Source organism: Jaculus jaculus, chromosome 1 (assembly GCF_020740685.1).
Source record: "Jaculus jaculus isolate mJacJac1 chromosome 1, mJacJac1.mat.Y.cur, whole genome shotgun sequence".
Classification (NCBI taxonomy): Eukaryota; Metazoa; Chordata; class Mammalia; order Rodentia; family Dipodidae; genus Jaculus; species Jaculus jaculus.
This window is the reverse complement of record NC_059102.1, coordinates 291247980-291536337: the sequence shown is the minus strand read 5'-3', so window position 1 is coordinate 291536337 and position 288358 is coordinate 291247980. Positions and strand designations below refer to the sequence as shown.

Below are 288358 nucleotides of genomic sequence, written 5' to 3'. Positions count from 1 at the left end.
GTTTGAACATTCAAAATGAAGACATTATATCAGTGATTTTATGAAATCATCTGAACTGCTTATGATACTGGAAAAGAAGTTACTTTCTCCTCAGACAATTATCCATGTCATTGATCTGTAATATCTACTTTAATAATCATCCATTCACTTAGCTCCATAGCTTTTACATTCCATATTTTTTTTCCTGTCCTTTAAAGCAGTTTTTTAACATAACAGTAGGACAGGATTCTTTATTTTTAATATTGTGAGTTCAAACTAACATATTAAACGTCAATACACTGTACATGATGGTAATATACTCTGTAAGCAATTGCCAAGATGTATTCTATTTTTATGAAGTGTATATATATTACCTTAGTGTGTATTTTCTATATAATATTTTGATGGACTTTTTATAAAATTATTTTATAAAAAAACAATGTTACAATAACATCAGGCCAAATAAAATCTTCACATCCTTTTTCTTAACTGTTTTAAGAATCTAAAATATGTTTCCTTATAGATACATCAGGTAGTAAAGTTCTAGTCCTACACATGAATGTGTGCACAACACAATAGCTCTTGACATATATGGTATAATTTTTGTTCATATATTAGAGGACCCTTGGACACAGATACCTTGTACAACCTCTGTAAGTAGCACAGCTAGAAATGTCATCCTTTCTGTCTTTGATGACTGTGAGTAATATGTTATCTCCACATCACTATTTCTTCGTCCATCTAAACTTTCCTTTTCTCTCAACTCAAGTGAATTCATCTCCCACCTGTGATAAATACCACACTAGTAGAGGCCAAATCATGGCTTATAATTGAATAAACTTTTTTACCTAAGATTATGCTATTCAAAACCCCTAAGCCAGGCATGGTGGCACACACTTTTAATCCCAGCAGTCAGGAGGCAGAAGTAGGAGGATCACTGTGAGTCTGAAGCCAGTCTGGAACTACAAAGTGGTCAGCCTGGGCTACAATGAGACCCTACCTGGAGGTGTACGTTGCAAACCCCCATTTTGTATATTACTACAACAGTCTTCTGAGCCTGCAGATTACACAAATTCCCCAGATAGAACACTGTGCTAAGAGAAGAACAGATCCAAAGGGAACAAACCAGGACTAAAGAGAAAATAGGTAATAGTGAACTCAAATTTATATAATCCTTGACATGTTATGTGACATCTGCCTAAAAGATAACTAGTTAACTAGTTAACTAATCTAATATTAAGATAAACAGAAGTGTGATTGACTCAAAGTCAGCAAGCTTCTTTTTATGTTTAACTTATGTATTTTATGTGCATGTGTGTGTGTGTGTGTGTGTGTGTGTGTGTGTGTGTGTTGTGTACAAGTGTATGTGTTCCATGGCGCATGTGTGGAGGCTGGCTGTGTTCCACCTTCCTTGCTACAGTGTCTCTTGCTGCTGCACATGAGTCTGGCCCAAGAACTTCTCCCTCTCCTGGTTCTGTCTCTCACTGTTGTAGGTGCTCTGGGGACACAGATGCATGGGCCACTCGCTTTGAACATTACATGTGTGCTGGAGAATTCAACCTAGATCAGAAGGCTTTACAAGCAAGCCCCTTTGACCACTGAACCATCTCCTGGTGCAAAATTTATTTCTATAAAAAACCAAATGGTAAATAGTTTAGCCTCTTCAAGCCATATGGCCTCCATTGCTACTATTGAGCTCTGCTCTTTAGCATGAAAATAACCATCAGCAGCACAGAAATGTGTGTTCTGATTCTGTTGTATTTACACATTCTAGCCACACTTGGCTTCTAGGCCATAGGTCACCTGTTTTCTATGAAAGGGATGTAACCCTTTCTCTCATTTGCAGTTCAAGCAAAGCTCAGAGACCAGCTGACAGGCAATGACTAACCTGAGTGTTTCCCTACATACAAGCAACGCAGGCACCTCACAAGAACACGTTCTTTATTAGGCAGCCTACAGCCTTAGCTGTCAGGTTAGTTACCATGTTCAAGGGCGTTCCACCTTCATGAACACATTCATGCACACAAAGAACATTCTTTTCAGTGAATGGAAGGCATGGTGGTGAAGGTATGCTGGGTTGGCATTTTGCCCTTTTCTATCTTTCCAAGCTTAGAATTTGCATAGAGATGTGACAGCCATCTTGCAATAATGAGGCAATATCTGAGGATAAAAATTCTAAACAGTAAGGAAATACAGAGGGAGCAAGGGGGAAGGAAAGGAGAAGGGAGGGAAGGGGAGAAATTTTCAGCCCTTCAATGGAAATATTGCAAAATGTCACAGCACTTAAGTAACCCAGGATTTCTGGTTGTTGGACAGCAACAATTATCTGTCCACCTGAATCCATTCATGTCTTTAGAATAACCACTTCCTCCCTAGAGTTTCCCAACTATATCAGTGGCATTCATCCAGTTGTCCCAGCTGAATCCCGGGACCAAAGGTTTACTCTCCAAAATCATCATAACCAGTCTATCAAATTGTCGTTATCGCTGCTGCCCCCATCCCACGCAAGGTCACCATTGGTTCCCACAATGCTCTCTGAGCTCTGTCTTGCTCCTGCTCTGCTACACTCATTCTCTCTCTTTTTTATAGTTTTTTTTTTTTTATAGACAACATCCACACATGCTCAATAAACCATGAGCATAATTTCCTCCTACCCATGGGATTCTGACTTAGTTCTTAGTACCAGGTATGAGCTCTCCCTCTGAGTGGGCCTCAAATCCAATGGGAAAGCCATTGGTTGCCCACACGGGCTGTGCACCACTATTGCACAAGAGTGTGCATTTTGTCTAGTTGATTTCATAGCTTGCAGAGTTCCGGGTTTATTCATGCCATTGGTAGCCATTATCCCCCAGCAGCTCTCGTAACACGTTCCAATACTATGAGGACTGGTCTGCAGGAAGTTGGCTCACTTATAGGTTCCATCATGATCTCTTGATGTCCTATGTCTGCATCCTATGATACCTTCAGCAATAGGGTCTTAACCATTTAGCTCTGGTGGATGACCGCTTGCTTTGGCAATGTCCTGCACTGTTTGGGGGACCTCATGGGTCCCCCTGACCAACAGCTCTGTGGGGTATAACCCAGTTTTGGCACTAAGATATATCAACCAATGCCCATGGTTTTAGGGTTAAGCTCTCTACCCCCTACAGGATTCACTTTTCATAAGACTGAACTTTAAAAACCCCTAGCAGGCCATGTTAGCCATTACTAACTTTCCATTTCTCTTCTTTCATACCCAAGACGTATTCTATGAGCCGGTTTCTCTCTACTGTGTGAACTTAGATAAGCTGCACCTACATTTCCTCTTCCTGCACCATTCAGACTATGGGCCACAGGAGACATTTTGCGCAAGATTTGGAAAGTAATAACACCACCACAGCCATGTGCGACCTTTGCACTTGGAAGGTCACTAAAGCAGTGCTCTGTGCCATTGTAACTACTGTCACCATGTGTTAACTCCTCATGTTGAAGTGGACGGAGGAAGACCCACAACCATTCTACCTCCCATTCAGTATTTCTTTAGCTTCTGCACTCCATGGGCCAATTACCTACTTCTGCAGCAACAAGCCCCAGATTTTCCTGCTTGAGAACCACACCTCTGAAGTGAGGAAAGGAACAAAAGATGCTCAAGGACTCCTATGGAGTGAATTATTTCTCCCCACATTGTTGGAGCCCTAATCCAAATGCGCATATGGAAATAAAGTCTATAAGGAGGGTAATTATGATAAAATGAGGCCACAGTGTGGGACCTTAATGTGATAGGATTACTGTCCCTATTAGAAGAGGCAACTCTCTGTCCCTAGTTCATAACCACCACCACACTAATAAGAACAAGACAGCTGTCTGCATACCAGACAGACAGCCCTCACCAGACTCCAAGCCCTACCAGACCTGGATTATAGACTTTCTAAGCTTCAGACCTGTGAGAAAACAAATTTCTGTTAAGCTAGGAAGTCTGGTATATCTCTGATGGAAACCTGAACCAACTAATGTGGAGACCAGCTCACAGGTTTCCACTCATATCTATAGGCTTCAGTTTTTGCCCATAGGTCATTTTAGTGAAAATGGGAAATATGCTAGCATGGGCTTTTATTCCTGCCAATGATATGAGGTATGGATGGAGAGATATAAAGTTGAGTGTGACCCGTATCAAAAACCCAAAGAATAGTCTAATCATAAGATAGCAGATATTAAATTCCCATTCTCTTGGGGGCTTTTTATGTTAAAGGGCACTGATTGAAACAGAAATGTGGCCATTTATTCTCTCCTCAGTTTGCCATGAGTGTTCTAGTTTCTTGCTGTGTTAATCAATAGTTATCACTCTCCTTGTGATCATAGCTACTCTGGTAGGTATGGAGCGAATCTCATTTTAATATGTGTTTCTCCAGTGACCAATCATGCTAAGGATCTTTTAGCTTACATTTTTGCCATTTGGGTATCCTCTTCAGTGAAATGTTTAGTCAAAAAATTTGGAGTTGGATTGTTTGTCTTCTTGCCACTGTGCTGTAAGAGTTCTTCGTATGTTCTAGATAATGAGTTCATTGCTGGGCATCCAATTCACAAATAAGCTTTCCTGCTTGAGAAATGGCTCAATGCTTAAGGTGCCTGCCTGCAAAGACTACAAACCCAGTTTCAATTTCTTGGGACCCACATAAGCCAGATGAACATGGTGGCACATGCAAGTGGAGTTCGTTTGCAGTGGCTAGAGACCCTGAAGCACCCATTCTCTCCCTCTTTCTTTCTCTCTCTGTATCTCTCTAATAAATAAAAATAAAATATAAATAAATATACTTTCTCTATATGTGACTTATCTTTGCACTTTTTTTTTGAAGTATGATCTCACTCTAGCCCAGGCTAGCCTTGAACTCACAGCAATCCTCCTATGTCAGTCTCCCAAGTGCTAGGATAAAAGGTGTGCACTACCACACCCAGCCCATTTTACTTTCTTAATGGTGTCTTTTTAAATTTTGATTAATTCTAGTTATCAGAGTGTGTGTGTGTGTGTGTGTGTGTGCACGCACACGTGCACACACACACATGCACATTATAACTAAATATTCTCTAACTCAAGTTCACAAGGATTTTCCCCATGTTTACTTCTAAAAGTTTTAGGATCTTAACATGTACCTTAAGTGTATTTTATACTATAAATTTTTGTATAATGTGTGATAGGGCTCCAAATTCAATGTTCCTATGCATATCCATTTTGGAAAAGGCAGTCTTCTCCCACCAGCTTCCTTGGGACCTCTGCCAAAAATCACTTGTTCATTTGGTTGCTCTAACTTCACAGTAACTTAGGTAATGAGTAAGTATAAAGTCTCTAACCTTTTCCTTTCGTGCATAATTAGTTTGTGTATACTTGGTCACTTGCCTATGCACATGCGTGGTAGGGTTTTGTCCTTTGGAAGATGCTGTTGGTTTTACAGACATCATACTCAATTTAGCGACATAGGAAGATTTAGAAAAAAAAACATTTCTGAGTTTTTCTGAGACAGCAGTTACAAATATGAATACTGGACTCAGAAGATCTGCATCCACAGACAATTCTGCTTCTCAATGGCATAATCTAAGCAGCAAGCTAGCCTCTCCCATCTCATCAGACTTGAGTCTCATCTTCAAATGGAGATGTGGGCAGTGGTTTGCAGATTTTCACTCCCAAGCCTGCCCAGTTTCCTGAGTTCTAACTCAAAAATATACATAGTTTTTTTCTTTTTTTTCTGTCTCTCTTTCTTTCGTTCATTCATTCATTCTGTCTGTCTGTCTCTTCTTCACATCCTGGCAAAAATCTTCAGCACACTGTCCAGATGCTCTGGGTTTTCTCATTGTTTTGTTGAAGACCCCCCCCCTCAATGCAGCTGCTTGCTGACCTCCATTGCTGAGCCTGACTGCTTTCTGGGCCCTAAATCAAAAGAAATGATTTCCTCTCTTCCCATTATTCATCTCCCTCCTCCCAACATTTGCCAAGATTTACAGCTTGCTTTCTCTATGACTTTTCCTCTCAAACACTCATAAAATTTCCATAAACTCTTATACAAGATATATTAAAATGAAGATTGAAGAATACTGCTTTTCCTTATGAATCAAAACATAATTTTATTTATTTATTTGAGAGACAGCAGAGAGAGAAAGAGACAGACAGATAGAATGGGCATGTCAGGGCCTCAAGCCACTGCAATCATGCTGCAGACAAATGTTCCACCTTGTGCGTATAGCTTATGTGTGCACTGGGGAATCAAACCTGGGTCCTTGGGCTTTGCAGGCCAGTGCCTTACCCACAAAGCCATCTCTCCAGCCCATGACCTTGTTTCTTACCCAGTGCCTAGAATTATGTAGACATGAAAATGAAAAGTTACAGGCTAAAGAATTCTCCCTGGACGCATGAGTTTCCCTGATGTTCTGCTTGTGTTGTTCACGGTGAGAGCAGGATAATGAAGTTACCCAGCAGTCAATGGGACAGGGAAGTGGGTGTGAGTACAAGAACATGTGGAAGGACCAACTCCACTAACTGTCTTTAAATAGGGGCTGGGGGCTGGAGAGATGGTTTAGCAGTTAAGCGTTTGCCTGTGAAGCCTAAGGACCCCGGTTCGAGGCTCGATACCCCAGGACCCATGTTAGCCAGATGCTCAGGGGGTCGCATGCATCTAGAGTTCGTTTTCAGTGGCTGGAAGCCCTGGCTCGCCCATACTCTCCCTCTCTCTCTCTCTCTCTCTCTCTCTCTCTCTCTCTCTCTCTCTCTCTCTCTCCCTCTTTCTGTCTGTCTGTCACTCTCAAATAAATAAATAAAAAATTAAATAGGGGCTGGGAGGTGGCTCAGTGGATGAAGTTCTCACCATGCAAGCATGAGGAACTCAGTTAGAGCTCAAACACCCGCAGAACATATTAGCCATGATGGCACAAACCTATAATCCCAGCACTGGGAACACAGAGAAGGGTCCATGGGGCTCACCACCTAATTTGTCTAGCAAAGTAAGTAAGCTCTGGGTGTAGTGAAAGACCCTGTCTCAAAAAATAAGATATAGAATGATTGAGGAAGACATTCAGTGTTGACCTCTGACCTACACACACATGCACACACACACACACATACACACACTCACATGAACACTCATACGAACATGCAAAAAAAAAAAATGGCTACTATTTATTTACCCAACACCTTATCAATGTTTGTGCAGAAAAACAATGAGAGAAGGCCTATTCTTCCATCTCTTTGTGAGACGTGTTCCTATTGAAGACATGTCATTTTAATTTTATTTCACAGAGTAATAATATGCCCATGGATTAATGTGAGGGGGGAATTATTTGACTCAGGCTCCACAGAGAAGCCATGTGTTCTAGCCAAACTAAGAATGTTCTAGACAATAGGAATTCCCCCACAAAACAATGGCTTGTATTTTCTCCAAGCATTCTGCAGGAACAATAGATGAATGGAAAGCCAAGGGCCTTCATAACTTTCTGGTGCCGGCCTGTGCCCAGTCCCTTTGTCCCTGTCCTGTTGGCTGACAGGCTCTTGCACTGTATGGCTGTGGGGCTCGGAGAGTCCACAGTATCCTGCTGTTTCCCGTCTCCTCTGCTTCTGAGCCAGACAGCAGGATGGACAAGCTCGCTGTGCTCTGGCCCAGGTTTCCCAGCAAAGCATTTCCATGTGTACAGGCAGTGCATGACAGGGTCCATTGGCCACGGGTTCCTCCAGTTCTGTGGGGACACTGAAAAAATGTGGCTGCAGACTTGCTCAGGTATCTAAAACATATTTCCAAAATGTCAAGTGGCCCTCAATGACCGGCCCACTGATTAACTTCTGTGTTCCAGGGGTCCCTGGAGGGGACAAACTGCAGCCAACTTTGCAGAGTGTGCTCACCCCTCTGCCCAGAGAGAATGCTCCCTGCCAAGCTGGAGCAGCCGTAGAACCTGGAACTGCTCAGGGTGACTGTAGTTTCCAGTCAACACACTCAGCCAAGGCTCTGTTTCAGATTTTCTATTCTCGGAGGATCAGCCTGGGAACCTGGAAGATCTTCACAGTGGGTGTTGGACGAGCTCCACCAGCCCTGCATCTATCACCTCATCCCTCCGGCTGGCCTTCACCCCCTTACTGCATCTTCTTGCCTCTTCCTTGGTCAGCTCTTCTTCCTTCCACATTGTACCCAGTACCAGACTCCCCTTCTATTAGGATTTGCCCATCTTCTTTGAAACCTGTACCAAGACTTGTTAGTAATGCATAGGTGTATTAAGCCAGCAACCAAGATCTTCAATGAACTGTTTTCCACTCAGCCACAATCTGTCTCCAAAAGGAGCTCTACAAAGTTCAGATAAATGCATACTCTTTATTGCCAGTTGGGTGCTTTGCTTCAGTTGATGACATAAACTCACTTGAACAAGCACAGCTTCTCCTTAGACCATGGGTAACACCCAGAGCCTCCCCAAGACCAGACTATGGGATGTTTTTTGTCTTCTTTTACTGAGGCCTTCCATGTAAGTATGCCTCCCACAGTTACATGGGAGACAGATTTCACATTCAAGGGAGATTATGACTAAAGTCAGAAAGACAAAAGTATGGAATGAGTTCATACCTTGTGGATCCCACTAAACATACTCTGCTTAAGACCAAGACCTATCAACATCTCTGCCCTTGACTGTTCATATCCGCAATCACCTGCCATTAATGGCAAATCAGGGGTATAGGAAGAGGTGAGGTCTCTTAGCACTCAACAGATACAGAAGAACCAAGTGGAAGAGTAAAGAAGACTTATGAAAACCCCAATGGTCAAAAGACAATAAAGTAGCCAGGTGTGGTGGTGCACAGCTTTAATTCCAGCACTTTGAACCCAGGGAGAGAAAGATCGCTGTGAGTTCAAGGCCAGCCTGAGACTACATAGCGAATTCCAGGTCAGCCTGAGCTAGAGCAAGACCCTACCTCAAGAAACAAACAAAAAGGCAATAAAATTAGGATGAACATATGAACTCATAACTGCTGCTTTGAGGACAGTTGGCATTGGAACAGGCAGGAATCGGTGCATATGCAAAATGTAAAGGCAAAACAGACAACCAGAGGAAAGGGGAAAACCACATAGATAAGTGAAAGCTATCGTACATCCAAAGTTCAAGAAAATAGCCTATTTCCAAGTTTGATATCAGAAAAAATTTCAGCATAAGTCTTAAGGATCTCTTCCCAAAGACTCATGCCTCCTTTCAGAATCTTCATGCGTACAATGTCTGGGTTGTTGTCGAGTCACACCCTCTAGCCATTGCTTGTCGCCTTACCAGGTTTCCCAGCTACAATTTCTACCCACTTATTTGTACCAAGTGGTATGTCTTTCCTATCAAGCATTACTCAAAACTCATTCTATGGAAACAAATTCTAGGGCAATATACGACAGTGAAAGAGAAATTATTGAAATCCTTGATCCAAAAGTCAGTGATTTTGATCCTGTTTTTGTTACTTAGAAATTCTAAATCCTTATTATAGGATAGGCCAGGTGGGTCCATACCATCCTACTGTATGCCAGGTGGGTATCTGTTAAGAAGTCACTCCTAGCTGGGCATGTTAGTGCATGCTTTTAATTCCAGCACTCAGGAAGCAGAGGTAGGAGGATCGCCATGAGTTCAAGGCCACCATGAAACTACATAGTAAATTTCAGGTCAACCTGGGCTCCAGTGAGACCCTACCTTAAAAAAATGTCACACCTAGAACAAGGTCTAATCTGGAATATAAAAGGCTCAGTGTCTGTTTATAATGAGCTGAGTGCCACTCTTGGCATGGAGTGTTTCCTGCCCTGTGCTGTATAAACATTTTAAGGATAGTTATTGACTATAACAATGGTCTTCATAAATTATTTCAAGAGTTCAAGCTACATGGATGGGCCGTGAACTCCAGTGTTTACTTCAGTGGCAGTTGTGAAATTCTGATTTATATAGCGAGGCTATCTGCATGACAGTTAAAAGCAAGGTTAGACATTGCTTTTTTTGAAAAATAAAAATTATTTTTTCCGTTATTTTTACTGTTGATAGCTAAGATCTTTACTGGAAATATACTACCCATAACATACTAAAATCCTCATAGAAAATTCCTTCTTAGAATATGCATGCTGAAGCTGGGCCTGGAGGAGCACGCCTTTAATCCCAGCACTTAGGAGGCAGAGGTAGGAGGATTGCTGTGAGTTCAAGGTCACCCTGAGACTACTTAGTGAGTTCCAGATCAGCCTGAGCTACAGCGAGATCCTACCTTGAAAAACAAAAACAAACAAAAAAATTACATGCTGCTTATGAAAATACCCTTTAGCATTTAGCTGAGGGAGTCCCTTCTGTCCTTCATGAAATCCTGTGTCCAAACAGCTCAGATTCTCTTTCTTTGAACATGTGTGGACAAGGCCGCATGCTTACCAACAGCTGTATTCATTTCCTAGAGCTGTCATAACAAAGTGGCACAGGTTGGCTAATTTAAATAGCAGAAATTACCTTATCAAAATTGAAATTTTGGGGGGCTGGAGAGATGGCTTAGTGGTTAAGCGCTTGCCTGTGAAGCCTAAAGACCTCAGTTCGATGTTCAACTCCCCAGGACCCACGTAAACCAGATGCACAAGGTGGCACATGCATCTGGAGTTCATTTGCAGTGGCTGGAGGCCCTGGCACACCCATTCTCACTCTCTCTTTTTCTCTCTCTCAAATAAATAAATCAACAAAATTAAAACCTGAAATATTTTTAAAAATTGAAATTTTTGCTTTCTTCTGAGGCTTCTCCTTGGCTAGTACAGGATTGCTTCTGCATGCATATTATTATTTGAATATAAATGTCCCCCACAGACACACGTGTTGAAGACTTGGTCCCTAGTCGGTGGCTAGTGATGTCATATTGGGAAGTGCTAGAAACATTAGAAGATAGAATGTTTCTCTGTCTTTCTTCCTTCCTTCCTTCCTCTCTGCCTCCTTCCATCTGTCTCTTTCTCCCTTTCCCTCGATTCCTCCCTTCTCCTTTCTCTTTCTGGCCATCATGGGAAACTTTGCTCTGCCATGCCCTTCCACCATAATGTTCTGCCTCGCCCCCATGGCCTGAGTTCTAAAACCGTGGGCCAAAAGAAATGTCTCCTTCTCTAAGTTGCTGTTGCAGTCAGCTTCGCGTTGCTGTCAGAAAACAACCGACCAGAGCAGAATGTGAGGGAAAAGGGCTGATTGTGGCTTACAGACTGGAGGGAAGTGCCATGATGGCATGAGCAGAGAGGGTGGACATCACTTCCTAGCCAACGGCAGGTGGACAACAGCAGCAGGACAGTGTGCCAAATACTGGCAAGAGGAAGCTGGCTATCAACACCCATATATGTCCCCAGCAATACAGCTCTTCAGATGGATCCATTTCCCAAAGTGTCACCAACTGAGGACCTAGCATTTATAACACACAAGTTTATGAGGGACACCTGAATCAAACAACCAAATTCTGCCCTTAAGCCCCATAAACTGATAACATGCATGATGTAAAATGCAATGCGTTCAGTCAAACTTCAAAAGTCACTCTATAGGTTTTAATCAATCTCAATGATGTTCAAACATCCCCATAGTCCAAGGTCTTTGAATTGGGCTGCAATACCAAAAACAAAAAACATAATGGCACAGAATAAACATTTAAAGTGAAAAAGATGGCATTGGACTTAACAAAGAAATATTCAACATCAAACTCTGTAGTTCCAAGTCTGACCATTCTAACCAGTGACAAGTCTCCGGACTCTGGTAATTCTAACCAGTGATGAGTCTCTGGAGTTCCAGTTCCGCCCCTCCAGTTAGGTTACTCACAGTTCCGGAAAATTTCATCTGTTGCCAGTAACTCTCCTTGGCAGCTAGCCCATAGTCCTGACATCTCTATTGGGCCTCCATTGCAACCCACCATCCACTCACATGGCTCCATCAGACCTTCATGCAGGTAGTCCAACAAGCCTGCTCCACACTGCCTGTGGGCATTTCCAAAAAATAAAACCTTGTTGCAAATTCAATGACCCTCCATTTCCTGCATTTGTTCTGCTCCATAATACCAGGTGGGCTACCAATTTGCTAATCCATAGGGAAAAAAAATCCAATTCTGAAGAGCAGGACACTCCTTCGGCATTCGGGCCCATTCAAAACAGTCTGTATTCTTTCTACTGTCCTAATGGAAATCAACTGGCCTAATCTCAAAGGTTAGAATCTCTCAACTGCAGCTGAACTGGCAGCAGTTTCAATCCAAAGATGTTTTTTTTCTGTGCCATATCCCTCTGCTCATGCCAGTCCAAGCCTCTCACACAAACTGCCTATAACACAGTCCCGACAAAGCTCTTTCTTTCCCTCATAAATCAAACCTCATTGTCCATCATTCTTACTGTATTCAGGTCTTCCAGCTCTAACCAAAATAGTCCATCAAGCTGTACTTACAGCACTGCAAGGTCTCTTAGGCCAAGGTTTCAAATCCTTCCACATTCTTCCCTCAAATCATTCACAATAGGCCAAAAGCCGCAGTCAGGTTTCTAGCAGTAATGACCCCACTCTCGGTACCAATTTCCTGTTGCAGTCAGCTTCACGCTACTGGCTGAAAACATCTGGCCAAGAGCAGCTTGTGGGAGAAACGGGTTGATTTTGCCTTACAGATTCAAGAGGAAGCTCCATGATGGCAGGAAAAAATGATGGCATGAGCAGAGGGTGGACAACACCTCCTGGCCAACATCAGGTGGACAATAGCAGCAGGACAGCATGCCAAACACTGGCAAGAGGAAGCTAGCTATAACACCCATAACCCCCATCCCAATAATAAACCACCTCCAGAATCCAATTCCCAAATTGCTACCAGCTAAGGAACTAGAATTCAGAACATGTAAGTTTATGAGAACACTTGAATCAAACTGCCACAGTTGTTTATGTCAAGTATCTGTCAAAGAAGGGAAAAATCTGATTAATGCAGTGCGTGTGTCTCTGGTGTCTTGACATGTCTAAAATCCCTTACCTTTTGAGGACAGCAGTCAGAATGAAAAAGACCCACTCTAATGGCTTCCTTTTTTTTTTTTAACATTTTTAAAAATTTTTTTTCATTTTTATTTTTATTTATTTGAGAGCAACATACAGAGAGAGAAAGAGGCAGATAGAGAAAGAGAGAGAATGGGCACGCCAGGGCCTCTAACCACTGCAAACGAACTCCAGATGCATGCACCCCCTTGTGCATCTGGCTAATGTGGGACCTGGGGAATCGAGCCTCAAACTCACATGTGGACTACAGTACTTGAGCTCTTCAGAGAAGCTAGAATTAAAGAGAAAAGGCAGAGTTGGGAGAACAGAAGAACCAAATGAAAAATTTAGTGAAAGGAAGAGGATACGTTACTAAATGGACCAACTATTTTGCTGCCAAGGAAACAAATGAAAACTAAAGAAATTGGGGATGTACATGGAAATATATGGATGGCAAATAAAATATTCTGAATTTTCAAATGTTTGATCTGAACAAAATTTTGCTTCCCAAAATCTAAAAATCTTCATACATGTACTTGAGGGTTCATCTCTCTTATTATTTTCCAGCAGAGTCTAGCATGTCATGGCCTTGCTCGCTCAATAAGTCAAAGGCCTGAAGTTAGAGTTACTTGTACCAAAAGGTTACAAACTGTAAATAGGCAAGATTTTGTGTGTATCCTTTGACATTTTTAAAATGTGCTCAATAATATTAGCAGTGATCATAAAAGGTGTCTGGAGGGACTGTGTTTGTCTGTCTGTCTCTGTGTTGCCTATAACCAAATACTTATCACCAGAGTGTGTCTGACCTGGAAACAGAGCTCTAGAAGAAACAGAATCAAATCATAATGAACTCTGCAAGACATCTATCTTTTCACACAGAGAAGCTTGGCTACAAACAAGGAGTGTGCCCCATGCCAAACAAGTGGGGCGTCGTCCTCAATTCACTGTAATGAATTGGCATGGGAAAAAGAAGCTTATTTGGCCAAGTAGAGAAGGAACAGCATGTTCAACAGACAGGGCTTTCATCTTTTCCTCATTTGGAAGCCACTTTTTATGTGGTATCATTGAGAGTTGCTGACCTGGGGATCCATGGGGAATTCTTTAAGTTACTGAAGTGGCCAACTCAAAATAAAAGAGCGAAAAAGTGTGGAACTCTAATTCCTCGTGGTGACAGGATTACCCACCCACCAATCACAGTGCCCTGGCTTATATCACTGGGGTTTCTTTTCCAAATGACAGCTCTGCACAGGAAAGCGACATGAGAAGGAAAAGAACAGTGTACAAGGAGGCACATACAGGTACTCGAAATGGGGTCAAAAGTATCCCAGAGGAAGTGGTAACTAAGCTAGCACCTGAATCCTAATAATATTAGTTAACCTTTATTGAGCCAGATGCATTTACATGTATTACCACTACCTACTGGCTACCTTTCCTTGAAGTAGAAACAATAATTTATCTAGTTTATAACAAATACACAGTGAGGCATAAGTACTCAGGTAGTCTGCCCAAATTTAATGCAAGCAGTAAGTATCAGAGCCTACATGTAAAATGAAGTTACCTTTGGCCTTTAATCTCTGCTCCACAATGCAATGGATGCTCAAATGGTGCCCATGTGGCAAGGCCAGGGAGCAGGCTGAACAGAAAGGTCACTGAAAGGGTCATTCTTAAAGAAATAATTAGGCTCACAAGTGAGTAAGTAGTTCCAAAGGGTTATAGGCTAGAAGATGAAAACAGTTCACCATAAATTGTTTTAGGGAGTTGTGACTTTATTTCCAGAGCAGCATGAAACAGAATTTGTTTAGAGATCTGAAAGGGCAGAACTCAATGAGATTAACCCAAATGGAAGGATATTATACGAAATTTAGGAATGGACAATTTTGTACTTCAATATAGTTTATTTTCCCCATAAGACAAAATGAGTACCTGCCCTTACTCTAGATGGTAAAGTCTGGTTGCTCCTGAGCAAGAATACAGTAGGATGCTTATCAAGAAGCTTGGAGATGGAGGTGGACTTACCGGCCCCAGAAAAACTGTTCCACCTGGTTCAGAAATTTTATTCCCTTCAGAAATGGAAGTTTTCCAACCACCTGCTTCTTGGCAAAAGCCTTTACCTGGCCATCAAAAGGCCAGTGTGGTCCCTGTTCCAGCTCATACATGGGATATTCGTCTTCATAAAAGCTTTTGTTCCTGGCCAGAAGCCAAAGTTGCTAACAATGATAGAAGAGTTCTAGAAGGAAAGAGCACTTTCAGGATTCAGAATGCCATTGCAATGGGCAGTAGGGAGCCTATATTTCTTTTGTTGTTGTTGTTGTTTATTTTTATTTATTTGAAAGTGACAAACAGAGAGAGAAAGAGGCAGAGAGAAAGAGAGAGAGAGAGAGAATGGGCACACCAGGGCCTCCAGCCACTGCAAAGGAACTCCAGATGTGTGCGCCCCCTTGTGCATCTGGTTAACGTGGGTCCTGGGGAATCGAGCCTCGAACCGGGGTCCTCAGGCTTCACAGACAAGCACTTAACTGCTAAGCCATCTCTCCAGCCCAGGAGCCTATATTTCTATTATGTAAAGTTAGCAGCAAGGATAAATTTTTACTATATTAGCATTATCAAGTTAAATGTGTTCCCTCTTGTTAAAGAAAAGAAAGTTATAAGGAGCTTTATTTCCAGGTGACAAAGAAACTAGTTTTCTGAGCACAGGAGACTGAGAATGAAAGAAAAATAATCCTTCAAGGCTTCCTGATGTGGTGCTATCTCTCTGCAGACTAAGGCAAAATACAGAGACTTAAATTGTCCCCACCCCTCGGGAGCTACAGCTCTGTAACCCAGCACTACATCTGGTTTCTGAGCAAGTGAGGCTGACCCTCCTTACCCTCCACTTAGAACAGGGCTTGCGTCTGTCCTCAATTGACACCCTGTGCAGCATCAGCTGGGCTGGCCTCTTGTCACTGCTCTCTTGACATCAAAATAATGATCATCTGGCAACATTAGCTGGATCAAAGAATGGAATGCATCTGATGGAGGGCTGTTTGTCTTCCTTAGAACAACACTTCGTAGTCATAACCTCTTTGGCAGAATGGTATGGAGAGAAAAAATAGACATTCTTTGAAATGCAATGGAAACAATGACCAGACCCATAGACTGAACTTGACTGTTTGTCTGATAGACTTTTAAACTGTGGCTTCTACCGTTCCCACGCTGGGCTTGAACAGACTGGAAAATGTGAGCCAGAAACCTGAGGGGAAGATTGTCTACTCTAATAGGGAAATGAAGATGCACCATGGTTTATGTGCAGGCCCCATGTGCCAAACGGTAGAGCTTGTTGCAGGCTGTCCTGATCTCTGGCCCTAAGCAGAGCCCTCGCTTGCAGAATCTCTGGCTCCCCTGGCCTACACACACAGATCACTGGTTTTCCAGCTGGAGACTATAGAGTGCGTGTTACATGCCAGAAAGCTGAGGTCTGGAAGACCATCACATGCAGAAAGCCAGACTGAGTGTCTAAATCCCACACTGAGCTCTGACCCATCCTTTTATTATTGGTTTCACTTGTGAATTTTACCTTGGGTCACCAAAATATGGGAAAATGGAATCATTTCTTTAATTATGACTACTAAAGAAAGTAAATGTCAGGGCTGAAGAGATGGCTTAGCAGTTAAAGCGCATGCATGTGAAGCCTAAGGACCCAGGTTCAATTCTCCAGGCCCCATGTAAGCCAGATGCTCATGGTGTCATAGGAGTCTGGAGTTTGTTTGCAGTGGCTAGAAGCCCTGGCATGCCAATCTTTCTCTCTCTCTCCTTCTCTCTCTGGCTGTAATAAATAAATAAAAATAAAATCTTTAAATAAAAAAGAAAGTAAATGTCAGAATGAGTTTGGAAGTGGTAAGAGGTGTAGGTGGGGAACATAATGTCAGCTAAAGAGTAGGCCATGGAACATATAGGAGAATAAGATAAAACAAGAAGAAAGAATGATTGCTATAGGTTGAAATAGATTCCCCTACACACACACACACACACACACACACACAGATATGTTGAAATCCTAATCTTTAGTGTCTATGATATGACCTTACTTGTAAATAATGTCTTGACACACATAAGTTAAAATGTGGTCATTAGGGAGAGTTCTGATCTCATATGACCGATGTCCTTATAAGAAGAGGAAAATACTGTGTGACTAGAATGGCATTCACGGTCAATGCCAAGTGACAACAGAGGCAGAGTGCCGCAACTATAGGCAAAGAAGTGTTCACGATTGATACCACCACAGGAAGCCAGGAAGAGACAATGAGGGAGCATCCCGCAGGCTGTTAGAGGGACTGTGACCCTGTTGGCACCTTGAGTTTGCACAACAAGCCTGTAGAACTGTGAGAAAATAATTTCTTGTTTTAAGACACCCAATTGTGGCACTTTGTTACAAGAGCCTTGGGAAGATAATACGGGAGTTCTGAGGTCACCCTTCACCCTGATATAAGGTAGAACTAGGATGCTTCCCTGTCTTCTCAGAAGCTAATAGTTTAGACTTTTCTTTGTCTGTCTTAAAATATCAACAATCTCAGAGCTGGGGAGAAATGTCAGTGGATTATGCACTTGCTGTACAAGGTTGAGGGCCTAAGCTCAGATCCTCTGCACCTACATAAATGCTGGGTGGGTATAGGGGCCCTCCTGTCCCCAACACTCAGGAGGCAGAGATGGGCAATCTCCAAAGCAAACTGGCTAGCTGGACTTGCCAAATTGGCAAGTTCTGGATTCAGGTGAGAAATCCTGTCTCAAACACCGTGGAGAGTGACGGAAAAAGACCCAGCACCGACTCCTGACCTCCACACACGTGTGTGTGCATGCACACCCACATAAACATGCAGCTACACATGTCATCATGCATACACACACATAAACATTATGTATAGGGCATATATATACTTCACATGTATAATATATATCTACATAAATAAACAGTCTTGCAGTAACTCTTACTTCTCTCATTTTTTTTCAAGGTAAGGTCTCATTCTAGTCCAAGTTGACTTAGAACTCACTCCATAGCTCTAGGCTGGTCTTGAACTCAGAAATCCACCCATGTGCTAGGATTAAAGGCTTGAGCCACCACACCCAGCTACTCTTCACTTCTTTTACAGAGATCTCTGAAGCTAATGTAACTATTTCACTGCTTGGGATTTAATCTGAGCATTTAGGTGATCCCAACATGACTTTACACACTTATTTCACCTTCACAAACTCTATGGTCAAAACTGAACCTGTGCCTTCTCCTCATTGCTTTTGGAGGAGGAATACATCCATAACATGCTACACCAAAAAAAGGAGTTCTTAGGGCTGCCAACCTTACAATAGAGGTTGAGTGGTAGTATATTTCTCCTACATTTAAAAAAAAAAGATAAGTTATGTTAATTTGACTCATTTTTATCATATTTTATGTTAACTGAAAATTTAACATGAAGTTTATTAAATAGCAGAATTTTATTTACAAAAAAAAAAAAATGAACTTGTGGAAACTGGGCATGGTGGCGTATGCCATTAATTCCAGCACTTGAGAGGCAGAGGTAGGAGGATCACCATGAGTTTGAGGCCACCCTGAGATTACATAGTAAGTTCCAGGTCAGCCTGAGTGAGAGTGAAACCCTACCTTGAGAAAAAAAAAAAAAAGGAACCCGAGGGTCTACAGATATGGCTCAGCATTTAACAACTCTTGCCTGCAAAACCTGATGGTCCAGGTTCAATTCCCCAGTACCCATGTAAAGCCATATGCACAAAGATCCCACATGCATCTGGAGTTTATTTGCAATGGCAAAAAGCCCTGCTGCTAGCACTTTCTCTCTCTCCCTCTCCCTCTCCCTCCCTCTCTCTCTCTCTCTCTCTCTCTCTCTCTCTCTCTCTCTCTCCGAATAAATAAATAAAATCTTTTGTAGACTGAATCTGAGGCTGGGTGGTGCACACCTTTAATCCCAGCATTTGGGAGGTAGAGGTAGAAGGATTGCAGTGAGTTTGAGGCCAGCCTGGATCTAGAGTGAGTTCCAAGTCAGCCTGGGCTACAGTGAGACCCTACCCAGAAAAAACAAACTAAAAATGAACCTTTCTATGAAGATGGCTCAACAACTAAAGAGCACTTGCTTGTAAACCTGCAGTCCTGAGTTCAATTCCCAAGTCACCCATATAAAGCCAGATAAACAAAGTGGCACATGTGTCTGGAGTTCATTTGCAGCACTGGTCTCTGTCTCTTTTCCCTTTCTCATAAATAAATAAAAATATTTTAATATATATAATAGGGTATATTGCATTGTGTGCCATTGCCCCCATTACCTTATCCACTTTCTCACCCCAAAAGTCAAAGTAGAGAGACCCATTTCTTGTCATTTTCCTGCCTGGTGTCCTGCATAGAGCACACAGCACTCAAGCAATCCAAAGATACTGTGGCTTCCACTAAAGGATGGTTCCTATGCTTCCTCTTTCTGCCTTCTGATTTTTCTCCAACATAAGGAGTTCTTACTAAAACTGTCTTAAAATATGTCTTCATTTGGCACCTAGATGATTTCTGGTTGTATAATTCAGGGATCAAAATTATGACTCCTTGGGGCTGCAGAGATTGCTTAGTGGTTAAAGCACTTGCCTGCAAAGCCTAAGGACCAAGGTGCAGTTTCCCAATACTCATGTAATGTCAGATGCACAAGGTGGCACATGCATCTGGAGTCCATTTTGCTGTGGCTAGAGGTCCTGGTATGCCCATTTTTTTTTTCTCTATCTGCCTCTTTCTCTCTCATAAATAAATTAATATTTTTTTAATTATGACTCCTGGGGCTGGAGAGATGGCTTAGTGGTTAAGACATTCGCTTACAAAGCCAAAGGACCTCGGTTCAATTCCCCAGGATCCACATAAGCCAGATGCACAAGGTAGCACATGTGTCTGGAGTTCATTTGCAGTGGCTTCAGGCCCTGGCACACCCATTCTCTCTCTCATAAATAATTTTTTTTTTTAAAAAAATAAGATTTTAAAAGACTCCTGAGGGTTCTGAAACACACCAACAAATTTCTCAGATAAAAGATTGTTACACATCCAGCTAGAAGGCACTTGATTTTGGTAGCATCAGAATAAAGGTTTACTCATAAAACTATGTACGTGATTTTGTCTAAAAAATGATCTATTTGTATATGTACCTAGAAACTAGAAACCAGACGACGATAATTTTGAAGCCAACACATTCCTTATTAGTTGTCTATAAAAGTCTAATTCTTACTCGCATTTAGGAAATTGTCTGTATTTGGTTTCCCACCCACTACAGCCCCTCACAGTATTTCTAGCACATAAGCACACAGAGAGCTCTGGATGAAAGTACAGTGTGGAGAATGAAAAGCAGTACTACCGGGGTTTTTTTCAAATGTGAATTTTATTAGTCAGTAGCAAGGAAAACAATTCAAGGAAGAAAGTTTTTGCCTATCATTTAATCTTCACTTTGGAATAGGTAGTTAATTCATTAACAAAGCGCAAACAGATTTTTTTTTAAAGGTGAGAAGTAAATCTTTCCATTGCTATGCTTCAGTCCCCAGCTTTTCTTCCCTGGAGGCACTGATCACTACTGCCAAGCAACATTTTTACTGACTTGAGCTCACTCAGAAGCATTCTGCAAATTCCATCAGTCAAGGCACACCATTCCTATAGATAAAAGCATGCTCTGTAGAGCTTTCCGCAGTTCCTCTTCTGCCCTTGGGTGAAAATGCAACTAGCTCGTGGTGATGAATGTCATCTGGAGACCCACATCACTTCCCACCCCACCCTGTGGCAGAAACATCTGTGTCCGCAGCGCTCCTCAAAGCGCGTTTGCGTGTTGCAAGGGCGACATCCACTGGTGTCTCGCGCCACTGCACGTACCCGGCTTTCTGAGCTCCGCAGCTAAGACATGCATCACGGGAATGTTGCCCCAAGCCCAGGCGAGAAGCAGTGTACTACTAAAACACAGTGGCCAGCCCTCGCTTCTGGAATCCCAGAGAACACTCAGCCTACTTCACCCACAGCAAACACTTATTTCTCCATTTGTATCACAGCTGTTATCGAACACAGACTGTATTCCTGGCACTGATGGTCTCCCATGACGCTAGGAACAATAAGGACAAACGCAAATCTCTGCCCTCAAGTGTATTTTCAAATAGAAAAGTGGGTGGAGATTTGGGCAGATAGCTATTGAAAGTGGTGATTCACAGCAAATTCTGCCTTCATGTGTCCATATGTTTGAACTGGATACATCATGTCATATACTCTTCTTAACCATTTTGGAATACTGAAAATTTTATGTTTTCAGCAGAATTTAAGACACAGGAAAACCAAGGTGAAGAGACTTATGTGTGACTCCTCAGTAACAACTGTCTGAATGCAAGAACTCACCCCCACCCAGCTGACTCACCAGCTTGGCTCATAGATCAGGCCCGTGCTTATTGTTTGTCCAGACTTCGAAGTCTGAGTCTTACTTTGTGCTTGAAAAAGACTTCACCAACACAACTTCGCTTGAGAACTTCCATTTCTATAGACTTAAGCCCTCATAAAATTAGAGTCAAGAGTAAAATTACCAATGTATAGAAAAAGAAGGGCTGAAAGTTACCAAAACTCTCAAAGCAGTGGCTTTTTTTTAATATTTAGAGTCTCTTCACTTTCCTGCCAGCTCATGTCTCAGCAGACGGTGCATCCGTAGAGACCCTTCGTTTGTAACTCCTTGTTAGTTAACCTTCCCAGGCAAAGGAATTCTTGGCACCAATTGTATGGGTTGTGGTTTCACTACCAAACTAAATCCAGGAGGTCGGGCTTCTCAATAGGAGACTGTTGTGAAGATTTGTCCTCACAAGCTTGTAAGAGCTGGAAAAATAGTTTACTTTCTCTGTTGTCTCCTTTCTGTGTGGTTTAGCCCAAGGTCAGCAAGTCAGCCAGTTGGGAGGGAAAGATGGCTGTGAAGGAGAGCAATGACAAGTGTGGCTTCCTATGGTCACCTAGCCTCTAATCACATTGTGTCAATAATCTAGGGCAGTAGACCTATTCTGCATCATCAGGCTCAAAACACACTTGACCCAGGAATAGATACCAAGGGAAGGGTCCTGTGGGAGCTAATAATGAATGTCCAGCTGCCCCTGCCAAGACAGACCATGTGTATGACGCGCCATGCACATAGCCATCATCTAATATAAGAAAATAATGGGGCTGCTGCGTATGTTTCATGTTCTGCATTATGTGCAAAATGTCTCTTGTAAACCACTCTAACCCGGAAATATTCAGTGAAGAAAATTTAGTCCAGCTTAAATAAGTTAACACAATAAGCCCACCACACCGAGAGAGATCTTCTGCAAGGTGTGTAATTTCTTTAAGCTTTCGTCTACATTGTTCCTAGTATTGCCTGACACCATCAGTGACAGGAATATAGTTTATGTGGAGTTTTATCTGTGACAAAAATAAATGAATATATGCCAAAGGGCATGAATTGATTGCTAATGCAGCAAGATTGCCTGTGGTAGTTTGAATGGATGGCCCCCAATATATTCAGGATTTTATTAAAATTTGTAATTTAGGTCTGAGGCCACCTGGCTGGAGGAGGTATCTCTGGGAGGATCTTGGTGTTGAATTTGGAATTCCAATGTGAAGTTATACAAAGTGCTGACGGAGTTCTGCCTGGAGTCCCTGAAGTGTGCTAGTTTGTAGTGTGGTTTTGGGGTTTGGGCTTGTGGCTTTCTCTCTGCTTGAACCTGTGAAAGCAGACCAGGTTCCTCTGCCATTATGGAACTTCCCCTCTATCTCCAATAAACCCTTTCTTCTATAACCCATCTCAGTGACCTGGAGCTGTCAACTACAGCAGCCAAGGCCAACCTTGATATGTTTAATTAAATTAATATACATGTATATTAACATACACATATATATATATGATATATATATTAATTTAGCAGCCAGATAATAGCTAATACAATAGCGCTCTATTCATACACAGCAGAGGAACATCTTGTGTGCTTTAGCTTTTTTTGCTATGGTTTTTCTCAGTGAAAGTCTCTGTTAGAGAACGAGAGAAATGGAAAAGGGACATAAATGTCTAAAACGTTCAGAGAAAGTTCAAAATTCTCCAATAATCTCAGTATTCCCCTAAACTCGTCTTATCATATCATTCCTAATATCATTCCTGATATCATTCCTAAAAAGCTAATATTTTGCCTAGAACATCAGGAGATCAATGCTGAAGGCCTAGACTTCTTTTACAACTTCTAATCATTGGCAGCATGAGCATCAGTAAGCTCATGACTTCACGAGCTGGAATCCGAGGCTACGCCCTCCAATTATACATAGCATGACGCTGTATGCGTGGTGGCCACAGTAGGGCTTCCCACCCACACTACTTTGGCAAGACTGAGATGACCACAGCAAATGATCTTGGAAACGTCACAAGTTCTTTCAGGAGACACTCCTGGGCAGGGTTTCACTTAGGACAGTACTCTAACAGCCTAGGAATGTGTCTCTGGTCATGGCAATGCATTCCATCACATCCAGCCCTTTCTAAACACTCTTTGCAGAGCTGGGGGATCAGATAGCAAGTCTTATTAATTAACCAAAAGCAGCTTACTTTTTATTAAAATGTTAACCTAAGCCCAACTTTAATGCAGTTTTAGCATAAAATTAAGTGCTAGTTATGGTTTTCTGGCCTCTAAGTACTTAACTAAAATTTGAGTTCAAATTCTATGACATTGGTGATAACATCTTTCAGAGTACACAACATGACAGATCAAAATGGAAGTCAACCATTTGCAAATGTGGGACTATTTAAAATAATGAGACACCATACTTTTTAGTAATCTCATACTTCAGTGGGCCAGAGATCTATGAGAAGTGAAGGAAAAATTATATTAAATCCCATCATATACATTGAGGGCTCCAATAAGTCTGTGAATTATCATTATTTAATTAAGTTGATGCTGTAGTTGCATTTTGTATATGCTGAGTTGAAACATGCTCAACCCTATCCAACTAATTATGATTGCTTTGGAATCTGATCAAAGTATTGAGTTCATTACTTTTAGAACACACATGAGCAATTCATGCACAGTGTATGAGACTGACTAGATCAACAAGTTCTATACCATTTTGAAACCACTAGTGATGGAAGATGAAGCCCAATAAATGAAATATGTCCTTATAAACCATTACTGAATGGAAGCAAATGCTATGAAAGAGTATTACATGCATATATGAAAAGGTCATAATGAACCCATTAATTTGTATACTACTATACACTAATTAAAAAATAAAAAATACAAAGCATTGTATAGTGAGAAGTTTCATTAGAATGGATTACCAAAGACCAAAATGCTATGCATAAAAAAAAGTATTGCTGTCTTTTGGGCAATAACATTTCTGTGCTAAATGTGTATGCTTACATTACAAACAAGCATATCTGTTTTCCAGTGGAAACCATCATCAAAGGAAAATATATTGAATATATGTTGAATGATGAAATTGAAAAATATATGTTGAATAATGCTAAAGCAGTGATCAAAATACATGCCTAAAAATCTAAAATACACTAGCAATTTAGGAACTTAGACAGTAATAAAGGCCTGACAAATGGGCACCTAGTCCCAGAGAGTATCATGTGAAAGAAAAGTCCAGGAAAATGACCTTTGAGAAGAACCAGCTGTGAGAAGAGCTCTGGGAAATGGCTCAGTGGTTAAGAGCACGTGTTGGGGACTAGAAGATGGCTCAGTGGATAAAGCACCACCTCACAACTCTGAGTACCTCAGTTCAGGTCCCCCATGTAAAAGCCAAAAGCTTTAGCCTGTACACACACACACACACACACACACACACACACACACACTAAATAATTTTTTTTTAATAAATCATGCTTACTCATGAAGGCCTCTTAGAAGGGAGACCAAGTTTGACTCTCAAAAACCTGGTAAAAAACTAGGTTTGGGGCTGGAGAGATGGCTAAGTAGGCAGAGCACTTGCCTACAAAGTCAAAGGACACAGGTTTGATACCCAATACTGATGTAAAGCCAGACGCACATGGTTGTACATGCGTCTGGAGTTTGCAGTGGCTAGAGGCCCTAGCACACTTATTTTCTCTCTCTCTCTCCCTCTGTCTCAAATAAATAAATAAATAAAAACTATTTTTTTATTTTTATTTATTTTATTTTATCTTATTTTTGGTTTTGTTTTTCCAGGTATTGCTTCACTGTAACCCAGGCTGACCTGGAATTCACTATGTAGTCTCACGGTGGCCTTGAACCCACAGCAATCCTTCTACCTCTGCCTCCCAAGTACTGGGATTACAGTCATGTGTCACCACACCTGGCAAATAATTAATTTTTCTTTAAAAAAGCTAGGTGTGTACATACAAATTCCAGTGGGTGAGGGGGGAGAATGGCTGGGGCTTGATGAAAGAGAGCAAGACCCCATCTAGAGAAATATGCAGAAGAGCAATAAACAAAAGATACCAGTGTTCTCCTCTGGGCTCTGCACACATGTGCCCAGGGCAGACATAGCTTCACACACATGCATGTGCCTCATATCATATACACAAGTACACACATATGCACAAAGGATAAAAGAGTTAGCTGGGCATAGCATCACACGCCTTTCATCTCAGTGCTCAGGAGGCAGAGGTAGGAGGATCACCCAGATTTCAGGGCCACTATGAGACTCCATAATGAATTCTAAGTCAGCCTGGACCAGAGTGAAAAGAAAAAAGAAAAAGAAAAAATAGATAATACATGTGTGTATGGGGAGATGATCTTATGCATTCGCTAGAAAAAGAGGCCAGGCGTGGTGCACGCCTTCCATCCCAGCACTCCGGAGGCAAAGGGCGGAGTTTTGTCATGAGTTCGAGGCCACCATGAGACTACATAGTGAATTCAAGGTCAGCCTGGGCTAGAGCGAAACCCTACCTCAAAAAAACAAAAAGAGGGCCTGGAGAGATAGCTTAGTGGTTAAGGCATTTGCCTGCAAAGCCAAAGGACTTTGGTTCAATTCCCCTGTAACTACATAAGTCAGATGCACAAGAGTGCACAAGCATCTGGAGTTAGTTTGCAGTGGCTGGAGGCCCTGGTACGCCCATTCTCCTTTCTTGCCCTCCCTCTCTCTCCCTCCCTCTGTGTGTGTGTGTGTGTGTGTGTGTGTATGTGTGTGTGTGTGTGTGTGTGCCTCTCTTTCTCTCCCTCCCTCTCTCTCAAATAAATAAATAAATAAATTTTAAAAAACAAAAAGAAAAAAAGAGGGAGAAGCAAATGGCAGTCTCTATGGCAAAGAATTAGGCTTTATCGGAGGTGAGTCGTAGAGGGACACTTGGCATCTCAGCAGTTGGGACTCTGGAAATACCAGGTGCCAGTGCAGTATTTGGCAAGGGGGTTTGTATCAGAAGGTTGAGGCTGTGTTGGCGCAGAGGAGGAGGGAGAAGGATTGACAAGTGTTGAGGAAAGGACCTCTCTGAACTCCTTTTCTCCCTGGAGTAGCCAGCCAGGGGTCTGGCTCCCCTGGGGTTCTGGAGATAGCACGGTGTAGTCTCCCGACAGACTTCTGGGCATCTAGGAGTAGGATGTTGAGTTCCTGACACTTGCCAACTCCTTCATTATTTACCCTGCATGTGCCTCAGTTTCCCTTGGGAAGGCTGAATACAAAATTCTGCAAAGCAGCCCGGATCTAAGCACAGCCTCCCTGCGTATCTCACTGACCAGGGTTTTGGCCAACATGACTCTCATTGACCTGCTCAGTGGGACACAGCCATGTTTCTCGTTCACAGCTTGTCTTCTTGACAGAAGTGGAGCTCGTATACATGAAGGGCCAAGCTGTGTATGCTTCTTATGATAGTTTTACTTTTATCATTATCACCAGTGACCTGTAAGGAACTTGAAGCTTCAAGAGGTGGAATAACAACTCTTTTAGAACGAATAAGAGGAAGAGTGGAACAGGGACCCACATCTTGCTGATTCCAGACGGGGGCCGTTTTGCTCAGGACACCAACGCTGTGCCGCCTGCAGACCTTGGCTTTCTGGGGTGTGCACTTGGCTCTAGTCCTTTCATCCCAGCTCTCTGTGTGGAGTCCATTTCAAATCCCCTGGGGCCACTGGAACCCTCAGAACACAGTCACCTCTCCCAAACAGAGCCTTTCATTCTATTTTATTTTATGCCAAAGGCAAAATTCACCACCAGCTTCCCTCATTGACACTCTCTCTGTCCTCAGAGCTGCCAGAAGACCTCACAGAACCTTTTCTATGGGACTGCTGGAAAAAGTAACAACAAAAACATGGGGAGCTTGACCACAAACCTCCCCTGAATTAAAGAAAGCCAGACTAAGCTCCCTGCTCATGTGGAGTAAAGGAAAAATATTCTCAGAGAAAAGTCTAAATTCTACTCACAACATAGTCGCCTTTGTGCAGTGCGCGGCTCAGGTCTGCTCTTCAGGATCTTCACTTCAGTGACACCACGGCAACCACGGGGAGCGGAAACAAACGCGAGGAGGTCAGGGAGCCACTGCTGTCACCCGGGGCACATGGGCCACAGCCGCTCTAAAGGACAGTGAGGTGTGCTGGCGCACACCTTTAATCCCAGCACTCGGGAGGCAGAGGTAGGAGGATCGCCATGAGTTCAAGGCCACCCTGAGACTACAGAGTTAATTCCAGGTCAGCCAGCGCTAGAGTGAGACCCTACCTTGGAAAAAAAAAAAAAAAAAGTAAGGACAGTGGCAGTGCAGCTAACACATGTAAAAAGGAAAAGTCCAGGGGCTGGAAAGAAGGCTTAGCAGTTAAGGCACTTGCCTGTGAAGCCCAAGGACCCATGTTCAACTTCCCTGTAGCGATGTAAGGCAGATGCACAAGGTGGTGCACGGGCAAGGTCGCACATAAAGCCACACATAGGCACAAGGTGGCACGTGCATCTGGAGTTTGAATAGAGTGGCTAGAGGCCCTGGAATGCCAATTCTCTCTCATGCACACACACTCTCTCTCTCTCACTGTCTCTCATAAAAAATAAAAATAAAAAGCTCAGTCTGTTGGGCTTGTCTCAAAAAAAAAAAAAAAAAGGAAAACTCCAAAGACATGACTATGGTTATTGAGTGTCTGCCCACGCATCCCTCTACATAATCATCAAAACGCAACGTTTTTTCTTTACTAAATAAAAATAAAAGAGAATACAATAAGGGAAGAATTCACTCTATCAGGATTATTACAAAAGGTGAAAAACAGCCTATTGCTAAAGGAAGGTGGGAACTTTTGCAACAAGGACAGTGTTGTGACTTTAAAATCTACAAGCATCTCAAGAGTAAGACAAAGGGGGTGGAGTCACTTTCTAGAGTGTCCTACACTGGGCTAGAAGAACCAGATGTGAGGAAGTGGGAGGAAAGAATGGCCTAACCAGACAGCAGATCAGAGAATGTTTTACCCTCACGCTCACCGGTTCTATTATGGGGTTGGATGCTAGACTCAGTGGGACAAAGTTCATGGACCACAGAGGAACAGACAAGCCATAAACCAAAGTGTAATTTATAAACTTTTTTGGCCTATTGGTAGGTAGAGCTATTGGTAGGGTCAACAACTATTTGTGAGAAAAAGAAGAGAATCTAGAGTCTGAATGCAATGGAAGTGTTCCTGAAACTTCCATAGGTCATATGAATGCTCTTCTGTGCAAAGCATTTTCCAAAATACGCAGAGGAGAAGGATCTCTTAGCTGATTTCCAAGATCAGAGTTGAGGTCTGATCAACCAGAGGTCTGACCTACCCAGAAGCCAACATCCTGATAGGATGTACAAGCCAATGCAATAGTGGCACACAACTTCAATGGGTAAATAGTAGCTTTCTGGTTGGCTAAGAGATCCACTCAGTGTAAAGGAACCCATAACTGGAATTGGGAACCAGATCAGAATCCTATGGGAACAAAGATTATGTTCTCCAGTGTCAAGCTCTCACTAGTCTTTGGCTAAAAGAGGAGTTACATACACCAAATTCTCCCTAAATTAATAATGCTTAACCCATTTAAACTATACTGACTTCACTCCCTGTTGGAAAATCTGTTCTTTTGCAGAAGGTGGTGAGACTTGAGGAGATAAACCACCCCTCGCACTTCAACCAAGTCACAGCTGAACCCACAGAGGAATGGGGGAGATGAGAAAGTGTGCTGCTTCCATTCCTGATAATCAGCACCAGGGTGTAGGAGACATACCCTGAGGATACTCATCACCTACCAAAGCAGAGATCCAGAGGCTCCTCAGAGCTCATCACTGAAGTAGACTTAAAACTCACCCACCATGGCTCAGAGAATTTTGCAGAAGGGGCAGAAAGATTGTAAGAGCCACAGGTTGAGACATCATGCCCAGAGGCATTTCCACCCCCCCAAAAATAACTGACTGCTGCTCCCACAGCATATAAACCACAACCCCATAAAGAATACCTGCAACCCCACTGAGGAGCATCCCCAACAGAGTGGGGGCAGGGATGAGGGAAAAGAGGGTACCAAAACATGATGTATCCATACGAAACATCTTGCTAATAAGAATGATAAACATTAAAAAAATCAATAATGTTGTTCTGGAAAGGTGGCTTAATGGTTAAGGTACTTGCCTGTGATGCCTAAGGACCCAGGTTCGATTCTGCAGTACCCACATAAGCCAGATACACAAGGTGGCACATGTGTGTAGTGGATGTATGCAGTGGATAGAGGCCCTGACATGCCCATTCTCTCTCTTTCTACCTCTCTCCCCTTCTTTCTCTCTCTCTAATAAAATAAATAAACAAGTAAAAATATTTTTTAAAAATCAACACTGTGGGACTGGAGAGATTGTTTATTGGTTAAGGCACTTGCCTGCAAAGCCAAAGGGTCCAGGTTCAATTGCACAGGACCCATGTAAGCCAGTTGCATATGGTGGTACATACATCTGAAGTTTGTTTATTTGCAGTGGGCTAGAGGCCCTAACGCACCAATTCTCTCTATCTGCCTCATCTTTCTCTCTCTCTCTCAAATAAATAAATAAAATTAAAAATGACAGTTAAAACTAAAAGATAGCACACTGACTGAAAAATGAGGTGCAGAGTATTTGGCATGGCATGGAGGAACTGCAACACCTGGGTCACGGAAACACTTCTCAGACACCCTCTTCAGAATGTACATGTTCTTGGAAAACCACTGAGCTAAAAATCGTGGGGAGTCTTTAACAGGATACCAGGATGAAAAGAAGCTAGTATTTTTGTAAGGTTCACTTTGAGTGAAGCACATTAGTGTTATTCATTTGTTTACTCTTTTATACAAACATATTTAATAGCCCTTCACCATGTGCCAAGTGCTGTCTACACCGCGAGGGTTCAGCCATGCAAACAAACTAAAAGCTTGACCCAGCCGCCGCCTGGGAGAAGTCACTGAGAAGCGAGGTCTGAATGCAAGCAAATTAGAGTTAAGCGATTCTCAAAGACCTATGCTAATGGCTCCCGCACAGAACCTCTTTCAACCTTAGATATTCCTCTTCTAAAGTGGGGATAAGGTAATAGCAAAATCTCATGTCAGTGAAACATCAAGATTTTACATGTGCTGCTAAAGATATTTTAATATAATTTCTTTAATTTTTATTTGAAAACTTTTACTTAAAAATAGGTATTTTTTCCTAATCACATTGGAATATAGTCTTCTTGCCAGGCATGGTGGTGCTCTCCTTTAATCCCAGCACTCAGGAGGCTGAGGGAGGAGGTTTGTGATGAGTTCAAGGTCAGCCTGAGACTACATAGTGAATTCCAGGCTAGTCTGGGCTACAGCAAGGCTCTACCTTGAAAAAAATATATATAGAGAGAGACTCTTCTTCTGCACAACTCGAATTAACTCTAAGCTTTGCTCATGATGAGTGACCTACAGACTTCTTTAACAAGCAATGAATGTAGCTTCTTTTTTTTAAAAAAAAAATTATTTTATTTACTTAAGAGAGAGAAAGAAGCCTCGCAAGTGCTGAGATTAAAGACATGTGCCCCAATGCCTGGCTAAATTGGTGTTGTGTATCCTGAAATCACATATCATTACCCCAGCTCTTGAAGCTCCTATGTTTAACTTTGTGCCCTCTTGGTTCAAATTAACTTTAATCAAGACTTAAATATAATGAGAGTTTATAATGATTTATCTCCAGTATATTGGGATAATTAGATTTAAAAACATATGTAACATACATAGGAACGATGTCTGACACAGACAATCACTCAATTAATGATGGTTAATATTGGATCAGTTAGGCAGGGAATTTAGTCACAAGGGAGCCAAGGGCCCTGCAGCTGTTTCTGGTAGCTATACCCGCTATTCATCAGAATGCTCCTTTGTGTTTAAACATCCTTAAAGGTCAGATAGCTTCTTCATGCTATCCCAAAAGCTAAGGTATCAAAGGATTTTCCCAATGACCACACATGTGTGCAAAAGGTCTGTGTCCTCAAAACACTGCAGCTTCAGCTCTCACTCTTGATGGGAGAATCTGTTTTATTTTACAGATGTCAGAGAAAACGGAGCAGATCCAAGATCCATCAGTATGACAAGGAAAGGTAGCTGACTGCCTGGCACAAGACATACCACCTCTACCGCATCTCCAAGGGCCCATGAGGAATGCAGAGGAAGCAGCAACATAAACATTGCTCCCACAGCTAGTCTGACAACCAGCTCCAGGGAAATGGCAACAGACACTATGGCCAATCAAAACACATCAAGTCAGAAACCCAGAGGCTAAAGAGAGCTCAACACTAACCCAACTGATAACAGACCTGCCAAGGCTTGGGAACCATTGAAGAAGAGGGGACAAGAAGATTGTGAGAGCCATACGGTGGATAGAAATATCCTGAGACACTGTCTGCTCCTGCACCCCCCCCCAACCAACACACAGACTAACTGAGGCCTTAATTACCTGGCAAGTAATACCAATAACTCCCCTAAGGAGTGCCCTCAGTGAAAGTGGTAGCAGAAGAGAGGGAAGAGAAGACTATAACTTTCATTAAAAAATAATAATACACAATAAAAATAAACCCACCCATTGACATTTTAAGAGGTACATGGAAAGGAATACTCTCAAAGGGAGATCTACCATGGTCTACCATGATTTGGGAAGGGGAAAGAGTCACCTTGCCCCAATGAATATGCCACCCACTATCCATCCACCTATTGCCCCAAGCTATTATGGACCCACCCCTGTCTTACCTCATTCTTGTCTTGTGCCAAGAGAAGAACATATTATTGACCCAAGGGTGAGAGGCATTCAGAGCAAATGTCTATCAAATATGTGGTTTGGAAGCAAGCTCACCCTAGAGCATGAACCTTGGCTGCCTGTGCATGTGGAAAAGAGAAAAGGTAGCTGTGAAGAGACACTGCCATGTTGTGTTTGCTAAGAAGCAGTAGTAAAGTGTCTTCTAGGTAGGACTTACTCTTCATTCCACGCGAGTGCAGAAAAAGAAAAGCAGGTCAGTGCTGATGTTTCTTTTGCAAAGACCCTGGGTGTCTTACATGGGATCCTGAGCACTGGGGAGGGTCTCTGGTTACCTGGCCATAGGAGGCCCTGCTGAGCATGGTCTATCAGAGCAGGCGATGCTGTTGTTCCAATGCCTTGGGATCTTTATTAAGGTTGAAGGCCTCTCTGCTCTGGCTTTCCTAGATGTGGAAGAGAATGTCTACCTACTCTAGAACCATTCCTCTTCCTTCCAGCCACATACAGTGTTTTCCTCAGCTTCTGTGAGGGTTACCTGAAGCTATGTCTTTTAATCAGTGTTACCCAGAGAAATGGACCAATATAGAGATTCATTGTAAGAAACTAGCTCACACAGTTATGGAGGAGATGAGGTCCAAAGATTGCAGAGGCTATATATGTTCTATTGAGAGTTTGAAATCCCACAACCGTTACAGAACCAGGAAGACCAAATATCATAATTCTAAGGTCATCCCAGGAGAACTGGTAGACATTAGGTGAAATATTACCTACCTGTTCATGTTGAACTGCCATTTTTTGAAGACCCTAAAATGGAAATGTTTAATTTTACCCTTTGTCCAGAACTGCAGGTTGTCCTGACTACTAGAATATGACTTTTGTCCACCCCTATGCCATTCATAATGAGGGACATACAAACAGCTTCCAGGAGGAGTTTCTATGAGATGACTCAAGTCACAGGTGCACTCAAGACCAGCATAACACACTGGCAGCTACAGCCTCATCAGTGACTCCCAGGTGACCTTGAGGATTCGTCAAGAAGCGAAAATAGAAAAATAAGAAACAAACAGACCAAATGGATTAATTTCAACCATGCTGCATTGATTGGTGCGGATTTGATATTAAAATTCTCCATTTGCCTATGCTCAGTACCTGTAAGGGAAACTCAGCAGAGGAAATCAATGAACAGGAAGGAGTTTTAGAGCGCATGGGCTAGGGTGCAACTCCAGCACCCTAACACACTGTGTAATATGGACAAGTTATTGCATCTCCATGTGTCTTTATTCTCTCATGTCTAAACTGGAATGTTGTAACACAAAACACCTTCACGTGACTGGCATAAAACACCTGACCAAAAGCAGCTTGTGGCAGCAAAATTTATTTTGGCTTACAGACTCAAGGGGAAACTCCGTGATGGCAGTGGAAATTTTGGCATGAGCAGAGGCTGGATGACAGCTCCTGGCCAGTCCCAGGTAAATAGCAGCAGAAGAGTGTGGCAAACACTGACGAGGGGAAGCCAGTGCCAGGCAGCACACCTCCTCCAGGAGCCTCCAACTCCCCTATTGCCATCAGCTGGAGACTCAGCATTCAGAATAAATGGGTTTGTGGGGGACACCTGAATCAAACCAACATATGAGGGAATAATAGTTCCTAAACTCACAAAACCAGTTGTGAGGTTTAAAAATTTAAATAGCTTGAGCCAGGTTTGGCAGCACATAACTTAATACTAGCACTTGGGAAACAGAGATAGAGGGATCACTGTGAATTCAAGGCCAACCTGGGACTACAGGATGTATTCCAAGGTCAGCCTGGGCTAGATTAAGACCCTACCTAAAAAAATAATTTCTTTAGGGCCAGAGGGTTGGCTTAGCAGTTAAGGCATTTGCCTGCAAAGCCAAAGGACACAGGTTCAATTCCTCAGGACCCACATTAGCCAGATGCACAAGCGAGCACGTGCATATGGAGTTCACTTGCAGTGGTTGGAGGCCCTGGTGCACCCATTCACTCTCTCTCTCTCTCCATCTTTTTCTGTTAAATACATACATAAATAAATAAATAAATAATTTTTAAAAAATGTAAATAACTTAGCAGAATATCTGACACACAGTAAGCTCCTGTTTGTCATTAGCTATTGTATTGTTGTCATCATCCTTTTATGTATTTGTCAACTTTCCTGGTCAGAAAATCCACAGAGTTTAAAAGGAAACATGGGGGCTAGAGAGATGGTTTAGCAGTTAAAGTATTTGCCTACAAAGCCAAAGCACCCTAGAACCCATGTAAGCCAGATGCACAAGAAGGTGCATGCATCTGAACTTCATTTGCAGTGGCTGAAGGCCTTGATGTGCCCATTCTCTCTCTCTCTCTCTCTGCCATTTTCTCTCTCTCTCTCTCTCTCTCTCTCTCTCTCAAGTAAATAAATAAAATATATTTTTTAAAAAGGAAACATGGGCTGGAGGGATGGCTTAGTGGTTAAGGCACTTGCCTGAGAAGTCTAAGGATACATGTTCAACTCTCCAGATCCCACATAAGCAAGACACACACAGGGTTTCGCAAGTGTGCAAGGTCACACATGTGCACAAGGTGATGCGCACATCTGGAGTTCAATTACAGTGGATGGGGGCCCTGGAGCACCAATTCTCTCTCTCTCTCTCTCTCTCTCTCTCTCTCTCTCTCTCATGAAATAAAAAGTCCAGTCTTTTGGGCTTGCCTCAAAAAAAAAATAAAATAAAAGAGGAAGCCAAATCAAGTTAATAAGGCCTAGAATATGGCTCATTCACTCGGGGCCATCCTTAGCCACAGCCCAGATGTGACCTCCTGCCAAGCAGCACCAGGTCACTTCATATTCAAAGGAGGAAGTAACTATGGGAGGCCACTGGAAACAAAATAAGTAGGTTGTGATCAACCTAAAGAAAATGACAAGGGGATGGGCAACAAAAAAGCCAACAAGAAAAAGTAGAAACAAAACGTATGTAGAGAATCAGTCATGATATTGCTTTTATTTTTGAATGTCTCCATCCTGTAACATGTGGTATCTGTCCTCTCCAGTTCCCTTCCTGGGCTCCTAGTTTCACTATGTTGTTGTTAGACTATTCCCACTACAAGGTTCATCAACTCTACTCATTCTTTGGGTCGTATGTGTATTTAAATAGGGAGTCTACTGAAGGAACAGACATTACAACTCAGAGACTTTCCCCAGCACTCCTCAAATCACACCAAATTATTCAGATTTCTGAAGACAGTTCATTGCCTACAGGGGAAAAGCTTCAAAAAAGAAAAAAAAGCACAGGGTATAAGCTCAATATAATTTTTAAATTATGTTCCTCTTCAGAAGTAAAGTACAAGATGTTCTTTAGTGTGTTGAAAACATCTAGACATTGTAGAAGGGAGCTTGAGTTTGCATAAACAAAATTAAAATTTAGGCTACTAAACTAAGAAGTCACACATGATAAGGGACTCTTTTTTGATTAAAACCCCTGTTCCAAGGAGCTGGGGAGATGGCTCAGTGGTTCAAGGCACGTGCTTGTACAGCCTACTGGCATGGACTTGATTCCAGAGCCATCCACATAAGACTGGACAGGCATTCATTTGCAGAGCCAAGACCCCCTGGTGCACATGTGTGCATGCACACACACCCACACACACACACACACACACACACACACACACACACACAAGAAAATAAATATACTTTAAAAAAAACTCCTGTTCCACATTATGGAAGAGGAGGCAAAAAGAACATAAGAGCATTGTTCCCTCCACCACAAAGACTGACTGCTGCATTCATGGCTCCACAGTAACCCCACTGAAGAGGGCCCACAGTGGAATGGATTGGAGAGAGGGAACATGATAATGTAACCCAGTGAGATTATGACCAATATGCAACATGTTCATACAATAAAATTCTCAATTAAAAAAAGCCCTATTCCAAATATATAGTAAGATCCTGGCCTTATCTTCCTTATGTTTCATGAATTTTCTCAAAAAGTTAATAGTAAAAATCAGAAAGTATGAGTAAAGTATACAATTTCATATTCATCTCCATAAATAGGTGGCTGCATGTGTTCATCGCCATCCTTTATACATATAGACATGCAAATATGTAAGATCAGAGATGCATTGTCATATTAGACATATTATGTCTATTTCTGAGATATTGCCCTAAAATAAAAACATCCTCTCACAGGTTTTGTCACCATTACCACTATGCCAGCCACTGATTTATTTAATATAATTAAGGTTTTAATTACCAGTAAGAGCCAAAAAAACATGTGCTTTCCTCTAAAATGCCACTTCTATGACCCCAAGGGAGTTTAGAGGGCCCCCCTCCAGGAGTATATTTCCTCTCTATTGCAAATGTTTTGCCACATGTTTTTGTTATGATTGGCTGAGTATGTGGTGACCACAATTTAATTAGGGCAAGAATTAACTTTCTGAAAGATGTGTCTCATGTTTTCAAGATCTAGCCATCTGAGAGTGCCCTCCTAAATATAAACCATGGAAGTCATAATTCTTTCAGTAACACTGATTTCCATTCATATAAACAGGGGTGACTCTAATATTCCAAGGGATATATTACACATATAAAAAATTTCAAAACTCAGGGCATCTGTTTTAGAAAAATAAAGAAAATTCTGTTTGTCTATGATAATATATCTGTGCGCGTCCAGCTGACAAGATTTCATCATGGGTACATTTAGCTGTGATTTCTAATGCATGGCATTTGATTAAAATATGTCAAATTAAATTACTCATCATAATATTTTCAACCTAATGTAAGTTCCCTTCTGAAATATTTTTATAACGGTCTCCATTTGTTTCATCTTTTTGCTCAGAATTATTTGCCTTGCACATTCTCATAATTGTATAGTTCTTCATAAATAAGAAAAGTATATGCTCCTCATAATTTGTGTGTTATATGAAGAATTGATGTCCTCAAAAGTGATGCTAATTGAAGGGTCTTGTGTCATAAAGCAATTGATAATCATTCTGGTGCGTACTGTGAGGTATGCAGTATTCTGAGCGTTTTCCATTTATCAGCTTACTTAGTCCTCCACACCTTCTGGGAAAGGGGAGTGTGATGACAGAACTCTACTATACACGTGAGGCATCTGAGGCACAGAGATGGCAAACAGTTTCCCCGGCCACAATAACAAAGCCAGTTTCCAAAGAGAATTGGCATTTTTGGATTCTTTCTCCAAGTCATACCGTAAGACTCCTCTCTAAACTCATGTCATCCACTTTCACTGTTGCCATGGTGATATTTCAACTAGAACAGGTGCCTTGTCATTTTCTCATCTGCATACCTCTGCTGCATCCCACTGATCCTAATGTCCACGAATTATGCACTAGACCTGCACTTTGTTGAATGACATTTATGCTTGCACAACTCTCCACATATTAATCATAAATTCCTCAAGGGTGAAATTAGAGTTGGTTTTATTTATACAACATTGGTTCCAGTTTGTCATAGGCTTCTCTCATTATGTATACTTATAAACTCATAATGGGACTCTTTAGCCTTGGATTGTACTGACACCAGTGCACTATAGTTAGCTGAGCCCTATGGCGAGGCGAGCAGCGTAAGTGCCAGTCAGATTAAGAGCCTCTGATGAGAAACAAGTATTTTTATTCCGCAGGTTGAGGAGACAATTTGGTTGGAAAAAGTAGTTTGCAAGATGCAGTGATGGTGTAAAATTGGACATCTGAATGTACTTCTCAATGCCCATTCGAGGGTAATCATAGCCTCCCAGTGGCTTGTGCTACCTACACAAGACCTTCATAATATAAAGGGAAAAAATGATGACGTCAAAATAGAATCAGAGACTGGTGGGAAAGGGAAGGGATTCAGTGGAGAGGGCATTTGGAAGGGGTAAAAGAACGGAGGGTGGCGGGAGGGGACCATATATATGGAAATTGGCAGCAAAAGTTAAAAAAAAAAACAGATACCTCACATATTAGAAGGAAAATGCAATTTAAAGCAAGGTATTACTACACAGCAATAAGAATGACCCAAATCATAAAGGCTGACCACACCATGCTGGAGAGTGTGTGGGGTAACAGGCACCTTCACTCCTTGCTAGCAGGAATACAGAATGACTCAATTACCTTAAAGAACAATGAAATGGCTTCTTAAAATAAACATAGTTTTACCATACAGTCCAACAAATGGGCTTCGTGTTATTTCACCCACCCCTCCACAATTGTAAACAAGTTTCCCAAAAAGCCCTATGTTGCTATTTAGAGTAACTTTATTCTTAATTTCTAAAACTTAAAAATAACCAAGATGGAGATATTTAGAAAATCTTTGTATCTACTTTCCAATTTTGTTGTGAATCTAAAATTGCCCCCTCAAAAATAGTCTACTAAATTTTTACATTAACAGTTATATATTTTATATAAAAGATGTTTCTAATACTTTTATTAATGCACATTATTGCTTACTGTCTAGACACTAAGATTTGTTTATGAACAGAGCTGACAAGGTCTCTCCTCTGTCAGAGCTTACATTCATGGAGAGCAGACAGAAAATAAACAATAAAAAAAAAGGCCTCAAGGGTTTGGATTTGGACAGTGACAGGAAGAGAAGACTCAGGATGGTCTGAGTGACGGAGGATATGATGTCATTTACTCAAGATGAAGAAAGCGCTCAAGTGAGGGGAATGCATTGAGAGGCTATGATCCAAGTATAAATGTGAAATGCACACAGAGAAGGAAAGTGTCTGGGACTTGACTGACAAGTATGGGAAGAGGGGTTAACTTCCCATCTCTCTCCAAACCATGAAAAATGGAAAATACTTATGAAACTTTTAGCCTAATGAATTAAACATTACTTATCAAAGAAAATTACTGAATATTGAAGGATTTTGAGATTCTATACTCCTTCACAGCTTTGTTTGAATTTCATAGTTTGCCTAAGGTCATGAATTACAGATAGAAGCTTCTCAGAGGCATTCTGTAGGGTCAACCAAATGGTGTCAAGACGGTAGTACATTGTAAGTGTCAGAGCCCTTTCAAAAGACTATGTAGAATTTTTTTACCAAATATCTAAAAGTGTTACTCATAATAATTTTCCTCAACACTTACTTTAACAAGTATGATTCATCTTTGCTGAAATTGATTCATTTCACAATAGAGTCTTTGACTATATGATAATGTGTTCTTAATTAGCTTTCATGGGACATTATCAGAAAAGCAAATCTTGCAGTGTCATATAAATGCTATGCAGGATTTTATTCTTTTTTGGATAAAAACACTCCATTGTGTGTATGTATATGATATATATAATATCAATCATGTTTTTCTTTATTCATTCATGGATGAACATCTTAGAATGATTCCAAACCTTGTGTATTATGAATGATATTGTAATAAACATAGACAGATATATTTTCTATCTGGTAATTTATTTTTGATTTGCAAGAGAAAGAGGGTGAGTCGGTTCGTGAGTAATAATGAATATAGATGCACCAGGGCCTCTTGTTGCTGCCAAAGAACCCCAGGTACATGCACCCCTTTGTGTGTCTGGCTTTACATGGGTACTGGGGACTCAAATCTGGGCTAGAAGGCTTTGAAAGCAAGTACCTTTAACTGCTGAGCCATCTCCCCAGCCCTGTTCTCAATCATGAGATGCAAAATATGACCACATCTGCCACTAGTTCCTTCCCCATTTTCAAATTTAGTATTTTGATAAGTGTCCATTGTTAATATCTTCTCAGTAGTATTCAGAGATTGCTTCAGTTCTGTGCTTCCTCCATGATGGCCATGGGCTTCCCAGTGAGTGTCACACTTCTTTAATACTCTTAAATGAGACTTTTTATTAATAGAAATAGTGTGATCGGGAGCTGGAGAGATGACTTAGCAGTTAAGCACTTGCCTGTGAAGCCTAAGGACCCTGGTTCGAGGTTCGATTCCCCAGGCCCACAAGGCCAGATGCACAAGGTGACATATGCATCTGGAGTTTGTTTGCAGTGGCTGGAGGCCCTGGCACACCCATTCTCTCTCTGTCTGTCACTCTCAAATAAATAAATAAATAAATAAATAAAATAAACAACAATATCAAAAAAGAAATTGTGTGATCATCTCCATCCTGTTACATTTTGTCTGTAATATCAGGAAAATCCCTTATTTTCTATGAAATGTTAGTGAATTAGAAATATTCCATCTCTGCTCTATTGGTCCCATGACTACAACTGGAAATTATAAGCATCCTTTAGATTTGTTTAAGTTAAAATTAATTTAAATTCATTGGCAAAGAAAAATATTGTTTCAACCGTGCATTTGGAAGTGCGCCGTTGTATCTGTTTGAAGATTTTGTAATGGCAAAATCGCACTGACTATGAACAGCTTTCTCTTTTAACGGACGGACGTGATACACATGGTTTAGGAAAGGAAACCAATTATGGCCTCAGATCCATTTGTAATGAAGTAATGTCTCTAAAATTACCATTGACACCCTACCTTCTTTGGTAACAAGGCTTGCAAAAACAAAGGTGAAATGAATAACTTCTTTGCTTTAACTTGTGGGAGTTTGTAACTAGTATTTCCCCTCATGAGTGCCTTAATGTTTGATTGAGAACTGTATTCTAAATTAAAGAAAACTGCACTGGAGAGATCCTGCATCATGATCCAGGAAGAGAGACATTGGCTGACAACTTACTTACCCTTATGAATAAAGATCTATTCGGCTAACTGATCCCCTCAGTGGTACGAGACCCATAGCTGGAGCTGGGAAACAAGTCAGAACCATATCCAAACATAAGCCCACTCTCCAATATCAAGCTACCATCAATCATGGGCTACAAGAGGGCCTACACCTATTAAACTCTCTGTTAAAAAAATGTAAGGGCTATCTCATTTGTCCTGGTGCTAACTTACTCTCCGTTGGAGAATCTGCTTCTCTTTTTCAGATAGATGCAGTTCCTAAGGAGAGAGCCACCCCATCATACCTCAAAAGGGCCCTGGCTGAAACTAAGGAAAATTGGCGAAACAAACAAGGGTGCTGTTTTCCTGATGAACCGGATACCAGCACAAGGGGGAAGGAGACCAACACAGAGAAAAATCAACTCCTACCAAATCAGAGAGCCAGAGCCCCAGAGGCCCCCAACACCTCATCACTGAAGCATACCAAAAATGAACCCAACATGGCTCAGGGAAATTTTGTGGAAGAGGGGGCGGAAAGAATGTCAGAGCCACATGTTGGGTCATGATATGCAGAGACATTTATCGTACCAATAACTGTGGGCTAACTCCACAATGCACGACCCATATACCTCAACAAGGAGAGGCCAATGGGGAGGGGATAGGTCACAGATGAGCCTAATAATGGTACCAAACTGCCTGTACTTACAGAATAGAAAACTAATTTAAAAAATGAATAAAGATCTTATTTCATATCTAAATTGCCAGTTTTATGCAAAAGCTTTAAAGACAAAAACACAATTTTTTTTTAAAAATGACATGCTGCCAGGCATGTTGGCACACTCCTTTGATCCCAGCACTTGGGATGCAGAAATAGGAGGATCACCATGAGTTCAAGGCCACCCTGAGACTACATAATCAATTCCAGGTCTGCCTGAGCTAGAGTGAGACCCTACCTTGGGGGAAAAAAAAATTACATGCTATGATTGAGAAGAGTTAACTCTATATTTCAAAACAGATAGCAAAGGGCAGGAGTGATAGCTTAGTGGTTAAGGCACTTGCCTGCAAAGCCAAAGGACCCCAGTTCAATTTCCCCAGTGTCCACATAAGCCAGATATGCAAGGTGTACACATGCATCTGGAGTTCATTTGCAGGGATTGGAAGCCCTGGCATGCCTATTCATTCTCCCTTTCCTTGCTCTCATAAATAAAATTAATTATGGTTAAAAAAAATTAAAGAAAACCAGCCAGCAAAGAGGAATTTGAATGTTCCCAACACACAAAGAAATAATAAGTATTTGAGGTGACAGATATCTCATTTACCTCCCACTGATGGCTACATATTATATATGAGTAATGAAACAGCATGCTATGGTACATAAATATGTACTATTAGGATGAGCCAATTCAAAATTTTAAATCTTCAAAAAATTATATGGTACAGGTTGTGCTTCAAGAGATGGTAAAATCAAATTTTCTAAGTGAAGACAAACTTGAAAAACTGGATAATTAAAAAAAAATAGCGTTGGGGCTGAGGATGTGGCTTAATGATAGAATATTTTTGCCTATAATAAAACCTTGCTTGAACCTGCTTAATACTGGCCCCATCATGTTGTTATGGGTGAGAGAGGAAGAGGGCCTGTGAGGGATTATCTTTTTTTTTTAAGTTTTGTAGTCAGTGAATACAGTCAAGTTGGCACCATTGTTAGCCTCCTCCCTGACCTACCCATTCCACAAGGACCCTTCTTGTTGGGGTATATGGGTCGTGCATTATGGGTAGGAGGAAATGTCTCTGTGTATCATGACCCAACGTGTGGCTCTAACATTATTTCTGCCCCCTCTTCCACAAATTTCCCCGAGACATGTTGGGTTCGTTTTAGGGTCGGCTTCAGTGATGAGGTCTTGGGAGCCTCTGTGTCTCTGGATATCTGGTTTGGTAGGAGTTGAATGTTCTCTGTGTCTATCCCCTTCACATTGTGCTGGTACCAGGTTCTTCAAGAAAACAGCGCTCTTGCTTGTTTCCCCAATTATTCAGATTATCTTGATTGGGTGAATTGGGGTGCCTGTGTAAACAGATCACTCAGCAGCAGTTCCTTTGACTGGGCTCCCCGTGGCTGGCAAGAACGCGTCCTTCTCCCGCCGCCAGGCTTTCTTTCCCTGACAATGGAACTAATGCGAAATAAACCCTTCCTCCCTTGAAGTGATTTTTGTCAAGTATTTTGTCCCACCAATGCGAAGCTCACTGATACATATATCAATGGATTATATTCAACTATAGAGAACAAAATCACTTCATTTGCAGGAAAACAAATGCACCTGGAAAACAATCTCTTAGCGGCATGCTGCATGCTTCCCCAGCGAAGCGGTGGCGCAGGTGTGTGTGTGTGCGCTCGAGCCGGGACCAGCTGCGATGTCTTCCCTTCCTGCCAGCCTGCTTGGGAAGACAGGTGGCATCTTGTTTGAATTAGCACAGAGGGGGAAGGGGAGGGAGGAAGGAGGATGGGAGGGACAGCAAGAAAAGGGAAGGGAAGGAGAAGGGGAGGAAGGAAGGAGGGAAAGACAGAGAAAGAGAAGAACAGAAGAAAGGAAGGAAGAAAGAAAGAGACTATTGACAACTTCCATCGCTCTATGGAATGGGATGTGGTCAAACTCGGGGTCACGTACTATATAATTTCATTTGACAGCTTCTTGAAACAGTGAAATTATAGAAGAGGAGTGTGAGCAGTCAGGTGGGTAGGCAGAGGGGGGCTGGGTGTGCAATGAGAGTACCAGTTGAGATGATGGATTCGGTCCGTGTGTGTGTGTGGCGACATAGCGCGGCAGACACAGTGTGCCAGTGTTGATTCCCAGGGTCTGATGTAACACAGTTTCATATTAGCTGAGCAAGAAGATGAAACACACGGAGAGTACATAAGCCTCCTTGTACTATCTTTAGCTGATCGTCGGAATTTGTAATTATCTCAAAAGTTGCTTAATGTAATTTGAGTTATTAAATTTGAAGGAGTCATGTTTAGTCATGCACTAATGATTTGGCATTGGCCTCAGGCTGAAATGTGAATAAACTGCCACTAGATGACACCATTGGTTGTATAACCAAGCCCTCAGACCATTCCCTAAGGGTTGCAACACAGTCAAGCCTCTATTGTTTTCCAAAATGGGCTTTTTAAATATATATATATATATATATATATATATATATATATATATATATATATATATATATAAATTATGAGCTGATAGACAAAAGTTAACTCTCTATTGATCCTGGAAATATTATTAACTGCTCCAAGCTTCATTTTAATTATTTCTTAAAGTTTTAGTTTTTAAAAAATGATAGAACTTCCTAAAAAACTTTGTAGGAAAAAAAGAACTTGGATTTCTTTGGAGTTGCTAAGGTTTCCTTTGTGGCTATGGTTAAAATTGTAGACAATGGAGGGCTGGAGAGATGGCTTAGTGGTTAAGCGCTTGCCTGTGAAGCCTGAGGACCCTGGTTCTAGGCTTGATTCCCCAGGACCCACGTTAGCCAGATGCACAAGGGTGGGGAGGCACACGTCTGGAGTTTGTTTGCAGTGGCTGGAGGCCCTGGCACACCCACTTTCTCTATCTGCCTCTTTCTCTCTGTCACTCTCAAATAAATAAATAAAAATAAAAAATATTTTAAAGCTGAGCATGGTGGCACATGCCTTCAATCCCAGCACTTGGGAGGCAGAAGTAGGAGGATTGCTGTGAGTTCAAGGCCACCCTGAGAATACAGAGTGAATTCCAATTCAGCCTGGGCTAGATTGAGACTCTACCTTGAAAAAATAAAAATAAAAATGGGGACAATGGAAATATCATTAAAGAATTCTGAAACCCAATGTTAGGTCAGAAGTATCTACATGGGTCTTCCTTATTTGCTTGCACTTATGGTGGCTTTTTTTTTTTTTCTAATTTTCCATATTTTACCCTGTTGGTTTTTTTTCTTTGTTGTGTTTTGTTTTGTTTTGTGTCCAGTTACACTTCTAAACCCTGCCATTGAGCCATTTTTACATCTTAACATCTTGCTGGACTAGTGCTGGGGAGAAGGTTCAATGGATTAAAGTACTTGGCACACAAGGGTGAGGTCCTGAGTTCCAGTCTCTGGCATCATGTAAATGCTGGGCAGGGTTGTGGCCGCTCATAACCCCAGCAATCAGGAGGTGAATAAAGGGGATCCCCTGGGCAATCTGGCTGGTTAAATAGCCAAATTGGTGAGCTCTGTTTTCTGAGATCCTGACTCAGTGAGAAAGATGGAAAAATATCGTGGAAGACATTCAATGTCAGTTTTGGACCTCCACATGCATGTGCACTCACACACATGTGTCCATACTCAAACATGTATATACATGCATGCATGTACACATAAAACAAATCTTGGGTTGGAAAGATGGCTTAGTCGTTAAGTCGTTTGCCTACAAAGCCAAAGAACCCAGGTTTGATTCTCCAGGACCCACATAAGCCAGATGCACAAGTTGGTGGTTATGTGTGGAGTTCATTTGCAGTGGCTAAAGGGCCTGGTGTGTACAATATCTCTCTCTTAATTAAATGAAAATAAAAATAAGCTTCTCTCATATTAAAAAAAAAATCCTTGCTAGAGTGAGAGATTGGCTCTCCATCTCACAGGAATGGCCAGTTCATGGAAATAATAAAATTCTCACTAGGCCTGGGCACCAGGACACTGGAGACCCCCTGACAGCCCATGCCTGCAGCAATCATCCTAGCCAGTCCAGTCCTGAAATGTTTACTCTGCTCCGTGTTCCATTTTCCAGGAAACCCCAACAAAAGCTCAAGCTTAAACTCCCCCTCCTGCCTCTTCCTTTTGTAAAAGAATTTATATTTATAAAGAAAAATCAGGGGCTGGAGAGATGGCTTAGCAGGTAAGGCACTTGCCTGCATAGCCAAAGGACCCAGATTCAATTCCCCAGGACCCATGTAAACCAGATGCACAAGGTGGCACATGCATCTGGAGTTCATTTATAGTGGATGGAGGCCCTAATGCACCCATTCTCTCTCACAAACAAATAAAATAAAAGTTTTAAAAAAAACTAGGAGCTGGGCATGGTGGCACATGCCTTTAATTCCATCACTCAGGAGGCTGAGGTAGTAGGATCATGGTGAGTTCAAGGCCAGTTTGGGACTACAGAGTAAGTACCATGAACTAAAGTTCCCAGAAAAGTGCTGCATCTGATATACATACTTCTAGCAAGACTGAATGGACTGACAAAACCCTTGTGATTACAGAGATATGGAATGGTGCAAGGTCAGAGCCAAATCACCTTGGGCTGCATTTAGCCCCACAGCAGTCATTACGGCCCACCTCTGTGTCTGACCTGACATCCACGTGACTAGCAATTGATCAGGTGCGGCCCTTTCGGAATATACTAGCATACCACCAGCTTCCACCAACCCAAGGGCTAAGACCATCAGACAGCGTCTGAGGCCTGTGGTGGAGATTTTCCCACTTTGCTGTAACCCACCTACCTGATGGTCAGCCAGTGTATTTGCAAAGTGCCTTGATTTATGACTTTCTTTTGTTCTGTAACCACAAAACCTTCATGAAATTATTAACATACTATAACATGGAATTGGGGTAACCTAAATCTCTGTTTCCAGGCCATGGTCACTCATATTTGGCTCCAGAATAAACTATCTCTTATTCCCTTTGAGGTAAGAGCTGTGCCTTTTGCGTTAACAGTACCACGTCAACCTAGGCTATAGTAAAACCCTGCCTGGAAGAAAAAAAATGAAAAGAAGTAAGAAAATCTGTTATGGTCTGAGTATGGAATAGTCCCAAAAGGCTTGATTTGCAACTAGGGAAATGATTTCAGGAGAGTTGGAAACTTGAGGAGGATAGGTGATGTACAACTGAGGAAGCTGGAAACTCAAGGCAGACAGGGCAACCTGAAGGAAGCAGGTTTGGGGGGAAGGAGGGTTATGGCCTCTTCTTCCTGTCTCTCTCTGGTCCTCGGCTGTCGGCTCTGCTCCATGACATCCTTTCTGTCGTGAGGTTCTGCTTTACCTCAGAGCCAAAGCAGTGGGGGCGGCCAGCCAGCCATGGACTGACATCTCTGAAATGGCGATCCAAGATAAATCTTCCTAGTCTGATGGTCACAATTGATGCCAGTGAGAGTATATCAGAAAGTGTGCCAATTCTTGATAACTTTGTTGTCCATGAGAACTTTTGTCTGCATAACCTGACAGCACTCTCCTTATTCCTCTCCTCATTTGTCTCCACATGGCCACTTCTCCAAACGCTGCAAGCCTTTACTCCTCTTTGGAGCTCAGAATGCTAACAAACTCATCACCTGGTCCTTCTTCCTCCCTCACATTTCCATTGTCCTTCCTTGTGTATGTTGCGAAACAAGGCATGTTTGCCCTTCAGGAAATCCATGACTGAAGCAGTGCATTTTCCAAAAGAATTTGTTCACGAGGCAGCCAACTCCGAGGAGGGGGCCTTCCAGGCTCAATGGCAGGGTTTAGAAGTGTAACTGAACACAACTGATTTGATCTTGGTGGATGCAAAGCCAATTGGCATAACCAGGAGACAACAGCAGAGAGAGGCTTGCTGCCCTGGGTTAAAGCAAACCTAAGCTGTCTGACAGCTGCTCTCAGTAAGGAGGCCACTGAAGTTATTTGCTCAGCAGTATCTCCCCGAGTTTACTGAGGTGCCTGTGCAGGAAAGCGCATGCAGGTCAGATATATTCCCGAATATGATCAGCTTCAGATGTACATTTCTGAGCATGTGCAGTTCAAGGTCACAGCTCACCTGTTCAGAAAGGAAAGATAGCAGACACAAGTGCTTTGGGCAGAGTCTAGTTCTGTAATGAGCAAACGTTACCAGAAGGAGACAGAGTAAGTTAGTAACCGTAGCTGGTCCTGTCTAAAATTTTCCATAGAATTTTAGCTGAAACAAAAATAAAGACAATTTTGAAAGCACATGGACAGTGTTTTAGAGGTTGGCTGTTTTTCTCCCATAAAAATGGAGAGTGTAGGACTTTGCCTCCTAAACCTGCTACCTTGCTTGGAGGCTAGCATGGGTATTTATAGGATAAATAAACGGGGTAGCCTGAAGTGTAAGGTGTTGGGAGGTAAGACAAGGTGTTCACATCAGTGGTCTTGACATTCTTAAGTAAACTGCGAGGCCCTTCATAGGATGCCTATTCCGAAGAGCCAGCAAACAGTGGAAGCTTGTCATAGTCCTAGAGCCCGGGTCTCCTTTGTTCCCATTAAACTTCAGATGAGGCTCCTGCTGAGCTCTGAACATAGACATGCCAGTCACTTAAGGAATACAAAGCTGGTAGGAAGTGGCTAGTTATCCCTAAAATTTTCCAATCTCTCTCCTCCCCCTTCAGACTGAAGACTCCAAAATAAGAAGAAAGACGGTTTCAAGATACCATGATCAATAGATTGTCAACCACCAGCTTTTGTACTGTCCTGTTAGAGACCACTGCAGTGGCATCGGGAGGTCGCCTGCCATTTCCCTAAACCTGAAGGAGAACCCAGTCGTTACCCAAACTAACTTTATTTTACTCATCTTTTGTCATCTATCTATCTATCTATCTAAATTCTCCTCCCCAGTATTTCTCTAGGAGTGGTGAGCCCTGTAAGCATCATTGCTTGATGGGAACACAGCCACCTACTGAATGGGGGCAATCATCTCATGGTGGAAACCCCTCAATCAATAGAAATTTCCTTTGCACCAGCATATGCCTGCAGAAGCAGGTTTGAGATAATTACTGACATGACCACAGTGTGGCCCAGGCTGTTTGCCATCATGTACTACTTACTGCCTGCTAGTTCTTCCCCTAAACATTTCATCCTGGAAGTGTTGCTAGCTCCTTGAAGATCCGTGTGTGTGTGTGTGTGTGTGTGTGTTCAAGACAGGGTCTTAGTCTAGCCTGGAAATCACTCTGTAGTCCAAGCTGTCCTTGAACTAACTCATGGCAGTCCTCCTATCTCAACCACCCAAGTACTGGAATTAAAGATGCATGTCACCACATACAGATCTTTTAAAAAAGTATTTGTGGGCTGGAGAGATGGCTTAGCAGTTAAGCACTTGCCTGTGAAGCCTAAGGACCCCGGTTCGAGGCTCGGTTCCCCAGGTCCCAAGTTAGCCAGATGCACAAGGGGGCGCACGCGTCTGGAGTTCATTTGCAGAGGTTGGAAGCCCTGGCGCGCCCATTCTCTCTCTCTTCCTCTATCTGTCTTTCTCTCTGTGTCTGTCGCTCTCAAATAAAATATATATATATATACATATATATAAAAAAAAGTATTTGTATTTATTTGGGAGAGAGAGAGAACATACCAGAGCCTCTTGCTGCTGTGAATGAACTCCAGAAGCATGCACTACTTTGTGCATATGGCTTTTTCCATGGGTACTATGGAATAGAACCTAGGCTGGCAGACTTTAGAAGCAAATGCCTTTAAGACATCTCCTCGGCCCTCAAAGATGATTTTCTCAGGATGTCGCTAGACCTGTTGTTTTCTGAGTATTATCACACTGAAAATAAATTTCTTTCCTATTTTTACCAACCCTCTTTTTTCTTTTTTATTGACAATTTGTACATATGTATTTTGATCATAATCCCCTCCCATTAATTTCTTTTGTCCCCAAAACTACTTCCACTGAACCTCTTCTTCTTTCCAACAAGTTCATCTATTTTGATGTATTTGTTTCTGTTTCCCCTCCTCCATTATTCATAATAGCATTCTGATAGGTTCAATATTGTACAGGTAATGTCAGCTGCTGTGAAGTCATGAGTGCAACTGCCAAGTGGGGCCCAGAAGACAGCATTTCAAAGCACTCCTCCCCGTCCTCTGCTCTCACATTCTTTCCACCACCCCTGCTGCAGTGCTCCCTGAGCCTTAGCAGGAGTGACAAAGAGGTCTCAGTTAGTGCTGAGCACTTAGCCAACACTCCTTAGCACTGTGATGAGCAGAGGGTCTCCCCAGTAGTCACGGCCACATACAAAAGACCAAAAGCGAGAGCAGCATTAATGCATGCAGGTCTCCGTGACAATACTTGTATATGCCTGTACAGGGTGAAGGTGAGAAGATTCCTAAGAGGAAGCCTGTCCTGACTGGACTCTTAAGTTGGCAGATGGCAAATCTGGTCTGTCAGGACCTCCATAGTCAGGTTTCTGACTGAGGACTCTAGAAACATAATGGCGATTTTGGGCCTCTGACATGAAAGTTTACCCATTGTAACTTGTGTAGTCCTAGGTGATGATATTGGAGGCTGTAGCCTGTTTGAGCTTGAAAGAGGCTAGCTACAAATCTCTAAGAAAACTGAATCATTACCAAGGTACCCATGCATCAGAGGTGTTTATGGTTAAAAAAAAAAAAAAAAGGTTTGGCTTATTACTTCTGTATTTAGTTAAGTAACTTCTAAACCCAGAAATGAAAGCAAAGAACTAAAAGCAAATGAAGTTAGGTTTTCTAAAAGTTTAAAAATATTAAAAGGGGCCTTAAGGGATGGTTTAGTGGTTAAGGTGCTTGCCTGCACAGCCAAAGGACCCAGGTTCAATTCCCTAGGGCCCCTATTAGCCAGCTGCACAAGGGGGCGCACTTATCTGCACTTCGTTTGCAGTGGCTGGAGGCTCTGGAATGCCCATTCTATCCCTCATTCTCTGTCAAATAAATAAATAATATAAAAAAGAATGTGCTCCTCTTAAACTTTAGGAGGGAGAATGGCTCAAACTGCTTATAAGAGAAAATAATTTATTACTTTCAATAACAGGACTAAAGAGGACTCAGTTCCATGTAATTTAATATTTTTCTCCTACTAATCTGCCTTATGTTCATTTAATTGGTAGACCAGAACCCCCCAAAATGAGAAGAACTAAGAAAAGTCACTTTTCCCAATTTTCACTAGCAAGTTTATTTCTGGTATTTTTTAATGCCTAAAATTCTATAATGAAAATATGACTGTTTAAAATTAATAGTTAACATTTACCATCAGGTGAGTTTTTTTGAGGTAGGGTCTCACTCTAGCTCAGGCTGATCTGGAATTCACTCTATAGTCTCAGGGTGGCCTTGAACTCATGCCGATCCTCCTACCTCTGCCTCCAGAGTGTTGGGACTAAAGGCGTGTGCCACCACGTCCAGCTTTCAGGTGATTTTTTTCAATAATTTTTTTAATCATCAAACCAATTATGCTAGTTTATTTTTTATGTTTTTATTTATTTGAGAGAGAGAGAAAGAGGCAGAGAAAGAGAAAGAGAGGGAATAGGTACACCAGGGCCATCAGCTACTACAAATGAACTCCAGATGTGTGCACCCCCTTATGTACATGTGTGAGATGGAGTACTTGCCTCACTGTGCATCTGGCTTATGGTCTCAGGCTTTGCAGGCAAGTGCCTTAACCACTAAGCCATCTTTCCAGCCCCAGTAAGGCTAATTTTTAAAGTAACATCTTTTTATATATCAGAAAATGTCAAGCACAGAGTAATTCTTTGTCTTTGAAACTTGTAAATTTATAGAAGAATTACAACTCCAATTAAGTTTTTATGTTCCATTTACTTTCTGCCAGTAAAAACCAAGACATTGGGTTTTGGCAGATTTTTACAAAAACCAACAAGTGCTTTTTAATACAAAGTAAGTATAAATGAGCACTGATTGTTTTTTTTTTTTTCCTTTTTATGTAGGTAGGATTGCAATAAACATGCTCGAATATCAACACGGAAACATTTCTGCTGAAGCACATCGTTGTGATCAATAGTTCCACTGAATATTGAGAGAGATATATTTGCAATGAATGATTGTGTCATATTCCTTATCCAATTCAGATGTACACTGAATAGTGATTGAGCTAAAAGCAAGTTGAGCCCATCACTTACTTTTAGAATAAAACCAAAATGCTACAGTTCAAAAAAATATTTGAAATATTAAACTTTAAAAAAATCTGTCATATAAAACATTTTTGTAATGGTAGAAAAGCTCTAAAAAAAATCAGTTCCTAAATAAAAGTAACAAGTACTGGTAAAAATTGTAAAACTGTTTTTTCCAGAACTCTATAAGCTAACCAGAGGCTTGAAGAAACACAAGAAGCATTAATGAAAAAAATTACAAGCAGTAATAAGGATATAAGAAACTCAATTTTAAATTGGGGAAAAGATTTAAATTTTATTTCTCCAAAGATAAAAATATTACTGAGAAGCTGGAAACAGTTGACCTTGTTAGCTTTCAGGGAATAAAAGATCAAAGAATGTCACAAAGGAACAGCACTTCAGTCACTGTCATAAAATAAATACACAATAACAAGACTAGAAAGCACAAAGGAAATTGCAGTTGTTATATGTTGTTGCTAGAAGCATCAAATGCTAGAGAATTTTTTGGAAAACATTGTTTTTCAATAACTGAGATTTCAATAAATGAGATGAAAAAGGCACCATCACAACAGATACCAGGGAAATTCAAAAAAATCATAGGAACATACTATAAAAACATATATTCCACTAAGTATGAAAATCTGAAAGAAATGGATGATTTCCTTGATTTATATGACCTGCCTAAATTAAATCAAGATGAAATTAACCACATAAATAGACCTATAACAAGTATGGAGATAAAAAAAATCTCCCAACTACAAAAAGTCCAGGCCTGGATGGATTCACTGGTGAATTTTACCAGACCTTCATGGAAGAACTTATACTAGTGCTTCTTAAAGTTTTCTATAATATAGGAAAGGAAGAAATCCTACCAAACTCCTACAAAGCCAGAATCACCCTGATACCAAAACCAAACAAAGAGAACAACAACAAAAAAAAATTATAGACCAATCTCCCTCATGAACATAGATGCAAAAATTCTCAACAAAATATTGGCAAACAGAATACAAGAATATATCACAGAGACTTCCGGTTAAGATGGTGGCGTAGGTACCACGCCAAAGCAGCCTAGGGGGGAAAAAGACCCAAAAAAACTCAGCAAAATACACACTTTTACTAAAAAGTGAGGTGTATAGGAAACTGAAGTGGCAGCAGAGAGGTAGAAGAGTTCCAGAGCATCCAGAGCCCACACAGGCGGGAAAAGCGGCTCCGGCAGCTTGGCCAACCGCCGCGGCCGCGGCGCACCAGAAAGCCGCCAGACTCAGCTCAAGCCACAGGAAAAGCCAGGTGCCAGAGCTTTCCCTCACACCGCGCTCTCCGCAACTCGGGAAACGTGAGGGGAGAGCGGCAGCGAGCAGCGGAGGAGCAGACCGCGAGGTAGAAGAACGCTTGGAGCAGCGAGAGAACCAGAGCAGCTGCGGCTCCCTCCCCTCCCCCACCGCCTGAGCCCAGCTCCAGCGAACAGAGCAGCGGCCCAGGACCCAGCCACGCCAACAGCGGGACCCAAGCAGGAGCAGAGTTCGGCAGCAACATCAGCGGCTCCAGCACTGGTAACAGTGGCCCCAGCAGCAGCAGACTTGGCAGCAGCAGCAGCAGTGGACACAGCAGCAGCAGCTTCAGCAGCAGTGGTGGCTCCAGCAGTGGCAGCTATAGCAGCAGCAGAGGCAGCAGCAGCAGTGGGTCCAGCAGCAACACCTTCAGCAGCAGTGGCTACAGTCCCAGCAGGGGCAGCTTGAGCAGCAGCAGTTCCAGCAGCAGGGGTGCTGATCTGCAGGGCCACACTTGCCAGGCTCGGTTTGCCCCGCAGGAAAAGCAAGTGCCCAGCTCCAGAAATCAGAACAGCAGCCTGACGGCCCAGGCAGCAACTTGACTGAGACCAAAATCATCCAAGGTAACTGGGATTGCACCAAGGAAGGGTCTCACTCGCAAGCTGACTTGGATCCCTCAACAGACCAGAAATCTTAATCTCTTTGTTGATAGAGGATCTGGTCATTATAATAACTACTCTTGCATACATACTTGGGGCTGTTTTTGATTGAATGTGTGAAGGAATGGACCTAACAGATATATACAGGACATTTCATCCAAAGGCTGCAGAATATACATTCTTTTCAGCAGCACATGGAACATTCTCTAAAATAGACCATATATTAGGACACAAAGAAAATCTTAACAAATTCAGGAAAATTGAAATAATTCCTTGCATTCTATCTGACCACAATGGAATTAAACTACAAGTCAGTAGCAAGAAAGGCTATAGAGCATACACAAAATCATGGAAACTAAACAACACACTACTAAATGATGAATGGGTCAATGAAGAAATCAAAAAGGAAATCAAAAAATTTATAGAGTCAAATGATAATGAGAACACAACATACCAAAATCTCTGGGACACAATGAAGGCAGTTCTAAGAGGTAAATTTATAGCCTTGAGTGCCTATATTAAGAAATTAGTAAGGTCACAAGTAAACGACCTAATGCTTCGCCTTAAAGCCTTGGAAAAAGAAGAACAAGGCAAACCAAAAATCAGTAGACAGGGAAGAAATAATAAAGATTAGGGCAGAAATTAATGAAATAGAAACAAAAAGAACAATCCAAAGAATTAATGAAACAAAGAGTTGGTTCTTTGAAAGGATAAACAAGATTGATAAACCCTTAGCAAATCTGACCAAAAGAAAGAGAGAAGAGACACAAATTAATAAAATCAGAGATGAACAAGGTAACATCACAACAGATTCCAGAGAAATTCAAAAAATCATAGGGACATACTATAAAAGCATATACTCCACAAAGTATGAAAATCTGAAAGAAATGGATGATTTCCTTGATCTATATGACCTACCTAAATAAAATCAAAATGAGATTAATCACTTAAATAGACCTATAACAAACATGGAGATCTGAACAGTTATCAATAATCTCCCAACTAAAAAAAGCCCAGGCCCGGACGGATTCACTGCTGAATTTTACCAGACTTTTAAGGAAGAGCTAACACCATTGCTTCTTAAGCTTTTCCAGGAAATAGAAAAAGAAGGAATTCTACCAAACTCCTTCTATGAGGCCAGCATCACCCTGATACCAAAACCAGGCAAAGATAGAACAAAAAAAGAAAGTTACAGACCAATCTCCCTCATGAACATAGATGCAAAAATTCTCAACAAAATATTGGCAAACAGAATACAAGAATATATCAAAAAGATCATTCACTCTGACCAAGTAGGCTTTATCCCAGAGATGCAGGGATGGTTCAACATACACAAATCTATAAATGTAATACAATACATAAATGGGTTGAAGGACAAAAATCACATGATCATCTCATTAGACGCAGAGAAAGCATTTGACAAAATCCAACATCCCTTCATGATAAAAGTCCTTCAGAGACTGGGAATAGAAGGAACATATCTCAATATAATAAAGGCTATTTATGATAAGCCTACAGCCAACATATTACTAAATGGGGAAAAACTGGAAGCTTTTCCACTAAAATCAGGAACAAGACAAGGGTGTCCACTGTCCCCACTTTTATTTAATATAGTTTTGGAAGTCTTAGCCATAGCAATAAGGCAAGAGACACACATAAAAGGGATACAAATTGGAAAGGAAGAAATCAAGTTATCATTATTTGCAGATGACATGATTCTATATATAAAGGACCCTAAAGACTCTATTAGCAAGCTGTTAGAGCTGATCAAAACCTACAGCAATGTAGCAGGATACAAAATAAATACACAGAAATCAGTAGCCTTCGTATATGCTAACAACAAACACACAGAGGATGAAATCAGAAAATCACTCCCATTCACAATTGCATCAAAAAAAAATAAAGTACCTTGGAATAAACCTAACCAAGGAAGTAAAGAATCTCTACAATGAGAACTTTAAAACACTCAAGCAAGAAATTGCAGAAGACACTGGAAAGTGGAGAAACATCCCTTGTTCCTGGATTGGAAGAATTAATATTGTGAAAATGGCAATCTTACCTAAAGCAATCTACACATTTAATGCAATCCCTATCAAAATTCCAAAGGCTTTCTTCATGGAAATAGAAAAAACAATCCAAAAATTCATTTGGAATCACAAAAAACCTCGAATATCTAAAATAATACTGAGCAACAAAAAAGAGGCTGGTGGTATCACCATACCTGATTTTAACCTATACTACAGAGCCATAGTAACAAAAACAGCATGGTACTGGCACAAAAATCGACATGTAGATCAGTGGAACAGAATAGAGGACCCAGATGTAAGCCCAAGTAGCTATAGCCACCTGATATTCGATAAAAATGCCAAAAATACTCATTGGAGAAGAGATAGCCTCTTCAGCAAATGGTGTTTTGAAAACTGGATATATATCTGCAGAAAGATGAAAATAGATTCTTCTCTCTCGCCATGCACAAGAATTAAGTCCAAATGGATTAAAGACCTTAACATCAGACCGGAAACTCTGAAACTGCTAGAGGAAAAAGTAGGGGAAACCCTTCAACATATTGGTCTTGGCAAAGACTTTATGAATACAACCCCAATTGCTCAGGCAATAAAACCACAGATTAACCACTGGGACCTAATGAAATTACAAAGATTTTGCACCGCAAAGGACACAATGAAAAAAGCAAAGAGGCAACCTACAGAATGGGAAAAAATCTTCGCCAGCTATATATCTGATGAGGATTAATATCTAGGATATACAAAGAACTCAAAAGTTAAATAATAAGGAATCAAACAAGCCAATCAAAAAATGGGCTATGGAGCTAAATAGAGAGTTCTCAAAGGAAGAAATACAAATGGCATATAAGCATCTAAAAAAATGTTCTACGTCACTAGTCATCAGGGAAATGCAGATTAAAACTACATTGAGATTCCATCTCACTCCTGTCAGATTGGCCACCATCATGAAAACAAATGATCATAAATGTTGGTGGGGATGTGGAAAAAAAGGAACCCTTCTGCACTGCTGGTGGGAATGCAATCTGGTCCAGCCATTGTGGAAAACAGTGTGGAGGTTCCTAAAACAGCTAGAGATTGATCTACCATATGACCCAGCTATCGCACTCCTAGGCATATATCCAAAAGACTCATCATATTTCCTTAGAACTACGTGCTCAACCATGTTTATTGCTGCTCAATTTATAATAGCTGGGAAATGGAACCAGCCTAGATGTCCCTCAACAGATGAGTGGATAATGAAGATGTGGCACATTTATACAATGGAGTTCTACTCAGCGGTAAAGAAAAATGAATTTATGAAATTTGCAGAAAAATGGATGGACCTGGAAAGTATTATACTAAGTCAGGTAACCCAGACCCAGAAAGCCAAGCACCACATGTTCTCTCTCATATGTGGATCCTAGCTACAGATGACTGGGCTTCTGTGTGAGAATGAAAATACTTAGTAGCAGAGGCCAGAAAGTTAAAAAGGAGACATAAAGGGTGGAGAAAGGAAGAGGGGAGGATACTTAATAGGTTGATATTGTATATATGTAATTACAATGATTGTAATGGGGAGGTAATATGATGGAGAATGGAATTTCAAATGGGAAAGTGTGGGGGTGGGGAGGGAGGGAATTACATGGGATATATTTTATAATCATGGAAAATGTTAATAAAAATTAAAAAAAAAAAAGAATATATCAGAAAGATCATTCACCCTGACCTTTAGGCTTTATCCCAGAGATGCAGGGATGGTTCAACATACACAAATCAATAAATGTAACACATTATATAAATTGACGAAAGGAGAAAAAAACCACATGATCATCTCATAGGATGCAGAAAAGCATTTGACAAAATCCAACTTCTCTTCATGATAAAAGTCCTACAGAGACTGAGAATAGAAGGAACATATCTCAACATAAGAAAGGCTATTTATAACAAATCTACAACATAATGGAGAAAAACTTGAAGTTTTCCACTAAAATCAGGAACAAGACAAAGATGTCCACAGTCTCCTCTTTTATTTAATATAGTACTAGAAGTCTTAGCTATAGCAATAGGCAAGAGACACACATAAAAGGGATTCAAATTGGAAAGAAAAAAATCAAATTATCATTATTTGCAGATGATATGATTCTATACATAAAGGACCCTAAAGACTCTACCAGCAAACTGTTTGAGCTGATAAACACATATATCCATGTAGCAGGATACAAAATAAGCACACAGAAATCAGTAGCCTTCCTATATGCTAACAACTAACACACAGAGGATGAAATCAGAGAATCACTCCCATTCATAATTGCATTAGAAAAAAGTACCATGGAATAAACCTAACCAAGGAGGTGAAGGATCTCTACATGGAAAGCTTCAAAACACTCAAGACAGAAATTACAGAAGACACTATGAAGTGGAAAGAATCTTATGTTCTTGGATCAGAAGAATCAATATTATGAAAATGGCAATCTTACCAAAAGAAATCTACACATTTAAGGCAATCCCCATCAAAATTCCAATGGCGCTGGGTGTGGTGGCACACGCCTTTAATCCCAGCACTCAGAAGGCAGAGGTAGGAGGATCGCTGAGAGTTCGAGGCCACCCTGAGAATACATAGTGAATTCCATGTCAGCCTGAGCTAGAGTGAGACCCTATCTTAGAAAAAAAAAAAATTCCAGTGGCATTCTTCATGGAAATAGAAAAAAATATTCCTAAAATTCATGTGGAAGCACACACACACCAAAAAAAAAAAAAAAGCCCTCAAATATCTAAAACGATTTTGAGCAACAAAAATAAGACTGGTGGTATCACCATACATGATTTTTAACCTATGTTACAGAGCCATAGTAACAAAAACAGCATGGTACAGGCACAAAAACAGACATATAGATCAATGTAACAGAATAGAGAGCCCAGATGTAAGTCTGAGTAGCTATAGCCACCTGATCTTTGACAGAAATCCCAAAAATAATCATTGGAGAAAAGATAGCCTCTTCAATAAATGGTGCTGGGAAAACTGGATATGTATCTGTAGAAGAATGAAAATGGATTCTTTCTCTGTGCACAAAAATTAAGTCCAAATGGATTGACCTTAATAGCAGACCTGAAACTCTGAAACTTCTAGAGGGAAAAGTAGGTAAAACTCTTCAACATATTAATATAGGCAATGACTTTCTGAATATAACTCCAGCTGCTCAGGAAACAAAAGTGGGAACTCATGAAATTACAAAGCTTTTGTACAGCAAAGAACACTATAAATAGAGCAAAGAGGCAACCAACATAATGGGAGAAAATCTTTGCCAGTTATACATCTGACAGAGGATTAATATCTAAGATATACAAAGAACTAAAAAAAAACTAAATAATAAGAAATCAAACAACCCAATTAAAAAATGATCTATGAAACTAAATGGAGAGTTCTCAAAGGAAGTACAAATGGCATATAAACACCTAAAAAATTGTCCTACATCCCTAGCCATCAGGGAAATGCAGATTAAATCTACTTTGAGATTCCATCTCACTGCTGTCAGAATGGCTACCATCATGAAAACAAATGACAATAAATGCTAGCGAAGATGCAGAAAAATAGGAACACTTCTACACTGTTGGTGGAAATGAAATCTGTCTGGTCAACCCATTGTGGAAATCAGTGTGGAGGTTCCAGACACAGCTAAAAATAGATTTACCATATGACCCAGCTATAGCACTCCTAGGCATATATCTTAAGGATTCATCTCATGACCTTAGAGATACTTGCTCAACCATCTTTATTGCTGCTATATTCACAATTGCTATGAAATGAAACCAGCCTACAAGTCCTTCAACTGATGAGTGGATAATGAAGATGTGGCAAATTTATATAATATAGTTCTACTCAATGATAAAGAAAAATGAAATTTGCAGGAAAATGGATGGACCTGAAAAAGATTATGGTCAGTGAGGTAACCCAGTCCCAGAAAGTGAAACATTGCATGTTCTCTCTCATATGTGGTTCCTAGCAACAAATGATTGGACTTCTATGTGAGTTGGAATAAAATTCAGTAGCAGAGGCTAGTAAGCTAGAAAGGGGATATAAAGGGAATAGGAAGGGAGGGGGTACTTAATAGGATGGTACTGTATATATGTAAGTAGAAGAACAGATTAATGGGGTGGAAAAGCCTAAGTGAGGTCAGGGGAAGAGATTGAGTAAAGAAACGGTGGGAGGAGGGGTAATCAAAGTCTAGGAGGGTATGAATAAGTCAAACGGAAACCTACTTTTTTGGACAATGACACATGCAGAAGCCATAGATTGTTACTAGAAAATTTTCAGTGCCAGGGATGGGATACCTTTCAATAAGTTGTTGGACAGGGAGGTCCCTGACATCCCTAAAACATTACAAGCCATTGCCAAGGCTCTTGGTTTCCCACCAGGAATAGATCATAAGACCCTCTTGCTGAAGACTCCACATACTTGTGCTACAAGTTCACTGAGAAATCCTGCAGGAGCTGAGCTGAAAATCTCTCCTATGTAAACCAGCTTACAGAAAGCTCGAAAAAGCTAGGTGCATGCAGTTCAATGGGAGAGAGAGAAATCACCAGGGAAGATAAACAACAGTGGATACTGTAAGCCTTAAATTTTGCCAGCCAGGCCAAATGAGCCAATGGGTGCAATAGTGGCCTGTCTGTTATGAGGGGAACCAACTGCTCTCTAATTGTATTAGAGGCCTACTCCACAGGAAGGAATACATGACTGATATTGAAAGCCTACGATGGGGGAAGTCATGAGCCCTAGGGGTGTAACATCTGCTGGTGTCTGGCTAAATGTATATTTTATGCTCACCAAACTGTCCAGTGAGTACTTCTATTACTGTTCATACCCGTGTATTAATGCTACTCTTACTTTGGGTTAGAGAAGTTTTTCTTTTCAGATGGTAGTGACCTTGGGATGACTCAGAAGGCACCATAGTGCTGAGATGAAGTGACAGAGGAGTCTTCAACACTAAAATATCTCTATCACACCTTCCAAGGCGCAGGGTCCATGTGGAAGAGGTAGTGGAAAGAATGTAAAGCCCAAGGAGGGGTAGGACTGCTTACAATACATTCTTCCAGACACAAAATGGCCTGGATATCCATGATCTCACAGTGCCTGACACTACCTAAACATGACCATCATAATAGGAAGAAAAGTTGATGAAATCAAAATAAAAGAAAGACTGGTTGAGAGGGGGAGGTGATAAGATGGCAAGTGGAGTTGCAAAGGCAAAGTGTGTGTGGGGGGGGATAATTACCATGATTTATTGTCCATAATTATGGAAGCCATAATAACTAAGAGAATAAATAAAAAGTGGAAAAAGAAATTCTAAAACTGCAATATATAAAATTTAGCACAAAAAATCAAGCAAATTTAAAGTTAATAACATAAAGACTGATTTTTGGTTGCTAAAGTTTCTATCATTAAACAGAATACCACAATTAAGTGTAGACAAATAGCTTTACATTGAAACAATGGAAAAGATACCTGAGGGTGAAATCCACACAGGAAAAGTTCAATAGGAATAATTCTTTTGAAAGGAGATGACTGGAAGAAAGAATCCTGCCCTTCAAGGTCAAGATTTTATTTCTTCCCTGAATCAACAAATTTGCTGTGTCATTACATACCTGGCATTGGTTTTGGAACCATGTAAAATGCCGGGAAGCAGTGCATAAAGTGCACACATTTCCAAGAGCTGCTACTAGGATGTGGCATATGAAACAGGGTGATGTACCTGTACTGAAGAAAAAAAGACCATTGCATATAGCTATAAGAATGGACCATGGTTTGTACTGGAGACCCGAATATATTGTGGATGTATCAGGACTGTGCAATGGCGAGCTAATGGCAAAGAAGAAATGTTTTCCCTTGGCTACTCAGCCCAGCTGGAGGGTTGTAATTGGAAATACGGAGACTGTTATCACTGGTTATAGATGTCAGACTTGAACAGCAGATGTCTGATGTTTACCTGATGCTTATTGATTTTATATTGGTTCATTATTTCTTTGTTATGCACTTTGCAATGTGAGATGGTCATGAGTCTATGGAGGCCAGGAACAGACTGTGATAGTTTGAATATGATAGTTTGAATGTATGCTCCATGGACTCAGTTTTTATTGAACTTCCTACTTGAGACCCTAGCAGGCAGGTCCCTGCTACAAGGACTTGTGTCACTGGGGGCAGATCCTGGGGTCTAGTTCTAAGATATGCTCAGGGACAGATCTCCAGTCCAGCTCTACATGGTGTATGTAGAGCAGTTTGAGTTCTGGTGGTTCATGCTTGCTAATTTTGGTGTTCTCTGGCTCTTTGGTGGGTTTCTCTCTACTTGGATCTAAGAAAGGGAGCCAGCTTCTTCTGCCATTGATGAATTACCCTGGATATGTAAGCTCCCTCCTCCTTTAAATTGTGTCTGGTTGGATATTTGTCCTAGCAATGAAGAGCTAACTGCAACAATCTCCAAGTCCATAACCACTAGAAGAACATAAATAATCAAGATCAGAACTGAAATTAATTACATTATGGTCTAAAGAAAAGAACATAGATGATCAATGAAACATGGTCCTTTAAAAAACAAGAGTTACAAAGCCTTATCCAAACTAAGCAAAATGCAGAACATCCAAATAGAAGACACACAAAAAGGGTTAACACAAACTAATGAAATCCTGAACATTCCTAGGGATTATTTTGCAAATTTATAGGTTTCAACAGATTAGATAGACAATTAAAATATATGATCTTCTAGACAGATAATGACCAACAAAACTGAGCCAAGAGGATATAAAAATGCTAAAGAGATCAATAACAAGAAATGAGATTGATGAAAGAACAAAAAATTTCCCAACAAAGAAAAGCTCAGGACAAGACATTGTTAACTTTACCAGATCTTTAAGGAGTAACTAAATCACTGTCCTTCAAGCTACTCCATAAAGTAGAAAGTAAGGGAAAATTTCTAATTTTCTTCTGTAAAAATCCAGCATTACTCTGAAATATCCAAAGGCCCAAGCAAAACTGAAGACCAGTATGCCTGGTAAACATAAATGCAAAAATCCTCAGCAAATTACCTGTGAATTATATTTAATAGCTGGAGTAGTTTCTATGTATGGCCCCATAAACTCAGACTTTTTTGAGGTAGTGTCTCAGTCTCGCCTAGGGTGACCTGAAACTCACTTTGTAGTCCCAGGCTGGCCTCGAACTCACAGCAATCATCCTACCTCTGCCTCCTGAGTGCTGAGATTAAAGGTATGTGCCACCACACCTAGCTTCCTACATTTTTATTAAAATTAAACTTCCTGCTTAAGTCCCCAGCAGGCAGATTCCTGCTATAGGAGCCTGTGTCACGGGGCAGGGGGGTGACTCTTCAGTCCAGTTCTACTAGGTGTGTAGAAAGCCAATTTGAGCTCTGGCTGTTGGTGTTGGCACACTGTTGATTTTTCTCTCTTTGCTATGGATGATGGGCTGAGCCAGCTTCCTCTACCATGATGATGCTTCCCCTGGACTCTATAAGCCTGAAGGAAACCCTTTTCTCCCATAAGCTGCATCTGATCAGATGCTTGTCCAGCAATGCAAAAGTAACTGTCACAATACCACATTACACCATGGTCAAGTTAATTTCATTCCAGTTTTGCAAGGATAGTTTAATGTATGTAAATCAGTGAATGTAATGTAGAGATACATAGAGATATAGATACATACAATAGAGTATTATTTAGTCATAAAAAATAGCAAAATCACATTATTTGCCAGAAAATGGATGGAAGTGATCAAGATCATTAGGAAAAAAACTCAGAAAGAAAATTATCATGCTTCCTATCATGTGAAGTTTAGAATAGAAAGACATGAAAGCAAGAAGGAGATTACTTATGATATGGAAAGGGATAAGAAAGAAGGAGAAAAAATATAGGAGAGTTATAGAGAGAGTGAATATGACCAAAGCACATTATGTGCATCAAGAAAATGTCATAATGAAACCTATTACTGTATTTAATTAAAGCTATAAAATTTAAACAAGAAACAAACCAAACAGCTAGATGTAGCTTTGAAACAAAAATCCATCCCATACTCTGGAAGAAGACTGAGGTTTCCCTTAATGAGTCACCAATGGGACAAAATCAGAAGCAATGAAATACTACAAGAAAATGTTTCTTTACTGTTAAAATCTGACATCTGCTGATTAGTAATACTTAGACTAACTTTGAAAGTACTAATGGAAAGTCAACCACAGCAATAATGGACTCTAATGAAATGATCCCCAGGTTTTGGTAGACACTTGAAAGATATAAGGAATTCCTGAAAGTATATTTGAACTCAAATCTTGTGTACAATATACCCAAATCAGTGCTCTCCAAAAGCTCCTTGGATCTGCAACATCTGGAAGCTTACTGGCACTATAAAATCTTGGGCTCCATCAGAGACCTACTGAATCAGTAACTCTTGACAGAGGACAGAAAGCCAAGCGTAAAGCCTTTTGGGTGACCCTGATGCAGGCTGATGTGTGAGAACTACTCCATAGCCCAATGTACATTTGGAAGAGCTTTACACAGCATTCCCATGAGGTTTTGTTATGAGCAGAACTTCAACTAAGGAGCTAGTGAGAACATGGAATGTAGAACTTCAACGGGGCCTTACAATACCCAGTGGCAGCTTGTGGCTTTCCAGGAGATGGCCGTTCAAGGCACAGGGCCCAAATCTGTTTCCCTTTATGCATTGCATTTAAAATTGCTCTAATGTCATTTGTGCTGTCCTTTCTTGCTTTGCTTAGCAGCTATTGCTCTTTATGCAGGGCATATCTGCCTGCTCTGCCTTTCATGGTGTATGGAAAACTGCTCAGGTTTCCAGAGAAGCCCAGATGGTTTGGCAACCTTTCCCTGTGGGAGCGCTGTATTTTAGATTGTTTTCCATAAAATAAACCCAGGGATGTGAATATATTCTGAAACCATTGCAAAGACTCAGAACCTGCCACAAATGGGTGTCACCAGCAATATTCTGAAAGGAAGGGTTACCAAGAGTGGAATATTCATTGCTCTCCTTGATTCTATTAGTTTTAGGTTTCTTTTGTTTTGTTTTTACTTATGTTCTTGAGAGACGAGAGAAAGAATGGGCACACCAGAGACTCTTGCCACTGCAAATGAGCTCCAGACACACGGTGCATCTGACTGTACATGGCCCTGGGAAATCAAACCCTGGCCATCAGGCTTTGCAAGCAAGTGCATGCCTTTAACCAATGAGCCACCATTTCCAGCGCCTTCTCATTCTTTGTGTGATATTTTAGTTGTTGTAGATCAGATTCACTCCTTGCACATTAAACAGCTGCTGAAAACTAAGAAACCAGCTTAAAATTGGAGATTCTGATTATACAGCATTAGCAAGCAAGAAAACTTATTCCTTCTCCTCAGGCTTGAAAGTCTGGTTCCATTATTGTACCATAATTACATCCTATTAAGCAAACAATTCTACTTTCATTCTCAGCAAATGTCTAGGGATCATCACATTGTATCCTTGGACTTCCAACTTTAATATTTCTACTATAATATATATATATATATATATATATATATATATATATATATATATATATATATATATATTCCTACCTTAATTTTTTTTAAATTTAGTTTTTATTTTTTGTGCATTCCTCTGCTTTATATCATATATATATATTCCTACCTTAATTTTTTTTAAATTTAGTTTTTATTTTTTGTGCATTCCTCTGCTTTATATCATGGAAATTACTTTTGTTGTATGAACATATCACATATTGGTCATATTTCCATTGGGTTCTGTCTTCTTTTTAAAAATATTTTATTTATTGATTGATTTAGAGATAGCAAGAGAGAGAGAGAGAGAGAGAGAGAGAGAGAGAAAGAGGGAATTGGCATACCAGGGCCTCAGCCATTCAAACTCCAGAAACTTGCGCCACCTAGTGCACATGTGAAACCTTGTACTTGCATCACCTTTGTATATCTGGCTTATGTGGGATCTGGAGAGAGATTGAACATGGGTCCTCAGGCTTCACAGGCAAGCACCTTAACTGCTAACACATCTCTCCAGCCCAATTATATCTTCTTTTTTATGTTTTGTTGTTGTTGTTGGTTTTTGAGGTAGGGTCTCACTCTAGTCCTGACTGATCTGGAATTAGTCTTAGACTGGCCTTGAACTTATAATGGTCTTACAACCTCAACCTTCTGAGAGCTGGGATTAAAAGTGTGCACCACCATGCCTGGCCTCTGTCTTCATTTTTTTCATCACATTTAACTTTTAATTTACACTGTGCTTTTTACTGCTTGTGCCTTATCACAGTTTAGATTTTAGTATTTTCTCCTTAATTCATATACAGGTAACCAAGTTCTATTTTTGTGTGTGTGTGTACTTCAAAGTATGAACACCACCATGTATACCATGTAGCAGGCATTTTGTATATATAAAATTAGTATACTAATTTTAAATTCAAGTGTGTGACAATGTGAATAAATAAACAGTAATGGGTTTTAACACGTTTAACAAATTGAGGCCATTATGAAAAATAAATTATTTATAAAACATTCTTGGGCTAGAGAGATGGCTTAGCAGTTAAGGTGCTTGCCTGAAAAGCCAAAGGATCCAGGTTTGATTTCCCAGAACCCACATAAGCCAGATGTACAAAGTGGCACATGCATCTGGAGTTCGTTTGTAGTGGCTAGAGGCCCTGCACGCCCATTCTCTCTCTCTCCTTTTCTCACTTTCTCAAATAAATAAATAAAATAATTTTTTAAAAAAAAAACAATCTTGTTCTTTTTTGAATTATTTATTGATTTCTTGTTCTACTCTTAGATCCCCATCCCCCACCCCAATTCTTCTGAGGGTCTTCTTTGGAGGAGCTATTGTTATTTATTGTGGGGACCAACAGATCTCAGTCAGTCACTGCAAGGATGGGGGAACATAGTGCCTCAGGCTATTCCCACCTACCTTGAGGTTCTTACAATCTTCACCCACCCCTGACTCTTCCACAATGTCCCCTGAGCCTTGGTAGGCAAGATAGGGATATGATTTAGTCTCACTTTCTCTGTAGCATATGGATCTCTGTTTTGATGAAATTCAAGTGAATATCATGCTTGTTACCATCTCCCTGGAACTGGTTTTCAGGCTAACTGTGAAAGCAGTATTTCTGTCACCACTTCCTCTGTAATAACTTCTATGCTCAGGCAGATGAGGTGGAGGTGACTCATCCCCTGGTAGACAATCAGCTCTCTCTTCTTGATGTATTGATGTGTCCCTATTCTCCCCACTATTCTCCATCTATAAGGTAGAACAGATTCTCCAGCCAAAAGTGAGAGCCATTTGAATTAAAGGGATAAATCTAGCTTTTAGAGAGATTTATTGATGTGTATGTCCACTCTTCTTAAAGAGCATTGGAGGTTCTCTCTGGAACCTATCGGTTTCTTATCCTAAGGAATCTGACTTGTTTCCAAGAGCCAGATATGAGTTTTCCTCACTGAGTGGGTCTCATGTCCAATCTGTGAGCAGTTGGTTACCTGCATAGGCTGTGTGCCATTATTGCACAAGTGTATGCTTCCTTGCTCAGCTGGTTGATTTTGTAACTGGCAGAATCTTCTGCTTATTCGATTTGTTAGCAATCATTCTCTAGCTGCTCTCATAGCATTTTCTAGTGCTATGAGGGCTCACTGGGAGGGAACTGGATTCCTTCTCAGTTTCAGCATGGTCACTTGATGTCTTGAGGCCACAGCTGTGGTATCTTCAGAAGTAGGTACTTACCTTTTAGTTCATGCAGGTAATCAAATGGAAAACATTTTTTCAATACAACTCCAACTAATAAGTGCTGAAAATAATGAAGGAAATAAGCAATGACTGGTTGTTAAACACCATAGAAATAATTGTTTTAGGAAGAGATCACTTAACAATGACGAAATTAGAGGATCAAGGTATAATGAGAAACAGAATATGTATTTGTCTTTAAATTTTTTACCACAAAATATTTGTTGATTACAAAGGGAAAGATTAGCAATTTTACGGTGGAGAAATCTGGCAGATACTATCTTACCCAAGTGATGAAAGTTATAGTCTATTTATTAAACACTAAAAGAATACAATACCTCTTCTGTGGTATTCTTAACAAAAAATCGATAGCCTAGAATTAATCAGTATGAAAAATCAGACAAACCTAAACTTAGTAAACTCTACAAGATAACTGCCTAGAATTTCTCAAAACTATCAGTATCATTGTTTAAGAAATTTGAGTTTCTCTAGATTAGAAAGCACAATTGTATATGTCAGTATAAGATACTTGCATTCAGAAAATCTGAATATAAGATTTTGAGGATATCTGTCAAAGTCTAGGGGCTGGAGATATAGCTTAGTGGTTCAGCCACTTTCCTGAAAAGCCTAATGACCCAAGTTCAACTCCCCAGAGCCCATGTAAGCCAGATGCACAGGCAACACATGCACACAGGTCACGCATGTGCACAAGGTGGTGCACACATCTGGAATTCGCAGTGGCTAGAGGTCTTGGTACACCAATTCTCTCTCTCTCTCTCTCTCTCTCTCTCTCTCTCATAAAAATTAAAAATAAATGGTCTGAAGTTATTTCAAATGAAGATTAAAACTATAATTTTGAATATTGTGACTTTTAAATGTGTTTTTAGATTTATTTTTTTAAATTTTCTTACAAAGTCACAGGTTTCCTTATGGTATTCTCATATATACTTGATTTTAATTGATTCTCTCTACCCCTGTCTCTGCCCTTACTGTATGCTTTAGTCCCCAGTACTCTCCCTTAAACTTTAAACATCTCATGTGTTCTATTGTCTTCCCCAGCTTCCATTAACACCTCTTTTCTCCAATCTCAGTGGCCCCTTTCTAGCCTTTACCACATTTACTCTTACTCTATGCGGATATGCATAGTAACATTTAGAAAGTAAGAAGAGCATGTGTGAGAGAAATATGGCATTTGTCTTTGGAACCAGCCTAGATGGGCATCAACAGATGAATGGATAATGAAAATGTAGTGTATACATGTAGAATTTTATTTCATCATACAGAAAAATGAAATTAGGAAATTTTCACAAAAGTGAATGGAGCTGGAAACCCTTAGATTAAGCAAATAATACAGAAATTGGGGTTTCTTGCTAACACACCAATACAATATGCCAGCACACTAATAATTTGGGGGTGTCTCCAGATTCTTATCTTATGAATATGACGAACAACATTCACAGACCAAAGGTAAGGTTAAGAAGGATTTTTGACAGTATAGAGCTTTAGGAGGGAGAACTTTGAGAGAATGGGAACTTATCAGAAAGAAAGAAGTAAGACATAGCTCTTGCCCAAAGAGGAAAAAAGGGGTCTGAGAAGTCTACCCTGAGACTCAGGTTGGGTTATTTTATGAGCTCCCTGAATGGATAGCTGGTCTAACCAGTCTAGTCCTGACCTCAGGTGTCTGGGATCAGTATTTCTGGAATGGGACAATTTCTCAGAAATCTTAATTCTCTAGGAAGGGCCTGTCTAATATGTCTGACCTGTTAGATTTTTCCTATAAACTCAAGGAGAATTTCTACATTTAGCCAAGAGAAATCAACTCACTTGGAACTCTGTCATCCTTAAACAGCCTCACAATAAAGCCCAAACCCAGAAATACAAATACAAATACTGTTCCTTTTGTTGTTCCTTTCAATGTGTTTGAGTTACCTGAATTTATTGTATTTTTCCTCATCAGAGTTTTTGGGTTTAATTCTCACAGATCATAACGATTTTGTTTTGCAAATTGCAATCGCAATGAAAAGAAACAAGTTTTTCTTAGCCATTGTAGTCTGTGAGTAAGATGCACAGTGGATCCTTTAAGTCTCAGAGCTCTCTTCTCCCATTCCTCTCCCTCCCTCCTCCTACCTAGACATGCTCAGAGTAGGCCAGGGGTTCCAGAACCACATCCTGTTATGGTAATTGAGGCTACCTGTGGGCTGGGAAGAGGGAATGCCACCTTCTCTCAGCTCCCACCTCAGCACACCACCCATGGGTCAACTTCCTTCCTCCTCTTCCTATGATGCTTAAACTCCCTTCCCCTCCTCTCTCTGGTAGTTTGAAGGTGGAATGCCCCCCATGGCCTCAAGTGTTTTGTTAGCTTTTGAAGGAGGTTGTTGTTTTTGTTGTTGTTGTTGTTTTGTTTCTTGAGGTAGGGTTTTACTCTAGCTCAGGCTGATCTGGAATTCACTATGTGACCTGGAATTCACTATGTAGTCTCAGAATGGCCTTGAACTCACTGTGATCCTTGAGTGTTGGTATTAAAGGTGTGTGTCACCATACACAGCTCAAAAGCTAGCTTTTTAAAGGCAGTCTCAGGGAGTGAGGCTCAAGGAGAACCAGGAAGTGCGGCCCAGCTGAGCTGATCCTCAGGTTCATCCTCAAAATTTACCAATCAGGTCTTCCCCTTACATACCTGAATCTGATGACCTAAAGGCGACAGACTTCTAGCCACGACCCCCCCTCCCCCCGCTCTTCTGTCTGGATATAACCCTTAGTGTGTGTGTGTGTGTGTGTGTGTGTGTGTGTGTGTGTGTCCTCTTTGCTCTGACCACGGGGATACACGAGTCTGGCTTCCCCCTCACTTAGCCTGGCTGGGTGTGTGTGTTTATGGGGAGGAGCATAATCCTGTTTCTTGGTTTGGATGGCTTTTATGCTTGCCTCTGCTTTGTAGTTTGGGGTAACTTCTCACTTCAATTGCATGTATGATCTTCCTCTGATCTCCAAATCTAATACATGGGTGCTTTCACTGGCTCTGGACTTCCTGCCTGTGTATTTGCTCCAAACTTGGGGTGACCATGAGAGTAACCCTTTTCATCACTCCTTCCTCCTCTGAATTTCTCTTGTGTTTTGATCCCTTACCTCTTCAGGAAAGCACATGTGCAGATGCCACATGTGTTCTTTCTTAGTCTCTCTACATGTCGGCTTTTTCCTCAGAGACCTACAATTTCTCTCCTGCTTTGATACTGTCCTTCTTCAGGAAAGCACATGACATATTGCATGTGTGTTTTCTGAGTCTCTACATGTACATCTAAGTGCTACTTTCCATGTGCTTACAACTCTGTTCCAGTGCTTTTCTAAAGACCTCAATTTCCCTAAAATGAACCTTATAAACTCTACAGTGTTTCCATATGGCAGCATGTTTCCTACACCCACAATTTGTGATTTCTCCATAAATAAACTTAATAATTCATAAGTTACCCTTCTTGAATCCATCTTTATTAATTCTTTGTTAAAGGTAGAACAGAACCCAAAATGCAGTGTTCATAAATTATTGGAGACACCTCCTGAGCCCCCAAATCCTGCATCACTTGATCCTCAGGTGGTGGAGGTTTAGGAGGTGGAGACTTGCTGGAGGAGGTGTGTTGTTAGGACAAGTTTAGGGGTGTAATAGCCAGCTTCTCCTTTGCCAAAGCTCAACTCACTCTTGCTGCTCTCTGACGGCTACTGGAGCAAGATGTGATGTCTAGTCTGTGCTTTACCATTCATTATGCTGAAAGTTTCCTTCAAGACTATGAGCCATAATAAGAGCCTTCTTCCCATCAGCTGCAAATTTCAGTTGGTTGTTTTGTTCTAGCAACATGAAGGAAACTACAACACACTTTCTCCTCTTTGGCTCTCTAATTCTCTGCCTGATTCATATTCATTCATTCTCACTCTCTCTCTTTACCCAGTGGACTTATGTGTCTTTCCCCTGACTTTAGATACTTCCAGTCTCTCTTGGTGTTCCAGCTCCTAATCCAGAGCAGAATTCTATAGCTAAAATATTAAAATACAGCATGTCTCTCCATTGCTTTTCTTGGGGGGTGTGTTGTAAGGACTCACTCTAGCCCAGGCAGACCTGGAATTTACTATGTAGTCTCAGGCTGGCTTGAAACTCACAATGATCTTCCTGCTTCTGCCTCCTGAGTGCTGAGATTAATGCGTGCATCACCACACCAAACTCTCCATTTTTTACGCATTTTAATACACAGGATATAAATATTAAGTGAATACCAATTGCATTATCAAGATGACACAAGGTCTCTCTCTCTCTCTTTTGCATACATACATACATACACACACACACACACAAACACACACACACACACACACACACACACACACAAGTAATATGTGGCCTAGAGCAGAAACATATAAAAGTATGGGGAAGATTTTCACTATTGATTTATTTTGGTTGTGGTAGATTCATTCAGGCAAGCAGTCAGCAAATTCCTAAGCCCAGAGGTCTGCGAGAAAACAGGGATGAACATGACAGGAGTGCAGATGTCAAGAAGCTCTCTGTGTGGGGAGCTAAGTGTGTGCACACACGAGCGTGCACATGAGCAGGAAGTGGAGCAGGTATGCTAAGTAAAGTCCAGCAACTGAAATACTCTGGCTGACACAGGGTAAAGGGACATGGATGAAGTAACTACCAGATGTCTTCCAGGTGGACAGGATATCCAATAAGAGGCTGCAGTTGCTAAGCATACTCCTGTGAATCCCCTCCTTCTCACAGTCAGCTGCTTCATGGACTCTCTGTTCAAGAAACAAGTCATGAGGTAAACAGGAAAGATCCCACTGCAAGAAGAGAAACTCAGACAAAGAAACTGAGGGAGAGGGTGAATAACTGAAGAAAACACAAAACGTTCAGTACAGCTAGCGTGAACAGCTAAGGGAGAATGGCAATATTACATATTTTCATACTGTTGAATTCTTTGTCTCACAACCATGAAAAATTAGGCGCACAGATGTCAAGGCAAAAGAGATTTATTGAGAAAAAGGTGGAAGAGTCCCAAAGTGTCAGAGCAAGTAGATGTCAGGTGGTATCCAAAGAAAAGAAAAGGAAAAATAAAAAGCTGTGGTGCTTGAGTTCGAGCTCAGAAATGTGGGCAATATCAATATCAATGAGAGTCTGTGAGCAACTGCACTGAGGGAAGGGACTTCTGCAGGTCTGAGTACAAGATCACATTCAAGGGGAGAAACATTCCTACCACCTCCATAGCATGTCCAGAGATGAGGAGTGGTCTTTTGACTGGATGAGTGATTGACAGGCTTCACTGTGAACCAGAGGACTTGTTCCGCTGATTAGGATACAGAGGAGTAATTGAATTTTTTCTCTTCCTTTCTAATGTTGCCAGGGAAACAGGAGGTGAGGCTCAACCTTCATTGACATCTGAGCCTAATGTCTGGCTATCTGCAACAGAAAGAGATGAGACTGAAGGCTGGGAACATAGCAGAGTGCTGGGACCTCTTACCTGGCTCTGAGTTTGATCCCGAAAGAAAGAAAGAGAAAGAAAGAAAGAAAGAAAGAAGAAAGGAGGGAAGGGAAGGGAGGAAGGAGAAAGAAAGAAAAGAAAGAAAGAAGGGAGGGAGGGAGGGAGGGTGAACAATGAGACTGTAGGGCAAACAAATGCCAGAACATGAAGAACCTTCTTTTCCATGTGGAGTTATATGGATGTTATTTAGAGGACAAACTCCATAGATTTCATATCAGTGCATGAATCTTCAATAGCTTGCAGTTTTGTATTAGGCTCTTTATCAGAGCCATTTTCTTCTCAGCACACCAACCACGACCACCCTATAAGCAGCAGTGGGAGATGAGAACCTGCATTGTGGCCAGCAGCCTAAGGTCCCTTTCCTTCCCTTCCCTTCTCTTCCCTCCCTTCCCCTCCCCTCTCTTCCCCTCCCCTTCCCTTCCTTTCCCTTCCCTCTGCATGACTTCAGACCTGCTCTGCTGCACCCCACCCTGGCCCACCCCTAGGCAACTTCCTACCTGCTCAGCTCTGCCCTGCCCCCACCCCACATGACTTCAGAGGTGTTCTGCTCCACACTGCTTGGCCCCTGACCCCACCCCCTGCAAATTCAGACCTGCTCTGCTCCACCCCGCTCCGCCCACACACAACTCTTAACCCTTGTCTCTCAACTCTCTGCCCCAACCCCTCATGACCCAACCATGCATGACTTCAGATCTGCTCTACCCCTGCCCCTGCACCTGTCTCTGACCCCATGAAGCTTCACCACCTCCCCCACCCATCATGACCACAGTCCCATTCCCCCTGCTCCCACACTGTGATGTGCAGGCCACAACACAAAAAGAATAACATAAAAAATTAAATGCAAGTAAATCCAATAAGATCTCCCAGTCCTACAATGGATGTCTCTAAACAAAATATGGAAGAAACAATAGGATCAGAACCCCAAAATGAAGTTATGAGCAATGCAACCATGACCAAGCTATTGGTAGAACTTGCAGAAAAGCAACAAAGGACTGATTAGTGTGTGGATGCTGCCATCACTAGACTAGACCTAACAGATAAAATAGAAGGGGTCCAAACACAGTAAAGGATATAAAGGAAAGCAAAAAAAGAAGAAAAAAAGAGGACCTAAAAGACCAGTTGGCTATGCTAAATGAAGACCTAAAGAAATGAAAGGAGGAGTTCCAAGAAGTATTAAGAAAATCAGAAAATGATGTGAAAAGGAAACTTGACAGAGGAATGGAAACCATACATAGAAAAGTAGTAGAAATCGCAAACCTAATTGAACAAGCCCAAAACCCCTCAAGGCTCTCAAGAACAAGGTCAGCCATGTGGAGGATAGAAAGTAAGATCTAGAAGACAAAACAGAAGAAACAGTTCGAGAGTGCAAAAGTTTCAATGAGTTCAAAAATTTCTATGAACAGAACATGAGAGAAATGTGGGATACCCTCAAACATCCTAACATTAAGATCATAGGAATACCAGAAGGGGAAGAAACTCAGACCAAAGGCATAGAGAACTTATTTAACAAAATAATGGAAGAAAACGTTCCTACTTTTTCAAAAGAAAGGCCCATCAAGATTGTGTGGTTTTAAAAATGAACCCAACATGGCTTAGGGAAATTTTGCAGATGAGGGGGCAGAAAGAATGTCAGATCCACATGTTGGGTCATGATATGCAGAGACATTTATCCTACCCATAACTGTGGGCTAACTCCAGAACTCATGACCCATATACCTCAACAAGGAGGGGCCAAGGAGAGAGGGAAGGTCACCTAATAATGGTACCAAACTGACTGTATTCGCTGAGTACAAAACTAATTAACAAAAAATTTTTTAAAAAAGAAAAAGAGATTTGTACTTTACTTATCCAAGAAGTAAATAAATGTCATTTTAAATCTAATTTGATGAAGTACAAAAAAAAAAAAGATTGTGGTGGTTTAATCAGGGGTCCCCATTAAACTTAAGTGTCCTGAATGCTAGGTTCTCAGCTGATGGAGATTTGGGGAATTAATGCCTCCTGGAGGGAGAGTGTATTGTTGGGGGCAGGCTTATGGGTATTATAGCCACTTTCCCCATGCCAGTGTTTGGCACACTCTACTGCTGCTGTTGTCCGCCTTATGTTGGCCAGGGGGTGATATCCACCCTCTGCTTATGCCATCATTTGCCCTGCCATCATGGAGCTTCCCCTCAAGCCTGTAAGCCAAAATAAATCCTTTTTCCCACAAGCTGCTCTTGGTTGGGTGGTTTCTACCAGCAATGGGAACCTGACTGCAACAAAGTTACAAGAAGCTAACAGAACTCCAAACAGATTGGACCAAAGGAGAAACTCTCCAAGACATATTATCATTAAGACTCTAAACATTCGTGTCAAAGAGAAAGTCCTAAAAGCAGCTAGGGAAAAACAACACATCACATTTGAAGGTAACCCTATCAGAATCACTTCAGGCTTCTCAATGGAAACCCTGAAAGCCAGAAGGGCCTGGAAAGGAACATTGCCAACTCTAAGAACCTATGGCTTCCAATCCAAACTACTCTACCCAGCAAAAGTATCCCTAATAATAGATAGCAAAAGAAAAACCTCCATGACAAAACTCAGCTTTACAACTATATGAACACAAAACCAAACTTACATAGAGTATTTCAGAAAATCCTCCATACAGAGGAATCAAATAATCAACCTCAAGTACCTTCAAGAAGCAGATCACAATAACCTAACTCAGAGAAGGCACAAAAAACTTCAAAGCCCATAAAAACACCCAACCACATCAACCAACATAATATGGCAGGGGTCAAATCAAAGCTCACAGTCATTATTAATGACCTAAATATCAATGGCCTTAATACACCCATCAAGAGACACAAGCTAACAGGGTGGATCAGAAAATTAGACCTCTCAATCTCTTATCTTCAAAAAACCCACCTCACCACTAAAGACAGACACCTCCTCAGGGTGAACAGGTGGAAAACGATATTCCAAGCAAATGGGAATAAGAAACAAGCAGGCATAGCCATAATAATATCAGATAAAATAGACTTCAAACCAATTATAATCAAAAAAGACAAAGAATGCCTCTTCCTACTTATCAAGGGAACAATCCAGCAATCATCAATCTTTATGCACCAAACACAGGTGTACCACAAGTGATAAAATAAAACCTACTTGACAATAAAACAGAAATAACTACCAACACCATCATAGTTGGGGACTTCAATACACCATTATCAGCAATAGATAGATCATCCAAATATAAACTCAACAGGGAAGTGAGAGAGCTCAACAAAACCATAGAACATTTAGACCTAATGGACATCTACAGAACATTCCACCCCAAATCCACAGACTACACATTCTTCTCAGCAACACACAGAACCTTCTCTAAAATAGATCTTATACTGAGTCACAAAGCCTGCCTCCACATATTTAGGAAGATTGCATAATCCCCTGCATGATATCAGATCACAGCACTATGTTGCTAGAAATTAACAACAAAACACCCACCAAAAATTCTGCCGGCTCCTGGAAACTGAACAGCACACTTTTAAACAACAAATGGATGGATGAAATAAGAAAGGAAATTGAGATATTTCTAGAAATGTATGACAATGAGAACACATCATACCAAAACTTATGGGACACAATGAAGTTGGTCCTCAGGGGAAAATTCATAGCACTAAATGCCTTCATACCAAAGACAGAGAGATTCCAAATCAATAACCTAAACCACCCAAACCATCCACCTAAAGGCACTGGAAAAGCAAGAAGAATCTAATGCAAGGAGCTCCAGACAGAAAGAAATAATTAAGATCAGATCAGAAATTAATGAATTGGAAACTAAAAAAACAATTAAGAAAATTGATGAAACAAAGAGTTGGTTCTTTGAAAAACAATAAATAAGATTGACAAACCCCTGGCCAATTTGGTCAAGCAAAAAAAAAAAAAAAAAAAAAAAAAAGAAAGAAAGAAAGAAAAGGTTGCTTCAAATTAACAAAAGTAGAAGTAAAAAAGGAGTGATCACAATAGGTATAAGTGATATTTGGAGTATCATCAGGTCTAACTTCAAAAACCTCTACTCTACAAAATTGGAAAATATGGAGGAAATGGATAAATTCCTAGACACATACCGTCTACCAAAGCTAAACTCAGAGAGGATTAATCTCCTAAACAAACCTATCACACCCATCGAAATTGTAAAGGTAATAAAAAAACCTCCCCCAAAAGAAGAGTTCAGGACCAGATGGCTTCTCAGCTGAATTCTATCAAAACTTCATGGAAGAACTGAAACCAATCTTTCTCAAAATGTGCCACACATTTGGAGATCAGGGAAAGCTCCCCAACTCCTTCTATGAATCCACTATCATCCTGATACCAAAACCAGGCAGAGATTCCACAAGAAAATAAAACTACAGGCCTATTTCCCTAATGAACTTAGACACAAAGATCCTGAACAAAGTCCTCACAAATCTAATTCAAAAACACATCAAATCCATTATTCACCTTGATCAAGTGGGATTCATCTCAGGAATGCAGGGGTGGTTCAACATATAGAAATCTGTCAATGAAATATACCACATAAACAAGGCTAGACACAAAAACTGCATGGTCATTTCAATAGATGCAGAAAAAGGCCTTTGACAAAATACAACATCATTTCATGATCAAAACATTGGAGAGAATTGGCATAGGCGGTTTATATCTTAAAATAATAAAGGCTATATACAAAGCTCCTAAAGCCCAAATAATACTTAATGGGGAGAGACTGAAGGAATGCCCATTGAGATCTGGAACAAGACAGTGTCCACTCTCACCTCAACTCTTCAATATAGTACCAGAAGTCCTAGCTCAAGCAATAAGACAGGAGAAAGAAATAAAGGGGATACAATTTGGAAAGGAAGAAGTTAAGTTAGTGCTATTTTGCTGATGACATGATTCTATATGTAAAAGACCTGAAAGCCTCCATTCCAAAACTCTAAGCAGGGTGTGGTGGCACACACCTTTAATCCGAGCACTCGGGAGGCAGAGGTAAGAGGATCACTGTGAGTTTGAGGCCACCCTGAGACTACATAGTGAATTCCAGGTCAGCCTGAGCCAGAGTGAGACCCTACCTCAGGAAAAAAAAAAAAAAAAAAAAAAAACCTCTTAAAGGTGATAAACTCCTGCAAAGTAGCAGGATACAAAATCAATGCACAAAAATCAATATCCTTATATATGTAAATGACAAAGATACAGAGAAAGAAATAAGTGACATTGTCCCATTTTCAATAGCAACAACAACAAAATACCTTGGACCAAACTGACTATATTTGCTGAATACAAAACTAATTAATAAAAAGAAATTTAAAAAAAACCTTGGAATAACATTAACCAAGGAAGTGAAAGATCTATACAACAAAAACCTAAAAACACTCAAAAAAGTAATTGAGGAGGACTTAAGAAAGTGGAAAGACCTCCCATGCTCCTGGATAGGCAGAATTAACATTGTGAAAATGGCAATCCTAGTCTAGTCCCGGAAGGTGCTACATGAGTGACTGGGGGATAAGAACCAATATCTGTCCAAGCAATGCATGGTCTAACTCACTTAGAAGCAAACAACCTGACATGATGCTCATACAGGTGCAATAGTGGTGCATTGCCATGGTGGGAAACCAACTGCTCTCACTTTGGCTAACTAATCTGCTCAATGGAATGGAACCCATAGCTGGAGCTATATCCAAAAATGAACCCGCTCTCTATTAAACTCTCTCTAAAAATCAGTGGTTATCACATTTACTTGGTGCTAACTATCGGAGAATCTGCTTATCTTGTTCAGATAGACACAGATCCTAAGGAGAGAACCACCCTGTCATACCTCTAAAGGGACCCAGCTGAAACTAAGAATAACTGGTGTAATACGCAAGAGTGCTGTTTTCTTGGCAAACCAGGAACCAGAACAATGGTGAAGGAGACAGACACAGAGAACAATCAACCCCTACCAAACCAGATATCGAGAGACACAGAGGCTCCCAAGATCTCAACACAGAAGCAGACCTACTATGAGCCCAACATGGTTCAGGGAAATTTGTGGAAGAGGGGGTGGAAAAAATGTTGGGTCATGACATGCAGAGACATTTCCTTCTACTCAAAACTAAAGGCTATTCTCACAATGCGTGACCATTATGCCCCAACAAGGAGGGTGACTGTGGAGGGGGAGGACAGGAAGAAGGCTAACAATGGTACCAACTCGACCACATTCACTGACTACAAAAATAAAAAAACTAGGGAACTCATCCTGAACCCCCAAATCCTATATTGCTTGGTCATATATTTCTTCTTCTCCCTTCCTCCCTCTCCTCCTCCTCATCTTTCTATGTAGCCCAGGCTGGCCTCTAACTCATGATCCCTGCTCTGGCCTCCTAAGTGCTGGAATTGTAGGAGGGCACCATTATTTCATAAGGAGCCCAGACCGCTTTCTGGAGTGGCTATGCCATTTTGCAACCTACTGCACATGAGCTTCCCTGGCTCTGTATCTTCAGCAGCGCTTGTTGTGTGTATGTGTGTGTGTTAACTTTAGCTTGTATGTGCATTCAAATTTTAGTTTAGATGAAGGGCACACACCTTTAATCCCAACACTTGGGAGGCAGAGGTAGGAGGATCGCTGTGAGTTTGAGGCTAGCCTGGAACTACAGAGTGAGTTCCAGGTCAGCCTGGGCTAGAGTGAAAACCCTATCTTGAAAAAAATTGAAAAAAAGAAAACAACAACAAGAAAAAGTTTTAGAAGTTTTAGTTATTCTAATATTTGTGTAGTGGTCGCTCATTTCAGCTTTCAATTTGTCTATTTGAGTTGAATTACAGAATTTTAACCTTTAATGTGCATTCACTGGGATTTAAAAGTACTATGTAAATAATATGTGCAACAAAAAAGCTATGGATACATACTGGAAAAAATGTTTTATTTGTTTATTTATATGCAGAGAGAGAGAGAGAGGGAGGGAGGGAAGGAGGGAGGGAGGGAGGGAGGGAGGGAGGGAGAGAGAATGAGTGCACAAGGGCCTCCAGCCACTGCAAACTCCAGATTCACTTTGTGCATCTGGCTTTACATGGGTACTGGGGAATTGAACCTGGGTCAGTAGCCTTTTCAGGCAAATGCCTTAACCACTGGGCCATCTCTCCAGCCTGATTTTTGGCTTTTTAAAAAGATAGAAAGATGCAACTTATAATAAGGTTTAGTGGTTAAGTAAAGTTTAAAACTTAAGTAAAGCCAGGTATGTTTACACCTTTAGTCCCAGTCTTTGGGAGGCTGAGCTAAGATACTTGCCATGAGTTTGAGGCCAGCCTGGGGATACAGAGTGAGCTCAAGGTCATCTTGGGCTAGAGTGAGGCCCTGTAGTAGTTTAAATCAGATGTCCCCCATAAACTCATGTGTTCTAAATGCTTAATCCCCAGTGGCTAGAAGCCCTGGCGCACCCATTCTCTCACTCCCTTTCTACTCTCCCCCCTTTTTCTCTCTCTTAAATAAATAAATAAAATATTTTTAAAAAAGAGTCCAGGGATTTGTGGCTAGGAAATAATTCTTTGTATCCACAAAGAGGAAAAACAGGAGAAATCACTACTTTAAAAATGGTAATGTCTGGTGGGATGGTGATACTACAATTGGTCACCATGATATTTTGAGGTTTCCAAAATGTGGATCAATTTTGGGTGGCTAACCTGAGGAGACAAAGCACTACTCAGCAATTGATGCAAGTGAAAATTTCCACTCAGTGTCTTCCAACCAGTTGCCACACACACTTCATAAAATTACTCATCAGCGAGGATATGTTTCAATTTTATCTCAAGGGTGCACTCTACTTCACCAGAAGAAAAATCAATTTACGTCTTAACAGCTTTTTAAGATTTCTGTATTCATTATGCTATGTTTACTGATGTAAAAGAAGGATTCTTCCAAATTTTATAACTCAAAGTTTGCGTATGGTCACATAGAGTCCAATGCAGGAAGGGGCCTTGGTCTCAGCCATTCAGAGATCTTGCCTTCTTTACTGAGGGTGTGGGTGTAGATCTGGAATCATCTAGAGCATTATAAACTCTTCTTTGTCCAAAATGACAGTGCTGTGCTCCTTATACAGTTACATGATGGTCCCATTGTGGAAGAGGCTGGGAAATGCCCTCCAAACTACGTCTTCGAAAGAAGAGGAAATAAGTTTTTCCTTCTTTAATTTCCATGTAGAGACTTGAACTGATTTCACATTTGAAAATTATTTATTTATCAGAGAGAGAGAGAGAGAGAGAGAATGAGAGAGAGAGAGAGAATGGATACAACAGGGTCTCTAGCCTCTGAAAGTGAACTGCAGACACATGCACCACCTTATGCATCTGGCTTACGTGGAACCTGGAGAATCAAACCTGGGTCCGTAGGCTTTGCAGGCAAGTGCCTTAACTGCTAAGCCATCTCTCCAGTCCCTGATTTCACATTTTTGACTTATTTCAATAATTTGTTTTCTTTACTTGCAGTGCTGGGGTTTGAACTTGGGGCTTCATACACGCTATTGCAAGCATTTTATCACTAAGCCACACCCCAGTACTGTTTCAGTAATGTTTTGGTGACAGTCATTGCACTATTCTTTCCCTTCCCATATTTGGGAATAGGTTGTACTACATGTTGATTGGAAGTTGTCAGAGCTTCACATTTGTATCATACACATTTAATATACTTGCCTTAGTCATTTCCAGCTGCTAAAACAAACTAGCACACAGTGGGCAGCTTTTAAATGACAGAATTTTATTTCTCACAATGTGAAGGCTGGAAGTCCAAGATCAGGGGTGTCAGTGGTTGGGTTATGGAGAAGGACCACTTCCCAACTGTGTACTGCTAATTTGTCACTCCATGGTGACAAGGCAGAAGGAAGCCTAGAGTCATCTCTCAGATTCCTTGTCACTTATGAAAGCCCAATCCTCACCTTGTTATAATCAGCCCGACATTGCTGGGTTAGACAACTAAGGCAGACATGGTTTATGGGAGGAAAGGTTTATTTCAGCTTACAGATCCAAGGGAAGTTCCATAATTGCAGAAAAAACCTGTCTCTCTAACAGATCCAAGCAGAGAGACACCATCAAGCAGCCAGCACCACAAGCATGCATGCCCAAAACGGACAGAAAACCACAGGGGCCCAGGCAGAGCTCTTTTTCTCCCTCTCTTTCTCTTGCAAATAAATAAAATAAATAATTTTTTAAATAATTTTTATTTATTTATTTATTTGAGAGTAACAGACACAGAGAGAAAGACACATAGAGGGAGAGAGAGAGAATGGGCGCTCCAGGGCTTCCAGCCTCTGCAAACGAACTCCAGACGCATGCGCCCCCTTGTGCATCTGGCTAACGTGGGACCTAGGGAACCGAGCCTCGAACCGGGGTCCTTTGGCTTCACAGGCAAGCGCTTAACCACTAAGCCATCTCTCCAGCCCTAAATAATTTTTTTAAATAAATCAGATCTGCCCCCAGTGACACCTTAGGGCTGGACTCCAGGATCCATCCCCCACTCCCCACACCCCCAAGGACACCTCCTCTAGCCAGAAGGCTGGAAATCCAAGTTAACACCTGGGTCCATTAGGAGTCATACATTCAAACACCTGCACCTCCAAAGCCCTCTCTCCAAACACCATTACACGGAGGGAAGAATTCCACTCCCGAATCTGAGAAGAGCACAAGTATTCAGTTTGTAGTACCTGTTTCTCAAAAACTTATTTTCATTCAAATTTAATATGACAGCCAATGAGTGATATTTATAAAACTCATTTGGACATATCTCCTAAGAAATTTCCATTTCATAATAGAGACATTATTTACTTAATATTTATTTTCAAGGAGAGAGAGAGAGAGAGGTTGTAAATGAACTCCAGATGTATGAGGTATTTTGTGCATCTGGCTTTATGTGGGTTCTGGGCAATTGAATCTGGGCTGTCAGGCTTTGCAAACAAACGCCTTTAACTGCTGGACCATCTCGTTAGCCCTGAGAGAAATTATTTTATTGAAACATTTTAACTACACTTCATTTAAAGCAGTTATGCAACCCAAGAAGTTCTTGTTACAGTTAATCCAAAAATGTACCTTGAAATTTATGGCAGCCAAGGTGACTAGTGTAGGTCTTAATTATTTAGCATACTGTAAAATAATGATTTGTGAGAAAATAATCACTGTCATAAAATATTTGGGAAGGCTCTGAAGAACGAAGAGGAGAACCACCGAGTTGGCAGAAAGAATTAAAAAAATACTCTCCTACTTCCTGAGACAGTCACAAACATTAACAGACATAAAAATATATGTAGGGAGCTAGGGAAGTGATTAGCATCTAAAGGGACAAGTTTGCTAAGCCTGCTGGCCTGGGTTCAGTTCCCCAGCACCCACATAAATAGCTAGACACAAAGTGTCTGGTATTCATTTGCAGCAGCAGTGCATGCGCATGTGCACACACAAATACATAAAGTGAAATGTTTTTAAAATGCTGTATGTACAAATAATTATGTTTTTATGAAAATATATTGAAGGACTTGAGCTTCAGAAATTTGATGGACTGGAGAGGTGCAATCTTGCAAGCTTGCATCCCTGTGCATCTTGCTTACGTGGAACCTGGAGAGTTGAACATGAGTCTTTACACTTCGCAGGCAAGCAAGCCGTTAAGCTGCTAAGCCGTCTCTCCAGCCCAAGTTTCTATACTTCTTTGAAATATAGTTTCCTTTTATTTTAATTAAACTTTTGTTACTATCTAAAGATGCAAATGAAGGAAAACTAAAAAATAATACTCAGGTTACATAAAGAAAATATAACGGTTCCAGCCCTGAGTTGAGGCAGAAGTTTATAATCTGATATGATCAACTGCTCCTTTTGAAAAAAACCAGGTTGTCACTGTGACCCATGCCTTTAGTTCCAACACTGGAGGCTGAGTTAGGCAGATCACTGTGGGCAGCAGGCCAGCCTGAAGTTATTTCAAGGTCAGCCTGGGCTAGAGTGAAACCCTGCCTTGAAAAGAAAATCAGAACTCTGTTTGATAGAATTTAAAGAGTTTAAGAGTGCCTTTTGGTTGGAAGGAAGAAGGGGTTCAGTATAGGGGAGATACAGGAGAGGGGAAAAGGAGGGATGTGGGAGGGAATTATGATCAGGTACATTGTGTATATGCATGGAAGTTGTTAATAAAAAGATACAAGAGGGCTGGAGAGATGGCTCAGCAGTTAAAGTGCTAGCTTGCAAAGCCAAAGGATCCCGGTTTGATTCTCCAGGACCCACATAAGCCAGATGCACAAGGGGGAGCATGTGTCTGGAGTTCATTTGTAGTGGCTAGATGCCCTAGTGGGCACATTCTCTCTCTCCCTCTTCCTCTCTCTCAAATAAAATTAAATGTTACAAGAAAAAGTCCCTTTTGGATCTGCCCTGGGAACAATCTAATAACCTATAACCTTTGGACCCTCAAAGTGTCTTACCATTTTATGATATAGTCTTTTATTTTCATACCTTGTCCATTAATTAGAGTATACACTCTCTTCTCTCATAGTGTTTTTGTTCCAACATATAAATCATTAACAGGCTTTCTCAGAGAGCTTTTTCCTTGTGGCAGCCTTGAAATAAAGATTCAGAGTGTCCCCTAGGTGAACGCGGCCTCGGCGGTGGCGCGGATCCACTGCTGGTTCATGCACCTGCAGCCATGGGCGGTAGAAAGTCCAAACGGAAGCCACCTCCCAAGAAGAAGATGACAGGCACCCTGGAGACACAGTTCACTGCCCCTTCTGCAACCATGAGAAGTCTTGTGATGTGAAAATGGACCGTGCTCGCAATACCGGAGTCATCTCTTGTACCGTGTGCCTCGAGGAATTCCAGACCCCAATCACATATCTATCAGAACCAGTGGATGTGTACAGCGATTGGATAGATGCCTGTGAGGCAGCCAATCAGTAGCAATGCAGAGGACCCACCCCCTTGGCATCCCTGCCTGCTATGGACCCAACTGCTGGGTCCCAATCCAGAGACATTCCAAGGGGTCCAGGGTGTGGGTCCAGGGCTATGACAGCCCTCTGTGTGTGTTTGGAATGGAAGTGTGTGTGGCTGTGGGAGTGGCCATGACTGTGTGCTCAGAGGCATGGACATGAAGGGTGGCTGTGTCTGACTAGGTAGGGCACCCTTAAATGAGCTTCTCCTGCTTCACTTGACTCCAGAAGCTTTTGAATTGCACCCTTCTCCAGCCTCTGCTTCCAAGCTTTGAGGTTCTGGTACCTCTGCAAAGAGTTTCTTGATGTTGCAAGCAAGGGGTAGCTGCAGAACTTCTCCAGCCTCCTCAGCCACCTCTCAAGCAACTTGCCCTTGGGAACTGGACTCATAGCCCTCCTTCCTGACCTCTTGTGGCCTGAGAATCAAGGCCACCATTCCCCTGATCTAGGGCTTGGCAAGCAGCTAGCTCCCCAATACTAACCAGAGTCCCATTTTCTGTTCATTTGCTTTTATAGAAGAGGTATGGGCTGGTATGGGGACAGCTGTCATTCATAAACCTGTCAATAAAGCAGCTGATGTGAATTCCCCCCCCCAAAAAAAAGAAATAAAGATTCAATACTGTACAATTATTTGACTTTTTAGTGAGACATTTCCAATGGGACTTGGTGATTTTTATTGATGGAGGGAGGTAACACTTAGGCTTTTGCCAGTCACATTGTTGTATTTACTCATTCCTTTTGTTAGGATTGATAGACCAGCCTTTGCTAGGTTAGCTCTGGTAGGGATTAGAGCCTCAGATGGTTGGTTGATGGGAAAGAGAGCAGGTTCTCTTAAGGGAAGAACATAGTAGATCCAACAGTCGGCACGATTAGGAAACTCCAGCGGGATCTGATGCGACAGAGAGAACAGCCCCTTCCCGGCCCTGTGCTGGCTAACACACAGTCAGGGTGAGCTGGCACTGTGCCTCTCGGCTTCATATGGCGTAGCTGATTGAATGTAAATTAGCTTGAAAAGCAATGTAAAATTCCCTCCGCATCATTGTTTCACGATATTCTTAGCTAATTCCCTACGGAGAACCGATTAAGAGTGATTTCCCCACTCTACCTGCTTCCTGAAAGACTGTCATTGTCTATCTTGGCACCGCACTTTAAAAAAAAAAAAAAACTCTAAACTGGCCATGGCGGCAAATGCCCTTACTTTTTTTTTTAATTATTATTTTGTTTATTTATTTATTTGAGAGTGACAGACACAGAGAAAAAGGCAGATATATATAGAGAGAGAATGAGCACGCCAGGGCCTCCAGCCACTGCAAATGAATTCCAGATGCGTGCCCGCCCTTGTGCATCTGGCTAACGTGGGTCGTGGGGAATCAAGCCTCCAACCGGGGTCCTTAGGCTTCTCAGGCAAGCGCTTAACCGCTAAGCCATCTCTCCAGCCCTTGACACCGCACTCTAAAAAGCCTTTTCTAGCTTGAAGGAGGCCCTTCCCTGGCGTCTGGCTGAATGTGCCCCAGATGATGCTCCCTCTGTGGTGCTCTACATCTCGGTGGGCACTTCTTTCTCGCTCCGTTTTGTCCCTTATCCTCTTCCGAGGAGGGTCCTAGGTGGACCTTTCCGCTCACTGCCTTCGTTCCCGGACTCTGGAAGGGCTGGGCTGTGCCTCGCCTCCGACCTGCCTTCCCGGGCGCCGGGTCCTTCCTCCGTGCAAGCCCCGCAGTGCTGAGTCAGTCTTCCCGTCCTTGGTGCTCCCTCGAGGATCATTAGTTTTCATCATGTCCTAGAATTCCCTACTGGGGACATTCTAAAACAGTTCTGCAGTTAGCTTATTTTAAGCAGAAATATACATTTCCACTGAGATGTGACTGAGATTTCTCTTAGGACTCTCCTGCTATAATCTCCATATCGACGGGTTTTTGATTTTCACAGGAGTTGGTCAGTCACTCCAGATAAGCTGGGAGGTCAGCCAGGTTCCCAGTGCGAGCAAACCAGGTTGTCCCGGCAAGAGCAGCAACAGCTGCAAATAATTAGCGCTCACAACTTCGGAAAGAAGATCTGCAGGGGAGAGGGCTTTGGTTCGGGTTGCCAGGGGCAGCCCGCCCAGACTAGCAATTAGGTCACTCGGCTGAGGCTTTGATTCATAGGTTTGCTTCCTGTAAGAGACTTTTAAAAGTCAGAACGGAGCCCAGCTTTCCCTGATGCAATAAAGCAGAACAGGGGTGCCCAGGTAAATTCTAGGAGTGCAGGGAGAGGGAGAGTAGCTCAGGCCAGGAGATATAAAATGACCTCCTGTTACCCAAAAGCTGCTGTAGTTTGTTGACCAATTTCCCATCATCCCTTCAGTGAGTCACTTTGTCCAGCAGACATTATTCCAGTCTATAACTGTGCATCACTTATAAGAATCACCAACGAAAAAGAAGGAACTGGCCATAATCCATGAAAAATAACCAACCACTCCCACCTTCTTTTCACTTTAAACCAGTCTTCTCTATCTTAAAATTTTCACTCGTTAGAATTCTGTGTTTAGAAAATCTTGTTTCGCTTAATGATAAAGTAAATGTAAACAGAAACTCAGATTGCTCTCTCTAGCCCTTACCTACCTCAACCCAGATTTTAGGGTTATCTTAAGGGATCAGACCAAGGGTCCACCCAGCTAGGACTGCACCAGGCAGCAGTTTACTGTCCTCCACATCAGCCTTCCACATCAGAGGTGTTTCTCACATACTTGACTGGGCTCTACTTACACTGGTAGCCTGTACCCCTGCTTCCCAGGCCTCTCTGTTCTGATGAGGCTGTTCTCCCCAGTATTTTACATGTGACATTTAAAGTGAGATATAATAGCATTTGCCATTACTTTTAAAAAGTAAACTATGCTGCCCACACCCATATATTGCTTCTGACTTGGCCCAATGCTAACCATGACCCTATATGTATAAACCGAAATGAAACCACTTTTAATCTTCATAATCACCATAATAAATTCATTGATATGAAAAGCTCTTGTGAACATTGTGGGATTTGCTGAAGAACTTTGCAAGGAATAGAGTGGGGAAAACAGCTCTGACTTCAGTGAGTCGGTGCTGTTTCTCTGAATTCTACCCGAAGTCCTTACTTCCTCCTTCCAAAACCTACCATTCACATCCTCTGTCTCCACCTACCTTTGGCCTTAAAAAATGTTCCCGTATAATCAATCTTACTCTGGAAGGCAAAATGGGGGTATAAAGTGTGTTGGTAATTAAAAAAATAATTTTTTCCAGATTATTATACTATAATGCATATTTTCTTTACCTTCTGTGTGAATTTTAAATTCTAGTTCCATTATTTCAATTGGTTTCCCAGAAGGCTTAGAAAATCCCAATTTTAGTCTTACTGGAATTTGTATAAATTATTCTTTCTCCTCTCTGATCTTCCTACCTGCTGTCTACTAGGCATGAAAGATAGTTTTGTGCAAGACTATGCCATTTATTTACTTCAGGACTTATCTTTTTTGGCCTTTCATTTAGTTTCTCCTTAAATCCCCCACATTCCTCTTTTATAAGGAACATAGAAGAGATTAAAGGTAGCAGTAAGAAAATTAATTTCTGGTTATTTGCCTTAATCTTGACCTTTTACATGTGTGTGTTCAGTCAAATCTTCAGCAACATGCTTTAAGGTAAGGAAATCAAGAGACAAAGCAGAGCACAGTTGCTCATTACAGTATTCTGGAAAGCTGACATTAGCTCTTCTGAGCTCTGGAACCTTCCATGGAAAATCTTTTCAGAAGTCATTGGTTTCCTTAACTTCCTAGATTCTAAGACCTACCGAGGTCACAGTCACCAGTCAGGTCTTCCCCCTACAGACACATGCTGTCAGAGGGAAAAACCATGAAGGAGTCTGTATATACATATGACCCACTTCCACCATCCAAAGAAAAAAATTAAAAATAGAATTTTGATGATTGTATGAGTGTGGCCCTATTACTTCATTAAATTCAGCCTGGTATTTTATCAAACATGCCTTTCTTCCACATCCTCTGTCATTTACTATGGAAACAAACTTATATGAGAGAATTTCTTTGCATTTGATAAGGAATTTGCATTCTAAACAAAAAAACTTAATAATACTCATTAAGAATAAAAGATTGATTCCCACTAATTTATTTTATAGGTGAAATTCAATACTATCTCCATTAAAAAGAAGTTTGTTTCAGCATTATCATCAAAAATAGATGAAACAACTTATGGAAGTCAGTAATGCTTAGTAAAGCTTAAAATACCATTCCATCATCAAAATAATAATTGACCACTGAGGGTATAATAGCTCAGTGATAGAGTGCTTTCTCTAGTACATGTGAGGTCCTGGGTTCAATCTCCAGTACTATAAATAAATTTTAAGAAAAGAATTGTAATGATAAAATAGGAAGATTAACCCTTAGAATATAACAATGATACTTATTCCAATTGTAAAGGCATGCATATGATTTATATTTCTTTTTAAAAATGTATAGCTGGACAAACGATTGGACTTCTATGCAAGTAGGAATAAAGTCAGTAGCAGAAGTCAGTAAGCAAAAAAAGAGATATAAAGGGAATAGAAAGGGAGGGAGGGGGGACTTAATAGGATGGTATTGTATATATGTAAGTAGAAGAACAGATTAATGGGGGTAAAAAGGCCTACATGAAAGCCGGGCATGGTGGCACACACCTTTAATCCCAGCACTCGGGAGGCAGAGGTAGGAGGATCGCTGTGAGTTCAAGGCCACCCTGAGACTACAGAGTTAATTCCAGGCCAGCCTGGACCAGAGTAAGACCCTACCTCAAAAAAACAAAAACAAAAACAAAAGGCCTAAGGGAGGTCAGGGGAAGAGAGAGAAAAGGAAAGGTGGAAACAGGGCTAATCAATATATAAGGGGATATAAATAAGGAATATGGAAACCTACTTTTTCGGACAATAGACCACTCAGGAGCTATAGATTGTTACTAGAAAATTTTCAGTGACAGGGACGGGATACCTTCCAGTGAGTTATTGGTCAGAGAGGTCCCTGATATCCCCAAAACATTATAGGCCATGGCCAAGGCCCTTGGTTTCCCACCAGGAATAAATGGTAAGATCCTCTTGCTGAAGAGTCCACATACTTGGGCTGCAAGGTCATTGAGAAATCCTGCTGGAGCTGAGCTTAAAACCTCCTCCATGTAGACCAGTTGACAGAAAGCTGGAAAAGCCACACTGCATGCAGTTCAATGGGAGAGAGAGAAATCGCAAGTGAAAACAATCAACAGTGGACACTGCAAGCCTATATTTGGCCAGCCAAGCCAAATGAACCAACAGGTGTAATAGTGGAACGTCTGTTAAGGGGGAAATCAACTGCCCTCTAATTTGACTAGAGGCATGCTCCATGGGAGGAAACACATCCCTGATACTGAAAACCTACAACAGGGGTAATCATAAGCCCTAAGAGTGTAATGTCTGCTGGTATCTGGCTGAATGTAAATACTATGCTCACCAAATTGCCCAGTAAGCACTTCTCTTAATGTTCATACCCATATATTAATGCTATTTTCACTTTTGGTTAGAGAACCTTCTCTTTTCAGATGACCTTAGGATAACTCAGAAGGCACCATGGTGCTCAGAAGAAGTGACAGAAGAGTGCTCAGCACTGAAACATCTCTGTCACACCTTCCAAGGCTCAGGGTCCATTGTGGAAGAGGTGGCAGAAAGAATGTAAGAGCCAAAGGAAGGGTAGGACTTCTTACAACTTGCTCCTCCAGACACAAAATGGCCTGGATATCCATGACCTCACAGTGCCTGACACTACCTACACAAGACCATCATAAGAGGAGGAAACAATCATGACATCAAAATAAAAGCAAGACTGATTGAGATTGGGGGGAGACAGGATGGAGAGTGGAGTTTCAAAGGGGAAAGTAGGGGGAAGAAAGGAATTTCCATGGGATATTGTTTATGAAAGTTGTCAATAAAATTTTTTTTTAAATACATAGTTGGGGTGGAGAGATGGCTCAGCAGTTAAAGAGTCTTTCTTGCAAAACCTGACAGCTAGAGTTCAATTCCCCAGTACCCATGTAAAGCCAGATGTACAAAGTAGCAAATGTGCATGGAGTCTAGAGTTCCCTTGCAGAGGTAGGAGGTCCTGGAATGCATGATCCCTTTCTCTCTTTCCCTCTTTCTTTCCTTCTTCTCTCTCTCAATTAAATAAAGAAATATTTATTTTTTAAAAATACATAGCTCATTTTTTGATTGATCAGAGTTAGGACAATATACCTACCATGTGTGATTTACAGGGCCATGGGGTCTCTAGAACTCAGGAGAAAGAGAGGCTGTCTCATTGAAACACACAGAATCATATACTGCCATGAAGAGTGCCCATAATGCAGTTTGCAAAAGGCTGAGGTGAACAGTTAGTTGTGAGCTATGCAATATCAAACTTTTCTTTGGGACTTAGAGTTTAAATTTATGAAGTCAAGTTCTGGTAGAACACTTGCTGCACAAGAATGAGGACCAGAGTTTGGATTCCCAGAACCCATGGGAAGACGTTGGGTGTAGTAACCCTAGCACTGGGGGGGGGGGGGCAGAGACCAGGAATCCCTGGCCCAAACCAGTAGGAGCTCCAATTTCAGCAGGAGACCTTGCCTCAAAGAATAAGTGGAAAACTATTGAAAAAGATCCCCAATGTTGACCTATGGCCCCCATCTGCACATGTGCACACACACACGTGCAAAAGTAAAAACACCCACTAGTAAAAACAAGTAAAAACAAAATTCATCAAATTGAAATGCAAGGTATTTTTTATTACCTCTTTTATCCTCCCAAAAGACAGCAACATGTAACTTAGCCCTATACTTTCAACATACAGCCTCCAAGCTTTTTGTAGTTTAATAAAAATATGAAGTGCACATTTTTATTACAAAATATTGAAAAAGATTCTTACAACAGAAAATTAGTTTGATGAAATTAAATCTTAATTTTATTAATTCAATTATTATTTATTCTTTGGTTATTGGACACAGGATCTCATTCTGTAGCCCAGGCTGGTCTGGAACTAACTATGCAGTCCAAGCTGACCTCAAGCTCAAGGCTAGTGTCCTGCTTCAGCCTCCTGTGTGTTGGGATTATAGGCATGCCTCACTACCCCTGGCTCTAAATCTCTCACTTTGAAAATGTAAGTTGCCATTATTCTTGGATGTAGTTATGAAATTTTAATTGCATACGGATCAAATTTCGAAGAGAATCTGTAAAAATGTAAATAGTTACATTAGCGTGGTAAAACTATGAATGAGTGTTCCTCTTTTGTTGAGAATTACATAACAAGGGAAAGGAGAGGCTGGCAGGTACTTGCCCTGTCTGTGGAGCTCATCACGCCAGTGTTTGTACCAGGAGGAAGCCCCGCCGGCCTTTTGCTGTGCTTGTGTGTGCAGGTGTGCGTGATGGCCAGAGGACAACCTCGGTGTCATTCTTCAAGCACCACCCTTTTTTTTTTTTTTCTCTTTTGAGACAGTGACTGACTGATCTGGAGTTCTCCAAGTGAATGGGACTGGCTGGAACCCCAGTGTTTCCACGCAGGACTGCAGGTGGGCACCACCATGCCTGGCTTGTTGTGTGTGGACTCTGGGGACTGACTACAGTCACTTACAAAGCAAACACTGCCAACTGAGTGATCTCTCAGCCCCTAGATCTACCTTTAAAATTGAAAAAAAAAAAATGATAAAAAGGTTAAAAATTCCCAAAACTTCATGGTACATTCTAGTGACTCAGTGTGAGAACTTACAATGTAATATTGACAGAAATCTGCTTCTTTTCAGACAAATGTAAGATGGAATCGTCTTCCTGACATTTTCATAGGTGGGAAAGCTTGGTGCTCGGTTTCTTATTTGTAACAAGATAATAATAATAAGACCTGGTGTTTTGTCTTATTTTGTTTAAATTTATGCTTATTTTTCTTTGATCATGAAAAATACCTGGTTCCTAGCTGATACTCAACACATGTTTATGGTTAGTAAGAATGTTGATCAGAATAGCAATAGGATTCTACCCAGCCAAAACCTCGGACCTGGGAATTGGAACCAGGGCCTATAGCTTGCTATATAAGCACTCTATCACTGAACTATACCACGAGTCCTTCCTTTCTTAATCAGTTATTCTGAGACAAACTCTAACCAAGCTGCCCAGGCAGGCCTTGAATGTGTGGTCTTCCTGTCTCAGCTTTCTGAGTAGCTGGATACAGTCCTGGGCCACCAGGTTTAGCTGGAATAGAATTCCTGAAGACACCGTTGTAATCTTGAGTTTTCCCCTAGAGAGAGCATAGCCTGTCACATGCTGCATCAAGGAGAATTAGTAGAAAGCAAGTACCTAGCCGTCATCAGTATCCCTGCTATAAATGCTTTCTTTGCAGATAGAACAGAGTTCAAATAAAAGGATAGATAACCACTTAACCCATCTCTGCTTTCTACTCCTCAAATTTGAGCCTAAATGTCATACACAAGAAATGCATTGGCTTGCCAGTTCACAAGCTTCCTCCCAACTAAAGGACAGGGAAAGAAAGTGCTAACCTTAGTGGTAATGTTTATTTATAAAGTTCATTTATTGAGCCACTGGCTATGTAGAGGTACTATGAAGTTTAGTTTCACAAGGAATAAGTAAATAGAGTCAAAGAGAGGACATGATTCTGTTTAGATCATCTGTATTAAGTTTTTTTTTTTAATTTTTATTTTGGTTTAAAAAAATAAAAGCTTCAGCCAGGCATGGTGGTGCACACCTTTAATCCCAGCACTCAGGATGCAGAGGTAGGAGGATTGATGTGAATTAGAGGCCAGCCTGAGAATACATAGTGAATTCCAGGTCAGCCTGGGCCCGAGCAAGACACCTGCCTCAATAAAACAAGGGGGAAAAAAATCTCCATGAAAGCAATTTATTACAAATGCCCTATTTTTTTATGTTTTCTACTGCTACAAGACAGAGTTGTGAAGGTAATTATTATGCAATACTGTACAATCATCCAAAGCAGTATTATTCTCAATATCTTTCAAAAGCCTGGCATTCTTGCCTCAGAGTGACTCAGTGACTGTCCCTTGAGAGACTCTCCTCCCGTCCCACCTATCTGTGGTCTTCAGCCACACCCGATTTGCACCCACTCTTTGCATTTCCCAGCTCTCAAGTATTTGTCACCCTGAGTTACAGAGCCCCAATTTACTTTCACTCACTTAAGTAGTTCTGTGGTGATTACTCATGGCTATGGGGAAATCACTTTGTAATGTTTTTGTCTGAGATGTCACAGAGCATGTCTCCTTGACATCTGGCACCCACGTGATGTGGACTACAATGACAATACTATAAGGAGTAGATTCGAGCACAGAGGTTTGATAGCAGAGTGCCCATTAGAAAAAGACAGCCAACAGGTTTAACTCAAAATCAACTCTGCAATGCCATGCTAGCTACTATAAGGAGAAAGCTCTCAGGCTGTGAAGATGCTAGAAGATGAACAAGAGGTAATCAATCATCCTGGAGCCTTAGAAGCTTACAACATAGTGGGAAAGAGGGACATGGAGGAGTGAGATTCACTGTCAAGACATAAATACAGGGGTGGAGAGATGGCTTAGTGGTTAAGGTGCTTGCCTGTGAAACCTAAGTACCCAGGTTTAATTCCCCAGTACCCATGTAAAGCTGGATGCACATAGTGGTGCATGCTTTTGGACTTTGCAGTGGCTAGAAGCCCTGGTTTACCCATTCTCTCTCTCTCTCTCTCTCTTTCTTTCTCTTAAGTAAATAGAATTTAAAACATTAAAAATATACAAATATAGTTATGCAGAACCACAAGAAGATGGTTAAAATCCCATTTTACAACATATAGGTAATAGAAATGGTTAAAGCAATGAGCTTTGGAGTCAGACAGATCTGGGTTCAAATACCTACCATTAAGCCTATCGTGGTGGCACTCACCTTTAATCCCAGCACTCAGGAGGCAGAGGTAGGATAATTGCCATGAGTTCAAGGCCACACCGAGACTACAGAGTAAATTCCTGGTCAGTGTGAGACCCTACCTCAAAAAAAAAAAAAAAAAAAAAAAAAAACCTACCATTTACTGGCTTTCTAGCTTTGTGACCTTGAGTAAGATATTTACCCTTTCTGTGCCTCAGCTGAAGTTAAATGGGGATTATAGTGACAATAATAATAATGATACTATAAGTTCACTGGGAAGCTCAATAAAGTCATATATTTCTGCCAGATAGCAAAATAAATACTCAACACATGCTTTCCATCATTGTTACATTACTGAAATAGCCAGTCTATTAGGACAAGTCTATACAGCCATGCTTATAAAGTCATTTGTTTTTAATCTTCCAAAGTTTTGTTTCATGGAGGAAGAAGGCAGATTATTAAGAACCAAATACCAAATAGGTAAGAAGAATGGAAGCGGGAGTTGTATAATTTTTCCTATGATCATGACCTTTGGCTACTGACTTTGTTAGTAAACACGGAGCCTCCAGACTCCTGGCCCTATGCCACTATATCTGAAGAAATCCTCAGAATTCGAACCTCTTCAACGATGCTTTCATAGCAGTGCTTATGCAGCTCTAGAGTAATACTGATAACACAACCATAATATACTGAGCCCATGCTACAAATGTTCACTATAATTCTCTGAGCTGCGTGCTACAATGTGGGTAAAATTCTTTTGGCTTTCATGTCACAATGCTGAGTAGCAATATGAATTATTGCTACTCCTTTACACCAAGATTAGGAAATTAAGACCTAAACAAGTCACAGAACTGTATTGAACTGAATTTTGTGGCTGAAATCTGGACAATGATCTGACCTGCATCAAAGCCCAACTCCAGTTGTTTAGCATGCTACCTTCTCAGTCCACACAATATTTGAACTATTTGTTTAAGTACTTGGTTTCTGGCTTTGTCCAAGAAATCAGTGATTTTTCTCTTGCATATCCATGTATTTCCAGCAATTAGTATAGGGCTAGAATATAGTAAGCACTAGTTGATGATTGCTCAACAAAAACAGATGAATTTGGGGCAGTGGCTCATACCTCTAATTTAATACATAGGATGCTTAGGCAAAGAAAGGATCCCTGTAAATTTGAGACCAGCCTGAGCTACACAGTGAAGTCTAAGTCAGCCTGCTCTAAATAATAAGGTCCTGTCTCAAAGCATGCATGCATGCATGTGTGTGCGTGTGCCTGTACCTGTGCGCAAGTGCGCACACACACACACACACACCATATGCATATAAATAAAACAAATAAATGAATTCAATGAATGAATAATTGTTTGAAAATGTGATTTTTTTTTCTTTTTCTTCTTTCTTTCTTTGTTTCTTTCTTTTTTGAGAGAGAGAGAGAGAATGCATAACCCAGAGCCTTCAGCCACTGCAAACAAACTGCAGATGCATGTGCCACCTTGTGCATCTGGCTTATATGGATCCTGGGAAATCAAACCTTGGTCCTTTGGCTCTGCAGGCAAGCACCTTAACCACTAGGCAATCTCTCCAGCCCAATATGCTAGTTTTTATTAATTCATACCTAAGTTAATTTATTAAAATGATCTTAACATGGATTTTTCTACTGGCCTTATATCTTGTGATATTTGCTATATTCATTCATTAGGTTTTTAAATTAACTAAACACATAACCCTATATCTAAGACAATATACCATGCTCATAATTCCTTCCTGCCATCCTCCCTTTTCCTGCTCTCTTATTCCCTCTCCACTGAATCCTTTCTTCTTTCCAACTAGTCTCCCTTCTGTTTTGATGTCATTGTATTTTCCCTCCCAATATGCAGGTCTTGTGTAGGTAGTGTCAGCCACTGTGAGGTCATGAATGTCATGATCGCTTTGTGTCTGGAAGACAGTGTTGCAAAGTACTCCTCCCTTCCTTTGGATCTTATGTCCTTTTTTTTTTTTTTTTTTTTTTTTTTTTTTTTTTTTTTTTTGGCTCTTATATCTTTCCCCCATCTCTTTAGCAATGGTCCTTGAGCCTTGCAGGGTGTGATAGAGATGTCTCACTTAGTGCTAAACACACAACTGTCAATTTTTCTCAGCATGTTGATGAGTTTTTAGTCTCCTCAGTGGTCAGTGCCATCTGAAAAGAAAAGGAATCATTAATATGTGGGCATAAAGGTAAGTATTTAGAGAGTAGTTTGTTGGGAATAATATATCCATTTTGCCAGATAAAAGTAGTAATTTCCTCCCTAGGGCTTGTGGCCTCCCAAGCCATAAGCTTTTGATTCGGTTTTCAGTACCAGACATGAATTCCTCCCAGGACTGGCCTCAAACCCAATCAGAGAACAGTTAGTTTTTCCCAAAACAGACATGCCATGATTTCACCAGTTGGTACATTTGGCCTGCCTGTCCATTCAGAAAGCTTGCAGGGCCCACTACCGGTTAAAACCATTGATGATTTTTCTCCCACAACAGGTTGCATAGCTCTTTCCAGCATCCTGACAGCTAGTGAACAGGGAGGAGGCTTCCAGCTCACCTCTAGCAAGATTTCTCAGTGACCTGCCTAAGCAAATGGAGTCTTCAGCAATAGGGTCTTACCATCTAGTTCTGGTGGGAATCCACGGGTCTTGGCAATAGCTTGTAATGTTTTGGGGGAATCAGGGGCCTCCCTGATTAAGCACTCATTGGAAGGTATCACCCCTGGCACTGAAATGTTCTTGTTATAATTTGTGACTTCTGGGCACAATATTATCTATCCCCCCAGGGTACTTCTGCCCAAATTCTGTATTTTTTACATATATATTATTTGGCTAATGAATAAATAAGTTTCCATATGACTGATTCATAACATCTTTAATTTTAATTCATAACATCTTAATTCCTCTCCTCTATCCCCCTCATTCATTAGTTTTTCATAGATTCATTGGGATTGTCTACATTCACAATTATGTTTTCTGAAAATAAATATAATTTACCTCTCCATTTCTAGTATTAGTTATTTATTTTTGACATTGTTGCATAGCATATGAATTCATTTTTAGGCTATTCTTTCTTTAAGCAATTGGGAATTTCTTATGATTTCTATGGTAAAGTTTTGTTCTAAAAGGACTTCAAATCAAAGTTGCTCAAATGAAATGAGAATTTTTTTTTTCTTTTTATGAAAACCTTCTTACCAGTGTGGGAAATGTGAATATGTGAGTCCCAGAAAGAATATGAATCCCTAGACAGCTGCCCTTTTCTGTACGGCCAAGGCTCTCTGCTGTCTGCCCTCCAGTGTATGAGAAAGTGGGGGAAGATGAAGGGCAGAACTAGCAATTTCTATTAGGAAACAGTTGGAAATTGTACAAATCATTTCCATTCATATTTTACCATAGAAAACACAGTCTAAGGTTGCATCTCCCTGAAAGGAAAGCTGTGTGCGACGTAAACTGGAGAGGGGCATCAAGAAAAGGTAGAAGAAATTGGGACAGTAGAGTTTCACTTCTACTAACGTACTGCTTACACTGGTCAAACATCCAAAACACACACACACACACACACACACGCACGCACGCACGCACGCACGCACACACTCACAATTTCCAGTATGTGCAAATGCCTTGAAAAGAATGGACAGAGTAATGCCAAAGTCCAAGTCTCTATTCCGTGAGAATCATTCCACCTCTAACATTCACTAATTTAGCATGAGATGCAAAATTAGGCTGTAAAATCCAGGCTGACACCTATGGTTTCCCTTGGAATACTTTGGTTTTCCTCGGCTGCTGCTGGGAGGAAAGAAATACAGCAGAGTTGTGGAAAGGTGGCAAGAAGCCACTAGACACAGGAACTCTGGCAAGAGGAAAGGTGACAGATAACAAGCAGGGATGGTGGCAGGACATACCACCTAGAGGACATCACACTCTGAGACGATCTAGCTCAGAGAGGCTGTCCCCAACACCCCACGTCCTCTGAAGGCACCCCGGTGCTGCTGCTGCCAAGTTCAGATGCTCATGAGGGTGGCTGTGTGGAAAGCGTTCCTCGGTGAGGACAGGATGCCATGCTGTGTCTGTCTGTCCTCAACATTACTCTTAATGCTCTTCTTTCCGGTCCTCCAGGTCATAAAACCAAGCCTGAGATAATTTTAATCCCAATAAATAAGATTTAAATGAGCATTAACAAAATACTTTAAATGAGAAATGAAATCTGAAAAGAAAAAAATCTTATAACTTAATGGGACAATTACTGTGTGATCAACAAGGGTGGCTAAATGGCCCAATACTTACAGAATAAGCTACTCAATACAGTTTATGAAAATGCAGTTAGGAGATAAGAATTTTCCAAGTCTGGCATGGTGGTTTATGCTTTTAAGGAGGACTGTCATGAGTTCAAGGCCAGTCTGGGCTATAACTCAGGGTAAACTCAAAAATAAAATTAAATTAAAAAGATACATTTCTACACTTCAAGGGTAAAGTTACTTAGCCTCCTCATTCAAAACACTCGGTGAGTCTTCCATAAATCAAATTAGGTAATAAGAATCTAGGCATTTAATGGTTTCTCATTCTTTTTCATACATATAGAAAATGTATGTATGACAATAAGAATACATTAATGGGTATACTTAAAGTTATAGCTTCTAGTGGCTATGAAATATGTGTGTTAATAAATTCTTTGTGGGTTTTCAAAACTTAGGACTTGGATTTAGGAACATGTGTGTATTATTCAATGAATTTAAAATGTCATTTGTCAGAATTATAATGAGTTTTATACAGTGGAGGAAAAATATAGTATTGATAATTAAAAAGGCCATAATCAGAGAACAATTTATATTTTATTTAAGAATATGTGTGCATGCTTGCTTCACTGCTTGACGTTGGTCAATCTAAGAACCAAAAGATTTCAATTCAACTCCATCTTACAGGGTCTCTCATATGTCTAATATTAATTGATTAGTGATTTCAAATGGCAAAAGTCTTCAGCCTCAGCTCCAAAGGAAAAACTTACTAAAGATATGCAGAACAAGAAATTGGGTCTACAGAACAAAATGTAACCAAGACCTAGAAAGTTACTGAAAATGTCTCTGCATGGTTACTTCATTCACTTGCATCTCTAAATTTACATGCTACAGACGGCCACATGCAGGCAGATTTGTAATCTCTGAATCTTTTCTCTGCATTTCTCTCTCTCTGAGATAAATAAATAAATAAACCATTTAAAATGAGAGCTGGAGAGATGGCTCAGTGGCTAAGCACTTACCTGCACAGCATAAGCACCCAGGTTTGATTCCCTAATATCTATGTAAAACCAGATGCACAAGGTGACACATGTGCCTAGAAATATTTTTTTTTTTTTTTGCAGTGGCAGGAGGCCTTGGTGTGCCCATTCTCTTTCTCTCCAGCTGTCTTTCTCTCTCAAGTAAATATATAAAAATAAAATATTTAAAATAATCTCTGAATCCTAATTCCAAATAAGCAGAAGGATAAAACATACCAGTTAGCTTAGTTCCAGTTTTCTTTTACCTATCGGCTAGGTCTGATGTCCTAATGCGTGCTGAAGTAATTCCCAGAGAAAGTGGATTATCAAGAGGTGAGAGACAGCCTCTAAATTATCTTGATACTTTTGCTTTAGATAGAAGCATATGTAGGGCTGAAGAGACGGCTTAGCTATTAAGGCTCTTACCTGCAAAGCCTAATGACCCATATTTGACTCTCCAAACCCCACATAAGCCAGATGCACAATGGCGAAGCAAGCGCAAGGTGGCACATGCCCACTATGAAGCGCAAGCATTTGTCGTTGGATTACAGTGGCTGAGGCCCTGGCTTGCCAATTCTCTCTCTCAAATAAAAACGAAGCATATGTAAATACGGAGGAGGAAAGCTTTAGTGCAGGGATTATATGCAATGATGGATTTGATCAACAGGGAGCTGGATACAGTAGAACCATGATGGAGTCAGGTTCAAATTTTGAATCTGAGGATGGTCATAAATTCTTCATTTGTGATTCTCATCTTATTTGTAAACCATAGATTATAGTTTACTTAAAGACATTTTGTCTACCCAAAACATGGCAGAATCCAGGCCAGAATAGTTTGCTTCACCAGGGATGCATCAAGCACATGGCCTGGTGAAATACTGAACTATATGTTGGCAGGAGAATTAGATGTCTTTCAGGAAATCAATGCCAGTCAGCAATGGGAAATGAATAGATACTTTCAATTAAATGTAGTACATGAATTGACTATAATCCCAGATGTGATTTGGATTGATTTTGGAAGGTTTCAGGGGACCTGCTAAGGCTTAAGTGAGAACTTATATTGAGGGTAAGACCTAAACAGGAACATGCCCTATGAAAGTGGGATGAGCTGCCAGCTGAGCTGACCAAGCTCTGTGAGGTGGATGGCATACATGTTCTCTCTGACAGTGGAACTAACCTAGTAATCTGCAAGGCCATTCTCAGACACTGATCTTAATTAAGCAAAAAGGTCAAGGGTAATATCAATGTGATTTTTGAGATGACATCTCACCACAGTGCTCAGTCTTGTCTTGAACACCTGAGCTCTGGTGATCCTCCTGCCTCAGCCCTGAGAGTAAGCATTTGGGACTACAGGCATCTGTCATGTGTCAAGCTTCCAATACTTTTTTTTGGTTTTTTGAGGTAGGGTCTCACTCTGGTCCAGGCTGACCCGGAATTCACTATGGAGTCTCAGGGTGGCCTTGAACTCACAGCAATCCTCGTACCTCTGCCTCCTGAGTGCTGGGATTAAAGGCGCGTGCCACCACGCCCAGCTTCCAATACATTTTTTAAAAATATTATTTATTCATTTATTTATTTATTTGAGAGAGAAAGAGGCAGAGAGAGAGAGAAGGTGAGAGAATGGGTGAGCCAGGGCCTTCAGCCACTGCAAATGAACTCCAGATGCATGTGCCCTCTTATGCATCTGGCTTACATGGGTCCTGGAGAATCCAACCAGGAGCCTTTGGCTTTGCAGGCAAGCACTTTAATAGCTAAGCCATCTCTCCAGCCCTCCAATACAATTCTTAAGCAAGGTGTTAACATGGTAATGAAATCTACAAAATCCACAGTGTAGATAATTTGCTTCTTAGTAATTAAAAGCATGTTTTCTGAGCCTAGTAGAAATGAAAATACTCAAGTAAAGAAATGCATATTATGCTTCTTTATATAAGTTCAGAATATTTAATCCAAAAGCTAACACTAAGGAAGTTTCAAAATCTCCTCTGCTAGATTTAACAGGAAAACAAGGATGAAAAGAATGCTACCAGCATTTGAGTATTTTAAGTTGCTACTTTGACACTTTTGTCAGTCTTTCAGAATGATTTACCACCTCAGAACAATTTGTTCACTTCACTTAGAAATTAGAAATGTGTTTTGGCCAATAAATCCAAATTTATTTTGTAGTAGTCATTTTTCTTAATGGAAGTGTTTTCCAGATGTTGCCTAAGTCTCGTCGTCTGGGCCTTCTTCCAATAAATGAGGAAAGCTTGATTTCATAGGTTGCCACTGTTGATTTTGTCTAACCTTTGGACTCATTGGTTCATGCCAATCTTTTTGCACTGATATATAAGACTTCCAGGACACTGGATAAATTCATCTCCTTTTACAGGTAAGTGTCAATGTTAACTTGCTTTGTAGAACTAAATGTGTTTTAGTCAAGGTTCTTGAAAAAGGATAGTAGTTGGGATGGTAGTTGGAAAGTTCTGAAAAGAATCGTATTTATGTGATACACGTGTTGGAAGCCTACTGTGTTAACGTTCAGGGGAAACTGGAAGAATAACTCCACTGAACTTCTTACATTAAACTTTACTGAAGCTGTTTTCTTCTCTCTGAGACACAATTGAAACCTTGCACTGTAAGTACATAAATAGAGCTTTAAGATCTGGTCAATGATATGACCAAGTGGCATGCTGATTTCTTCTTCATAGTATTAGTGAGCAGATGTCTTCTAAGGAAGTTGAGCTGATTATTTTCACAGGTCTTATTTTAAAAACAGAAGTTTGTTTCATAAAATAGAATGGTGTTGTGATTGAATTTTACGTCATTCATTTCTGAAATATTGTGCCTAGCACACACGGGGTTTAGTGGTCAGATTCAAGCGCAGATTTCTGATGCCTTTCCTTTCCTTCCAGCAAGGGAGCCGTACTGCACATGAGCATGGAGTGGAGAATGGTCCCGGTCTGCTTGTTGCTGCTGCTCTCCATTCTCTTGTTCCAGCAAGTTTCTTCTCAAGGTAACCTAACTGCTAAAACCACTCCATTCAATAACTTTGGGTAATCCTTTCATGTGAATTCTATGACAAAAATATTCCTAAAAATTTATATTTGCTTGAGTTTAATATCGCAAAACATTAATGTGAAACACATGTAAGATGTTTAAAAGTATGTTAGAGTTCTTACCTTTTTCTGCTGTTATGAGATATTTGAAAAAGTTTGAGATTTTGTAGAAAATAATTTTGGTGCTCTAATTCCTAGGCTTTCCCCCAAGCTTAAGAAATGTAAACATTTACATGACAAAACTATTATATATTTATACAATATCATCAAATAGCTAAAAAGAACAACACTTGAGAAACACATAATTGTTTTCTTGAACCTTTCTTACAAGAACTATTCACGCTGATATGGTCCTATAGAGATCTGAATGCCACACTGTATTGTAATATTGAAAAATTTAGTCCACTCTGAGTCAGTCCCAGGTGAAGAGCTTTTGTTATTCCTACTTATGGAATGTTAATATATACTCAACAGAATCACGTTTGTAAAAGTATACAGCATGAGACTTAGGTTAGTGGTGATAATGTTCAACTTCAGATGTTCCCTTTGACATGCCAAACCCCAGATAAGAAAAATTAATATGCATGTGTGTTAAAGTGAAGTGTCAGTTTTAAAATAGACATTTCCTGTAAAATGAAACTTGAACATGAGAGATGACTGCTTGCATTGGCATGGCAAAATCACTCAGATTAAAAAAAGAGATGGGGAAACACAGACAAGCAAATATAAATGTTGAATTAGGAATGATGACTTCTCTTCAGACCCTTCAGCTCTCACATATGCTATTAAAAGACTCAGACTACTGGGTACATTTTCTAAATCCCATGTACCTTTTTGATACCATTGCTTATTCACTGAAATTTTTCCTTTAAATTGCTACAATTAAAATTAGTGGTTAAAATTAACAGCAATAAAGTAAGACTATTATAGGCTATGGAAATTAAGAACTTAATGTGCTTTAGAAATCTGATGTGTAAAAGAAGAATCTTTGGATGTTGTTTTGTCTGCTTCCCTTGCCTTCTCAACCTCTTCTCATGCTTTTTCACTTATATATAATATATGTATGTATATACATACACTATATATGCATTTTTGTATGTATTGTGCACATATGTATGTAAGCAAAAGTTCTGAAAGTTATCCGACACTTTATGGTTTTGTTTGCCTATTAAAACTTTAACTTTCCTGGGTTCTCTTCTTTTGAGATTTTTTTCAGTGTGTTTCAACATCTCTCTGTGGATTTAGGACACTGCACCTGCCCATTTTTATTCCAGATGGATCCATTGTTACATCCCAGTGGTTACCTGGGCCCCACCGTGCTGTCTAATAAATGACTTTTAGAATTATTGGAAGGTCATTATCCCTTTGTTATATAGCTTGTCCCCCAAACTCAACTCATGACCTTTGTATTCATTCCCAGATACTATTTCAAGGGTTTTCCTTTATGTGCTCTGACAGAGGCGAGAATGTAATAAAGTCAGAGCAAGCATAGCCAGCCTGCTCTAAGGTCACCAGTGGGAGTGAGAGGCAATGCCACTGGTGGGAAAAAAAAAACTCATGCTTTAAAATCAGATGTATCCGTGTTCCACCTCTGAATGGGCTGTTTGCTTAGGATGATCATATAACTTATTATCTAAAACCAGGACACTTACAAGAGTAAAGACATCAATACACATACTGAAAAGGCATTAACTGATCTAATATATATATTAGATCATGTATGAACAAGCAAGTATTTGTGTGCCCTTGGGCAAGTTATGAAAATTTGTTTCCTTGCTTTTATCTCTGGATGGGATCCTAATACTTCCCAGGAGACATTTTCATAAGCATTGGGGACAATATATTTCTCAGTAGCTGGCACAGAGCTGCTCAGTATGACACCAGCAATCATCACGGCAGCAGCAGTAGCAGAAGCCGCCACCCTTCCGAAGATTAACCCGCAGGCATTACTTTACCCAATATTCAAATGTGTATTTATCGTCTCAGTGTAGCGAAGAATAAAGGAACATGATTAGTACCACATGGGATCAGCTAGATCTACTGCTAATGGTTCCCAGCCAACGAAGTTCTCCCTCATCAATGGCTTTGTCCTCCTGATCAGATTGTTTTCTCTTAAGAGTGATTTAGCCATGTTTACCTCAGTATTATATAATTTTAGATTTATCAAGCTGTGCAGGGAGATGTGGGGAAGGGTATTCTAGAGGTGCCACCTGCAACTGTGATTATAACTGTCAACACTACATGGAGTGCTGTCCTGACTTCAAGAAAGTCTGCACTGTGGGTAAGTCCCGAGAGCTGGCCACTCCTCTGTCATGCACTGCTGCTCTGTGGCCACCCCCTGTGCCCCGTTGCCACACCATTTCCCTTTCTTTCACCTTCTGTTCTGCAGTGCCCTTTCCTTCACTTGCATAACTGTCGCAGTGCACTGTACTAGGGATGGGTTCAATGCTTGTGGTTACTGGGGGAATGGATGGGAACCTGGAAAGTTGTCATTCACCCAAAATTATTGACTAGCTCCAAGTGAAATGTCTAGTTCTAAGCAGAGACCTAGTACTGTGACTTTGTAGGTATCAAGTAAAAGGGAAAGCATCCTTCTTCACTAGTAATCAGACTTATAATTGCTTAGTACTAAGGCCATTCAAATAGTCCCATCAAAAGATGTGTAGACACAGAATAATTCTCTACACTATTTGGTCTTAACATTTTTCCAAATGACCTGAAAAGCATACTTTAAAGATGAAATGTTACTGTTTAATAATGTATTTCAGTCACAATCCAAAGGGTCTTGAATGTATTTGGGGCCACCTTTTGTAATTGATATAGAAAAATTTAATATTGGATTTATGAAAACTGTAATTAAAACCTTGCCAAAGTTTTTATATTTGCTTTAGAATCTTCATTTGCAGGTGGGTATAGTGTTGTACAAGTTATATGTTGGATACAGTATTTCAAGTAGGCCTTGGTAAGTTACCATACCTCCAACCAAGGCTCTCTTCAAAGTGACTAGGTCTCTTAACCTAGTACACACTATGAGATAAGGTTGAAATCATTCAAACCTATACCCTGCCACAAGTGTAATAATAAAAATGTCTGCATTCTAGGTCATGATATTAAGTCAGTTCCCTGGAATAAATATATTGTTATGAGATATGTATATTCAATCACAGAGAACTATTACAGAGCAAAAGTGTGAATGCTTTTGAGATAAGGATGAAAGGATTTAATATAAGGGGTATTTAACTTGTATACATTTCCCAGTCTTCTACTGTTCATCCATGTAAATGACTTAGGCAGGCAGCTTTGTAGTGTTTCTTAGAATCATGAAGGTCAAGGAATGGTGCACTAAGTCCCCACAATTCTTGTCCCATTTGGGACTTTTTTTTTTTTTTTTAACTGGATAGCATACGATAAATTCCAAACAAAACAAAACAAACAAACCAAACAAACAAAAAAACCTTAGAAATGAGCCATGTGTGGTGGCACATGCCTTTAATCCCAGCACTTGGAAGGCAAAGGTAGGAGGATCACTGTGAGTGTAAGGCCACCCTGAGACTACACAGTGAATTCCAGGTCACCCTGGGTTAGAGCAAGTCCCTACCTCAACACCTCTCCCACCAAAAAGAAAAAAAAAAGTTAGATATGTCTCTTCAGGACTTGAGGTAGCTATCAGATGGGATAAGTATGACTACAGCTCATAACTCATGATGTCTATTTTGCTCTGGCTAGAGCTCTCCTGTAAAGGCCGCTGCTTTGAGTCCTTTGCACGGGGAAGGGAATGTGACTGTGATGCCCAGTGTAAGACGTTTGGCAAGTGCTGTCCGGACTACGCCAACTTTTGTGAAGAAGGTAAGAATTACCATAGAAACAATGCTCTTAGCACAGCCAGATTTGTGCACTGAGCATCACTGACTGATAGTATCTATCCCACAGCTCATCCAAGGTTTCGATTTGATTAACCTGTAAGCTATTTCATAATACTATCTCACAAAGATAAAGAGAAAAAGCATCTCCCAACAGGAGCTCAGCAAACTGATAACAGAGGACGAGCTGAGTGTATATGTTTTCATCTCCACATGGTTTCATTTCAATTAAATCAACAGTAATGACTCCACCTAATGGGACTAAGAGCTTGAAATCAACTTTCCTTTGAGCTGTTTGTGCTTTGGGCCTCAATGTATAAGCATATATTTAGTGACAGAATCAGTCTTTTCAGCATCTCTGAAAAAGTATGAAAAAAATTTATGAATTAAGATACCAAATTTCCAGTCAAATTTACTAAAAAGTTGTTTACTTTCCTTCCTATGCCTATAGTCCCCTCAGCTTTCTTGATGGAAAACTTGTTTATGATAAAATCATTAAGTAGGGAAAAGTCTCATTGAAAAATCTGTAGCCACTGTCTTGAAGGAATAATCTTACAGTACAACAAAATGCTTCAGATTTTGTTTATGATGATAATACCAAATTAAAAATAAGAGATTACTTCCTTTATCAATGTTATGTATTAACTGTACTTTTTTAAAATGAGAATACCTGTGGAGATAAAAGTGAAAATCAGCATTGCTTACATAATCTTATCATTTTCTTTAAACAAGGTTGTACCTCATGTTTTCTTTAGAGCAGTGGAAAAATGGGGTGAAAAGTTGCTAATCAGCACAGCTAAGGAGTGTTTCTTGACTGTGCAATATTTTCATTGGAAAGTATTCCAGAAAGAATGGAGACAACACCCTTACTTCCACAAGCCCAGAGCTCCACTTCCTGTGGCTTTCTGAAGGCCTCATGATGAGGATACATATTTACTTATTACCTGGATAATTGTTTTGGCTGAGACAGAAAAACAACAAAATAAAAACAAAAGAACACACCAACCTAAGAATTCATTTTGGCAGAGGCTGGGCAGGGATGTGAGATGGTCAGAGAACAATGAAGCAGACAGAACATTTTAAGTGGGGACAATTCTTTATGTTATGAAGTATAACCTACTTAAAAAACTAATCCAGGCAATGGAGAGCAACTGCCTTTATAGAATTCATGAAGATAGGTAAGGTCCCAACCAAAATAACCACCCACAAGTTCAGAACTTCGTCAAACCAAACAAAGCAAAATCTTGAAACTCATGAAGTTGTTTTGGGGTTACTGCAGATACTGGTTATAGGCATCTTGATCCCTAAAAGTCATAACATTTCAAGAATCGAATCTTTATAATCCAAGTGCCTCCCGAAGCGGGCAAGAAAAAAGCCCAAAAGGTTAATTGTTGTGCTCAAAATCACCAGGTAGAACATGGCTCAACCTGGCAGACTTGGTGTTTTGTGGGTGGGAGGAGAAAGAGGTATAGTTGCCCAGTGGTCAATGTGGGGTGCCTCAAGAGGGTTCTGTAATGCTGGCAAGATCAGGGGGATTTATGGTAACTCTTCTCTTCCAGAGGCCCACTGCTCTGTTTATCTTCCTGAAGCATTTCTCCTTTCTTTTGATCTTTAGTGACCCCAAATGCTCCATATAGGCTTGTCTCCACTTGAAAAGGAGTGTGGGCATGGGGGGGGGGGAGAGGGGAGGCTAACAAGGTACATTATATAACTTTTGTTTATTTGTGAAGAGCAACACATTTTGTGGGACAAGCATAATTGTAGCATGGAAATTTCAGAATATTCACTCATAACTTTTATAATAAAAACAGGGTAAACTGGCATCGTTTTACTTACATATGAAGACCCGGAGATATTGTTATTTTAGCTGGCAAGCGCTTGATTACCCTGCCATCCACATGCACTGTCACCTGAACCACAGGAAGATGACACACTACCTAAAATTCATAGAACCACTTCTTTTAGGTGATTTTAAAACATTGAAAACACATCTGTTTATAGATTAGAAAATTAAGTTCAAGAGGGTTTAGCCTGTTTATCCAAGGTTATAATAAACTTTTAGAGGCCTACAACTGGCATTTAGGATTTCTGATTCCTGAAGCTTTATTTTCAGTAATAACTTACTGTACTTTAAGAGTCACCATTTTATACCAATTTGTCTTTAGAATTAAGGGGTTTGGAATTACTCATGTTGAGCTAGAATTTCTGATACATCAGCATCTACTCTTGAAGCCACATCCACCCATGCTTTTCAGCTAGCACTGCTGCATAGAAATGAGATGCTAATCAACCTGTCTTGCTTGGCCCCAGTGCATAATCCCACATCACCACCACCTCCAAAGACCGCACCTCCACCTCCAGAAGCATCTCAAACCATCAAATCAACCACCAAACGCTCACCTAAAACACCAAAAAAGAAGACTAAGAAAGTTGTAGAATCAGAGGAAATAACAGAAGGTAGGAAGATGACAGACATAACTACAGGGCATTTCTTTGATGAAATACCTGTAGGTGGACTACTTACATGAGTATCCTCAGGGGATAGTCATGAGAGGATGGTTATACTCTTGGTTTACCTGCTTTAACTTGAAGTGCAACCCAAAGTATAAGCCCTCAGTTATTTATAGCTGTTAGTTATGAAACCAAATGTGGGTAATAACAAGGTATAAATTTTTACTGTAAAAATAACAAAAACCCATAACCTGCCAACCATGTTTTCTTTTTCCAGAATTAGATTCTGTGAGAAATTCTAACAGGTGTGGGAAAATCAGTTCTGTTGTCAGAATGTGTGATAAACTCAGATGCCTGCCTTTAAAGTTAAAAAGTTAGTTGATTGTGCTTCTAATACAAATAGAATAGGAAATTGGTTGTCAGCAGTTCTTACTGTATGTGGACTGGCAGTGTTTTTTTTTTTTTGTTGTTGTTTTTGTTTTTTTTAAACCACAGTTGGTGTGATCAAATTTTTTATCTGATTTATAGAACATTCTGTTTCTGAAAATCAAGAGTCCTCTTCTTCCTCTTCCTCTTCTTCCTCAACTATTCGGAAAATCAAGTCTTCCAAAAATTCAGCTAATAGAGAATTACAGAAGAAACCAAAAGGTTTGAGCATTGATAAAGATCACAGACTCTATCAATGCCACTTTCATAAAAAAAAGTTGTGTTGGTAGAATGATTTGAGATCTCAATATGGGGAGTACATAACTTTATAAATTAACTTAGAAAGTGACAACTAAATACTGCAGGAATTAGTGCCAAGCAGCTAAGAAGCTACTCTTGAAAGCCCTGGGTAAGGTAACGTAGCAGCACAGCGGAAGCAGGGTGGTTAGTGGTGGTTTATTGCGACGCCCGCCTTGCTGGTCACTGCCCTTTCTTCCCTCCCTCTGTTCCCAATACTCCCATTTTCCCCCCAGTAGCTTTATTTTAGTTAACAGAAATGAATAGAGTGCTTCACGTGTTTAATCATCTTAATCTTGAAATGCTCATACACCTGTACGGGAAGGCAAAGTTACTCCTCATGTTTTACAGACCCTCCATTTTCCTGCTGTCCTTTATCCTATATGCCTGGCCTCTCTCTAGAAGATGCTACAGTTAGTATTTCCTGACAATCTGTTCTACTCTTTGCATATCTTAAAATTCTAAAATATAGTCTTTCTCCAGAAAATACTGGGCTCCTGAGGGATTCTTTTTCTTAGGCAGCTGTGGTTTCTGTAAAACTCTCTCTTGGCTAATAGACAAGACTAACTTTGAGTCATTCCAGGACTCTTGCACAAGTAAAAAGTGCAATACAAGTTTGTTACATGGAATTCATTTCAGTGAAATACATCTTGAACTCTGTAGGTCACCTTATTGGTGTCTGCTGTGGGTAATCTTTTTTTTTTTTTTTTCTTTTCTAAATTTATTTGAGAGATAGGGAGAGGGAGAAAGAGCGAGTAGGGCCTCCTGTTGCTGCAAACAAACTCCAGACTCTGTGTATCTGGCTTTACATGGGTACTGGGGAATAAAACCCAGGCCATCAGCCTTTGCAAGCAAGAGCCTTGTCTACTGAGCCATCTCTCCAGCCCCTATATATTTAAATAATCTTTTTTGGCTTATTTTTATTTATTTATTTGAAAGTGACAGAGAGAGAAGGAGGCAGATAGAGAAAGAGAGAAAATGGGCACACTAGGGCCTCCAGCCACTGCAAATGAACTCCAGACATGTGCACCCCTTTGTGCATCTGGCTAATGTAGGTCCTGGGGAATCGAGCTTTGAACCAGGATCCTTAGGTTTCCACTTAACCGTTAAGCCATCTCTCCAGCCCTTAAATAATCTTAAGTAGAGTTCTACTGCTCTGGAGAACTAATCTCAAATGTCATCTGGAATTGTCAAGTTTCGCTGTGCACAGGAAAAGAGTAGTGGATAGCCTTATGTAGGTAACCAGGAAAGCCTGGGGCCAATTCCTCAGGGTTAGTTGCAGAGGTCTTTGCTTGTATGGGTGTACATAATCCATAAGAGGTTGGAACCAGCTTTCAGAAGCAAGGAACAACACTGAGCAATAATGAATAGGAGAGGGAAAGTGAGAGGTAAAAGTACTACTAGGTGGTAGTGTTACTGGTAAATGATTTTTATAGTTCACTATTTTCTATGTATTAACTGTAAAGGGTTTTATTGGTGCTTTCATTTCTAATATCTTACTCCATAAAAAAGATGCTCAAAAGCGTATTTCTCATTTTACAAAACATTTAATAGGCATACTAAAGGTTAGCAATTGGCCTAGACACATTTAACATTGTAAGGACAGAGTCTTTATGACACTATTAAAGAAAAAAATATTCAACATAATAAGGTGTGTATATATTTTTTTCCTTATAAAAGACAAGAAAAACCCTCCTAAGAAGAAACCCACCCCAGATGAAGCTGGAAGCGGACTAGACAGTGGTGATCCCAAGCTCACCCCAACTCCTGACACTCCTACCACCCCACGCAATAAAGTTACCAGGCCTCCCACGACTACAACAGCAAAACCAAGAAATCCGAAACCCAGCCTTCTGCCCAATTCTGAGACACCAAAAAAGACATCTTCAGCAGCCAGTAAAGAAACAGCAGTTGAAACTAAGGAGACAAATAAAAAGACTTCCACCAGTGCAAAAGAGAAGACTACTTCAACTAAAGAGATTCGGAGTGCAGAGAAAACCTCTGCTCAAGTAAAACCTACCCCCAAACCTGAAACTACAACCCACGCTCCAGCTCTGACCACCCCCAAGGAGCCTGCACCCACCACCCCCAAGGAACCTGAACCCACCACCACCAAGGAAACAGTTCCCACCACCCCCAAGAAGCCTGAACCCACCACCCCCAAAGAGCCTGAACCCACCACCCCCAAGAAGCCTGAACCCACCACCCCCAAGGAGCCTGAACCCACCACCCCCAAGGAGCCTGAACCCACCACCCCCAAGGAGCCTGAACCCACCACCCCCAAGGAGCCTGAACCCACCACCACCAAGAAGCCTGAACCCACCACCCCCAAGAAGCCTGAACCCACCACCCCCAAGAAGCCTGAACCCACCAACCCCAAGGAGCCTGAACCCACCACCCCCAAGAAGCCTGAACCCACCACCCCCAAGGAGCCTGAACCCACCACCCCCAAGGAGCCTGAACCGACCACCCCCAAGGAGCCTGTACCCACCACCCCCAAGGAGCCTGAACCCACCACCCCCAAGGAGCCTGAACCCACCACCCCCAAGGAGCCTGAACCCACCACCCCCAAGAAGCCTGAACCGACCACCCCCAAGGAGCCTGAACCCACCACCCCTAAGAAGCCTGAACCGACCACCCCCAAGGAGCCTGAACCCACCACCCCCAAGGAGCCTGAACCCACCACCCCCAAGAAGCCTGAACCCACCACCCCCAAGAAGCCTGAACCCACCACCCCCAAGGAGCCTGAACCCACCTCCCCCAAGAAGCCTGAACCCACCACCCCCAAGGAGCCTGAACCCACCACCCCCAAGGAGCCTGAACCCACCACCCCCAAGAAGCCTGAACCCACCACCGCCAAGGAGCCTGAACCCACCACCCCCAAAGAGCCTGAACCCACCACCCCCAAGAAGCCTGAACCCACCACCGCCAAGGAGCCTGAACCCACCACCCCCAAAGAGCCTGAACCCACCACCCCCAAGAAGCTTTCACCCACTACTCCTAAGGAGCCTGCACCCACCACCACTAAGGAAGCAGCTCCCACCACCCCTAAGGAGCCTGAACCCACCACCCCCAAGGAGCCTGCACCTACCACCACTAAGAAGCCTGAACCCACCACCCCCAAGAAGCCTAAACCCACCACCCCCAAGGAGCCTGAACCCACTACCCCCAAGAAGCCTGAACCCACCACCCTCAAGAAGCCTGAACCCACCACCCCCAAGGAGCCTGAACCCACCACCCCCAAGAAGCTTTCACCCACTACTCCTAAGGAGCCTGCACCCACTACCATCAAGGAACCAGCTCCTACCACCCCTAGTGTTCCTGTTCCAACTACCACCATGAATCCTCCCACCACTCCCAAGACCCCTGCTGAACCACCTCCTGAGTTTTCTGCAGTACCCACACCAAAGATTCTTGACAAGAGTCCAAAGGAGCCCTCTATACGAACAACTAAGTCTCCAGAAGTGACCACAACTACTAAAGGCAAGACAACAGAAAAGGACATAGATACCACATCTGAAATAACAACTGCTTCACCAAAGACTACAACAAAAGAGACAGCAACTACAGAAGAAACAACCCCTGAACCACAAGACACCACAACTAAGGCAACAACTCCAAAATCCCAGAAACCAACCAGAACACCCAAGAAACCATCACCTACCAAAAAGCCAAACAAAGCACCCCCAAAGCCCACTTCTACCAGAAAGCCAAAGACCACTAAAGTGAAAAAACCAAAAACCACACCAGTTCCCCCAAAGATGACCTCAACAATGCCTGAACTGAGTCCTACCTCTTTAGCAGAAGCCATACTGCAAACCACCACCAATCCTAGACTAACTTCAAACTCAGGAACAGTTGAAGTAAATCCAAATCATGAAGATGCATCTGGTGTTGAAGGAGAAAAACCTTCCATGATCCCCAGGCCTCCTGTGCTAACACCTATAGTCATTCCAGGCACTGACCACTTAGTGAGAAGACCCAGCCAAGGTATTAGCATCAACTCCATGCTTTCAGGTAATAAGAATCAGTTGTTTTTCATTTTAAAATTGGAAATGTTAACTCATCTTTCTGAAGCAAAGGCCCTAATTTAGTATCAGTCTACTGAGATATATTATAGCTTCTCTTGGTAATCAAAGTAATCATAATGAGTACACTTAGTGTTTAGAAAGTTGACTAATAACCTAGCATTAGGAAAGATGATGCATGGAATGTCAAAGTAATTAAGTTAGGTACCTATCCTTAAGAGAATATTAAAAAAGCAAATAACCGAAAAGCGCAGTAACCAAAAACATCATTTCAAAATCCAATAAATGCCTAGTATACATAAAGATCAAGATGACCTTGCCTTTTCTGATTTGGTTAGTTATGTCATTTTGAATTTAGGAAGGGTGGAATTATAGAACATTCATTCATCTCTCAAATGTACATTCCTTAAGCTGTGCCCTTCTAGAGCTCAAGAGAGTCATCAGTAAACAAAATTCTGTGGTCTTGAACATAAAATGCCTTCCCCATTCTGTTCCATATTAACTTCTTGTCAACTTACTTTAGATGAGACCAACTTATGCAATGGTAAGCCTGTAGATGGACTGACTACTTTGCGCAACGGGACATTAGTTGCATTTCGAGGTGAGCTATGTATACTTATTTCTCTTGTTTTGTTTTTGCATTCAAGAAGAGTTCTACTTTGAATTATTATTGGGAAGGGATTTTGATTGATAAAATAAAAATGAGAACAGAGCAGTGGATTAATAAAACTAGGTACATTAATATCACGGCAAAAAACTGGAATTGTTACTACTCAGCTTTTCTTTATCTTTGGGTAAGATTTATTTATTTCAGTTATTTTGAGGCAAGCCCAACAGGCTGGCCTTGTGTATGTATGTGTGTGTGTATATATACACATACATACATAGTGTGTAAGAGAGTGAGAGTGGGAGCAAGAGGGAGAGAAGGAAAGAATTGGCATGCCAGGGCCTCCATCCACTGTAATCAAACTCCAGATGCATACATGTGCCAACCTGCCCATTTGCAACACCTTGTGTCTGGCTAATATGGGACCTGGAGAGTCAAACATGGGTCCTTAAAATTCGCAGTCAAGTGCCTTAACCATTAAGCTATCTCACCAGACCCTGGTTAAGATTTAAATGGTAACTTCAACTTCATATCACATACAATGACATAAGAATTTGCATCCCTTACTTAATAGGTTGATATTGTATGTATGTAAGTACAATGATTGTAATGGGGAGGTAATATGATGGAGAATGGAATTTCAAAGGGGAAAGTGTGGGGGTGGGGAGGGAGGGAATTACCATAGGATTTTTTTTATAATCATGAAAATGTTAATAAAAATTTAAAAAACAAACAAACAAACAAAAAAAGAATTTGCATCCCTTTGGTCTATTTCTTTTTGAAAATAACACATCAGTTGTTGATGTATTCAAAATTGTTACTTTCTGTGCAAGATTAACTAGAGATGTTATTTCTTGTTAATCTCTTCAACTCTCTCTGATAGTAGAATCTCAGAACATACTTGAGTAAGTCAGAATAACAAATCATACACAGTAAAGACTTAAGAGCTTTTTAGTCATTAATTACTGCTTATTTCTCAAAAAGAAAACTATTGACACATAGAGATAGACCAACTTTTTCTGCTACAAAGCCAAAACAATTTACTAGAAACTAAAATATTTCCAGAGTTTGGCTAAATTTTAGACCAAATATCTTAGAAATATAAATTGCTGTCCCTCTTTCTGGATCTGCCTATACTTCCAGTCATACTTTAACATATTTGTTCTAGTTTTCTATAAACTATTACCTTTTTTCTCCCATTTGGTTTCCGTGGGGACAGGTTTTAATATATAGATTGTAGATTGATATATCTCTTATTTTTAGGTCATTATTTCTGGATGCTAAATCCATTCACTCCACCATCTCCACCGCGCAGAATCACCGAAGTTTGGGGTATTCCCTCCCCTATTGACACTGTTTTTACTAGATGCAACTGTGAGGGAAAAACTTTCTTCTTTAAGGTAAGAGAAACCTACAAATAACAACCGGAACTTGCTATGATTACATAGAATTGTCACATTATGAACTATCCTATCAAAACACCATTAGTAATATTACTCAAACCTTTAACTAAATTGTCACCTCCCTTTATATGAGTTCTTGACCTCTCCTTTATTGTTTCTAACCAAAGCCATTAACATTATCTTCTCCTTAAACAACCAGGATTCCCAGTACTGGCGTTTCACCAACGACATACAAGATGCAGGGTATCCTAAACAAATTGTAAAAGGATTTGGAGGGCTAACAGGGAAAATAGTGGGAGCTCTTTCAATAGCTAAACACAACAACAGACCTGAATCTGTGTATTTTTTCAAGAGAGGTATGTATTACACATTTGACAACAAAATTAGAAGATGTTAAGAATTTATTTTTATTTAGTATCTTTTTTTATAAGATATCTTTAATGGCTAGGATAAAGTATTTTCAGTGAAAGTAAAATTGTGGGCTACAAAAAGTGTCTAAATCACACAGTTCATGAATTTTCAGGTCACTGAGATTCAGAACGCTGTTTGTCAGTTACTTTCAGTTATATGCTTTGTTATTCACTCAACATGTATTTCAGGATTTAGCAACTATTATTATTTAAATATTTATTTTTGTTTATATTATTCTTGTTTGAGATAGAATGGGTACAGCAAGGCTTCCAGTCACTGCAAATGAATTTGACACGTGTCACCTTGTTCATCTGGCTTATGAGGGTTCCTGGGGAGCCAATCCTTAACTGCTAACTCTAGCCTTGGCAATTATTTTGATACCCTCAGATAGCCATTTTTAACATTTAGATGCATTGTTTCTGCATGTAAAAAAAAGAATGGTTATCATTTCCAGGTGGAATAATTTTTAATTCTATGTGACTTTCTACTACACGACAGGTGGCAACGTTCAGCAGTACACTTACAAACACGAGCCCACGAGAAAGTGCACTGGACGGAGGCCTGCCATCAACTATTCTGTGTATGGAGGAGCGGCTCAAGTTCGGAGACGTCGCTTTGAAAGAGCTATTGGGCCTTATCAAACACATACTATCAGAATTCATTATTCACCACCTGTCAGAGTCTCTTATCAAGACAAAGGTAGCACTTTAATGGTGTTAAGAATTGTGATCATGAAACAGATGTGATAGTTTCTTATAAAATAAGCATGATTAAGCCGGGCTTGGTGGCATATGCCTTTAATCCCAGCACTTGGGAGGCAGAGGTAGGAGAATTGCTCAGGAATGGCTTTCCTGAGACTACATAGTGAATCCCAAGTCAGCCTGGGATAGACCCTATCTCAAAAAACAAAAACAAGCGTGATTAAATACTGATCAAATACAGCACTAATAACTCATGCTTGCTGATGCGTCATTTTGCCTGAGTAACAAAGGTAATTACTCGTTTTTCTTTGTGGGGAAGGAAAAGCAGTATAGTGAAATTTATTATTTATAATGAATATTTATCTGTGTATCATAAAAGAGGTATACAAATATAATTGTCTATCAACCTGTAAGCCTTAAGACAGACCTGAAAGTTAAATATGTCACCTCACAGAGCACAAACTGAGGCACTGAAGTTAAATGGCAACTCAGTGAAAAAATTGAGATTTAAACCTGTGTTTGTATAGATCTAAAATTGCTGGGATTAAAGGTATATACCACCACACCTAACTTAAAATTTCCTTTTAATCTGATACCTTTTATTTAAAAATGTCACTGCTAGGTTTCCTCCATAATGAAGTCAAAGTGAGCACAATGTGGAGAGGGCTTCCAAATGTGATTACCTCAGCTGTAACACTGCCTAACAGTAGAAAACCTGACGGCTATGATTACTACGCATTTTCCAAGGGTAAGTTGTTAGGGAAACTCTTGTGAGCTTCTCAAGTTGATCTCACTTGTCAACGTACACATAGAGCTTAAGCAAATATACCAGGTGTGCAACGGTGACTCAAGGTGACAAATTCAACTTTAATACTTTTAGTCTAATTGAGAAGACTTTTGCATAATTTCAATTAAAGTGCATGGAACTGCAATTCAGTTCTACTGTGCCCCAAGAGACTATGACACAATGGGTACTGAAAACAGGACTTTAGTTCCTACTGGTGGTGCTTAACCTATGCATTTTCATCAGTGCACAGTCTTTACAGTGAGACAGATATTCTTGAGAACCCAATTTTATTCATTAAATTTTATTTTCTAGGATACCTTGGGATGATCATGAAACTAAATTATTCTTCATATGATTTTATACTATGAATGCTTCTTAGAGGTTTTTATTTTATTTTATTTTTTGGTTTTTCGAGGTAGGGTCTCATTCTAGCCCAGATTGACCTGGAATTTACTCTGTATTCTCAGGGTGGCCTCGAACTCACGGCGATCCTCCTACCTCTGCCTCCTGAGTGCTGGGATTAAAGGCGTGCACCACCACACCCGGCTTTTTGGTTTTTTTTATAAGGGATAAAACCCACATAAATAATTTTTTCAGAATAATTTGTTTCATAAATACCTATTTCAAAAAAAGGAACTGAACCTAATTTCATGTGAAAATGTTCAAAGGTAATTCTATAAAGGGAATTACTTGCTTTCAAGTTGGTCAGAAAGTTCAAATTAATGAAAATATTACTTATTAATAAAGTGCTATGTCTGAGTAATCAACACAATCTTTTTCAGGTATTTTGTTTACTTCTTAATTAAAGGATGTTTTTCTTCCATGCAGATCAATATTACAACATCGATGTGCCTACTAGAACAGCAAGAGCAGTTACCACTCGTTCTGGGCAGACCCTCTCCAAAGTCTGGTACAACTGTCCTTAGTCTGATGGGCAGTGGAAGAGCTGAGTAACACAAAAAAAGAAATGAACAACTTTTGACACAGAAATACGTTTTATTAATAAAGAATGTTGAGATAAGCATGCCTATTTAAATACAAAAATGTCTTCAACTTGATAGTCGTTACACTAAAACAGATTGCGATTGTATTCACAGGTGTGGCAAGTTTACAGACCACTTAATTGATATTTCCTCTATTGATTCCCCCTCTTCCTCCCATTGCATGGCTTATACCTGTAGAGGAAAAAATAAGAATGATGTTAATAAAGGGGAATCATTCAAGAAGATAATTTTCAATATGCAATATCTAAAGTACTATAGATATACAATGATATCCCATATGCTTAATGGAAATTATTATAAAAACTGTATTATCATTTTATGACATAAATACATCAAATAGCTACATTAAGGAACATGGAAATAACTAAAATTTTACATTCATTTATTAGCTACAATAGTCACAAAACTTACACTTAGCAGCACAATGAATACAGGTATATTACACTGAGCATACAGCTCTGTAACCCTTTAGATTTTCCAAATCTCATGATGGATCTCAGAACCCATTCACTGGGGCTGGGGTGATGGCTCAGTGGTTAAGGGTGCTACCTTGCACAGCCTGTTGACCAGGGTTTAATTCCCCAGCACCCATGTAAAGTCAGGTGCAAAGTGGTGCACGTATGGCGTGTGCAACCACCCTCCTAGCCCACAAATACAAAATAAAATAAAATAAAATAAAATAAAATAAAATAAAATAAAAAAACATTTAGAAAGTAACTAAGGTATATAAACCTGCCATCAGAAGCTGATGGTTATACATCACAGACTCAATTAATTATTTAATTCTCAAAAAAGGCTTAAGTCTTAGAAACTTGTTCACGTATCACTATACCAATCATCACATAATTGATATGTCAGAAACTTACCCCTCTGTCTGTTGAACTGACGACCACGGACACCCTGTCTCAATGTTGTTTGAAGTCTTACTCGTCTAAAAGGCTTTGGTTGATTACTGCTAGTATCTACGAAAAACATTTAGATTAACAAGAAGAGAAGTTAAAAAAGTGATTAGAACAGTCAAACCAGTTACTAAATCAATGTACAGACAAATTTTTTTTTAAAACTCAGGGGAAGATATGATTATTGATTTGTTTCTAGTAACAGTGTGTGTTTGTGCTACGCGAAGCAGAACATACCTACAGAAGAGCTGGAGGGAGGGTCCTGGCTGGTGGAAGGGAGGTCCGACTCGTCAGAGGCCGGAGCAGGCTCTTCTTCCTGCTGGCTGTCCACTTCCAGGCCAGCTTCTGAGCTAATGCTAAGAAAAGAGAAAGTGAACATAAAGTATAAAACTGACTTTGGAATGTACTCCAATTGTTCCTAGGTGCTTTTAGATGAATTTGTGACTAATTCCAGAGTGAGTTTCTTTTCACTATTAGACCCCAATACTGGTTAACATGAATATTTTTAAAGAGGTGGAGGAAAAAAGCTCAACCTAATTTTTTCACTTCTTTGCTTACTAACATATGCTCCAATTTTCTCTTCCCCATTGTTTTGGCGAATGTCTCTTCACTTGACAAAATTGTTCACATTCTAGACATCTGAACCAATTATTGAGATTTTGATAAATTTAGCCTAGAAAAATCTGGTCCAAGCTGCATGGTATCTCTTAAGACTACTTGTTAAAGCTGAAAGATGGTGAATGTAGCAAATGGGCTGAAGTCATGGTTGCAGTTTTTTTCTTTTATTTTTTGGTTTTTCAAGGTAGGGTCTTACTCTAGCCTAGGCCGACCTAGAATTCACTATGGAGTCTCAGGGTGGCCTCAAACTCACGGTGATCCTCCTACCTCTGCCTCCTGAGTGCTGGGATAAAAGGCATGCGCCGTCACGCCTGGCAAGTCTGCAGTTTTTATCTGAGCTGGCTGCCAGTAGGGTGACCCAAGTAAATCACTCTCACATGCTCTGAGCTGTATCACTTCTATAACTGCATCATTTGTATAACACTTTAGGGATACTATGTGGGCCAGAAAGGAACAAAATGTGAAGTTACCTGTATATATGACAAAGAATTAATGACTGCTAGTATTCTCAGTTCAGTTTGTAACCATCCCAAAATTAAAAAACAGCAAAGAAGCAAAACAGACCCCCCCCCAACTTTTTTTAACTTCATATACTTTTAGACCTGGCCTATGTAAAGTATTGTTAAATGAAGTCCTTGAGGTCTACCTAGGAAATCTGGGTACTACTTTGACCAAGGTATTTTTTTTTTAAATGAGAGAGAGGGAAGGAGAAGGGAAGAGAGAGAGGAAAAGAGAGAAGAAAAAAATGAGTCATACCAGGCTTCTTGCCATAGCAAATGAACTCTGGATGCAAATGCCACTTTGTGCATCTGGCTTTACTTGGGTACTGTGGAATTGAACCCAGGCCTTCAGACTTTGCAAGCAAGGACCTTTAATCACTGAGCCATCTCTCCAGCCCATGACTTACATTTCTGACCACTTAGTATTACAACCTTTTTATATTATAGAGAATCAGATTCCAATATGAAACTTAGTTATCTCCCAAACTACTATCCAAACGTTCCTCCAGTTAAATTACTTCTCTTCCACTACAGTTACAAAAATTAGTTGTCATCAAGTAATTCTATTGCTGTATCCCCTTCCACCCCAAATACAGGATCTCACTGTAGTCCTGGCTGACCAGGAACTCACTCTGTAGCTGCAGGCCAGCCTCAAACTCACAACAACCCTCCTAGCAAGTTATTCTTTAATAAATCTTTTTATTTTTCTTTTAATAACTGGTATGTTCTACATGCAGTGATACCTGAAAAACTACCAAAGAATCTGATTCTCCAAATTCAGCATTTCAGATAACAAAAACTAAATCCCATGAGCAGGGAGTAAGGATCTCTTGGGAACATACCACTGAGTAGACAGTGGGTCATCTTCCAAGACTCCCAATTTTCACAGAAAGACTTCTTTCTTGAGCAGAGAAGTTCATGTGGCTAAGTTTTCCTTGTTTTCTTACTCCACTCTAGCCCAGGCTGAATTCACTATGTAGTCTCAGGTTGGCCTTGAACTCAATGTGATCCTACCTCTGTCTCCAGAGACTGTTGAGATTATAGGTATACCTGGCTCATTTTTTTTTGTGGAGTGTGTGTGTGTGTGGGGGGAGGCTGATGGGATTTTGAGGACCAAACCTAGGGCCTTCTAGCAAGTACATTCATCCATTGAGCTAAAGACCCAAATCCCTTAAGTGGCTAAGTTAATGGAAATGTACCAGCACTTTAGAGAAGTACTTTGTTGTAGAATATATTGTGCAGTCTTCAAAGATACAAGTAGTAACCATTATTTGTCTTCTACAATCACTTTGGAGTTCCTAGATTATATTATCATATTAAGAGAGTGTTTAAACATACGTGGTTTGATTTATTCTTTCAGTAGGATGCTAGTGAAAATAAATTACAATAGATCTCTCTCCTTGCTAAGAGAAACACAACTGTATTAAGTCTTCTGCGTTTCTAACAAAACAAACGTTACCCTTCAGATTCCGCCTCCACAAACACTTCGTCTCCATCATCACCCGTTGCCGTTTCATTTGTTGTGGACAATGTGCTAGTTGATGTTGTCACCATGGGAACAGACTGAGAGGCATGCTCTGCAGCATCAGAGGTGGCACTTTCAGTGAAGACAGTTACTTAAAGAAAAAGAAATTAAGACCTTAACTTTGTGGTTCAGAAATTCTTAGCAGAATAAGTTACCAATAAAGCACACAAATCGACCACATCAACTTATGGCCCCTACCTGGGGCCGCTACTTGTAGAGGAGTAGTGGGAACGCTTCGTCCACCAGACTCTTCTTCATGAGCTAGGAAAAGGGGCGTTTCATACATTCCTAAGCCTAGAGATAATTTTCAGTGTTAGTGAGTGATTAAAGCATAGGAAACTGCCAATACTCCAGGCATATGAAAAAAACGTATTACCTGAAACATACAACTTTGTTAGGCTCATAATCTAATGAGTCCTTCGAGCAAAACCTGAGCTTTCAAAATTTAACTTTTCAGTTCCTCAACACTAAAGTGTCCTTAAAATAATTAGCTAACATGCTCCTAATTGTTGTATTATTTTTATTAGCAAATAGTAACTGCACAAAATACATAGTTTCAAACAAGTTACTTTTACTGAATATCCAATTATGAATCAGTACTATGCTGAAATCTGTTCCTCACCAAAACTGCTAATTCCTTTTTGCTATTGCAGTTGAAGTAAAGGCTACATAGCAGGCAGTGACATTTCAATTTAAGCTTAGATATGACTCCCAAGTCTAAGATAACTTGTCCTACTGTACAAAACCACATAAAAATTTAAAATTATATAGTGTCAACTCACAATTTAATATTAGTAGAGGCCTACCTTGCTAAAGCTAGCATTCTAAAAAACCAGTGAATATTTACATGATTTTCTTGAGGATGTCTGGTTAATGTCTTGTTTTGGGCTTATTACCAAAGTACCTGCTCCATTTATTTACAAGATGCCAAACAACTTCCCAGAAACACAGTGGGCTATATGAAATGCAAATGTGGACCATACTGTAACCAATTCCATACACAGCATAATTCATATACAGGTTAATACCCACTTCCACTATGCATAAAAGCATGAGCCACCACACCTGACACTTTTGTTTTTTTTTTTTGGGGGGGGGAAGCACATTTCCTTTTATTTTTAGAGATAGAATCTCACTCTGTAGACCAGGACTGGCACAGAACTCATGGTGCTCCACCTGCCTCAGCCTCCCATGTGCTGGGTCTATAGGTGTGAGCCACCTCTTACACTGTAAACAAAAACCATACTGTGCTCTTCCCATGAACTATAAAACACCTAGTAGTACCCTGTGCATGTTCAGTGGTTCAACATTTCTCTGAATACTTCCCGCATGTGTGACCCTATATTTGGAGCCAAAAAAGATACAAACAAAGCCATATTTATGCTAAAAACCCTGGAACTTTGTTGGAAAGATAGTATTTATAGGTAAGGCAATGTTAATATATGCTTTCTCTATAAATTAGCATAGTGGGTATGTGTATGTAAACCATACAATAACAACTTAGTACCAAATACATAGAAATTGCAGAAATCTTGGGTTTACTGAGCTGTTTACCTCCTTGAGAAGCAAGCTGACCAAGATCAGAGTGACTGGAACTTGTTTGTGGCATATCTTCAGGTGGCCCAAACCGGAATCTAGGAACACCAGCAACCTGTGGGGAACTAAATGGATAAGATTAAAGTTATCTGTGGAATTATGTGGAAAAAAGCATAGGATGGTAAAGGAGCATCAAACTGGGAAACAATGCTGATAATGGTTTCTTAGGAAAATACTTGTACTATCATCATCAATAGTTAGTGATAATAGGAAAAATTTGTGATTTTTGAACTTGTTAGACCCCTTGACAAAGGCACGCTGAAAGCAACACACAACAGGAATCACAAAGAGACAGTTATTTCATCTCAGCTTTCACTGTCTAGTAATAGCATACTTAAGTTTCCCATCTGGCCCCCAAGATTTAGAAAAACCTTAGTATGAGATGTCTAGGTATTTCCTTTTTCCTCAGCTAACAATTCTATCACTTATTTTTATTTGCCCACTCTTTATCTTATCTATCCTTAGCTACCAAATTATTGTTTATGAGTCATCCTGTGTATAATGTAAATTTATTTCATTTCCAATCAACACTGTTATCTTTAATTAAAACCACTCTCCGTTAATTTTAAAACTTGTCAGAGGTAGGTTTCAATCAAAGGCATTCTGATTAGAGAAACCACGTTCCTAACTACCATTTTACTGTCCTTGAACTTAAATTTTTATAAGAAACAAATGTATTTCATTCACCCTTCTATCATTTCCCTCCAAACTACTTTCACACTTTCAAGTGCTGAGTAGTAGCAAGTATGCAGGGACTCCGTAAACAACAGATAAATTAAGTGGGAACTAGGAAGCAACTAGTGTGTTCCACAGCGTTTCCATTTCATGAACTTACTGAATAGCTTCAGCAAATCCATCAGTACGATGAGGAACCACAAGAGTTGGCGTACTTGGAACTGTTCTGTCTTCATCATCAAAGAAATGCTGTTGCTGAAATAAAAACAGAAAGCAAGTTTCACAGGCTTCACAGCAGGCGAATGCATCAACCACACATCTGTTGAACCAGTGAGTCACTTTTAATGATGAGGAGGTACTTACCATGCCCCCAATTCCTGGAGTCAACTGAAGTCCACGTCCTACAGATTGCCTCCGGGTCATCTGAATTCTCTGTGTAAAAAAAGGAATTATATTTGTTTAAAGAATTATACAATAATAAAAACAGCTTATAAAGCTGATAATAACTGCAATGCTAGATTTGTAACCACCAGGATGTTTTCTTAAGAAAAATTACTACTACCCTAGTACTAAAGATTTTAAGAGGTAATTTTTAAAATTATTAATGAACACCAGTATTTTATTTATGAACAGACAAGATATTAACCTACTATTTAAATTTATGCTATCCCATTTTTATGTACATAAATGCTATTCCTATATTCTTGACTATAAATGTCAACAAGTATGGTTTTGGATCTCAAGCCTTAATTTTTTTTTTTTTTTGAGTTTACACAGCAATACTGACTTATCAACTATTTCTCAGTTGAAGAAAACTTTGTAAGTGATTACAAAAACTAGAAAACAACAAAAGTTGCACCTTTGACAAATCTTTAAAACCAAAATATTAGCTAACATAAACTCTAAAATCCAAATCATTTAAACAATATTTATTCATTTGAGAGAGAGAATACGAGAATGAGAATTGGCACACCAAGGACTCTTGCCACTGCAAACAAACTCCAGATACGTGCATCTGGTCTTATGGGGGCACTGAGGAATATGCCTTTACAAACAAGTGTGTCTAACCACCATGTTATTTCTCTAGCCCAGAAACTCTAGTCTACCCTATAGAAAGAGCAATTAAAATTTCATTTATCAAGACTATAATCATTTTATACTTTTAATAAGCCTTATTTTTCTAAATTTCCACCTATTTGTGAAATTAAACTATTGTCATTTTTAAAGAAATTAAACTTTAGTTTAAAAAAATCTAACATGTTCACCTACTTTCTGGAAAAAAATAGAGAGAGAGAAATGCACCATGGAAAAGAAGAAAAGACCATGACTTCAGAGTTTGTTTTTCAGAATGAGCAGTTCTGTTAGCACCTGAACTGGTGGTCCCAATTCTTGAGGTGGAGCATGAATGGTCAGCCGAGGGGGAAGTGGGTGTGGCGGGCGCCGGGGTGACTGTGGTGCTCGAGGGCTCTGTCTCTCAGCTGCTGGCGTGGGCTGCTGCTCTCGAGAACCTTCCTGAGTAGATGACTCTGCTGCACGTGCATCTCCTTCACCTGCAGGGAGAACATTTTGGACTACAATTCTGCTAAACAAATGATAGCCTGGATGATGTATAAAGATACAACTCTTTCTACTATACATGTTTCTTTACCTCACTCATATACTGATCAGATATCAAGTGTACACCAAAGGGTTACATGGCCTTACCTTCCATTTCTTCATTTACATAATCATTTAAAAAATATTTTTAAATTTTCATTTATTTGAGAGAAAGAGGCAGGGAGGGAGAGAAGAGACAATGGGTGTACTAGGGCAACCTGCCACTGCAAATGAACTCCAGACACATGTACCACCTTGTGTAGCTGGCCTACGGGGGTCCTGGGGAATCGAACCTGAGTCTTGTGGCTTTGAAGGCAAGTGCCTTAACTGCTAAGCCATCTCTTCAGCAATATATATATATATATATTTCTTTTTGAGATAGGGTCTCATGTAGCCAAGGTTGTCCTCAAATATGCTATGCAGTAAAGATGACCTTGAACTCCTGCTCCTCTTGCCTCCACTTCCCAAGTGCTGCCACTATAGGAAGGAACATGTCCCATGCCTTACTTTGGATGGTTAACAACAAATTTTTTTAATGAATTTTTTTTGTTCATTTTTATTTATTTACTTTTCAGAGCAACAGATAGAGAAAGAGGCAGAGAGAGAGAGAGAGAGAGAGGGAGAGGGAGGGAGAGAATGGACGCACAAGGGCCTCCAGCCACTGCAAACGAACTCCAGACAAATGCGCCCCCTTGTGCATCTGGCTAACGTGGATCCTGGGGAATCGAGCCTCGAACTGGGTTCCTTTGGCTTCACAGGCAAGCGCTTAACTGCTAAGCCATCTCTCCAGCCCAGTTAACAACAAATTTAACACTTAAGTATGGTATTTCTTAAAACTTCAAACAATGGACTCAAAGCACTTAGCCCAACACATGATAAAGCAAACCAAACCAAGTTTTGTCTTCCATAGGCTTTTGTATAGTATGCAGGCCACTTCCAGAGTTGTAGAGCATGAGCATAATGACCAATCAAGATGAGGGAGACAGAAAAAAAGCCTTTCAAGAGCAACACATCTGTAAGTAATTTTTGGTAACAGATCAAGTTTATCTGTCTCAATTAGGCTCAACTTTGCTTAAATGTTAAGAAAAAGTCTTACATATTCAGTAACATCTATTATGTGCCTGTAGCTGAAAAAAAAATACTGCTAGAAACACTCTTAAAGAACATAATTTTTTTAATGATAATACATGATCAAAGGCGGATACAGAAACTTCCTTTATATCTCAACCATACAACATATGGTAAGTTTTTAATCTACAAAGTGTATATAGAAAATACTATCGTTTACTGAGTAATTTTCTATTCATTTCTTTTTTTAAAAAATATACTTTTATTTTTGGGGGAAGAATGGGTACACCAGGGCCTCTAGCCACTGAAAACAAACTCCAGGCACATGTGATGCCATGTGCATCTGCTTATGTGGGTTCTGGGGATTCAAACCTGGGTTCTTAGGCTTCACAGGCAAGCACCTATATCACTTAACCCATCTCCCCAGCCCATTCACTGTTTTTCTTTTTTTTTTTTTTGGTTTTTCGAGGTAGGGTCTCACTCTTGTCCAGGCTGACCTGGAATTCACTATGGAGTCTCAGGGTGGCCTTGAACTCATGGCAATCCTCCTACCTCTGCCTCCCGAGTGCTGGGATTAAAGGCGTGCGCCACCATGCCCGGCTCGTGTTTTTCTTTTTTTAATCAAAAAGTTTTTTTAATCAAAGTTTAGCCAGGTGTGGTGGTGCACACCTTTAATCCCAGCACTTGGGAGGCAGAGGTAGGAGGATCGCAGAGGCCACCCTGAGACTCCATAGTGAATTCCAGGTCAGTCTGGACCAGAGTGAGACCCTACCTCAAAAAACTAAAAAAGAAGTAAAAATTCAAAGTTGTAAAAGTTGGTCTTGCTTTACATTCATGTAAATGACCATATATCTTGCCTTTCCATTAGTCTATTCATATTAATGTTTTAGTAAATCACTGATTTTGGCTCATTATCTGTAATACCAAGAAAATTATACTACATGACCACCAACGCTTTAAAATGTATTCTACAACAATGATACTAAAATAATGTTCTTTCCATGGTTTCTCTTTTTAAAAAAGATTTTTTTATTTATCGGGGGGGCATGAATATGTGTATCAGCATGCTAGGGTCTCTAGCCACTGCAAACAAACTCCAGGTGCATTTGGTTTTACTTGGGTACTGGGGAATTGAATTCAACTCATCAGGCCTTGCCGGTGCACTGAGTCATCTGTCTAGTTCTTATTTCTATAACATCTGCAACATTAATGCCTCCAAACTTCAGTGGACCTCCATTCATTCCTTCAAAGACTCAACAAGTCATGACAACTGATTAAAAAAAAAAAAAAATCTTTTGGGGGGGCTAGACAGATGACTAAGCATTAAGGTGTGTTTGTCTGATAATTCTAATGTCCTGGGTTTGATTTCCATTTCCTATGTAAGGCCAGATGCACAAAGGGGCACATGTACCTGGAGTTCGTTTGCAGACGTTGGAGGCCCTGGTGTACCTTTTCTCTCTCTTTCTCTGCTTACAAATATTTATTTTTAAATTCTTTGTTTTCCTCCATTGGTTTTTTACAAGATTATACTGCATATATCCAACATACAAAAATCTTAAAACATGTGAATTGATTACACTGTCCTCTTTGCGTTATGAACTATTACAAATTCTCAATTTAATTTTTCCAGTTAGTATTAGCAATAATAAATGGCTTTATAACACATTACAGGTTTCAAAATGTTTGGATCTTGATGAGTTAAGATACCTTAATAATGGCAACTAACAGTAGACTTTTCTGAGAGCAGAGTAATATTAAAGCTAGAGTAAGACCCATTCCTTTGCTATTATTTTAATAAATAAAGTACAATTCTAGTTTAGAAAACTTGGGCTAGGGAGATGGCTCAGTGGGTAAAGGTGCTTCCTTACAAAACCTGCCAACCCAGGTTAAATTTCCCAGTCAGCCATATAAACCCAAATGGGCATTTCTTTACAGCAGAAAAAAATTAGGAGACATATGCCATTAAAAAGACTAATAATCTTGGGGCTGGGGAGATGGCACAGTAGGTATGAGTGCTTGCTGTGCAAGCATTTAAGCCCTAGGACCCAAATAAAAAGCCGGGCTTGGCTATGTGTGCCTGTAATCCCAGCACTGAGGTGGGCAGATAGAGGAGGAAAATGGCAAGCTTCACGTTCAGTGAAAGCCTGTTTCAGACAAATAAGGGAAGAGCAATGGAGGACACCTGATGCCGTCCTCTGGCTTTGTTGTGTGTGCTTGTCTGTGCGTATGCATCTGTACACATGCATCTCCCATATTATACAGCATATTATACTCTATCACACACAGGGAATACACACACACACAAAAGGCTAGTAATCTCACCACTGTTTTGAGAATCAGCAGCTCTCTGATTACTTTCACCTCCACCCATACTTTCTTCTGTTTCTGTACCTGGGTCGGTCCCATCACCACCCTAAGAGCAAAATGAAATGACTTAAGCTGTAAAAACCAAATGAATATCTGAAAAATAGACCAAATGATTAAACAAACCATACCAAAAATAAATTGACCAAGCCAAATAAACCAAACTCCAAAGGTATAAAGTCTTTTATTATCCTAATAACAAACCTTTCTTGCTGCAGATAAACATCAAGTTTTCTAAGCACAAGCTTAACAGAAAATGTTCAAAAATTTAACCAGTTACCTCAGCATCATCAGCTTCATATCCATCATTACCATCTGCACTACCAGTTCCTTCATTACTATCTTCACCCTCATCACCCATCCCTGTGTCGTCTTCATCATCATCGTCATCTTCTTCATCTTCCTCATAATCCTGTCAGAAAATCCCCAAAGTGAATAAAAATGTAGGATATGGCCTACATGAACTGCACATATTATCATTCAGCAGGACACAGAAGCTGTTATAAGAGTTATACACATGCAATTACATTAGGTTCAAAAAAGGCCCAACTAACATTTCATGGCATTAGACAACAGTGATCAGTTCTGATCTGCTTGCAAAGAACTGTTAAAAAAAAATCACAGGTCACAAAGTATCACATGGCCTACTTTAGTTCTATCCAATCTTTAATCTTTTAATCTTTAAGAATAAAACTGCAACCATGTTAAGAGTTGAAAACACATTGCTATAGTAAAGAGACTCCAAAATGAGAAGCTATTAATATAGAATTCCAAAATAAAATTACCAAATTCCACTTAAAATTTGCTTGATAGTGTGATTATCTTAAAAATGAAGTATGGCTAAAGATGGCTTAGTGATTAAGATAGTTGCCTACGAAGCCTAAGGACCAAGGTTTGATCCCCCAGAACCCATATAAGCCAAATGCACATGGTGGTGCATGCATCTGGAGTTTGTTTGGAGTGCTAGAAGAGGCCCTGGTGCATCCATTCTCTCTCAATAAATAACTAACAAAGTATTAAAGAAAGAGATACAGTGCACTGCTTCAAAAGGAAAAAAAAAATATTTCTTTTTATTGGAAACTGTAGAATTTGTAATTATAATTACTTGAGTTTATATAGACATTTGCCAGTAATTCTTAACTGTGAGAACAAGTTTGAAATGTTCTAGCAATCATTAACATACAAAGTATGCATGATGGTGAACACCTGTTATCTCAGACTCAGGAGGATTTCTAAGAGTTTTAAGCCATCCTGTTTCCAATAACAAAACCTCTAAAACTAAACTAAACAAAAATGAAAACAAAAACCTACTCATTTTCCATCACTGGCTATATGTTTATTTTCACTATGAAATGTTAATTTTTGAACTCATCAGGACCAAAGAAAATCACTATAGTCTATTGAAAGTAACTAAAAATCAGAATTTACTAAATGATTTATTAGTATCAAGGGCTTAGGTACTATAACTGAACAGTTTAAAAATACTGAGCCCAGCACTTAGGAGATGGAAGCAGGAAAATTTAGTTTGAGAACAGCATGAGCAAGTCCTCAGGTTTAGTCCTCAGCACTGAAAGGAGGGACGAGAGCCAACCAGACAGAAACAGAGATACTTAAAAACGCTAGATCTTTTCTAAACTAAAATCACCTCATGTTCTCCATCATTTTCATCATCATCATCTTCTTCATCATCACTGTCAATTACAATGACATCATCTCCTTTTCCTTGACCATCCTGGGATGAAGTAGTCTGCTGATCTGATTGGAGTGGCCCAAGATCTATTTGTAGAGACTGAGAATTTTCTTCACTATCTTCCATAGGTGTATAATCTCCCTGGGTAACTCCCTTTGAAAATGAAAAGAAAAAAAATTAAAATCCAAACTTAAAAAAGTCAAATATAGGGCTGAGGAAATGGCTCAGTAAATAAAGGTGCTTTCTTTCAAAGCCTGTTGGCCCAGGTTCAATTCCCCATACTGATGTAAAGCCAGACACACAAAATGAAGCACGGGTCTGGTCTGGAGTGCTTGCAGTATATATCCACATTCAATCTCTCTCAAATAAAAATGTAAAAATAGACGTGTTTTTAAGAGCCAAATACACCTAAAGCTATCAGATTTTCTACAGTAAAGACTAAAGAATATTTATGGATTATAAGCATTTTTCACTTCTGCTTTTTTGAAAGGGTTAAAATTAAAGTTGGTTCTGAATGGATTGGTACTTGCTATGCAGCTAGGTTGCCTTCAAACTCATGGCATTTCTCTTGTCTCAATCTCTCAAGTGCTAGGATTACAGATATGAACCACTGAAATATGATTTCAAAACACAACTTATCAGTGATACCCAACAGAAACAGCTTGCACAAAATGGAAGAGGGACTAGTTAGGAAGAAGAGGTTCAGTGGAAGGGTGATGAGGAGGAACAAAAGAAAGTAACAGGAGAAAATTTGGTTCAAAATACATTATACACATGCATAAAAACTGCCAATTAAACATTTTAAAAGGGCCAGGAAGATGGTTCCGTGGTTAAAGATGCTTGTTTGCAAAGCCTGTCAGCCTGGGTTCAACTCCCAAGCCACACACATAGATAGACACAAAAAGTGGTGTAAGTGCCTGGTGTTCATTTGTAGTAGTGAGAGAGCCCTATGCACACACATGTACAAATTCATACAAATAAATTATTTTAAGAATGTTTTATTGGGGGGAGGGGGGTAGAGAGATAAGAACAAGTGTGGGCATGCCAGGGCCTCTTGCTGTTGAAAACAAACTCCAGATGTATGTACCTCTTTGTGCATCTGGCTTTACATGGGTAAAATTGTTTTACCTACACTAGAAACAATTTGGAACATACTGAACAAAGTAAACTATTTCTATTGTCCTTAAACACCCAACCCCCAAATACCCAAACCTGTTAGCCCAGACACTCCAATTAACTCAAAGCCTTTAGACAACATACTAAATTATAGGCTAGCTATCACTAGTTCCGAAAATCCAAAATACTCAAAATTTGATTGATGACATAAACTTGAAAAGACAACATAAATACACATGGGTACAGACTGTAATATGTTTTCATGTAAATGTGGAAAAGACTGGCATAAAACAAGGTTCTATATATTTTGTATTTTTAATATTTTTATTTATTTGCAAGAGGAAGGGAAGGAGAGATATACAATATGAATGGGCACTCGAGGCCTTGTGCAAATTAACTCCAGATACCTATGCTACTTTTTGTATTTTGTCTCACAGAGGTACTTGGGAACTAAACCCAGCCTTTTTCAAGCTTTGCAAGCAAAGTCCTTTAACCACTAAGACATCTCTCTAGCCCCCAAGGCCCTAGCAGGTTACTTCTCAGATTTCACCCAAGGCTGGGTGGGATTCTTCTCAATATTAAGCAAGCAATGACATTTAAAATGTTTAGTCATTGCCTAGCACACTGTGGACTCAACCCATAATAATTCTCACTCCACAAAGGAAACATGACTGACTGAGCAGGAACTGACATAATGACCCGGAGGGATGCTCCTATCTAGTCTCTCTCTATATATTCCAAACTCCAAAAATGCTTAAATGTGAAGTACTGCTTATCCTAGCTACTTTGGATAAGGGACACTCAACATGTAAACCTTGAAACAGTTCTTTGCTCAAGTATTTCCACAATTTCATTTTGTTACCTACTGAAATAAACTTGTTTTAATTTCTGATAATTATTAGAAATGTACCTTTTTTTGCTTAAACACTCAGTAAAATCTACTTTTTTCATAAGCAAGCAACATCTTTTGATCTAAGATATTAATGAAAAATTACACATGCCGTAACTGGGAAAAACTGAGTAGATCATAGTATAATTAAGTGTCCCTAAAGTGATTTGCTTATGTAAGAAAAAACAACACTTAACAGGACGTTAAACGGAATTTTTGAGCAATAACAATCTGATAATCTCAAATTCTTTATTAAGTAGTGTTAATCTAACAACTAGTTAATAAACAACACTACACTAATGAGGTAAGGATTACCCAGTGTTAAGCACACTGATTACCTATGAATTCTCATCTTGAGGATAAGGGAGACGAAGTTTAGATACTTTACAATCCTTCAACTGTTTTTTTTTTTTTTAATTTACTTATCTGAGACAGAGAAAGAGGCAGATAGAGAGGGAGAGAATATGGGCACGCCAGAGCCTCCAGCCGCTGCAAACGAACTCTAGACGCATGAGCCACCTTGTGCATCTGGCTTACGTGGGTTGTGCCTCAACTGCTAAGCTTACTCTCTAGCCCTCAATTATTATTTTTAACAAGTACAGCAATTAAGAGTTACTGGCATGCATCCAGTCCCACAGCTTCTTTGGGGTAGAGCAAGGGAGAGCTGTGTGCTTAGTAACTTCAGAGTACGGTCTTTCCTCTAGCCAGGCACTCTGAAAGAGCCTCAGTGAACCTTCAAAACACGACTTCAGGGTAGATAGGTACTTCATTTTGTGGATTATTTTAATTCTGAGGAGAGATCCAATAGAGGACCATCCAATGAGGCATTATGAATTACTAAGGCTCAATCAGTATCCTTATCCTTTCAAATAATTAAACTAGCACATCAAGCTTTATTTAAAACAAATCCTCCTCACTTGAAAGTCTATGTATGAACAAAAACTTCTTTTTTGGGGGGGAGGAGTTTGAGGTAGGGTCTCACTCTAGCCTAGGCTGACCTGGAATTTACTATGGAGTCTCAGGGTTGGCCTCGAACTCACTTAAATTAAAGGTGTGTGCCACCATGCCCAATGAACAAAAACATTCTTAAGGGTTTGCAGCATATACACAGAAAACGAAGCAGAAACTGCAATGCACAGGTCCAGTAATAGTTCACTACGTATAAAGACACGTATAAAGACAAGTCTTAAAAAGTGAGAACTGGTGGGCACAGTGGAACATGCTTGCACTTTCACTACTTGGAGAGCTCAGGTGTGAAAAAGTATTGAAAAAAAAAAAAATCAATGTTTTTTATTTGCCCATATCAACTTCACTGAAAGCAACCATTTATTAGTTTAGGTTTCACTCACTTCTCCAATGGAATCTTGAGAATCCTGATTGTATGCTTGAGTCTCCACCTCTCCGTCAGTACTTTCTTCTGCTGTAACTTCCTCCTAATCATAAAATGAAAGTTCTTAATGATACTAGCAAGCTAGATAAATAAGCAGATATTCTTCCAGTTCTAATCAAATTCAAATCTGTAGCTTTATGAAAACGTAGGCCAGAAATACTTACTATATAAACTATAAACCTCTCCAAGATATTTCATGAGCACTAATTAGTACATTCAAGTAACATGAAGTTTAGTGCTCTTAATGTTTGACAGCCCAACTCATTATATTCTAGCTTTAACAAAAGCAACATAATTTTAGTTAATCACAGAAAAGGATAACAGGTTAAAAATGTAAAGTGCCAAAATTTCCTTATCTTTCAAAGTAAAAAAAAAAAAAAAAAAAGGAACTGAATTTGTTTTCCTTTTTATTAAGATAGGAAAAAATTAAAAGATACACTAAGACTTTAAAACACTGTTGGCAATTACAATAATATCTAGGATCCTTTACAGTGAAACTTTATAGTTCAAGAAGAAAGTTTCTCAGATAATTTGCCTTTGGACACTGCTGAGGCCTAACAACTAATGCTACTGGAAAAGACAAGCAGAGGACTTTATGAACCTCAGTTCCGACAGGTGTGACACTCTTCAGCTTCTTTGGCAGTGGCATTTCCACTGTCTCATCGGACACTTGGTCTGAGGTATCCATGGTGCTATCCTCCTCCTCTTCACGGGTGCGCTTTGGCAAAGAGGAACTTGGGGTGGCTGAAACTGTCAAGTTTTACAATCTCGAATCAGAGCAGGATAATCACTTTATTTAGACACAGATAATTTCAGGAATGTTTTTTAAATTAACCAAAATGATCAAAAGGACATAGTTAATATTAAATTAGATAGATCAGAATCTATCACATCTTAGACCAATGTCTATGAATGTAATTTGGTCATGAGTTAAAAAAATGGCTAAGTTAAACTCAAATTCAATGGTTTAATTACTTTAACCATCTGTTAATAAAGCCAGCCAACTTGCACACCTGACACTTTTGTGATTGAATTGATTTATAACTGCTATTTACAAAGTTGACACAAGACCTTTAACTCTTTAACTAAAGCCATTTATACTGTGTAAAAGCAGTTTGTTTTCTTTTAGTTCTGAGGATCCACATTAAGTTACTATGTTTGCAGTTGCTTCACTTCTAGACAATCTAAGAGTTTTTTAAAAAATATTTTATTTTTATTTATTAGAGAGAGAGATAACAAGGCAGAGAGCAAGTGGGGAAGAATGGGGAGGAAGAATTCCAGATGCATGCACCACCATGCTGCATCTGGCTTACGTGGGTTCTGGAGAATTGAACCTGGGTCCTTTGGCTTTGCAGGCAAGCACTTTAATCGCTAAGCCATCTCTCTAGCCCAATCTAAGAGTTTTAATGATAAAAACTGACCAGACTTGATCCACTACTAAGCTTGAAATGTTAGGAATATATTCCTTCATTATAATATGGAGAAAGCAAGTATCTACAAAGAGTACTCAAGATATCTGTATCTAAGAAATCATAAGCACAGAGATCTACTCTAGCTTCAATTTAAAATAAATCTTACCAGTGCCAAAAACTGCTGTGGAAGTAGAAGGCCGCTCCACGGGTGAACTCTGAACCACTTCCACTATGCTTGGGGCTACCTCTTGATTTGCAGGTTCAATCTGAGGATGACTCTGCTGAGTGGGTTGCACAAAAGCTGTGGCCTGTGTCTGCTGCTGCACAGTTAAAATGGGCTGAGAAATGGAGGGCTGAATGTTTGGACTAGTAGAACGAACAGATCCACTTGTGCTCCCAAAGACTGGAACATGTTCCACAGGCCCTTCTGACTGCATAGCTGAAAGAGAGTATTATTTAATGTAGCCTTCTACTCTTACCAAAACCACTTCTTTATATTTAAAGGTATAAATTCTGTTTTGCAGTTTTTGTGTATACTTTAATTAATTACATATTTTTAAATTTTTATATTTATTTGCATGAGAGAGAGAGAACCAGGGCCTCTTGCTACTGTAAATGAACTGCAAACTCAGTGCCACTTTGTGCATCTGGCTTTACATATTGGGGAGCTGAACCTGTGTGTCAGCAGGCTTCACAAGCAAGAGCCTTTGAGACCACTGAGCCATCTCTCCAGACCAATGTACTATATATTTTGTTTTGCCTGTGACTTATATAATACCATGAAATAGTTTGTTGCTAACTAAATTAAGAGCATCCTTTTATCTAGTGGTCCACTTAAATTATAATCAACTAAAATTAACTAAATGAAAAGCTCAAAGTGAAATTAGAAAATTTCCTGAAGGCTCATTTTGGTTTTGGTTGATAGTATAAAACTACCTACCGTGAGGTTTGGAATGGGGGTTTGGGAATCACTGTTGGAGTGCTGGCACAGGGTTTACAAGGCACTGGGCTTGATCTCCAGAACCACACAAAAAGCAAAACAAGCCAGTCCCCAGTAAAACATGAATTTACTGGTAATCTATCCACTAAATCATTTTAAGTAATAAAGCTGAAAGGATACATTCTGTACTTTTAAGAGAATTTACATTATGTACTTCTGAACCTGAAACATTTTTAAAGTTTACTGAATTCTAGTATTTATCAAGATAACATTTAAGCAAAAATACATCTAGCAAAATTTTACTGAGCATCTATTACTGAACCAGAAAAAAAGATTAATTATCATTAAAACATAAGACTCTTTAAGAAGCACAATCTAGTAAACTACAAAGGCCACAAATCCAATCAAATTTTCTGGCTATAATGAGCACAATACTACTCTGGGAAAAATGTGGAAAGATGTTTGGGTTGAATCAGGAATTTACTGTGCTTTTTCAAAGTAGATTTCATAGCATCTTTCTTAGGCATTAGGGGTACACATTTTGGTTCCAGAAACACACACAGGTTTATTTTCACTCTTCTTTAGCTTGGAAAGAAAAGATCGGGGGCGGGGGATTGGCAGAGCCAAGCAGAAGACAGAGAAGCAAGAAATTTGTTGTGTTAACAGTATCCTGGCTGGGCACAGTGGCACAGGCCTATAAAATTCGGGTCACTTCATAGGCTGAAGTAGGATTATGACCAGCCTGAACTCAAAAATAAAATAAATAATAAGTAAATGAAAAGAAAAATGGCCAGGGATACAGCTCAGTAGAGTGCCTGCCTGATTTCAGGTATGCTGGGGAAAATACACTTCACAATATTAACTACCTGTCTTTATAAAAATGCATCATTTGGTCTGGAGAGATGGCTTAGCAGTTAAGTGCTTGCCTGTGAAGCATAAGGACCCCGGTTCAAGGCTTGATGCCCCAGGATCCACGTTAGCCAGATGGGTAAGGGAGCGCCTGCATCTGGAGTTTGTTTGCAGTGGGTGGAGGCCCTAGCACACCCATTCTCTCTCTCTCTGCCTCTTTCACTGTCTGTTGCTCTCAAATAAATAGAAATAAAAGTTTTAAAAAAAAGCCTCACTTATCCCCTGGGTTACTATCATCTTCTCAAAATAAACCTGCACAAGCAGCCAGTCCAGTCAGATTTGTGTTATTTACTAACCTTCCTGTGATTCCACCTGGGTAGTAGGCATCACTGTGGCTGTTGGGGTAGTAGTAGGATTTGTGACAGTTGCAGGTGTAACCATTGGGCGGATACTAGCCCTGGGAGTTGATTTATTCCCAGCCATAGCTGCAGCTGTCACTTTACTTGGCGTAGAAACAACAGGAGTTGGCTTGATATTGGCTGTTGGTGGATCAGATGTGCTGGCACTTAATAAAGAGAAAATCCAAAAATAATAAATTCATAAAAATTTTATGAAAGGGCTGGAGAGATGCCTCAGCAGTTAAGGCACTTGCCTGCAAAATCTAACGACCCTGGTTTGCTTCCCTAGTGCCCATGTAAAGCCACATGCACAAGGTGGCACATATGTCTGGAACTTGTTTGCAGTGCCTGGAAATTCTGACTAACTAATATTCTCTCTCTCTCTCTCTCAGACACACATTTTTAAAGTTATTTCAAGCTGGGCATGGTGGTGCACGCCTTTAATCCCAGCACTTGGAAAGCTGAGGAAGGAGGATCACTCTGAGTCTGAGGCCAGCCTGAAGCTCCAGAGTTAGATACAACTCAGCCTGGGTTACAGTAAGACACTAACTTGATAAAACACAAAAAATAAAAAGTAGTATTTTAAATTTTTATTTATTTATTTGAGAGTGACAGACAGCCGGGTGTGCCTTTAATCCCAGCACTTGGGAGGCAGAGGTAGGAGGATCGCTGTGAGTTCGAGGCCACCCTGAGACTACATAGTGAATTCCAGGTCAGCCTGGGCTAGAGTGAGACCCTACCTCACAAAAACAAAAACGAAAACAAACAAACAAACAAAAACAAAAAAAAAAAAAAAAGAAAGAAAAGAGTGATAACCAGAGAAAGGGCACACTGGGGCCTCCAGCCACTGCAAACCAACTCCAGATGCATGTGCCACCTTGTGCATCTGGCTTACGTGGATTCTGGGGCATCGAGCCTCAAACCAGGGTTTAGGATTCTCAGGCAAGGGCTTAACCGCTAAGCCATCTCTCCAGCCCCAAAATAGCATTTTAAAAAAGACACTGAGTGCTGCTTTATATTTTTCATTCACTAAATATTCCAAAACTCTTAGTGAAAAGGTTTTGTTCCAGTGTAGTTTAACCTGGCAATATACAAAGAAACATCCTGTTGTTGAAGCACTATAGTTTCAGCCCAGACTTATACTTAGAAACTTTACCTGAGAGGACTGAAACTATTGTGAAAAAGACCCAACAACAACATGACAGTTTTGAAGAATGGCTGTTAGTACCTCTTTAAAATCAAATACATTAATCTGTTTTCCCTCAAAGATCATTAGGTCTTCCCTGAACTTTAAAAGGGAAACTGGATTACAGAAGAACTGAAACTCACATTCCTCTTTCACCAGAAGCTGGAGTAGTTTTCAATGTGATCTGCCTCTGCTGTTCTGGAACCTGTAAAGAGGAAACTACTGATTTTTGTGCTTATACCACATACCCAAAAGTCCATCAAACAATGTCATTACAGTATGTTGTTATGGTCAATTTTCTGTATATTTGGAATGTTAGCCAAATTCACCCCAACAAAGACTTTCGTGAAGTAACCAGGCACTTTCAAGTAAAATGTACGTAGAAAAAAACCTGGCTTTTTCTTTCGTTACCTTATTGGTGGGTTCTTGAGGCTCATCTCTCTGCTCCAGGTGTCGTTCTTGCTGCTCCCTGAGTTCTCTCTCCAAACGACTAATTCGACCTTCATACTGAGACTTAAGAGCTGTCATGCGAACATCTAGTTCGTCTTTCTGTTGATCTAAAGCTCCATTCCTTTGCTTAAGTTCCTCATTTTCTTTAGTTAATTGATCTTTTACACCTAAAGTAACCATATGATTAAATTATAATCACACACCAGAAGTATTCATAAACTTCAAAGACACATGAAGGCTGTACCATATTCTGCTGCTATGCTTTCATACCTATTTTAGTCTTGATACAGTATACATCTTAATGAGCAAAGTTTTAACCAGATCCATGTTGATTACAGTATGTATTTGTGCAAAAGTATGTAATTTTATCTAATACAGGCTAAAATGTTAACAATTTTTTCCTAGTTAGCACTTTGAATGTCAATTAGTCATGAACTGCAAAGTTTTCACCTATATAGCCTGTACTAAAAAATAACACAATAAATTTTTTTTTATGAAATTGCTGGTATACTATCTTAGGGAAAAGATAGCACAGGAGTAAAAATCCAAGAGCTTTGTAATTTACTCAGTACACTGACAAACAAGGCTGAATAAGGCATTACTCTCCCTGAAGGACTAGGGGAGTCTTCCACCAACCAAAGCACAGCAAAACTCTTGGGCTGGTACAAGCCCAGGCTGTCTTGTTTATGAAAGTGGCTATACACAAAGGCAGGACCACCAACAAAGAACAGCAATACTACACAGTGAGCATGTAGTAAGGAAATCTTTATCAGGCCGGGCATGGTGGCACATGCCTTTAATCCCAGCACTTGGGAGGCAGAGATAGGAGGATCACTGTGAATTCAAGGCCACTCTGAGACTACACTGTGAATTTCAGGTTAGCCTGGGCTCAAGTGAGACCCTACCTCGAAAAACAAAAACAAAATCTTTATCAATAGAGCAAGAATATTATCATTTTAAAACTGAAATTTCTCTGTTGTATCTAAGTAAGTCTAAGTTATAGCACGCACACATATACAAACCCATTTATAATGTTTAGGCCATTTCCTATTAAGTCTGTAATCGCATAACCAACTTTGGTATCTAGTTCAAATCTTAGCATATACAGAAATTTACCAGCTAGATGTGCAATTTTTGATTTTGCTGCTACAATAGCCTTTCTTGTCTTTTCTTCCTTTTCAGTTATTTGCTGTCGGAGCTGCTCCTCCTGTGTGGTTCTATCTTGAAGATCCTGACGAAGTCGCGTAAGTTCAGACTGAAGCTGCATAGTCTGTTCCTGGAGATTTCTACCTTCTGACTCTTTTTCAGATAATGTCTTTTTTCAAGGGAAATAAATATCATGAAACTCAGTCAAATCAGTATGAAATGCACACATTCTTAACTAATGTTACATCAGTATTCCTGCACAGTAAGGGCACATCTGATTAATTCTTACTTTGGGTATACAATAAGAGAACTAGGGACTTTTGCTGCTCTTATACTCATACCTTCTGCAGATTCTCAACTTGACTGTCAAGTGACTTTGCCTTCGTTTCAGCTTGACTGAGGGCATCCTTGAGCTCCTGCATTTCCTGAATGGAGACATGTGGTTCCTGATGGTCTCCAGAAGACTGAGCAGAAGTTTCCATAACCTAAGATGGTAAGTAGTAATATGAACTTACAGATGTGTAATTCTGCTTTTCCAACTTTAAAGAAATAGTCATAACTATACAAAAAATTTACTCTAAAGGATATTCAAAAATAATTTTTTTCTGTTTAAAACCAGGATTTATTCCTATACCTTTGGAAATTAAAAGGGACACTTCAAAATATAACAAGGCTTTAAAAAGTTTTAGCAGTCAATTATAATATAAAATCACACAAATACTGATTAGCTGTAAAAACTACCATTTTTCTGACATACAAATTTTAACTGGCAATGAGCTATGGTGATGCTTAATTTCTGATTGTCAACTTAAGTGCATTAAAAAACACCAAGCAGGGGATGGTGCTGGAGAGATGATTTAGCAGTTAAGGCATTTGCCTGCAAAGTCTAAGGACCAAGTTCAATTCCCCAGCATGTACATAAGCTAGATACACAAGGTGGCACATGAGTCAGTTGTGCGCTTGCAGTGGGACCGGAGGCCCTGGCATGTCCATTCTCTCTTGTCTCCAATAAATAAACAAGGAAACAAACATTAAGGCATTAATGAGTCACATCTTTGGGTGTATGTCTGAGAGGGCATTTCCAGAATAGATTAAATGTGAGGGCAAGCCTTTAATCCCAGCATGTGGGAGGCAGAAGTAGAAGGATCATTGACAGCTTGAGGCCACACTGAGACTATATAGTGAATTCCAGGTCAGCCTCGGCTAGAGTGAGATCCTACCTCGGGGGGCGGGGGGCAGGAAGTGAGGGAAAGACTCACCTTAATGTGTGGACCATAATCATTCCATGGGTTGACATCTCAGAATGAGAAGAAAGTGGGGGGGGGGGAGAAAGCGAGCTGGGAGGTGCAGACAGCATCATGTCCATTGCTCTGGAGCTGAGTGCAGTGATGCTGTGGTAGTTTGAATAGATGCTCCCCAATATATTCAGTGTTTTATTATCTAGTAGTTTGGATCTGCAGCCACCTAGCTGGAGGTGGTGTCACTGGGTGGATCTTAGGGTCCAGCCCTAAGGTGTGTTGGTAGGTTTGAGATTCTAATCTAAAAATATGCAAAATGTGCCTAGCTGGAGTTCCTGAACTGTGCTGTGCTGCGAAGCTTTTTGACTTGTGCTTCTCTCTCTCTTCTTGGACCTGTGAAAGCAGGCTAGCTTCTTCTGCCATTATGGAATTTCCCCTGGATTTGTAAGTTTCAATAAATATCCCTTCCTCCATAACTTTGCCTGGTTTGGAAGCTCATCTCAGCTGTCTGCTACAGATGCCTTCCCCCAACAGGCTGTAATTGCTCCAGCTATGAGCCAAAATAGAGCCTCCCTTAAGTTGCTTTCATCAAATATTTGGTAATTGCATCAAAAAAAAAATAACTAATACAGTTATGGAAACAGCCCTAGATATAGTAAAAACAAACTAAAATAGAGCATTTACAAAAATGTTTGACTTTATAATGCAATCATCTTTGATCACACGTGGAGGTGTACAGCTGTAATACCAGCACTCAGCAGGGTTGAGACAAGAGGTTCAACAGTTGCAGGTTAATGAGGTCCAAAAAACTCCACAGGTCATTGCCAAAGCATTTGGTTACCCACCAGAGCTAAAAGGTAAGACCGTATTGCTGAAGACAAAAAAATGTAGTCATAGGACATTGAGAGATTACACTGGAACTGAGAGCGAAGTCAGTTCTCTCCTGGCTAGCCCTCACAGTGCTGGAAAGAGCTATGGGAGGTTCTGGGGGATAATGGTCAACCCTATCTTAAATAAGCAGGCCATGCTGCAAGCCACAAAAGCAACCAGCTGGGCAAGACATACACACCTGTGCAACAGTGGCACACAGCCTCGATGGGTAGCCAACTGTTCTCAGATTAAACACGAGGCCCCCTCAGTGGGCAGAACTCATAGCTGGTATTGGGAACCAAGTCAGAATCCCATGGGAAGGCAACACTTAAGTCTCCAGAGTAAAGTCCCCACTGCTCACTATGAAGTCTCTCAAATAACTATACTTATCCCCTTTAATCCAAGTTTCTAGTACTTCTGGTTGTATATTCTGTTCTGTTTTACAGAGGGCAGAAAATACCAGGGAGATCCAAGGTCCATCAGTATGACAAGAAAATACAGATGACCATCTTCTGTGAGACAGGTCACCTCTTTACCATATACCAAGGCCCAGAAGACACTGCAGAGGAAGTGGCTTCAAGTACTGCTCTCACTGCTAGCCTGATACACAGCCTGAGAGATGGTGACAGATGGTCAATCGAAACTCATCAAAGCAGAAATCTACAGGCAGCAGAGAACTCAACACTAAATCAGACTTCTAACATGCCAATCAAGGCTCAAGGAACACTGTGGAAGAGGGGATAGAAAGAGTAAGAGCCACAAAGTGAGTAGGATTACCCAGAGGCATGCCACTCCCCACCCTTCCACAGAAATTGACCAAGGCCTTCACTGACTCCATAGTGAGTATCAATAACCCCAATGAGGGGGGCCCTCACTAGAATGGGGGCAGGGGAGAGCAGATATAACAGTTTAAAAATAAGGAAGAAATATATAAAAGTTCCAGGCTAGCCTAGGCTATGTAGTAAGACTGTTCAGAAAATAAAAATAAACAACTCACTCTCTAAAAGTGCAAAGACACCACTGTAAGCTTACACAAGCAATGAAACATGCTAATTCCCTCACAGTACCTTATCCTGCTGTGCTTTAAGTTCTTCATACTGGGTTTTGTATCTTCGCCCAATTTTCTTGACTTGAGTGATAGTTTTAACTTTCTCTTGTATATCAATTATTTTGGCATCTAAATCCTTCTGAATGTTTTCCTTTTCAGTTTTTACTTTACTTAAATCTTCTTTCAGACTTTGGATTAAATTCTGGCTGTTAGTCAAAGATGCATTTGATCTGTAAAGAAATAGAAAGGGATTTTCAAAATACAAAATACATCAGACTTTTTTCAAATTATAAAACGCTTTACAAGTTTGTATTGTATTGCATTGCCTTAATACTTTTTAAAAAAAAATATCTGTAAGTAGAGAGAGAGAGACAAAAGAGTGACAGAGGTAATGAGCATAGCAGGGCCTCCAAGCTGCTATAAATGAACTCCAGATGTATGTGTCACTGTGCATCTGGCTTTATGTGGTTACTAGGGAATCGAACCCAGGTTGTTAGGCTTTGCAAACCAGGGACTTAACTACTGAGCCATTTCTAACTAAAAACTACTGCCCACTTCAAGAGGTAACCATTTACCTTAAGAATTTATAATTCTGGGCTGGAGAGATGGTTTAGCGATTATGCACTTGACTGTGAAGCCTAAGGACCCTGGTTTGCGGCTCGATTCCCCAGGACCCACGTTAGCCAGATGCACAAGGGGGCACACGCATCTAGAGTTCGTTTGCAGTGGCTGGAGACCCTGAAACGCCCTCTCTCTGTTTGTTGCTCTCAAATAAATAAATAAAAAATAAACAGAAAAAAATTTAAAGAATAGAAATTTATAATCCTTTATAAAGACTGACATACAAGCCTAATACATGCCTTGAAGTTAGAAAAACTGAACTAGTAAGCGGTCAAGTTAACATGTCAAATTTGACAAGTACTCAAGTTTCAGACTGAGTAACTATGTTAGGCTTTGAAGGCTGCATTGGTTTTGTTGTGATATACATTTAAAAAATAGCCAAAATGATCTACACTTAGTCTATATAAAAACTTATGTCTTGGGCTGGAGAGATAGCTTAGTGGTTAAGGAGCTTGCACACAAAACTGAAGGACTCAGGTTTGATTCCCCAGGACCCACGTAAGCCAGATGCACATGGTGCCGCATGTGCATGTTTGAGTGTAGCAGCTAGAGGCCCGGAATGCCCATTCTTTCTCTGTGCCTCTTTCTCTCTCAAAAACTAAAAACAAAGTCAAATCTTGGGTCATATTTGTCTTGTGGGCCCTACTGTTTGCCAGCTCTAACTTATACCATGAACTGAACTTCAAATTAAAACAGCTTGAAATAAGGGTATGAGCTTAGTATTATCCTTAGAACACTGTAGTATGGTGGTTTTTAAGGGAAAATTTATTTTTATGTGTGTACATGCACCATGATGTGGTTGGTATTAGGCCTGTGGAGGTCAGAGGACAAACTTCAGGTGTCTGTGCTCTACCTTCTTTGAGACAGGGTGTCTTACTGCTGGCCTGGGAGCTCTGGATTCTCCTGGCTCTGCCTTCCATGGTTAGGGGCCCTCTGGGACCACAGAGCTTCTGTATGCATCATATGCCTGTGCCTTTACATGGGTACTGGGGAATTGGATGCAGAGCTAACTGCAGAGCCAACTGCCATTTCCTCAGCTCCAAATGTTAGGCTCTTCAACTTTAAGAATATCTTTTCTTCTGAACAAGGCAGAATACTAATATGAACAAAGAAAATATGTATGGCAAAAATATAAATTTGTAAGCTGAAAATCATATAAAAGAGTACTCTGGAGTCATCTGATAAATAAAGAAAGGCTTCCTTTATAAAGTCACAAGAAGAGATTAGTAACAAAAAAATTATTTTCTTTAAAAGAAAAAGACTGGGAGATAGCTTAGTTGGTAAAGAGCTTGCCTTGTAAGAAAGAAGACCCTAGACTGATACCCAGCTCTGCCCCCACCCTCCCAAAGGTGGATGGCATTCCCGACAATGAAGCTATGTGAAGCTGCAGACTGTCTTTCAGCTTCTACAGGCACACAGGTGTACAACATCAGATGCCTCAGCAGTTAAAGGCACTTGCTTACAAAGTCTATCGACCCACATTTGACTCCCTAGCACCTATGTAAGTAAAGCCAGACACAAAAATTGTTGAAAACAGCCAGGCGTGCACAACTTTCATCCCAGCACTTGGGAGGCATGGGTAGGACTGCCATGAACTCGAGACCACTCTGAGACTACATAGTGAATTCCAAGTCAGCCTAGGCTAGAGTGAGACCCTACCTGGAAAAAACCAAACCAAAAAGTTGTTGAAAACATCTGGTGCTCCTTTTCAGTGACATGCATAGTGTGTCCATAAAACACACACACAAGTAAATAAATAAACGAAGAAAAAAGTAACTTTAAAGCTTATACCATGGAATTTAAATAAATACATGTCTACGAAACTGTATGGCTGCTGAACTGCAGAGAAATACAAGAAAAAGCACATAGAAGGACTCTAGCACTACTTATTTTTTTCTCAAATCAAGAAGCACTAGAGGGGTCAATTAAATAAAGCCGGGCGGGGTGGCGCACACCTTTAATACCAGCGCTCAGGAGGCATAGGTAGGAGGATCGTCATGAGTTCAAGGGCACCCTGAGACTAAACAGTGAATTCCAGGTCAGCCTGGGCTAGAGTGAGACCCAACCTCGTAAAACCAAAAAAGAATAATAAACTCGTTGAAGATTTCATGTAAGCCAGGCATGGTGACACACATCTGTTATCTCAATACCTGGGAGGGCAGGCATGAGTTTCAGGCCATCATGGGATTTCAAATTTTAGGCTAGCTTGGACTTTATAGTTAAACTGTTGCCCACACTTCCTCTCAAAAAAACAGTTTCACAGGCTGCACACACCTTTAATCCGAGCACTCGGGTGGCAGAGGTAAGAGGATCATCATGAGTTTGAGACCACCTGAGACTACCAAAGTGAGTTCCAGATCAACCTGAGCTAGAGTTAAGACCCTACCTCAAAAAACACCACCACCACCCAAACAATAAACAGTTGTGTTTTAAACCTTCATTCCTTATAATACCTTGCAATTTCAGCTTTAAGTCTCCCAATTTCTTCAGTGAGCTGTTGAATCCGTTTAGTGTGAATTTCCTTTTCAGAAAGGAGCTTCCGATATTCCTCTGTATCTGGATCTTTCTGTTGACTTACTAGATGCTGGAATAGCAAAAATGTACACTTTGGTTTTTCAGATTTGTAAGAGATGTGCTATATTGAATTGGCACAGTATCTAGTTATGTTTACAGTAGGCATCTTGTATCCAAAGTGATCAGAAACAGTGGTTTTCCTTGTGCAGTGGTTATGGGGTTCACCTCACAGAGTAACCTGGTACCACAATACTCCTATCAACGCTCTCCTTTAGCAAATCTAGCCAAAAAGGAAAAAGGGGTGGAACTCAAATGTCACTAAGTAGTCATTATTTTTTCAGTTGTAATGGACATTTTTGATTTAAGAAGACTAGGTTAAATAAAGGGAACCATGGAATTTAAAAGCTTTTAAGCATTAAGCACCTAATTTTATCAGTGACATTAACATAGGAAAAGTATACTTAATGCCTTACAATCTATGTAAACATATTACACCATACTAAATAAAACTGATTCCACTAAACAGGAAAGACAGCACAATGGAACAGAAATATATCAAGGTTTGGGTAACTCACCCTGCCTTCTTAATTATTTTTTCAGATTGTCTATGAAATAAGGAGTCTAAAATTCTAGAATCTTATTTAGAGACTCCTAAATAGTTATCATCCCAGAGTAGTTTCTAGGTGTGAGGTAAACTACATTTATTATTTATTTTTGTACATGAATAATGAATGCCTTAACACCCTCATCTTGCTAATAAGGAAAACTGCAGCTCAGAGCAGTTAAGAAACTGTTACAAGCCACATACGTAGTATATATATGCATGGCAGACTTCTGACCTTATTTGACTACAGAACTGGAGTTCTTAAATACATTATATTGTATGGTTTCATCTCAAGAACAAGTGAACAAGTGTGGTGGTCTGCTTCAGGTGTCCCCCATAAACTTACGTGTTCTGAATGCTAGGTTCTCAGCTGATGCAGATTTGGAAATTAATGCCTTCTGGAGGCAGTGTATTGTTGGGGGGTGAGCTTATGGGTGTTATAGCCAGTTTCCCCATGCCAGTGTCTGGCACACTCTCCTGTTGCTATGGTCCACTTTATGTGGGCCAGGGGGTGATGCCCACCCTCTGCTCCCGCCATCGTTTTCTCTGTCATCAGGGAGCTTCCCCCTTGAGTCTGCAAGCTAAAATAAACCTCCTTTTCCACAGAAGCTGCTTTTGGTTGGGTGATTTCTAGTAGCAATGTGAACCTGGCTGGAACAAGTTTTTAAAAAGTACCCCAATAGGGTATCCAATTCCCATTTTAATGCATAACATCACATTACAAATAAAGTTAAAGCCAAAACCCTTGGAATTATGAGAACTTAAAAACAAGTGACTAGATTCACTTACCTGGTTTCGTGCTTTCCAACGTTTGACATCCTCTTCTAACAATTTCTTCTCTGCCTGCAGCATACCACTTTTCTCACTTAGCTCAGCATTTGCTTCTTGTAAAGGCAAAATATCTAACTCCAGTTTCCTCACCTAAAAAAGGTTATTTTTAAATTTTTCAACCAAAATAAAATTTACTTCAGTATTAAAGATAACACACTTGCATGCTTGACTGGCAAGACACAAACCTTTGCTTGCATTTGTTGTAGATCCTGTTCGAGCCTCTCCTTTTCTTCTCTTAGCATCTTATTGGTCTCCATAACCACATTCATAGTTTCAGTTTTCTTCATCAGTTCTTCGTGTTGAGCTATTGTTTTTGCAGTTACCTACCGATTCCAAATACAGTATGTAAATACACATCCACACAAATAGCTAAAGAACTATCACTTCCTACCAGCTCTCATTTTCCCTACAATAAAGGGATTTAAATTTCAACCTTAACTTTTGAAACTTTACAAATTTATTTTTCTAACTCATTTTAAGAGCAAAAGAACTTAAACGTAAAAAGTTAACAAAGATTAAAGTAAACAGAGACTACAAATGAATAAACAAGCACCATTAACACTGGGCAAAAACATGCTTTATCTTTTGTAATTTTTTTTTTTAGTCAGTGTATACTAACTTGGAAGTAATGTTATTTTTAATTTTTGCTTGTTTGTGTGTGTGTATATGTGCATGTATGTGTGTCAGAGAGGGAGAGAGATGTATGCATAAATGTGCCCTTGACATACCCCATATGCCTGCATGTGGTGGCTGGAGTGGAATGGCAGGTGTCCTGCTGCATTGCTCTTCCACCTGGTCTTGTTTTAAACCAGTCTCTTTTCAATGATTCCCAAGCTTATGGAGCTTGGATGATTCTAGGATCTTCACTCCCCTGTGGGTCTATGGTTACTTGTATGCGTGGCATACCAAGCTGATTAGGAGAGATCTGGAGATTTGAATCGTATAGTCTCAGGACCCCTCAGGCCCTCATTCTTATTCAGAAAATGCACTTCACTGCAGAGTCATTTCTGCAGTACAGAAGCAATGTTATTTTTACCCTAAGTCACCCTGCCTTGCTTGGAAATTTCTCATCATATGGTTCTGATGTTCAGGTTAAATAATCTAAACTTTTTTTCCTTGTTATTGTGTACAACTATTCACTTTTTGTACAGGATCCCAATATTTTTATTAAGACTTATTATAAGCTCTGGATAGGCTGAAAATTACTAAGTCAGCCTGGACTCAAATTTGTAGTGATCCTCCTCCTCTGCACTGTCCCCAAAATGCTGGGACTATAGGCATGCACACCACACCTGTGTTTGGCACACAATTATACTTATTTTTATTAGTTAGGAACTTTGTATGGTCAAATCACGCATTGGTTTTTAATAGTCATTTTTAAAACTACATAATTCATAGTTCCCACACTATATATTATTTGTGTGTGTGTGTGAACTTATTGACTCTTCCTAATATACCTAAGAGTTGATTCTCCCCTCAGAATTTGTTCACAGGGTGGTTTGATCTACCTAGTACATGCTTTTCTATAGCCCAAAGGTATAGCAAAAAGAAAAGCAAGCATAGGAGACTGAGACAATGTGTAGTCTTTTTCTTTTAATTTGAAGAACTGACTCTGTTCTTTTAAGGGGTGTGAAATAAAGGATTGTATTTCCATGGTGAGGCAATTTTGAAGTTGGACTGTTTTTTTAAACCAGATGTAATTCTGTAACCTCAAACTTCTGCTGAAGACATAAACCTCACGAATATAACTTTTTCCTCTTCCCTGATCAATAGTGTCTCTCTAGTAGTCATTCGGACTACTCACAAATGTAAAGTAGGTAAATGCTTCAAGGTCTTAATTTCCTGCCTTCTAGACATGGAGTATATTTCTGAATCTCTGAAGAATGAGGAACATAACCCTATTGACTAGTGGATGGTACTGCTATGGTATCAAGACTGTGTTCTATTCATACATGATGTGTCATCTTCTTTTCCTTTTTTTGGCTATTACTTTCGACTCTCTTTCTTCTTTACATAAAGAAAATATCCTGTAGGGGTTTATCCTGGAAGGACTGTCAAAATGTATATGCAATGATAACTAACAAATCAGAAAACTAGAATGTTGCATACTACATACCCTAAGTCTCAATGCTTCACACATAAACTGATTTCATCCCTATAATTATCCAAATATAAGAAAGGAAACTAGGAGAAGAATGGTTATACAAGCTCATGTGTATGAATCCCTTTAATCGTTATGATTATCATTTAAATATTATGGATAAGGAAACTCAAAGCTGGGAAGGTAGATGAAATACAAGAGCATAACAACTAATCATAGGAAACTTGTTTTTAAAACTGAAAGTCTGGGTAGAGAGCTTTCACTATTAACCACTACATAGAAGCAGTATTTAACAGCTGTTTAATGGACTTACAAGTTTACAAAGAGTACTTAAATTAAACTTACACTAAATGGTAGAAAAATGAGATCTTTTAGCTTTTTTTTGTAAAGAGAGACAGACAGACAGAGGAAGAGAGGGAGAGAGAATTGGTGTAACAGGGCCTGCCACTGAAATCCAACTCCAGAGGCTTGCGTCACCTAGTGGGTATGTGTAACCTTGCACTTGCCATACCTTTGTGCATCTGGCTAAAAATCTGGAGAGTTGAACATGGGTCCTTAGGCTTCACAGGCAAGTGCTCTAACTGCTATCTCTCCAGTCCCTTCTGGCTTTCTTTAAGCTTAGTTTACATACCTGAACCTTCTCCCTTTCAGCATTCAGGCTATCCTGCAGTTCCTGTAGCTCTCTTTCTAAAAGTTCAACCCTTTGTCGATAACGCAGACTCTCAACCTGAGCCACCTCAAATCTAGTTTCAGCAATTTCTTTTTCTCGCCGTATAAATCTACAAGAATATATACATATGTAAAGATTTTATTTAATATTCAAAGAACCAACAATTTAACATTTCAAAACTTGAATCATTTACTTTAATAGCTATTTCACATGTTTGTAATAATAGCAAAAGTTTAGTTATATATTTATATGACAAACACATTAGAAATACCTATCTTTAGGCTGTGTACACTGACACTTATCTGTAAACAATCCTAGTACTTGAAAGTAGATGCAGAAGTACTGTAAGTTTCAATGTCAGCCTGGACTACATAGTAAGCAAAAGAACTATGGTATCTGTAGAACCTTGTAGAAGGCCTTTATTTTCCTTTCTGTTGTTCAGATTCCACTTCAAAGCAAAGGCAGTCCTGAACGCCTGCTGCTCTTGCCTGGGCCTAAGTGCTGGCAAGGGTTAGAGGTGTGTACTACCATAGCCAGTTAGCATTTAAACTTTTCACTGGAAATCAGCTTAACTATCAGATTCAACTTTAAAGCCATTTATTTAATATATGTAAATGTTATCAGACAGTAGTAGTTTTGTTGGCCAATAAGACTGGCTGACCTTTCCACCTACATTATATAGATCCTTCTTCTTTAACTTCTACATTTGTAGTTATCATAATATTAAAATATTTGCCCTACCTGAGAATTTCCAAGATTTGTTCTTGAGATTTTCCCTCCTCACTGAGAGATACATTCAATGCACCCTGTGTGCCTTCCTTTATAGAGGCAACCACCTTGTCACTTAATTTTTCTATCTGATCATGAAGCAGTCCATTTTGTTTCTCTAGATCTTCACAGCGAGACATACTCTTAGAAACTTCATCCTGCAAACCAGGAATTTATCACAATAGATTTTCTAATGTGCAACTAAAAAAAAAAAAAATCAGCTTTTCAAAATATTCTACCTTCATCTATAATACCTTTAACATTCTCTCTCTTTCTTCCCAAGATGCTTTACTCTCCAACAACTGTGATTCTGCTTTCTGCGCTGTTTCTTCCAAATGCTGGCGAATTGAAGCCATTTTTGAAACCTGTTCTTTTGCAGCCTGGAGAGCCTCCACATCTGCAGCGTGCAGCATCAATTCTCGCTCATACTTATTCTGAGCTTCCACAGCTATTTTAGCCTGTAATTAAGTATCCCCAGCGACACAAAAGATTAAAATCCATGAAGCTCACCAGTATTTTTTATGAAGGATAGTGTATTGTTGAAAATAATCAAAATGGGAGGGTAACTCAAATACATTAAAATGAAGATAATTAAAAATGCTTTTCAGGTCTTCTACTTTGCTAAACTCCTAAGTATCTTAATTGTTTTGTTGCTAACAGTTTTATTACCAGATCTAGTGAAACATACACTTAGTTTCTTATTCTGATTTTATACTTTTTCTGCATTCGCCAAGATTGCTTCATTAATGAAGAATACACTACTTTTGGCCGTCATCTACATTTTCTAAATATCTTAACATAAGTTTCACAAGAACAAAAATAATATTGCACTTGCATTTGTATAAGGCCTACTAGTCCTCAAAAAAATATTAATAACTCTAAGAACCTTTCTCCAAGCTTAAAGTTCATTTGTCAAAAACCAACCATGGGAACAGCACTTACCTGTTCCTGACAGTCACGTCTGGCTTGCTGTTCATTACTTAGAGCTGAGCTTGCTCGCTGAAGAGCTTCTTGTACTTCACTCTGCACACTAGAGAGAGTTTTCTTCAGTTCAGATAACTAAGTAAGAACAAAAGTGAAAAAAAAATTAACTACAAACCTGGAAAATAATTTAGATAGATGCTGAATGACCCAATTAACCCAAAGGACCACTGCTCAGTTGTATAGCTATAATCCAACATATCTACATATTTTACAACTCTTGTATCTTCTCCTTAACACTTTGCAAAAAAAAAAAAAAAAAAAAAAACAAACAAACAAACTGAGGGAGTACTTCTAAAGAGCAGCATTAATACCCATTTTGTAATATAACCTAAAATTTTCAAAAAGAAACTTACAGATAGTTTGTAAAAGAGACACAAATGAGCAAGTATTTAAGAAAATGTCTGAAATCCCTAGCCATCAGGAAAATGTAAATCCAAACAAGTGAGATACTCAGTCAGGAAGGCTATCCAAAAAAAAAAAAAAAAATGACAATGCAGGAAGAGGAACTCTCATCCATTGTTGGTGGGACTATAAACTAATATAACAATTATGGAAGTCAGAATGGAGATTTCTCAAAAGTTAGAGCCAGAACTCAGTCATACTAATTCTAGACATAGATTCTAAGGATGCCACACTCTATTACAGAGATACTTCCACATCTTTTATTGCAGCTCTAGTAAAAAAAGATAAGAATTGCATAGATACCCAGTGATAGGTGAATGGACAACAAAAATATGGAACGCACAATGGAATTCCATTCTGCAGTACAGAGAAATGAAATTATGAAATATGCAAGAGAAAATGGATGGATCTGGAATAAATCATATGAAGTGATTTCAACTCAGAAAGACCAAAACTAACATGCAGGACTTCTTGCTTGTCATGAGTGTGTAATGTATGTGGAAAAAATATGGGACAAAACACCTATAATCAGACCGTAACCAAAAGTGAACATAGGGGCTGGCAAGATGGGTTAGCGCTTAAGCTCTTGCCTGTGAACCCTAAGGACCCCAATTCGAGGCTGAATTCCCCAGTACCCATGTAAGCCAGATGCACAGGTGGCGCATGAATCTGGAGTTCATTTGCAGTGCCTGGAGGCCCTGGTGTGCCCATTCTCTCTCTCCCCCCCACTCCCTTTTTTTCTATCATCTCTCTGAAAGAAAGAAAGAGAAAGAAAAAGAAAGAGAAAGAAAGAAAGCAGGCAAGCAAGCTCAATTAAAAATAAAAGTGAATATAGCCAGGTGTGGTAGCAAATGCCTTTAATGCCAGTACTCGGGAGGCAGAGGTAGGAGGACTGCCATGAGTTTGTGGCCACCCTGAGACTACATAGTGAATTCTAGGTCAGCCTGGGCTACAGTGAGACCCTACCTCGAAAACCAAACACAAACACACACAAAAAGTTAATATAAAAAGATGAGCTGGAAGATGGGGGGAGGGATGGGCAAAAGGATACCTGTAACATGTAAACAGAAGGAAGTAAAATACAGTGGGTAGAAATTGGGGAAACCAGGGTGATAGGAATCAAAAACAGGTTGTATTTGAAAATGCCATTATAAAAAGAAATTTATAGAAATTACAGAACACAATGAAACACAAAATTAAAATGTGTTCAATCTATTTCTATTGTGGTGAGCCAAATTATCCCTTGTTAGGTAGTTAACAGAATTCAAATTCTTACACAAAAGACAGAAATATTATGGCTAATAATCCAACTTACTTGTTGTTCCATACTCTCAATAGCTTTTCTCTTATCATCCTGAAGTTCTTGTTTTTCCTTTTCTACTTCCATCAACTTCTTTTCCAACTGTGTCTGAAATTCTGCCGATTCTTTTAAACGAACTTCAATGTTCTTCCGTACTTCTTCTGTCACCTTCACCATATTACAAAATGTAGAAGCAAAATGGCATACATCTAAGATTCTGTAATACTTTCCTCTACGTCTAAATTGGATCATCAGTAAAGTTAATGTCTGCCTTGTATCAAAAGAAGAATCCATGAAATGATAACTAAGCCAAGCAAATATCTAGAAGCCAGATTGTATCTCTCAGCTTGGGTATTGGCCATTTTTGTTCGTGTAATAAAATTCTAACTCTCTCACCTTCCCTTATATCCATCCTCACATCCACTAGCCAAACTCTGGCTAATTTATCACTGACAGACAGTTTTCTCACATAATACATTACACTGATGCTAATTAACAAAAGGATCTTTTAAAAACGTGGTCCTACTCATCTCATTTCCTTAGAAGTACGTGCTCAACCATGTTTATTGCTGCTCAATTTATAATAGCTGGGAAATGGAAACAGCCTAGATGTCCCTCAACTGATGAGTGGATAATGAAGATGTGGCACATTTATAAAATGGAGTTCTACTCAGCGGTAAAGAAAAATGAAATTATGAAATTTGCAGAAACGTGGATGGATCTGGAAAGGATTATATTAAGTGAGGTAACTCAGGCCCAGAAAGCCAAGCGCCACATGTTCTCTCTCGTATGGGGATCCTAGCTACAGATGACTGGGCTTCTGTGTGAGAATGAAAATACTTAGTAGCAGAGGCAGTAAGTTAAAAAGGAGATCTAAAGGGAAGAGAAAGGAAGGGAGAAGGGTACTTACTAGGTTGGTATTGTATATATGTAAGTACAATGATTGAGATGGGGAGGGAATATGATGAAGAATGGAATTTAAAAGGGGAAAGTGCGGTGGGGAGAGGTATTACCATGGGATATTTCTTATAATTATGGAAAATGCTAAAAAAAATTGTGAACATAAAAAATTTTAAAAAAATGTGGTCGTAGACTAGTATGATAGCCTCCATAATAAATTTTAGTTTTGGTTTTGGGTTTTTTTTTTTTTTTTTTTTTTTAGTTTTTCGAGGTAGGGTCTCACTCTGGTCCAGACTGACCTGGAATTAACTCTGTCATCTCAGGGTGGCCTTGAACTCATGGCGATCCTCCTACCTCTGCCTCCTGAGTGCTGGGATTAAAGGCATGCACCACCACACCCGGCTCATAATAAATTTTATATCCTCCATTCCACACCAACTTTTGGAAAAAATTTCTAATTATGTTATGTTAAAAAGCAATGGCTCAGGTAGTTAAAGGTGTTTGATTGCAAAGCCTGCTGGCTAGAGGCTCAATTACTCAGACCACATAATAGAAAATGCACAAAACAAAGCGGCTCCAAAAAAGGCTATAGTGTACAAGTGAACTCAATGCTTATCTGAAGCCTTTCTGTTCAGCTAAGGCTTGATACCTCATGGAATCCCTTTCTGTCTCTTTATCCAGATGCTAAGTTTATTCAAAACACTGCCAAATGACACATCTGTTAAGCCATGCATATCTAACAGACAAGTATCTAAGTGATTTGATTTGAACCTATCCTATAGCACATGCTTTGTCTTGTAGTGTTGGGCTTATTACACTCAAATTCTAGCTGTTAAGAGGAATGATGTAGCCACAATTCACACAACAGTATGAGACATGCTCTTAATTAAAAAAAAAATTAACAAGCCGGGCATGGTGGCACACACCTTTAATCCCAGCACTCGGGAGGCAGAGGTAGGAGGATCGCTGTGAGTTTGAGATCACCCTGAGACCACACAGTTAATTCCAGGTCAGCCTGGGATAGACTGAGACCCTACCTCAAAAATAAATAAATAAATAAAAATTTAAAAAGTAGCAGGTATGTTGAACTGAATTTTGTGAGCCATACATACCTGTTTTTCCTTGTTCAAGGAGTCTTCTAAACTAGTAACCATTGCTCGATACTGCTCCACATTACTAGCACTTGTTCTGAGTCTTTCCTTCAAGTCATTTACCTGTTCCTCAGCCTGTCTCAACTGACTCAAGAGATCATCAACATCTTCTTTGTCACTGGACTGACCTAAAAATATTAAGAGACTGGTAAGATCAACACTTCCAACTAACATTTTAAATATATATATTTTTTTATCATTTATTTGAGTGTGACAGAGAAAGAGGCAGATAAACAGACAGAGAATGTGTGTGCCAAGGCCTCCAGCCACTGCAAATGAACTCCAGATGCACGTGCCCCTTGTGCATCTGGCTTAAGTGGGTACTTAGGAATCAAGCCTCGAACCATGGTCCTTAGGCTTCACAGGCAAGCACTTAACCATTATGCCATCTCTCTTGCCCCCCAACTAACATTTTAAATACCATTAGAGACGACTACTGCTACAGAGTACATTAAATGATGATTAAAGCTCAAATACAGGTGCACTTAACTATAAAATATATTCCAATCTGAACTGAATACAAAAATAAAAACTACTAGTTATTTTGTCATGTTACTTCTAAGAAATTTGCATAGCTGAAATCTACTATTACAGAAATTAAGAAAGGAATACAAATCAACCAACCCACCCAAAATCTAAACCCACAAACTTGCAGAAAGCATAATTTTTGTTTAATCTAAAATAAATGAAAGAAGAAATTGAGGGTTAAAAAGAATGTGTTCTTTTTACCATATGATATCAATGAGACAAATGGATTATTATTCCATTAAACAAATGTACCAGTTATATACATGCACAATACACATGCATGCACATGCACACACATTTTGGGATTTCCTTTCCTAAGAAATAAAACCATATAGAATGATTATCTAGACATAAAGGATTTGAACTTGAAATGGTGTATTTACAAGAGTGGCAGACTATAATAAAATAAATATTTCCCTTATGATCGATAATAAGTAAACATTAAAATGCTTTTTTAAAGGCACCCAAACAAATAAATTACTTCTTTAATTGCGCCTTATCACAGATTTAGTAAATGTCCTCAAATCAAAGGAGAGGATCATATATTCATGTTAATCTTTGAGGCCTTACGTTTGAATCACTGTAAACCCACACACTTAAAGAATTGAAAACTCAGAACAAAGCTTGGCCTATTACCAAATAAAATTATCTGGATCACCAAGTCTTCTGAATGCAGTCCCACACTGTGCTCTTTTCAGATAGTGAGAATGGGTTTTTCTACTTTTTATTAGAACCCACAATGAGTTAGGACACTTGTGAAGAAGTACTGATCTTAGTCATTCAACATTTGCCTCGTGTTCTTTCTTTACCTTTACCAGTCCTCTGTGCAGACTGAGAAGCAAGCTGGACTTCCATAGTACTCAGGTGCACTTTCAATGTAGCAACTTCCTTCTGAGCATTTTTCAGTAGTTCTTTTGTGTTAAGATGAAGATTTATTTCTGTATCTAGCTGCCGCTTTGTATCTAAAAGTTGAACCTGTAAGAAAAAAATACGTTAGCTCTATAAAATCTATTTTCAGTACATATATAAGTACAGGTTCAAGACATCTTTCTACAGATCCTTAAATTATTGCTAGAGACAGTAACATTTAAATTTCTACCCAAAGCATACAATACTATTATGATCTCTCCTAGTTTGCTAACTTAAGTAAGGTTCCAGACTACATCACCAGAAAAAAGCAGCAGAGTAGACTCCATAAATGGAGAATGACGGGCAGCCTCTGGGACTGAAGCAGCTCAAGTTAACAGGAGATCTCAGGGGAGCAGTGGCCAGAAATTAGTCCCTGGGCATGTACCCAGGGATCCCCCGCCGACTTGTGACTAGCCCATGTTTCAGAGATTACCATGAACAAAGAAAAGAATCATCCAAAAGGCTCAGGATAAAGGTGCCTGATACCCAGTGGCATAATGCCTGTTTCCCAGCAGCCAGACAGAAAAATAAGTAAATCAACAAACAAACAAATAAATAAATCATTCACTGGATAATGGAACTAGTTCTTAAGAAAGTCTTGCCTCAATCACTGATGGAAAAAAAAAAAAAAAAAAAAGAAAGTCTTGCCTCAAGTGGAAGGGAATCATTAGTTCTAAACTAGGTACTGGTCCAGGCCCACTTAGCTTATCATAAAAAGTAACATTCAGCTAGCTGTGGTGGCGCACGCCTTTACTCTCAGCACTTGGGAGGCAGAGGTAGGAGGATGACCAGGAGTTCAAGGCCACCCTGCGACTCCACAGTGAATACTAAGTCAGCATGGGCTAGTAACATTCACATAATCATACATAATCAACTATTTGACTTAACTTTACTGTCTTCCTGACCACCACCCAAGGAAAGTAAAATGATACAAAAATACTCAACATCCAACAAGGTAAAACTCACAATTGGAAATTACTGGGCACACCTATGTAAGAACCACTAAGAGAGCATGTAAAACGTTTTCCAAAATCATACCAGAAAGGCAATGTGTCTATGTCCAGGGGCGCTAGATTAACTGTGAAACATACACTAAAAATCTGGAACCAGGTAAGACTCACATCTAGATTCCTAGTAAGCGAGTGCCTCTGCTCCACTTCATTTTCCAACTTCTTCTTTAGGTGAGAGATCTCGTGTTCCAGCTTTTCTATCTGGTTACTGAGCCTTTGTTTGGTCTCTGTTTCAGATCGCTCTAGTATTCCCTAAGGTAGTAAGATTAGTTAGGCTTAAGGAAAAACAAAAATCAACACAAAGCATCACAAAGAATACTTACTAAAGGATATACAGAATGACAGTACAGGATTACAACTATGAAGAAGTTAGAAGTATCTACCAAGAAACTATTTTAACATCTTTTCATATTAAAATAAACATTTATTGGGTGCGGGGAGGAGGGGGTAAAGAAACATAACAATAGTCATTTAGATTTCTTTCAAATTAATCTTGTGCAGTTATGCTACACCGAACCCACTGAGTAGTCATGCAGAGCAAATATGCCAACGGCATAGCTTCTATCACTTTCTTTCAAAGTTTTGCTTAAAATGATGTTTTAGCATGTCTTCAAATTCTTTGATCACCATAATGGACAACACAAATAAGATACATTTTCTATTTCAGAAAACTGAGAGATTAAAAAGATAATAATATCTCTATTTTTTTTGGGGGGGATACATGTGCTTTTTTTCACTTGGTCACCTGGATTGTTTGCAGATTAGTGAGCAGCAAGTTTTGCCCCCTTTGTTCAGCTAACAGAGATTCCCTCTGCTGAGAAAGACGGACTTCTGACAATTTCAGCATTTCTTTTTCTTTCTTCAAATTGTCTGCTCTCACCTTGCAATGAATACAAGTGGAAGAAAAAATGTTGGACAATAGTATGCCAAAACAAATACAATTACAAAATTAAAGTTCCCTTTTCATCACTCTGTACTCACGGAATCTAGCTAGACTACACCTGTTCATTACATAAAGAAATATATACCAGGTGTGGTGGCACACGCCTTTAAGCCCAGCTCTTGGGAGGCAGAGGAGAAGGTTCACTGTGCGTTCAAGGCCACCCTGAGATTACATAGTGAATTCCAGGTCAGCCTGAACTAGAGTGAGACCCTACCTCGAAAAAAAAAGAAATATAATTTCACATTTCAAGTATTAAAACATAAAGCAAAAAATATCAGGACTACTACTAATAGATCAAAGGAAAGCCTTTCTATTAACCCAAACACTTATGGTCATTTTGCCTCTAACAACCATAAAGAAAACAAACAGCAGCAACAAAAATGTAAAACATCAGACTGAAACACAGCTCCATAACTGCACTTTAGTGAAACCAGAAGAACATTAAATCATGATGTTTTGGAACTTCATGATGTTTTGGAACTCAAATCACCTTCTAAGTACCTCTTTGAAAACAATAATTGATCTACTTAACACATATTTTTCTTGTACAGAAAAATACACTATAAGCCCCAGAGAACCTGAAACAGTGCTTTGAAAGTCAATGTATTCACAGTATTTATATTTATCCCTGAGTCATACTGTCACTTCATCAGTTGGAAAGTGTTACTCCTCACTTCCCACCACAGCTTGGTAGAAAGATGAAAATGAAATACAGTCAAGAGAAGTACAAAGGTGAGTTCGTATCCTAACCAACCTGTTTCTCATGACTGTCAAAAACAGGCAAATTAGTGGGTGTGGTAGTGCGTGCCTTTAATCCCAGCACTCGGGAGGCAGAGGTAGGAGAATCGCCATGAGTTAGAGGCCACCCTGAGACTACATAGCGAATTCCAGGTCAGCCTGGGCTAGAGTGAGACACTACTTCGGAAAACAACAACAATAAAACAAAACAAACAAACAAAAACAATTTAATCTCAGCACTCAGGAGGTAGAGGTAGGAGGATCACCTTGGGTTCAAGGCCACCCTGAGACTACACTGTGAATTCCAGGTCAGCCTGGGTAGAGTGGGATCCTACCTCAAACAACAACAACAAAAAACCCCCACCCAACCAACCAAACAACAAAAGACAGGCAAATTACTTATTAACTCTTGAATCAACTTTACAATGTACTTTACATGTACAAGCATGATTTTAAAAAAGGGATAAGGGATAACCTATAATCACAATCCCAACTCAGAATTCATTTGGAAATATTATTATTTAGTCATTTATAGTCAGGTTAATATTCAGAAATGCAATTTCAATGTAACATTTTTATGCTGCTCTATATATTTGCTGTTCTTATACATGTAGGAGACTTGTAATCAAATCTTAGTTCAGCAGATAATAGGAACATTTTTCTTTTCTCAGTAGAAAAGATGACACTAGTAACACATTATAGGCTACTTGGAAGCCATGTAAAAAGGACTTATAACCCACAAACTGCTCACCTATGTAATCTGAATCCCTAAGATCAAAGAAATAACCAAAATGATGTCACATGCAGCTTGTGATTCAAACCAGTTGGGGATGTGGTCTCACCTCGGCAACAGCCAACTTCTCATTTGCTCCTCGCAAGTCTTGAGTCATGGTATTGATGATTTGCTCCTGCTTTTGAGTTGTTGCAGTAAGTTTCTGATTCCTCTCTTGCAGGGATGTTATTTCTCGGCGATATCCTTCAACATTATCTTGCAGCATTTCATAGCTGGTATTAAACAAAAAGAAATCTTATGTCCTTCAAAAATTCCATAGGTTTAATTAATACAAAAAAGTGGCTTGTGTACACTGTGAAATCTTTATTTTTTTTTTTTAAATCCATACTCTTAAGGTCATGACTTAGTCCTGCCTGGGAGAACTAGTAACCAACACTACGGTGGAAGCATCATAGCATCCCATACTGAAACTAATTCACAAAAAGGCAGCAGTACTATTGATTAATCCTGGAACTTCAGTGATTTAAATACGGGCTTTAATAGCTTAGACTCTATACACTTTTGAAGAAAAGAAAATTTACCGTTTAGAAGCAAAATCAAGTTGAGTGGAAACTTTGGTGTTTTGTGAACGCAAATCTGTGACTTGCTCCTGAAGCTTCTCAAGTTGCTCAGTTTGAATTTTTTCACTGTCTATCTTTTCTTTTTTGTAATTTTCAAAAATTTCCTGCAACTAAATATTGGTTAACATTAGAAAACAATACTGTATTCTTTAAAAACTCAGCCCAAAGACAGCCTGTGTTCCTCAGCTGGTATGGTCTCTACCTGTTTAAGAGCAGCTCTTGCTTCAATAGCTTCAGTTGATTCAATGACAGGTACTGGAGCAGGAGTGGAAGCAGTCTGTGCTGTACTTGAACGTTTTGGAGTTGAGATGAGAGAGAGATCATCTAAGCTTGAAGCTTTAGAAAAAATACAAAGACTAAGTGTTGTGTTGGTTTTCACAAACCAGCTGTAATATTTGCAAACATATCATTACTAAATCAACCAAGTAAATTTATTTAAGAGAAATGATTTCAGAAAACAGTATCTACTAAAGACTATTAAAGTTGTTTCTGGTTTTTTATTTATTTGAGAGAGAAAATGAGTGCGTGAGAAACTGGCAGACAGCGTGACTAATGGTGCACCAGAGCCTCCTGCCACTGCAAACAAACTCCAGACATACAGGCCACTTTCTGCATCTGGCTCTATGTAGGTACTGGAGAATCAAACCCAGATTGTTGGGCTTTCAGGCTTGGCAAGCAAGCGCCTTTAACTGGTGAGCTATCTCTTTAGCTGTTTCTGGTCTTTGATAAGAAGGGATCTATTACTTACAGATTAAATGCTAAAACCTAAAAATAAAAATTGTACTGATTTAAGATGTATGGTTTTCAATAGTCTTTCTAGCACTATACATCAAAGATGGCATCTTCTCTGAACTGAGGATGTAACAATTAATCACACATGGTAACCCATTTAACTTTCCCACTATTAGAGCAGCCATTACTTATGTACCAAAATGCATTCCATAATGCCTTTTCAAAATATTTCCTTAAAAACATAAAAATAAATCTACCTTGTAATGGAATGGTCACTCCTGTTGTTTGTGACAGTAAAATACGGTACATGTCACGCTGACGTACAATGGAGTCAACAAGCTGCATCTGATGCTGTCGTGCCTCACGGAGCTGTTCTAGCTCAGTGAGGGAGCTCTGGAGTTGGTGCTGAAGCTCAGCAATTCTGCAGGAAAGTTGTGTGTATGAGTTTGAGCTGCAAAGTGATTATTATTTCTACTACTACAGCTTCCTAATCATTTATTTACTTTCCTTCTGCCAATTTAAGAATCCAGCTTATTCATTAGTACCATCCGAGAAACTTGTCTGTAAAAAATTAAATTAATTTCACTTAGTTTAAGCTCTAATTTTCTAGCTTTTAAAGTCATTCCTTTTCCTCAAGCACTACATCTATGTTCACTATTCTGGAAATTCATGAGTCTATTTGAGTAATTCCTATTCTCTTCTCTATAGTGTTTCCTGGTATCTAGGCCAGCTCCTCCGATTACTATGTTCCCTTTGATATACATACATACACACAAACACATATATATGTGTATTATATATCTATCTGTGTACGTATGTATGTAAATATTCCAGCACTAGTCACATTAACTAAAATTAGTTATTTATTTACTCTTTTAAATTACTGTTGCTCAATTCCCCCCCGCTCCCCAAATCACTATATTCTCAGTAGCCAGCATGTTAGGGACAAGTAAAATGATTAAATATTTAATCAACTGAAGCAGTCAATTGCTTACTTAGATGAAGTTGTTTCCTGTTCTTCCCTTTCCCGGGTTTCCCCAAGTTCTCTAAGAGCAAATAACAGACGCTGATTCTGCTGTTGAAGCTCTTCAATATTTCTGTAAGACACTAGATGCTGTGATATTACTTCAGAGGAACTACTGATGTCTGCAGAGCTGACTTCCTCATCACGAATTACGTGGTTTCCCCTTGCTTCTTCAAGTTCCATTAAAAGCACTCTGATCTAAAAATAAAACATTTAATGTTAACATTCATGTAGGCTCTATGGTACTCTGAAAACATCCCCTCTCATCATATCTTGGAAGCTAAGCAGGGTTAAGTATCTGAGTGGGAGAATATTAGTAACAGTTCCAGAAGTCTTTGAAAGAAATAGAAAATTTCAAGTGAAAACATTACTTATAAAAACTTTAAGCAATTTCTAACCTAGACTATCTTAAAACAACAACAAAGCACCAAGCACAATAATTTTAGATGCTAAAGCCTAAGTCAAGTAAAACTTTAATGAACAAAGATATTACTAAAATGTAGAAAATCCCAGAAGAATCATCATTTTTCTAAAGCAACAATAAAAATGAAACAAAATTGCTTATTTATCATGTGAGTTTAGGTATGTATTATATGACGGGACAGAGGAATGCACAGAAAAAGTTTTTGGTAAAAAGCAATTATAGCCGGGCATGGTGGCACACGTCTTTAATCCCAGCACTTGAGAGGCAGAGGTAGGAAGATTGCCATGAGTTCGAGGCCACCCTGAGATTACAGAGTGATTTCCAGGTCAGCCTGAGCTAGAGTGAGACCCTACCTCAAAAAAAAAAAAACAAAAAAAAAACCCAGTTATTATTCACAGACTTTTATTAATGTGTATTATGTATAAACACACAAAATGTATGGCAAAATATGAGAAAGACCGACATTTATCAACTTGTTCATTAAAACACACCCCCCCCAGTAGCTGGACACAATGGTACATGCCTACACTGCAAGCTGCTCAGTAGGCTGAAGCAGTCCTACTGAGTAAGGGTTCATGGCTAAACTGGGCAACACATAACAGAGTGAGACAGTGTCTCTTTATAAAGTAAATGGGCCAAGTGTGGTTGTGAGCACCTATAATCCCAGCACTCAGGCTGAAGCAGGATAAGGAGATCAAGGCCAGCTTGAACTATGAGTCCAGACTACAAAAAACACACACAAAAATAAAACAAGTAGCAGAATGATGAATGGTGTGCATAAAACACTCTTACACATTTTCATGTATGTTCACTGATGCATGAAGGATATGAAGGAACAAACAAGCAGTCTGCTAACACTGGGTACACACTGGGACATAGGAAATAGGATGATGCAAAATAGTAAAATGCTGTTATCTTTGAAATCTTTGTGCATTTATTACAAATGCCCCTACAATTTGAAAATTTAATAAAAAGCTGTGTAAAAATAACTGCAGTAAGCTCAACATGATGGAACACACCTTAATCCCATCACTAGGGAGGCAGAGGTAGGAGGATCACCATGAGATCGAGGCCACCCTGAGACTCCATAGTGAATTCTAGGACAACATGGACTGGAGTGAGACCCTACCTCAAAATAAATAAATAAATAAATAAATAGTAATGATAAAATAAATAAAAACTAGAATAGAACTCTACTAAAGTGGTATTTCTATGACTAGAATGCCTTACATACTTCCCGTAAAGTATTTCTTTAGGTATCATCACACATATTCATACATTAATTAATGGACAACTGGTATCTGACTGGAAAAAAAAAATAGGCTAACCTGTTGTGAAAGGTCTTTTATTTGTACTTCCATTCTCTGATTGTCTCTCTCAAGTACACAGGAATGTTTATTGGCTTTATCAGTATCTTCCTGTAATCGCTGTATCTCCTGTAAAATGTAAACAAGTAAAAATCCTACACTTCCTCCTATAAATTACACAAATGGAGTATATGAATGACAAACATACAGTGTTCAAATACCACAGCCATGAAGAACCGTGGTCTTAGAAGCTCTATGAAATTCATAGTATCTTACCAAAACGACTCAACAGCTTTGTGACTAGAACCAAAGTATAGGAAATAATTATCATCTGGCAATAAAATATGCTGGGTAAGAGACAGAGAAGACGTGATTCTGTTAAAGTCTCAGTGATGAATTCTCAAGCAGCAGCAACCAAAGCACTGGTTGCTATAGAAGGCAAAGGCAGAACTTTCCAAAGTTTCATTTCACAAGTATGTTAGAGATTTAGCAGCATAGTTTTAAGGACCCTGCTATAAGCACCAACTCAGTCAGATTTGGAATCTTTATGTTTTATTTCAAATTTATGCAAATTTTTCTTCAAAATGGGTTACTTTTATATAATAACCCTTTAAATATATTCTGCTGTTCCAAGGACCTCTGAAAATAAGTTGATCTAATAACGAACTAATTTCTATAGGAATATGTGAAAAAAAAAGAAATATGCAAATGTTAATGAACAACAGCACTAATACAAGCCCATTAAGTCCAAAAGAGAATTAATAAAGATGCAAGGTAGATGTAGTTTGGCAATAAAAGCATTGAAACCTTATGAATGAGCATTCAAATTACTTATGTTACCATTTAAATTCCTTGGTTTTGATAAAGCTATTATATTATTATGCTGCATTAGTGAAAAGAAATAGGTTGTTTTCTTTTTTTAAAATTTTTTTGTGGTAGGGTTTGGCTCTAGTCCAGACTGACCTGGAATTCATATGTAGACTCAGGCTGGACTTGAACTCATGGCAATACTCCTACCTCTGCCTCCCGAATTCTGAGATTAAAGTTGTGCGTCACCCTTTCACAAATTCTAAGAAAATTTCTCTCAGTAATACTAGGAGTGGTACCCTAACAACTAATCATTTAGGGTATAAACACTCTTAGGTCACCATTAAGTGCTCTTCAGAAGTAATAGGATACCATGAACTTCTTGACACATTTAATGAGTAAAAAAAAACATTAAAAAATAATGTACGGTTAAGATGCCAATTTGTAAAATAGTAAAAATAAAGGAGTGCTTACCTATGGTCAAACAGTACGGTATTTCTATTCAGGCTACTACAACTGACTGAGAAAGAATGGTTAGGCTACATTTAGGAATACTTATAAGAAAAAGAATGTATTTTAATTTGAAAAGTCTTCTAAGGAGATTTAGCTCTGGCAGGAAAAAAAAAAAAAAAAAAAAAAATCAAGAAAACTTTTTAGGTGCCTTACAATGTAAATGGCACTCACAATTCAGGTGAGTAAAACCTGAGCACTTTCTCATTGGGGTGTTTAATAAAGCAATGAAAACCATCAACATGTGCAACTGTTAAGCATGTCATGGATGATGGAGGGGAATAGAAAAATAACATCAAAATGGAGCACAGCACTTGGAAACAAGAGGGGGTTGAGTGAAGGTAAATGTGAAGGGGGAACAAAGGAGGGTAGTGGGAGGAGATCAAGATTAGATACACTGTGTATTGTATGAAGGCTGTCAAATTAATTTTAAAACTGTGTAACTGTTCTATAACTGAACGTCCATTAACTTTTCTGACTGAAACACCTTAAGAAAAACTACCTGGGAAATGATTTTTTTCTACATAATTGAAAACTGAAAAATGGAACCAACCTTCATAGCTTGTTCAAGCTTGACAGATAGGCTTGCCACAGCTTTCTGTGCACGCTCATACTCCTCACGCTGGCGCTTCAGAATCGGTGCTTTGGCTTCAACTTCTTTCACTATCTCATCTAGGTATTTATTAATTCTTTTGTTTTCTAGTTTCTCCAAAAGCAGCTGGTCCTGAGCTTCCACATAAGCATTATATAGCTGAAAGTAGAAGTGGCATTTCATCACACTTAAGCCTTACCAGTTTGTAGCCTACCTTGTTTCAAAATAAATCTTCCTTAGCAGTTATATGCAAAGGAAATATTTGCTATAATCCTACATACAAGCAGGAATGAAAGAAAGCCTGTCCTTGTCCTAGAATGCACTATTAATCAGCAGATGACCTTAAGAATGAATTTGAGGGGGAACTTATGTTACAGAGCAATCTGAACACCTCTGTTGAAGAAAAAATTAAACAAGATTGACTGTCATTCCTACCTCAGTTAATTTCATGCCAGGTTTCACTATCTTAGCTACAGCTGCTGCAGTGGGAGACATGGCTGCAAGTTCCTCTTCAGATAGTATAGCTCCTGTGTCAAAAAATAAAAATTTAGTATACTTCTGTAATGTTTTTAACTAAGAACAACTAATAACTTTTTAAGACAAGGGAAGGATAAGCAATATGAACAACTTTCTTACTAATTCTGAATACAATTTACATCTAAAAGTACATAATCACATGGGCTGCAGAGATGGCTTAGTGGTTAAGGCATTTGCCTGCAAAGCCAAAGGACCCAGGTTCAACTCCCCAGGACACGTAAGCCAGATGCACAAGGGGCACATGCACCTGGAGTTCATTTGTAGTGGCTAAAAGGCCCTGGCATACCCATTCTCTATCTCTTTTCTATCTGTGCTTGCAAATAAATAAATAATTTAATAAGTACATAATTAGTTAAACACTGCCCTAGAAATTGATGTTATCAAATGGTACTTTCAATAGGTCAGTAAATATGTAACAGCACAAAATGCTATTTTTCAAATAAAAATCTTACTGTGTGTGTACACATGTGATGCAAGCATACGTGCATGCCCCACAGACTGGCATGTGGAGGGCAAATGGAAATCATATGTCCTCTATTGCTCTATCACCTTATTTCCTTGAGACAGGGTCTCTCACTGAATCTGGAGTTGCATCATTTTTTGGTTAACTGGGTGACCAGCCAGTCCTAGCTTTTCTCCAGTCTCTGCCACACTCAACACTGGGCACAAGGGTACAGAGCCACACCTGGCTATGTGGACGTGGGGAATCAACCTTAGGACTGCAAGCTCATATAGCAAGTGCCCTTACTCACTGAGCCATGTCTTCAGCCCATAATAATAAATTATAATGTTATCTGTATTAGGTTTTCTGTATCATTGCAAAAAGGAGAAGGTATTAGCGAAATCAAGCTATTACAATGACAAATTTTAGTTGTCCAAAGAATTAACAAGCATCTACGAGCTGTACCTTTGCGTTTTGTGGCTGAAAGCAGATCATTAGCATTCTCCAATTCCTTTTCCAGTTTCCCTACTTTCTCAAGCATTTCTTTTTCCATTTGATCTTTAGAGTCCTCCAGCTGTAGAAGATGATCTTGCATTGTTTTGTTAGCTATATCATTTGGAGACAAAATATTGAAACAAAAAATTAAAATCTTGCAGGGAAGAATTTACCTGTCCAAGAGACACCATTAAATGTGAGAGAGGCTGTACCTGACACTTATCTACTGATATTTCTGGCTCTACTTATCACCCCTAAAATGTCTTAGCTTGGTGAGTCTGTTCTCTTTTTGATACCCCTACACATAAGAAAAAGAAAAGAACTTATAAAGAAAGAGGACCTAGGGTTATCTCTGGTTCCAATACTCATGTTTATTCTGAAATTAGAACTGACTGCATACAGCATAAATGTGGTTGTCCTACCACTTCCTTGGATTTCATATTACATATTCAACCACTACCTGAAAACAGAAAAAATATCTGTATGAACAATACAAATGTTTTTATCATTACACTTTATTTTTTTAAATTGTTTTTTGTTCATTTTTATTTATTTATGTGAGAATGACAGAGACAGAAAGAAGCAGAGAGAGAGAGAGAGAAAGAGAATGGGTGTGCCAGGGCCTCCAGCCATTGCAAACGAACTCCAGACGCATGCACCCCCTTGTGCATCTGGCTAACGTGGGTCCTGGAGAATTGAGCCTCGAAATGGGGTTCTTAGGCTTCACAGGCAAGCACTTAACCACTAAGCCATCTCTCCAGCCCTTATTTTTAATTTTTGAGAGAGAGGGAATGGGCATGCTAGGGCCTTTCAGCCTCTGTGAATGAACTCCAGATGTATGCGCCCCCTTGTGTGCATGTGCTAAGCTTGCTCTCTAGCCCTAATTTTTATTTTTTTTTGAGGTAGGGTTTCACTCCAGCCCAGGCTGACCTGGAATTCACTATGTAGTCTCGGGGGGCCTGGCATTCACAGTGATCCTCCTACCACCACCTAATAAGTGCTGCGATTAAAGGCATGCACCTCCACGCCTGGCCATCACACTTTAAATAATAACATACAGCTACTTACATTGCACTAAGTTTTGTTATTTTAAGTATACTGGAGGTGGTTTAAAGTATACAGGCAGGTGTGTGCATGTTATAAACAAGTACTATACCACCATCCACAAGAAACATCCTTGAACTTTGGTATCCTAAAGGGAGACTAGAGTAGTCAATCCCTGAAGGTGCCTAACAGTTCACAAAAAAGAACGAAAGAAAAAAAAAGAGGGGGAAAGAGAGAGGGAGGGAGGAAGAAAGAAAAACAGAAAAAATGAAAAACAACCAAACTACAATGATATTGGTAGCTTAGACAAGGATGGCAATTTACAGAGAACTCAAATTGTTATGATTTTTATCTTTTTTCAAATGTACTATTTTCTTTGAAATATAATTTTAAATTTCTTAGCTAAATGATTTATTTTTTAACCAAAAAAATACTTTGTGTACCAAAGTATGTCCCTAGAAAAGTTACATCAAACTTCTAAATTCAATCAGCACACAAATGTAAACAAAACTGTACCTTTTCTTTGAAAGCAACCGGATCTCCCCACAGCCTAACTGCTTACCTTCCCCAGCTTCTTTCAGGAGCTTGTGCAGCTCATCCACTGCCCGGGTGAGCTCACTGCTCTTAGCCTCTGAGTCCTCAGCAGCACTCTGGAAGTTCAATTTAACAAGTTACCCACACAGCCAGGAGCCCAGCACTACACATCAACGTGTGGTGGCATATTTACCTTGTACAGATTGGAGAGTTTGATATGCGCATTTAATTCATTATGGAATTTCTCTTCCATGCTTGCTTGTTGTTCTTTGGCCTAAAAAAAAAAAAAAAAGAAAGAAAAGAAAAAGTAAGCCTATAGCAAATACTAACAAAACTATTATATTAGTAAATCTACCTTGAAGTAAATTTAAAATGCTTCTCAAACATCAAGCCAGAAAATCCACTTTGCAAAAGTATGAGTAAAACACAAACTGCATAGCAACAGAGGAAAAAAATATTACTTTTAAAGTAAAACAGGCAAATAACGTTAACGTCAGCCCATCTTATTTTTTTCAGAGTATAATAGCATACAGCTACTTACATATACAACAGAAGTGTTATTTCTTACTGAATTAACCATAGGTATAGCACATACTCTATCTTATGGGTGCTAAGAGAGAAACTAAGACATGGCACTAGACAAGCATGGTGGCTCATACTTGTAATCCCAGTACTCAGGAGGCTAAAAAAGGGTTTGTGAGCGTAAGGCCAGTTGGAGCTACCTAAAAGGCTTTAGAACACCTTGGGGCAGTTAAGACTCTCTCTCTAAATAATAAAAATCAAACTAGCATAATCTTTTCATCTAATAATGCCATCTTAAAGGCTTCAATATTTGTGTAAAAAGAAATATTTTAAAGTGGTCATCAATACCTCTTTTAATTTGGTCAACAGATCTTCTACATGCTTTTGAAGATGCTCGTTTGATGTTTTTAAGCCATTCATCTGTTCTTCTAGTCTAGAAACCTACCAATAAATGGGAGAGAGGGGTAGTGCATTAACATTTGATACAAAGCTTAGTTTTATACTTTCAACCAAAAGCAAAATAACCGTCTACATTCAAAAACAAAATTTACAAATATATACATTTAACAAAGTGAAGTGTCTATTCTCTGCCCTTTACTCACACTGCAGTGAAGTTCCTCCACCACACACTCCTGCCTCCATGATCTTCTGCCCAAGCCTACAGAGCCAAGTAACCATAACCTGGTGGAGAACCCTATTGGAGATGCTGGAGGATAGCCATCACCAACAGAATGAATAAGCAGGGACCCTATAGACTACAAAAATAAACCGTCTGGACAAGTACGCATTTGTGCAATAGTGGCACACAGCCTGTACAGGTAACCAACTGTTCTCCAATTAGACATGAGGACTGCCTGGTAGGAGAAAACTCATATCTAGTACTGGAAAACATGTCAGAATCCCAATGAGCAAACTCATATGGCAGAATGAAGCCCTCAATGCTCTCTAGAGAAGAGAGTGGGCTTGCACACCAATGATCTGTCAAATAACTTTGCATGTCCCTTTTAACCCAAGCTGCTCTCACTCTTATGTTGAAGAATCTGGTTTATTTTATAGATAGCAGAGAAAATGGAAGAGAGCCAAGATCCATTGATAAGAGAAGTATATAGCTGAATATGCTCCATGAGATGTGCCATCTCTATACATCAGCCAGGGCCCAGGAGAAATTGCAGAGCAAGTGGCATCATGAATACTGCTCTTACTGCTAGCCTGACAGCCAACATTAGGGCAATATTAACAGACATGGTGATCAATCAAAATCCATCAAAGCATAAATCCAGAGTCTACAGAGAACTCAACATTAAATCAAACTGCCAACAGGTCTGCCATGGCTCAGGGATCATTGCAGAAGAGGGGCAGAAAATAAGAGTCACAGAATGAGCAGGAATACACTGAGGCATGGCTCCCAAAGGTATTGACTAAAGCCTCCATGATTTCACTGAAGATGGCCCCAAGGAAATAGCAGCAGGAGAGTATAAAAGCATATGAAAATATATGAAATAAGGGCTGGAGAGAAGGTACTTGCCTATGAAGCCTAAGGATCCAAGTTCAATTCCCTAGTACCCACAAAAGCCAGATACACAAGGTGGAGCATGCTTCTGGAGTTCATGTGCAGTGGCTAGAGGTCCTGGTGTGCCCATTCTTTCTCTCTACCTGTCTTTCTTTCTTGAAAATAAATAATAAGTAAAATATTTTTAAAATATACAAAGTAAAAAATTATGCTGGGCATGCTGACATATGTCTTTTATCCCATCACTTAGGAGGCAGAGGCAGGAGGATTGTTGTGAATTCAAGGCCACCCTGAAACTACACAGCCTGGGCTAGAGAGACAGCCTTCCTTGAAAAGCCAAAAAAGTAAAAATAAATAAATACAAATAAAAGCTTAATGCTACTTAAACATGTACTTGTGGAAAAGTAAGATATACTGTAAGACAGTAGTTGGTATCAAAAGTCATTACACAAACTAACATTTCTTTACTTTCCTAGGCCAAATCAGAAGTTATGCTATCTACATTTAGCTATTAGTCTTAAGACACACTAGGTACACCACTGAATATCACTGGCTAAACATTTAATAAGTCAATACATAAAAATATAAGCTATATCCAATATACAAAAGATACAATTTTACTGTTACCTCTTCCTTTTTGTTTTCAAGATTACATTTAAGTTCTAGAATCTCATTTCCTTTTTCTCTTCCGAGAGCCAGCAGCTCGTCAGTTTTGGTCTTCAACTCTGTGTTCAGCCATGTATTCTGATTATGTAGCAATTCCTTTTCTTGCTCTAATCGTTTTTCTCTATACTAAAGAAATCCAAGAAAATAACATTTATATGTAATTCTTTAAAAGTCATTCCCATGTTAAGGGAAACATGAAATATTTTGTTTGGGAGCACAGCAGATTAATAGAAAACAAAGAACCATAAAAACATAAATTCAGGAGAATTGTATATAAAAGTTGAGATTCTGCACAAACAATCACTTAATTACTTGCCTTAACAGAAACATCAGAAGCCTGAAGTTCATCTAGTTTTAACTGAAGTTCGCCCTTTGTTGTATTGCTTTCTTTAAGCTTTTCATTTAGACGCTTAACATCCTCTACAGGTCAAAAGATAATTTAAAAATCATTACTTCATACTCAGAAGAACTAAGTATCAAAAACCTACTACTAGAAATTTAAATCTTTAAACCCCAAATGTGTTGTTTCTGTTATAGATTATATCTATCCAAATGCATTAATTATAATGGTTGCTTAAGTATGGTATTTAAGGTAAATATCCAACATTAATTTTCCAATTGTATTCCTCAAAAAACAATAAAAATTACAAATAATCATCTAAGTAATAACAAATGTTAGAATATGCATATTTCATTATTTCACGCTAATACTCAGGTTTTAAGAAATTCCTTTATGTCTAATAACTACTAGTTAACTGGTCAGCATTTCAGCATTATCATCAAATACTGTGGAGGCATCCTTACCTAGCAGAATATTACTGTTTAATAACATAGATGTGAAATTTCCCCCCATATATTATACAAAGAATTTTGAAAAACTAAAAAGGAACCAAGTGGAAAATAATGTAATTATCATCTTAAGAATGATGGTCCTACATGTCAAAAACAAAAAGAAAAAAGAACCACGTTCATCTAAATCTATATTAAAATGTTTACATTTTTGTTAGAAACAAAAACAAAACAAAACAAAACAAAAAAAAATGTTTATTTTTTTTTTGTATTTTTACTTATATGAGAAAGAGAAAGAAAATGGGTGCACAAGGACCTCTTGCTGCTGTAGATGAACTCCAGATGCACACACCACTTTGTGTGTCTAGCTTTACATGGTACTGGGAAAATGAACTTGGACTGGTTCTTTGAGATAGGGTCTCACCCAAGCTGACCTGGAATAGTCTCAGGCTGGCCTCAAACTCGTAACAGTCCTCCTACCTTGGCCTCCTGAGGGTTAGGATTAAAGACATGTTACACCACACTAGCCATTATCAAGAGTTTGAAAAAGTATTTAGGTTGTGTGCCAATGAAAATTTTTTAGGAGCATTTAGACCAAAGTTTCCATATAAAAAAATACACTACAATGTTATTTCTTTTGCCTTGCTGAACATACCAGGCAGGCCTCAAACTTTTTAATTAGTCCTATCTGGCCTTAAATTCCTGATTCTCCTGCCTCCATCTCCAAAGTTCTAGACTTTCAAATGTGGGTCACCATGTCAGGCTATTATAATACTACTACTAAAAGAATATATTAAAAGCCACCAATATTATAATCTAAATAAAGCCTGTAGTTTTAAAGCAGGCTGAATGAAATTTAAGAATTTAGGGAATAAAAAACATTTGGGCTGGAAAAAAGGATCAGCTATCAGTGCTTAAAGGCATTGGTTACAAAGGCTGCTTCTCCAACCCCCCCCCTTTGGCTTTTTTTTTTTTTTTCAAAATTCTTAAAACTTTTAATTTCATTTAGCACACAAAATAATTTCGTCATAAAAATAATGCCTATTTACAGATGTCTAACAAAAAAATTTTTTTTGGTTTTTTGAGGTAGGGTTTCACTCTAGTCCAGACAGACCTAGAATTCACTATGTCATCTCAGGGTGGTCTCGAACTCCTCCTAGCTCTGCCTCCCTAGTGCTGGGTCAAAACTCTTAATAATGACGTCAAGTAGGTAAAAGAATCCTAACAAAGAAAGTTCAGCCACAGAAGTAGTTAATCTCCATTCACTCCTATCACTATCAAAACAGGAAAGGAGGGCTGGATAGATGGCTTAGTAGTTAAGATACCTGCCTGTGAAGTCTAAGGACCCAAGTTCTATTCCCCAGTACCCAAGTAAGCACATGGTAGCACATGCATTTGGAGTTCATTTGCAGTGGCCAGAGGCCCTGGAGTATCCATTCTCTCTCTATTTATCTCTTTCTCTCTCAAATGAAGAAATAAAACTTTTTTTTTTTATAAAAATTTTGTAAAAAGGAAAAGACATATTTGAAAGCTAAAGCATTTCTTCCTACCTGTTAAATATTCCACTTCCTGAGCTAGCCTCTCATTGGTTCTAATTAAGTCTCGTTTTTCAGCTTCTAATTCTTCCTTTGTTCTTGTAAACTGGCTCTGTCATAAAAAGCAATAAATTTAAAATTCAGCTTAACAATCATTAAAGAAATTTACATTTGGCACTATCACTTCACCTTATATTAGCAACAACATTCATAATTCCAAAACTTCTCTTCACAGTTTTTGATTTTAAAACACTTTTCTTGGCCTCATGTACTGTTTCCATATCACTTATCAAACTCAGAAGACTAATTACTTAAAAAATTTAGAGTATTTGATATGCTTCTAGTTCACTTGCCTTCACGAAAATTTTTTGAAATAGCAGTGCATTTGTAGTTTAAATTATTTCTCAACATTAACTGCCTTATGGTTAAGACAAAGAAATTTATGTTTTTTGAGTTTCAAAACATTTTCCAAAAACTTGAGAAAGAACTATTTAAACTGAGAGTGAATGATGGGAAGTGAGATGAAGGCCAACATAGAGAGATGAGAAATAGTTACCTTTTCTTTGGCTTTAATCTGCATTTTTCTGTTACAAGTACAGAAACATCTCACATTGCCACTGACCATTTATATAGCAAATTTCCTTCAGTTGGATAGCCCTTTAAGTATAGCCTCATAATTTGAAGCAGCCACATTTGAAAACTATAAACCTTTAGTGGCTTATTTGCATTTTGTTTATAGAATTTTCAATTTCAAATGGAATGAGTTTAACATTAATTTCTTTTTACAATTTTTTTTAATGTTTTTATGCTTAGAACCCTTTTTACAACAAATATCATTGTGTATTGGAAATGGCAACATAAGGGAAACATTCACACCTACAATGAAGGCAAGTGTAGCTAAAATTTACTTACTTCACAAAACCTCAGCACAACTGTGTTAATTATAGCCTTTTTGTTTACATTATCTTTAGACTTTTTCCTTCTGCAAATCTGCTGCTAATCAATATCCCCCTTCATTCTACCAACGAGTTTTATTCTCTATCTCTCTATATTTACCTTGTTTTTCTAATGAATATGTAAAAAAAATTAACAAGTACTTATAGCACTTTAAATTTTTAAAAAATCATTTCTAGGTATATTACAGGGCTTTTGTGCTACTACTAAGAATCTTGAAGTACAACATTTTTCTTTTGGAGATTTGAAAAAAATTAACTTTGAGTCCCAAATGAAATATAAGCTTTAAAAATTTAATGTCAACAGTCTAAAATTCTATCTGGTTCAAGTTACCAAATATAATTAATTTAAATTAGTCAGCAATCCTTGTAATTGCATACAATCTTTTATTCCTATCACTGCTTTAAGAAAATGATTAACAACATAGATTTACCCAAATACATAATTATAATCAAAACATCTTTAATAATGCCTAACTATACTGGGCATTCAAAAGATAATTTCTGGGGCTGACACTCTAGCTCAGTTGTCAAAAGTGCTTGCTTAGCATGTTCAAAGCTGTGGGTTTGATCTTCAGCTGGCAATTCCAGCTCTAGGGAGGTGAAGGCAGGAGGACCAGGAGAGTTAAAGGTCATTCTCAGCTACACAGTGACTTCAAGGCCAGTCTAGGTTAAGTAACAACCTGTCTTAAAAAAAAAAAAAAAAAAAAAAAAAAGGTAATTTCTACTGAGTAAAACAAAGCAGGGAAAAATCCAATCCAATTACCAGAAATTATATGGACAAATGTGTGTACACACATACACATACACACAGTTAGTAGCTTTGACTACATCTGTTTCATTGTCCCATTGTCTAATACCTGAAAAACCACAATAAGTAGAGGATATCATTTTATGTGTAATAGTTAATTAGCTTTATTCATATGAGTGATACTTACCTGAATGCAAATATTACGATCTTGAGCAATTTCAAGTTCTTTGTTTTTTTCAGTTAATATCTTCTGCTGATTGTCTAAAGGGAATTTTATAAACGTAGATTCATTAATGAGTATTTTTATCCAACTTTCACCATTACACATGTTTAACAGATTTTACTATATTCTAGACTGAAAGTTTAAATGTTACCCAGTGTCTAAAATGCAATGTGTAATAATTCTATCATTTGTTGTAAAATGAGCAATATCCTCATTTTTTTCTGGTATCTTCTAAATAAATGTGTATCATAAAAAACAATTTTATTCAGAAATGAGAAAGTCAAACAAACAGGCCAGGATCAAAAAAGAAAACAGGGCTGGAGAGATGGCTTTGCAGTTAAGGTGCTTGCCTGTGAAGGACCCATGTTCTATTCTCCAGAGCCCAAGTTAGCCAGAGCACAAAGGTGAGGCACTCACAAGGTGGCACATGCCCACAAGGGGGCGCAAGCGTCTGGGGTTTGACTTTTGTGGCTGAGGCCCTGAGGTGCCAAATCTCTATGCCCCCACTTTGCTCTCTCTCAAAAAATAAAAAGTAGGGCTGGAGAGATGGCTTATTAGTTAAGGTGCTTGCTTGTGAAGCCTAAGAACCAAGTTTAGGTTCCCCAGTACCCACATAAGCCAGACACACAAGGAGGTACATGCATCTGGAGTTTGTCTGCAGTGGCTGGAGATGCCAGCATGCCCATTCCCTCTGTCTGCCTCTCTCTCTTCCTCTCAAACAACAAAGTATTTTTTAAAAGAAAATGCAATTTAAGCTACATAAAATGTATATATGACATATTATGCAAAGTATCTAACCATCACTTTAGAGAGCCTTTCAAATTGAAAAGAAACTGCTACTTTGGCCTTCGTTCATGATAGGTTATCTTCCCTTACACACTTTCTTTTCCAAACATATTAAACATATTTAAGCAGTTAAATAAAAAAATCTGAAACTTTATTCCACCAAAACATTTAAGAACAAGCAGCATAAGCCTTCCCAGTACTCAGGAGGCAGAAGTACAAAGGACTGCTGCAAGTTCAAGGCCAGCCTAATCTATACACCAAGTTCTGTTGTAGGCAGGGCTACACAGTGAGACCTTGTTTTAAAAAGACAACAAAGGGTTGGAGAGATGGCTCAGCAGTTAAGGTGCTTGCCTGCAAAGCCTAATGACCTGGGTTTGATTCCCCAGTACACATGTATATCTGGAGTACATTTGCAGTGGCCAGAGGCTCTGGCATGCCCATCCTGTCTGCTTGCAAATATATAAATAAAATATTTAAAACATAGCAAAACAAAAGAAAAAAAGAAACACACTACATCATGTACTAAAAAATTAACATGGCCGGGCGTGGTGGCGCATGCCTTTAATCCCAGCACTTCGATCGCTGTGAGTTCAAGGCCACCCTGAGACACCATAGTGAATTCCAGGTCAGCCTGGGCTAGAGTGAGACCCTACCTCGAAAAACCAAAAAAAAAAAAAAGAAAAAGAAAAAGAAAAAATTTAACATAACTTTTAAAACCAGGATTATACAAGGGAAAAATAAAAATAATCCTGCTAGATTAGTCTAGATTTTCTAATCTGTCTTCCTTACTACTTCCCAGATTTATACATCTGGGATTATATGTATATAATTTTGTGTGTATGTTTGCATATATCTATTAATATGTTACACACAAGTATGTAACTGTACACCACAGGTACAGACTTTTGTCTAGCATTATCCAAATCGTCTTCTACATCTAATGAAAGAAGCTGCAATCACAGCATTTCTTCTAAAATTCGCCAGCACCGCTGCTGGGTAGGCATTATTGTTATGCTTTGTTGAGGCAAAATTACAAACAAATCATAAACCATACCCAAGTATTTACATCCCATTATATGTATATGCATATTTACATATTCAAAATCAGTGTGCCAAAAGTAGTTAGAAAAAAAAGATATAAACCAAACACAGCCAATGGGTAGACTCATACAGAGAAAGTAGAAATTTTATTCATTCACTTGATTATGAGCTTCCTGTGTTCTCTATTAAGTCAAACTAAAATTAATCTGTATTCAAAAGCAATTATATATGCACGTCTAAGATTTGTCCTGATATTTACTTTCATCCACCTTAAGCAAAGCAGGGGCAGCTCATTTTCCTAAGAAAAGTCAAAATTGGGCTGGGGAAATGGCTCAGCTGTTAAAGGTGCTTGCTTAAGAAGTCTGATGGTGTGGGTTTAACTCCCCAGGACCCACATTAAAGCTGGATGCACAAAGTGACACGTGCTTCTAGAGTTCATTTTCAGTGGCAAGAGGCCCTGGTGTGCAAATAACTATTTTTTTTTTAAAGAATACCAAAATCTTTTACAAAGATTTTATATTGAGTCCAGGATTTAGTAGAGAGAAAACTAGCTACACATCTTTCATAGGACTCAAAGAAGAAATTTGGAGTTGTGTGTGGTGGTGCATGCTTTTAATCCCAGCACTTGGGAGGCAGAAGTAGGAGGATGCTGTGAGTTCTAGGTCATTCTGAGACTCCATAGTGAATTCCAGGTCAACCTGGGCTAGAGTGAGACCATACCTCAAAACACCAAAAAAAAAAAAAAAAAAAAAAAGAAGAAGAAATACACTTAGATTCACAGGCAGTATAAAAATTGTGGCAGAATATAATGGAATCAATAAACCTTAACTTGTTAACATAAAACATCACTCTTCAAGTGCATGTTTTAATTGGTTCCAAAACTTTCAAAACTACCTGCTGGGATAAGCAAAGCTGTGCAAATGATGCACACAAGAATCTAGCCAAGAACAGTGTCTATGCAGTCTTAAGTAAATACTTCTAAAGAACAAAGTAGTACTGAAGATACAAATGTAGTTGTGAAGATAACATTCAATACTTACTTAGTTTCTCAAGCTCAAGCCGCAAGCTTTGACACTCACGAGTTTCATTCACAAGTCTCTCCTGACTGTGGGATAACCTCTTCTCTATCTCAAAGTACTGTTGCTCTACAGAAGGCAAACCAGAATAGTAATATAAAGCACAAAATCAATACAATAAACCCAATAGCAGCATCTCTAATAGTTCTATTTATTCCTAAATATTTGGATTCTAACGTTTAAGATACAATACTGAAACTGCTCTTCAAATAGGAATCTAAGCTAGGTAAGGAGATTGAGTACTGAAAAGTATTTTCTTATCATTTTCAACTGGCATATATGATAAAGAAAAGAACGCCTAAAAGGAGATTTATAAATTACTTTTTTTCTAGGGAGGCAAATGCCATATATTTTATTCATTTCCTCAGACATCCACACATTGCTTAGCATAAAGAAGATTTTAAGGGACTGGGGAGATGGCTTAGCAGTTAAGGCACTTGCCTGCAAAGCCAAAGGACTCAGGTTCAATTCCCCAGGACCCACATAAGCCAGCTGCACAAGGGGGCATATGATTGGAATTCATTTGCAGTGGCTAGAGGACCTGGCACGCCCATTCTCTCTCTCTCTACCTGCCTATTTCTGTAAGTCTCTCTCAAATAAATAAAAATAAAATATTAAAAAAGATTTTAAGAAGTCAAAACGAATACCTACAATTACAAAAGCACTAAATTTCTGTAAACATAAATGTTCAAACTTCCCAAAATCAGACGCTGAGTCTGTGTACTTCAGCATTCATTGTACAAATTAATATTCAGAATGCAGTATATTGTATTCAGCCCTGGAATTCAAAAAAACTGTCTAATTTTATATCTTTTCTGTTTGATAACCCTATTTTATGAAATAAAAATTAATCAGATGGAAAGTTCCAGTCAATTTAGTAAAATACAGTACCAATTTCCCAAAACAGATGAGTACGGAAAAACAAGCAACCAGGAATTTGTATTTTACTAATGGTATCACTGGATTTCTGGTCGTTTTCTCAAGGATATTCAAGCCACTCAGTCCTTGACTTTCTTTTTTTTGGGGGGGGGTTTCGAGGTAGGGTCTCAGTCTGGCCCAGACTGACCTGGAATTCACTATGGAGTCTTAGGGTGGCCTTGAACTCACGGCGATCCTCCTACCTCTGCCTCCCGAGTGCTGGGATTAAAGGGGTGCGCTACCACACCCGGCTCCTTGACTTTCGTAATGGAAGGCCTCCTACAAACAGGTTTTCACGTTTTCTATCAAGCTCCAACTTCTTGAAGAAAGTACAATGTATCAAACACATCTGTTGCGAGCTCACTGTTCTAGTGTTTTCTTTTGCATCCAAGGTCATTGTGAACACCTACTTCGTTATTGGATCACAGATGCGGCATATATACTAACAACTGCAGCAAGTGGTCAATTAGGTTTAACTATGAATCCAAGTGAGTAAAAGCTAGCAGAAAGCATGGTCATTTAAAGTGCAACCTGATAGACCAGGCTCTCTAAAACTAGATAACGTTCACATACTCCTAAAAACCTGGTGGAAACTGACCCAAAATCTTGACGTCTGTCTGTGGGACAAAGTGAAGAGTCCCTATGTCCCCCCTTCCCACAGTAAAAAGAAAACGAAACAGAAACCGACTCAGACTTGGCAGCGGGGGTAACAAACTTTGAATACTAGCAAAGAGAAGGCCTTGCATTGCTTGTGGAGCCCGGAGAGAGATGCTCCCAGCAAACGACGTAGAGGGAGCGCAGGTTTGCCAAGGGGAGCTCCGGCCACCACACCAGAAGCACGGAGGGCGGCCTGCCCTTACCACTCACCGCTCTCCACCTTAAATTTCTCGTGCCTTCCCTTCAGGCCATCGATCTCCGACTGTTGATCAGCAAGGAACTTCTCAAGTTTGTTCTGGACCGACTTGGGCAGCTTGTTCAGCTCCGGACGTTCCAACACTTGCTGCAGCACTGCCGCCATGTCTGCAGGGCCCTGGGCCGCGGCCGTCGGAGGAGAAGCGAAGGGAAACGGCGAGGAACAGGATGCAGGAGACCCCGTCTCCGCACCCTCGCTCGGCGGCTCCCGCGCACCTGCCCGCCGGAGACTGCCGCGGCGGGACGCTGGGAAATAGAGTCCTGCGTGAGCGGAAGCACTGGAGCGAAACAGCGCCCGCGACTCCAGGCACCGGAAGCTAAACTCTCGGGCACTCGGGAGTTCGCGGGTGACCTCTGACCCAGCGTGCGATTCAATTTCCGGTGTCACCCTGTCTGAGCCGCGTAGGCTTCTGGGAAACGTAGTTTTCACGTCACTCCCTACAGTGAGCCCAGCTGCGTGCTGCTGGTTCCGCTTCCTCCCTTCTCCCCAGTCTCTGGCTCTTCTCGCTGGGCGAGGCGACCAGTGTCCGCGCGGTGGCGCCACCTACGTACGCATCCACCCACGTCCCTCCTTCCGGAGCCGAGCGGCCTTACCGTCAAAGCCCCGCGATGCCATGGATCGTCCTCTTTGGCGGCTTCTAGGCACTGAGCCACTAGAGGGCATCGGTCCCTCCAGGACCAGATGGCAGGTTCCGGCCTACCGCCAGGCTCTTAATGGTGCCCGGAAGGGGGCGGGGTGTCCGCCGCCGTCGCTTGGGTCGAAGCTCGGCGGGGGAGGCAGCGGAGCGGCCTGCATCATCGGTGCGCGCCCGCGTGTCCCCGGGGCTCTGGGCCTGGAGTGGGAAGTGAGGTGTTAACACACACGTCGCTTTCTGATGAGCTCATCGGCTGTGGGCTCGGGGCCCCGGTGCCGTCTGGCCGCTAGCAGCCCGGACCTGTAGTAACGTCGAGGTCTTCCTGCCATGCACGCACACTGTGGAAACAGGTGAGTGGGCCGGTGGGTGTATGTGCACTCGGGCACCGAAGGCTTCCTGCAGAGGGGAAAGGAAGCGCGCAGGAGTAGAAAACATATGGACTGTCACCCCGTTACACTCAAGTTCTCAGGAACTTGGCTTTTGGGAAACTACGTCTCTGCGTGCTTTTGGGGCCGGAGGTACGGAATGATTCAACACAACCGGTTACTCTTCTAGGAAGAGAATAAAAAGAAATCAAGAGCTTGAATGCAACCTATATATTAAGGTGACATCGCAGAAAATGTCATTTGATGTTGGTATTTTTGACAGGAAAACTGTAAGAAAAGTTTTAAAACACTGCGTTGAGGCGCTTGTCACCTTGACACCATAACAGCTGTATGTTTGTTTCCATACCATGATTGCGTAATTTCTAGCTCAAACTTTGTCTTGTGCCTGATTATTTTTCTGGACGAATTTGTTAAATTCGTGGTTGAAAGTAAGAGGTGAAACTTGCCTGTAATCTCAGTAACTAACAGCGTGTTTGAGGCTGAAGTATTTCAAGAGAGGGGGAAGAGTGGAAGGATAGGAAAGGAGAAGAAGAAAAAGGGGATTGGGGAGAGAGAGCATACACATGCCGGCAACCAAGAGATTCTTCTTGCAGATCCCGTAGTCCTAAGCTTCTGTCAGTTGATGAAGCCAAGATGCATATTTTTCGTTGTGCTCCTTATGAAGTTTTTATAGAGGGGCTGGAAATGTAGCTCAGTTGCTAGAGAACTTGCCTACCATACACACACATAAACCCAGCATGGTGGTCCATGCTTCTCATCCCAGCACGACCGACATAAAAACAAGAGAATCAAAAATCCCCAGCTACATAATGAGCTCAGAGCCAGTCTGAGCTACATGAGCCCCTGTTTCTTCATTGAAAAAAATATGTTACCATGCTTGGGTAAATGCAGGTGCATGTATGCCATGTTGTATGTGTGGAGGTCCTTTCCTTCCACCTTGCTTGACACAGGCGTTGTTGCTTCTCCACTGCACATGCCAGGCTAGCTGCCTCCCTTGAGCTTCCAGGGAGTCTTCTGTCTCCACACCGTTCACCTTGCTGCAGGAGCACTAGAATCACAGACTGGTACATGGGTTCTGGGGACATGGACTCTGTTCTTTGTACTTTCATGGCAAGTGCTTTATCCATTGAACCATCTCCCCAGCCCAGAGACACTTGTTTCAAAACATTATTTTTTAAGTTTTGGAAAAGCTCTAAAAATAAAACCTGACATGCAACCAGATTTCATTGTCAAGTAGATTTTCATTTGTCCTATTGCTTTCAATTTTTCTACACATTAGCATGGGTAGTGAGTGACACCTTGGAAAAAATAAGTTTATCAGTTTAAAGTACAGATTGTTGGAGTCACTTTTTTTTTGGTAAGAATTGGCATTATTAGACCAGAAGAAAAAAATTGTAGTCATATGATGAAGCTGTTAGAAAGGTAATACATAGAAATTCATACTTTGCAGCATTACTGAAAGTAGAAGTCCTTTAACTTTTCAGAATATTAATGATTTATACAAGAAGTTCTGGAGTTAGCCTTAGTGTGAACCTGATTTACCCATTGTCCAAAATGAGCTAGAGTGAAAGCTTATGCATCTTGAGACAAAACTAAGCAGTGGCATCCCACAGATCATTTCAAACAAGTCCATTCTCTGGGCTTCACTCTATTTTATTATTCTTTTTCTTTTTTTGTTTTTTTGAGGTAGGGTCTCACTCTAGCCCAGGCTGACCTGGAATTCACTGTGGAGTCTCAGGGTGGCCTCAAACTCACGGCAATCCTCTTACCTCTACCTCCCGAGTGCTTGGATTAAAGATGTATCCTACCACGCCCGGCATGGGTTTCACTTTTAGAGTAATGCAAAAATCATTATTTGGCCTGGAGAGATGGCTTAGCGGTTAAGTGCTTGCCTGTGAAGCCTAAGGACCCCGGTTCGAGGCTCGGTTCCCCAGGTCCCACGTTAGCCAGATGCACAAGAGGGTGCATGCGTCTGGAGTTCGTTTGCAGAGGCTGGAAGCCCTGGCGCACCCATTCTCTCTCTCTCCCTCTATCTGTCTTTCTCTCTGTGTCTGTCACTCTCAAATAACAAATATATATATATATATAAATAAACAAAATCATTATTTAAATGGCAGATTAGTCTATTGGTGTCAGATATACCACCCTAGTATTTCTATCATATCCTTACCATTGTATTGAATAAGATTCAGATTTTTCACAGAACCTGAGTGACTCTTACCTCTACTTGCAATATTCAAAGTATTGCAACTCTGTTCTCATGGCCTTCATGTTTATATATTTGGTAGTTTTTTCACGTAAAAGAAAACAAACATCTCTTTACGTTTTTGTTTCCTACACTGAATGTGAACCTTTTGATATCATAACTCAATGTGGTGTAGCTCTTTTATTCAATTCCCCTGGATATTGAAATGAAAAGAGCATTAGGTCCATAGGAACAGTATACTTGTTTCCATTCACAAATGAGAGTGAACAAAATAGGAGATAACCCTTTGCACTGATTTCATTGAAGAACTGAATATCATTCCTCACTGTGAGCAAAATGCTGAAAAGCATGGATTCTTTTTTTACTTTTTTTTGTATGTGTGGGCACATGTGAAAGTCAGAGAACAACATGGGCTGTTTCTCCTGCTCTTCTACCTTCTTTGGAGACAGGGTCTCTCTTGCTGCTGCTTGTATTCCCTTCTGGCTATGACCCCAGTGCTATAAGTGCGGTGGGATTACAAACGTGTGTTCCACTTTGTGGTGGGTTTTGCTTGGGTGCTGAGGAGGATCAAACTTGGGTCTACAGGCTTGCAAGCAACTGCCTTTAGCTGCTGAACTATCTTCCCAGCCCTGAAAAAGTATGGATTTTAGAGTTGGGCTACCTAAGCGTAAATTCTGCCTTTCCTATTCACCAGCTTTGTCATATGGATAAATTATTTATCATGTCTTTGTTTCAGTTTCTTCATGTATAAAATGAGTATATATAAAATAATCGTATCTATCTCATGAGAGTTTTGTGTATGATACTTGAATGATTCCTTGTATGGAATAGAAGCTTTATAGACATATGTGTGTATATCTATAGTTGTCATGCTTGTATTATTATCTACTGAATTAAATGGCTCTTATTTTGAGTGGCTCAAGGGTGGAAACTGTTGTGCCTTCCCACCTGTCACAAGTTCTAAAAAATAGTAATTTTATAATATATGCTTATTGAGTAAATGAATTTGAATCTCTGGTCCTTAATAAGTTTTTCAAACATTCATCTTTCCTGTTTTAGAAATGAAAACACAGACGTGTACCAGTAAATTATCAGAGACAGTGCAGCTACAGAGTAGCTATAAAGTAAGAAATCAGATGTGTTGGATGGGGAGATGGCTCAGTGGTTAAAGGCACTTGCTTGCATAAGCCTGATGGCCCACGTAAAGCCAGATGCACAGAGTGGTGTATGTCCCTGGAGTTCATTTGCAGTGGCAAGAGGCCCTGGTAGGCCCATTCCCTCTCTCTTTCTCAAATAAATAAACAAATAAGAAAGAAATCAAATGTGTTAACTAATAGTTGAATATCCTTCCCTTATCCCAAGAATGAGGAATAGCTTTGATCTTTCATGTCATCTCTGGTTGATGGTAGTGGTGAGTTTTTTGTTGTTTTGTTTTTGTGTGTTTTTGAAATAGGGTCTAAGTAGCCCAGGTGGGCCTGGAACTCACTAGCCTAAGCTGATCTCAAATTCATGGGAATCCTCCTGCCTCAACCTCTTGAGTGCTGGGACTCTAGGCATGTGCAGCCGCACTGGCTTTTTGTTTCTCCAAGTACTGTGTTGAGAAGAGTTCTGAAGCTAGACCACTGGGTTTGGCAAATCTGCTCAGCCAAGCGTAGTTTCTGGCAGGACTGCTCTTCTTTCTGTATTGCCCCCATGCAAGAACACTAAAAATCATTATCTAAAAAATGCATGTGTTTCTCTTATAATTTAGGGCATGGAGTTAGCTCTCCATAATGGGAAGAACCTACATTGTGGAGGAGACTGTCGGCCAGTATCTTTCAAACATCAATCTCCAAGGAAAAGCTTTTGTTTCTGGTCTTTTGATAGGACAGGTATGTGTGTATCTTTTGATTCTGCATATTGGTAAAACAAAGTACCTGTTTATTTAAGTTTAAATGACATTTAGCAGTAAACTTGAAGTGGGAATATGAAAAGACTTAAATATAAAATGGATCTTTGAGGAAACCTGTGGAGGAGTATAAAATCTGGCCGGGGTTAAAGCCTGAACGCATTCCCCTTTGGCACTGTGAAAGTTATTGACAATGTAGAAACTTATAATACAGATCAGATTATTCACACTATGGCCTCTTTTTAAGGTATTTTGGGCTGGGGATGTAGTCCATTTGGTACGTTGCTTGTTTTACATGCACAAAGTCCTGAGTTTGAGCCCCAGCACCATGTAAACTGGGCATGGTGGTACAAACCCATCTTCCTGGCATGAGGGAGGTAAACAAAAGAAATGAAACACTTGGGCATCCTTGGCTACATATTAAGTTAAAGGCCAGCTTGGGATACAGGAGGAATGTACCCATTTTTTAAGAAGGACGCCTTGCATCATTGACCACAGCTTTACATGAATAGAAGCTTGGGGTAAGGGGTGTAAGATGAACAATAGGTTATTTATTTTTTATAAACCGAGCAGAGAGCCATCTCTTTTCACTTATTAGATTATTTATATAATCCTCATATTTATTATAAAAGTGTTTCTATCCAAAAGACCACCAATCTTTTAAGGCTGGTTTAATGTTTTCCAGGAATTCTTTTCTTTCTTGTCTAGAGTATAAGCACCAAGGCTTACGTGTCTTTGTTAAGCATTTTATAAATGGAAGAGAATGCCATAGCCTCCTTTTTTCTTCATAATTCACCCATCTATTACCGAATTTATCATATCCTCCCTCATAGGGGAGTGGATCTAGGTAGTTCCCAGCTCTGGGAGTCTACTATCAGCCCTTGATCAAGTACTGAACATACCCCCCAGGAAGTTTCCTGGTGGGAAAGCCTAAGTTTTACAACTCCTTATCTGTAGAACTGTCATACTTCTAATGAACATTACCGATTAACATTTCTACTTTCACTTTCTCAGGATCAGTATTGTTTTAAAACATCATAAGCTGTTTCTACTCTACACCATCTAAAAACTGTTTTAGAGTTAATTTTTTATTCCTAGTAGAGTTATACATTTCCTCCATTGCCCTAATCATAGGAGGGGCACATTCAATACTCAAATTGTTTCTTGTACTCTGATTGCGTGCATGATTACTAATAAGTGTTGAATTAGCTGTTCTTAGACAAACAGCTAGAAGAAAGCAGGAAAGAAACAGCATTGGCGCCAGCAATTAGGTCGTCGTGACTTCATGGGCAGCAGGAACCTTTACAGTAACCGACTGCCAAGGGGTCACCGGGGGCATCCCTCCGAGGAGTGCTAGCCCTCTGTCCTCAGCTCTCATCCAGTACAGAAGCATCTCTGCGTGCTACACAGGCGAGGTCGCCGTGGACGTAGCATGGAAGTTCATCTGCAGTGGCAGGAGGCCCTGGTGTACCCATCAACCCTTGCTCACTCATTCTTTCTCCCCCCCCCCCCACCGTCTCTGCTTGCAAATAAATCAATTAACGAAAAGATTTTTAAAAATTACTAAAAGAAATTTCTGGGTTCAAGGTCAGTACACTAGTAGAGTACTTGCTTAGCATATATACAGTTCTGTGTTTGATCCCCAGTGCCTTAAATAAATAAACTGAGTACCAAAATTTTAAAAATAAAAGGAGTGTACTGCTAACAGGACTTACTTCTTGAGACCCTTCGTGACATTCAGGTTTTCTACATTATTCTATGTGAGCTTAGTAAAGGTGAGTTTAGCCCTAAGTGACAGGTTCATTTACAGAGTTTTCAAACATCATATTTTTTATAATATTGGACATATCTGTGCAGATCACCTAATGTAGGATTTTTATCAGTCAGATTCCTTCTACTTAGATAATCAGAACTTTTGATTCTTATTACTTAGTATCTGGCCTAGAAATCTTTTGTTAGAAATTTCTTGTGTAAAGTTTACTTTTATGTTTTTAAATTAAGGACGAGTCAGGCGTGGTGGCTCACACCTTTATCCCAGCACTTGGGAGGGAGAGGTAGGAGGATCACCATGAGTTCAACGTCACCCTGAGACTACATAGTGAATTCCAGGTCAGCTTGGGCTAGACCTTACCTTAGGGGGTCGGGGGCAGGGAAGGATTAGTAGAGACCAAGGTCAAGGAGAAAGAGCCTTGTCCAAACTTGTCTCATGGCAGATGGGCCATTTCTAAAGCTAATCACAAGTACCATCTAGCAACTCCTTCTGACTTCCCAACTGTCTTCATTTCATTTGTTTTTGTTGGTAAATAGGGTGTCACTATGTAGCCCAGGTTGGCCTGGAAATGAGTATGTAGCCCAGGCTGGTGTTTTTTTTTTTTTTTTTTTTTTTTTGAGGTAGGTTCTCATTCTAGCTCAGGCTGACCTGGAATTGGTGCTGGGATTAAAGGTTTGTGCCACCACGCCCAGCTCCCAGGCTGGTTTTGAACTCATGATAGATATGAGACACTACACCCAGTTCCACATTGTCTTTTGTATCTCTCCTAGTTTTCCTCTTGCTTTTTTTTTCCTTTTGAGTCCAGAGCTTGCTTCATTCCTCAGGCTTGCTTGTTTCTTACTCTGAATGTCAACTTTTTTCTCCTTTTCACAGTTTAGCATCTTAATAATGTAGGTGACTCTAAAGCCAAAGTTGGTGGTTCACAGCTAGTGAATGTTATACTTGGGACAGGAAGGCAGGAGGGTCAGGACCTAAACGCCAGCCTTGGTTACAATGTAAGTTTGAAACTAGCCTTGTCTCCATGAGACCCAGTCTCAAAGGCAATACTCTTTAGTCAAGGCATACATTCTATTCTTACATATATTTGGAAATAACTTTCAGAGATATTAAAGATAAGCAATATACAAGAGAAATAAGGCCGTACTCTTTTTTTTTTTTTTTCGAGGTAGGGTCTCACTCTAGCCCAGGCTGACTTGGAATTCACTATGGAGCCTCAGGGTGGCCTCGAACTCAAGGCGATTCCCCTACCTCTGCCTCCTGAGTGCTAGGATTAAAGGCATGTGCCACCATGCCCGGCTTAGGCTGTACATTCAAATTAGTTGTCATGACATAGTTCTTTGAGTATTAACACTTTAACTTGGTACAAATATTACTCAGGTTTTTTTTTTTTTTTTTGTCTTTGTCTTTTAGGTAGGGTCTGCCTGTAGCCTAGGTTGACCTGGAATTAACTATGTATTCTCAGGGTGGCCTCAAACTCCAAACTCACGAATGTCCTCCTACCCTGCCTCCCAGGTCATGTGCCACCATGCCCAGCTCTGTAACTCAGTTTTTACATGTTTTAAGAACTAAGATGTATGATTTCTCAATAGCTGTCATTCTAATTAGCTTTTGCGATTTCTTTTTTATAAGTGTTCTTCACAAAAGGATTATGTGATTCTTGCCACTAGAACACCACTCAAACAGGAACAAAATGAGAACCCCAAACATCCCAAGGCTGTGTTGGATAATTTAGATGAAGAATGGACTACAGAACATGCCAACCAGGTAATCTTGTCTCTTTCTATAATTGTTTGTATTTAATTGACTAACAAAAGAAAAAAGTACTTTATCAGGTTTATTAGACTAAAGGTCCAGAGTACTTATTCTTAAATATCTGCTAATAGTTGCATTCAAAACAGTTTTCAAGAAGGCTATGACCTTGAATGATAAGACTTTGTCAGTTGAAGAATTCAGCAAACACAAAGGACAATGTGGATAAATGACAAGATGAGTGGAACAGGGATGCTAGGAAAATACCAAACAACTGGTCAATTTAGGATACTTGAAACTTGGGTGTTGAAGATGTTACATATAAGGCCAGTAAATGAATGACATTTGAGGCAAGCACTCTACTGCTTGAGCTATCACCTCAACCTGGTGAAGGACTTGTGAATGCAGTCCTGAGTTTATTTGGTAGGCTTTCAGAGCTGCTTGTTTTGAGAAGGGGATAATGTGATCAACTTGTCAGTAATTTACAAGATACAGTTGATATCTTGCCAGTATTACTAGAGAGTAGAGGCTAGAGACAGAATATTAAATACAGTTACAGCAGTAATCCAAAAAAAGATGGTATGATTCCAGACTAGAATCTGAGCTTTGTGAGAATATGACATTTGTTTTACTTGCAAACTTAAGAGCCTTGCACAGTATTTACATGGCTTATGTGTTGATGTCTCCTACAGGCTCATGTGTTTTGAATACTTAGTCCTCCACTGGTAGCCATTTAAGAAGGTTGTGGGGCCTTTGGGAAGTGGAGACTTGCTGGAGGGGATGGATCGCTGAGGGTGGGCTTTGGGATGATATAGTCCCACTTCAAGCCTAGTGGACACACTGCTTTGTTCCTGCTGATATGGAGGTTTGATCCAGGCCTCCTGCTCAAGCCTGCCATACTCTCCCTGCCATGATGAAACTTGCCCTTTCTTTCCATAAGCTGCTGCTGCTTCTGGCTAGGTGTTTTATCTGATGAGAAAGCAACTGCTATAGTTTATAATGGTGTTCTAAAATATCAGACGAATGCATGGTTAAACTGACTTACAGCTGACTCTGACTTGATTAACAAATGATTTCACAGAAAGAATTTATTGCAGTTACTTCCTTATTGCTAGGACATAATGCCTCACCAGAAGCAGCTGATGGGAGAAAAAGATTTATTTCAGGCTTTCAGTTTTGAGGGGAAGCTTCATCATGGTGGAGAAAGCATGGCAGCCAGCTTACATCATAGTTCAGCAGCAGAGAGAAAGAACAGTGAATGTACAAACTCTCCACCCCAAGGTCTGCCCCAGCAACACACCTCTAGCAGAACCCCACCTCCTAAAGGCTTCACCAACTGGGGACCAAGTACGAGGCCTAATCATAAACATCTGAGTCTATGAGGAATACTTTACATCAAACCATCACAGTGCTAGAATCAAAAAACTTGACTGGCAAGTAGATTGGGAATAAAAAGATATGAAGAACAGTTAAAGGCAACAGAGAGTTTAAGCATGAATGTCTAGGCAGATGTTATGTCTGTTATGAGAGAAGGAAATGGATTCAGGGTTGTGTGAGAGGGAGTAATTAGGAAGCTAATTTACTTAGAAGTATTGAGCGAATTGTGACATCTAAAGAACAATGCATAATATAGACTAAGATAAAAGAATTAGTATATTTTCAACTTTAAATGCTTTTAAATGTCTAAATGTGTATATGTTTGTGATATAGCAGATGCAAGAAATATTACTGCTGTCTTCTAAAAACCATTAAATATTTTAATTGCCACTGTTATATAATTTTCTATTATTCTAATTTTGCTTTTGCCTTCGTATAAAATTTTATGGTACATATGCACACATGTATTTACATATGAGTAATACACAGAGAATATGTGTGCTATTATATATTAAATTAGATTTTTTTACCTCTACAAGTATTTAATTTTGTGAGCTGGTTTTTAAATGATTCATAGGTCCCTCGTGCTAAATATAAAAATTTTGTCAAATTTGTCATTTTGTAGTAAACAGAAAATTTGAAATCAGAGGGAACTGTGAGTAGAAATGGTACAGGCATAATAGAAATTACATTATACCTAATTTTCTGAGACTTAGCTTTGTGATGGTTTGCTTCTGCAATTAGTGTATAAAAGCTAAAAGCATACTCATCGTTGAACTTAACAGCACATTAAAGTCCATGTGGTGTTAAGAACTAGCTGTGACCAAGCTGATTTGTACATACAGAACAGGTCTGTGTGATGAAGCCCTGAAACCTGAGGTCAGCTTCCTCAGGATGACTTGAGCACAGTGTAATCCACACATTTGGAATATAGGAGACAGCTCTGGCTGAGGAAAGCCCGAGTCAAGGAATAAGAGGAATAGGAGTAGAAAGTCTAAGGCTGTGTATGGAGAACAGAGAATTACTTTTGATTGATACTTGAAGATTTAAGGGAAAGTAGTATCAGATGATTAAATGAATCTCTGAATGTCAGTTTGGCCAGATTCTAGAAAGACTGAAATCCCAGTCTAAGATAAAAAATGTCTTATTTTATTTTTCTGGCAGTTGGAAAGCCATTAAGAAAAAATGAAAATTAGTCTTAAGAATCCTTTGAGAAAAGGCTGTATATATTGGTGTAGCTAAGGGCACTGTTATCATGTGGCCTTATTGGGACTGGGAAGATGGCTCAGTGGGGAAGAGTGCTTGTTTGTTGTGCAAGTACCTTGGACCATAGTTCCATCATTCCCAGTACCCATGTGAAACTAAGTAAAACCTAATCATGTGTTTTGGTATTTGAAGATGGTTGTATTTATAAAGGAATGTTAAAGTATAAACTTAAGTATATGCTAGGAGGATTGTATATATAATACCCTATTCGACATGGCTATTATATTTCTCATTTTTTAGCCAGTTTTCAACTGTCTCTACTTGTACCTCAATTCTGATTGTATAGTTGATTTTGGGTAGATATTTGCTGGTTTAGTATCGACTTCATTAAATAGAAGACTGACATGGTAGCTAATACTATATTTTTATTTTTAGGTATCCAGAATGCTCCCTGGAGGACTTTCAGTTCTGGGAATATTTATTGTTACAACTTTGGAACTGGCAAGCGATTTTCAAAATGCTCTACGAAGAGTAAGTCTGACACTTAGAAATTGTTGATAAGGTTAAAGTGACATACTGTTTTATTTTACTGTATGCATGTACATTGATACTGAGGGTATTTACATTAGTGTTCCATAGCTCTTTATGTTGTGTGCTGAGTCAGCCTTTCCTACCCATTTGCTTGGCTATCTTGAGTGTAATAAATATATTTCAACCAAAGCGACATGTTTTTAAATAGTTTTTCTTAAAGATAATTTCATAATATTACAAATAAGTCATATGGTTTAACAGTTTTTCTTGTGCAATAACAGCTTCCTATTCTGCTCATGTCTGTCAAGGTCCTAAGATTAAAACTATAAGTAACACTTGTACATCTATTCTGTATTCCTGGGTAGAGTGCTGGGTAGAGTGTTTATCCTAAGTCACCTGTGGCTTTTTGTATTTGATTTTGTTTTGTTTCGTTACTACACTGTAGAGTTTGGTAGTATAATTTAAAAGCTGTTTTGTCTTTAAACCTAAATCAGATTTTGTGCAGCTTTCATCTCTCTCAGTCCTCAAGATGTACATGAGCTTTCACAAGAGTATTTCACTGCCTGAGAGAGAGAGAGAGAGAAAGAGAGAGGGAGAAAGGGGGACCTTATACTCTTGAGAAGCACAGAATCCCACAGACTCCCCCGGGGGCAGAATGTTTAGTTAAGGCATAAGCAGTTCAGAATTGCCAGTGCTGTAGAGCTCCAGTTCCATAATCTCTTGTCAGATGTTCCACCTTCATATCTTTGATCCTTTTTTTAATTGAAAGTTATAATATACTAGCATACTGTAATTTGATCATGTTCCTGTCCTGTTACCCTCCTTTGCCGCCTCTGCCCAGCCCCCAATCCACTCAGGAGCCTCTTCTTTTTACATAGCCCTTTCTCTGTTTTGTTGTCTTACTACTTTTGTCCTCTTCTATCCTCCATGTCAAAATGATGATGGGCTCCGAAGAGTGCATGCCTTATGGGGGTATTAGTGGTCATTGTGGGGTGGGGTTGTGATGCACCAGTTGGCTCATGCTGGGAGGACAGTGCTCCAAAATACTGCTCCCCACCTGTGGCTGTTACATCCTTTCTGCCCCTTCTACAGTATTCCTTGAAACTTGCAGGGTGTAATAGCTACCTCTCTTAGTGCTGAGCTTCCAACAGCCTCTTACTTCCTTACTTCTTTGATGGGTTTTGAGTTTTCTCAGTGTCTACCACCATCTCCACAGAGAAGCTTCCTTTGGCCAGCAGGGAGAGCAACATTCATACTCATTCTTTCACGTTCTCTGCAGAGTTCCCTGAGGTATGGTGGGTGCGTTAGAGATAAAGCTTCCTGTACCAAGCACTGGGCTTTCTTTTCTTGTCATTTTTTGAGTCTTAGATCTCCCCAGTATTCATCACCATTTGCTTATTTCTATTTGCTTGGAATATCTTTTCTGTCACCCTAAATTGTTAGCTGTCTTTGATATGAAGGTGGACTTCTTAAAGATAGCAGAAGGATAGTCCTGTCTCTCTCCAGCCTTTCAATCTATGTCTTTTGATTTGCATTAATTTAATCCAGTTGATATATTATAGAATGGTTATTGAAAGGTGTGAGTTAATCCCAGTCATGTGGATAATCTTGCAGAGTTGGGTGTTTTCTTGATCTTCATTTGCTTGAACACCTGTTCTAGTTTTCATTGTTGTGGTTTTCCTTCCTATAGCCTCTGGTATGTTTATTCTTCTCTTCAGTGCACAAAGTACTCCAGCCAATATTCTTTGTAGGACTGGCTTTAGTGCTCAAATATTCATGTATGGGCTTTTATCATGGAATGTGTTTCTTTCTCCATCTATTAGAAGGTAAAATTTGCAGGGTATTGTAGTCTGGGTTGGCAGCTGTGCTCTTTCATTATCTGAAATACTCCATTCCAAGCCCTTCTGGACTTTAGAGTTTCCATTGAAAAATCACATGTAGGGTCTTGCTATAGCCCAGGCTGACCTGGAATTCACTATGTAGTTTTAGCTGGCCCCAAACTCATAGTGATCCTCCTACCTCTGCCTCCGGAGTGCTGGGATTAAAGGTGTATACCACCACTCTAAGCAGGCTTACCTTTATAAGTGACCAGCTATTTCTCTCTTGCAGCTTTTATTACACTTTAAAAAAAATTGTATATTTAGTGTTTTAACTATAGTATGACATAGGGAATTCCCTTTTTGGATCTGTCTGTTTGGTGTTTTGTATGACTCTTGTACCTGGATTAGCTAGCCTCTCTTTTATAAGATTTGAAAATATTTCTTCTACATTTATAGAAATAGTTATTGACCTGAAGTTTTCTCCTTATTTGCTCATGATTTGAACATTTTGGCCTTTTTAGGATATCCCACATTTCTCTCAAAATCTGCTCATAACCATTGTGGAACTTGTTATTGGTTCTGATCTCCTTTTCTGCCTTGCCTTCAAGACCTGAGCGTCTGTCTTCCACATGACCGATTGAGGGCTTTCGTGGGAGCTTTTTAATGGAGCTGTATCATTCTTGATTTCTGTTAGGTTTTTCTTCAGTATCTCAGTTTTTTTATTTGGTTCCATTTTCATTTCATTTTATTATTTTATTTATTTGTAAGCAGAAATAGAGACAGAGAGAGAAAGAGAGAATAAGCGCACCAGGGCATCTTGCTCCTGCAGATGCACTTCAGATGCATGCACCACTCTGCATCTTGCTTTATGTGGATATGGAGTAATCCAACCCAGGCTGTTAAGCTTTGTAAGCACAAGTGCCTTAAACCACTGAACCATCTCTCCAGCCCCCATTTTCATTTCTGACTTTGATTTCCTCATTACATTTAGTTGGTTGTTTTCTCTTAGGCATTTGTTTGTGTCCTCTTTGAATTCATTGAATTCACACCTGGTTCCTTGTGCTATTTTCTTTCTTTTTTTTTCAGTGCTGAGGACCAAACCCAGGGCCTTGCACTTGCTAGGCAAGCACTATCCACTCAGCTAAATCCCCAATCCCCATTATGGTATTTTCAAATGCAATTTGTTTTAGTTGATTCTTCTCTCCCTCACTTCCATCTCTGCTCCTTCTCTTATACTCTACTCTTTCCTTGCTATTTACATATCAGATGTATCCTTTTGCCCTCCCTCTCCTCTTTCCACATCATCACTTTTTTTACCCTCTCTTGGTCAACTTTCTAGCTGTCTAGGCTTTACCCTCATTCACACCCATTTATATATATAGATAATAACTTCTATGTATGAGAGAGATCATGTGATCATGGGGCTTCTTATACTTGGATGTATTTTTGTGTCCTTATTTATTGTCACCTTTTGTGACATTTAAATAATTGCTAAACAGGTAGCATGCTCCCATTATTGTGGAAAGTCACCATTTCTCATTATAATAACAATAGCTTATATTTTGTATTTCATGTAAATGTTGATTGCCCAAACTTAATCTTTTCATGCTCAGTTCATCATTAATTACAAGAAATTATGTTTTTCTATTTAAAACTCAATTTTTATGTAAATCCTTAAAAATTAAATCCCAAATGGTTAATACATTATTTCTGTTTTTAGTTTGAAGAAAACAAAAATTAAATGATAGACTCATGGAATTTTGAAGCTAAATAGGAGCTTAAGCACATTATATTAGCTGCTTTCATACTCAATTTTTTATTTGCATTGAATTAATATGTAGCTTTCTGTCTTTCAGCTAATATTTGCTATGGAAAAATCCATGAATAGAAAAAGACTGTGGAATTTCACAGAGGATGAGATCTCAGAGCGAGTGATACTTCACATTTGCTCTTCTACAAAAAAGTATCTTTTATTTAGGAGTTTATAGTTAAAACTATATGATACCAGCAATCCCTGCCCAGCCCACCGTGCCTTTGCAGTGTACTCAGTAAACCTGTCCTCCTCTTGCCGCCCCCAACAGCATATAGTATCAAAATAATGTTCTTACAGGTTTTTCTTCCTTAAGCATATATTTAAATCATTTTTTAAAAGGCATACTTAAGTCGAGCATAGTGTGCATGCCTTTAATCCCAGCTCTCTGAAGGCAGAGGTAGAAGGATCATGAGTTCAAGGCTAGCCTGGTACTACGTAGTGAAGTCCAAGTCAGCTTGAGCTCAAGTGATACCCTACCTTGAACAAAACAAAAACAAGACATAGTTGGAGTTTTTATCTAAATAACACATAATTATTGGTGCAAACTGCTCATAATGATAGTAGTGGTAATAATGATTGTTAATCACATGCAGGCTGTATGATTGAGACAGCTACCAGGGGCTCAGGACTCTGAATGTTTTACCAGCTTTTTGTCCATGTCCATCCAAGCATTGTCGGCCCTCTGGAGAGATCAGTGCCCACGAGGCATAAGAGAATAATGTTTTTATTATGTTAATACAGTTTTTGCCTTTATTTCTTAAAGATAAGATATACACACAATTCATAGAATGCATACACTGAAGTGGACAGTATAGTATGTGTGAGAAATCCTTTTGACTTTTGCTATGATCAAGTCACATTCAATGCCAATTACAGGGTTCCTTAGAGTCTCTCCTTTCTAACTTGCCAGGACAGACTTTTCTCCTTTAATCTCATGAAAGGAGGTGGCACAACCCAAGGTCTAACTAGATTAGGACATAGAGAAGACAATTTTTTTTAAAAAACCATTTCTGCAGAAGTTAAGGATTTAACATGCTTAGCATTTAATTGGAAAGTTTTGTGCATTACTTCTTTGGCCCAATATACATTCCTGGGATGTATCCCATCCAAAATAGTACTCCTGCACTGGTGAAATGGCTCAGCAGTTAAAGGCACCTGCTTGCAAAGCCTGAAGGTCCAGGTTTGATTCCCCAGTACCCATGTAGAGCCAGATACACACAAAGTGGCACATGCATTCATTTGCAATTGCAGGAGGCCCTGGGGTACCCATTCTCTCTCACTCTCAAACAAATGAATATTAAAAAAAAATAGTACTAGTGATAGGATTAAATCAGCCTCAGAGATAAAATGTCACATGTTTTCTCCCATGTGTGAGTTCTGTATTTTATATAAATAGGTAAAATGATATATGTCCATGAAAAAACATGAAAGTAGAAGTGAAGTGTTTGGGGAACAAAGGGATTTTAATGGTGGGAGGGAAAAGGAGAGGAAAGGGGTATTGGGAAATATGCTCAATCCTTTACGAAGATGACCTTATGTAAACCAGTGTAATATAAGTAGAAATCCAAATAAAAGAATAAATAGGAGTCTCATTACAAAAATTATTTTTTATGTTTATAAAATTCATTACAAAAAGCACTCCTTTTTGTTATGCAGTATGTTTGAGGAAAAATTAACAGGAATTTTTATTCTATTATGATTTTCTATTCTATTATGATTAGCAGTATTTGGAAACTAAAGGAAATTTGTTTCATTATTTTCATGTGCCATAAGTACTATAGTCATAGAGATTTATATATATTTACATATGTTTTTATAAACACATACTTACTCGTTTTTGCCTTTAGGTATGTAAAATATTTTTCCTTGTATGAACTATTTTTCCTTTTTTGTTCATTTATATTTTGTTAATATGAATTATTTCTTTTAATCACTTATTTCCTTAATTAGTAAAGAATATCTTGTCGAACTTATGATATCCATGATCCAAAGGTAAGAAAAATTAGAAGTTTTTTTTTTCTGTTTTGTTAAGTATTTTTAAATAAAAATCTTGGTGTTTCATTATAATAATTTTTAGTACTTTTACTTATTGGCATCTATGACCACGTGTAGTTTTTTATTTTATAATTTTATTATTTAAATTATAGTTAAATTTTTATTTTTGTTAAGCTCAGTTCTGTTTCTGTTTAACAAGCTGATAATCAAAATGACTGAGAACCTTTCTGTAGCTGCACTGCTTAGTCAACAAGCTGCGCAGACCAACATTTCTCTAAAAGCCATGTGAAAAATAGCTTTGCAGTATTGATAACAAAAATGGGACAACTCTACTCAGAGCAATAACTCAGTGAGCACTTACTGCAAATGAGTGTTTCTAGAATTGAAGCTTGAAGTAAGAGCTGAGTGTGGACTGAGCCTTTTAGAGTTCCAAACATGGAACTTTCTATCTTTTCCACCCGTCAGTTGTGGGGGTGGGGGTGGGGCTGCCAAGGATGCAAGAAAGAGTACTGACAGTTGTACATGCTTGGCTTTTTACTTAGCTCCAGTTTTATTTTGTTTTGTTTTGAGGCAAGGCCTCACTGTAGCCCAGAACTGGAACTCATTCTATAGCCACAGGCTAGTCTCCATACTCACAGCAATCCTATTCAGCCTACCAAATGGTGGGATTAAGGTGTGAACCACTGTACCCGGCCTTGTTACTTAGTTCTAATCTGCTGCCTTTTGAGCAAATATTTGGCCAAGTGTACAGGATATTAGCTTGTTTGTGCTACGAGGTTGTGCTTTTTATGATGTCTCAATTGCATGTATTTTACCTGAACTGTGTCATACTCCATTTTTCCATCTTCTCTCCTGCTAAAGAGTTCAGCAAAACCAGCAGACTGGAAATATCAGAATGGGATATCTTCGTCATGGCTTTCTCTAGAATGTACCATTCACCTCAGCATCCACATTCCACTCTCCACTACTTCTGTCAGTTATACTCTAGAGAAAAACACAAAGGTATCAAGGAAAATGAACTTTCTTCAGTGATTGCTGAGAGGGCAATTAGTTTTTATTTTGGTTGTGATATTTATTTTATAATCCATAAACACTGAAGTGATTGTGTTATCTGAATAATAAATTTATTACTCCACTTGAATTAGGACTTTTTTAGAGGTAGGGCATAGTCATAGTACTAATATATTTAGCATAATGGGTATTTAATAATGACTTATCAATATATGTTAAGTATAATTAGATAATAATATAGACAAATATCTATACTTACAGCTTTCTCTTGATTCTGATTAGTCTTCCTTTTAGTTCTTACTTTAGCTTGTGTATGTGTGAGTGTGTTTGTGTGTGTATATATCTATGGCTACTGCAGCCACCCAGCTTTGATGAGGCTGCTGCAGATCCAAGTTCCAGTTCTCACACTTGGGCAGCAAGTATTTTACCAACTGAAACATCTCCCCAGCCCTACAATCCTTCTTTTGTCTTATTATCCTTTTACTTATCCCTCATTTTTCCTTTTCTTCCTTCATTGAAAAAAGTAGATAGCACTCATTTTTCCTTGTTAATACTGCTTTATGGTATTTGAAGCTCATTTTCTCTTTCATATCTTTTAAAGAGAATGAGCATTGTTGAGTTTTATTTCTATGACTATATAGGTAATTTTAAGACTCTGGGGTTTGTGAAATAAATGTTAGTTTAGGGTAAAGATCAGAAAGGTATTAAATATGGATAAGGTACTAAACAATTATGATACAGTTTTTTTTAATTTATGATCCTGAATTTAAATTCTGAGGTATTGATACCTAGAGATTTAAAAAATTCATTGTATTACTGAAAGAAAATCATATCTCAGGAATTTGATTAAGATGAAATTATAGCTCAGATTTCCATGTGTTTTTAAAGAATGGACTTATACGCTGGGCCAAGCAAATAGAAAATGGTGTTTATTTGATAAACGGACAAGTTAAAGATGAAGATTGTGACCTTATAGAACAGGTAAGTTGTACCCCCCACCACAAAAAAAAAAATCATTTAGGAAATATTTGTATAGAGGGCAAATAGATTTATCTTTATCTTTGCCTTCTCATTTCTAAGGTCTCTTAAAATAAAGGGAAAGTGTATTTCTGAGAAAATGATGGGAAGAGATAGTCTTTATTTAATTGGAATCCTTAAATCTGCATTTGGGTATGTCATTTAAACTCCATCCAATCTCCAAATGCTAAAAGGCTTACTTAAAACTAAACATCCCATGTTGTTTTACCATGGTAACATTTTATTGAAGCCTCTATAAGAGCTTCTGAATACCTTTACCTGAAGAAGGAACTTTGGTGATCTTTCCTTTTAGAGCAGGATCTGCAACTGGTAAAAGGCCAAGTAGTAAATCTTTTAGACTTTTAGGCTATATCTGCTGTTGTCACATTAAAAATTATATCTTTTGGGCTGGATAGATGGCTCAGTAGTTACGACACTTGTCTGCAAAGCCTAAGGACCCATGTTCAACTCTCCCAAGTCCCACATAAGCCAGATGCACAAGGTGATGCAAGAGCACAAGGTTGGACATGTGTACAAGGTAGTTCACATGTCTGGAGTTCGATTGCAGTGGCTGGAGGCCCTGGCATGCTAATATATTGCTCGTTCTCTCTCTCAAAATAAAAGGCCAGTCTGTTGGGCTTGCCTCCAAAAATATGTATATCTTTCTTTCTTTATGTTTGACTATAAAACACTGCTGAGTTATAATTGGACTTGTTTCACAACGTGATATATCAAAAAAATCAGAATGATCATGGATGTGCCAGTAAATCTTCATTTACAGAGATAGGTGGCTGTGTGGATTTGATCTAAGAAATATAGTGTGTCAATCTCTAATCTAGAGGAATGGAAGGGGGAATGATTATTTAGAATCGTTGATTAATACAGAGTATTTAACACAATACATCTATATAAAAAACTAAATTAAAATAGTGCGAATTGTTTTTTCTCTCAGTGTAAGTACTTTTTGTCTCATTTTTCTTTTATGCTTCATGTGTAACCTCAATATTCAGGCTTTTAAGTTTTTGTGGTTCTTTTTGTTTTGTATTTTAGAAAAGATCTAAAGGAAATGCTCAAGCAAGTAGTCCATTTTGTGATGTCCGAGTGCTAACACCATTGGTAAATATTTTTAAATCCACTTACTCAAATTATGTAATAGAATATGTGGATTTTATTGTTTTTATAATTGGAGAATTAAAAATTTTTAGAAATACTGGAAACTGTATAAAATATTCAGCTATAGGAAAGTTACTCCTAAGAAATATTTTGATAAAATGTATTTGAGCCTTTTTACCTGAAGGCTATTAAAATTATTGAAATTTTAGCTTTTCATAGATAGTAATGTTAAGAACATATATTTTACATATATACAGACACATGTGGGTATAGACATATGTTTAAATGTTTTGAACTGTCAGTTTTATAAGTAAAGTTATAATATTTAGTACCTTAAAAGTAAAAGGCATACATGTGTGTAGATATGCCAGAATTTGTCATTTTAGGACCTGGACAGGTATCTCAATGGTTAAAGGTGATTGCTTGCAAAGCTTAACAGCCCGAGTTCAATTCCCCAGTATCCACAAAAAGTCAGGTGTAAAAAATGGTGCATGTATCTAGAGTTGTTTACAATATCAAGAGGTTCTGGTATGCACATACTCATACGCTTTCTCGAATAAGTAATTTTTTAAAAGTTGTCATATTAAAGTTGGCCTGTACCTCAATCACATTAAAGTAGGCCTAAACCTCTTCTTTCTTTAATTTGATAAAAATACTAAAGCACTAATAATGACTTTTATTTTCTTTATGATTGTTTTAAATTGTATTTCATAATTTTACTATTGCTCAGAATTACCCTGGAGAATAGACCATGTTTATAGGAAACTTTTAATTTGTGTATCATCTGGCCTTTGAAACTTGGAAATGCTACTAGAACTTTAGGCTTTTTTTTTTTTAGCCAAACAAAATTAAATTACATTAAATTAAAAACATGCTTTAATATCTTTTTTATGTTTGACTATGAAACCTTATGAAGTTGCCATGATTTCTCAGTTTCTTTTTTAATAATATCTCAGTAGTTCTTTTAGTTTCTTTATTGCCCACATTAGTTTTTATTTTAGAGGTCTTTATTTTAAGGCTAGCTTTTTTTTTTTTTTTTACTTTTTACATAACCTGTCGTAGTTAATTTTACCTCTTGACTTTTAAAAGAGAATTAAGGCTAAAGAGATGGCTTAGCAGTTAAAGAGCTTGCTTGCTAAGCCAAAGGACCCAGGTTCAGTTCCCCAGGACCCACATAACCAGATGTACAAGGTGGTACATACATCTGGCATTCATTTGCAGTGGCTGGAAGCCCTGGTGTGCCCATTCTCTCCCTCTCTATCTGCCTCTTTTTCTCTCTTTCAAATAAATAAATGAGTAATTTTTTAAATTCTATTAAAATATTTTAGTGATATTTTAGATGTTTGGGATTTTGCCTTTTAACTTGTTTGTATTTCCTGAGCCACATGTTTTGCTGGTGTCATCTTTCTCTTACTGCCCACCCACAGTCAAAATCCTATCTGTGCAGTAATATCTAGTCTCCCATGCCAATACTGTAGGGTTTCATCTGGTCAACATAGCCAGAGAGGTCTTTATTCTTCTACATTTTCATGTTAGTATCACATATATTTCTGCTCTTGACAACAAGTTAGACTTGCCACAACTCTTTGTAAGCTAGTATGTTGTATTCTAGTCCAGATAACCAAAAGTCATTTATATTTGCAGAACCCTCCTCAGTTTCTACCAAAGCAGCATGAATATAATGTGTCTCAGGGCTGGAGGATGGTTCAGCAGTTAAAGGCACTTGCTTTCAAAGCCTGACAGCTCAGGTTCAGTTATCCAATACTCACGTCAAGCAAGATGCACAAAGTGGCACATGTGTCTAAGAGTTCGTTTGCAGTAGCAAGAGGCCCTGGCGCACGCATTCTCTTTATCTTTCTTGCTCTCTCATAAATAAATAAATAAATATTTTAAAAAGATACATTTAGGGCTGGAGAGATGGCTTAGCAGTTAAGCACTTGCCTGTGAAGCCTAAGGACCTTGCTTTGAGGCTCAATTCCCCAGGACCCACGTTAGCCAGATGCACAAGGGGGTGCATGCGTCTGGAGTTCATTTGCGGTGGCTGGAGGCCCTGGCGCGCCCATTTTCTCTCTTTCCATCTGCTTCTTTCTCTGTCTGTCGCTCTCAAATAAATAGATAATATTTTTAAAAGATTATGTATTACAATTGTAAAATAGGGCATTCCCCACCCCCACATAGTTGCATCTACAATAAGCACTTGTGTGAAGCAAGCATGATAACCACTACACTGTGTAAGCCTGTCTCACAATAAAGTTATGTGCAGTGAGCAAGGAATCCCCATCAGTCTCCTCCACCCTCACCTTGTTAGTTCCACAGGAAACTACAGTATGAAATCTCATATCAGTATTGCCACCTAACTGATTCATTTGATGATAAATTTTAATTGAATAGACTGAGAATCTTTTCAACTACTTGGTGTGTGATATGTGTTTTACTAGCAAAATGTTCACATGAGTAAATTTGAATTCTTAAAAATAACTAGCTTTGGTGCTGGAGAGATGGCTCAGTGGTTCAGGTTGCTTGTTTATAAAGCCTGACAACTCGGGCTCACTCCCCAGTTCCCACGTAAAGCCAACTGCAGAGAGTGGTGCATGTGTCTGGAGTTCATTTGCAGTGGCAGGAAGCCTGATGTGCCTGTATAGTTTCTGTGTCTCTCTCTCGCCCCTCAAATAAATAAAAAATAACTAGCTTTTTGTATGAACTATATTAAACATTGACTACTCATACTTTTTCAGTAACTAAATATTTTTTTTCTATTTCTTCATTATCTTTCTTCATTTCTTCCTGACTGCAGAGGCTCATAGGTATATAACACATTTCACAGATTTTATTATGTGTTTTTTATTCTTTGAGAATGGGCCCCACTGGTGGATTGTTTATTCCATATGTACTTGGGCTGTAAGTTACTTTCTTATGATTTTTTAAAATCATCCTCTTGTTTCCATTCTGATGACGGCTGGCCTGAGTTCTATCTTAATGATTCCATGCTGCCACTTACTAAGATGATTGCTAAAAAGGGGTGAAACACCTGAAAACCAAGCAGTAGTTCAATTTTTCTCACATTAAAGAAGATGGAAAACAACCATGTGTTCCATTTGAAACCATTTTCTGTTGACAGCGAATGCTGATGTTAGATTTTTACATCAGGAAAGCGTAACATTACTCTTAGTGTATGAAAGTTATAAATTAAAAGCATATAAGGTAATGAGTCCATACATTGATTCTGATTTTACCATACTCATCATACCCTATTTTGTATAACCTGGGGCACTTTTTGTATTACACACCTGTGTGCTTTTATGTCATATCTGTTACAGCATCTTTTCATCTGAGTAATCTACAAACAAGTTATTTCTAGTGAATATCATGATTGAGTATTGATACTTTAAATGTATTCATAAGAAAACATTTAGATGTAGATGGGTTTCAGTCTGTATTCAGAATGCTCACAAAATAATATGTAACTATAAAGGGAAATATGAAGACATTTTAATAATGCAGAGAATTATTTCCAAGTACTTGACTTAACCAGAAAGTCCTCCTTTATTCATAAAAGGCTTATATAGCATCAAATTTCCTATAGTTAATAGTTGGGGCTCTTAGAACTTAAACAGATTTTGTCTTTTCAGCTCCTGAGTTCAGACCACAGATCCACAGCCACAGTCCAAATCTGCAGTGGTTCTGTAAACATAAAGGGTGCGGTGAGGTGCCGATCTTACATTCACAACAACAGACCCAAGGTTAAGGATGCTGTGCAGGTACCAAAAAGAAAGCAAATTAGCATCACTATTTAAAAATCCTATGATTTTATCCTTTTCTAACCTTAGATTTTGTAACTATTTGATTTTAATTGACGAAGTTCCAATCTTCCAAGATTTTCAGATGTACATATCTACTTTATACCTCTTTTAATGTTGTGATTCTACAGGTTTAATATATATTCCACGTGTCTAAATATTATTACCTTTGAAAAAATGTTTCTTTTGAGGGAAACTCAATTTTTTAAGCCAGAAAAAATATTCATAAAATAATTATTAAGTAATGTTCTAATACAGAAATTTAAGAAGTAATGACTTAAATTTATGTCAGTTATACCTTCCCTAATGTAAAATGTTAGAAAAAATCATTTAGATGCAGAATCTCATCTTTTTACTTGGCTTTTTATTAAACTATAAGCGTATTGCTATGCATGCCAAATAGATGTGTCAGTTACTTTGTGTACATCATTATTCTGGGAAGCAAGTTATGTTGGTGTTTTGAAATTCAGTAATTCAACTCTAAATTATTTTATTTCTTACTGTATTTTTTATTGATTTCTCCCCTAGGCAATAAAAAGAGATATTTTGAACACAGTTGCTGATCGTTGTGAAATACTATTTGAAGATCTGCTTTTGAATGAAATTCCAGAAAAAAAAGTTATGAGTATAAAATAAGTGCTTTTTGCATTTTTTCAGTTTGATTTAGTAATATGTCAAGCTTTAGTATATATAGTATCTTCTATAATATTTTTATAATAATATCTTTCATTATTGAATGAAAAAATTTCAGCCCCCCCAATTTTTTCTTGGGAACACTTTAAAATAGCAACTCTGTCAGCATTTAACAATTTCAGGGAGGATTTTTTATTCCAAGTTTTTTTTTAATTTTTTTTTCTTTATTTATTTGAGAATGACAGACAGAGAGAGAAAGAGACAGAGGGAAGAGAGAGAGAGGATGGGCACGCCAGGGCTTCCAGCCACTGCAAACGAACTCCAGATGCGTGCGCCCCCTTGTGCATCTGGCTAACGTGGGTCCTGGGGAATCGTGCCTTGAACTGGGGTCCTTAGGCTTCATAGGCAAGCGCTTAACCACTAAGCCAACTCCCCAGCCCTATTCCAAGTTTTTTACTAGCATGTATTAATTACACACATTGGGTTTCATTATAACACTTGTATACAAATATATATATGATATGATATGATATATATGTACACATATACATATATAATGTATATATACATATATATATAAATACTTGTATTTAATGCCCTTTATCATGCTCACTCCTGTTATTCTCCTGTCTTCCTCTCAGTCCCGTTGATTCCCTTCCTCTTCCCAAATCATCATCTTTCTACCTTATGGGTTTGTTTTTTTTTTTGTGGTGACCCAATGAGTTGTCCAGGAGTAGGGGTGAGAGGTTATCTACATGAGCATGGGCAATTTACTTTGTGGCTTTACCACAGAGGAATATACCTCTCCTCCAGCAATCATTAACTGTATATTAATCTCTGCTTTATCACCTTGTCTTTGGTAGGTTATCATAGTCACTGAGAGTTCAAGACCAGAATAATCATATCATGCCTGGTGGACAGTACTCCATGACACTCTACACCTTCCTCCAGCTCCTACATTCCTTCCTTCATCTTCTGCTATGGCCTCTGAGCTTTGGAGGAGATGATATATATGTCCCATGTTGAACTTATTATGTTCATCTAGTTCTAGGTTTTTAAAAAGTGAAAAGTTTTCTGGGTAATTGAGTGGTTTTGGGACTTGGACAAAGAGAATGGACTGTATAATTTGGCAGTAAGAGGAAAGACTTTGAAGTCCTTGGCTAGTATATTTGCTTTTTGCAACTATTACAATATACTTGAGATAGGCTTTTGTAGTAGACAGCCTCAGGTCCCTGAGGTGAACCTCCAAACTAGGCATGGTTAAGGAACAAGGGAATTTATTTGAAGCTTACAGATCCAGTGGAGTTTCCATAATGGCAGAAGAAGGTAGGACCCTCTTAGAGGACCAAGCAGAGAGAAAAGCCAAAAGCCACCACAAGCAAGCACACTTAGGAACCCCAGGCAGAACTCAGGCACTTAACATATTTTAGGTTGGAATCAGATCCACCTCAGGGCTGGAGCCTAAGATCTACCCACAGCGATACCTCCTCCAGTCTTTAATAAACTCCTGAATATATTAGGGGTCATCCATTCAAACTACCACAGCTTCTTATAAAGAAAGGCTTATGGTTTTGGAGGTTTCAAGTGTATGGAGTCTGCCTGATAAGCTCAGTCTGGCTTCTGCTATGTCACGTAACAGTGACAGGAGGCTAGGACATTGCATTGTTTAATGGCAGAACACTTGCCTAGCATGTATGACAGCCCAGATTCTGTCCCCAGAACCACAAAAGAAAAACAAACAGAGCAATACCTGCAAAATGGTAGTGACAAGAGCTGAATGGTGCCAGGCTCAAAATTTTGTAGTAACTTTCATTACTATTATTTGAATAAGTTTAAAACAGACAAAAACATTTCAATTTAAGCTAATCTGATAAAACTTTTAATTTCAGGCCAATTAAGAAAATAGTCTTATTTAGATAATAAATTGTCAACTTAAAAAAAAAATCATGGGTAGAGAGATGGCTTAGCAGTGAAGGCATATGCCTATGAAGCCTAAGGACCCAGGCTTGATTCTCCAGGTCCCATGTAAGCCAAATGCACATGGTGGTGCATGCGTCTGGAGTTCATTTGCAATGGCTAGAGGCCCTGGCACGCCCATTTTCACTCACTCTTTCTCTCTCTCTACCTCTAATAAATAAATAAAAATAAATCTTAGAAAAATTCAAAGTTAAATATTTTTTTTAGTTTGATCTTATAGCATATTCTTTTTCCAGGCAAATTTTGAAATGATTTAAAATTTTTGCATGCCAATTATCCATGTACATCATAACACAAGCTGTTTCAATTATCTTTTGGGTTAGAACACAAATTATTGCCCTGATTTCAATATGAGAATTTACATGCTTCAGTACCAATTGCAGTAATTTACTTCTACAGCTAGGAGGCAGTCTGGTCATAGAACAAAATTCTCCACATCTCATAAGCAAACGAAATCATACCCTGAATTGGGAAGTAATAAATTAAACCATTTCTCATGACACTTAGGGAATTCATTATCTTCTGTTTGTAATTATACAAAGAGACCATCAATTTCTTGATAAGAAAATGTAGGTTGCTATTAAAATAGTTTTCTACCTGATATTTATATTGATAACTTTTTAATCATACCTGACACAGACACAGGGGTTATTCTTTGTAAAAATCTCTACTATTGTGTTTGTAAGAATTGAATCTTGAGCTAAAACACCAGTTATGTGTTTATATAACTGTAGTGCCTTATTTTAGAAATTTGTGGAGATTATGGTTTGTAGAAAAATTACCATACTTATTCATGGTTTACATGAATTCAGGGTTTTGTTGTTGTTGTTGGAACTTATTTAGGGCTCTTTACACAAAGACATTACAAGTGAACCAAAAAAAAATTAAATAGTGAAGCAAAAAGAATATGAAATAGAAAGTTAAGCAGCATGCTGGCTTGTCACCCATATAATCCCTAGCATTTGGGAATCTAAGGTGGGAGGATCCTGAATTAAAGACCTGGGCTATGGAGCAACAGTTATCTCAAAAGAAAATCAAAGAAAACAAGATGGGGTTGTTGGTTAGGTTGTTATACCAAATGTATTCGTTGATTTTCTAAACATATGTGACATAGTGAGGTGAAGTTAACAGTGACATTAACATAAAAATGTGTGCAGTCATTTCCTGTATACATTATGTAAGTCAGGCTCTTAATTTGACTTTAACCATACATGTGAAGAAAAAGTCAGCTAAAAAATTCACAGTATTTGTAAGGTTATGGCAAACAAAAAAGGCATCAACTTTAGATTAGTTACAAAATAGCTTTTGAATGTTCCATCATGGAACAGTGGTCCTATAAGCATGAAGGCAATGAAAGGTCTACGTGTTTCATAGGCATATCATTTAAGCCCTAGCAGAGTTGAGTTAAAAGACAACTCAGAGCAGTTCTGTGTCATGTCCAACACAAAGTGAAAAAGAATTGTCACATCAACATTTATTTCTGTTTTTTATGTAGTTCTGAAATATTTTTCTTGATACCTGTAGCAGATATATCTAAATATTGATAATGTTCCTTCTTTTAGATTCTGAAAAAGAATTCCATGTACTCCCTCACCGGGTTTTTGTTCCCATTGCTGGATCCACTGTAACATTATGTGATTATAAATTTGGTGATGAATCAGCTGAAGAGATCAAAGACCATTTTATAGAGATGTTAGACCATACAATTCAAATAGAAGATTTGGAAATTGCCGAGGAAGTAAACGCAGGTAATTAAAAACCTGATTAGACTACAACTAAGTTTACCTAAGTGTCAAGTTTAAATGCCACTTGTCTTTGAGATTACCTTAGTCTGTGTGTTGGACATACATGTGTTTGGCAGGGGAAGCATGTGTGCCTATGAAAACCAGAGGATAACCCTGATTGTCATCCTCAAGAATGCTGTCCATCTCATTTGAGATAGCCCCTCACTGGCCCAGATTTCACCAATTAGGCTAGATTAACAGGCTGATGAGCTCCAGGCAACCTGTCTCTGCCTTCCTAGTGCTTGGCTTACAGATATGCACTACCATGCATGGCATTTACTTTGATACTTGGGGCGGAACTCAGTTCTTTATGCATGAAAAGCATACTATCTCCAGCTCATTAAATTTCTTTAAAACCAATTCTACTTGGTACCTCATAATATTAATAGGTATTTAAAAATATATGTGGAAGAGTTTTACATGTAGAAATATACAATGCATGCTTTGCCAAAGTTTAATATACATCAAGTTTTTTCAAGGCTAATAAGTAGATCCTCATAAGACACATTTAGCATTAAATACATGAAAATGTGTAACTTTCAGGTATTTAAATATGAGAAAAATTTTCTCAAAGCTGTTTTTTTAATTAAACATGTTTTTTAAACTGTTTATTTTTTCCATGTAATTTGTCATTGTCTTCATATCCTCATCATATAATAGGTACTTCATAAAGGGTAGTAGACAATTTCCAAAATTAATTCAAGATTATTTTCACTGGGCATAGATTTGTAGTACTATCCAATTGTGTCAGTTACTTTCTCATTTCTGGGACAAGGTTTCTGGCCAGAAGCAACTTAGGGGAAGACATGGCTTATTTTTGGCTTACAGTTCCAGAGGATAGAGTCCACCTTGGCAGAGAAAGCATGACAAGAGCAGGAAACCGGCACCACATTGTCACATCAGCAGAGTAGTAGAGAAGAGCAAGAAGGGCTGAGCTGGAACACCCAAGTCCACCTCCAAGTAACAAACTTCCAGCCAGGTTCCTTCCCCTACATGTCCTAACCTCACAGTGCCACCAGCCAGGGACCAAATGTTCAGACATATTAGCCTATGGGAGACATTTCACATTTAAACCACCACATCCATGTTGCAGCACATGTTATCTCCTACTCATTGGTTTAACATATGACCTTAGCTTTTGGAAGGATTTTATTTTGGGGGTTATTTTATTTTTTGCTTTGCTTTGTGTTTGATTTTTTTTTTAATTTCTAATGAATTTAAGTCATAAAAACATGTCTATAAATAAATTTGTAAGTATATTTGTCTTCCTCAGTTATTTAAAAACATGTAACAAAAGTAGTTATTTGTACATATCAATAGATATTGAGTAAAGAACAACTTTAGAAATTTGTGCTTGTAGACTTTCTGATAACTTTTGAATGTTTATGAAATCTGAATGTAACAACTTTTAGTTTATTTATTCCTATTTGCATAGCTAGTCTCTCCTCCCCCACACGAAGAAAAGAGTACACTCATTATAGTGAGCCCATTTAGTTTTTGAGTAGAGAATTTCAAATCTATCAATAAGGTGTTGAAGACCTTCTAGATTTAGTTTTTCAATAACTCATTTCAATAACTCATCCAAATTAGTATTGATAATTAAAATGGTGACTTTGTTTTGAAGAGAAAAATAACTTTTAAATTGCTAAGTATTTGGTGTCAAAGAAGCAGCTATGTGAATCTTTTGAAAACTGATATTTCTCTAAAGTACAACTAGCTTATTACTAAGCAGATAGGAACTATCTACTTTTTGAAAGTACATTGGAACCAGATATACTGGATCTGGGCCTGTAAGACTAGATGCTTAGTAAGCTGAGGCAGGAAGATCTCTTCTTGAGGCCAGGAATCCAGAGCTACCTATTATAGGTAAAATAGAGGGACCTCTGTCCTCCCCAAACAATACACTGTTAAAATTGAAACTGTTTTCCTGTTTATCAAAATGTGGATTCTCGGGTTATACTTCCATTACCTTTGTCAATCTAATACTCAGTCATGAGCAGGGGTTTTTGTCTTGTTCACTTCTCTGTCCCTACACCTAACAGTAGTTCCAGAGCCATTGAGTTATTCAGAACCTGAGTGGATGTTGTTGGGATTGTGATAGTTGACTGAGCTTAAAGTTTTTCTGATACACTAATGTGTATCCCAAGAAGCTGAGTATTCAGTCTGTGCTTCTTTATTTTGAGTGCCTGTCTGCCCTCCTGTAGCCCATATTTAGGAGCGTGGTCTGCTTCTTGTGCTCATGCCTGAAATCTGACAGTAGCTGTGGTAAATATTTCAAAGCCAAGTACTCCCCCATACTTAGTGATTCTCTTTTCATAGCTTCCAGATCACATCATCCACACATTTTGTTTACCTTCCTTTAAATTAGGAATTTTTAACTTATGATGGCCAAAACCCTTCAGGCTAGAGCTGGCTTTTAGAGGCCTACACAACACCTAAAAATAATAGTATAGGGCTGGAGAGATGGCATAGTAATAAATGCACTTGTTTGAGAAGCCTAAGGATCCAGGTTCAATTCCCCAGAACCCACATAAGCCAACTGCAAATGGTGCATGTGTCTTGGCACACCCATCTTCTCTCTCTCTCATAAATAAAATAAACTATTTTAAAAATGATTGTATATTTTGTGGGAAGAGTTCTATAACTTTCACAGGGTGACTTTAAAAACTTTAAAATTACTTCCTTAAATATACTCTGACATAACCTTTTCTGAAATATGTCATCTGAATTGAACTTAATGTATTCATTTGTTGCTTAACAATAGAAATACATTCAGAGAAATATCTTTGGCTAATGTCATTTGTTGTGAATACCTTAAGAATGGTTTTAACACAAGCCTAGGCTGTATAGGTCAGCCATTCAATGTGATACCATCTTGATGCAATAGAGAGGCTAATGTGATGTTGCAGTCCAGTTCACATTGCTGGTAGAAATCACCCAACCAAGTGCAGCTTGGGAAAAAGAGATTTATTTTGGCTTACAGACTCAAGGGGAAGCTCTACAATGGCAGGGGGAAACGATGGCATGAGCAGAGGGTGGACATCACCCCCTGGCCAACATAAGGTGCACCAAAGCAGCAGGAGGGTGTGCCTAACACTGGCAAGGGAAAATTGGCTATAACACTCATAAGCCCGCCCCCAACAGTACACTCCCTCCAGGAGGCGTTACTTCCCAAATATCCATGAGCTAGGAATCTAGCATTCAGAACACCTAAGTTTATGGGGGACACCTGAATCAAACCACCACACTGCAGGTGCATGAGACTGGTACTGATGAAATTATGCCATACTATTTTTCTTTATTTGGCAGTGCTAGGGATAGATCCCAGCCCCTCAAGCATTCTGTGCAAGTGCAGTTCTGTGCAAGTACAAATCCTCAGCTTAGGGATTGCTATTATACAGTAACTTATTTTTAGAACTATGATTTCACCCTAAAATAATTGTAACCATGGAAAGTAGTATTGTACAGTCAAACAGAATACTTCTTTCTTTTATCTAGTGCTATGTGTTATACTTAACTTAATGCACTATACTTTTATATATCTGCATTGTAATAGGCTTGTTTACTCCAGGATAACTACTAAAGTGTGAAGCGTGTTGTTCTACAGTAGGTGATAGGAAATTTTCAGCTATGCTCTGATGGTGTTCTGCCACTAACGGAAAGATGGAAAGTATTGATGGCTTTGTTCTCATATTATCAAATATTATTTATTTAGCATCTGCTGTGTGCTAGGCTCCAGTTTAAAAACTACAAATACAAAAATAACAATCATGTGTTTTTTACTTTGCCATTGTGACAATACTTGAGAAAAACACTTTGAAGGAAGGAGATACATATTTTGGCTCATAGTTTCAGAAATTTTACTACATAGTCAATTGGCTCCATTGTGTGTGTGTGTGTGTGTGTGTGTGTGTGTGTGTATAACAGTAGAACACTTGCTATCTAGAATCTTGAATGTGTTATCATATATATATATTGTAGTTTTCAAATTCTTTGTCACATTAGCATCACATTCCTAAATTATTTTTTTTTGTTCTTTTTTTTTTTTTTATTTGAGAGCGACAGACACAGATAGAAAGACAGATAGAGGGAGAGAGAGAGAATGGGCGCGCCAGGGCTTCCAGCCACTGCAAATGAGCTCCAGACGCGTGCGCCCCCTTGTGCATCTGGCTAACGTGGGACCTGGGGAACCGAGCCTCAAACCGGGGTCCTTAGGCTTCACAGGCAAGCTCTTAACCGCTAAGCCATCTCTCCAGCCCATGTTCCTAAATTAAAGAGCAGCACTGCATCTGAAATGTACACCACTCCTCAGTTGCTTTAGAAATCAGGTACTGATTTGAAAAAGAGAATTCACTTAGTTTTTTTAAAATTATTATCATCTTTTATATATTTTTATCTCATTGTTTAATTTTTTATTTTATTTTTTCACTATTGTGTTTTATACATGAGTTTATAGACTAGTGTTTACATTATATCTTGCATGACACTTAATGACAGTTCTAGCCTCAGTTAATAACAGAGGCTTGTATCCTCTCTTCATACTGCTGACATTAAAAACATCAAGTACCTGTACTTTCTACAATTACCTGTTGTAATACAAGGTAGCTCTTCTTTTGCATGTGTATACGTACGTTTGTATGTGTGGGCACTCATTGGTGCTGGTGCACATGCATATGGAGGGCACAGGCTGACACGGAGTGTCTTCCTCAGTTCCTCTCCTCCTTCCTTTTTGAGATAGCATGTCTTACTGAACCTGGAGCTTGCTGATTCTCGGCTAACACCACCTATCCAGCACGACTTGGGGCTCCTCCTGTCTCTGCCTCTGAGTGCTGGAATTACAGGCACTTGGTATGTACCTGGCTTTTACTTGGAAGCCAAGTTCAAGTACTTTACCACTGAGTATCTTCCCAGCCCACAAGTTAGCTAATTAAGGCAATTGCTATGGCAGCATGCCTAAGCTTCCCGTTGCATTCAGGTTCACACTGCTGGTAGAAATCACCTGACCAAGAGCAGCTTGTGGGAAAAAGAGGTTTATTTTGGCTAATAGGCTTGAGGGGAAGCTCCACAATGGCAGGGGAAAGCGATGGCATGAGCAAAGGGTGGACATCACCTACTGGCCCAAATAAGGTGGACAACAGGAACTGGAGAGTGTGCCAAACATTGGCAAGAGGACACTGGCTATAACACCCATAAGCCTGCCCCCAGCAATACACTGCCTCCAGGAGGCTTCAATTTCCAATTGCTTTCAGCTGGAGAGACTAGCATTCAGAATTCCTAAGTTTATGGGCACACCTGAATCAAACCATCATATTCTACCCCGGCTCCCATAAACTGATAACCATTCATGATGTAAAAAGCAATGCATTCAGCACAAATTTAAAAGTCCCTGTAGTTTCTATCAATCTTTGTGATGTTCAAATATCCCCATACCCCAAGGTCTTTTACCTGAGCCATAATACCAATACAGTCCCCCTCCCAAAAAACCCATTATGGCACAGAATAAACAAGATGGCATTGGGCATAGCAAACAAATATTCAGCTGATACAAGATCTAAAACAACCAGGGCAAATGTCAAACTCTGTAATTTCAAGCCCAACAACTCTAGCCAGTAACAAGTCACCTGGTCCTGTAATTCTAACCAGCAACAAGTCTGTGGAATTTCAATTCTGCCCCTCTAGGCTAGGTTACTCATAGTCGTGGAAAATTTCATTGGGGCCAGCAGCTCTCCTTAGCAGACATCTCTTGGTCCCAGTAGCTCCACTGGGTCTCCACTGCAATCCACTGTTCATCTTCACGGCTCCATCAGGTTTCCTTGCAGGCATCCAGCAAACCTGCTTCACACTGCCCATGGCCATTTTCAAAACACAAGACCGTGTTGTAAACTAAATGACCCTCTCCTTCCTGCAATTCTTATACTCCAGAATATCAGGTAGAGTGCTAGTTTGTTAATCTAGGGGGCAATAAGGCAGACTTTGAAGAATAGGACACTCCTGAAGCACTCAGGCCCCTTCAAAACAGTCTAAATTCTTCCGGTTGCCCCAATGCAGGTCAGCTGGCCCAATCTCAAAGGTTGTAATCTCTCAATTGCAGCTGAACAGGCAGCAGTTTCAGCCTAAAGATTTCTTTCTATGCCATATCCCTCTGCTCACAATGGTTCATGTCTAAGCAAAGCATCCCTACACAACTTCTCAGGACATGGGCATAACAGCAAGCTTCTCACACAAACTGCTGGCCCAGTCCAAGCAAAGTTCTTTCTCACCCTCATAAGCCAAACTTCGTAGTCCACAGTTCTTACTGCATTCAGGTCTTTCAGCTCTGACCAGAATAGTCCTTCAAGCTGTACTTATAGCACTGCAAGGCATCTCTTAGGCCAAGGTATTAAGTTCTTTCACATTCCTCTTGAAAATCAGCTCCAAAAGGTGAAAGCCACACAGGTAGGTGTCTAGCAGAAATCCCATTCCGGGCTAGAGAGATGGCTTAGCGGTTAAGTGCTTGCCTGTGAAGCGTAAGGTCCCCGGTTCGAGGCTCGGTTTCCCCAGGTCCCATGTTAGCCAGGATGCACAAGGGGGCGCAAGCGTCTGGAGTTCGTTTGCAGTGGCTGGAAGCCCTGGCGCACCCATTCTTTCTTTCTCCCTCTATCTGTCTTTCTCTCTGTGTCTGTCACTCTCAAATAAATAAACAAATAATGAACAAAAAAATATTTAAAAAAAAGAAAAAGAAATCCCATTCCTTGGCACCACTTTACTGTTGTAGTCAGGTTCACATTGCTGGTAGAAATCACCCGACCAAGAGCAGCTTGTGGGAAAAGGTTTATTTTGATTTACAGGCTTGAGGGGAAGCTCCATGATGGCAGGGGAAAACAACAGCATGAGCAGAGGGTGGACATCACCCCCTAGTCCATATAAGGTGGACAACAGGAACTGGAGAGTGTGCCAAACACTGGCAACGGGACACTGGCTATGATACCCATAAGCCCGCCCCCAACAATACACTGCCTCCAGGAGGCTCTAATTTCTAATTGCTCTCAGCTGGGGAGACTAGCATTCAGAATACTTAAGTTTATGGGGGACACCTGAATCAAACCACAACACTTCCCCAAACCAAAACTAAAATCCAGTAAGTTTGGCCTGGAGAGATGGCTTAGTGATTAAGGTGCTTGCTTGCAAAGCCAGAGGACCCACATAAGCCAGATGCACAAGATGGCACATGAATCTGAAGTTGGTTTGCAGTGGCTGGGTGCCTCTGTTAGACCCACCCCCATCTTCTCAAATGAAAATAAAATAAATTATTATTTTTTTAAATCCAGTAAGTTTATAACTCTTAAGAAAATACGTGTATTTCAGCAAACATTTACTGATTTTTCTTAGGATTCATGGGGAAATGGACTTTGCCTATTTTGTTCATTGCTATTTCCAACATGTCTCCAAATCATCAGTTTCAGCACTTCATAGGTTCTCAAGAAATGTTGCTGAACAAATTACTGGCTTGTCAGTTCTAACGATTGCAGTCCAAAGAGCATTAAAATGCTGATCCTGTCTCCCGGTAGTGAAATGAAATTTGAAAAAGATATGTGTAGATACTAACTTCTACATGCTCAAACTAGATCACTTTCACTGGACTTTCCCATAGTTTTGTCTTCTATCCTGCTCTTGTATATTACTATGCATGTTTGTAAGTATATAAATCATCATCTATATGTTTAATATTGATCTTCCACATTAGCCTTAAGATTTTTCAGAATAAATGAGAAAATATTTCTGTACCTGAATTACAACTCTAAAATGTGATGGTTCATAAATATTTGTTGACTGACATATGCTAAACAAGTAATTTTAGGAAACTGAAGCATACTTTTCACACTTATTTTATTCTTAAAAAATCACAAGTTTATGCCTAACCAGACAGATGAATTTTAGGGCTTGTGTGGTGTATTATCTTAAATGTGATCAAGGTTTTAAAGGGATATAATAAGAGCTTTGTGGTTTAGTAGTTCATAATATTTTAAGGGGTATTGAACATTAAAAGACATGAAAACAAATTGCATTCATTGTTGCCCAAGAAATACCAATTCTAGTTACAGCTCTTCTTATATCTACTCATCAAATATTTATTGAGCATTTGTTCTATTCATGGCAATATGATAGAAATCAATATGACACACATGAATAACCAAATTCTTTCCTTTGCTTAAAAGGCCTGTTATCTGGTATTAGATTTATTTATTTGTTTGTTTATTTGTTTATTTATGCCGGTGATTGAGCATACTAAGCACTCTCCCTGTACTGCGCTACAACCTCAGCCCAAGAATTATCCGTTCATATTGGAAGAATTGTGCACCTTTCGTTTCTATGCTGATGTTGTTGCCAGGTAGTTGCTATGTTTAAAAATACACAGTTTGCCAAGTAAGCATTTTAAAATAACATACTCTTAAGTGACTTAAGGGATGAAAAACAATTTGTTTGTCAAAATGACTCACTTATGTTGAGGGATAACTGTGGTTTTTAAATTTCTTAGATGTGTTAGTCATCTCATAGACATAATTCAGATATACTTTATCCATAGTATCAAATGAAAACATTTTTAAGACACACCTGTAAAAATCCATTGAAACTCATCTTTGCTAATTTTGTCCTGCCATTGGAACCAAAGTTACTTTTTGCTGTTGAATTGTTTATGTATATACTTACTTTGTTCAAGTTTGAGGGTTGATGCTAGCTAGCACCTTGTGCATGGTAGGCAAGCTTTTTACCACTGTCTTAATATCCTTAGACCTCCATCTTTTGGGACAGAGTCTTGATGTATAGTTCAGGCTGCCCTTGAACTCATTATCCTCTTGTTGCTGCCTTCCAAATGCCGAGGTTGCAGATACGCACTATCACACCTAGGAAATATTGATAATTTTTAGGAAAAACAAGTGATACTAAATTTTTTTCTTTCAATGGTAAGCAAGAAACTTGAGACTTTACGTATGCTGGGGACACATTCTACCACCTAGCTATATATTCCTAACCTTTTTTTCCTCTACCTCTTTCCTATCCTCCTGTCCTCCCTGTCTTTGTTTCTTTTTAAGCTAGGGACTTTATTTGTAGCCCAGGCATTTTTCACATTTGCTCCTGAGTGTTGGAGTTGCAGAAGTTAAGTGCCAACGTTCCCATCTAATGGTGTATAGTTTTGAGTAAATTGCCAACTATACTTGTACAGGGATAGGGAGCCCAAATAGTTGAAGAGTTCAAGTCCTCCTACTTCATTTCAAACTTCCATGAAGTCCTGCCTCCTCACTAGCTGCTTAGAATGAAGTCTAAACATACCTATATCTTTGCATGTTTAGAATAATGGCCCCTCTGGTTTTTTTCCTATTGACAGTTGTTCACAAAGGTTACTTTATTGCATGATTAATTTGAGATCTGTTTGAAGTTAAAATTACCTGGATTTAAGGAGTGGTTAAAATCTGACTTTCTGTTGAATCATGTTATTTGCATCTAACTTTCAGATAACATTTTGATGTGATGAAATGACACAGTACCTGAAATCCAAGTTAAATTATTTAGACTCTCAGCAGAATCAAATTGACAGATTATTATGGCAAGAACATATTCATATTGAAAAGTGTTCTGCTTTACTAAAACTGCCTCAAATTGGTATTGAATCTCATGGTTTCCTATGATAGATTGAAAATGCAAGCAGAAGAGCATTGGGATGGAGTTTCTTGGAGTTCTTATCTTTCTTCTAATTATTTGACCATGATCTGCACATATAATAACTGTATAATATATCCTGACAGTATAATTTTGTGCTCATTTTACCCATGTATTTTTAAATAAATTAATTAATTTCTGAGCAGAGAGGGAGAATTGGCACAACAGGGCCTCTAGCCACTGCAAACAAATATGCAGATTCATGTGCCACTTTGTGCATCTGGCTTTACATGGGTACTAAGGAATTGAACCCAAGCTGTTAGGCTTTGCCAACCAGCACTTTAACCACTGAGCCATGTCCCCAGCCCTGTACATGTATTTTAGTAAAAAGTTTCCCAAAGAAAATAGGTCTAACTCATGCTTCATCCTTTATTTTTCTTTATTTGATATAAAGATTTAATTGCCCTGAAGACTAAAAACCAAAAAACTTTAGATATTTGCTAATATAAGAGCCAGCTACTTGTTTATTGAGCAAGAGTAAAATCATCTACTCAGCTTTTAGACATGTACACTCAGATTAGAAGAAACTTAAAGGCGTTGAACTGATTGGTCACATCCCTGAGAAAACTGACTATGGAAGTATTGAATATTGTAGAGGTTGTTCATAATATGAATTTGTTGTCCTTTTGTTATTTAATTGATGTGAGAATTGATAAAAGGAGAAGCAGTTAGGGGATGCAACTCAGTGGTAAAGCACTTTCCTAGAATGTGCTAGGCTCAGTGTTTGACCTGTAGCACTGAAAAAAGAAAGGGCGGGGGTTACTTCATTTTGTCTACTTGTACTTTAGTTTTATACTTGAGGAAGAGGGAAGTGAATCATTGCACCCTTGATTCTACTGAGTAGTTACTAGTGTTTTTGAAAATCACAGTAAACTTTGCTGTATAGGAAATTAGTGGGAAGTATATAAATGTTTTTTCTTTTCTCTGCAGATACCTATTTCAGTAAGATTATGTGTCATGCTTATGACTTACAGTGTAATACAATATATCTATAAGGACATTTTCAATTAAAACAGCAGGCTATTTAAACTTAAGCAGAAATTTCACTATGTCGTAAGTGCAGCAGTTTGAATATAACATGTCCTCCCTAGTTGATGGCACTGTTCAGAAAGGTGTGGAACCTTGAGGAGATGGAGCATTGCTGGAGGAAGCATGTCATTGGGATGGGCCTGGAGGTTTTATAGCCTCTCCCTGCTTGTTGTTCTGTGTCTACTTCCTCCCTGGCTCTGTGGCAGTGTGATACCAGTTTTCTATTCCTACCATGATGACCTTCCCCTTGAAACTGTAAGCCAAGTAAATCCTTTCCTTCCCTAAGCGGCTTCTGGTCAGGTGTTTTGTCCCAGCAACACCAGAAGAAGAAAGTAATTGATACAATGGAATTGTTTCACTCCTTTTCTTTCTCATCTCCACTTCCCTTCTCCTTGGCTTCTCTTTTTCCCTTTCTCCCACCCACTCCCATTGCTTTTCCGTCCCTTCCCCTCTCCTTCTTCTTCCCCTCCCTCTCCTCTCCCCCTCCTTTCTCTCTCTCCTTTGTGTGTGTGTGTATGAAAGAGAGAGAGAGAGAGGGAGAAAGTGTGTGTGTGTGTTTGAACAGCACTCTACTTCATGAGGAATGGGCTCTCTAATCAGGCTCCAGGAGCTCTTAATCCCTGCTATAGCCTGAGTAGTGCTACTTTCCTCTACTTTAATTGCTGAGATTTTTCTGTCAGATTTTGTTTTCATAAAGTTCTTTAGCACTATGCAAGAGGGTGGAGAGGAGGATTAAAGAAGAAAAAGAGAGAAAGAGAGGGAAGGAAGGAGATAAAATTAGGTCAAATACTTTTAATTAGCGTTAAGATAGCTAATGCATATAATTTGCTGTTACCATAATGACATAGAATCTTATGTTTACATTCAGAATTTTTCAAAGTCAAATTTCAGATCATGTTTTGCTTGTGTACTTCAAATTTCAGGGATCAAAAGGTAGCAACCTTTTTCTGTAGTACACCAAATAGTAAATTAGATTTTATGGGCCACATGCATTCTTTTTAATATTTTCTGTCTGTAACCCATTTTTAGCTTAGTGACTAAATATACTGGTAGTTATTCAGTTCTAGTTCTGGCTTTCTGATTTAGGTCAGTAATCAAAGCACCTGCTTCAATCATGAACAAAGTTATGGTATTAAAAAAAGAAGGAAAATGGTGTTAACTATATGTATTGTTTATTATGTTCTTTAAAACCCAGATTTAGCTGGCAGTCCTCATTTTGGGTAAAGTTGTGATTTTTTTTCAGCTTGTCTGACTTCCTCTATAAATAGTGAACCTTCATTGAACAGCACAAATGAGGAACAGCCAGAGCAACCAATCAAAAGGACAATAATGGTGACAATCCAGCAACATACAGGTATTTTAGCTTATTAGAACTTTGAAAAATATTTTGAACTTGGGTGTTTTTTTTTTGTTTTTTTTTTTTTTTAATTTTGTTTTCTCAGTAGGGTCTCACTAGCTCGGGCTGACCTGGAATTCACATTGTAGTCTGAGGGTGGCCTTGAATTCACAGTGATCCTCCATCCTCTGCCTCCCCAATGCTGGGACTAAATTAGGTGTGCTCCACCACTTGAGTTTTTTATTTTAAGATTATGTTCATATCATGAAAGGTTTAGATTAAGCCTGTATTTATTGTGTATGATGGAAAGTGCCAGTAGCTACATGAATGACTGCAGTATAATGGTCAAGAACTCAGCCCACTGGTGTTGTATTTTGATTTAAACTAAGTATACTGTGTATGCGTGCATGTCAGTGTACATAGATACTTGTGCATTTATATGACAGTGTTTGCATGTATGCATAGGGCTGTGTGTGCTGTTCTGTAGGCCCATCTGCTGTCCACACCTCATAGCCGAGGTTCAGTCAGTTAAACCTTTCTTTTGCTTATGCCATTTCCATGTTTTGTGTTTGCTTTCAGGTATGATCGCAGCCTTTGCAGTTGCAGTCCTTGCTGCAGGCATCTCCTTTCACTACTTCAGTGATTAGGGTGAGACGCAGAGTGCCCTGACCTTCAGAACACATTGGGCAACAACTGAAACATAAAGATATAAACTATCCACCTGTATTTAAGATGGTAGCAGCAAGGTCTGCTACAATGCCTTTTAGCTGTTTCTGACTACCGTAAAACCACCAGCTGCCTTGTTTAGCCCTGCTTGTATTATATATGTGGCTCAGGTTTCCCAAAATAAAGTTATAAACCTAGATGGAAGTTGCATGGAACAAATTCATTATTTTTTAAAGGTTAAAGAAATGAGATATTACAGAATCATACATTGGCCAGAACATTGAAAATTTGAATAGTCAGTATTAACTATAATGTTTCAATAATTGAGCATCAGGAGAAATTTCCACAGCAATTTGTGGAATAAGTTCGTCCCGTAGACTTCTCTAATTATGCTCTACCACAATATGCTTTGTTATGCTTTGTTCTGGCCAAGGCCCAAGAAAACTTCTGTAAGGAATGCCCTCTTGTTTTCTCATGCCGACATTCAGTATGACCTTTGCTTTCAATGTGTTAGGCTAGATTCTGAAGGAGTCTACTTTTGAATAGCTCAAATGAAGGTGGACATATTTTAGGTGAGAATCGTGCATATTGTTTTCAGATACAAATGGACTCGGATTTCCTGGATGGCAGTACCAGTAGGTGCACTGCGTTATGCTTTTACCTCAGCCAGAAACAAGGACTGAGACATGAACTTGAGATGCAACACTCAGAACGTGAAGTATCCCTCCATTACATTACTCTAGCTCTGGCAGAAACACAGTGGAAACATCCCTAATTTAGGTCTATAATTCCAATATGTTATGATCCAACAATATTTCATCACTGTGAATCACCAGGCAAAAGATGAAACTAGTTCACAAGAGGAAGCTGCTATGGAAAAACTAAGCATTGAGGTCAGTCCTCCCAATTCTTACCAACAACATAAGAAATGAAGGATGAAACCATAGGCAGATCTGGAAAAGAACCAAGTGGAACTCTCAGGAATAAAAACTTTATTTTAGTGGTCGTAGACTCAGCTGAAGTCCAGGAGTTAGAAACTAGATGTAAAGACATTGTCCATTAAGCAGTCAGAAGAAACATCAACTAGAAAACATTTTCAAAGTCAGGAGCTTTGGAAGGAAGATCTGCTGGCAGAAAACAGAGGTTGGAAGAGAGGCAATATTTGAAGAGGTGACAGAATTTTCCACACTTGTTGGAAAAACGTGTTCACAAATTCAACAAGTACAATACATATCTAACACAGTTTCAGAATAAAATCCATGATTAGTCCCAAGATACTAAACAAGGTCTTTAAAAAGCCAAAGTGGGGCCAAAGAGATAGCTCAGTATAGTATTTGCTTCACGAGCAAGAGGATTTGAGTTCAGTCTGTAATACCCATGTAAAGCCCGGCATTGGCACACAGTGTGCTCCCAGTGTTGGGGACATGAACACAAGAGGATCCCTGGTGTTCACTGACCATTAATGTAGCCTAATTGGTTAGCTCCAGGCCACTGAGAGACCTTGTCTCTAAAGAGGGGATAGCATTCCTGAGGATGACACCCAGGGCTGTTCTCTTGCCTCCACCTGCATGTTCATGATCACTGTCACACAAACATGCACATGCACACACACATTTAAAAAAAAAAAAAAAAAAAAAGAAAGAAAACCCAAGGCAGATAAGATCCTTATGAAGGCAAGTCAATCAAATGCTCAAGCTTTCCAACAGCAACTATGTATCCAAAAGAAGATTGAAAAATACCTTCAGAATTGTGAAACTCAGTTCACAAAGTGCATGAAGTGAAACCCAACATCTGCAGTCCTGCATTTTCAGAGGCAAAAAAAGGATCTTCAGCCAGAAAAATTACTCCAAAGGGAAAATCTGAAATTGAAGCACTAATGAGCAAATTAAATGATAAGTATTTGTAAATTTAAAGCATTGTTAATATAAAACCATCATAATGAAACACTTTTGGAAAGTGTAAATAATGTAAGAACCAAATAAACATTGTTGTGCAAGATTAATGTGGAATATTCAAGTAATAATATAGCAGAAAAACTGACAAGATGGGTGAGGGTAATTAGACTTAAAGTGTTCTGAGTTGCTTCTCAAAAAAATGGCTAAATGTTTTAAGATTGACTGCTTTAAAAGGTGTTTTCAAATTGCAGGAGTAACCTCTCAAAGAATATATAGAGGGCAAAACATCCTAAAGAAAAAGAAGTTTAGGAAGGAGATAACACCATACAAATCAAGGCAGAAGTTATGTGGGGGTGGGGGGGTGGGGAGTCCAAATAAGATAATGATAATAGAGCTAGGGATGGATATAACTCAGTTGACTGCTTAGCATATGCAAGGCCCTTAGCTGGATCCTCACCGCCAAACAAAAGTGTTACAAGTCATATTAATTAATTAAATGTATTATACTGAGTTATAAATGGCAAATCATTTTTCAAAAAAGGAGATGACTATTTAAAAGAAACAGACTTAGCCAGTGTCACATGCCTTTAATCCCAGCACTTGGGAGGCAAGAGGTAGGAAGATTGGTGTGAGTTTGAGGCCAGCCTGGGACTACAGTGCAAGTTCCAGGGACGCTACCTCTTAAAAAAAAAAAGAAAAAATGACCTAAAGTATAAGGCATAGAGAGGCTGAAATAAAAAATATGAAAGAAAATATAGGCAAATACTAAAAGAAATCTGAAGTTTTCATGACAGGAAGTCAAAGTTACACTTAAAGATGGAGGCCACTAGAAATAGTAAAAATTCATTAGGAATATGTTAAAAATTATATTTATGAAGTGGCCTCAAAATATATAAATTACAGGGTCTAAAGCAAGTATAGAAATTTTAATGGTTGCCCATTCATAAGCAAAGAATGAAACATTTCAATAATGTAATTACTCTGTATGCATATTTGGAATCAACAGTTCAACAGTTTGAGGCTTTTCATTATTTTATGCTATTTTTATGATAGCAGAAAATAATGAATTCAAACAATTCTGTATTAATGCTGAGAAGCATGTAGAAGTTATCTTTTAAAATAACGCATTTTCAAATTTTCTTTGTGTATAAAAGAAAACACGACCCAGGCATGGTGGCACATGCCTTTATTTCCAGCACTTGGGAAGCAGAGGTAGTAGGATCGCCGTGAGTTCGAGGCCACCATGAGTGAATTCCAGATCAGCCTGGGCAAGAGGGAGACTCTATCTTGAAAAACCAAAGGGGGGGGGGGGGAATGAGTACTTAGAACCTATTATGAACAGTTTTTCTTTAAATTTGAGTGATATAGTAGAAGCAGCACTTTGAGGGAAGTGGCTTTGAATACTTAAAAGACAGTATGTCACTTGATAGCAAATCAACAGAATAAACACTGTAAAGCAAAAACATAGAAGAATAAAAACTTAGACTGGGTCACAGTGTCCCAAGTTCTCACGAGGAAACAAAATTGGCATAAAAGAACAAGAGGAAAAAGAGCACGAAAACATACCTGTTGAAAAGGAGGCGTACCAGCACTCGGGAGGCAGAGGTAGGAGGATCACCGTGAGTTCAAGGCCACCCTGAGATGACAGAGTGAATTCCAGGTCAGCCTGGACCAGAGTGAGACCCTACCTCGAAAAACCAAAAAAAAAAAAAAAAAAAAGAAAAGGAGGCGCTATCGTATAAATACAGAGTGGACAACAAGATGGCTGGGGATATGGTTACAGGATGTAAAGTACTGACCTTGCAAGTGAGGATCCCCGGCCATGGAAATGCCAGGCAACAGAGTGCCCACCTGTTATCCCAGCACCCAGGAGGCAGAGACACTTTCCTCAGGGCAAATATCAACCAAACAACCAAACAGTAACAAGTTACCTTTTTGTTTGTTTGTTTTTTCGAGGTAGGGTCTCACACTAGTCCAGGCTGATCTGGAATTCACTATGTAGTCTCAGGGTGGCCTTGAACTCACAGCGATCCTCCTACCTCTGCCTCCCGAGTGCTGGGATTAAAGGCATGCGCCACCAAGCTAAATGCAATATTTAGACCAAACACTAAATTCTAGAAAGTTCAACTTTTACTTAAATACAAAAACAAAAAAAAAAAAAAGCTCAGTAATGCTACATAATAACAATATAAAGGGGTTTCTTTTTTCTTTGTCAACACCTGAGTTTTACACTTCTTTCAAGGATCACACTATTCCCAGTTTTTACAGAAATTCTTTGAAAGCATAAGTGCTGCGGGAAAACTGTAGACTAATAGCACTACTTAATACATGTAGAAGTCAAAGCACCCCTCAAGTCAACCCAGCTTGATATTAAAAACACAGCATCACAGTAACCTGTATGCAGTGGGCAGCAAGAGCGCAGTGAGGACACGATCCTTGGAGACTAATGTTCATAATCAAACCGGAAGAAAACGAGCAACGGCGAGCACATGAAAAGATTTATCCTGCTGGGTGTGGTGGTGCACTCCTGGAGGAGGTAGGAGGATCACTGATCCTCTTCAGGAAGCAATTTGGCTTTGTAAAGTTGAGCATTAACATACTCTAAACCATACTAAATTTACATAGGTATCTTACACAAATTAATTATTGAGAAATTTCATATGTGAACATACTGTAATTTGATTAATACCTCTCCCATTACCCTCTTGTACCCTGCCCCATTCCACTGAACCTCCTGCTCTTTACAAATAACCTCTTCTATTTTGATATTTCACATTTATCCCTCCCCACCCTCCTTCCCCTCCATCATCCATGTCAAAATGTTGATGGGGGCTAAAGGGATGGCTTAGTGGTTAAGGCCTTTGCCTGCAAAGCCAGAGGGCCCAGGTTCAATTCCCCAGGACCCACGTCAGCGAGATGCACAAGGGATCACATGTGTCTAGAGTTCGTTTGCAGCAGCTGGAGGCCCTGGCATGCCCATTCTCTCTGTCTTTTCTATGAAATAAATAAATAAATGCAACATGTTTTTAATAAATGTTGATGGATTCAATATTGTGCAACACTAATAATACATTAGTCTGTTCATGTCCAGAGGTTAGTGTCCCAAAGTACTCCTCCCCCTTCTTCTGTGATGTTCCTTAGAGTGTGCGATAGAGATGTCTCATTTAGTGCTCAACTCTCAACAGCTTTCAGTACTTTAATGTCTAGCAACCAATGCATGTAATGTCTTCAGCAACAGGGTCTTAACATTCTACTTCTGGTTGGGAACCAAGACAACTGGCAATAGCCTGTATTTGTGGGTTCTTGGATCCACAATTCTTTGGGTGGATTCCCAACCCTGGCACGAGAATTTTCCTATGATAACTTATGGTTTAACTTTTAGTTGTAGTTATCCAAATAGGTTTCCATATGGTTTATTCATATTGCCTTCAGTTTTGCTTAAATCTTCCCTCAACCCAATCTCTCTTTTATTCCCCTTCAATAACTCTCCTTAGATTTTTCCACCCCAGTATATGTCCCTCTACATAAAGATCTGCTATCCCCCCTTAAGCCCTTCTCCTCTCCCTTCATGACCTTTTTCCAGCTCATTGGCTTATAGTACTGACTCTTACTCCATCTTACATGCTAATCTAAAAGATGCAATGCTAGGATCTGCATGTGAAAGACAACATGTGGCATTTGTCTCTCTGTACCTGGGGCTACTAGTTTTTAAAAACATTTAGAGGCTGGAAAGATGGCTTAGCAGTTAAATGCTTGCCTGTGAAGCCTAAGGACCCTGGTTCAAGGCTTGATTCCCCAGGACACACGTTAGCCAGATGCACAAGGGGGCACATGCATCTGGAGTTCATTTGCAGTGGCTGGAGGCCCTGGCGTGCCCACTCTCCTCTCTCTCTGTCTCTTTCTCTCTCTGTCTGTCACTCTCAAATAAATTAATAAAAATAAAAAAAAATAAAAAATCATTTATTTAGTTATTTACTTGAGAGAGAGAGAAAGGGGCAGATAAATAGAGAATGAGCACACCAGGACCATTGCAAATTAATTCCAGATGCATGGATCACCTTGTGTATCTGGTTTATGTGGGTACTGGGGAATTGAACCTGGATCCTTAGGATTTGCAGGCAAGCTCCTTAACTAGGCCATCTCTCTCCAGCCCAATCTGGAGCTACTTAGTATAAATATTTTTATTTTCCTGCAAATTTTATTTTTCTTTGCCATTGAATAAAATTCTGTTGTGTATATAAATCACATCTTCACTACCCCTCATTTGATGGACATTAGGTTGATTTAATTTATTAGCTATTGTAACTAGAACAGAAATAAATATGGATGAGCAGCTGTCTATAATAAAGTTTAGCATTCTTAGGGATAGTATATGCCCAGAAGTGTTATAGCTTTCTCATATGGTAGATCTAATTTTAGTGTTTTGAGGTATCACCACATTTATTTCTATGTTGGTGAGAGATAAGGAACTAGATTAATTCTATATGTAAATATCTGTTTCCATAGCTTCATTTGTTGAAAATGCTGTCTTTTTTTCCAGTGTGTATTTTTGGACCCTTTGTCAAAATAAAGTATCTGTAGTTACATGAACTTATGCCTGGATCCTCTATTCTTCTTTAAATTTTATTTATTTATTTGTAAAGAGAGATAGAGAAAATGGGTGCCCCAGGGCCTCTAGCCACTGCAAACAAACTCCAGATGCATGTGTCACTTTGTGCATCTGGCTTTACATGGGTACTAGGGGAATCAAACCCAGGTCATTAGGCTTTGCATGCAAGCATCTTAACTGCTGAGCCCTCTTTCCAGCCCTGGATCCTTTATTCTTTTCCATTGATAGAGAAGTATGGTTTTACACCAGTGCTATGCTATTTTTATTACTATTGTAGTACACTTTATTATTATATTATTATATTATATTTATTATATTATATTATTCCTGGGATAGTATAACTTAAATCAGGTATGCCAGTTTTCTTTTGTTAAGGATAGTTTTGGCTATCTAGGGTCTTTTATGCTTCCATATGAATTCTAAGGTGTTTTTTATATTTATATGAAGAATTGTGCTGAAATTTTAACTGTGGTTGTGTTGAATCTGTATATTGCTTTTGGTAGCATGGCCATTTTCACACTATTAATTTTTCCAGCCCACAGTCATGGGACATCTTCCCATCTTCTCATTCCTTCCTCAATTTCTTTCTTTAATGTTTTAAGTTTTCACTGTAGAAGGTTTTTTTTGTTTTTTTTTTTTACTTTCTTGATTAAAAATATTACAAAACCTTTAATTCCATGGCTATTGTGAATGCAACTGTTTCCCTACTTTCTCAGTAAGTTTTTCATTGGTATATAAGAAGGCTACTGATTTTTGTGTGTGAATTTTTTATTCAGCCACTTTGATAAAAATGTGGTTAAACATGTTTTAAGATACAAAGCTTCAGATGATGATTGTCATCTCTAAAGATGGTAAAAGAATAGTGAGACAAACAGCTGTAGTTGTGGCCGAGTGTTTAAGGCAATGGCCTAGAAGAATGGTGAGGCAAGATGTCATCTGAATACATAAAAATGGTATTGTGAAGTTCTACTTCTTTGGTAACTTGTCTTGATGTCAGTTTTATTTACTTGATCACATCAATACATTTTTTTTTTTATTACTAACAGACCATCTCCAAACTTAATCTTCTTACATCAGCAACCTTTTTTTTTTCCTCGCAGTTCCTGAGCACACAGAAATCACATGTGTGGTTTTGGTCTACATGCTGCTGACTGGCACTGCAGTTACCTAGGACTAGATCAAGGTTGAAACATATGAGACAGTTCCCATCATTGATAGTTAATGATTTCTGTCAACTAGGAATCCAGGTATCGTGTCTCTTTGTAGCCTGTGCATCTAGCTAAGGTTATTCCTTCATGGAGGCAGAAATTGCTGCCCATCATGATGGCTAGTGTCCAACACACAGCATTTGAAATGGAGCATTTCCATAAGCAGAAAATGGTAACCGAGACTCTGGCTTAGAAGCCCAAGAGCACTATTTTCACAGCTTTGTTTTGGCCAACCTAACTTCTGGGGTCAGCTGCACTCACAGGAGAAGAACCACAGACTACCCTTATCACTGTTTGTCTTTTACTCTTGCCTCTGTTTTTCCCTGTGTCCTGCTGTGATACTTTTGTGGGTCTTTCCAGGTATCTTACTTCTCCAGTGAATGCTCTACCACCAATTATCCACAGCTATAGTGCCAACATGGTGGGGGCTAATCCAAGCTCTATCACAAGCTCATAAGCTTTGTTAATTTGCCTAAATGTAAATAAGCCCATGCACAACAAATAGCTGATAAATTCCTTTGTTTCTGATTTTACCTGATGAATAATTACATTGTGAATATCAGCAATGTCAATGATTATTCACTAAAGATAGCCATTGAGTTCTTATAAAGTTCAAAACCTCTTAGAAAGTACATTAATATGGTAATAGGCTTTGGTTTATTTGTTCTTAACGACAAACAATGAAAGAGTTAAAGGAAGTAGTTTGTCTCTGCTTTTGCCATTTTGAAAGTGTTTTTGCATTCATTACCTCTGATTTTTACAAAATTGTGTGTGTAGTTATTTTGTAAGTGGGGGAAAGATTTATTATTTGGGTCCAATTTATGTGGCTGTAATTAAAAGATTTCTCACATAGGAAGGATAAGTATTTGGTTAACTCTTACTCCTGTTTTTCATCTTTGTAAAATATTTTAGAATAGTTTACATAATACAATCAGATGAAGCTATATTTTTATTTATTTTATTTTTAATTGTGTGTGTGAGAGAGAGAGAAAGAGAATTGGCATGCCAGGGCCTCAGCCACTGAAATCAAACTCCAGACACTTGTGCCACCTAGTGGGCATGTGCGACCCTGTATTTGTCTCACCTTTATGCATCTGGCTTACCTGGAATCTAGAGAGTTAAACATTAGTCCTTAGGCTTTGCAGGCAAGCACCTTCCGCTAAACCATCTTTTCAGCCCAAAGCTATATTTTTAAACTGCACTGTGCAACTTCTGAAATCATGATGCAAGATCCACGTTCAAAAGAGAAAATCTAAGTTAAGAAGACTTGGCATTTTAGAAAGTATCCTTCGCTTAGTTTGTTAACATATTTTGCTAACATAATTGTGAAGGGAAACTTAATGATGAGAATGAAAGTAGCTTAATCAGGTCTCTGATTTATTTTAGTCAAATCCAGTTTGATTGTAGATATACCAGACACCTAACTCCATGATTAAAATTCTGACTGTCAGGAAGCTGAGATGTAGCTGGGCGTGGTGGCACACACCTTAATCCCAGCACTCGGGAGGCAGATGTAGGAGGACTGCTGTGAGTTCGAGGCCACCCTGAAACTCCATAGTGAATTCCAGGTCAGCCTGGGCTAGAGTAAGACCCTACCTTGAAAAACCAGAAAAAAAAAAAAAAGAAGAAGAAGAAGAAGCTAAGATGTTAGGCTGCAGTATCTTTGTCTAAGTAGAAATAACGTAGATTTTCAAATGGATTTTTCGTTTGCTTTCAAGTTACCACTATTGAAAATATTTTCTACTGTTAAAGTATTAAATAGCAAGTAACTATAGAGAATTGAGTTATATTCCTAGATCTGCCAAAAATATCACAAGAAGTCAGTTAATCTCTTTGCTCTTTAGGTTGGAACTAATTCTAACAGCATGAACACTCATTAAATAGTGCATGTAAATTTACAGAATATATTCATTTTATCCGTGCTTTTTCTTTCCCTGTTTTTCTTTAGCAAGTCAGAAACTGGAAGTCTAAAAAGGTGACATCCTAAACCTAATAATGGTTAATGGTTAATGGCTATATGACTATATGTGTGTATGAGAAAAGATATTGATAAAAGTAAATGACTGAGATGACTTTTTAGAACTAAGAAAACATGAATTTAAGATTCTTTTGAAATTGGGAATGACAGGCTTTTAATTGCCTACCCATCCCACAGAACTGGGGCTACAGACCTCCACAGCCATGTTCAGCTGTTTATGTGAGTGCTGGGATCAAACTCAGGTAGCCTCATGCCCTCACAGACCCTCATGTTTGTTCATTAAGTGCTCAATCACTGAACCATCTCCCTACCCTTTAAATCGTAAATTGAAATAATTTATGATTTTTGTCATTATCACTATTTTTGGAATGATTTCTACTTAAATTCTCCTTCTAGAAGTGAGAATGATGGTAAAATAACTGGTTTCAAATAAATAACTCATTGCTGCTCCTGTAGGAAAAACCAAGTAGAGGTTTAAAGTTCTTCCTTATTTCCCTCCTCAAAACACAAGTGGGTGTGGTGGCACCCACCTTTAATCCCAGCACTTGGGACAATCACTGTGAGTTCGAGGCCACCCTGAGATTCCATAATGAATTCCAGGTCCGCCTGAACTAGAGTGAGACCCTACCTCGAAAAACCAACAACAAAAATAGTTAGACTTTAAAAAACTTCCAGTTCTCCTGAAATATTCAAAAAGAGAAAAAATAAATTGGAAAAAAGTGGTTGGTAAGAATGACATCTGGAAGCTGGGTGTGGGGCACACTCCTTTAATTCTAGCATTTGGGAGGCATAGGTGGGAGGATCGCCATGAATTCAAGGCCATCCTGAGAATACAGAGTGAATTCCAGGTCAGCCTGGGCTAGAGTGAGACCCTACCTCGAAACACCCCAAAACAAAACACAAACGATAGAAAAAGAATGACATCTGCATTTACTTTTGTTTTTGTTTTTGCATTTACTTTTAACAGAAGGTAATTTAGAGCCACAGCCTTTTTCTATCTCCCATGGGACTCACATTTATTATGTAACTGAGATTACCCAGTATGCTTAGCATCATTGTAATTTTCATGACTTGTTGCCATCTACTTTACTTTGTTCTCTCTACCAGAACCATGCCCACACATTAGTTGTTTAGTGCTAAGCTTACTGAAGCCTTCCCTGGATTCCAGGTAACTTACTTCTCTCCTTCTCCCACAACTCTCCTCTTTCTTGTTTCTGCAGAATGGACACATAGACTTGAAATATATTAAGACATTATCTTAGAGAATCCTGAATTTGGTTGGTATTGCAGTCAGGTTTGCATTGCTGTCAGAAATCACTTGCCCAAGAACAGCTTATAGGAAAAAGGTTTATTTTGACTTACAGACTCAAGGGGAAGCTTCATGATGGCAGGGGAAAATGATGGAATGGGCAGAGGGTGGACATTACCTCCTGGCCAACATCAGATGGATAATAGCAACAGGAGAGTATGCCCAAACACTGGCAAGGGGAAACTGGCTATAATACCCCTAAGCCTGCTCCCAACAATACACTGCCTCCAGGGACATTAATTCCCAAATCTTCATAAGCTGGGGACCTGGCATTCAGAACACCTAAGTTTATGGGGGAACACCTGAATCAAATCACCACAGTTGGTAATGCATTGTTTGTGTTGGTAACTGTCAGGTAAGAAGTATGATGTAATGTGAAAAATCTAGAAGCAAGGACTGGTTGGTCTATGGTTAAGTTCAAGCTCTGTATGTATTTTTTTTTTTTTTTAAGGTAAGGCCTCGCTCTAGTCCAAGCTGACCTGGAATTCCCTGTGTGGTCTCAGGGTGACCTTGAACTCATGGTGATCTTCCTTACTTTGCCTTCCAAGTGCTGGGATTAAAGGTGTGCACCACCACACCTGACCACTAATTTTTCTTAATTTATAATTCTTGTACAATGTATTAATCCCCTTGCATTACCTTCTCTTGTCCCTTTCCCTTGGCTCTTTCTGAAACCCTTCTTTTTCCCAATGAATTCTCTTTTAGTTTGATGTCTATTTTTGTCTTCCTTGTCCTTCCATGATGAAATGTTTATGGGCCCAAAAGTATGCAGGGTCTCGTACAGGTAATGACAGTTGCTGTGAAGTCATGATTTAACCATCACTTCATGTCTGGAAGACAGCATTCCAAAACACTTCTTTTCTCTGGTTCTTACAGTCTTTCCACCACCTCTTCTACATCGTTCCTTGAACCTTAGAGGGCTTGATAGTGATGTCTCTTTGGGTGCTGAGCATCCAACACTTATTCTCAGCACTTTGATGAGCTTTGAGTCTCCCCAGTAGTCACCACCAGCTGCAATAAGAAGCTTCTCTGACCAAAGATGAGAGCAGCACTAATCTATGGGCCTAAATGTAAATATTTAGTGACATATTTGATGGGTACAATATATCCATTTAGCCAAATAACAGTAGTAGCTTCTCTCCTAGAGCCAATGACCTTCTCAGCCATAGTTTTTCTGACTAGATTTTTAGTTCCAGGCATGAATTTCCTGCCCTGGAGTGGGCCTCAAAACCATTTAGGGAGCAGTTGGTTACTTCTATAACAATTATGCCACTAATGCATCAACAGGCTTTATATCTTATTAGCCATATAAGCCTGGCAAACTCACCTAACCACTAGCCTTTCAATTTCTTTATCCTTGAGCATGTCATATTAACTTATGCTCCACCTTGCAGGACAATTGTGTTCTCACTGTTCTTCAAATGAAATAATACATGTGAACTTACGTAGGTAGTCTGATGCTGCTTATAGTTTTACTTGGGGTTTTTTTTGGGGGGGGAGCTTTATAAAGTTTCAGACATGACATGAATTTACTAGATGGATACCATGCTTTGACTTTTGCAGTTTGATCTTTTCTTTGACTAGCAGTATGTAGCACCATACTCTTTTGTAATGTCAGCTGTAACTCCCAGTCAGCCGCTCTGTCACAACGGAAATATTCTGCAGCACGCAGGGTTGCTGAGCTCTGGGTTTTGTTATGTTAGTTGTAGTAAATGCATTTTTAACTTATAATATTTTCAATTTATAATGGGTTTATGAGGAGATAACCATTGTAAGTTGAGGAGCATCCCAATATTTTAACGTAGTATAAAAATTTTAGCTACGTGAATTTGGTGCCTCAAATTGATAATTTCACATAATGAATGATATTGCCTTGACATGACTTCTTTAGCAATCAAGAGTTTATATAAGTATTTAGCTATTATATGTTTCAGGAATTTAGAATTTTACTTGTCATGCATGCTTTGTTTTTTAAAGAGCTTTCCTTTTTATTTATTTATTTACTTTATTTGAGAGAGAGACAGACAGAGACAGAGAGAGAATGGGCATGCCAAGACCTTCAGCAGCTCCAAATGAACTCCAGATGCATGTGCCATCTTGTGTATCTGGCTTCTATGGATACTAGGGAATCAAACCTGGGTACTTTGACTTTGCAGGCAAGCATCTTAACTGCTAAGCCATCTCTCCAGCCTGTTTTATTTTCATAATAAGGCAAATAACTCATCATAAATGTGTTCATTCTTAAATTCCAATTTTTTCTTAATAAAGGCACAAAGGTTATGGAAATAGCAGAAATCTTGACAAATAAAATGATTATTTTATATATTTACGTGAGTTTATTTATATATACAAAATTTGATTTTATCATGTTTTTCAAGTTCAGTTTTGTAAAAATAACATTTCTGGTTTTGTTTTTTGAGTTTTTATTAACTTACTGATTGATTTGTTTTCTTTAGTTTTTGAAGCAGGGTCTCAGTCTCTAGCCATGGCTGGTCTTGATCTCATGATCTTCCTGTCTCAGCTTTCCAAGGCCTAGGATTACAAGCATGTGAAATTATATCTTTTGTCATAAAACTTGCATATCTTTATAATAATTATATGAATATCATTATAGTTTTTAATATTCTTTTTGGATTTCAAACTTTCTTTTTTTTTAATTTTTTTGTTTATTTTTATTTATTTATTTGGGAGTGACACAGAGAGAAAGAGGGGGAGAGAGAGAGAATGGGCACGCCAGGGCCTCCAGCCACTGCAAGCAAACTCCAGATGAGTGCGCCCCCTTGTGCATCTGGCTAACATGGGTCCTGGGGAATTGAGCCTCGAACCGGGGTCCCTAGGCTTCACAGGCAAGCGCTTAACCACTAAGCCATCTCTCCAGCCCTGGATTTCAAACTTTCAATTAAAGATTAAACTCTTGAAAATAATTAGAGAGGACTGGAGCGATGGCTTAGCAGTTAAGGTGTTTGCCTGCAAAGCCAAAGGAGCAAGGTTTGATTCTGAGGACCCACATAAACCAGATGCACAAGGTGGCACCTGTGTCTGGAGTTCATTTGCAATGGATGAAGGACCTGACTCGGCCGTTATCTCTCTTTTTCTCTCTGTGCATCTTTCTCTATCAAATAAACAAATATAAATAAAAATATTAAAAAATAAACTAAAACAAAGAAAATGTATAGAGAAATAATATTGTTGAGCTTACATTCTTTCAAAAACGTAATTTGTGGGAGGTATAATGTAATATATATAGTGGCTTCACTGCCAGAAGTCACAGGCCATCAAAAGAGTGTCAATACCCCATTATAACTTCAAAAAATGTAACTTCAGAATGTAACTTCAAAAAAACTTACAATTCAACTTCTTTTAGTTTGTCTCACAGATGTCCCAAGAAAACATTGGGCTTCAGGTCCTGGCAGCCTTGGGATTCACTCACCCTCTCACAGTCCTTCTTGGATCATTCTGGTGTCAGTGTGATGACTGGTAGTTGAGAAATCCAGTTAGGAAATGATTACAATAGTTCAAACAATAAATCAGGGGAAATAAATTTCCATCAATATATGAAGCAGGAGACAGAGGGAAGATATGCATTTTGTATATACAGGTAAGTGATTTCTTTTTGAGGTAAGCCAAACAGAGTAGCCTTTTTTTTTTTTTTTTTTTTAACGTGAGACAGCAAGAGTGAAAGTAAGAGATTGATGGACAAAATTAGCACACCAGGGCCTCAGGCCACTGCAATCGAATTGCAGACACATGTGCCACCTTGTGCACATGTGTGGACCTTGGGTGCTTGTGTCACTTTGTGTGTCTGGCTTATGTGGGACCCAGAGAGTTGAACATGGGTCCTTAGGATTCTCAGGCAAGTGCCTTAACTGCTAAGCCATCTCTCCAGTCCTAGAGATAATGATTTTTAACTGGAGGGGATTCTTTTCTTCCAAAGGACACTAGACAATGCCTACAGATATTAGTAGTCATAACGAGGAAGTAGGTGTTACTGACCAAGTTAAGTGTGCCTGCTATACATCTTTTCCATGCATGGAACAAATCCCACATTGAGGAATTATCTGGTCAGAAATGTCCATAATAGTGCATTTCACAAACCTTAGAATGGGTAGCAACCATTGGGGTAAGTAACAAGATAGGGGAAACTATCCAAGAAATGAGGGCCCATGACAACCAAGAGAGGCCAGAAGATAAGAATGAGGAAGGATGGTCATAGGTGCAGAGAAAAATCTGGAGAGTAATATGGAAACAGGTGATGAAAGAACAATTTGAGAGTGCTCATCAGCATCTCAAGCGCCCAGAAACTTGGGGGATGGACCGCAGAGTTTACTGTGCTTCGTGTTTGGTGATTGGGTTGGATGTCCCTTTTCTGCCTTTCACTTTCTATCTGCTCTATCCTGTCAAACTGAAAAGACCTTTCTCTTTGGTTTAATATTTATGTGAGATGTTTAATAGTTTCCTTATCCGAAAGAGTGTGTGTATTATGTTTAGTACAGAAGTGTTACATCTTAACTTCTTTATGAGTTAGCTTCTATGTATGTCAGCATGTTTCTAAGGGTATATATTTGTACACTATATCTACCATTTTGATTTATGTCTGTTAATAACAATAGCTACCACTTAAGTAATGCTTTCATGTCAGCCTGAATAGGTTATAAGATTTGTTCATTAAAAAAAAAAAAAAACTCACAGCAACCCAATGAGAATTGCTATTATTCTCCTCATTTTGCAGATGGGGAAACAGGTGCAGAGATTAATTCCTATGCCCAAGTTCACAAAAATGAATAAGTGGATTCAAACCAAACAAGTTTGGCATTGGTGCCCGATGCATGCACCATCCTCACACGGAGACATATAGATACAAGCAGAAGTATTCACTCTCTTTTGGTTATACAGATGCTTCTTTGTATTTTTTGTTTCCTGTTGTCAAGGACACTTTATGGACATTTCAAATAATCAATAAATATTTTATGAACAAGTAAATAAATCACCATTTTTATACTTACAAAGCAATTTAGCTATCCTTTGGAAATTTTCCTATAATTTTTCTATTATTTTACAAGGAACACTTGGCTTTTTTTTCAAGCCTATTACAGTTATGATGTGGGCATTTAGTTATAAGACAAGTTGTAACATTTTAAATCTTTACTTTTTTTCTGAGTCAAACATTATCTTTTCTCCTCTTCCCAAACAGCACAGCAGAGTGTTGGCATGAGGGTTTGAGATGCAGGAGTTCTACTGCAGCAGTCTTCAGGCATTCTAGCCAAATCTTGCTTTGTTCAGTTTTCCTGATGAGTGGTATGTGATCAAAGCTTCACGCTGGCATCCATTAGTCACCAAGAGCTTATTTTGAGAATGGTTGCTATCATCACTCACTCTCTACACAGATGCCACCTAGTTACTTTTGTTTTGGCAATTATGGGTTAAATACAGTCCTGGGTTTGGTCCTGCTTAAGCTTGCTGGCTGTGTATTTTAAATTAAAACATGGTGGGTCATTTCTTATAAGAGTAAAGCTTTCTCTTAAGGAGGAATCTTTGAAAGAGTCTTTTTTTTTTTCTTCTTTACCATAGCTATGTGTTTGGTTTCACTGTTTAGCCTTTCCTTCCAGTGTCTGCACTATAAGCTGATTTTATACCACAGTTAAGAATGATTAATTAAAAAGAATGTATCTTGTTCTTAAAATATTATTATCTTTTGAGCTATTTGGTGGCCCTTCCTTTCTGCCATCCTGTATTTACTGCCAGTCCATGGAATTAATGTCAATCTAAGAGAGCTAGTCTACTAAAAAGAACTTTTCAATTTGTAAATATCTCGTATAGGGATCCTGTTTTTTTTTTTTTTTTCTTTCACTATACAGTTTGTTTTTGTTCTGTATCCCAGGCTGCCTGCAAACTGGCAATCCTCTTACCTCAGACCCCTGAACACTAGATGTGTCATTGTGTCTCACTTGTTTGCCATGATGCTTTAGTTTCCTGTGTGTATGCATGCTCACATGCATAGGCACACGTGAGGGGTGCGTATACGCATGTGTGGGTGCAGAGGTCGATGCTGGATGTCTTTCTCCGCAGCTTTGTTTGTTGACACAGGGTCTCGTAGTTGAAACCAGAACCCACCAATTCAGCTAGTCTCACCGGCCAGCCAGTACTGGGGATTCTCTGCCTCCACTTTTGAAGCAGTGGGCTAACAAGTGGGCTGCCGTGCTCACTCAGCATTCATTTGTAAGCATGCTGGGGACTCTTAACTCAGGTCTTCTCACCTGTGTGGCAAGCACCATACCAACTGAGCCATCTCCCCATGTCCCTTGTGACAGTTCTTAAGTCAAAGTTAAGAGAATCTGTAAGGGATTCCCACATTTGTTAGCTATTCTTTGATATAAACACAGTGAAGTCTTTACACCAATCATCCTTCACGTCTCCCTCTTAGTACTTTTCCTTGACGAAATCACCTGTTACTCTCTAACTTAAAAATGGGCCACATGGCACTTCAAATGCATTTTCCAATTTATAATGGGAAGTAAACATCAGGGTCTTAGGATCATGGACAAAATACCCAGTGTTCACATGTCAGGGACCAGTCACCACGGGCTGGTCGTAGTACAGCACTCTTCCCTGTCACTGTACGTGGAGCAGTCACAGGCCTCAGTCTCCTTTCACATTCTTCATTTCCTTCTTCCTTCCCTTCCTTCAGTTGAGATACAGGATTTTGGTGTCTGCGTAGAGCTGGAGAAGTGAGTTTGAGAGCAGACTGAATTTGAATAGTAGCTAAAACTGTGGGCTGAAAGAGATTACCTCAACTGAGTATTTAGAGAAATCCATGATGGACTTGGGATAGTCAGTAAGCTAGGAGGGAGACTAATGTGTGTTCAAAGAAGCCACAGGATCATGGTCATGAGCTCTGACATGCTTATGTTGGGTTGGATGCAATAAGTAATAAGAATTGATCATACAGTTTGGTAAGAACTTCAGGTAAATTTAAAGTGCTAGAAACAGAGGCCTGATTGCATTTTGAATTAAAAAAAAGAACAACAACAGGGAAATGAGGAAGAGACATGTCTATTTTAGATCTCTTTTTCTCTCTGTATGCATTTGTGATATGTTATGTATGCATATGTGTGCAGATGCATGTTTAGAAGCCAGAGAACTTCAGATGTCTTGAGATAGAACCTCTCACTGAACCCAAAGTTTCCATTTTTAGTCAGATTCGCTGACCAGGGCTTCCCCAGTGCACAGTTCTTTTGATAGAAGGACGAGGTAGGTCTCACTTGATGACTTCACTTTTCTCCATGAAACGTGAACAAAATGAAAATTTTAAAGTAGAGGATGGGGGGACGAAAAGATTTCAGGCAAAAGGAAAAGCTGTAAAATAGTCTTTTGGAGCAGTAGAGGTGACCAAGCATGTGTTTTTGTCTGGCTTAAACCTGGGGCTTCCAGACAGAAATGTGCAGACCTGTTTCACATGCACATCTTACAAGGGTTCCCTTCAGGGCTTAGAAAGCCCCATTTCTGTAATCATCTCTCGCCATTATATCTCCTTGCACTGACTCTGATACCCAGTAATGTCTTTTATTTTGCTCCTTGGCTAATTTATACACTTAAATTATTTTAAAGTTCTATTTTGTTTTGCATTCCCAGGTCTGTGTAGGACAAATTTCCAAATGTTTTCAAGGGAAATAAAACTTCAACTTCCACTTCCCTTCTCTGAGTCTCAGTTTCATTCTTTTGAAAATGAGTATATTTTCTATACTCATATTTGTGGTTATTAATTAGATATCATATGTATGAAATACTGGATCATAATTGGAAGACAAATAATTAGAATTATTATGGCTACTAAATGTTATTGTATCCAGAGAATAAGAAAATATTTCTTACACCCTGTCTTTTGAAAAAAAACTGCAATATTTTTAAACAACTTTGACATGGCACAACGTTTCTTTCTTATTCACTGATCTGACTGGGATGTAAGAGACCTTGTTAGATATATATATAATACTTGAGAAACAGTAAATTTATATAGAATATTTATTTCCTTGTGAGATTTTACTTTTATTGTACAAGCTAAATTGTAAGTAATAATGCAGCTTAAAATGCACAAATGAAAACAGGAAAAAAAGAGTATAAAAGCTAACACATAACATGAAAGGGATTTTTGGAAAGTGACATAACATTATCCACCTCTTTCTTTTTTGCTAATAGCTTGCTAAGAACTACAATGCTTTTGTAGTAAAGCATTATCTCAATTTGAATAATGGATTGTAAGACATACTACTAACATACTTTTAATGTCAATCTTTTTCCAAATTTACATAGGCATTGACATACTTAGTGTTCGCTAAAGGAACAGAGCTACTACTAGAGTCAATGATCAGTGTATAAAGAATAAATACAAGATATTGACATAGTGTGTGTCTATTCGATATCTTCTTCTTCCATGTTGGTCTGCTCTAGGGCATGTATCTCTCTTTCTGGCAGTAACCCATATTCATTCAGGAACGACTCCACATCCCCAGCAAAAAACTCCTCTGCAAATTGCTCAGCAACACTAATAAAATTACTTATGAGTTCCCCACCTTTGTAGACAAGCAGGGTAGGGAGTACATCTGAGGAAAAGCGGTCCCCAGCACCTGTATTAGAAGCTTTTATCTTACAGAATTTGACCATAGGGTATTCTGTAGCAAGGCATGTTAAACTACTGTTCAGAGCATCACAGCCCTTGACACCATCTTCATAAATGTGGACAACAATGGTGGTAATCTTCTGCTCCTTTTCGATTGTTTCCAGGAATTGCTCTCCTGTTTCCAGCTCGTATACAAAGCCATATCTAGGCCCAAAACTCAGCTTCTGATGCATGTCCTGCATGCACTGTCTACGGTACTTGCGAAGGCAGTTCTCATCCTCTTTGTCTTGATGGATTAGCTCATATTCTTGAATGCTCATCTGAAATCAACAAAATAAAAGATACCAACAATTTAATTAGAAAATAGTTTTCCTAGCTGGGCGTGGTGGCGCATGCCTTTAATCCCAGCACTCGGGAGGCAGAGGTAGGAGGATTGCCATGAGTTCAAGGCCACCCTGAGATGACAGAGTTAATTCTAGGTCCGCCTGGACCAGAGTGAGACCCTACCTCGAAAAACCAAAAAAAAAAAAAAATAAATAAAAGTTTTCCTGAGGCTGGAGAGATGGCTTAGTGGTTAAGGCACTTGCCTGTGATGCTCTAGTACCCGTGTAAGGCAGATATACAATGTAGTGCATGCATCTGGAGTTCATTTGCAATGGCTAAGGTTCTGGTGTGCCCATTCACTCTCTCTCTCAAATAAATAAGCAAAATATTTTTTAAATGAGTTTTTCTTGGACACAGCAGACCTAGGAGTTTGTCTTCTTAGACACACTAGACGTAGCCTCAAGTGTAGGTTTGTGTCTGTTGTCTTCTCTGTTTAGTCCATCTTCCCCATGTCCAATCTGGTCTCCTTGACACCATTTAAGCATCTGTCCAAATACCACTTTCTGGAATACTGGATTACTCTACTTGTAAGGGGCCTTGCTCTACACTCTTCATTCTTCATACTGTTTTTTTTTTTTTTTTCATAGCAATACTACTTCTTGAACTTGTCTCATATATTTGATCAACTGCTTAGCATCAATTTTTCTAATTAATGTGTTCAATGGGGGTAAGAATTTTAGTGCTTGATTGTATTTTCACTGCATCTGCTACTTAATATGGGTTCAGTAGTTCTTTCATGACAGATGTATGTAGAACTATTGCTAGTGTAGCTGAGGCTCAGTAGATTTGTGGTATCAGCTGGAGTTTTGGCACTTAACTACCCTCCACTTGGATTGTCAACAAAACACAGCTCTGAAATATCTATCTTTCACCAAAAAGAAATACACCCACACACTTAAGTGTGTTCCTAACAAATGCCTCTTCATGTTAGTGCTTCATCTGTAAAGGTGTTTAAATTTTTTAGCATATGGTTTACTTTAAGAAATATGATGCCAATGATTATTATGGGGAGGTAATATGATGGAGAATGGAATTTCAAAGGAGAAAGTGGGGGGGGAGGGAATTAACACGGGATTTTTTATAATCATGGAAAATGATAATAAAAATTTTAAAAAATAAAAAAATTAAAAAAAGAAATATGATGGACAGATTTTGCTACTATTTGGAGCTCTGGCCAGGAGGGTTAATGGCTGAACCAGCCATATCACCATCACTTGGTAACTTCTGGGAAAGGCACATTTATGGGCTCCACCCAGATCTCCTGAATCAGAACCTGTTAAGGGTGCGGCTAAGTAATCCATGTTTTAACAAGCCTCCTAGATTATTCTCCCCCCCACCCCCAGCCAAGGTTATTCTTAACCACTGGCCTAATCAAAAGTGAGAGATTTAACTTCTGTTTTCCAAGATAACTACTTTTCATTGTGACTAGAATATAAAATTACCTTCACATCCTTTTATAATATTGACTCCATTAATAATGTGATAACTACTGTTAATCACCTCTTCCCCCAATCCAAGAAAAAAAATATACAGAGGAGTGATGGGATATAATGTCATATGGTACACCAGAACCTTGAAAGTTGGATGGTCCCAAAACGGATCATAGCAGTTACCTTATTATCATGTAAGCACCTGAATAATGACTACCGTCAGTTTTCAAAGGAGAGGAAAATTATGATAGCAAGAAACTAGTACTCATGGAGAATCTTTCATGTCTCAGGCATTTTACATAGATTATGGTATTTAATCTGAGGTAGGTGTTATTAGCTTACTTTTATATAAGAAGATAGTGAAAATTAAATAGAAGTATCGTATGCCTTCTTGGTTTTCCAAGGTAGGGTTTCCCTCTCGCCCAGGCTGACCTGGAATTCACTATATAGTCTCAGGGTGACCTTGAACTCACAACAATCCTACTGCCTCTGCTTTCTGTGTACTGGGATTAAAGGTGTGTGCTACCACACCCGACACCTTTTGATTTTTCCTTTGTGCTTCCACCTCTTTCTACCTCTTTCTACTGCCTCCTACTTGTTTTCTTTTTTTATATATATAAATATTTTTATTTATTTATTTATTTATTTGAGAGCTACAGACACAGAGAGAAAGACAGATAGAGGGAGAGAGAGAGAATGGGCGCGCCAGGGCTTCCAGCCTCTGCAAATGAACTCCAGACGCGCCCCCTTGTGCATCTGGCTAACGTGGGACCTGGGGAACCGAGCCTCGAACTGGGGTCCTTAGGCTTCACAGGCAAGCGCTTAACCGCTAAGCCATCTCTCCAGCCCTTATTTTTTACTTATTTATTTGAAAGCAACAAACAGAGAGAGAAAGAGGCAGATAAAGAGAGATAGAGATTGGGTACACCAGGACCTCCAGCTGCTGCAAACAAACTCCAGATGCATGCGCCCTCTTGTGCATCTGGCTAACGTGCGTACGGGGGAATCAAGGCCTTCACAGGCAAACGCTTAATCGCTAAGTCATCTCTCCAGCCGCTAGTTGTTTCCTTAATGGTTTTATTATATTCCTTTTCTTTTTTTTTTGTTTTCAAGGAAGGATCTTATTCTATCCCAGTCTGACCTAGAATTCACTTTGTAGTTCCAGGCTGGCCTAAAACTCACAGTGATCCCTCTACCTCTGCCTCCCTAGTGCTGGGATTAAAGGTGTATGCCTCCATGCCCAGCTATTATTCTTTTTTAAATGTTTGTTTTAAATTTTTATTCAGTATTTTCCTTTAAAAGAAAAAAAAAGTAATGAAGAAATGATCTTGCTTTGCTGCTCAGTCTGGCCTGGAGCTCTGGTACCTCAGGGTAGCTTGGAACTCAAGATCCTCCTGCCTCAGCCTAACAAGTACTGGTACAAGCATTTGCCATCCCTTTCTCTGATTCTCATACTTTTCTCTGTGAATATTATGGAACTAAATTAATTTACTTTTGTCCTAAAAATGTTAAATATTTTTGTATAGTTCTTAAGTTGGTATGATATTTTTGTTAACTTAGGAGACCAAACAACAGAAATACTGATTTGATGATATATTTTGAACATTGATATCACAATTTATTCCATTCATACATCTAGGCATATAGATATTTAGGCATTCAGGCAATTTTCCAAAGTTTAATCTTAGAGTGTCAACCATTTGATAGTATTTTATATTTAATAACACTTTTTTATTTATTTTCCTTTCATATCTGTTTAAAACAAGTTTAAGTGTTCTTGTAATTTCTCAGATGGAAAAGTGCAATTGTCTATTTTACCTTGTAAGCAACTCAGTGAGGAACCAGCCTCTACCCTTGCAAAATCTTAAAGAATATCATCATGGCCAGAAGCCATGTCCAAGGTATATTTCTCATCACGTTCTATTGAAACTCAGTACCCTACTGATACTAGTTTGGAGACAGATAACCCACTAAAGTGGTTTTCCCCACAAATGAAAATTATCATTCTTGTTGTATGCAAGACTACATGCTAATTATGATGATTTTAAAATGACCTAAAAGCTAAAGAAAAGAAGTAACAAATACTGAAATTCCACCAATTTAACATTAACATTTTATGGGCTATCTTTCAATGTATACCTTTATGATATAAGCATACACATTATATGACTTCAATAAGTGAGTTGTTTATTAAATGCTGCCTTTTTAAACTTAAGACTTATTCTGCTTACCTTTTCCCTCTTTTCTTGGCCAAATTATAAATATTGTCAACTTGATGAGGGTTTCTGTACTTTTCTGCATATCAGTTCATATGCTTATAATCATATAGACATAAAAGTATAACAAAGATATGTTTGTGTTGCTGTAGAGAATTGAATTATTCATGTAATTTATAATTCTGGGATTTACTTTCACATATCATGAAAATACCCCTACATCAATCCTTATATCTGTAACTCATTCTTTTGACAGCCAGGTATATTTCTTTTTTATTTGTTTCTATTAAGTAGAAACTTTATATGGACACATGTTGGCAACATTGTTTCCCTCCTCCCTGTGCCCACTGCACTGAGGGTCCTCTTTAGTGGGGTTGCTGGTATTCACCATGGAGTTGTGGGTTATGAGTTGTGAGAGCAGCAGTCAGTCACTGTGTGTTTGGGGGCGAGGGGAGTGCCTCTAGATATTCCCTCCTACCCCGTGGCTCTTACATTCTCCTCCCCTTTCCATAAACTTCCCTGAGCCTTGGTGGGTGTGCTTTAAGTGTACATTAGTGTTGAGCTCTCGGCAGTTTTTGCATTTCTGGTTTGGAGCATTTTGAGTATCCTCGGTGTCTGTCTCCATCACCATGGTCCAGGTTGTCAGGCTCACCTTGGAAGCAGCACTCTTGTTCATCTTGCCAGTTCCTCTCTGTGATTTCCCCTAGGCTCTAGCTGCTGTGGGAAGGGTGGTTCATCTCCTTCCAGGGAGTCAGCTAGTCTTGTCTTGTTGATAGATTTTGGTTGTCCTTGGTTCTCACTGCAGCCATGTATGTTTATTAGTACAGAATACCTTCATCACATATTCACTTTAACAAGGGATTCACTTCATTTCTACCTAGCTTTTGACAGTAACAATATGACTGTGCCAAATACACATCATGATAGGGATTGAGCCTCAACACACTTAGTTTACTGTTAGCTGTTGCTTATCTTACCTTCCTTCCCAGTCTTTCTTTTGAGTCTTTGTCATCTCTGCTCTGAGAAGACATTCGTCTGAGAATCTCCTTCTTGTTAGGTGGCATTGAATCACCATCTTCACTTTCTAGTTTAAACTTTCTCCAGTCACTTATTACTCCTTTGGGTCCTGAAAGAAAAATTTTAAAAGAGTGTTTGCTCAATTGGAACCTGTGTTAGGTTTGCCATGGGAATAGACTTGTCCTGTACTACATCACAAACAAACATCTTGTTTGTGCTAGAAATTCCCTTCTGCACTTCTAAAACATTCTCTCAGATTAAATTTATTAAGTGGGCTTTGGTAAAGAATCTCTGAAACATGAGCACTAATGAAAATATAAGCTAGGAACTTTGAACTATTGGGAAAAGTTGTAGTAAAGTTAAAAGTTGTAGTAAAGTTAAAATATGTAAAAGAAACTAGAAATTTAGAAAAATTGTCATTTCATTAACACAAGAAAGAAGCTTTTGTAATAAACAAACATTGGTACTACAAACTGGAATTATTGGAGAAATAGTAACAATGGTACCTAAAAGATAGCCAATGACAAAAGGATGTGAATTCAATTAGCAAAAGTAAAATGGCCGTAAGAATATCATATATCGCTACCTTATTCCTTTAAGGTCCTAAGACTATTTCATAAACATAGAAGGGATAAGATTTTCAAGTTTAAGAAAAATCAATTAAAGGGTTGAAGATAGATGAAGCTCAATTGGGACAGTGTGTGGCCTTGCATCATGAAGCTCTGTGTTTCAACACAGCAAGAAAAAAAAAAAAAAAAAGGTAACTCACAGGTGATCTAACTAGAATTCTAACATTCAGTTACCAATTGTCCTGAAAAATAAGTTTATGAAAACATGTGCTATTAGACTGAATATCCTTCAATATAGTTTAATATTCTGTACTTAGGTACATTCTCTTTATCCCTTATATTGCATAATAATTTATTCATACTATATGTGATAGAGATGATATAATTCTTTTGGTATTTTCGAGGTAGGGTCTCACTGTAGCCCAGGCTAACCTGGAAGTCACTATGGAGTCTCAGCATGGCCACAAACTCACAGCAATCCTCCTACCTCTGCCTCCTGAGTGGAGATGATATAATTTTAATAAAAATTTATTATACTTTTTGGTCTATTTAGGTAGGTTCTCGTTCTGACACAGGCTAATCTGGAACTCATTCTATAGCCCAGGCTGACCTTGTACTCAGTCAATCTTCCTCGGTATCTTGATGTTGAGATTAAAGGCATGAACCACCAAGCCTACTTTAATATGAATTTATTAGAACTATATTTTACTTTAAAAATATTTTTAAATATGTGTGTGTGTGAGAGAGGGGACAAGCATGTATGTATTCATGCCTGTATGCAAGAGAGTGTCAGGGCTGCATGCAAACAAATTTAAAATGCATACATCACGTTGTGCATCTGGCTTTACCTGGGTTCTGGGGAACTGAACATCAGTCCTACAGGCTTGGAAAACAAGCACCTTTAACTACTGAGTCATCTCCCCAGCCCTGTTACAACTATTTTTATGAGTTGTATGCAGGTGATCATTCCAGATGCTTTGTGTTTATGCAGAATATGCATGTATATTTATGTGTGTGGAAAGAAGAAACCTGGTTTTCACCAAATGACACGTTAGCATAGCCTTTCCTTACCTTGCTCTTTACACTTCATGGTGCATCTAGAAGATCTTTTAATGTACATACATAAAGAGGTTCTTCATTTCCCTCCCTCCCTTTCTTCTCTTCCCTTCCTTTTTCCTCTTTCCTTTCTTCCCTCTTTCCCTTTCTTCCTTCTTTCCAATGACTTTTATTAACCTTTTCTCTTTATTTCATACTTTGGAAGATATTCCTACCATACCAATTATAACATTGACTCCTGGTATTTTGTCTAGGGCTAGTGTGATTTCATTTAAACATATGCCTACATTTAAAGGTTCCAATCTATATTAAAGGAGCATGAATTACTACTCAAGATTCATAGCATCAAAAGTTGCCTGAATTTTAAAATTTGTCGTAATGGTTAACTTTTAGACTGTTGGTAGTGGAACATAGACAAGCCATGTACAATGAGCAGATTAAGAAAACAGGCTCTGGATAAAATGAACTTTTAGATTTTCTTAGAAAGTTTGAAATCCATTGGATTAAAGAATTCCTTCTCATTCTCTTATTTTTTCTACTTGAAAAAGTTAAAAATGAAAGATTATTTACCTTTGCTCTACTAGTTACAGAGTACCAAGGAAAGTCTGTAGTGGGAGCAAACAGGGAGATTGGGGTATGGAAAGATTAATTAAAATGCAGATAAACAAGTCTTATGGTAATTGGGTAGAAAGAAATTATCAATAATTAGTATTTCCTATATCATTAAAGCTTTTGGATTATTTCTTATCAAGTTAATTTATGCATGCAAATATTTTATAGATTATTCCCATGAAGTTATTGAACTCTGTTGAATATTATAAGTAAGTATAGTAGATGTTTCTAGATGTAATCCTAGTTTAATTGTTTTTATTCCAACTATACTGACCTGTATGTGTGGCTTGTCCTTCAAAGTCTTCCTCCAAACTTTGACTTTTGGCTTCTTCCATTTTAGAGCTGGTACAATCTGTAGGATGCATAAATAATGATGCAGATAAGGTCCAGAATGTACATGCATGCAGAGAGACATAAAAATACGTGTGTGTGTGTGTGTATGTGTGTGTGTGTGTGTGTGTATTTGTAAACTCCAACCACTAGTTTCCATGGTAGGTTAAGGGTTTTCACTATGTGAAAAAGTGCTATAATATTTCCTTTTGTATTGTAATAGCACAGTAATTAACATGTATTACTTAGGATGTCTGGGTAATTTATGTGTTGTCTTTAAAAGACGTTTTGCCTTTATTTTGTCCCTGGTTAACACTGTTAGTACTGATTACCTTCTTTTTTACTATTATATTTACAAATTTCATAAATTATATACCAATATTTTATAAATAAAAATTAATAATAATTAGTTTGTTATGAGCACTTACCATGTGGCAGACATTTTTACATTAATTTATGTGACAATTCCTTTTAATGTCTCATAGCTATATGTGGTATGACAACTGTCAGTTGTATTTTACAGTTGAAGAAGCTAAAGGGCAGGGATTTTTAATTACTCACCCATAGTTAGTAAATGGTAGAACAAGGATTTAACCTGTATTTGATTTTGGAGCCTACTGTTATCCATTGCACTATTAAAAGAGTAAAGTTTTATGTATGTGGTTTGGAAAATACAAGCTTTGGCATTGAAGTAACATTGAAAAATGATGGCCCAAGAACCATTTCTAATCTATACTTAACATCATATCATTTTTCTACACCAAAGTGCAAGTTTGGATGAAATCACTATCCACCAAGGAAACAAAAGCAACCAGTAGGCTGGAGAGATGGCTTAGCAGTTAAGGTGAACCGAAGGACTCATGTTTGACTTTCCAGGTCCCTCAAACAAAGTGATTTAAGTGTGCAAGGACACACAAGGGGGCATATGTGTCTGGAGTTTGTTTGCAGTGGCTGGAGGCCCTGGTGTGCCAATTCTCTCTCTCTCTTTCATATATATATGGCAAGTCTGTTGGGCTTGCCTCAAAAAAAATTAAAAACAACCAGTAACTAAACGTTTAGTACTTAAAAAAAATTCTTTTGCGGGCTGGAGAGATGGCTTAGTGGTTCAGCGCTTGCCTGTGAAGCCTAAGGACCCCAGTTCGAGGCTTGGTTCCCCAGGTCCCACGTTAGCCAGATGCACAAGGGGGCGCACGCATCTGGAATTCGTTTGCAGTGGCTGGAAGCCCTGGTGCACCCATTCTCTCTCTCTCCCTCTATGTGCCTTTCTCTCTGTGTCTGTAGCTCTCAACTAAATAAATAAAAAATGAACAAAAAATTTTTTTTGTTCATTTTTTATTTATTTAGTTGAGAGTGACAGAGAGAAAGAGGCAGATAGAGAGACAGAGAAAAGAATGGGCGCACCAGGGCCTCCAGCCACTGCAAACAAACTCCAGACGCGTGTGCCCCCTTGTGCATCCGGCTAACGTAGGTTCTGGGGAATTGAGCCTTGAACCGCGGTCCTTAGGCTTCACGGGCAAGTGCTTAATGGCTAAGCCATCTCTCCAGCCCAACGTGTAGTACTTTTAAGAAGCTAAAAAATACCGAAAACTGATGGCCATGTTTATTCATAGGAAACTCCTTGATAGCTTGATGTAGAACTTAGCTCACAGTTGAATCCAGCTTACTTGCTGTGGTGGTTTGAATGAACTGTTCCCCATAGGTTCATGTGTTTTGAATACTTGGCCCCCAGCTAGTGGCAAGTTGGGAAAGTTATGGAGCCTTTGTAGAGTGGAATCTGGCTGTGTGTCACTGGGGGTCACTTTGGGGTAAGATAGGCTGGCTCCACGCCCAGTACATAGACTACTTCTTTCCTGCTGCCATGAGGAGTGATGTCTGCCTGGCTGTTTGCTGTTTTCCTGCTTTCTCCTAGAAACTGTGAGCCAAAACAGAACCTTTCCTTCCATGAACTGCTTCTGATGGAGTGTTTTGCCCCAGAAATAAGAAGGTTAACTGCTACACTTGCTTATTTTCCAATTATGTGGTAAATTCTATTATTATACATGCTCATATATTCTATAAGATATGCATCTAGTTGTGATCCTTCTGAAATCCTCATCAGAGAGGGTATATTAACAGTACATAGGGCTGGAGAGATGGCTTAGTGATTAAGGTGTTTGCCTGTAAAGCCAAAGGACCCAGATTCGATAACCGAGGGCTCACATTAACCAGATGCACAAGGGGGTGTATGTGTCTGGTGTTCATTTGTGGTGGCTTGAGGCCCTGGTGTGCCCATTATCCCCCCACCACATAAATAAAAAATTAAAAATTTAAAAAGTAGATAGACTAAATTTTGCTGCCTTTTCCTCTTTGCCTCCTTTCAAACTCAACTTTTAAAAAATTTATGTTTGTTTTTTTTAAATTTTTATTAACATTTTCCATGATTACAAAATAAATCCCATGGTAATTCCCTCCCTCCCCACCTCCACACTTTCCCATTTGAAATTCCATTCTCCATCATATTACCTCCCCATTACAATCATTGTAATTACATATATACAATATCAACCTATTAATTATCCTCCTCCCTTCCTTTCTCTTCCCTTTATGTCTCCTTTTCAACTTACTGGCCTCTGCTACTAAGTATTTTCGTTCTCACACAGAAGCCCAATCATCTGTAGCTAGGATCCACATATGAGGGAGAACATGTGGTGCTTGGCTTTCTGGGCCTGGGTTACCTCACTTAGTATAATGCATTCCAGGTCCATCCATTTTTCTGCAAATTTCATAACTTCATTTTTCTTTACCGCTGAGTAGAACTCCATTGTATAAATGTGCCACATCTTCATTATCCACTCATCAGTTGAGGGACATCTAGGCTGGTTCCATTTCCCAGCTATTATAAATTGAGCACCAATAAACATGGTTGAGCACGTACTTCTAAGGAAATGAGATGAGTCCTTTGGATATATGCCTAGGAGTGCTATAGCTGGGTCATATGGTAGATCAATCTCTAGCTGTTTTAGGAACCTCCACACTGTTTTCCACAATGGCTGGACCAGATTGCATTCCCACCAGCAGTGTAGAAGGGTTCCTTTTTTTCCACATCCCCGCCAACATTTATGATCACTTGTTTTCATGATGGTGGCCAATCTTAATGAGCTTATAAAGTAGTAGGTTTCTATATGGCATTTTCAAAAAAAATGTATTTATTGATCCTCCTTCCCTCATCTTCCTACACTCCTATCCTCCTTCTTTCCTCCACCCCCAGCCTCCTTTATGCCTTTATAACACATGTGGCCTATTGCCTTCCTCCCCCTTCCTCAAGACCTCTTTCTCCTTTGTTACGGTCTCTTTTTTAGTTTCATAGGCTATACCCATACTCACACAATCACTATAGACTCAACATAATCCACAGTCAATTTTTAGTACTGATGTCATCTAGTTTGTGATTTGAATTCTTTCCTAGCTTTTGTTGAGTTATACTTCAACCAGGAATTGGTCTTTTTAGTACATTCTCAAGGCACAAGATGACAAACTAAAACTCTTTTGTCTTGATTTTGTGGTGCCAAATGTTAGCCTAAGATGCACAAAATAACCCATGTATCTGGAGTTCATTTGCAGTGGCTAGAGGCCTTGATGTGCTCATTTTCCTCATTTTCCCCTGCCCATTTCTCTCTCTGCTTGCAAAAAAAAAAAAAAAAAAAAAAGAAAAGAAAACACTTTAAAAAGTTGGACTGGTCCTGTAGTTTTGTTTCCTTTACTATGGTCACTAGCCAGAATCACTTGAAGTAAAATCTCTGCCAATTTGATTCTTCCCACTTGAACAAGGGAAGGCTTTTAAGTTAATGCTGTTAAAAGAAAACCAAATAATTCTAGAATATTTCTGTAATTATAAGGGTAATAAAGAATATAGAATTAAATGCATTTAGCAACTTTCAAGCATAATGGAAAAAAGAAAAGTAATAAATGTTATTGGACAGATGATGCAACATTAAGGACTTCAGTTATTTTAGGAATATATTTTTAAATTTTTACTTGCCCTTCCCCCACACTCTGGAATCATTAGAACATGGCTTGCATAATTATCTGGGGAATTCTAGGCTTATACCAATCTGTCCCTTTCAGTAATCTTATTTGAATATGTGGCTTGGAGCCTATAATTCATGTTATAATTCTATAGAACTGACAAGGTCAGAACCAAGGAAAGCTTGAAAACTGTCGCAGCTAGCAAGGTCCTTAGCTGACTTTGATTAAATGTGATACAGTTTTCCTGGATGAGACTTTTCACAGTTTACAATACTTGCTACTCTCCATCTGGAGTAATTTTTGTTCTCTGCTCCTCCCGCTTTTCTTTGTTTTTATTTTATCTTTATTTTAGAGAGAGAGAGAGACAGACAGAAAACTGGCATGCCAGGGCCTCAGCCATTGCAATTAAATTCCAGATGCCTGTGCCACCTAGTGGGCATGTGTGACCTTTCACTTGCCTCATCTTTGTACATCTGGTTTACATGGGATCTGGAGAGTCGAATGTGGCTCCCTAGGCTTCGCAGTCAAGTGCCTTAACCATTAAGCCATTTCTGCATCTCTCCTCCCACTTTTCTGTACAATTGATATCCTCTGAACTAGCTCCAGATTCTTATCATTCAGATAAACATAATAATGGCATTTCTGTTATATACCAACCACTCATTGGAGTTGTGCCAATTTCAATCAATCCCTTTATCAGAAAGATAATCCGGTTACTTAGATCAAACCTTATCCATTGAGTGCATTAGTATCTACTGAGACTATATTGTGCCATACATTTCTTGGGGCTCTGAATTACATGAAGAACAGAGCTATTTCAGTAAAGTGTTTACTAATACTCAGATGTGAGCCAGCTAGGCTGCCTGACTTGGTAAAATACAGAGTCCATCTAGGTAATTACCTAATGTGTCTCTTGGAACTAGAGTATAAAAATGGGCAAAATTGCCAGGCGTGGTGGTGCACGCCTTTAATCCCAGCACTTGGGAGGCCCAGGTAGGAGGAGTGCCATGAGTTTGAGGCCACCCTGAGACTACATCGTGAATTCCAGGTCAGCCTGGGCTACAGTGAGAACCTACCTTGGAAAAAAGCAGAACAAAACAAAACAAAAAAATGGGCAAAATTTGATGCTGCCTACTGCCAGGGAAAGGAATGAATAGATTTGAAAAAAAATACTATGACATGGGCATACTTACTGTACAACTTGCAGCCTGATAAAATTATCTACATTCCTATTAATTTTCCTTGTCACTGCCTCACTTTAGTATGTACTGATTATCCCAAATAATTTATATTCATCAAAACTTACATTAGCATCCTAAAAGTAATCAACTTAGTATCTGATAGGGACATAAATATTGACACATAGTATTTTATTTCTGCTTGATAAAATCAAAATATATATCCATAATTTAGCTGGGTGTGGTGATATATGTCTTTAATCCCAGCACTGGGGATGCAGAAGTAGGAGTATCACCATGAGTTCAAGGTCAGCCTGAGATGATAGTGAACTGCAGGTAAGTCTGGCCTAGAGAGAAACTAACTATCTCTCTCTCTCCATATATATATGTATATATATATATATATATATATATATATATATATATATATATATATATAATTTAAAAACCTACATGGCTTGAAATGATATTGTGAATGGATAAATATTCCATCTGTGCCTTGAGGTAAGATTTAGGACAGCAATAAGATTATTATAAGACTGAGTGATAAAAAGCAGAAGTTTGTATGATGGGGAACTGGTGAGAAAAAGCATGAACATAGGTAGAAACTGTCACCTTCATCAAGACTTACTGTGTTTCAAAAGCTATTGTATTTTCCATCTTACATAGATACAAAATTTCTATTCCTGCTCTTTTTAAATTTTAGGCTGTTGTAATTGTTTTGAAATAGGATCTCATGCATGCCAGTCTGGCCAGGAACTCACTGCGGATGACCTGTAGTTTCTGATCCTCCTGCCTCAGCCTCCATATAGCTGGAATACAAGTGGAGCCACCAGGCCTAGTTAAGAAATGAACTCAAATTTCAAAGAATGGCATTTAATTTTCACATCTGTCATTAAAGTAATAGTTCTATGACTCTAGAAATCTTTAAGATCAGTTTCTCAAATTAAGTCTGTTTGCTTCATGGACCTATTACTTCCTAACACATTTTATGTGAAAAATTAGTAATCTAGGAATCATGGTAAAAACTATATTCCCAGCCCTCAGTAGGCAGAGGCAAGAGGATCTCATTTGAGGCCAATCTGAGCTACATAGGGAGATACCTTTGCCCAATTCTTTTAAAGTTTTTTTATATTTTATTTATTTATTTGAGAGAGAGAGAGAATGGGTATGCCAGGGCTACTAGCCACTGCAAATGAACTCTAGGTGTATGCGCCTCTTTGTGCAACTGGCTTATGTGGGTAATGGGGAATCGAACCTGAGGCCTTAGGCTTCACAGGCAAGTATCTTAACCACTAAGCCATCTCTCCAGCCCCCCATTTTTTTTTCAGACAGGGTTTTATGTAGCACACATGGCCTTCAACTCTGTGTAACTGAGAATAATTTTGAATTACTGTGAGATTACATGGATATACCACCATCACCACCAGTTTATGTGCTGGGCATGAAGCCTTGGGCCTCGTATGTGGTAGCCAAGCACTTAATAAGCTGAGCTGCATTCTCAGACATCCTTTCTCATTCTCTCTCTAACTCCTTCTCTCTCACTCTATTTTAAAGACAGGATCTAATGCTTTTGTGTGTGTTTCCTTAGAAAATGAACCCTAAGTCTTTCAAATTTTTTACCACTTTTCTTAGTCAAAAGTAACAAATAAACAGTTTCTTGGTATCTCTCTCTGTGTAGGGTGCTATAACAAAGTACCAGGTACCATGTGGTTCAAACAAAAAACAAACCCAGTAAGGTCAGTCATGCTCTCTAATATCTCTTATAAAGACACTATAGAATCCATGTCATACCCCTATGGGTTCATTTGGAATTCCTTTAGTAAAGGTCCTACTTCTGAATATGTCACATAGGGGATTAGGACATTACCATCTGTGTGTTTGTGTGTGTGTCTGTATGTGTGTGTGGTTGGGGGGGGGTTACAATTCAGTACATAGTTCTTGGCTGTGAGTTTTCTAAGAATAATTTAAATTATGCACACTCTAGATGCTGTTTCTGTGCTCTGGACTTTCCCAAGGCTGCTGAAGCTTTGGAGCCTCTTGGTTTTGTGGGATTGTCCCCATGTGGCCTAAGGGTTGCAGTCAGAAATGAGGCAAATCCAGAAGTAGCTCCTCTCCCATTTGCCTGTGGTTCATCACTGTTTCTTGTCCTGCTTCTGAAACCAGACTTCTGGGATTCTACAGAAAGTCTCACCAAAATATAGGCTTGGATCCTCCCTTCATGTGAGATTATATAAGCATTTTTGGTTAATCCTCTTGTCATTCTTATGTCCTTAAGAAAATCTTAGTGGTAACATACTAACTGCAGTGGAACCAAGGAAGTGCTATCTTGTGAGACAGCTAAGCCAGCAGAATGGCTAGGTGGATGCAGTTGGGCTCTTGATTTGGATTCCACGAGAGTGTCACCTGAACCATTCACCCTTGCTGGCCTCCTGTTCAGCCTTTTCCCAGTTGTAGCAGTACTTCTCCAGTCCTGCACTGCAGTGTTTTCCAAGGTGACTGTGAGTTAATCTGATCAACTAAGCCAGGCTAATGTTCTTACCGCTGCTAATGTGTTAATATGAGATGATTTAACCCCTACCAGGAATATCTTTCCCACTGTCATATTGGACTCCTGTAGAAATAATTTCTACCTTTACTAAAATAAGTTATCAGCAGTGGTCTTTCAAATCATAATGGTTATTTCACTAAAGAGCTATTTCCCTTTTTATTCTGCACACACTTTGAGAAGGAGAGATGGCTACCTCAGAGTGATGTGGCCCTAGGCTAGAATCGGTATAGAGGGAACTTTATATTTCATATCTGGTCATTCCTTAAATTACTGTCTAAATGATTTATTTGTGTTTATCTTTTCTCAAAGGAGGAATTTGGATTTTTGCAGGTAGGAGCCATGTGTTTGAATGCTGTAGATAGCAGGATAATATCGAGTTTGGCACTATGGCACTTGGCTACAAATACAGCTCCACAAACTATTGACCTTGGGAAAATACTAAGTCTTTGTTCCTTACTTTCTCATTCATAAAATTGGAGTAATAATAGTGTCTACCAGCTAGGTGTGGTGGTGCACACTTTTAATCCCAGCACTTTGGGAGGCAGAGGTAGAAGGATTGAGACTACCCAGTGAATACCACCCTGAGACTACCCAGTGAATTCCAGGTTAGCCTGGGCTAGACTAAGACCCTACTTCAAAAAGCAGAAACAAAAAAACAATAGTGTATACCTTCAAAAGTCACCTAAAGGTTAAATGAGGGAAATTATGCAAAGTGTGTAGTATTTCATGTTGATTAATTACTAACTAAGCTTAATAGGTCTTTAGAAAGATTAATTTTATAATTAGTAAATAATCAAATATTACAAAATTAAATCAAAACTTTAAATTTACTAATATGTTTGGTCAATCAAATTTTATTTAGAAATCAATACATGCACTGCTTATATCTATCCCACCCAAAGAACACACGAATGTGTGCATACTTACAGACATATCATATGTTTTATTCCTTAACTGTTTTATATTTTCATGCTTTATTACTGACTGGGTCATTTATAATAGTGATCATTTGCCACAAAGCATTTAAGAACATACAGATGGGATTAATTTGAAATTATGAAATATGGTATAGTAAAATGTACATTAAATTGCTTGAAAAAATAATAAGAAAATTATGACCATAGGAATCCAAGGGGAGTATGGCAATGTTGATTTACAGTGAACATGACTTGTTTTCTAATGAACTGAATCATAATTTTGCACGTTGCTAAGTGGTTTTCTATTTGATTTTCCTTCTGTGTTTATGTAACAATGCTTTATATATCTTCTTTGCATTTCAGTTCTGTAAGGAAATGGGCATTTTCCAAGAAAGTAACAAGTACAGACTTTTGTTTCCATCTTTAGTCATTCTAGTTGTTAATTTGCAGATAGATCAACTTTTACATTTTGTCATGCCATAATGAGAGGAAAGTGTGTGCATGTGTGTGTGCATGGTGTATACATGTGTCAGATGTGTGCACCTGTGTGCATGAATGCAAAGTCAAGAGGAGACTGTTAGGTACACTCGCTCTTGTATAGTTCTTCAGCCTTCCCTTGAGATAGAGCCTCTCCCTGAACCTGGAGCTGCTATATTTTTTTTCTGTCAAGACTGACCAGCCAGCCCCAGCAGTTCTCCTGTCTCCACCCCCTCAAAACTGGGGTTATAATTGTAGGTAGCATGCCTATATTTTATTTGGGTCTGCTTCCCACTGATCTATCTCCCCAGCCCAAGTGTCACCATAATCATGAGTGGAATACAGGACACACAGTCCTAAAAATTACTATAATGGATAAGAAAATGAGTGGCTGAAATTCAGCAAATGTAATTTTGCTGTTCTTTGCATATAAAGCACACACCCTTAATTTATGTATTACTCCCTCCACCTAGAGTCTAGATAAAGTTAATGGTGACTTTGATGGAAGAACCATGATGGCAACTTTGATAAAGACACTTCAGAGCAGTTTTCATAGCTCCTTCCATGCTCAAATAGTTTTCAACAATCAAGATTAGGGTGGTAGAAGGTGAAGGAAGTCTCTTAAACAATTTTCTGTCAGGAGTGCATAGCAAATAGCAGTCTCACACTTGTCACCCTATATCATCAGCAAATAGTATTCTTTGAAAATATGAGCTTATGTAAAAGTTGACCTATTTCCAAGTTAATAATTATGATTGACTACTTGTGCCTAATGAAAACACATGAGCCTATCCAGGTTTGCTCTTACAGCATACAGACCTTCTCCGACTTGTGGAGAGAAGTGTCATAATCTTATAAGAAATTCTTCTTTTGGTATGTTTTTTTCTTATAAACACATTTGTTCCAGTACACACTGTTTTTTGTTGTTGCTTTGTTGTGCTTCCCCCACAACTCCCCGAGATAGAGTTGAACTCTGTGTAGTCTCAGGCTGGCCTCAAACTCATGGTGATCCTACTACCTCTGCTTCTCGAGTGCTGGGATTAAAGGTTCACAAATAATAACACGTAACCTAAAATTTACTTGGTGAGTATACAATTTTGACAAAATTTGCCTTAATAGAGTAGATGATTGATGAAGTTTTTTTTAATTTATTTTTATTAGGTATGGACATATTTAGTAGGTAAACAATACATGTTGGTACCGTCCTTTCCCTCCTCCTTGCCCCTTTTGTGAAAGTTATTTTATACCTTAATGTTAGGTGATTCTAAGTACCCTGCATAATTGGAAAACATATAATAAATGAATGTCAAAAGCTATTTTGCAGTTAATAAGCTGCATTGCAAAACAATACTGCACTCATTTTCATCATGCAAATTGTAAAGTGTTAGTAAAATAATGTTGATGGAGCAAAACAGAAGAAAATGTTTACTTATATCAAGTATAACAATGGTGACATAACAAATATCATCTAATTCTCAGTATCTTGGTATTATTAATGTTTCAGTTATTTGAAGCAGACATTTTTATCTCCATTTACAAGTTTTAAAAAGACAGCACAAACTAAAATATGCAGTATTTAGTAAAATGCTCCAAAATATACAACTGATTGATTCAGAGATCTGAGAATGCTTTAATGTTTAATGAAATACTTGTTTCAAAACATATAGCCAATCTTTCAAACACACAGTGCAAGGAATTATCATTTTTTCCTTTCAGTTATTCTCTCACTCAAAGGAAGAATAAAATTTTAAATTTTAAAATTAATTCTCTGTGTCTGGTTTTATTTTAACTGTTTATAATTTCAGATTCAAAGTTGTATATTAATTATGAATTACTAGTGGAGATGACTGTATAAATTGTTTTAGAAAGGAAAGATATATAGTATGTAATTATCTTTGTAGTATATATGCTGTTTCATTGAAATAAGTTAAAAGAACATAAGAATATATAGCAAAATTTTTCTTTTCCCTCAGGCAAAAATTAAAAAAATACTTTCAAAACAATTACCTCCAGACTTACAGTTTAGAGCTCTGGGCCTGGTGTCCTTGATAATGTTCAGTGGGCGAGAATCCCTGTGCACTAAACTCCTTTTGAACTTGGACCAGTGTAAGCTCAGAGTTAAGAGCCCTGAATCTTGATGACCCTTGCAGAAATAGCTCTGTACATATAATAGGATTGGCAGAAAAGAATTAGCAAAGCCTATTCATTACCAATAGAGCAAAACCAAATAAATTAAAATATGAAAAGCTTCAGGCTTTGTACTTATCACAAAGTTTGCCCATCTCTTTGTTGTTGATATTTGAGAAAATATGCCTTCCAGCACAGACTTCTGATATTTATTCTCTAGAATTCTCTTACCATTTTTCTTCTTTCTTTCTCATTATTTATTTATCTGCCATCAGAGAGAGAGAGAATGAGAGAAAGAGGGAGTAGGTGTGTCAGAGTGTCTTGCCATTACAAAAGAGCTCCTCTTGCACGTACCACTTTGTACGTATGGCTTTACATGGGCTCAGGGGCATTGATCCTTGTTATCAGGCTTTGCAAATGTCTTTAACTATTTAGCCATCTCACCATTCCTGTTTCCTAAGAGGAAATATATCATTCTTTCTGATCGGGAAATTTTTCCTGAACTGTAAAAAGTATCCTCAACATCATTTGCCAAGGTCCATGTTATCCTTTAAAATTCACAAACTAGTTTATATCTTTTCTGTTTTGCTCATTGGAATGATTTCTTTATTACAAGAGAAAACTGCATCATGTATTTTAAAAAATCTGGGTAGTTATTCATTTTTTCAATGCAATTCATTAAAAAGTTTGAATATTCTATGCTTCTTTTAGTTTGGCTTAAGTCCATTTATTTTGGTTGTTGACACCATGAAGGTAGCGCTTTAGTTGCCTCCCCCCAGCCCAGTCTGTGGGGGACAAGTCCCAAGACCCACAGTGAATGCCGAAACTTTGGGTAGAACTGAACCCTATATGTGTTAGTTTTTCTCCATACGTGCACAACTATGATGAGGCCTAATTTATAAATTAGGCACACGAGAGCAGGGTATTGTGGGTCACTGTAATTCCAGTATGTGGGGAGCTGTACTTGGGGAGGGCTGATCAAAGTGAATTTAAGACCAGCCTTGGCTCCATAGCGAGTGCCTGGATACTCCTTAATAATGTTAACATCTCTGCCTTGCCACATCTTCCCTGTATTTTATGCACCTTTCTGAGTTCATTTTTGTTTCATTCACTATTTTTTCATGTGCTGTTAGAAGAGGAACAGTTATTAAATCACAAATTCTCAATTGCCTACTTTTTTCTAGGGGATGCTTACCAAAAGTACACTGGCATCTTTAGAAATTGGGTTTCTGCAAGGAGACCACTGGTTGAAGGCTACCCTGTAACCAGTTTATAGTTTATAGGATGCATACAAGAGATAGCCATTACCTGCATATTTCCTTTATTACAATAATATGAGTATGCATGCATTATTAGTCCCACAGGCATACATGGAGCACCCACCTTTCCTTTTAGCTAGCAGTTGTCACATGCTAGAAATATAAAGACAAATATTTCCAATGTCGGTTCTCATGGTCTGATGGAGGAGATAGATGCACAAAAGGATAATCATTATAAATGGCTTAACCGCTAAGCCATCTCTCCAGCCCCCATTTAAACTTTTGAACAGTTACATATGACTAAACTATATTAAATTATATTTTATAAACAGATATTTTCAGTTACATTACAATTAATATCATAAATTGTGTTCTCTTGCTAATTATACATTTCCAGTTTTAAACTCAAGAGAAAACTACATCATGTATTTTAGTATTTAAATAAGTCACTGTGGCCATGAGGACTAAAGATTTAGGTAAGGATGGCAGACTGAGCACTTTCATCAACTTTCCTATGTTTCTAAGTGTAACAAAAAAAAGAAAGGTGGAAATTTGATAAGAAATGGAAAGGAAAAGTTACCAAGTTAACTATAGCATCTAGAAATCAAGTTTACCAATAGATGATGTGGCCACCAGGAAAAGTTCTATTAAAAGCCTGATTCAGGGCTGGAGAGATGGCTTAGTGGTTAAGCGCTTGCCTGTGAAGCCTAAGGACCTCAGTTCGAGGCTCGATTCCCCAGGACCCAAGTCAGCCAGATGCACAAGGGGGCGCATGTGTCTGGAGTTCGTTTGCAGTGGCTGGAAGCCCTGGCACACACATTTTCTCTCTCTCTCTTCTCTCTCTCTCTCTCTCTCTCTCTCTCTCTCTCTCTCTGTTGCTTTCAAATAAATAAACATTTTTTTTAAAGTTTAAATGATCTTTGTACAGTTTAAACAGTGCTAGTATTGTATCAAGTAGTGTAAGTTATGCTACAGTGTTCTAAGTTAATTTGGTATCTACCTACTCTCTTTTAATAGGAGGAAAGCCACATTTCAGAACTAAGTTTGAGTAATACATAAATTTATTTATTTGAGAGAGAGCATGTGGCAGATAGAGAATGGGTGTGCCAGGGCCTCTAGCCACTCTGCAAATGAACTCCAGATGCATGCACCACCTGGTGCATCTGACTTTACATAGGTATTGAGGAGTTGAACTGGGTCATTACTCTTTGCTTGTGAGTGCCTTAACTGCTGAGCCATCTCTCCAGTCCCTGAGCATTTCTTGTATGCTACTAACAGAAGTCACATTTTCCTTCTACTGATGTAATTTCATGATCAAATTATTATTATTATTATTATTATTATTGGTTTTTCAAGGTAGGGTCTCACTCTAGGTCAGGCTGACCTGGAATTCACTGTGTAGTCTCAGGGTGGCCTCAAACTCATGGCAATCCTCCTATCTCTGCCTCCCAAAGTGCTGGATTAAAGGTGTGCACCACCATGCCCAGCTTATTTCCTTTTTTAGTTTTTGTAATACTAGGAATTGCACCCAGGGCTTGTGCATGCTAAGAAAGTACTCAATATCTGAGCTGTTTTCTCCACCAAGATTGAAGCCATCTCCCTGCTGGATAGCTTCCATAATGTGCTATGCAAACTGTTGAAGGAGAAAAGTCATCTACAGTCTGAGTAAGCAGTGGATGCTACAAGCTACAAAATCAACCAGCTAAGCAAGATGCACCCACATGTTCAATAGTGGCACAGGAGTTATGGGGAAATCAACTGCTCTCTGTTTGATACGAGGCCCACTCAGTTGGTGGGAATTTATGCCTGGTACTGAGAACTGAGTAAAAGTCTGTGTCTTAACAGGTCATAGACCCTGTGTTCTTTGGCTAAATGGAGACATTAAGTGCATCAAACAGCCTTCTAATTGTGTATGGTTAAGCCCTTTGATTAATGCTGTTCTCACTTTTGGTCAGAGAACCTCCATTTTATAGATGATGATTACCAGGTAAGCACAAGACTCATCAAAATGACAAGAAGAGGAGAAACCCCATGGCTTAGCACTGGATGAGTCATCTCTATCACACCTGCCAGAGCTCAGGAAACAGTGCAGAAGTAGTGGTGGAATGGATATGAGTGCTGCTGTCACTGCTAGCCAGACAAGCTTCCCTATGAAGATGGTGATAGACACGGAGAAGACTCCATACTCATCAAATCAGAACATACGAGGCTGCCCAGACCTCAACATTAAAGGAGATTTCTACCTTGCCCTTCAAGACTCAGAGAGCATTGCAGAAGAGGGGTTGAAAAGAATCTAAGAGCCACAGGGTACATAGGTGTATTTCAGGTTGCTATCCTCTGACATGACCTGACTGTGCTTACTGATGTCCCCACAAGACCAGCACAGTTCTGAGCCCATTCAATTTTCACATGGAAGGAGAAAGAAATAATTAGACAGAAAAAGCAGAGGAATGGCTATGTTGAAGGAGGAGGGACTTTGGAATATGGGAAAAGGAACAATAAAAGAATAAAGGAATGGGAATATGATCAAATTACTGGCGTACATATATTACACTTCTCAATAAAATACACATACAGAGAGAGAGAGAGAATGTCATGGGACTGGGGAGATTGCTTATTAGGTAAGAGTATTTGCTATTCAAGCATGAGGAACTTAGTCCAGTCCCTAGGACCCCTGGAAAAAGACAGGCACATGGTCTTACGTGTTGTAACCCCAGTGCTGAAGGGTCAGAGGGAGGATTACTGGGGCTTTCTGGCCGGGCAGGCTAACTGAAAAATGGTGGGACTCCAGGTTCAGTAAGAAACTCTATTTTAAGTACATAAGGCAGAAAAACAATAGAGAAGGATACCTGATATCCTTCTCTGGACTCTGCATACATGTTCATAGGGCACAGGCATCTGAACACACATGTACATATACCCCCCCATATGAAATACTACACACACTCCAAAAAAAATCATACTGAGATCTGGTGGGAAATACATGTAATCCCATTACTCAGGAAGCAGAGTAGGATTACATGATTGAGAAATCAATTATTCATGAGTCCTGATTCATGATATATAAAAAATATTAAAACTTAGCTAGGTATAGTGGTACATGCCTTTAATCCCAACATTTGGGAAGCAGAGGTAGGAGGATTGTCATGAGTTCAAGGGCAGCCTGGACCACATAGTGAATTCCAGGTCAACCTGGGTTGAATGAGACCCTACCTTGAAAACCCAAACAAAAGAGATTAAAGGGCTGTAAAACTGCTTAGTGGTTAAGACACTTGCCTGAAAAGCCAAAGGACCCAGGTTCAATTCCTCAGGGCCTATATAAGCCAGATGTAACAAGGTGACGTATGCGTCTGGAATTTGTTTGCAGGGCTAGAGGCTCTGCTGCACCCATTCTCTCTCTCCCTCTCTCTCTGCTCCTTTCTCTCTCACACTCTCTCAAATACATAAAATAAAATATTTAAAAAGATTAAAATTTGACATGATTTATTCCATAGCCAGCCTGCAATAGCAAACTGCTGTGTCATCTAAATAACCTCTGAAAAGATGATTGTTGTTTCCTGTGAATTCTAAGCGCTCAACAGATTTTTGGTTTCCAGAGCTGCCATCAATATCTACCACTCCATTTTCTTTCCAAGAAGGCTTACTGTAAGGGAGAATTGGAAATGCATGGATTCTGTCGGAGCTCAAGGACAGCTGTCAACTTTGCCTAGACCAGTCGAAGCTGCTTAGGATGTGGGAGGACACAATGCTTCTCTAAGCACAGCAGCTGCAGAAGTCTATTCGTCTTCTGAGTATAGCCGATCCATGGAGATTATGGCTTCCTCCAGGTGGTTGATTCTTTGTTGCTGGTGATGCCTTGCAGTCTTCCAATAGTTCATGGAGTTATTCTTCTATTTTCCGACCTTTGCTTACACAGTTTATACTTTCTTATACACTTTACCATGACCTACCTCCAAGCAGTGATCCCATTCCAGACTTCTGCTTATAGGCAGTCTTTAAGCTTTCACACTTGCTCACAGCTGAATTATTGCCATAGTTACTAGGTTATTTTGCCTCAAATAACTTCATGGTCCAGCCAATGGACTGGCAAAGTTTAGCAAGATCATACCAATGTTTTCATCAGTTTCAGACACTAGGTTGTCTGTCTGTCTATCTATCTATCTATCTATCTATCTATCTATCTATCTATCTATCTATCTATCTATTTATCTATCTATCTGTCATCTACCTATCATCTATTTATCTATAGCTACATGTTTAGTGGAGGCCATTATTTCACACATGTCCTGAGTCATGTAATGTAAAAATATTAAAATTTGACACGATGACTTGTTCCATAGCCTGCAATAGTAAACTCTCCAGTGAAGAGCAAATTAAATACACTCAGAAGTTCAAGATTATCCTTAGCTATTTATCAAGTTCAAGGCTGGACCAAACTACTTGACTTTCAAAAAAAAAAAGAAAAAAATTCTCATTTTTAAACATCTCTGGTGTGACCATCCTATCACCTCGGGTATTTTGTATCACCTTTCGTGTGTAAAAGGAGAGTGTAAAACTGGTTATGGTGGCTCATACCTTTAATCCCAGGCTGAGATAGGATTGTTATGAGTTCAAGGTTAGCCTTGGCCACAGTGTAAATTCCAGGTCAGCCTGGGCTCTGGTGAGACTCTGCTTAGAAAAAAAGAACAGAAGGGCTGGAGAGATGGCTTAGTGGTGCATTGAGGATGTCATTCTTGACTGTGAATTTTTGCAGGTTTGACATTTTTAGGGCAGGGAGCACTATCATGAACTTATTTCTCCATACTGCTAACATCACTCCATTTGCTTTTACATTTCTGACCTTTTGTTTTTAAAGACAAGGTCTCTCCATATAGTTCTGACTGGCTGGGAACTTGCTACATACAGCAAGCTGGCCTGGAACTTGTGATCCTTTTCTTTGCTTCCTGAGTGCTAGGATTACAGGCATGAGCCAATATACCTCATTGGCTCATGTTATTTAAAAAAATTATTTGAGAGAGGAAGTATGGGTGTGCCGCTTGCCACTGCAATATGAACCCCAGAAGCATGCACCTGCCACATGCATCTGGCTTACATGTACAACTGGCGAGTGAATCTGGACTGGTAGGCTTTGCAAGAAAGTGCCTTTAACTGCTGTTGGACCATCTTCCCATGCCGCCATTACTCTTATTTTATAATCCATGAAGGAAAAAATCCTAAATGATTATCTGTCCACACTCAAATTTGTTGTTATATATATGATTTAATTTGAAAATAATTTCTGAAAGTTTCTTTTATTAAAACAACTCATTGTTTGAAGGATAGAAATTCATGTAAGTTTCTGTTTCAATAGATGGCTATGACTTGTTTATAGGGAAGATATTTTTAAAAGCACATTTTCTAGCCGGGCGTGGTGGTGCATGCCTTTAACCCCAGCACTCAGGAGGCAGAGGTAGGAGTATTGCTGTGAGTTCAAGGCCACCCTGAGACTACATAGTGAGTTCCAGGTCAGCCTGGGCTAGAGTGAGACCCTATCTCAAAAAAACAAAACAAAACAACAACAACAAAAAACCCAAAATCATTTTCTTCTATAGGTGATAGAACGTCTTTCTGCAAAGTTTGAACAAAAAATTAATACAAGAATTTTGACTATTTGATCTATATTTATTCAAGCAGAAAAAAAATTTCATCTAGTTCAAACCTTCCAGAAGCTCCATGTAAAAAGTATATTCAAGTCTTGATGCTTGTTCATGTGTTAACTTTTAGTCTTAAATACAGTGATGCAATGTTAATGATATAGATTACAGCTTGTGAAATGGATCCTTGGGTGATTTTGATGTGTGATTATCACCAAGTTTACACACACAACCCTAGATGGCATCATTTATTACATATTTAGACTGCATTGTAAAGTCGGCTGCACCTAAGCTACAAATAATAACAGCCTGTTTCTGTATTGAATACTATAGGAAAACAACACAATGGTATTTCAGAAAAGGACCAATTAGAACAAAGTATGATGACATTAATGTCATAATGAAACTCATTACTTTGTATGCTAACTTAAAAATTAATAAGAATTTAAAAATGAATGTTTGTATAGTTAAGCATATCTAAATGTGAAAAATATACAGCAAAAATATTAGATGACAGGAATTTGTTCTGCTCCATTATAATCTTATGGGACCATCATCATATATGTGGTCCATTGTTGACTGAAGGATCATTATTCAATTATTTACATTAGTCTGTCCTCTCAAATTTCGCTGGCGTGCTGCTTAACTCTGAACACTCAGGTGTGTGCACAATAGTTATTGTTCTTTAGGTCCCACATGACTTTATCTCATCTCTGTTTCTCTTCCATTACAACCGCAATAATCTCAACTACACCTCTCCCCATAGGCCATTTATCAATTTGGTGGGGAGCTAGGTTGTATAATGGAAAGACGAACATTTGGCTTGAGCTTGCTATTGTTTTCCCTTGTGCTTTCATGTCTCTGGTATAACACTTTCCCCTAGGCAGGGTGTCATGCACAAGGTTATAATCCCAGCATTTGGGAGGTTGAGCAGGAGGATCAAGATCCAGGACAGCCTTGGCCACATAGTGAGTACAAGGCCAACCTGTGCTCCATGAGACCTTGTTGCAAAACCTAAAGCTAAGTTGTTAATTACTTAAAATGAAATACAACAATAATAAAAAACAGTCTCACCTTAGATCTAACCCTTTCAACTAAGCTCTAGCCAATAATCCATTTATGTTTATAAAATTCAGTAGAAAGCATCACCAGTAGACTACATCAAGAAAAGGCATAGATTGGGCTGGAGAGATGGATTAGCGGTTAAGCGCTTGCCTGTGAAGCCTAAGGACCTCGGTTCAAGGCTCAATTCCCCAGGACCCACATTAGCCAGATGCACAAAGGGGCACATGCATCTGGAGTTTGTTTGCAGTGGCTGGAAGCCCTGGCATGTCCATTCTCTCTCTCTCTATCTGCCTCTTTCCCTCTCTGTCTGTCCACTCAAATAAATAAATAAATATTTAAAAAAAGAAAAGGCATAGAATATGAAGGTTTGAAGATAAGGTAAATAAATTATCACATTCAGATATAAATAAAGAAAAATTACCTCTGGGACATGATTTAGAGACAAAACTTAAAAATCTTTGGGGTTGTTGAGGGTGCATAAATTCATACTAAAGGTATGGAAAACTTACTCAGTGAAATAATAGCAGAATATGTTCAAATCTAGGAAATATATATGAATATCTCTTTACAAGTGATATTTACAATCTCAAACATTACCACAAAAGAACCTCTTTTCATCATAGTATATTAAAAATGCCAAGACTACAGAATAAAGGACTACTTGAAAACTGTAGAAGTGCCAACTCATTTACAAAAGTGAACTTATTATAAACCAGCAGACTTCTCAACATAAGCTGGAAAGGTCACAGAGCTTATAGTGAGGTATTTTAAACCTTGAAAGAAAATGAACTGCTAACAAAAGATTACTCTACCCAGGAAGGCATACCTTTAAAGCCAAAGGAAAAATAATGACCTGTTAAGAGGCATAAACGAAAGAAATTCATTCAACTGTTCCAGCACTGTAAAAGATCTTTGATGGATACCTATTCACAGAAGAGGAAGAAAAAATGTACACATATTTCTGAAATCTCAGGAAATAATGGATCTCACAAGAAAACAGATAAATGAAGTTTGAAAAGAATCAGTCCACCAAGTGGGAAAAGGAGTGTGTATGGGGGTAATCTTGTTTCTTTGAGTATTTATTTTGTTTATTTTTATTTACTTATTTGAGGAATGACAGACATAGAGAGAAAGAAACAGATAGATAGAGAGAGAATGGGCATGCCAGGGCCTCCAGCCACTGCCAATGAAGTCCAGACACATGTGCCCCCTTGTGCATCTGGTTTATATGGGTCCTGAGGAATTGAGCCTCGAACTGAGGTCCTTAGGCTTCACAGGCAAGCGCTTAACTGCTAAGCCATCTCTCTGACCCTCTTTGAGTAATTTTTTATTTATTTATTTATTTTTTTATCTTTATTTTTTTTTATTTAAAAATTTTTTTTATTTATTTGAGAGTGACAGACACAGAGAGAAAGACAGATTGAGGGAGAGAGAGAGAAAATGGGCACACCAGGGCTTCCAGCCTCTGCAAACGAACTCCAGACGCGTGCACCCCCTTGTGCATCTGGCTAACGTGGGACCTGGGGAACCGAGCCTCGAACTGGGGTCCTTAGGTTTCACAGGCAAGCGCTTAACCGCTAAGCCATCTCTCCAGCCCTAATTTTTTATTTAAATAGAAGTTTTGCTATGTTCCACATTAAGGCCTTTTTTGCTTTGACCTGGGCCAGGTTCAATTCCCCAGTACCCATGTAAAGCCAATGCAGAAAATGCTTCATGCATCTGGAGTTCATTTGCAGTAGCTGGAGGCCCTTTTATGCTAGTCTCTCTCTTCTCTCTCCTTGCAAGTAAATGAATAAAAACATATAAAAATTGTTAGCAGCAAAAGACATGGAACATTTGAAAGCCAAAGCAACTCATCACATAAATGTGAATGCCATGAGACTGCAAGTAGATTCTTCAGCACTAGCATTGTGGGACAGAAGTGAGCGGGATAACAAAGTCAGAGGGAGAAAGCTACCCAAGAGTACTATCCCTGAAAACTCTCAAAACCTGAGAAAAGACTTTCCCAGACCAACAAAATATGAATGAGTTCAGTCGTCTAGACTTACTTCATTGGAAGCTCTATAGAAAATTCTCCAGCTTGAGAGAAACATTGAAGAGCAGATACCTTTTATACTTAAATTTACAAAACTCACTGGCAAAAATTATATAGACACATATGGAATACTGTTATAGAATCATGGTTATTATAAAAAACACTTCAAATTTCAGTATAAAATTCAAATACAAGAGTATCAAAACAGGGCTGGAGAGATTGCTTAGTGGTTAAGGCACTTGCCTGCGAAGCCCAAGGACCCATGTTTGACTCTCCAGATCCCACATTAGCCAGACACCCATAGGCAAGTGCAAGGTCATACATGCCCACCAGGTGGCGCAAGCTTCTGATGTTCAATTGCAATGTCTGTGGCCCTGGCACACCAATTCTGTCTCCCTTCTTGATGCATTGAAATATCCTTGTTTGTAGGGGGCTGTCTTAGTAAAAGCTTTCTGTTTGCAGAACACTTAGTGATTCTGCTGACACCACATTTTGAAAATAAGGAGATCTGTGCTTATCCTGGAATGCTGGACACAGAATTTGTGAGGTATATGCTCTTGTTAGGGAGGTCTAATATTCATCTTAGTTTCAAGCTAGTCAGAATGTCTCTTGCTTGTGAGATAGGGAGTTGCTGTCTAATTTGTTTTGTTTAAGCTATTGTCGGTATAAACTTTGCATGAACCTTGTACATAGCTGTATTAATAAAAGTTCTACAGGTTGCTGCCTTTGGGCTCTCTGTGCCAAAGAAAATGCCTGGAGTCTCCTGGTTCTGTTGACTCACCCCCAAGTCTCAGATCAATTCCTTGGCACTGGCCATGCGGGATTTGGAAACAGGTTCAGTTGGCACCAGCAGGTGACAACACCAACATTTATTCTCCCCCCACCCACATTCTCCTCCATCTGTAAAATAGAACAGATTCTCCAACCAAAAATGAGAGTAGTTTGAATAAAAGAGAATAAGCCTAGGCATTACAGAGATAGATTAATGTATATAGCCATTCTTCTTACATAGAGAGCAGTGGAAGTTCTCTTTGTAGCCTATTGGTTTCCTGTCTTAGGGGATCTAGCTTGGTCCCAGAGCCAGATATGAGTTCTCCACCACTGTGTGGGTCTCATTTTCAATCCTTGAACAGTTGGTTACCTATATTTGCTGTGTGCCACTATTGCATAGGCATTTGCTTCTTGCTTGGCTGGTTGATTTTGTAACTGGCAGGATCTCCTGCTTAATCAGTCAGTTGGCAAGTTTTATTCTCCAGCCATCCTCATAGCACCTTCCAGCACAACGAGGGTTGGCTGGGAGGGAACTGGATGGATTCCCTCTCGGTTCCAGTACGATCACTTGATGTCCTGTGGCTGCAGGCCATAGTGTCTTCCTCAATAGAGACTTACTCTTTAGCTCTTGCAGGAAGCCAAGTGTTTTGGCAATAGCCAGTATTATTTTGGGGACCTCAGGTCTCCCTGACCAACAGCTCACTATGGAGGAAACTCAGAATTGCCAGCCAGTGCCCATGGTTTTAGGTTAGTGCTTTCTCCACAGTTTATGGAGCTCTTCTGTTCAGGTCCCACTCCCCTTATTGAGGGTAGTTACTTGTAAAGTGCTTTTATCATGGAAAGTTTTTCTTTACCATTGATTATGAGGGATAATTTTGCTTGGTATAGTATTTTGGGTTGGCACCATGATCTTTTATGACTTGAAATGCTCCATTCCAATCTCTTCTGGCTTTTAGAGTTTCCATTGAAAACTCAAAGGTAATTTTGATGTGTTTACCTCTGTATTTAACAAGCTGTTTTTCTCTTGAAGCCTTGAACCATTTCTTTGTCTTCACTGTTGAGAGTTTTAATTATAATGTGATGTGGGGAATTTCTTTTCTGGTCCTGCCTGTTTGGCGTTCTGAGAACCTCTTGGGGCTCTCTTTTGTGAGGTTAAGGAAATTTTCTTCAATAATTTTGTTGAAGATGTTCTCTATGCCTTTGGTCTGTATTTCTTCCTTTTCTTGTATGCCAGTGATGCGTATATTTGGTCTCTTTAAGGTGTCCCAAATTTCCCTCAGATTCTGTGTACATGGTTTTATTTTTTTTGAAATTTATCATTGTTTTTGGACTGCTGTACTATTTCCTATGTCTTGTCCCTAAGTTCTCAGCATCTATTCTCCATATAGTCTGCTTTGTTGCTGATGCCTTCTTGTGTGCTTTTTAAAAGAGTTATTTCATTGTTCTTATCCATTACATATTTTTCAGCATCTCCATCTCTTTGTGGAACTTGAAATTCATTTCTTGATTAGATTTGCTAGTTGTTTGTTGCAGTTCATTCCTGCATTTGATTACATCTTCATTTAGTTTATTACACTGCCTATTGAGATCATTTGTTTATTGCTTCTCCTCCATTTCCTTTATCAAGTTCTTTTTTGTTGTCTTCAGTTTTGTTGAGATGTGTATTGATTGCTTTTTGCTGATTTGTTTCCATTTCTTTCAGCCATTCTTTGAATTTATTCTTGAATTCTTTGGTTGATTTTCTTCATTCAACCATGCTTTAATATCTTTTATGAGTTGTTTATTTTAACTCTCAACTAATTCGTCCATCCTTTTGTTCATGGCATCATTACATTTGTTGAATACACTTACCATAGCTTCATTATGGGGTTCTAAGGCTGGAATTTCCTTTATATTTACAATGGAAGCTTCCATTATGTGGCTAAGTGACCTAGGTGGTGATATTTTGGCTTGATGTCTTGCATTCTTTTATGGTGTTGGGGTTTGTCCATCTTGAGGTTGTAGTCTTATTTTGCTGGGACTGTGGCAATTAGTATCTCCTGTAGAATGTGCTTTGATTGCCTTGATAGGGTTTGGTTCAGGTAGGAGTGAAAAGGTGGTGTATTCACAGGTTTTGACTAGGTGTTCTTGAGCTTGAGCTTGTTTTTGTCTTGTGTATTCACCATCCTAGGAATTCTGGGTGGATCCCTGGAGTGTTCTAGCCAACTCAGTGACCAGGGAGGGTTTTATTGACTCTCTGGTACTCACTTACTGGCCCTTGGTAATGGGCTTGGCTGTGACAACTGGTGGAAAGCAGGACAAGGGGATAGCAGGGATCCCACTTCAGGGTTTGAATCCCAGTCAAGTTGGTTATTGGGCCTGCCTTGGTCACAAGTTTGGGGTTGAGATGTTTTCAGGAACATCCTTGCTTGTGAGACTGCCACATGTCTTGTGTGGGGATCTGGGGATTAAACTCAGGTCCTCAGGCTTGCCTAGCAAGTATTTTACAGACTGAGGTAAACTCTCATCCTGCAAACTCACTATGTGGTTGTGGATGACATCGACCTTCAAAACACTGGAGATAACAGGCATGTATCACCATGCCTAACTTTGGCTACCTTTTCTTCCCTTCTTCCCTCCTTCCCTTCCTTCTTTCCTTCAAGTTACATACAAAGTCAAGCCCATCAGGATCATAGCAGATTACTCAATGCAAACTTTAAAATCCAGAAGGGCTTGGAGTGATGTATTCCAAGTTCTGAAAGATAACAAGTGTCAACCAAGGTTACTTTAACCTGCAAAGCTATCCATTAAAATAGACAGAGAAATAAGGACATTCGACCACAAAGGCAGGCTAAAGGAATATTTGAATACAAAACCAGCTCTACAGAAAGTACTTGAAAGGATCCTCTATGCTGAAGAGAAAGAAAAGCACACATATAAGGAATCTGGAAAAATAAACCATATGCAAATACTAGTTAATATAAGAGAGCAGAGGTAAAACCAGAAGAACTATAAGACAAGAAAAATGGCAAAAATAAATACACACCTTTCAATAATAGCTCAATATCAGTGGCATCAATGCTCCAACCAAAAGACATAGGTTTTCAGATTGGGTTAAAAAGCAGGTTCCTTCAATTTGTTGCCTCTAAGAAACTTACCTTTCTATAAAGGATGGACAATATCCTAGGGTGAAAGTTTGGAAAATGGTGTTTCAAGCAAATGGACCTAGAAAACAAGCAGGGGTTGCTATCCTAATATATGACAAGGTAGACCTCAGTCCAACATTAGTTAAGAAAGATAAGGAAGGGAAGTTTGTATGGATTAAAGAGCACACTCCAACAGGAGGACATTACAATCTTAATCATACATGCACCTAACATGGGGCCTCCCAACTTCATCAAACAAATGCTATTAGAACTAAGGTCACAGATAAAACCAAACACAGTTGTAGTGGGTGACTTCAACACCCCACTTTCATCAACTGACAGGTCAGTCCTGGCAAAAAATAAACAAAGAGGCATCTGGACTAAATGAGGTCATAGAACAAATGCATCTAATATATATATATAGGACATTTCATCCACATGCTGCAGAATACCTATTCTTTTCAGCAGCACATGGAACATTCTCTAAAATAGACCATATGTTAGGACACAAAGCAAATCTTAACAAATAAAGGAAATAATTCCTTGCACTCTATCTAATCACAATGAGATCAAACTATAAATAAACAGCAAGAAAAGCTATAGAATATACACAAAATCATGGAAAATAAACCATACACTACTAACTGATGAATGAGTCAGTGCAGAAATCAAGAAGGAAATCAAAAAATTCATAGAGTCAAATGATAATGAGAATACAACATACCAAAACCTTTGGGACACAATGAAGAGGGAAATTTATAGCTTAAAGTGACTATATTAAGAAATTAGAAAGGTTACAAGTAAAAAACTTAATGGTTTACCTTAAAACTTTGGAAAAAGAATAACAAGGCAAACTGAAAATCAGTAGATGGGAAGAAATAATAAAGATTAGGGCAGAAATTAATGAAATAGAAACAAACAACAACAAAAACAAAAAATCCAAAGAATCAATGAAACAAAAGTTGGTTCTTTGAAAGGATAAACAAGAGTGATTAGCAAATTTGACCAAAAGGAAGAGAGAAGAGACACAAATTAAGAACATTAAAGATGAAAAAGGCACCACCATCACAACATATAACAGAGAAATTCAAAATATCCTAGGGACATACTATAAGAACATATATTCCACTAAGTTTGAAAATATGAAAGAAATGGATGATTTCCTTGATTTATACACCCTACTTAAATTAAATCATGATGAGATTAACCACTTAAGTAGACCTATAACAAGTATACAGATCCAAGCAGTTATCCAAAATATCCCAACTAAAAAGAGTCCAGGCCCAGATGGATTCACTGGTTAATTTTATGAGACCTTCATGGAAGAACTAACAGCAATGCTTCTCAAACTCTTCCATAAGATAGAAAAAGAAGGAATCCTACCAAAATCCTTCTACGAAGCCCTCATCACCCTGATATAAAACCAGGCAAAGATAGAATAAGAAAAGAAAATTACAGACCAATCTCCCTAATGAACATAGATACAAAAATTCTTAACAAAATATTGGCAAACAGAATACAAGAATATATCAGAAAGATCACTCACCCCAACCAAGCAGGCTTTATCCCAGCAATGCAATGATGGTTCAACATATGCAAATGCTAAGTGTAATATATAAATGGACTGAAGGACAAAAATCACATGATCATCTCATTAGATGCACAAAAAGCATTTGACAAAATCCAACATCCTTTCCTGATAAAAGTCCTACAGAGACTGTGAATAGCAGGAACACAGGTCAACATAATAAAGGCTATTTATGACAAACCTACAGCCAGCATAGTACTAAATGGGGAAAAACTTGAAGTTTTTCCACTGAAATCAGGAACAGGAGAAGGGTGTCCAATGTCCCCTCTTTTATTCAATATAGTACTGGAAGTCTTAGCCATAGCAATAAGGCAAAAGATACACATAAAAGATACACATAAAAGGGATACAAATTGTAAAGGAAGAGATCAAGTTTCATTATTTGCAGATGACATGATTCTATACATGAAGGACCCTAAAGACTCTACCAGCAAACTGTTAGAGCTAATAAACACCTATAGCCATGTAGCAGGATACAAAATAAACACAAAAATCAGTAGCCTTTCTATATGCTAACAACAACACACAGAGGATGAAATCAGAGAATCACTCCAATTCAAAACTGCACCAAAGAAAAAAAAAATAAAGTACCTTGGAATAAACCTAACTAAGGAAGTGTCAAATCTCTACAATGCAAACTTTCAAATATTCAATTATAGAAGACACTAGGAAATGGAAAAACATCCCTTGTTCTTGGATCAGAAAAAATCAATATTGTGAAAATGGCAATCTTACCAAAAGCAATCTACGCATTTAATGCAATCCCCATCAAAATTCCAATGGCATTCTTTTTTTTTTCTTTTTTTCTTTTAAAATTTTTATTTATTTATTTGAGAGCGACAGACACAGAGAGAAAGACAGATAGAGGGAGAGAGAGAGAGTGGGCGCGCCAGGGCTTCCGGCCTCTGCAAACAAACTCCAGACGCCCCCTTGTGCATCTGGCTAACGTGGGACCTGGGGAACCGAGCCTTGTACCGGGGTCCTTAGGCTTCACAGGCAAGCGCTTAACCGCTAAACCATCTCTCCAGCCCTCCAATGGCATTCTTTATGGAAATAGGAAAAACAGCCTCCAAAAATTCATTTGGAAGCACAAAAAAATCTCAAATAGCTAAAACAATTTTGAACAACAAAACTAAGGCTGGTGATATCACCATACCTGATTTTAACCTATACTATAGGGCCATAGTAACAAAAACAGCATGGTACTGGCACAAAAACAGACATTTAGATCAATGAAACAGAACAGAGGACCCAAATGTAAGCCTGGGTAGCTATAGCCACCTGATATTTGACAAAAATGCCAAAAATACTCACTGGAGAAAAGACAGCCTCTTCAGCAAATGTTGCTGGGAAAACTGGATATGTATCTGTAGAAGGATGAAAATAGATCCTTATCTCTCTCCATGCACAAGAATTAAGTCCAAATGGATCAAAGACCTGAATATCAGACCTGAAACTCTGAAACTGCTGGAGGAAAAATTAGGGGAAACCCTTCAACATATTGGTCTTGGCAAGGACTTTCTAAATATAACCCCAATTGCACAGGCAATAAAACCACAGATTAACCACTGAAACCTTATGAAATTACAAGCTTTTGTATGGCAAAAGACACCGTGAATAGAGCAAAGAGGCAACCTACAGAATGGAAGAAAATCTTTGCCAGTTATAAATCTGGTAGAGGATTAATATTTAGGATATACAAAGAACTCAACAAACTAAATAATAAGAAATCAAACAACCCAATTAAAAATGGGCTATGGAACTAAATAGTTTTCAAAAGAAGAAATACAGATGGCATATAAATATCTAAAAAAAAAGTTCTATATCCCTAGTCATCAGGGAAATGCAGATTAAAACTACGTTGGGATTCCATCTTCTGTAAGATTGGCTACCATTATGAAAATAAATGACCATAAATGCTGGTAAAGATGTGGAAAAAGAGGAACACTTCTACACTGCTAGTGGGAATGCAATATGGTTCAGACACTGTGGAAATCATTGTGGAGGTTCCTGAGATAGCTAAAAATATATCTACCATATGATCCAGCTAAACCACTCCTAGGCATATATCTAAGGACTAGTCTCATTACCTTAGAGATACTTGCTCAACCATTTTTATTGCTGCTCTATTCACAATAGCTAGGAAATAGAATCAGCCTAGATGTCCCTCAACTGATGAGTGGATAATGAAGATATGGCACATTTACACAGTGGAGTTCTACACAGTGGTAAAGAAAAATGTTATTAAAATTGCAGGAAAATGTATGGATCTGGAAAGGATTATACTAAGTGAGGTAACTCAGGCCGAGAAAGCCAAACATCACATGTTCTCTCTCATATCTGGATCCTAGCTACAAGTGACTGAACTTCTATGTGAGTAGGAAGAAAACTCAGTAGCTGAAGCCAGTAAGCTAGAAAGATATAAAGGGAATAGAAAAGGAAAGATGGGGGACTTAGTAGGATGTTACTGTATATATGTAAGTAGAAGAACAGATTAGTGGGGGTGGAAAGGCCTAAGTGGGTTCAGGGAAAGAGATGGAGTAAAGGAAAGGTGGAGGGAGGCCTAATCAAAATCTAAGAGGATATAAATAAGTCATATGGAAACCTACTTTTCTAGATAATGGAACACTCATGAGCCATAGATTGTTACTAGAACATTTTTTTTTTTTTTTTGTGCCAGGGATGTGATACCTTCCAGTGAGTTGTTGGCCAGGGAGGTCACTGACGCCCCTAAAATATTACAGGCCATTGCCAAGGCCCTTGGTTTCCCACCATGAATAGATGGCAAGACCTTATTGCTGAAGACTCCACATACTTGGGCTACAAGGTCACTGAGAAACCCTTCTGGAGCTGAGCTGAAAACTTCCTCCTTGTTTACCAGCTGACAGAAAGCTGCAAAAAGCCATGCTGCATGCAATTCAATGTGTGAGAGAGAAATAACCAGTGAAGATACTCAATGTGGACACTATAAGACTTTTATTTCTCCAGCCAAGCCAAATGAGCCAATTGATACATTAGTAGCATGTGTGTTATGGGTGAAACCAACTGCCCTCTAATTAGATTGGAGGCCTACTCCATAGGAGGGAATATATCCCTGATGCTGAAAACCTACAAAAGTGGTAGCCATGAGCCCTTGGGATGTAACGTCTGCTGGTGTCTGGCTAAATGCATATATTGTGCTCACCAAACTGCCTCACAAGCACTTCTCTTAATGTCCATACCCATATATTAATGCTACTCTCACTTGTGGTTACAGAACCTTCTCTTTTCAGAATGCAGTGACCATGGTGCTGAGAAGTGACAGAGGACTGCTCAGCACTGAAATATCTCTATCACACTTTCCAAGGCCCAAGGTCCATTGTGGAAGAGGTGGTGGAAAGAATGTAAGAGCCAAAGAAAGGCTACGATTCCTTACAACATGCTCCTCGTGACACAAAATGCCCTGGATATCCATGACCTCATTTGTCTGACACTGCCTACACAAGACCATCATAATAGGAGGAAAAGATGCTGACATCAAAATAAAAGAGAGACTGACTGAGAGCGGGAGGAGATGTGATGGAGAGTGGAGTTTCAAAAGGGAAAGTGATGGGGGTGGGTGGAAGGGAATTACGATGGTATATTGTTTACAATTATGGAAGTTGTCAATAAAGATAAATAAATAAATTTTTTTGTTGTTGTTTTGTTTTTCGAGGTAGGGTCTCACTCTAGCCCAGGCTGACCTGGAATTCACTCTGTAGTCTCAGGGTGGCCTTGAACTCTCAGCGATCCTCTTACCTCTGCCTCCCGAGTGCTGGGATTAAAGGCGTGAGCCACCACGCCCGGCTAATAAATAAATTTTTAAAAGAAAAGTAAAATTTCTTTGGTCATGGTGGCACATGCCTTTAATCCTAGCACTCGGGAGGCAGAGGTAAGAGGATCGCTGAGAGTTCAAGGCCACCCTGAGACTACAGAGTGAATTCCAGGTCAGCCTGGGCTAGAGTGAGACCCTACCTCGAAAAAACAAAAAGAAATACAAAAAACTAAAATTTCAAGAAACAGGTGAAAAAATAACAAAGATGATGTTTTGCTGGTGTTTTGGTGTTGTATGGAGAGGGCAGGGTTCTCTTCATGCTGTAACATACATTTCTCTCTCTCCCTCTTCCTCCCTTTAAAAATGTGTACTGAAAAAAAAACAGTGCCAATTACTGAGTTTCTGTCTTATGGTTCTGATCATTCCCTCTTACTGGGAAGGGGGAGCTCCCACAATTTTATCAGTCCCTCTGGCATATTCTGCTTTTTAAAAAATTAAGTAGAAACTGGGCTAGAGAGATGGCTTAGTGGTTAAGTGCTTGCCTGTGAAGCCTATGGACCCCGGTTCGAGGCTCGGTTCCCCAGGTCCCACGTTAGCCAGATGCACAAGGGGGCGCACGCATCTGGAGTTCGTTTGCAGAGGCTGGAAGCCCTGGCGCGCCCATTCTCTCTCTCTCCCTCTATCTGTCTTTCTCTCTGTGTCTGTCGCTCTCAAATAAATAAATAAATAAATTTAAAAAAAATTAAGTAGAAACTTTGTATGAACACACCATATGTTGGTATCATCATTTACCTCCTCCCTGTCTCCATTCCACGTAGGGACCTCCTCAGTGGGATTGCTGGCATTCACCATGGGGTTGTGGCCTATGAGCTGTGAGAGCAGCAGTCAGTCATTGGGGGAGGGGCAGTGCCTCTGGATATTGCCTCCCACCCTGACACTTTACATTCTGTCTTCCACAAAATTCCCTGAGCTTTGGTGGGTGTGTTTTAAGTCTACTTTAGTGTTGAGCTCTCAGCAGCTTCTGGATTTCTGCTTTGGTGCATTTTGAGTATCCCCAGTGTCTGTCTGCATCACCCTGGCCCAGGTTATCAGACTTACTGTGAAAGCAGCACCCTTGCTCATCTTGTCAATTTCTCTGTGGTTTCACAGGCCCTGGCTGCTGTGTGAGGGGTGGTTCGTCTCCTGTCAGGGAGTCAGCTATCTTTTCTTGTCTTACTGATAGATTTTGGTTGTCCTTGGTTCGCACTGCCTTCTGAAAAAGAAAAACAGATTCTCCAACAGAGAGTGAGATCAGTATATGTTAAAGGGATGTTCTGCTTTTTAAAATTTTCTATCTTACACTGCTTTTAGACTAAAGAACTTTGTCCATCATCCACCTAGTCTGATAGCTGTTTCCAGCTTCTCCAAATTATTCCCTGGAGATTATTGCAGGCTACACCTATAGATCACCTGCCATTTTCTTATCTTCCCTTGCTATATTCTGGTTGACCAAAATGGTGGTTTAAATGAAGCTCAAACTTGATACTAACAGCAATAAGATAAGGTGGTACACATGAATTTTGATAGGTGTTTCGTTAAGCTGAAGGAGGATAGGAGAACGCTAACTTCTTTTAGGCAGTTTCAGTTAGGGATCAAGACCCAAAGAGAACCAGATGACCCCGACCTTGACACAAGGACGGCAATGAACCTTGTGTCTGATCACGACTGATTTACATCGCCTTTTGCTTCCTCAGTCTAGCACACTACTTAAGTAAATGTCCCAGCTGTTCTGGCCCTGGCGTCTGCCCTCCAAATCTACAAACCAATCAAGTCTTCCCCTTGCATACCTGAACCTGATGCTAGGGAGGCTGCAGTCTTCCTGTCCCCACTGCCTCTGTGACACTCAATGTGTGTGTGTGTCTTCCCAACTTTTACCCTGTGCTGCTTGGACACATGTGAATCTGGCCTCTACCCCCACCCAAACTAGCTGGGTGGGAGTGGGAGTGGGGAGCATAGCATTGTTTGTTTGTTTGTTTATGTGCAAGCGAGAGAAATAGAAAAGAGACAGAGAGAATGGGCGTAGCAGAAACTCCAGCTGCTGCAAAAGGGACTCTGGATGCGATGTGTGCACCATTTTGTGCATTGGATGTGGCTACTGGGGAATCACACTCAAGTTCTTAGGCTTGGCAGACAAGAACCTTAACCACTGACCCATCTTTCCAGCCCCGCCATTGTTTCTTTCTTTCTTTCTTTTTTTTTTTAAATCTATTTATTTGAGAGAGGGAGAAAGAGAGAGAGAGAGAAGAAGAGAAGGACAGAGAGAGAGAAAATGTGAATGAGCATGCCAGGGCCTCCAGCCACTGCAAACAAACTCCAGATGCGTGTGCCAGCTTTTGTATCTGGCTTACGTGGGTCCTGGGGAATCACTGAGATCTTTTAGCTTTGCAGGCAAATGCCTTAACCGCTAAGCCATCTCTCCAGCCCCTTTTTGTTTCTTAATCGAAACTTTTCGGCTTGCCTCTGTTTTTTTTTTTTTTTTTTTTAAATTGTTTTAGTCTCAGGGTGGCCTCCAACTCACAGCAATCCTCTTATCTCTGACCCCAAGTGCTGGGATTAAAGGCATGCCCCACCACGCCTGGCTGCCTCTGTTTTATAGTTTGTAATAACTTCCCAATTTGATTACTTGTGTGATTTTCCTCGGGTCTCTGAATCCACCACATGTGTTCTCCCCTTACACTCCAGATCTACCACGTGGGCGCTCTCGCCATCTCTAGGCTTGCTACCTGTGTAATTTCTTTAAACTCAGGGAAACCATGAGTGTAACCCTCTTCATTACTCATTTCTCCTCTGAATCTCCTGGTCTCTGCTATGATATCTGCCCTCTCAGTTTTCCTTGGGTCTCACCATTTGTCCTCTTAACTTCCCCACGGGAAATAGCACATGGCAAATGCCATGTGGGCTCCTCCTAAATCTCCCTACACAAGCTCCTAGACTCTACTTTCCATACTTTGTGGCCATACTCTAATCCCTCTTTAAAGGTCTTGGTTTCTCTTCAGTGAGCTTTCTACATGCCTACATCTTTACTCTAACCTCCCTTTAAAAGCCTCAGTTTCTCTAAGTGAACATTATAAACTCCTCTCCATGTGCTTGAGGCTCTACTGCAGTCTTTCTCTAAAAAACTCAAATTTTCTTAAAATGTGCAGTGTTTTCCATGTGAGAGAATGTTCCTACGTCCCACGTGTTTATGACTCTGCTCTAGACTCCCTTCCTAGTCCCAATCTCCCTTAAATAAACTCCACAATTTGTGACCTCCCCTAAATAAACTTAGTAATTCATAATTCATCCTTCTTGTGTCTGTCTTTTTTAAAAGTAGGAGAAAAAAATAAAGATAGAACAGAACCCAAAACTTGGGGTTCATAAGTTCTGGAGGACCACTCCTGAACCTAGATCAAGGGAAGCTTGTACTTCTTCAGATGGTTAAAAAGTAGCGGCTATATAAACAAAATTCAGTCCATCTCAACACAGGACTACTCCCCTTTTTGTCTGCAAGCACTCTGCCTGGTGATATAATTTTGAGAATTTCCAATTTAAATGTTAATTTCAATATCTCATCTAAATATTTGAGACAGAATATGAGAAGTGAGCATTGTGATTTACTCAGGATTTTAACTCCAGAATAGCTGTAGATTTTTATGATTCAGGTCTGTCCAAGAAATCAGAACTATAGGATGAAAAAGCTGGAAGGACAGTGGCTCAAAAGCCTAATACTTCAAAGCATGGAAGAAGAAAAGAGGTTTTTAGTGGGTGTCTCTACAATTTCAAGACACTGTAATCAGTGAGAAATAGCACTTGAGATGCTTGAAAAAACAATGGAAATAACTTCAAACTTTACGAACAGTTGAAAGTTAAATATAAATAAAAGTCTTGTCTCAGCTTCAAAATGCTAAAGATGGCAGGGAATCTATAATTATCTATAGTCAGATGCTGGGCCCCTCAAACCACCATCATATTGAAGTGAATCTTTTGTGCGCTGTCTTCATAGTTCTGTTTTTTTTATGTGGTGAAGAAAGGGGATTTCAAAGCTGGTTATGGTAAAGCCTAAGTGCTTCCCTGGATGGGTCACATTAACCCAGCAAGCATCTCCAACATAAATATTTAACATGTACATCTCCAAGGGGGGTGGAATTTTCAAGTGATCCATTATTTATAGGGACATGTTTTAAAAATGAGTCGTCAGACTATAAAGAAGGCAGCAATATGAACTTAGAAAAAGAGGACCACCAAACAAAGTTTTAAAAAATGCAAATGTGTGAGTAGATGTGAAGACTAGACATTGTGGTACACTTGGGGAAAGTGGAAAATTTAAAACTATCTTCTTCTGACGTGTTATGCTTCGGACTTTTTACTAAAGCAAGAGAGGAACATACCCAGAACACATCACCATATGACTATATGGTGTGCAGTTATTCTACCCCCAATGATGTCATTTCTTGTTTCAGACCATTCTAGGAAAGTAATATGTGGATAGATAAATGAACACTGTGCCTTCTGGTTATATGGTATTGAGATTCAGACTACATAAATTATAATTTGTTTATGTCTACTGTTCTTGTTAAAATAAGTTGGATTGCCTAGACAATGAGTGTTTTTCTTGAATGGGTTTCTTTCCTTTCAGGCTAGTATTTATAATGAATCACACAAAAATATTCCTTTTGTTAAAAAAAAAAAATCCAAAGTAATGATCCATCACGGACTGAGTGAAAGCAGCTCAAGTGATTATGAGGTGGGGCTCCAGAGTCTAGTGGGTGCATATGTGGATTCTGGTTATGCCATTTACAGCAGCGTGACTTTGGGAAAGTTGTCAAACCTCTTTATACCCCAGTGTCATACATACATATATATATATATATATATATATATATATATATATATATATAATGCATTTCACTGAATCTCCAAAGTAGTCTCATGAGGAAAGAAATGTTATACTTTAGACATAGAGTCTAAATTTGTGTTTATAGCCATATTACTTTTAAGGAACCAATTTTTAGAGTAAAAGTTTATTTTAATTTTCAGTCAGCATTCGTGTGGAAGCCTTTTAACTGATTATATTTTTTTGTTTGCTAGTTTGTTTGCTTCATTCTATGCTTGAATATTAACCAAATTAAAGACCGTGTAGTGACTTGGTGAAGGACAGAAGCTGTGAATTATGAAAGATCTTAGTTCTAATTCTGACTCCAGACTAGTGTTGACCTTAAGTAAGCTGCTTAGCTTCTTAGGGCATTTGTTGCGTCACATAAAATGGAGCTAATGTTATCCACGTCATAGGTTTGTTTTGAGAATTGAGTTAGCACAGTAGAAAGCATTGGAGATAGAGTCTGGTACATAGTAAACACTCATTTAGTGTTACTCATTGGGGGTGAACATGAGCTATGGGGAGGTAGCACACATTACTGGAGTCTTGTGGGAATATCAAGCTAAAAATGACATGTTTATGGTATTTGTACTCACTATTCACTGAGGGAGCATATATGTGTGAAAGATATGCTCTTTCACAGATACAAATAAGATTTTGTAAGGGCACTGGAAGTAGTGATACATATCTTAGTTTGGAGTATAGCTCAAATGAAAAGAGGTAGAGAAATTCAGACCTAAACTGGGGCTTAAAAAATAATAGCATCCTACAATTTACAGAAGATGGAGAAAATAGTGCCTGAACTGGGTCTTAAAAAAAAAATACCATGCTACTATTTAGAGAAGGGAGGAGGGACAAAGCTTTCTAGATGTATGAAACAGTATAACAAAAAGACTTGAACTCTGGAGTAAACGACTCGGGGACTGTACATGACATGATGTGCAGTGTGGCTGGGGAACACTTTGTGGACATAGCAACTTAGAAATAAGACTGAATAAGACAAGAAAGTCAGAAATAGCCTAGTTTCTTCAATGCCTTGCTAAGGAGTTTTAATCTTACTGCCTTATTGGCCAGAAGACTCTTCTGTTAGGAATGTGGAAAGTTAGACATGTGATGGAGTCAGTGTGAACAGTTAAGCCATTGTGCAGATGATTTAGTTGAAATGTGATGAATCCTAGGCAAGGGCAGGGCAAAGAAGTGGAGCAGGAATGAGTAAATACTAGAGACAGTTTAGAATCTAAAGCCAACAGCATTAATTAATGGCTGTTATGGGAGTGAGAATGAGGGAAACAAAGGCAATGTAAAATGGTAACTATGTTATCAGAAAGATAACCCTATTCACTAAGCTCAAACACTGAAGAGAGAGGTTTGGGGATCAAGCTGTTTCTGGACATAATGAACACAAAGTATCTTTGTATAATCCAGGTAGTTCAGATGTCCTAAAAGCAGATGGACTATGG

The 288358-nt window shown here is 39.1% G+C and overlaps 5 protein-coding genes and 2 pseudogenes across 14 annotated transcripts in view; 5 read left to right on the top strand and 2 right to left on the bottom strand.

Annotated features, from left to right (window-relative positions):
* Hmcn1 (hemicentin 1) overlaps positions 1 to 447 on the top strand; it is a 453131-nt gene extending 452684 nt beyond the window's left edge. For all 3 annotated transcript variants that reach the window (XM_045142289.1, XM_045142294.1, XM_045142284.1), the window contains one exon: positions 1 to 447. This exon is cut by the window's left edge and continues 893 nt beyond it. The gene's annotated coding sequence lies outside the window, so the exon portion shown is untranslated.
* Positions 448 to 18172: 17725 nt separating this feature from the next.
* Positions 18173 to 18302, top strand: LOC123457964 (annotated as a pseudogene).
* Positions 18303 to 84415: 66113 nt separating this feature from the next.
* On the top strand, positions 84416 to 84826 carry LOC101617519 (annotated as a pseudogene).
* A 17634-nt stretch (positions 84827 to 102460) lies between these two features.
* Prg4 (proteoglycan 4) lies at positions 102461 to 118914 on the top strand. 6 transcript variants are annotated; one of them, XM_045146970.1, is made up of 14 exons: positions 102461 to 102501; positions 102779 to 102879; positions 105081 to 105203; positions 106649 to 106768; positions 109093 to 109239; positions 109762 to 109881; positions 111637 to 112169; positions 113010 to 113973; positions 114508 to 114585; positions 115855 to 115991; positions 116194 to 116350; positions 116904 to 117104; positions 117729 to 117854; positions 118722 to 118914. In XM_045146970.1, exons 2-14 carry the CDS (start codon positions 102798 to 102800, stop codon positions 118817 to 118819), a joined length of 2886 nt encoding a protein of 961 aa, XP_045002905.1. In that variant the 5' UTR covers positions 102461 to 102501; positions 102779 to 102797; the 3' UTR covers positions 118820 to 118914. The 6 variants fall into 6 exon arrangements, with proteins under 6 accessions (XP_045002905.1, XP_045002899.1, XP_045002871.1 ...); XM_045146964.1 differs by having other exon boundaries at positions 111637 to 112193; XM_045146936.1 differs by having other exon boundaries at positions 111637 to 112625.
* On the bottom strand, positions 118870 to 183314 carry Tpr (translocated promoter region, nuclear basket protein). 2 transcript variants are annotated; one of them, XM_045146920.1, is made up of 51 exons: positions 182773 to 183314; positions 180952 to 181056; positions 178049 to 178122; positions 176173 to 176269; positions 174150 to 174253; positions 173795 to 173959; positions 172006 to 172098; positions 171329 to 171409; positions 171164 to 171251; positions 169528 to 169668; positions 168519 to 168610; positions 168045 to 168242; positions 166196 to 166303; positions 164415 to 164641; positions 163677 to 163840; positions 162890 to 163023; positions 162649 to 162797; positions 162177 to 162339; positions 160399 to 160533; positions 159765 to 159905; positions 158544 to 158709; positions 157168 to 157334; positions 155171 to 155323; positions 153412 to 153528; positions 152724 to 152927; positions 152443 to 152627; positions 151663 to 151810; positions 149116 to 149253; positions 148889 to 149020; positions 147435 to 147565; positions 144380 to 144590; positions 141546 to 141689; positions 141175 to 141373; positions 140020 to 140225; positions 139752 to 139813; positions 138381 to 138589; positions 136402 to 136674; positions 135425 to 135573; positions 134783 to 134866; positions 131384 to 131581; positions 130019 to 130150; positions 129697 to 129787; positions 126079 to 126260; positions 125074 to 125142; positions 124871 to 124965; positions 123994 to 124100; positions 122638 to 122733; positions 122374 to 122530; positions 120034 to 120152; positions 119764 to 119859; positions 118870 to 119068 (listed from the first exon to the last, which is right to left on the bottom strand). In XM_045146920.1, exons 1-51 carry the CDS (start codon positions 182921 to 182923, stop codon positions 119013 to 119015), a joined length of 7086 nt encoding a protein of 2361 aa, XP_045002855.1. In that variant the 5' UTR covers positions 182924 to 183314; the 3' UTR covers positions 118870 to 119012. The 2 variants fall into 2 exon arrangements, with proteins under 2 accessions (XP_045002855.1, XP_045002849.1); XM_045146914.1 differs by lacking the exon at positions 131384 to 131581 and having other exon boundaries at positions 182773 to 183063.
* Positions 183315 to 183341: 27 nt separating this feature from the next.
* Positions 183342 to 224450, top strand: Odr4 (odr-4 GPCR localization factor homolog). 2 transcript variants are annotated; one of them, XM_045146985.1, is made up of 14 exons: positions 183342 to 183802; positions 187795 to 187915; positions 191333 to 191467; positions 194471 to 194566; positions 198243 to 198349; positions 200155 to 200191; positions 201056 to 201196; positions 202094 to 202186; positions 203273 to 203338; positions 206965 to 207093; positions 207661 to 207751; positions 211305 to 211490; positions 223495 to 223605; positions 224167 to 224450. In XM_045146985.1, the coding sequence occupies exons 2-14, from the start codon at positions 187817 to 187819 to the stop codon at positions 224232 to 224234; spliced, it is 1359 nt and encodes a 452-aa protein (XP_045002920.1). In that variant the 5' UTR covers positions 183342 to 183802; positions 187795 to 187816; the 3' UTR covers positions 224235 to 224450. The 2 variants fall into 2 exon arrangements, with proteins under 2 accessions (XP_045002920.1, XP_045002923.1); XM_045146988.1 differs by lacking the exon at positions 183342 to 183802 and having other exon boundaries at positions 191371 to 191467.
* Positions 224451 to 243658: 19208 nt separating this feature from the next.
* Pdc (phosducin) lies at positions 243659 to 262715 on the bottom strand. The gene is made up of 4 exons (XM_004659504.3): positions 262628 to 262715; positions 251425 to 251502; positions 248874 to 249022; positions 243659 to 244186 (listed from the first exon to the last, which is right to left on the bottom strand). The coding sequence occupies exons 2-4, from the start codon at positions 251483 to 251485 to the stop codon at positions 243659 to 243661; spliced, it is 738 nt and encodes a 245-aa protein (XP_004659561.1). The 5' UTR covers positions 251486 to 251502; positions 262628 to 262715.
* Positions 262716 to 288358: the final 25643 nt, after the last annotated feature.

Coding starts and splice junctions, on each gene's coding strand:
- Odr4 (XM_045146985.1), top strand. CDS start 187,817: ATGGGAAGAACCTACATTGTGGAGGAGACTGTCGGCCAGTATCTTTCA. Junction 200,192..201,055: donor ATGATATCCATGATCCAAAG/GTAAGAAAAATT, acceptor CTCCTGCTAAAG/AGTTCAGCAAAACCAGCAGA. Junction 207,752..211,304: donor TGAAATTCCAGAAAAAAAAG/TTATGAGTATAA, acceptor TCCTTCTTTTAG/ATTCTGAAAAAGAATTCCAT.
- Pdc (XM_004659504.3), bottom strand. CDS start 251,485: ATGGAAGAAGCCAAAAGTCAAAGTTTGGAGGAAGACTTTGAAGGACAA. Junction 249,023..251,424: donor AGGACAAGCCACACATACAG/GTCAGTATAGTT, acceptor TTTTTCTTTCAG/GACCCAAAGGAGTAATAAGT. Junction 244,187..248,873: donor AAGAAAGACTGGGAAGGAAG/GTAAGATAAGCA, acceptor TGTTGATTTCAG/ATGAGCATTCAAGAATATGA.
- Prg4 (XM_045146936.1), top strand. CDS start 102,798: ATGAGCATGGAGTGGAGAATGGTCCCGGTCTGCTTGTTGCTGCTGCTC. Junction 112,626..113,009: donor CTGAACCCACCACCCCCAAG/GAGCCTGAACCC, acceptor ACCACCCCTAAG/GAGCCTGAACCCACCACCCC. Junction 116,351..116,903: donor TGTGTATTTTTTCAAGAGAG/GTATGTATTACA, acceptor ACTACACGACAG/GTGGCAACGTTCAGCAGTAC.
- Tpr (XM_045146920.1), bottom strand. CDS start 182,923: ATGGCGGCAGTGCTGCAGCAAGTGTTGGAACGTCCGGAGCTGAACAAG. Junction 151,811..152,442: donor CAAATCTTGGAAATTCTCAG/GTAGGGCAAATA, acceptor ATATTCTTGTAG/ATTTATACGGCGAGAAAAAG. Junction 141,690..144,379: donor TTAAAGCACAGCAGGATAAG/GTACTGTGAGGG, acceptor TTACCATCTTAG/GTTATGGAAACTTCTGCTCA.